This window comes from Platalea leucorodia (genome assembly GCF_965183815.1).
Source record: "Platalea leucorodia genome assembly, chromosome: Z".
In the NCBI taxonomy this organism is placed as follows: Eukaryota; Metazoa; Chordata; class Aves; order Pelecaniformes; family Threskiornithidae; genus Platalea; species Platalea leucorodia.
Window position 1 is genome coordinate 20,078,136 of NC_138858.1, and position 226,843 is coordinate 20,304,978.

Consider the following 226,843-nt stretch of genomic DNA (forward strand, 5'->3'; position numbering starts at 1 on the left):
CAATCGCTTTGTCATATTGGTATACCTGGGAAGACACATGCCCTGTATGAGCAATGATGTTTTTCCTCTTGTAAAAATGATTTTTGTCCTGGATTCCATGTATTGTACAGCGCTCAACCTTGGACAGGACTGTGGGGATGATGGCTTGAGTTCAGGCAACTTAAATTTTACTTAATCCTCTGTGCCACCTCTGGAGACTCAGCCTCTTAGAAATGGGTTCTGGTTTCTCTCTCAGTCTGGACCCAAACAATATACCAGGCATTTAACAGGCAGTGAGCTAAAAATATGCCATATTCTGCAGGGAGGAAGTCAGGATTACACATTTTGCCCAAGATTTCATATGTTAAGACCTTTGCACTGGCAGAACAAGGCAGCTATACAAGAATAATGATCTACTTTCAGCAACTGCACACTCTATACCTGCAAGTATTCAGCAACATTACCTGCAAAAGATTAGTGAAGCAGACTCACACTGCCTACCCAAGTCCTCAAATTCCTAGAAAGACAGACATTTGCCACGTGAAAGAAACTGACAGTAAAGGAGCCTATCTAGAAAAGCACATCCAGAAAAGACACTCCAGTATATGTTTAATTTCACTCCAGATTAGTCAGTCTGGAATTTAAATGCATGCTTAAATGCTTTCTCAGACATGGTTACAGAATAGAGCTACAGGTCACCCACACAAGATTCTCTCACGTTTATGGACTGTTGGCTTAGTTCTACTGCAATCAGTGACTTCTCCCACTTTTAGATATTATGTTAAAATACTGCTGGGGCAAGACAGCTTGACCACTGAATAATGAGCAAGCATAATTAATTAAGAAACGAGCACTTCTCAGTCTGAAAGAAATATATTTATTTTGACAGTTGAGCTTCCAACAATATATGCTGAGCTTCAATATTGACCAGCTCCTTCCCCACCACAGCCCCCCATCCTGTGTTATACGTTTCTTCCTGTATTTGGGAAACCAATAGCATTTAGGTACCATCAAAGGAAAGAGAAAGAATTTCTGGGGGAATCCAAAAAATATATGAGTAAAGAGACTAATTCCACTGCTTTTTTTCCCATTCAAAAGAGAAAAAGTGTTTTTAACATTTTAAAAAACTTCTAAATTACTTAAAATACTATTTTGACTATTTAAATCAGATTCTAAATGTTTGATAAAATCTGCTGCAACAAACATGCTCATATGAGAAGACAGGCACAGTATGTTATTTCCCATTCTAATCATAAGCTTCTTGGTAGTCATTTCTCAATTGATAATCAATGTTCCCATTTTCTAACCTGTTTTGAAGACCACACGAGGTGACATCAGAAACCAGCAGTTCAGTAGCAGATTTATTGTAAATCAACATCTTACTAGGTAAAAAAGATAAGTGGTCTCAACCTCCCAGACCTAAAGTTAGCAACCACGTGATTTATGAACAGCAGAAGATGAGGTTTTAAAAATGATGAGAACTAAAGACATGACAGTTTCACACTCATTTCCAGACCTACTTGTGCCCCTGTTAACTTTGCCTATCTCTTTTCATGCATTTGATCACTGCTTAATTTTCCATGGGCTGACACTGCTCTGCTCCCCTAATCTCCCATTCTTCCCCAGCTACAGGAAACATTCTAAATAAATTTCCAGCAGAAAAACAAAAATAAATCCAAACAATATGAGTTTCTGAGCTCACAGGGCTTTTAATATACAAATGCCAGAGTGAATCCTTACCCCCTGTCTCTCTTTGTTCCTAATAATGAAAGCAAAGCTCAAAAAATGTCTGTGGATAGAACACGTTTTGAATAGCACTACTGAGTTGCATCTGAATAGCATCTGAGGCCAGTCCTGACATCCTTACTTAGCTGTTGACAGTGTACAAGTCTCACACAGGCAAAGGTCTGTTAAAGTCCAAGAGGTTTGGTCCTTGTGAGCACTGAATAATATTCATAAGAGGGCGACAGCTACTAGGTTTGCCGACAACCTATTAAATTAAACTGGTACCTTTGAGGAATGAATGGACTAACTGTTGTGCTTGCTCCAAACAGCATGCTTCTTTGACTATGTCCATCTGGCTTATTAACCAGTTGATTACATAATTATGCATAATAATAGAATTATTATGCAGTTATTTCTATTTTCAATCATTGTCAAACATAGTAGGTGGATTTAAGGAAAGGAAACAATTCAAAATCCAATAACGACAATTTTCTAATTAAGCTAGTTATCATTACCACTACAAAAACAATAAAGAATTCCCAAGAAATCATTTATATTTAGTTGCAGTTATATATTTAACCTACATCTCTAGAAATATTTAGACAGATTCTGTACCATGATCTACATGATATACAGAACAATACAGTCCCCTGGAATGGTCTCTACTGATCCCAGCCTTTGAATGATTCAAGGCAATTCACACGAATCGGCATGTGGTTCCCAATGGGGATGCTAAGATGATGTAAAATTACTTACAAGAATCATAGCTAAAAGCAGGACCTAAGACTTTATGCTGGCACTTGACACAAGGTAGATTCCATCCATGCTTGCTAGTTTAATGAAAATCAATATGGTGTTATTCTTCAGAGTTAGAATATTTTTCCTCTAGGGTAAGTAAGACAAGCTACTAACATTTCACATAATGGACTGATGGGGAAAATTGCTTTCTCTTTAAAACATTGCCATGTTTCCATTGGAAGGAACACACATGTTTTGAATTCTTGAATGGGATAAATACATTTAATTACTTGCTTTCAAGGAAAAGAAGTCACAAGAATGAGCTCAAATAACCATTAGAGAAAGCATTGCTGCTGTGCTTGTTCTCCCCAGATGCGTGGCATTTCCACAGACAAGCTATCCCATCAGCTGCAACAGAAAATAGCCTGCTCTGATCTGGGCTCAGGGATATATGCAGGACTCTCCCTTTGTGACCTGTAAAATAAAAGACGTACAAAAAAAGGAAAAATACATCACAGTTCTACACTGATTATGCCAGTCACTTTCACCACCCCCACCCACACTATGGCTGCTCCACTTTTACTGTAGCAGCAAAACATGCTGCATAGGATGTGGGAAGTTAGCATTAGCTATAGAATATTTTCATATTAAGAAAGAGCTGAAGGCAATATTTTCTTGGCTTTAACTGCCAGGACTGCACCACACTGAGAAGACATTTCTGTCAAAGGAGAACATTGAACCTGAACTCTTGATTCTCCAGGCATTTACAACATCAGTCTCATCTGTGTTTGGTAATGTGTCTCACTGCTGCGCTTTCCCATCTGGCTGCACATGCCTTGCAGACAGTTTGCAGCTGATCCAACAATAATGAGATAGTGTCTCCAGCTGCTCAGTTATTACTGTTAAGGAGATCTTTGAACAGTGATCCCACTAAATAATTAATTGGAATTTTATACTGAGTTTGTCTGCAGTTGTAGTAAACTTCAGGAGCCAGACACTGAAGCTACCCCAGTGTAGCAGCACAAAGAACATACAAAACTCATTAACCTGGTTATACAAGAATCCCCCTCAGCAGAAGCAACTGAATTTGAACTGAAGGCAGAAAGGGTCTGGTACTAAACTGAGACTGTTGAGACCTGTATTTATCTCACTGCTCTGCCATAGGCCTCCTCTATCATCTAGCACAATGTCAATGCTAAGCAAACCCGTGAGGTTTTTAGGCACAGAGGGGCATGAGAAATTAGAAGCCTTTTTACTCCAAGTTACTGGTCATTAGCTTCTCTGGTTGGGTGAGTAACTGACAATCATAGAGCTGAGCTAGTCACCCAAGGGGAAAGAAGAAACTTCTGAGACATAGTGTATCTCATCTAAAACAGACCAGATGAACCACATCCTAAAAGAAAGTGTGAGGGTATGAACTAAGTCTTGGGTGACCAACTTGAATGAAGGTAGGTGACCGATGTCCTCCCATCACCTGTACCTGAGTTCTCCATGAACACAAGGGGATAACACTTCTCTAGCTCAAAATAATTCTATGAGGATAAACATGTGAGGAACTGTAAAGCCCTCTGAAACTGTGGTACTTAACACAACGGTACATGATGAACATCTATAGGATGGTTGCAGATGGACAGTCTGCCTTTGCAAAGCTGCTACAATGGCTCTCTGGAGCCACTGTGACTAAAAGCAAATATCTGCCGTCCTGGTGCTGAGTAATATGTGTCCCTCCTAAACTCTGTGACTACAATTTTGACAATGCCACTAAGTTATTTCAACAGAGATTAATTTTCAAGCAATATTTAAGACCATGAGTTTACAACTCAGTGAATGCTTTACACTGTCTCTGCTCAGTGTCTGTAATGACTTCAAAGGAAGAGCTGGGGATGTAGTATTTGGAGGCATCCAAAACTATTCACAACACTGACTGAAATTTGATTAATAGTTTCTGTCAAAAAGAAGTGAAGGGGGACAGGAAGAAATCAGAAAAGTTTAAATTATTCATTTCCGTGTTTTCTGAGTGGAGTTTTCTGGGTTTATTTCATTGTTTCAAGATCACATTCAGATATTTTTCAAAGCAATTACATATTTTGTTTGCTTATATGTTTTCTTTAATCTACAACAACAAAGAGGAGGGCATTTACATCCAAAATGAATCTCTTTTTCTAGTAAATTACTCTAATAGTTCTATCAGAAGTATCTCAAAAATGGACTCAGTGCTATAAAAAGATTACTGTCTTTCAGTTGTTATTCTGTTCTGAATATGCTCAGTAACAGGCAACCTCAATTACTAAAGTACCCAACAGTAGCTGACAGTGCTTCATTGTTAGCTGAGGTCTTCAGCATTTTGCAGAAGGATTAAATGATCAGATTCCATTATGATTTATCTGTTCATTTCTGTGGGTGTAAAACTTACGTGGTTAAGGGTGTCTGAGGCTGACTTAGAACCATCTCACAATCATCCACCACAGTATTTTTCTGAACATATTTTGATACACTCACAATTTCCTCTAACATTCCATCGCTTACAGTAGGGTATTAAGAGTCTTCATAAGCAGGAATATATCTGTGTAACAATTACCTGCTCTTTTAGTTCATGAAAATTAGTTTCTCTTGCAGATAAGTAAACTGAATAAGAAACAGGATGATAAGTAACCCTCCAGCTTCACCACATTACCAATGCATTTGACTTACATGGTAAATGTTTTACACCATACGCTATTCTCAAAGGTAAGATTAAATCTAGGTTTCATTTCAAATAGTATATTCAAGACTGACAAAGATTTGAGAAACCTCAAGCTAGAGTAGTTAAGACTAATGGTGATGTCACTTTCCAGACCATTTCTCAGAACATCACAGGACATTACCTTAAGAGCTATACATAAATGAGGAAGGATAAGGAAGGATAATGTGTAACCAGATCCACATATGTCTCTGCTGCCCTCTCTGTTCCATCCGTCTTTGTTTTGACTCTCCTGTGCTTTCCTCCTGCAGGCTAGTGTTGAAGGCAAGTCCCTGTTTCCACACAAGTCCCTGGTTCCAAGGACAGCATCCCAGTATAGCTGGGATTTAATAAATCAGGAATTTAATAAATGCCTGCAAATGTAGCAATAGGGTACAAAAAGTATTGGCAAATATCAGCTGTCAGGCTAAAAATCCAAAGCTTCTTTGGCCATATCTTGTCAGCGAGTGTGAAAAAAACAACCATACTTGGGAAAATGCAGCCAGTGTGCAAATAATTTGTTTTTTTCCTTTAACTTCAGGTGCTTCTATTGGATCACTTCAGTTAACACTGAAACAAGTAAAACTTAGTGCATAGCAGTGGCAGCAAGCACCAGAAATAAGAAGGCTTAATAGCAACGAACAACTTTTATGTGTAGTGTAGCCCTACAGCACCATGGACCAATACAGAGCTGCAAGGAAACTCCACTTTCCTCTAGCTGTCAGCGTGGTACAAGGGAAACAGATTGCACCACATTGCTTCACAGCCAAAATCATTCACTAAAACCCAGACAGCTCTAAACAACACATGGAGATTTATTTCAAACATCATTTGGAAGCTGGTTCAGTATCCTTGCATGATGAGCTGCAAAATCAAAGAGCCACATCTAGTTTGTGTTATCCAGAAGGCCATCAGCCTAGAACATATTGGAAGCAACCTGACATTAGCACACTCAATCCAGGCCTAGTAAGCCTTAGGGAGAAGTGGAAATCCACATCCTGCACCTGGGATGGCCTTGGATATTACAGGAAATAATCCCATCATTAAAACCAAGGAATTTTACAGAAGCAATTTACACTATTAGTTCAATAAGTCAACCTTTACAATCCCATGAATCAGGATTGTGTGTAGGCAGAGGAAGGATGTGTAGGTGACTGCTCTTTTAACTCTTTTTTTATGTAAATTCATAAGGTATGCACTTGCAAAAACACACTGATTAGACAGATAGTTAACTGAAACAGTTAAAACTGTTAACTGAAATACTTGCCATAGAGTTCCGATGAATTGATAAGCATGGGATACTTCCATATTTTCATCTGATTTCCTGGAAGGCCTTGTCCAGTCATCAGTTCACTGGTTTTGGGTAACCAGAGCAAGGAACAAATCTGTTGCAATTTAAAATTCTGCTTTAGTTTTCAGAAAGGGTCAACATACACCATTCAGTAAATTTGAAATGTTATCTACAATGTTTAAACAAGCTATCGTGAAATAGTCCCAGCAGAATATGTACTTATTTAGAAGGACCATTTCATTCTTCTCAACACTTCGAAGTACAGTTGCCTTATTGTCCTATCTAAATGTGGTAACAGCCTATCAGTATAAAACCAAAGCCCTTCAAACACATCCTCAGCTAAGCTGTAATAGCTCCAGGAAAATCAACAGTTATGCTGCTTTACTCCAGCTGAGAATCTGTTCCTCTGTCTCCTAATATTCAAACCCGAGACGGATGTTTGCCCTCTGACTCTTACACCTCTTCTCACCCCAGCACTCTGGGAATTTTCCCTACCCGTCAACATTCTCTCCACATCAAGAGTTGTGGCCAAAACTATTACTGCCAATACGGAAAAGATGATGAGAAGTGTCTGGCTGCAAGACCACCTCCTCTTCAATCACTTCTGTGTGGAGACAGAAGTGGTGAATGAGAAACAAAAAACTGCTTCTGAGTCCAGTCACACACTGCAGTGCCGAATGTAGCACAATTGCACATCCAGAGAAAATCCTGCTGTTCCTCTGACCGCAGAACCACCCTCAAAGTCAGTGGGAGTTTGCCAGATGAGCACAGCTATACAAGAAGAGCATAGCTTAAGTATGCAGACATTTCATCATTTCACCTGAGAATCTGTAGCTGCACTTTGGATGATTTTCTCACGATATATGTCCCAGACACGCAAAATCCCATCTTTCATTCCACCCCCTGTAGCAAGGACTTTGGACTGCCAAGGGCACCAGTTCATAGCCTAAAAAAAAAAGATAATAGATGCCAGAACAGACTAGAATGTTAGCTGGGAAAACAAAGTAGGTTTTGCTTAAAAGCCTAGTAGGAAAAATGAACTGCAACAAGCACTCAGAATGTACACACACAGCAGTGTAGGATCCTGAAAATCCACATGCTGTTTCCCTTGTCATTGCTTCACAGTAGCCTACACTGTCCCACATATGATCATAAAACTCCAGCTTCTCTGCTAACCCTTCACAGGCCACAGACTCACACCTCAGTACCAGAAGAACCCAGCAGGACAGAGTCTTACTGCCTAAGCCAAGCCACCACAGAAGCCTAAGCAACATGACTTACAGGGCTTACAAGAGACCTGGTTTCTTCTGAGCTATTTCCAGGATATGCCTAAGGCCCAGATCCAACCTGAAGAAAAGCTACTAAGAACTCAATTCTACCTGTTTCAATAAACTCCTCTGACCCTTTAACTGCCGCGCTTCAGGCCAGCCTCAGACTCTTTTGGGAAGACAAACAGCTTATAAATGCTGGACTCCCCTGCTTTTTATTGCTAATACCTGTCCTCTCTCCCACACAGATTGGGACTTCATAAAGATGAAGATTCTTAAATTGTCTCATTTCCAGCTTCCCACTTCAGATTATTTGCTACCAGCAATGACATGAAAATATGGGCAGGAAGGCAAAAGAAACCTCATCTTTAAATTAATTGCAGCAGAGAGAATTTTCCAAAACTCGAAAAATTGAAAGATCTTGTTTGGCAACTTGCAAGTATTGCACGACCAAACTTTTCTGTGCAAGGCAGAGATATAGAGGAGAAGGCTACAAATTTTATTTCTATTTGGCATTATATTTACAAAGGCCTACTAATCCAGACAAATTTCCTAATCAAAGCCCTAGCAAACTTACCTGTGACCTGGAATGAGGAGAACTGGTCTTAAAATCAACTGCGTCACATACAGGGAGAATAAACTAATAGATATCAGTGAGATAATTTGAAAATTCCCTAACTGTCCACACCAACAACGTGATTTCACGAGAGCAAATATAGAAAAGCAGACATTCCTTCTCCATATACCTTAACTGCTGAGCAATGAGGTATGGTTTTCAGTGGTTGTGACTGCAATTTCATACCAGGATCAGCAGGCCAGATATTCAATGTACCATCACTAGACCCACTTGCCAGCAACTGGTTGGTTAGTGACCATTTCAGGCTACAAATACTTTGTTTGTTTTGGCAAAGAGTCCCAACATGGTGCTGAGCAACCCGAACATCATGGTGATGAATAGATCCTAGTCGTGAACCACTGTAGATGAGAAAAGACAGCATGGTTTAATGTTAAAGAAGACAAGCTACATCATCACACTGATGTTTTTCAGTGGTTTCAGAAGCAAACCACATCAGAGTGAAGCGTGTCTGCAGAACAACAGTATTTCAGTAAAAGGAAACACAAACCAACTATCAAAAACACACCCTGACTGTAGAGGTGGCTGACAACAGAAAGGAGCCAAGCAGCTGCTCAGCTCAAGCCAGGCAGAATACCTGTTCTCTTTCACGGTTTTCATTTCCCTGAAGATACGTTGCATTGTATGCCACTGGTCTGTACCCTGTTCAACTCTCAAGCCATTAAATGTAAACTATTTCTTGTTCTTCATGAAAAATTGTTTTGCAAGATTACTTTTGCCAAGGCCAGTATGACTCCATGCCCAACAAAGAGGCAGTGTAAAACTGCATTGCTCTGGGAAAGGGCTTAGTAGCAAGTAACAGTGTGTTCTTTGGTTCCGTCCCTTCCCTTGTCTCCTTTCTCCCTCCCACTTCCAGGCTTAAAGAAAATCTGCACAGCTTGACGCTGTTGCACTAATTGCCTGTTAGGAAATGGAATGCATGGTTCTACAGCCAATATCATCCATACCAAAGGAAGGAAGAAATACTTTGCCTGGAAGCACAGCTACTGTTACAGCTTAGCTCCCAGATACGGGTTTTACGCATCACTAGTAGAGCTGAACTGACAATATTGCAAATACCTTGCAGTGCATTTTCTTTTCCTGCCTTTTTGTGGATATTACCTACATTAAACCTGTGACAAAACAGAAGAGCTTCTTGCTGGAAATTCACACTTCCAACTATTATGACACTGAAAAAATCAGCAAGTTCAATACCATCTTTCTGGGTATCTGAGAAACAGATATCTGACGTTACTGCAACAGATTAATTTAAGGCAATAATGACTGGAGACTTTCCCATACTGGGATTTTTCAGATGCAAGTTGAGTGATTCGGAAGCTCTAAAAATGCACACACAAAACTGATGGCAAGAAACGTCATTCTGTTGTGCTTGCCAAGCTCTTGAAGTTCACAAAAGCATGAAAGATTCCAACCAAGCAGTGCTCCAGTGCATATTAAGCACATCTTTACAGAAAATACCTAGGAAAACACATGGGAATATGTGCATTATATGCAAAGGCATCATCATTTGCCTCCTCAAGATTTATATAGATGCTTCCTACTAAATAATAAGCAGAAAATCTAACCAAGTGTATTGGGTCTGCCTGGGATGGAGTTAATTTTCCCCACAGCAGCCCTCGCAGTGCTGTGCTTTGTATTGGTAGCTGGAAGGGTGCTGGTAACACACCGGTGTTTTGGCTGCTGCTGAGCCGTGCTCCCACAGCATCAAGGCTGTCTCTCCAACATTCCCCCCTCGCCATTGGGCTGGGGGTGGGCAAGATCTTGGGAGGGGACGCAGCCAGGGCAGCTGACCCAAACTGACCAAAGGGATATTCCATACCATATGACATCTGCTCAGCAATAAAAGCTAAGGCGGGGGGGGGGAGGGAGGGACTGCAGTGCAGGGGCCATTCATTATTACGATGTTTGTCCTCCAGAACAACCACTACGTGTACTGAAGCCTTGCTTCCAGGGAAGTGGCTGGTCATCACCTGCTGATAGGAAGTAGAGAATAAATCTTCTGTTTTCCTTTGCTTTCATGCACAGCCTTTGGTTTTGCTTTGTTAAACTGCCTTTATCTTGACCCACGAGGTTTTTTTCCATCTTATTTTCTCTCCTTCCCTGTCCTGCTGAGGAGGGGAGTGACAGACCAGCTTGGTGGGCACCTGGCATCCAGCCAAGGTCAACCCACCACACCAAGAAAAACATAATTGAATTGACAGTGTTGGCCATATTAAGGTTTTCAGTAATTCTAGTGGTATGAGTGGGAAGGAACTGGGCTCCTGAGAATCCTGGCTGAAAGGCCATTTCTCTACTTGGCATAAAAAGAAATGAGAATTATTTGCTTTTGACACAGAAGATGGCATCTGTTTTGCTAAAGACAAAGAGAAGTCAATAAAATTTTTGTGACAGGTTAATTTATGGCACTGAAATTTATTTATAGGTTCCTGACGATGTGTTGTTGGACTATTTTTAACCACAGAAATTAATATGTAATCCCAAAGTATCAATTGTCCACAGTGAAATTTACTGTAAGAATGCTGCTCTTATTTTAGTAACAATGAATATTAACTCCACATCTGTTTTGCGACTTACACAGATATTTTAACTCTGCCCTAAGGTTAGAATGAACTGGTTAGTTTCAAACCTAGCAAGAGAAGTAAATGTTATCTCAACCTAATCTGTCAACCATAACTGTAGTTCACAGGTTCATGCTGAATTTTATCATCAATTTCTACTCAGAGAGATCTGTAATTTCAGTTTCTGTTGTTTTCACTCCTTTGGCCAAGCTGAAATGCAAACTGAAACTAATGCTTACTGTAATAAGGTTATGCCACTTGGCATTGGCAGGATGTTCTAGCTGCATCCTTGTAACTTAACCCACCCAGCATACCTACTCCAGGAACAGCATTTTATGAACTGGTTGTTCAGCTGGTACCCTTGTACCTCACTCCACCCAGCAGACCTAGTGCCATCAAAAGCCAGAGCATCTTGTGAAATCAAAATAAAACTACCTCTAGTGTTCCTATCCAGAGGTACTAGTTTCATTTTGAGTTTAACAATAAAGTCAGTCCACCCCTGCTATTATTTCTACATTTAAGTAAAACAGAAGACTATCACATGATTTTAAAATCATAGAAGCATCCATCATAAACAAGTCTCCCATCAGCCCCTTCAAGTCCAAATCAAAGATCTGAAACAGTGCGACAAAAAAAAACACAAAAGAGGACACTTGATCTTTCTCATCTGAGTCACCATATTGAAATGATTCCTAAATATAAAATATTCACCAGCTAGTGTAAAATTCACCCTTGGCAAAGCAAAGGTCAACCACTTCAGTCCTCCTTGGGTTGTGGGTAACAATGAGCTGGCCTTCTCTTGTAGCTACACAGCTAGAGAGCTGTGCAACTCTAACAGCTGTGTTTCACTTCGCATCTGAAAAGACAGATGCAGTCTTGATATCAATGGAGGGGCAGTCTAAACTACACGCCCTCTCCCCAGCACCGGGCAGGCTATGATTTTGGGGGTTCAGACCCACTGGAGACAACACTATTTCAAGCTCAGGCTTTGCACAAAACCAGAGCCACAGACTCCACATCCTAGTGAAATTCTGCAAGTAGTGACAGCTTTCTGGAAGGAGAGTAAGAAACAGAGACTAAAGAGGCAAGCTAAATCCCACTTGGCTGCTTTCCTGCCGTACCAATCTACATATGATTTCTGAGATGGATGATAAGTAGAGCGACAGGATAAATCACCTTTGAGCAAAGCCAATGAAAACAGCTAAAATGAATGGGACATTTGTCTAAGTAAAAGCAGTGGGACTCTTCCTGGGAATATACTATACCACTCACCTGCTCAGAATATAATGATTCCAACTCAGAGCTCCAACTACAGACAGGTGACCAAACATATTTCTCAGCCTCTTTTTGGTTTCGATGTCCCACAGCTGCCAATCCAAAACAAACAAGAAATACAAATTTAACAACAAAAAGAAAAAAATATTTTTTTCTCTCCATTTGTTTGCAAGTAAGCCACTGCCCCGTTCTGATTTGACATATGGACAACCTCAATTTCACAAGTCAGACAAGAAAGAGTATTTCCAAATTTTGGCACCTATATCAGTGATGCCGAAGTCAGACAGGATTGAAGGGAATGCACATCTCTGAGTTTAAAGCTATTTATTTACATGTCAGTATTTGGAAGTCCATACTTGAATGCACTAGCCTTCAGTACCTTCAGACTGCTGACTCAGGACTGCAGCAGGTAGGTCCCCATATAATCTAGCATCTCAGCCAAAGTCCCACAAAAATCTTTTGATAATAGGACTGACCTATAACAGAAGGCTGAGAGGCATGTGTATAATCAGACTGAAGTCAAATTCTCGTGTGTGAATCCACAAGGAGAGTTTTGGCCTGAGTTCTCAAGGCATTGATCACTAGAGTGATCTTAGCAAGAGAGATACAAGAAAAAATAGCCTGTGCTGAGTAAAATAATTTAATGAATAATAATAAAAATAATTTAATGGATAATTAATGAATAATTTAATGAAAGAGTGGGAAAAAAATCTGATTGTCTCTGGACAATTGAACCATTAATTCAGTGATCAGCTTTTTAGTGGCTTCAGAGGCTCCATTACATATCGATAACAATGGATGTCACTAAGCCGTTCAGTAAGGTGCAGCGTGATACAGGGAAGTGCTATATATTGTCTCCAGCAGAGTTCTTCTGTAGTTTAGCCAATCCTTTTCATTTGTTTCCTTAAAAAAAGATTAGTATCAAATTGTCTTGTGGCCACTTTAACTAAAAATGGAGAAAGACTAAAAAAGTAAGTTATCTAGTACTTGCACTTCTCCATCACTGGTGCCAATTGCAAGGCAAGTTCCTTCTTTTATCCAAGCCAGAGATGAAATGTACTTGGAACTGGTATTCAAATCAATGTTTTCAATGGCTTGAAGAGTTCCTCCGTTCCAGATGTGTGCAGCAGGTCCTATAGCAATAGCAATGAGATTTTCAAGGCTCCAGTCCAGTATGTTTAGATCTAGAAGAAAGCTACTAAAAATTACTGCAAAAAAGTTGCAAGTAATAGAATGGGGTGAGGGGGAGTATGGTTTGGGGGAAAGAGCCTTTTTTTTCTAATAGCTATGGATAAACTTCAAGAGAATGCTTCTATGAAACCATTACTAGCAAGTATTCCTCCTACATGAAGGAGAGTATCTCTAACAAGCCAAGGTCTTCATAAGGCTAATGTCCACAAACTGGTATGTTTGCACAGCAGGATCTGCTTCCCCACTAGAATGTTTTAATCTATCACCCTGCATTTTGGATCACCACATCATTCACTCAAATTTCTTCCACCAGAAATGAGGCTCCTCCACCAACAGCTACAGTTCCAAAAACACCCTTGTTCCAAGGTAACTCTTGTTATTGAGAAAGTCATAGGAGAGAGTCTATATGCTATAGTCTGTCCTGCATGCTTGGGTTAATGATAACATTTACCCTGCACATGATAGGAAAAAAAATGCAGAAAGGAATTAGGGAAATTCTGCTCCTCACCTTCAGAGCTTGCTCAGCAAGCATACGATGGAAATACTGTTTCCACTGCCCCTGGTGCTGGATGCATTGCACTTGCAGATCCTAGCAAAGCAAGTCACTACAGCAATTAGCCTCAGAACAGCCTGCTACATCAGGTAGGCCAGAATAAGCTGGTATACAACATTTAATACCAACCCAGGACATTCTCCCATGTCAAGGGAAATCCTCAGCTGTCCATTTAGGGCAGCTTAAAAGTTATTTCGCCTGACCCCTTAAGCACAGAAGATTGTTACCATAGGCCAAGGTCTGACATCATATTTTGGTAACTAAAATCCCTCTGAAGAACAGCTGAATTCATCGGTCACCTATTTGACCTCACTCCTGGTTGTTGCAGTCAGAAATAAGTATTAAGAAATCACTTCCAAAGACTTCTTGTTAGTGCTGTTAGTCTTGGAACATATGTTGTGCACAATCAGTGTAAATCATACAAACAAACCTTTGTCCTGTTCATAGATGCACTTGAACACTTACAAGGATATGCTGAAAAAACCTCCACAGGGACAATTACGAACACTTGCACATACAGAGTTGTTTGTAAGATCTTATGAAGTGTTAAAACACGTATTTGCTGCTGTAGACCAGAGATCCATGTGTGTTCATGTGTAACTTGTGCATGTTTCATTTTTGCCTGTGCACCACCAAAGATATAAGTGAGAATTTAGTTCAGAAGGTATCTATCATCCAAACCATAAACAATGTCACTGATGTCTCCCAAATTAAGAGATTTCAAAGTTTGTTCAATGAAGTTGGTGCTGTGTTGACTGGCTGCTAGATATCCAAGGCTGACAGCCGAAACATTTAACTTAATTAAGCGCAGGTAAGTACATTAGTTTGATTTGAAAGTTATATTGAGATCTATAGCTGAAGGAAACTGCATGAGAGTTTAGATAGTATTGATTCTAGGGTTTGATCAGTCATGTCTCCATCCTGGGACAGACAGTTTTCAAAGATGCATCCTTATAAGAAAAATGACATCGTGCATATGTCTTGCAGAGTTTCCATTTTATGTGAGGGGGACACGCCCTCACCATCTTTCTTGAAACATACAAAACAATTCCCAATATCTGCAAAAAACACCACACAGGAGGAATTAACTTACAGTAATCATTGCGCAAGCCAGTAATATGGAGCCTCACTTCTGGCTCCAATGGTATGGAAGGCTTCGTGATGGTAACAGCTCTAAACTCATTCTGGGTCCCCTCTCGGCATCCTGTATTTGAAGATTCATCACACACAAATCAGTGATGCAAAACACCACCAGTTTTTGTCAGGCCTAAGCCTTTCACATTCTCACTATATTTGTCTCTCCATGGCCCAAAGGAGGCCAGAAGGGTCTGATTTATCCTGAGTAGGCTCAAAACACTAGACACACTAAACTAGGTGAAAGCCACCTTTTACAGCCTCCATGGATTTGTCAGCTAGAACGGAGAATAGGGTCCACTATATTTAGTTTAAATTGTACCATAGCTCAATGCAAAACATGGGGTTTTTTGTCTTTTTTTGCCTTAGTTTTCTGTCAAAAGTTATTAGTAGCAGAGTGCTTCGTATGTGCTCTCCCACTTCAAAACCCCCTCATACAGCAATGAACTTTCTGGCTTTCTGGTGTTAATTTCCCACCAAAAGGTCTCCCCCATCAATACCTAACCACAGGAAAAGGTTTTTAAAGCACACACATTTTGATCACAGCACACTAACCTTCTGACCACACATAAGCGACAAATAAAAGCAAATACAAGCATGAGCACGCAGAAGAGTCATCCTTTGTGGTCATTGTCTACATTATGCTGCAAGGACTCCTAAACATTGCAGAAAAGAAGCCGGGTCATTAGCACTATGAATCATGTAATGCTAGATTTTCACGTGTACAAAGTAATCTTCCTGTAACGTGCAGAGCAGAAAGCTGGAGATTCACATTTCTGCATTTTTCTATGTGTTTTGACTTCCTTTTTGAATTATTCTCCAGAGAGGAGTATTTAGAATGAATATAAAAAGTTTCAGGGGAAGAAGGCATTACTTATCTATCTCTACAACTAACCTCTGTTCAAAAAAATTCAACACTGACAAAGTTTTTGTACTCTGTAACTTAAATACACACATAAACATCCTATATGGAAGTCCAATGACAAACTGTGGCGAACTTATTTCACACAGTGCTTCCCTACTCTGTCCTCAATCTTCTCCCCTAATACAAAATTCATTTCTGCCAGACAACAAATATTTCCCCTCTCAGCTGTGGTAAACCCTCTGTCTCCAAATAAAGACTGAAGATCAGCAAGAAGCAGGCCACAGTGATTTTTTTCTGTATCTAAAGTTCTGTGGAGTTAAACAATCAAGCAGGCTTGCAAGAACAACCTTCTCAGACCTGCCCAATGGGATATGTAACACTGCATTTTAAGCCTAAAAAGGTCTAATATCACTGAAATGAGATTTCTCTGTACAGAAAAATCTGTATTTCTAATATCTAGATTTTTGGTTAGTTTTTGAAAACTTTACCAAACCTTTCTGAACCCGGCCAACTAAGATAATTCAGGAAAACTACTAAAGTGTAATAGCTGGATGAATGGCAACACTTCTGAAACACTCTGAAAATGTGTTTCTTCTTTAACACTGGTAGCTGGTATTGAGCAGTCAGATATAAAGCATGAAATCATCTCTGTAACTCATTTCAGACTTCTCTCATGAGTAATTCATCTACCCCAAATTCATTCTGATCATGCTTTCAGCTCTATTCGCATACTTCATAGGCACATGAATGTGCATAACAGGCTCTTTAATTAGTGGAAATTAAGCTTCATTACACCATTTTGTGCTATTTTGCCTGTGTACTAGCAGATATCACTGACTTTTGATAGGATTTCGGCTCTCACATGCTTGTGTCACTTCTCAAAATGAGACTCAGGAAGCAGTAAGTGCTCAGTACTGTCACACCAGACCACTTGATCAACAAGTAGGTGGGTGGAATAAAACCCAGCATTCCTGATACCTGCATTCATTCGCCATCAAGAAAAAAAAACCCACTGTGACTAATCCCTATACTGTTGCTATTGACTGCTCTGAAATGAGTCTTATTTGCATGGAGAAGAGCAACAAAGGAATATATAAATCTATCACATAGCCCCCAACTTCTTCTACAGGAGCTGAACTTCAGATTCCTAAAGAAGCTGTTTCTCACTGTTTTCACATGAGCATAACTCAGGGCCTGACTGGCAAGAACCCGTCATACACAGAAATAGCCAGATCACTAAACCAAATCACCTGTCCAAGACAGAACACAACAGAATATTGGTCTGATATTTAATGAACTGCCTCATACTCAAGTAACTCTGGGAATATCTGTATTATTTCACAGGTTAGGTCCTCACATCCCACCTGTTTTCCAATTGCCTGATCATTCACACTCCCTTATGCCCATTCATTCATAAGCTATCTTTTGGAGCAAATTAACCAACTCCCCTGCAGAGGAAACCAGAGGCAGTGCTAGGGACAGTTTGCTCCAGCTGCCTTTCCCTATGGGTAGGAGCAACAAGACCCCACCATCTCTGCATGTCTTGCTCTCTCATGTACCCAACAGTCCATATGATACATATCCTCTGCCCATTCTGCAGCACAGCCCCACATTATTTGTAGGGGTCTGAAACTGAAGAGCTGAAAGGAAATTAACATTTTAGGGCCACCAATGCATCAGATGGGGCCCAGTGGAGAGCCAGGTAAAATACCAGGGGTTAACCACACTGGAAGAGGTGGAGCACTATCTCTTCCCAGGCAGTGGGAACTCTAGAAGTAGCCCTGAGCAGTGTAAATCTCAGCCACTTTGTATTACTGTTACACTTGCTGGAACAGGTAGATGCACTTGCTTTTCCAGTATAGACGCAGCCTGCTATATCTTACTGTTCAGTGTGTGCGAGAATATTTGCTATATTGGAACATACCTTTCCAGATGCAATTGGCATTTTCACAGACCTTCATGTCACCACTTTCTGCAGTGCTATATCCATCCTCCTGGACCATCAGAAGCTGAGAAGGACATTTCTGCCAATACATTGAAGTGAAAACATGACTGAATGAAGAAATCTGTTGAAAAATGTATTTAAGCATCATGGATAACACAACTCCCATCAAAGGGCTCAACACTCGTTACATAAAAGCTTCAAAACAGCTTGTCTCTTGGGTGGGAGACCAGTAACAAATACAGAATTCCAGCATGAGACCTACTGGATGTCAGAGTCCTCGCTCAAACCAGGGTCCCAGAGCCTAGACTCCATGATCCCATTCCTTAAACCAGTATTACAACAGGAAACTGAAAATATATAAAAGTTGTCTCAGAGGAGTAAGATTTTTTATATTACATTATCATTTCCTTGGGTGTCAAAGAAACAGATGATGCAGCAAAGATAAGAAAAGGGAGATCTGAATTGTTATTGAAACCTTTTCTTTTAAAAAAAAAAAAAACAGCTTAGGCCTTTAGCCAAGATTCAGGCAAAGGCTCAGATCAGCTCACACAAGATATCAATGTCTTCACCAATCCCTAGTAATATGCATTCCTTCACAATGTTCACTGAGTTGAATGCTCTGATGCCACTTGTCTGCTTGGTCTGTAATTCTTTATTTACAGTCAGGTGGAAATGCAGCTGATGTTTTACCAGCTGCTCAAGATTAGTATGTTCTTCCTCCAATGTCTGTGAAACCTATCCATCCAAGCACTCTCAGTGTTACTCTTCTTCAAAACCCTGCTGCAATCATGATAAGGAATGTCTTACAAAACCATAGCTGGAAAAAAAAAGCGTTCCTCCTTTATATATCCCAGCTGTTCTACAGCAGGCCTTCAGCTTTGAGAGGCACTTTCTGTATAATTTATATAGACAACTTGGCAGAAAGCTCATCAGATTGTTTGGATCTGTGTCCTTCTAAAGTCAGTACAGACATTTCTGTGGAAAACCGATTGTGCATACAAGGAAGTAATCTTTTGGCCCACAAAGAGACCACACACATTCACTGGCATGTGAGAAGATTTTATTTTCAATGCATCCCATCCCTTTATGCTACCAGGCAGCACAAATTAAATAGTCATTAACTCCTATATCTAAGAAGATTAATAGATTTTCGCATGGTTTTATCCAAGACTGGCTTCCAAATGGTTTTAGGAAGAACTTGAGTTTTGGTCATCCCACAATGTTATCTCAAAGACACCCACATTACACTTGCAGGAAATGGTTGTGGTCCTTGATGCAGAACTCTGAATATCTTAGTTCTGACTTGAATCCTGCTTGTAAATTACAGTGTAATTCTAGGTAAGTCACTTCACTGTAAAGACAAAAGGCTGACACACGGAAGACTGACACATGGTTCATACTAGGACCAGTTCTGTTTAATACCTTAATCAATGACATAGACAGTGGGATCAAATGCACCCTCAGCAAGTTTGCAGACAACACCAAGCTGAGTGGTGCGGCTGACACCCCTGAGGGACCGGATGCCATCCAGAGGGACCTGGACAAGCTTGAGAAGTGGGCCCATGTGAAGGAGGTTCAACAAGGCCGAGTGCAAGGTGCTGCACATGGGTCAGGGCAACCCCTGGTACCAATACAGGCTGGGGGATGAAGGGATTGAGAGCAGCCCTGAGGAGAAGGACTTGGGGGTACTGGTGAATGAAAAGCTGCACATGAGCCAGCAACGTGCACTCACAGCCCAGAAAGCCAACTGTACCCTGGGCTGCATCAAAAGCAGCGTGACCAGCAGGTCGAGGGAGGTGATTCTGCCCCTCTGCTCTGCTCCGGTGAGACCCCACCTGGAGTGCTGCGTCCAGCTCTGGGGTCCTCAGCACAGGAAGGACATGGACCTGTTGGAGCGGGTCCAGAGGAGGGCCACTAAGATGATCAGGGGGCTGGAGCACCTCTCCTGTGAAGAAACACTGAGAGAGTTGGGGTTGTTCAGCCTGAAGAAGAGAAGGCTCCAAGGAGACCTTATTGCAGCCTTTCAGTATTTAAAGTGGGCTTATAAGAAAGACAGGGACAGACTTTTTAATAGGGCCTGTTGCGACAGGACAAGGGATAATGGTTTTAAACTAAAAGAGAGTAGATTCAGACTAGATCTACGGAAGAAATTTTTTACGATGAAGGTGGTGAAACACTGGAACAGGTTGCCCAGAGAGGTGGTAAATGCCCCATCCCTGGAAAGATGGAGCTCTGAGCAACCTGACCTAGTTGAAGATGTCCCTGCTCATTGCAGGGGAGTTGGACTAGATGACCTTGTCCCTTCCAACCCAAACCATTCTATGACTTTATGACTAAGAGTGAAGACAATGACATGCATTCATCTTTTAAAAGACATTACATTTTAAGGAAGGAAGAATGTTTTACATATATTACTTCATAGAAAGCTCTTATCATCTCACAAAAAAGTGTTATTAAAATTCTCTGTAGGGTAGATTCAACTAAGATTACTAACCCGTTGAGTTGTGTATTTTAATAATTCTAAAATTCACAGACTCTCGCACTGTTGCTGAAAGGAGGATTTTCCAGACTATTTTGCTTATTTTGAAAGGAAAGTGATCGCCCGGAGGACCAGGTTTCCTAGAATGATGTAAAAGCATGGTCTTTTTCCAACATCCAATGACCTTCAGATGTCCCTGCCAATTGCAGGGGCCATGGACTAGATGACCTTTAAAGGTCCCTTCCATCCCAAAGCATTCTATGATTCAAGAGTACAATTATTACAAGATATCAATCAACAAGCCTGTTAGCCCACCTGTCCTGCCACTACCTCCTTTTCTTAGAAGTTGAGCTTGATACGCTCACAGAAACTTCTCAATAACATTAATTAAGGATTATAAACCACTATAAGCAAGAACATGGAGTATGCATCTCTGAAGCATCCTTACTCAACAGTTACGGTCAAAAAAGTAGTCATGTGAAAACAGCTATCAGCATCTTCAGTACTGGCTGGCAACTGGTGCAATCAAGGAAAGTAGAGCACAAGAAAAAGTGTGGTCACTGACTACAAGTTTACAACTTAATATATGAACAGTCACAATTAGATAGCACTAAAATAGAGAGGTGGTTTTGAGTGTAATGTTATGGTAATAACTTTTACTAATACAGACAAGTATCACCATGCTTCACATGAGAAGTCAATTTTCAAGAAGTCACTGAACAGAAACAGGTGGGTGGCTGGAGCACAGGTTTATTTAAGATGACCAAGAGCAATGCATAATGCCTAAAAAGAAAAAAAAAAAAAAAAAAAAGGGTGTGTCAGTGTCCACTAGGAAAAATGAAGGGATAAAGTGTAAAGCAATAGAAAACAATACCTAAATGGGAAGTGATCTGAAGTCTTTGTTTCACATGTTAGGCAGATTCCATGTGTTCTTTCATCCTTGGCCAAGAATCTGACCTTCTATTGATCTGAATCTGATCTGAATTCTCTCAGTGCCAGGAGGCACACAAGGCGCGAACATCGTTCTTCCACTTCGATCGGTCTGTGGCTGCGTGCTCTGGAGTCCAAGGGCCACAGCGCAGTCTTCTGTTGGTTTTTTCCTCAAGAAATGACCGATCCAGTTCCATCTCCTCCTCCTCACTTCATTACTGATTTTCTCCATCTCCCGAGTTGATGCTCGTCGTTTCTGCAACTTTTTATTTTTTTCCCGGGAGGAGGTAGTTGGCCTCCTGCCCAACCCCCATGACTTGGAGGGCCAGTGGTTTTTCTGTGAGGGTGGTCTTCCCTTAGGCTGCGTTGGTTCGCAGCGCCTTCTTCAATTTTATCCGGTGCACCCTCCACAGAGGGATCCCCTATCCACCACCCAGGGGACGCGCCTTCTAGCCGTGCGGCCCCAGCCAAAGCGACCTTCTATTGTCATGACAAAAAAATTTATTCTCAGAAAGCTATTTTGGCAAATTTTTTAGAGCACCTTGTTCTGTCTTTGTGAGAAAATGGACAGCTACATCCTGCACAGCTGAAGAAATTACCTTCTTCACACATAGTGGTTATTAAAGCAAGTGGAAAACTGAGTCATTCATGCTTTCCACGTGTAGTTTTTACAATATACAATTTCCCTCAGAGCTAACAAACATATCTTGAGGGCTTCATTAGCTTGGTTTCAATTTTAGTTTGCAGGATGATAGCCTGGAGGAAGCATAGAGAAGTTCAATCAAATAAATGACAAAGCAGTTGCTCCTAACATTTCTCTAGCAGACGTTTCCTAAATGGACCTCCTCTTGTTACTGTTTTCCATGTCCATAAGGTAGTATCTGCGTAACAGATTCCAGGCCAAAGATAACGTAAAAAAAAAACACATGAGGAAAGCAAATACCCTGCCTGTGCATTTGAGTGTTGCATTACTCACCTGTTTCTTTTCCATTTCAGCTCTCCTGTTATTCCTCCCTTCCAAGCCTGCTGCAGCATGACTGCTAGGTAGAGTTACAACAGTTTTCGTGACGCAGAGTTTCTTAGGCACCTGATGTGCCACTGGAAAAACAATTTTAATGGAAACAATACCTTCAAAAACCATACACAGGGATATTTGTCAAGTACTTTTCAGAATAGCACTGATTTTGTAGTAGCAGTACTCTAAAAGCAGATCTGATACAGTTAAGCAGAACAATGCAAATACCGACATTTGAACCAGTCACCCTGCTTTCCTTTTGTCAGTGAAGAGACAATTCTACAGCATTATTCATCTTATCCCAAAAGAGACGTCTAAAAAAGGTCAGATTGATCATTCCCCTTATAAAGTGTGCCTGTTTACTACGGCAGTTCATATCCAGCCTTAGATTATTGACTGGTTACACAGGATCCTACCTCATAGGAAATCAATACCTGATTTCCCAGAACCATACAGGCTTTCACCACTGCTAGTAGAGACTAGCATGCAGGAATTTCTGTTCTAGAAACTGAAGGAGGGAAGACTTCACCTTGTTTTCGAACCCGAGTTTCTTAGAGCTGGGCATGTATTATTGAACAGCTCTGGTATTCTGCTTAGCAGAAGATAGAATTGCACTTTCTGACCAACAGCCATGGCATCATAGGAACATATCCTGAACACTAAACAGCATCTTTTATTTACTCTCTAAAGATTTCAATTATTAATCAAGAAATGAGCCTTGTTTAGTTCCCTAGATCTTCCAGGAAGCTCTTCTTGTACATGCAGCATGTAAACCCTTCCCCAATTTCTCCTAGCACTGCTGGAAATAGGAGTCAGTGAGTTCAAAGGCTCATTTCACCTTTCCTCAGCTCCCTGTGTTGTTGACAGAGGGAAACAGCCTCCTCTAGAGTCAGTTCTTCTCCAGACCAAGTCAGAGCACTAAAAGTTTGATCTATGCTCTGAACGGCCCTCAGATAAGTCTCTCCCTAAGGTGAGTTGAGTGTGTGTCCCTTGGCTGCTGTCCCTTTGTCAACACCTGAAGCCTTACGCATTGGAGGAGAGACAATAACACAGGGCAAGATTCTCCTTCAATGAGCATACACTATACCACATCCAGGCATGCAGAATGGTCCAAGTTCTGCAGTTATGGCTGGGTCTGTGGTAGCTGTGTGTAAGGCAAAGCAGAAGCAGAAGGAAGGGGAGAGGCCTACATGAATCCTCCTGCTCTCCTGTCAGTTATTGTTAACTATTCCAGATATGAAGGTGCAGCAACAAACCCTGTGCACTGTTACAGGCCAGTGCAACTTTAACCCAGTCCAATACAGCCCCCATCACAGAGGAAAAAAAGATTGGGCTGCCACAGGCATTGCTCTGCTGGGGATGAGACTTTCTTTTCTTTGTCTCCTTTCACCCCGCCTTGATGTCAGCTGTCTGTATGACCTGCTGTCCTCGGCTGTCTGCGCACTGCTAACAGGAACCTCGGGCCCAGCGTTCCTCTCGCGACAGCGGGTGTACTCCTGCTGTGAGGACGCTGGCCCTGAGCTCGCTCTGCCTGTGCAGGTCTGCACAGACTGCTGCTGCTGCCCACTGCCATACCCCGAGCCCCTGACAACTGGCGCGCAGGGGAACACCAGCCCACACCTTACACTAACTCCCCGCTCCAGGTTCTTTCAGAAGTCCCTGCACAAGGCCATCCTCTGTACGGAAATGTTCCTTTGCATCCCGTCTGACCTGGAGCCTTCCCGGGCGTGCGGACGAGCTGGGCCCCCCCGGGGGCACCAAGACGGGCCACGCCGCCGGCCCTGCGCGGCTCCTCTGCGCCGCCTCTCGCGTGCAGCTGCTGCCATCTTGTGACAATGGGGCTGCTGGCCACCGGCGCCCTGGCCGCCAGCTTCCTCTTAATGGAGCTCTTAAACCTGGAGTACGTGGTCCTTTCCGAGTCTGGGACCTGCACAAGTGAAAGGAGTCAAAACACCGCAGTTAGTCATGACTTAATATCGTTCTGTCCCTTCACGCTGTTTCAAGATTTCCTCTGCCACGCCGCGTGGGCTCAGCCCACCTCAGAGCAGCAGGCCTTGGACCTGGATGCTGGGCTGAGGACGGCTCCAGCAGTCAGTCACCCGCCGGAGGAAGGGTGAGGGGGAAAAAAACAAAAAGAAACTAATGTTTCTGGTCAGGTAAGTACCCCTGAATCAACTGTCATGCTGAAAGCCCGTGGCAGAGAAGAAAACTAAATTTGTGTCATTCACGCAGTAGGCTACAGCACTGGCCCTTGAAAGACCCAAGGCATCTTCAGACATTTAGCATAAGATCCTTGGTCTGGTCATCCCTGAGAGACGGGCATTTGGGCAAACCCATGTGTTGGCTGTCTGGAACCAGGCTGGTTTTCCGATCTTCACCCAAAGAAGAACTTTGTTCACTTCTGATTTCTGAATCTTCTCACCACTGCTGTGGTTTGCTCATGTTATTATTTTGTATGTTATCTTACACTTTTTAATACATTAAGGTACAGTAAATAAAGATAAAATGACAAGATTCGTATTTCTTACTTTCAAATTCATTCGTAGAGCAGTTTGTGTCAGAAAAACATAAAACATAAAAATGTACCAAAATCAAACACACTCAAACTTGCTTTTAAAGTCAGCATTAGTCACCTGTGCTTGCTTGTTGAGTACAGCTTTGTTCGTTTCAGCGCAGAAGTCTGTGCCTTTTCTGTCCCCACCACCAAAACACCATGCTCACAGGCTTCTCTGCCAGGCAGAGATCAAGCCTCACATGTCCTCAGATCACAGGGAACATCCATACAAATACTGGAATTTCACAGTATTTCCCAAGCATCTCTCTGTTATGTAGAACTGTGTGAAATTCTCTATATAGTCTTGTTAAACAAAATTAACATGGACCTTAGCTATTAGAGAGCATTATAGCAATGGTTGAACATACCACTATGATATTGTACAAATCAAGGACAGTTGAGGTGATATCGAAGTCACTGAAAAGCAAGAGACCCCTAGATTCCAGGTTTCACCTTCAGAAAGTCCTGTTCTATTCTCATCCTTTAAAATGTAGCCTCTAAGCGCAGCAAAAAATCAGAGTGATAAGAAAAACAACTGAGACAGAAATCACTCTTCAATGGTGGTTTGGACTGGGCAGAAAAGAAAGTTAGCAGGCTGACAAGTAGCATGGGCTGAAAATCAAGTAATAGCTTAGAAAAGCCCAAGAACAGAAATGTGAGGAGGACAAAACAAAATCATGAAAGCCAAGAGGAAGAGAGGGAATAGCAAATGGACAGAAAGTAAGAGGGAAGAACTGATCAAGGGAAGACATGAAAAAAGACAGAGAAAATTTTGGTTCTTCCATGACTGAGCTGTAACCGCTACATGTTGATGTACCTTCAGAAACCAAAAGCAACAGGCAAACATCTTTAAAATATAAAACAGCAAAATGAAGCCACATAAGACACCAGTCTTGTGTGGCACACTTTTCACTCATTTCTTTTTTTTCCCAGTCAGAGAGATTTCTGTACTTTACCCAAAAGCTCTGAAGCCCAGCAGAAGCACTGTGATATGAAACAGCCACTTCTGCAGCAGGGACAAAATGAGCCGCTTGTTCTTTCCAGCCCAAGCTGCGAGTTTCATATTTCAGCTCCTCCTTCACATTCCAGGCCTGCCCAGGCTCCTCTCCAAAGATTTCGAAAATGGAGCCTCTCACAACTACTTATCCTCTGAAATACTCAGTGCCCAAAGCCAGAGTCTTTGTTGTCTTTCTGTCGATGGTTTTGTGTACCGCCGTTCTCTGCCTGCTGCAACTCAAATTTTTTAAACCTAAAATCAAAGATTTTTATTCTTTCGAAGTCAAGGATTCACGAGGAAGGATCATTTCCTTGGAGAAGTACAGGGGGAAAGTAAGTTACTACTTCATTATATTTTTGTCTTGAATCTTCACTGAAAAACAGGTCTCCATTTGCAGGTTAACAAAAAGTTTGTTTATGGGAATTTTCAGCAGAGATTTCTGCTAAATTCCTGTTCTTCAAACAGTAAGCTGTAGAAAAATTTATTTTATCTAGGCCTGCTCCAGGAATTAAGTACTAGATCTAATAAATCAAGAAAAATGGTTTTTCATATTCATTATAAATCAATATAGACTAATAATAACAATTTGTGCGTTTTAATCTTAGTTAAGAATGGCAGCATGTTGTGTTTAATTCTGGAAGTTGATCTAGTAAATACAATTTTAGTGCCTGTCCTAAATATCTGCTTTTTTACATGCTTACATTTAAACAAAGCTGTAAGTTTAAGTTTATCCATTCATTGGATTTTTAAAACGGGTTGTCTGAAAGTAAGTATCTTAAGCTGCTATCATCCTTATCTGTTTAATGAAATTATGATCAGACAGATTACATTTAGCCTTGAGGCAGGAGCGATTGTGGTAGTGGGAGATGCCATTTTAAGTCTTAATTGTAATGTCTATGCCATCTCTATTTTTTTTTCTTACTACTATAACTTTATTTCTCTGAAGGCAACTCTGGTTGTAAACGTGGCCAGTTACTGCCAACACACAGACAAAAATTACATCGCACTGCAAGAACTACACAGAGAGTTTGGTCCCTCCCACTTCACTGTGCTGGCTTTTCCCTGCAACCAGTTCGGAGAATCAGAGCCTAGTTCAAGCCAGGAAATAGAATCTTTTGCCAAAGGAAACTATGGAGTAACCTTCCCTGTTTTCCACAAAATCAAGATCCTAGGATCAGAAGCAGAGCCTGCCTTTAAATTTCTAATAGGTAACTGTTTTCTTTTATATATCAAGCTGCCTGTAACCATGGTATTCTCCCTAAATTCCAGTCTTGAATTTGTAAGGAAACATCGTAGTCTTCATAGTCTATGGAGAGAAACAGGCACTCAGCATACAATTCATCTGGTTTCAATGTCAATATCAAAAATATGGTCACTTGTACCCTGAAAGCATCCGTTTCTTCCCACTGATTATAAAAACAGCCTACTGTGACCAGCCCAGATAGAAACATCCATTTGGTGGATGTATGAACTTGAGTGCAAAAACTCCCACCTACAAAATCCCATTTCATATTATGTGACTTCTGTTGAAAAACAACTTTTCTCATAGACAAAAATGTAAGGGGGGGGGGGCTTTAGTGGAAGATTTTACACAAACACATGCAGATGAGAAGACTCCTGTTTTAGCAGAGTCATATGTCCATCTTTATGTAACCTGTGTTGTAAAGCAGGATTATATACACTGTAGCTACATATAATCACTAATTTGTGATTATATGTAAAAATCCATTAATTTGTCTTGTGAACTTCAGGACTCAGCCTGCAAAACCCACTCACACAAATACTCCTGTTACAGTAACCATTTACTGAGTTAGAGCCTCATACTCTCACAAGCGAAATTAAACTCTCTTCAGTTGACCAAAGAGCCCACAGACCCAAAGCCAACTTAAAAAGCCTCTCTGAATTTTCCTGAGCTTTGGCCAGGTCTTTGTCCCATACTAAACACTGATATATGAAAGAAAGGGTAATTAGAACATAATCCTTTTTTATCACATATTTTAACTGGAAAATAAGGTAGGAGAAGGCCAAAACCTGTACTGCATCTCCCTGCCCCAAGACAGGATCACATTTACCGAAATCAGTACTACACGTGCTTCTCCAGACTACTGCAGTATGAGAGATTCCAAAACCTCCCAGTCTATTCCAGTTTTTCACAGCTCCTCTTGTCAGAAAGCTATTTCAACATCTAAATGAAACCTTACATCACTTAAGTCTGCTGCTTCTTCCCATATCCTCTGTGATGCCTCTTATGCACCTGAAAATTATTATCATTTAGGAGTAATTTAAGTGGTCGCCATTGTCGCTGCACCTGTGTTTCTTCCTACCTCCCCTCAGGCATGTCACCAAAGACCTCAGGTAAAGCCTTGTTGCTCTGAGTTGCCTGATGTCCAGTGGAATTACTGCATGCACTCTGGAGGTGCTTCTCAGTGCATTACAGAGGAGGCCAGAGCACGCAGGTACCAGCTGGGTGGGATGAATCCAGATTCTAACTACCAGTATAATCAGTATCAGACATTAATACCTATACAGAAACAGAACAGCCATATTCATTCAGTCGGTTCTTATCTGACATGCTGTTCACCCACAAGAAGGAGAAAGATCCTGTGGTACTTAAATATTCTGAAATAAAGTCTTTCTTTTCCTGCATTCCTCTGCTTCACATGAAATTACTGTGCATCTTCAATTAAAGAAGCACCTGTTTCTTTATCTTGCCAATCAGAAGGTTGAACATCTTCATGCTACACCCCCTTGTGACTGTGACTGCTAGCTACAATTTGTCCAGCACTGTCAGACAATCTAGTGCAAAAAGGATCCACTGGCAGCATAAACATGGTGCCAAGGCCTTTCTTAACACAACTGCCTCTTGTTGCTTTCATAGTAGTAAGCCATTTTGTTGGGCCAGTGCAAGGTTTGTGGTCACATCTTTCTTCAAATAATGTCCACCTTCCTATGCGTCTGTACTTTGTATGAGTTATTCATATGCATTAATGAACACTGCAAGAATATTCAGAGATGGGGTTATGTTACTTCAAGACTGATCCCAGATACAACAACTCAGCAAAGAGATAATTACTAGCTGGGCCAGAGCCTCCATGACATGAGCTTTACCATACCCATTTGCTTGCCCTGGTGTCCTCTTACAGTCATGACATTACAAATGTAGTCCAATGGCAAAATTCAACTCATTGCTTCCAAGAATCAGTGTAGGGTTCAGCACTGTTCCCCACTGGACACCTGTTCCCCAGTCAAAATCTCCTGGAGTTTTCTTCTAGTTCTTCTCTCAAAAAGCAATTTTCCTCTGAACCTGTGGGACTCTCCAAGGACAAAGCCAGAGTCAAGAAACTGCTTCTGCCTCCTCTAGGAGCACGTAGTTCCCCGATAGCCCCTTGATCTCAGAAATTATCTTGCTAGGTATTCATGATAGCAAAGATACCTGTAAGGTTTTGCTTCATGGGATGAAAGGAGCTGAATTAAGCCGTCACCAGTATGACTTCCTGCTCCCATTTCACTTCCCCTAACCCAACATAAAACTGGGGATTCCCCAAATGAGTATGCAGCCCTCATATCCTCCTCCCTAGGAAGCAGGGTGTAGTAGAAGTAGGACCTCTTTTAAACAGTTTCACAAGAAGGGGAGAGCATCATTCTCTTCCCACTCTTCAGATCATTAACACCAACCAGTAAATCCATGCCCAGACTACTAGCTAAAAACAACGTGGGATTACTTCAACATAAATAGTTGAAGAATCACTGCACAGTAATGAAACAATGACAAGTGTAAGTCACTAAAATGATCTGATGCCATTCTTACAGATTCTTCAAAGAAAGAGCCTCGATGGAATTTCTGGAAGTACCTTGTCAGCCCTGAGGGTAAAGTTGTGAAATTCTGGAGACCCGAAGAGCCCATAGAAAGTATCAAGCCAGAAGTAGCATCATTAATCAGGCAGATTATCGTGAAAAAAAGAGAAGACCTCTGAAAAAGCCATTCACACTATGAATCCATGCAACAGCATGGGTACACAGCCTTACTACATTCCTGGGAAATGCTGCTAGAAGCTAAACCATCAGGTGATTTTACTTCTCTTTGGCATTAGTATTTTTCAGCTACTCTATGTCTATTAATGTTGGAATGGCTCCTGCAACGGCCTTGCAAACCACTGAGGTTGCTAGAGAATGGCAAGGCACTCGGTACCTTGCAGGGATGGACCTTCAATGTGCATAAATTCTCTGAATGTTTCTTTAAATTGCTGACAATAGCCAATTACAATTGTCACCAGCAGGGAGATAGCTAAAAAGAAGAGGATTTATTGATAAAATACTCAGTATTAGCACAGAAGTGTTTTGTTTCCCATCTACCAGTAACAAATAGATTTTTATATTCCATTATCATGTAATTGCCCTGACTGAAAGAGATGGGGCCCAGAGGCATCATACCAGGGTTTTTAGAGACCAATGCAATTGAAGATACCAGCTTTGCAGTATCTTCTCGAGGAAGATTACTGAATTGCGAAGCTGTCAACTTAGTTGTAAAAAAATGTACATAGAAAATAAAATTATTAAAAGAAAAAGAAAAAATTGCAAAAATGTTTCCTTGCCTGCTTTGTATTTTGATTAATTTTACACTTCACCTTCACAGCAACACCTTTAACCTCTTTAGCCTTCTCCATGCATTTGCACAGCAGTACAGTGCCTCGGGTGTGAGCTCATCTGCTGCTGGACTCCCAGTCTTCTGACTGGGATCCAGGCAGGGCCTGTGTGAGTACACATGGTTGCTTACAGCAGGATTCAAGGGACAACAAAAATCAACAGCCTGGCACTCGAACAGACATCCTTCTGAGACGGTCCAAGACAACGCTCCCCAGCCATCTACCTCGCATCTCTGGGATAAAACAACAGTCTTCAAGGAGAGGTAGACAAAGGGGATGAAGGTTCATGCCTCAAGCCCCACTATTCTCACCTTGCAGTCTCCCCAATCCTACATGTAACTGCAAATCCATTTCCAGTTCTCTTTCACTGTTTGATTTCAAATTGCCAAGTGTTTTGATTTACGTTTGATGAAGGGAGACAGTAAATTGGAATAAGGAACCTCATTCCAACTGTCCAAGTCTTAAAGGAGGGCTGAGAGAACAGAAATGAGAGTAACTAGTGTCTCAGAAGATTTTTCGATATGAAAAAGTACTGGTAGCAGTTCTCTTGCAAGACTAAAAATACTTGAAGTGCTTCAAAACATTTCCAAATAAAGAGAGCCACTTAACTGTATTAAAAAGGAGAGAAATGCAAAAGCAATTAAAACAAAAAGTATTTTTTCATTTATCTATGGAATTCATTGAGAATTTCACAGAAAACCCCTGAAGGATAAGGACAAAAAACACTTCAAAAGATTGAGTAATGATACTGATGTGGAGGATTAAACAAAGTCACCCTCAATAATGACAGCCATCATTTTGGAAGGGAAGTCAAACCTTATGCGTGACAATTTTAGCCACTCTAACTTTCAGAGATCAGTTAAGGCCTATGTAACGGTTTCGTTAGTCCAAATGTGCCTACTGCTGGTGTTTTAGACCAACTGCTGAGCTGTTTGCCATTAGCCCGCAAGATTCCACATCCAATCTGTCAAGACAGTTCCTGTTCCTATGTTGAGGTCCTGTGTTTTAATCACAGAATCATGAAATAGTTTGGAATGGAAGGGACCTTTAAAGGTCATGTAGTCCAACCCCCCTGCAATGAGCAGGGACATCTTCAACTAGTGCAGGTTGCTCAAAGGCCCCGTCCACCCTGACCTTGAATGTTTCCAGGGATGGGGCATCAACCACCTCTCTGGGCAACCCGTTCCAGTTTTACTCCGGTCTTCTCGTACATGTACAGTTCCAGCCTTGGGAACATTTAGCAGAACATGTCAGGTGATTTTTGTCACATGACCCTGCTGCTTTGATGGAGCAGGAAGGGAACTGAGATAGGGATCCTCTCCCCTTACTGGGAGCAGTTTAGATTCCACAGAACTAAGCGGCAGGACACAATGTTTTTCCCACAAATGGTGGATGGTATCCTTACTTGAAAATGCACATGACTAAAACATGTATGTCCATTCATGTGCACTGCTATAGCTCCCTGCTCTTCACAGCAGTTGGGTGCTGTTAGTGGAACACATGAAAAAAATCTGGTTTAGCCCTGGCATTGCCTGAGAGTTACTCAGCGTATAGGAAATTTCACTCAAGGTCTTTAAATACCCTATGAAACATAAACAGTGCAGTATTGTTTTCCAGTTTGCAAGGGATCACGAGGGAGTGCGCACACCCTGCTTGGGATTCACTCACTAAAGCTCATATTCTGTTTTTCACAGGATACACTGTAATCTTAAATAACTCAATGCCAGCATTAAGATAACTATCTTTCCTGGTATTCAGAAATAGCACGGGATATTAACAAATGAGTGGACAGAATTATTTAATTCACTGCTTCCTGGATTACTTTTACTTCAGATTCCTAGAAAAAGAAGGTTTTGCCTCAGAAAACAGTCACTGAATTTCTTATTTTACTGTTTGGTCACAATCCACTACAACCATCTTCTGCAGAAATTTGAATATAGGTACCATTCGGTCCTGAATCTAAACAGAGTTCAAGTTTTTCAAAGTTTACTGTTAATTAACTTTCCTCCAGAAACTCAGTATGTTTGTACTACTTATTCTTCATGAGACATACCAGCTCTTCCAATACAATATTATAAATATATAAATATAATATATAGGGCAGATCATTGATAAACTAATCACTTCTTTCTCAAAACCAAGTTACCAGTTACCCAGGGGAAAAATAAAGCATCTTTAACTGCCAAATCTACACAGACTTGGAAAGGCAAATAAATAAAATGAAAGTTAGAACACTGTTACACAAGCACACATTTATCTATAGTCAAAAAGCCAACGAAGTAATGCGAATACGTTTGTATAAATATCCACTTACACTTTATGTAGGATATAGCATATAAAAAAATACTAAACTACAAATGCTATAAGCAGATTAAAACCTATTTATTGGATTCTTAAATAATCCCACCAATTTAAGATAAAACTGCCCTCTTAAGAGGTTAACAGAGTTTGGTCCATGAGTGTTAAAGTTTCTCCTACTCCATTTGAGCATAACCTATTGCATCCTTCGTCCTAACACTTCCTTCATCCTAACACTTCCTTCATTCCTATCTCATGCTTCCCTCACTCCTTAGGTCTGACATATCTTCATTATCTCCAACAGATACCATTTAACTGTCAGGTCCTCTTTACAAAAAATTGCCTGGGAGTGCAAATATTCTAAATCCATTTCAGTCGCTGGTTGGACATCTCTGTGTTAATTCAAGTATTATCGGAAAATACTTGTTTGCTGAGCCCACAGATCAATGCTTCAGTAACATTTAGTGATGTAAAAGAAACATTCACATAGGGCCCAGACCTGAAACTCTTACTTACATTATGTAGTAAATTCTTTAGTTGGATTAGCTGTCTAAGTGTCTCAAACACAGTTACACTTGTTTTTATACCCTGCATTCACTCAGTTTGCATAACCTAGCACAGCTCTTTTCAGTCCAGGGAACTAGGCAGGCACTGGGCCCCATACCAGCTAAGGATCCAATGAGATATTTCTAATAACAGCGCTTATATTCTTGTCTCAACAGCGATGTGCCAATGTGGCAGTGTAGTCAGTTGCTGGTGTATGAAGAACAGCTAACTAACAATACACTGCCTCATCACCACACACAACACTAGGATCACCCTAATTCTGCGGACCTTCACAAACATTGATGCTATTTCTCTTCCTAGGAGACCTTCACTTTGCAAGGCACATATAGCAGCACCCAGACAAAGCAAGCAACAACTAAGAGTTTCTTTTGCATTCTCTAAGTGCCTGAAGTGCCAGGATGGGGATAGAGATAATACTCTGTTGCCTGTGGCAGTGTGTTTGACAGAAGCTTCCAGTGTAACATGAATGAAAAGCATCAATGTGCTTCCAGCCTTTATTCTTCTGAAGTATATTATGTCCTATTCAAATTGTGCCTCCTGGTTGGCGAGACTATGTGCAGTTGTTTTAATGCACTGCTGTTCACAAATTAAGTTATTCTTAGAAGCAAGGGGAGAAGAAAAACTCTGAAGTTGACTTGTTTTTTATAGAATGGAAAGGTAATTATTTTTCAGATATAGCATTCAGGCAGTTGGTGAAAGTGACTTTAAGCCTTTCCAGCATCTAATTACTCAGTTAAAAAAAAAACAAAACCAAACACCCTCCCCCAAAAAAACAACAACCAACTTTCATTTGCCAAATATCATTATAAAAAAACTAAAATCAAACTTTAAAACTCATATGAATTTTTAACTGTGCTTCTTTTGCTTTAAGAAAACTTCCAGAGCTTAAAATTGTTTAAAATGTTTGAATTATTTACCTGTTTCAAGTATTTATAAACTTCCTGTTACCTTGGTATCTAAAAGCAAATGAAAACCAGAATCTAAATCAACCAAAAATTCTCACAATTCTTTGGATAATGGTGGATAACAAAAATACAGGATACCACTATCATACCAAAAATTAGCCTGACAGTCAAAAAAAGCAATAATCAGGTAGACCCAAAAGATGCCTTATATAAAAGTAGTAGCTCTCCATTCTGATGATCACGGTATGTGGAAAAGGATAGCAACTGCATGTTAGCTGATGTCAGAATTTCAACCAGCTAACATACACTGCCATCCCATCACACACAAATGCACCACCTGCATTCCTGGAAATTAGAACCCTAGCACTTTCCAAAGGAACCGCCTTTAAAGAGCGATGAGCTGGCCCTGCAGCCGGCGGCAGTGCAGTAGTGACTGCTACGTTCAGATACAGCAGCCAGCTAGCGGTGCACTGCCTACCAGACACAGGGTCCGTGCAGAGCAAGATGTCATACGAAGTAACATGCCTGGAAAGGTCTCTTCTACCTAAATTCAGCATTGCTCACCTGTTTTGCGGTTCATGTTTCATATATGTATATACACAAGTTCAAGCAGTAAATACTGTCATGAAATAAATGGCATGGATAACTTTCTGATTCAGCAAGACCTGAATTAAAGTAATAGTATAAAACCTATGTGTGGTATGACTAGATTCAGATCCCAGGCTGTCCAAAAGGAACTGGGTAGTGTTGCAAACAGTATCTTGCCTTAGTTGCATGAGCACCAGTATAGTATGTCATCTCCACAAGCTAATTAGCGTCACACACACGTACTTCAGTCCTTTTCTCCCTTGGGCATCCATTTATGGTCACTGTTGGAACCGGCCCTCAGCCTAGGTGAGCCCAGTGCTGCCATTAGCAGCCACAGAAAAGCACTGGCTAATTGACTTCTGCTTATTCCACAGCAAGAGGAGGCCACTTCTGAGTTTTCCACGATGCTTTTGAATGAAACAATATGGAGTGCAGCTAGCAGCTGTTGACACATCAGAGACAACAGCCAGCTAACACACACTGCCAGACTGTTACATTCTGTTGAGTTTTGGCCAGTAGCTCCCCTCACCCCCCAACCGAATTTTCTTCTCCTATAGCCCAGTCATTGCTTGCTTTAACAACATGGCTTTTCCCATGGGGTCACTTACATAAAATATTTATGTTGGAGTGATATTCTGAGCATGCTGGTGGCTACATTTCTGTGCCATCATTGTATGTAAGGGCACACTGCTCATCTCCTGCTTCAGTATTTTCAGTATGGTCAAGTCCTTTCACGCCTTCACCACCCACTCCACCGGAGTGCGTACTGCAGCCTCACCAGGTTTTGCGATCTGCGTCAAGTCCTTAAGGCACAAGCTGCCTGTATTTTGCCGCTTGCTTACTGTCAAGCATATTGTTGGTGATTAATAGGTTTTCCACCTATGTTCGTACTGTATATGTGAGTTCTTCGTTGTCCCTTTTATCTTTATCACCCTCTAAATGTGGACAAGTCAGCTTGCAGTGCCAATAAAAAGAGAGCTCTGTAAATCCGTACAGTCCCTTCAATCAGGTCAAGCAACTTTTTTGCTTTTCAACAGCAAGCAGTCCCTCTAGCGCCAAAGAAGAGAAGCACACAGGTGGTTTTGATTCCTCCCCTCACCAGATGTCACTTTACCGTAACTTGTGTTTTTCTGACATTTCAGATGCTACAGTTAAGAAAGTGTGAAGATTAATAGGAAAGGAAAAGAAAAAAATCCGTTTTTTCAAAATCACTTATTTTCGACAGTTTCCTCCCCTCCCCCCCGCGGGAGCGTGAAGAGGGGGACTCCTCCGTGCAGTGCACGCAGAGGAGCGCGAATGCCGGTGCCGGCCCTTACCTCAGCCGCTCTCTGCAGCCTTTGCTCTCTGCCCCGCTTCACGCCTCTTCCAAGCGTTCCCGTCGCGTTCTCCTGCAGGCAAGCACAGAGGCACAACGCTTAACGGGCGCAGTTTCTTCCCCCGAGGTCCCCCTCCGCCAGCCTCGCTGCTTGCCCGGAGCCGCGGCCCTCGGGCGGGCCGGAGAAGGGGCCTGCCAGCCAGCTCCTCGGCCGCGACCCTGCCCGGCGCAGCCGCGGCCCCCGCACCCCCACAGGCCACCATTACCCATGGCAAATCCTCATCCCTCCTGCTCATCCTCCGGGCGGTGTTCCCTAATTTCCACTCCATCTCCGCCGGGGCTGACTGAGCCCGCCGCCGCCTCAGGCGAGGCGACCTGACCTCGAGGCGGGTCCCTGCGGGCGAGACGGCCCGTAAGGGGGTAAAGGGGTGGGCAGGGCCGGTGTGTGGAAGGCAGCCTGCAGGCACGGCAGCCTGTAGGGACGGCAACTTAAAGCCCAGCCAGCCCTCGGGACGCCGGCTGCTGCTGCACGGGTGGCGGTGCCGGCGCCCCCGCCGCACACCCCGCACCGCTCCCCGGCGGCCGCCGGCGCCCTTTAAGCAGCCCGCAGGCGCGGCCGGCGAGGCGGGAACCCGCGGGGGGCGACGCGGCTGGGCCCGGCCCGGCCCGGCCCGGCTCGGCCCGCCGGCGGGACGCGGCGCGCCCGGGCTGCGCGGCGGCGCCAAGGAGCGGCGGCGGGCGGCGGCTGGCGGCAAAGGAGCGCGGCGCGGCGCGGAGCGGGGAAGGCGGGGGAGGGCTGCGGCCGCCGGTGCGCAACCCCGGGCTGCGAGGCCGCCGGCCGGGGCGTGCCCCCGCCGGGCCCGGTGGGTCACCTCCACGGGGCCCTGTCCTGTGGGGCTGCCCCCACCGCCGTGCAGCCGCCTCGGCCCCTGCCTGGGGAGCGGAGCGAGGGCAGCGGCGGCACACTCCACGGGCAAACACCCTCACGTCGGCTTGTTTCTGCCTGAGGTTTTTGCCTGCTGTGAGCAGTCGGGCACAGCCACGCAGCAGCGGCCTCGGGGCGAGGCGCGGGGGGCGGCGGGGCCTGGGGCAGCGCCTCGCCGAGGCGTTGGGGCCTGGGTGTCCGAAATGGAGCGCTGGGGCAGAGACCTAGCGTACGGCACCGCGTCGCTGCAGCGTGGGGCGGCCTGTCCGACAGCTGGGGTCCCCAAAACCACATGTGAGCAAAACTCAGCCCCGACCCTGAACAACCAAACTCATAGAAATACCCTGCCGTCATATGCTTTAACGTGACGGGCAAAGGCAGAAGTTGTACAAAAAGCGTGAAGAATCATTTTATCCCAGAAGATGAGTTGCTTATGCAGGTGTTTTATTGAGTGCGGGTGACGGGTGCCGTTAGGCACTCACCTCACCTGAGAAAACTTGAGCGCAGATTTGGTAGGGAAGAAGTCAAACGTTTTTGTTGGAAGATAGGTTTTAGTTAAATCCAAAGAAATAGGAAGGGAAAAAAAGAGTTAGCGCTACATACATGTTCCGTATTTTTTTCAAAACAAGTTCAGAACAGTCCTTTTTCAGTCCTTGTTATAGTTTCAAAATTTGGAGTGATGCCACTTGGGTTTTCAAGCAACAAAAGCTGAGAGACACACAGCATGTAAAAGAGCCCATTTTTCCTCTTTCTAGCTTTTGGCTCTGAGAATCAACATTTAAAAGTGTTATTTTCTAAGAGTAAGAAACAAAGTGCCACTTCTAAAAATGTGCACAAAGTTTTCTTCACTTTCTTACAGTTTCACTGTTTTTCCGCAGGAAAACAGGAGAGAGTTTTCTAAATCTTCAGTTGGAAAAGTTTTATTTAAACCAAAAAAAGTTCTCCTGCAAAAATCTTATCAGGTGAAGTTCCTTTTCCTGCTCAGTCCTATTTCTATAGCTGCACACATCACATCTGCAAAAGGACATTGTGCACGCAAGACGATGGAAAAGAATATTTTTATTGATGCCTGAGTTACAGGCAATACTTAAATATCAGATGGTAGACCTGTTTTGCGAAATCGAAGGAAAACCATTTCAAAAGTGCCATTTTATTATCTGGCTTTGTATCGGTAAGGACACAGCTAAGCACACCCAGGATACAAAGTGGCTGAGTCACTCAACACCATTTTAATGCTTTCTGTAAAACAAACAAGGCATTGCTAGAGTACCATCACAAAGGATTGTTTGCCGCGCTTCAGTTGTTCGTTTAACTGAATATGAGCTTTTCCTACAAGACTAACGTTCAGCAAGCATGGCCAGCTAGCGTTACCCTGCCTAACAGCAGCTGCCGGCGTGCACTGCAAAGCCTGCTCACTTTAATACTCAGTGAATCAGCAGCATGCGGGTGAAGTGTATTGAGCTGTTACCTATCAGACCAGTGTTTGGGCCTCTAACAAAGGTTTTGCTCGCACTGGAAAGTTTCTTTCAGATGAGCAGACCTATAACCATGCAGTTTGATAGCGGGAGGAAAGAGGTCGCAGTCTGAGAGCTATATGGTTGTAAACTGGAATAAAAGGCAAAAGTCTTTCAAAGTCAACAAAGTTTTGTTTGAGTGAATTAGAGTTAGGATTCATTAATGCAACACAAGGCATTAAAGAGTAAATAGTGTGACCCACTGCAGCTGGAGTTGCAGTGATTCCTGCCCATGGACCTTCAGCTCTCGCATGCATGCACCACGAACTAGTTATGAGAAAAAAATTGGAGTTTTTTCTGTAAAAGCTCCTCCGAACACTGGTTAGCAAGCAGAAAACATGCCAAGGTATTATATTCTCTAGTAGCCTTAAAATAACTAGATCCTGAAATGAAGTCAGTGGTAAAGAAAATCCAGAAGTAAGCAGAAGTGCCATGGGGAAGTCTGAATTGCTTTCTGTTTGTTAAGAAGGGTGCATTGGATTGTTAGGCAGGTATTATAACATCAAGGATATCCTTAAAACTCACTTCTTCACTTGAAGCGCCTGGTATTTTGGAAATGATGTGGTAGGTAAAAGCTCTGTTGTCACTTAGAAATTGTAACTGAATTTTAAACAATGGAGTTTTGTTTTACAAGAGCTGTCCACAGCTAAATCACTTCTGAAATGCTTCCAGCATCTCGCTAGTGTGTCTTCAAAGTGAAAGGAAAAGGTCATCGTGGTTGTCTTCATTTCTTTCTCACTGTGGACTCATTCTGGGCTCCTCATTATGGAATCTATGAGCCAATTGCTCAATTATTTCACTTACGTACTAGAAACATGGGTGAATTTTTGTAGCTCACTGTAAAAATATTCCCAAGCCAGTACGTAGAAACCATGTAGTTTGTTCCCGCTGGCAGCAGATGGTGCTGATATGTTGTTGCTTGGTACATCCTTGAAAGCTGGTATGCAGGTTCTCAATCCCGTAGTAGCTTATTTTTTTCTCATGCATTATCCTTAAGAACTTTTCATACTAATTTGTCATCATCATCAGACTTAGGAATTTATCGAGATAAAATACAAGTTTATAGTTTGAAGGTAAGATTTGGACATCAGTAGGAAACCTAACGACATTATCAGAGAATTAAGCACTGACTGAAATTACACATTTCAGGAAAAGTTGGATTCATCACATCCAGTCTTCTGAACATGCGCCACTAATACTTGTAGGGCCCAGGTATCTCAGGACATGATAACGAGGGTGCTCCTTGCCAAATGATTGCTGACAAGAGATGATGCTAACTTACCCCAAATTCTGGCAAGTGGAAAGATCACAAGAGCTGGTCATAGAAAATTGTCTTAAAAGCAATAGATCACGGGTTGTCTCCATTTCAGTGAAAGACAGAGGTAAGCAAAACTGCTCTTTATATAAGTTTCTAGATTATCAACAGGAAACTCTTGTTTAAACCCAGGCGTAGTTAGAGAAACCTTCCTGGCTGAGGAGCACAGGGCCCTAACACTGAGGGCATACTGGACCGACTAGTTTTCCAGAGAGGATGTAGTCACTGTGATACCCAGTTCAGTAAACTAAGAAAGGTGTAACAAATTATGTTAAGGAAAAAAATTACCCTTTTGGAAGTGTGAGGGATCTGAATAAGATTTACCACAGTTTTCAGTTGCTATTTGAAATAGGTGGGATAAAATTGTTGAACATATTTAGATGAAAATTTGTTTCCATTTTGCAGTTGCAAAGTGATGAGACGTTTCTGGAAACTGAGGCTTCTAACCTTCTGCTGGAGAGAAAATGATGTCCCAGCTTTGTTAGGTGAGATCTTGAGGTATGGAAACATCTTAATTTTATTTCCTGTATTTCTTCACCATTGTCTCTAGCTTTTCAGCCAGTATCCCAGAAAGATCCCAGTCTTGCTGCCTGCTCAGTTGTATCGGTACTCAGATGCTTCTGAGTGGGTTAGAGGAACAGTTCTCACAGTGGTACAGGGCAAACCATGGGGCCTGTCTAAGTGACTGACAGTAGTAGTAGATTGTGGTTCCCGTTTATAAAAAGGAGCTTTGACCCTCAAGTGTTTCTAACTGCAATGGAAAGGAGAGGAAAGATGGGAAAGGAAGGAATCAGGAAAGTGAAGGGACTCAGTTCACGTGGCTGTTCTCTTTACATCATTTCACACTGCCATGAGCAACCATTGTTTAGACTCCAGTATGAAATATTGTTGACAGGGCAACTGGAATATTCTGGCAGTGAACCCACAGCTTCATTTTAGTTGTACAAAGCACAGGTTATTAAGATGTCCTTCAGAGGATGAGTAGGGGAAAAAGTTCCTGCTTCTTTACTGAGGTTTACCTTAAGCCATGTACTTAGCATCTCAGTCCGGTAGTCTGCTCATCAGACATCTCCCATTTCATTTATTTTTGCCAGCACAATAAAAGTGGTTGTGAACATGTGGGGCGTGAGCTCTGGAAATGACTGTCCACTATTCCTCCTCAGATGAACCTCAACACCTCACACATTAAGGAAAATTACATCTCCCACGCAAACAAGCAAGAAAATAAAAAAAAGCCTGAACATGTTCCTTATGTTGCTGCATTCTGTTGCCACAAGTATGCTGCATTATCCCGATAGAATGACACAGGAGAGATGGAGTACCACCTTTACATTTTTCTGGCTTTTGCCCATTTGTACCACACCTTCCCCAGTACCTACGTTTCTTTTACTTCCAATGTTAAATTTAGCAATAATGACGAGCCTGATTGGCAAGTGTGCAAAAGTAGACTAAGGATCTCTAGCTCAGGGAGGAATTTGTGTCAGCTGTCAGTTTCTGGCTTGTAAAAGATTTTTATTGCTTTAAAAACAGAGAGGGGAAAAAAAAAGAAAAATGCACCAAGGGATAAGGGGATTTTAATAAATTATATGACTTTTCATGTAACATACTGCTGACTCCCAGGATTGTCAGTTTTAATGTGACCTTTAGCTTTCATAAAACAATACAATTCACAACCGATTTCTTCAGCAACACACTATAGTAATTGCCTGGTTTTGCTGTTCAGTGGGCAGATCAAGAGCTGTCCTGCTAGGTCATCCATCCCAGCCCTTTCTGCTGAGTTTCCCTCTTCAGTGTGTACTGCCTTTTTCTGTACATGTTAAGAATCTGTTTCGGCATGCCACTGCTACAAAGTCTGTCTCAGTTAAGGCTTTCAGCATGCTGGAATCCCGTGCTGGCTTTGGGGACTGCACACAACATACAACTACATTTTGTTTACCTTGACTAAATTCCAACCCAACAACAGAACCTCTGGGTTTATTGCCAGCTGCCAACTGTGTGCCTAAATAATATTTCATCCTGGAATCCCAAGAGTCTGGATTAAAAAACTGCCAAAATGCCACTCAGATGTGGTTCTTTCCAAAGCTTCTCTAGTAACTTCTGTCATTAGCACGGTACTTATTACTACATTACTAGTACCAAACTGTTATAAGTTATTGTAAAACTAAGTTATGCAAAAAGTAATCAAGGCTTTGAATAATTATGAATTGTAACTATATCCAAGGCTTCAGGCACCTGTTGCAGATGATTCCTCTCACACGGTCTCGGAGACAGCGCAAGGTTTCTGACTTTCTTTCCTGGATAAGGGCAATTAAATATACACCTTAAAAAGTAGCTGTCATCTCTCTTTGCAAACTTGTTTCAATCAAGTAATTGCTGATAGGTTCAGCTCCGTCAGCTGTAAGTTCCTGAAATTCTGTTGCATCTCCATACCATTTCCCATGGAAACAGGTCTCTGGTTTCACTTCAAAAAAATAACATTCAGGGAATCAGGTCAGAATATATTTTCAGTATAGTTGAACCTATAAGTTAAGTTAAGTTTTCAATTAAAATGTATTTTGGTTGTTTTTTTTTTTCTCTTGGGTACTACACTCTTTGAAAACAGTTCAGTAGTTACATTCAGATAATACCACTTACTATTGAGATACCGACTTCAGCAAACCAGTGTTTTAGTTATGCAGTTTCTAGATGACATAGGTTAATTCATATCCTAAGACTGTGTTCTTACAGTTAAGCACTTTAAAAACTTAATATGTTGAAGATACGCAGTTTGTACCTAACTCCATTTCAACTCTTGCACCTTTTTAAGCTTCTAAAACCTTTTCTTGATATTCAGGGTATAGGTATAGGTCAAATCATGTCCGTCCACCCACAATATGTGAAATTCTCTTCCCTCACAGCAGATACAAGTCCATTCCGGCTCCTCTCAGAGGCAGTGTGAGTTTCCAGTCCTGCAAAGACCTTGGAACCGCTGGATTCCTGAGCCCTCTCAAAGGCCCACTGAGACAAAGGGGACTCTGAATTTCACCCGGAGATACAAACTTGATAACAAGAGAAAAGAGAGGAACACAATACGAACATATGTACAAATGGAGCTATGTTGGGGACTATCAGACCAAACAAGAATAAAATGGTAGAAAACATTTATCAATAAATATATCTGTAGGTGTTTTATTAGTAACACCTTTCACACAAAGAACCCAGTGTAAGAGATTCACCTATTATTTTTAGCCAGATCTCTTCCATTCCTCTTCATTTTGTTGAAATGCACTTGCTCTGCATTGCACAGCCCAGAACATCCTGGAGTACGCGTTGCCCATTACTGTGATAATGTGAATGCATATTTGATAGCTCTAATCAGATTTCTGAAGAATACTCTATGGATGTGCTGGGTACGTACCTCTTACCAGCTATGCAGTCATCCCTAGAAAACCAACCAATTGCGAAGGAAATAACAGGTAGGAGTTTCCTAAGAGAAGAAAGAACTTAATCAGGGCTTTTAGAACGATGAGCAGTGGTGCATCACGGGTTAAACAGTGACTTTGTAGCACTCTACCTCTCACCACAAAAAATGATGCAAAATGTCCCAAGGATGCAAACAGCTGTAGGAAGCCAAATTGAAATGTGTTAGGAAACCTTCTTCATCTGTTTATTTCCACCTGAGATCCACCTGAGTTGTGGAATTACAAAGCTACTTCTTTGTTGGTGGACAGTGAAGGCTATTAGAGCATGAAAATATAGACTGCCTTCAAAAGAAAGATTTTTGCAGTCATGTACACGTTTCAGGCATTCAGCATCAGTCTATATTAATAAATACTCCTATGAACTCTACTCAGGATTCATTTAAAGTTAATGAAGTGTTCTCTTCTCCAACACTTGAAGCAGAGAACTGATCTGATTTTGAGCAGGGGGGGCATTTTTCTGTGAGTGGCATAATTCCTTTTATCGCATCCCTCACGATTGCTACTTCATACAGCAGTGAAGTACTGAAATGCACAACAGTTGAATCATGATCTCTAGAAACGTCACTTTAAAAAAAAAAAAAACAACTCTGTTCTCGTAAACCTCCCTATTCAAATATTTAAAAAACTAACATATCGTCAAATCCTGTGAGATCCACACCTTGCCACACAGCCCATACAGGCAGAGCCATCACATATATTGCATGATTAGGCCTAAGTAAAGCAGTCCTGCTGGAGTCACTAGGCCAATTTGCATTGCATCAGGAGAGATGCAACCAAACACATTGGCACTGGGTGCCGTATCTGGATACGTGCCTATGGCAAAGAACATTAATAGAGACAACTCCGTGAGTCAAACGCAGCATTTTGGTAATGCTCTTCAACTCTGAGAAAGGAATCTAAAGCCTGGAGAGAAGAGGTGGCTCCATACACTGGCAGTCACGTGCAGTTCTGCCCACACTCGGGAAAGCACCCCTTTCACTGCCTGACCCAGGATGCTGTTGGGAGGACCTGCCAGTACTGAACAGCCGTACACCAACACGTCAGAACAGCTACAGACCACTCTGCCAGCTCGGAGCACAAGTGGAGCCAGTGCTTGACTTTCTGCCCCTTGCTGAGTACGCACACCATTACACATTTAGGTTGCTTACGCAGAGCCAGAGCAGGGAGAAAGAAGGGCATCTCAGAGTAGATAGACACAAAGCAAAGAAAACCTCCACGCTAAGCTGTCTGAAGGGTGCATTAAGCATAGGGGGGCTGCCCTAGCACCACTGCACCCACATTGGAACAGCCACCTCTAAATACAGGCTGCCCAGGGAAGTAGTTGAGTCTCCATCCCTGGAGGTATTTAAAAGATGTGTAGATGTAGTGCTTAGGGACATGGTTTAGGGGTGGACTTGGCAGTGCTACGTTAACGATTGGACTTGATGATCTTAAAGGTCTTTTCCAACCTAAACGTTCCTATGATTCTAAGATGAAGGATCAAGACCCCTCCCCATGGGCTCTTTCAGCTGTTTCTTGCAAAAACTGAGAAAGACTTGCTATGTCCTGTTTCAGCAAAGCCAAAGTTGGTGCTGCTTTCCACTGCCTACCTTTTAGACAGGAGCCTCATGGTTGAACCACTTGCCCGCAAACTGGTAGGTCCAGGAGTCCTGCATCCCAAATGAAGGCATCGCAAGGCCTCAGCCTCCACTGGGTTGTTACCCTGCCATGTAACATTGACATGTGGACACTGGTTGTCAGGTGTGTGATTGTGTTTTGGAGCATGGATTGCTATGATCAGATCTCCTTCCCAGTGGATTTGTGAAACCAGTTGTGAGCAGTTACGGCCACTATTTATTATAATGGAAATACAACCTCGTGTGCTACTGATTGCCTTCTCATTTGCCTCTAGCTTCTGCCTTCACCTTTTTTACCTTGACTGTAAATACTACTGCTATATTTCTTGCTTGTGTGTCCTCTCTCCTTGCTACTTATTTTTTGTTCCACAAATTTAATATTTGCTTATTGAAAAATCTTGAATATGAGCATTAAAAGCCAGTGCACATCCCTCAGTACTTTTCCCCACATCCTAGTTTGTTTCACTCTTGATTCTCACTGAAGAACTTTTCCTTGCTATCAAAATCACTTCTAAATCTAGCCCTTGTGTATTTACTGGAATGTAAACATAATTGACAAACATTCAGTATCTTGAAATTATGACCTGCGTGCTAATTTGCACTGTACTGAATGCTAGTAAAATGCCCTTTTGGGCATACTTGGAAGTGTTTTGTTTAATCAAAGTGCTTTGATTAGATTATGGGGCAGTTTTCAAAAGCACCTGACACCCTTAATATTAATTTGATTCACTAACTCTTTCCATACATTGCTTAAGGCTTGGAAGAAGAAGCAGCCTGTGTTCCATTCCTGAAAACATTGTGTTGACTGTTCTGATATTGTTTGACACTTTCCTGGGAGATACGTCACCGGTGCAATAGCTATGATCTTGTTTTGCTGTCACAACAGTGCTACTATGACGAGTAGAATTACACACAATATATGACATTCCCCCGTCTTCTACAAGACGTGCTCCAGGTTGCATAGAGTGGCCTTACCTATGTCTGCAGTAGTAAGGAGTGAGGAGCGGCGTGAGTGGACCTGGGAAGTGAAATAGCTGATACGAAGATCCAGGGTCCACTCTGTACATGCGTGAGGGGAGAGTAACTGAGAACTGGCTCTAGCCCAGGCCCATTAGCAGTTGAGGTAAATTAGATGAGCTCCTGGGGAGCATCTTTGGTTTCGTTTCATCTGAAAGAAATCGAGGTGACAAGCTTCAAGACTACTGTGCAATATGAAACCAAGGTGGGGAAGATGGGATCAAGCATAAGACTTGCTTCAAACACACATTCTCCATCTGGACTAAAGTGATAATGCTGGTGTAGCCCTTATACAGCTGAATATTGTCAATGAAGAGCTTCTGAAGTGCCATCTCCTGCACAGCTGCCCATCTTCCCCAGACAGGTAACGTACAGAGTGAAACAGAGGAGACGGCAGAGGAGGCAAAACTGAGTCCAACTTTAGCTATTCCTAATTTTCTACTGATGCAAATTAGACCTTCATGCAGATAAGCTACTGAGTATCAGTGAATAAGGACCCACAATTTCCTCTGTACACTTCAGTTGACTGGAGCCAAAGTTAACAGAGAATCTCTCCCATCAATTTTTATTTTATTCCCTTAAGTGATTTTGATACAGTCACTCCCAGAAAAAAATCAGAAAAATAAGATCAAAATGACAAAAAAACAAACGTCTCCAACAACTCACGGAACGTTGTTTAATCAGTATAACCAAGGAAAACAGCCTGGTGTACCTGAGAAGTTCATGCCTTGCCATCTTGTGTAGCCTGATTCAAAGCCCACAGAAGGGAGTGACAGCCCCATTTATTCTTTTGAAGGGGCTGTGGCAAATATGAACAATCCAGGAAGAATACTAGAGAACTTCCAAAGAGATTCAACTGGACCATGGAGATTTCCAAGATAATATCTTAGTAACTAGTGAGGGAATAAACAATTGAGACATTAATTATTTTGTAATCGTCAGGATTAACCTCAGATGCTGAATGTGTGCTAAAGCGTGTTAAAGAATTTGTGTAGGAGGTCAGAACTTGCTTGTTTGCACAATAATTGGGAAAGCCTTTCCAAATATCCACATCTCTACCTCTTCTGCCCCAGTTGTTTTTTAAACTCTTCTGCGAGAGCTCGGTTGGGATCAGTGCTCCTTGCACTGATGTCTTGGCCATGTTAGACGTTCTAAACATGTTTAGAGGGGTTCACCAAGTGCTGGAAAAAAAATTGAGAAAAATGCTTAAAAACTGTTACAAAGAGAAAGAATGCACTAAGAAGAAAAATCATATTTGATACAGTTAGCTGCATTAAAATATCTTCTTTTCCTCCTTTAAATATTTGACCATGAAATTCTGTGAGTTTTCTGCCACCAAAAGAGCCACACAAGATAAGCCAAAAGGATGCACACTTTCAAAAAGTGTCTTTGGGCAGAGACCCTGGGTTTACAGAGCACGCAGCGCAACGGGACTCTGCTTTCATGTCTCTGGGCACTTTTGAATTACCAACATAGTACAAGGCAACTAAACAAGCAGACTTTGAGAAGGGAGGAAGAAGGGAAAGGATAAATATGTTAACAAGCATTTTTCTGTGTAGTTTAATTTGAACTTAATGTATGCAGGCTGGCAGTAACGCTGTTTTGTGTATTTTGCAACTGGGGACTTAATAAACCAAACTAAAGCTTAGCTCACAGGGCTGCGTTCACCTCTAATTCAATATGAGTACATAAAGCTGCCTCTCTCTGTCTGAACTACTGTGTAGGTACCCATCACCATCATAATCTAGGAGCTGTCAAAAAATTACATTTACCCTCCTATCCTCTCCCTTCTTGTTGAAAAGAGACAAGTTTATGGCCATTATCCTTGTCAGAACACAGCTGGGAGGGGGGAAGTCCGAATAAAGAGATGGGTTACACACTTAGTTCTGAAAGCCAGGCAGGCAATACTTGTGCTTTTTCTCTTTTACGACCTCTGTCTGTGACCCAGTTTGCCTCCATTAATGGTTTTGTCCTCATGGATCCTCCGTCAGTGAGTTGACAATTTCCTTCTTCCTCTGGAAAGCCGCTTTCATGGGAAACTACAGTTGCAGACAGAGAAAGAGTATCTTGGGTAATGAAGATTCTTTCTAATCAGGCTTTCTAAATCAGGAAAAAGACAGCGAGTGAGGTACATGTTCAATGGAAATCCTGTGCAGAGAGACACTGTTCTGAGAGATTTGGTGTTTGTTTTCTGGTCAAGCTGAATCATTCTCAAAATTGCAGTAAATGAGACTAAAGTTACAAATATAGGTCCAGATACCAGATGTACGGTGAGGAGCAGTTGTTTTAGGTTTTTGCCAACAGGCCCATGGACCTTCAAGGGCAGTTTGTAATCTGGCTGATCCCAGGGCTGCAGCCCAGTCTAAGGTACAGAAGGGAGCACCTGTACATGGATGAGGCTGTGATTCACGCATTTTTCTAACATTTTTGTCCCCTGCCAGAGACAAAGCCCATGCTTTTGAAGTTTTCATGGTTTTAATTTTGCAAAAATTTGGTGGTACAATCAAAATGGAACAGAGCAGTTCTACATTTGAGTCCAGCCTTTCTTTGCATTTTTAAGTGCTTATACTTCATCCAGGAAGAAAACCATACACGGGTGAGATGAACTTTACCTATTTGATAACTCCACACATGCCAGAAGCTGCGATTTCAATTTCATAACTTTGATTGAGTGTCTGTCGTTTGTTGGACACTTGTTCAAACGCATTCATAAGCTCTCAGGGTCTGTGTTGTAAACGTTGACTGAAAATAGAGTAACACTATACTGAGGTGTGTCTTTGGTACAATAAACAGGTTAATCTGGCTAAATCTTTCATTAACATGGGAAGAGTTTAGGGCTGTAACATAAATTTTTTATCACTTTATTTAAACAGCTGTATACTGTTTAATAAATTGTAAAGAATTCTTTTGTACTGAGGTTTAATTTTAACATGTTAAATATATTTTCTTACAGTAAAAAAAAAAAAAAATCACCTTACATAACCTTAATGATTATTAATGTACCTTAACAGGTCTTTGACCGCGTGAAACTACAGCTCAGTTGTCTATTGCAACTGCTCAAAGTATCATGACAGTAGTGGAAATTGACTTCAGTTTCCCATGTCCATTCCACCTGAGCTAGAAGAAGGTGAATCACAGGGAGTAGATTTGCTAATTCGTGTTGTATTTGTTGCCAGAATAGTAGACAACTGAGCATCTGCAAAGGAAAAGAAAATTGCCCAAGGAGCTATCGTTCAAAGTAGAATTGTTTGGATAACCTCCAGTGGAAAGTAATCAGACATACAGAGGCTAGGATATGTCAGAGCACCTGCTAAACAAATAAATATAAATGATGATAATCCTTCTAGTTCTGGGCATTTACAAAAATAAACAAGTGTTTTCAGCCAGCTTTTTTTCTGATGACTTATTCATACGCTCAACCTTTTTCTTCCTAAATCAAGGTTGTGTAAGAGTTCATACAGAAGTAACAGCATAGCATTTATAAATACTTTCTGCAGGTTCGTAGTTCTTCTTACAGGTGTTGATTTTGGCCTTAACCCAAAACCCCAAAATGAGAAGTAAAAAGATTTAATTTTGAGGATGTTGAATCCATTGCTGACAAGAATTCTACTCTTAGCAAATACTTAGTGTAAAACAAATACTTAGCTACAGACCTTGATTCCACCTGCTCTGAGTTTTATTCAAATTTAAAAGGGATTTTTCTGTGTTATGTGAAGAATTGGACATGTCGTTCTATTTAATCATTTCAATAGGCAGCACTGAACTTCAGGGGCTAAAAGTAATATTATAATTGTACACTGCCTCAGTTTTAACACCATATAATCCAAATAGAAATATGAGATTCAATACAGGAGCCACTGCCTGAAATCCTGAGACCTGTGCTGTGGAAGAGATCAGAGCATGAAATGTAACCATCTTCTTTGTGCTTGGTTTCTGTCAGCCTGTGACAGAGTTACATGGAGAACGTCTGGGACGTACCCTCACAGGCCATTGCAACAACAATTTACTGGTTGAAAAAGAAAATAAGCCTCAAAATTTCCAGCTACCCTATTTTAACAAGTGAGTTCTAACTGTAACTCCATTACCCACGCAAGAAATCCGGAGACTTTACCAAAAGTGATCCCAACGTGTGAATAACCTTGAAGACACTAATTTTGGGGGTTTTTGTAGTATTTTGTTGGAGTGTGTAATGTAAATATTGAATATAAATAGTCACTTGCTATCGGAGTTTGAACAGGTGCTCAGTGCAAGGCAGACTTCAAGACTGTTTCTGATACACCTATGAAATAGTTGTGCCACAGCAAACTACAGCTTCTTTTGACCTCATTAGCTTTAGTTGTTTGTTAAGACTGTGCAATGCAAAATGTAAATAATGGCTGCTGACCAGAAGTAAGTCAATGTTTAGAAAAGATGAAAAGTGCTTCTGCTGTCATATAAAACTGACTGCAAAATGCTTGTCTTTTCCCTGAAGTTAGACATAGGGGTAATTTTCTTTAGAAAAATATTCGGGAAAACAAGGGGAGAAAAGTCGGTGAAATTCCATTTCTCTGCAATGACTGAACAGAAGAGCCGAAACCAGCAGGAGTAGTTCAGTACTGCTGCTGCAGCACCGTAGCCACGTTACAGACCGGTCTCTACACGATTACCAAGCGTCCGAGCCACCTCGATGCCTGCCTGCTGCCACCCAGGGTCTGTGGCAGACCGACGGGAGCACCAGCTGCATCCTTCTCATGGGCGTTAGCTTCATATGAATGGGAGTTGTAGGAACCCGTGCGCTTCAGCAATGGTAGTCAGGCCAATTAAATGACACTAAGTGTGTGCCTGTGTTTATGTACAAGTTGATACGAACACCAGAGCAAGAGCATTTCTATTACAAACACGTGGAAAGTAGCTCATATTCATGAATGGGCCATGTTTTCTCTTTATGACCCATCGAACAACCTCAGCAACCCCCACAGGAAAATGCCATGCCGACACTCAGCCTTGAGTATTGCCTTTAGACCAGGGACCAGGCAATATCACTGATAAAAAAGGCTTTCATGAGTTATAGTTATATAAAAAGCCCTATGCCGTTTCTAAATACCTCCATCCAGGTCCCTTTTTGCCCTTGCCTTCCTGAAGAGACCTAAAATTACTGACTTAATATGCACCTATTTACTAAAAGATAGCTCCTTTTCTAGTATTTCTTTTTAATCAAGCTGTACCTTGAGGTCTGGTGGCATCTTTTAATTAACGCCTAGAGATTTTATGCAATGGAAAACCCACGTGCCCAGAACAAGGCTTATGTGGAATTGAGGTGTGTATATTCAAAACATGATCACTAAACCCTTCCCCTGGCACCGTCCCCCCCCCCCCAGACTAAAAGGTGTTTTTCTGTTTCAGCTCACACATGTCCCACTTGACTGCAGTTCTGCACTGCCACACGTCCATAGCCACCCGTCCCATGGCCCAGCACCAGCAGGGCAGGGAAAGGCGGAGGAAGCTTACTTACGAGCAGGAACAAGGCTCATGAAATGTCATTGCGTCTACTTCATTTTATTTCTGCTGGGGTCTTGGCCAGCTCCATTCACCCGTTGCATGGACCACACAGCACCAGGGAGAGAAAATCACAGTGAACATAAACCGCAGACCAACATGTTCTTCAGTCGGTCACACCTGCACGTCCAGGGGCTCTGCCCTGTGCCCCGGGGCACAGATCCTGCCTCGGACACTAAGCATAAAGCCAGGTCTCTTTGGACATGGGGTTTCCTGGCGGTGGACTTCCACCTTCTCCAGGGACCAGCTTCTGGTGGAACAACCGTGAAGCATGAGCATGCATCAAGGGGCCAGGCTTTGTCCCGTGATCCCACCAGCTCCTGCCTGACAAAAAGGCAAAAGGCACTGGGAGCCCTTTTGAGTTACTGTTGACAAAAGCAGTCGTTGGGCTGCTTTAATGTGTGCAAGACATTTGTCCACTTTTTATGAAGTTCCTGTATGGAAGTGGATGGGTAGGTAAGTGTGAATTACACCTTTATAGTTTAAAGGAGATGTTTATAATGTACCACTATAACTATGTAAGTATGTTTATAGAGTAACACTATGAACGTACCATGTTGCATACCAAGCACCTTTTCCTTTTACCAGTTATGTGTCTGATGATGCTCCTGTGACTCTCAGTGAGAAGCATCTTGGTCTGATTAGCCAATTTTCAGCCTTTCCAATTAATAGGGATTAAAATCAAATAAATTTAAAAAGATATCTGCAATGACTTTCTATTACTTTTAGATCACAACTCAAAATTAATCAAGGATACTTTTAACATGGAAACATTATGGGTAAAAGTAATCCGGGGAAACTCTATAGCAGGTTAACTGCAAAAGTAAGTAGATAAACGTATTTCTAATTCTGAAAAAATTTGAAGTAGCAGCAAGAACAACACTATTGTTGGGGTGATTATTTTATTGTTGCATCCTACAAGAAGTCCACAGTTTTAATGTGTCACTTTATTTCTGAGGAATTAATACGCTTATGAGCATTACAAAGTTGTACACACTATACATTTTGTGTTTAACTTCATAAAACACATGGAGAGGAACTGTAGATATCTCTACGAGCTGCCTTTTGTTATCAGTTTATTCCCTGCTGAATTCAGTGCAGCCAGGCAGGTTTTGTATCTCCTGTCTGCTGCCAAACCAGAGCTTTCATACAGCATTTTGGCCAAGGTGGCAATGGTCTTCTCCTGAAATACGAGCATCTCCGGAGTCATCCCAGGGCTAACACTACGGGCAGGGTTGCAGCTCCCCTGAGAGATCTACTGAGATGACGATGTGGTGCTGTCACCTTAACCATCACTTGGATCGCTGTTGACCTGCATGGACCCACGCAAGAATACTGGAAAATCTGAGTATTGAAAAGCAGGAAAACTGGTAACTTCACAGGGAGAAAGTCTCTGTCCTGGGTGGAGCACAGTGCCTTCATTCACTCACGTGCCACAGAAAAAGAGACCAGGTACCATTTCACGTGTCCTGTCCGCGGTTCAGCTTTCAGATCAGTGGGTGCAAGTGAAATGTATCCATTCAGAACAGTTTAACATTACTCACGCTTCTCTTTACTTGAGATAATATCACTGAATGTTAGCAGCAGCATGTTTTCTTCTAAGATTTTCTGCTTGAGCATATCAAGCAAAGTAAACTTTCTGTAGATGCTCAGCTTTCTGTCATCTTTGCTCTAATGAAAGCAAATACGCATACCTGATGCAAAACACCGTGCTTACATTAAATCAGTACAAATACATGGCAATTTTAAGCACTATTTAATCGTCACACCGAGTGCAAACATACACCCATAGTTGCACACATGAATGAGACGAGTGCAGTTTGTAGGCATCGTGGATGTGAAGTTCTGCGACGGGGAAGGTGTGCCGTGCTCAGACCACTTGGGACGGCCTCGCCGTTTTCGCACCAGCCCGCTGCAGTCCCTACCCTGCAAGTCACGTTTTTCCGCTCAACTGAGCGAAGTCTCCGGGTAAAACCGGGCAGATCTTCATTTAATCCCCACATTCATTAGCAAATTACTGAGGGCGAGCGGCCGGCTGCCCTGGCCGTGGCTGCCGCGCTTCTCCCTTCTCCCCCGCGCCTCCCGCAGCCGGGGGAAAGCGCAAACACCCGTTTTCGGAGAGGAGAGGGGGACCGCGCCGCCGGGCGGGGGTGCCCCGCCAGCCCCGGGCTGCGGCGGGGGCGGCGGCCGGCGGGCGCTCAGCGCGGCACCCATCGGAAGCGGTACCCGCCGGCGGCGGTGCGGAGGGTGAAGGCGTTGCCCTGCGGGAAGGCCAGGGTGCGGATGCCGCCCGCCTCCCCCAGCGCCGCCCGCAGGCTGCCGCCCCCCTCCAGCCCCCCGCCGACCGGGCGCGGAGCGGCGCGGCCGGTGCGCAGCCCGCGGAAGGCGCCATGCAGGCGCGGGGCCGGCCGCGGGCGCTTGGCCGTGGGGCTGCCCCCCGGGCTGACCCCCGGGCTGACCCCCGGGCTGACCCCCAGGCTCCGCAGCGCGGCGCGGCACTTCTCCGACACCTCCCGCAGCACGGCGTCCACGCCCGCCGCCTCCTCCCACGGCTCCGGCCGCCCCTGCCCGCCCCAGGTCCCTGCCGGGGCGGCGAGGGGAGGAGGAGGTGGAGGATGAAGAGGAGGAGGAGGAAGGGCCGCCCCGTCGGCGCCCTGCGGGAGCATCAGCGTCTGCCGGGGGGAGAGAGCGCGAATTGCGCGGGCTGCGCCGCGCCGCCCCGCACCGCGCATCCCCGCACCGCCCTGCCCCACGCTACCCCGTCCGGCACCAGCCTGCCTTGAACCTGTACCACGCTGTCCCCCGCTGCCCTATGCCCTCCCGCACGGCTTTACCCCACCACCCCATCCCACCCTGCGCTGCCCCACCCCATCCCGCACCACCCCGCCCCGCATTGCACCACCCCATCCCGCCCCACACCTCCTCACCCCCGCCCTCGACATGGCCCTGTCCCACCCCGCTCTGCTTGGCCTCACCCTGCACCCCCTCCCCTGTCCCACAGCGCACCCCCCACCGCACTGTCCCCCAGGGACCAGCCGGGCCGTGGGGCAGCCAGGCCAGGTGGGGCGGCCGCACTCACGTCAAGGATGGCAGCCAGCTGCCTGGCCTGGCTCGCCAGCTCCTTCAGCTGCACGTTGCTCTCCCGCAGCGTCGCCAGCTCCTCCTGCCTCTGCGTGAGGGTCTCCTGCAGCTGCGAAGGACAAGTGGGGACAGGGCGGTCAGGACAGCCCCACCGCCCAGGCGCTGGGGGATGCTGCACACCAGGGCCACGCAGCCGCCTCAGCAGGGTGCGAGGGAGACAAGTCCAGCGCAGGCCCTCACGGGGGGCTCGGGGGTCCCTACCTGGCTGTTTGCCTCCAGGGCATCTCCCAGCGCTTTCTGGTGCTGGTCCGCCAGGTCCCTCCAGCACGGCTCGGGGGAAGGCAGGCGCTGCGGGGGCATCTGCGCCAGCGTGCTGCTCTCCAGCTGTGGGGTGCAGGGGCCAAAGGCCACCTCCTCGCCAAGCGAGAAATCAAAGTCAGTGCAGTCCAGTGGCGGTGGCATTGAGCTGGATGTGTCTGGAGGGAATAGCCACAGGAGTTAAGACAGAGGAGATTTTCAGGTCCTCTCTTCCCCTCAACCCCAGCACACCATCCCGGTTCTGAGCATCCCTCCGGTATTTCCCAACAGGCTTTTACTCTACTGCAGTAGCTGTGCACCCTAAACCTGTTTGGGTTTAATTTCTGTCTCCCATGGGCGAAAGCTCAGTGCCAGCCCAGGTCCCTCTAAGGGGGCGTGCAGGGACACACTGCCTTACAGACTGTCCCAGGGTGTGATGAGCGTGGAGTGAGTGGGCATCCAAAGACATCCAAAAACCCCAAAACAAAGCAAAAAAAGAGCAGACCGAATGGAGCGTGATTGCTGATGTTCACACGTAGGCGAGTTTGGCTCAGGTAAGGAAAAATCTCTACTTGCCAGATATAAAATCATCGACAGCATCTCTGAACTCCTGGAAATCAAACTCCGGTCCATCCTGGAAGCAGGGACCCTGGGAGGGGTGATGGAAACGTGCCCGTGAGCACGGCCCAGGGCTCAGACCTGCCCACGGTACCCACTGCTGCCCATACTGCTGCGACACTGACTGCTGCCTGTGCTCAGCACCTTCCCACAGCCTCAGCACCCCTGGGCGCCTGTCCCCTCCCCTGCCCTTGCCACTAACCCAGCTAACACATGGGACAGGGCGCTGTCCTCCACTGTGTCCATTTCACAGGTGGGAAGCCTGAGACTGCGGGGGGGGGGGGGGGGGACTGCCAGCACCCATTGGCTTGAGGGGGCTACTCCTGTGGGTGCCCTGCCAAGCCCGCCCCAGTCGGGGGTTACCTGCTGCAGGGTCACCGGGCCGGCCGGGGTGGTGGGAAGGATGTGGGCACAGGCTGCCAAATCTTGCCAGTCGATGGTGGTGAGCGCTGGGGACAGCGAGAGACAGCTGTGAGGAGCCCGGGCAGGGACGGGCACAGCCAGGGGGTCTCAGCGAAGTGGGAAGCGCAGCCAGGGAACATCCTCGAGGGGCACAGCCGGGGGATGCAGGGCTGGGGAGCCCGGTGGGGGACAACGGGGGGGACACAGCGGGGGGCATGGGGAGGGGGACATGGCCGGGGGGACACGGTGGGGGTGCCACGGCCGGGGGATGCAGGGCTGGGGAGCCCGGTGGGGGGGCACGGGGAGGGGGAGGCGGGCGGGGGTCAGGGCCCTCCGCCGCGGTCAGACTCACCGAGGGGGGGTGCGGCGGGGGCCGGCGGGCCGCCGCTGCGGCGCGGGCGGGGCGGGGGCGCTCGGGGGCTCGGGGCGGCCGGGGGGGTCCCCGCCGCGCCCCCGCCGGGCCGGGCCGGCTTCTTGGCGAGGCGGGCGGGCGGACCCTGCACCCTGTTGGGGCAGATGCTGCCGAAGGCCCGGCGGCGGCCGCCCTGCTCCATGCTGCCGCCGCGGCCCCGGCCCCGGCCCCGGCCCCGGCCTCGGCCCCGGCTCCGGCGGGCGCCCTCCGCCCCGCGCCCCGCTCGGCGCCGCCCCGCGGGCAGGGGTGCGGGCAGGGCGGCGGGCAGGGGCGCGGGGGGCCGGGGCCGTGGCGGGGCTGCCCGCCCGCCTTCCCTCCGCCGGGGCGCGGAAACCTCCCGCCGCCTCCCCGGGCCGCGCCGGCGGCTCCCGCGCCCGCGGAGCCCTTCCCCGCGCCCGCGGGGCCGGGGCGGGCCGAGGGGGGCTGCCCCGCAGGGAAACCCGGGAGCCGCCGCCCCGGCCGCGCCCCCGCCGGCACCTCGGTCCCCGGCCCCCCGCAGGGCCCTGCCGGGCCGCCGGCGGGGGCCCGCCTGGCGCTGGGCTGGTTTTTGCCCGGGGGTTCATTGACGGCTGGGGCCAGGGGCCGCCCGCCCTGGGGGCGTCCGGCGGGGGCAGGGGAAAAGAGGAGGCGGCCCGCGGCGTCTTGACCTGACCGAGCCCCGCGCCGGGAGAGGGTCCCCAGCGCGGCCACGCCGAGCCCGGCTGAGGCCACCGCGGGGGCTGCGGGAGGCTGAGCCGAGCCTCAGCCCCCGGCCGCGGGCTCGTAGGCGTCCGGGGCCGCAGCGGCTTGGACAAGGGTCGCCCCGGGGGCCCGCAGGGCTCGGTCCGGCCTGCCGGGCGCCCGTCCCCTGGGAGGCGAGAGCACCCCGAGGGCAACTTCGGGTGTGCATATACTTCTTTTAACATCACTTCTGTGCACAGGCACAAAGGCAATAACATGAAGAGAATAAAATACTTTACAACATCATGACTGCTGTCTTCCCTGGAATGTTTCCTGTGCTACAGTGCCAGCCTGGTTAGGAGCATGCACCTGGGTTACAGGCGTGGTGGAAAAATAATAACCAGCTGGTTTATTATTTAGCGTTTTGTTTTCCTACACTTAGGTCGGTGCATCTAATTTCTTTTCTTCCCGAGCCATGACCAAGCATGTCAGTTTGAAATGGGGAATGACACCATCGGGCATAATTATTTTGTGGGGGCTGGAGTTAACTGTTGGGGTGAACCCGTTCTGTGCCGATGCGTTTCCTCTCCCAGCTGTGTACACACACCACCAGCAAACAAACGAGCACAGGTGACAAGTAGAAAAGAGTTTATTCAGCGTTCGTTTGGTCCTCTTTACGGACCATCCTCCCAATAAATAATACAGTACTTGAGGTTCTGTATATTATTTACACGCTGGATTTTAGCAAACTGCAAAGGGACAGTGCAGCAGGCGTACAGTACGGCCATGTGCAAATCCCCGTCTGATTTTTCGGGCCCCGGTGACAGCAGGGCCGCGCTGGCCGGGCTCTGCGGCCGGCGACAGCGCCCCGGGTCAGCGGCCGCCCCGCAGCCAGGGGCACCTCTGGGCCAGCTGCGGGGGCAGGAGCAGCGGCAGGCACCGCCCGTTCAGAGACACCAGCAGCTGCAGCCGCTCCATGCAGTCCCGCAGCAGCCCCTCCGGGTAGCCGCTGACCCGCAGGTCCAGGGGGCTGCGGTGGCCCAGCAGCCGGTCCGCCAGCCCCAGGCTGCCGGCGGCCAGCAGGGAGGGGGCGTAGGCGGTGAAAGCGTAGTCGGCCAGGCTGAGCTCCGCGACGCCCCCCGCCAGGCTGCGGGCGTCCGCCGCCTCGGCCGGGTCGGCGCCCCGCGCCTGCAGCCGCACCTGGCTGAAGTGCTCCAGGAAGAAGCTGACGGTGGGCGCCGCCAGGTCGAAGCCCAGGCGGTGCAGGACGATGCACTCCAGGTTGCGGAGCTGCTGGCGGGAGAAGGCGCCGCAGCAGAGGGCCAGGAGCTCCTTCACGCTGGGGGGGTGCACCTCCACCTGCGGGGGGGGGGGGACAGCGGGTGGGAAAGGCTGCGGAGCCCGGCCCGGCTGGGGCCGAGCTGGCGCCGGAGCCGCTCGGGGCGGCCGGGGAGGGCCGCAGAGACCCCGGCGGCGGGGCGAGCCGGGCCGCGGGGCCGCCCTACCTGCTTGCAGGCGATGAGCAGCGCCGTCACCCCCAGGAGCTGGAAGCAGTCGGCGGCCACGGGGGTGGTGGCGAGGAAGCGGTCGAGGATGTTGACGGCCAGGCAGAGCGCCTCGAAGGAGAGGCCGAAGTGCCGGTGGACGGGGATGAGCCAGCTGACCAGCTTGCAGCGCGCCTCCGCCGTCACCTGCGGCACCGGGAGCGGGGCTCAGGCGGGGCCGCCAGCGCGCTGCCCCCGCCCGCCCCCCGCCGCCGCCGGCCCCGCTGCCCCCACCTGCGGCTGCCGGGCCAGCGGCTCCCGCGGCTGGAAGCGGCTTTCCAGCCCCTTGCGGGAGCGGTACCAGCTCTCCCCGTAGTCGCGGAAAGCCTGCAGCTCCTGCGGGCTCTCCCCGCCCGCCGCCGCCGCCGCCGCCGCCGCCCCCTCCCGCCGCCGCCGCGCCGGGCGCCGCGGACAGCGGCCGGGGGAGCCGGGGGAGCCGCCGGGCCCCGGCCCCCGCCGCCGCGGGGTGGTTCCGCCGCGCCGCCCGCTCGCCGCCGTCACCATGGCGGGGGCGGCCCTGCCGGCTGCGCTGCCGGCCCCGCTGCCCGCCGCCGCGCCTATTTGAGCGGCGGGGCGGCCCCGGGGCCATCGCCGCCCGCCTCCCCCGGCGCCCCCGCCCCGCCGCGGAGAGGGCGGCTGGGCACTGCCGGGAGCGCCGTCTCCAAAACACAACCGGCGGCAAGCGGGCCCGAGAGGGGCCCGGCTGCCGAAGCGTCCGGCGCTCCCCTAACGGCTGCGGCGCCCGAGGGCGGCGCCGAGCACGGTCCCCCCCGGGGGCACGGGGAGCCAGCCGGGCAGACGTGCCCTGTCGGTACCGGGGCCGGCGCTGCGTAACAGCTTTCTCGGCAGCGTGGACACTGGGACTGGGTGCACCCTCAGCAAGTCTGCCAACGACGCCAAGCTGAGCGGTGCCGTCGCCACGCCGGGGGGACGGGATGCCATCCAGAGGGACCTGGACAAGCTCGAGAAGTGGGCCCGTGCGAACCGCATGAGGTTCAGCAAGGCCAAGTGCAAGGTGCTGCATATGGGTCAGGGCAACCCCAGTATCAGTACAGGCTGGGGGACGAAGGGATTGTGTGCAGCCCTGCCGAGAAGGACTTGGGGGTACTGTGATAGATGAAAAGCTGGACATGAGCCAGTAACGTGCTCTTGCAGCCCAAAAAGCCAACCATATCCTAGGCTGCATCCAAAGCAGCGTGGCCAGCAGGTCGAGGGAGGTGATTCTGCCCCTCTGCTCTGCTCCGGTGAGAGCCCACCTGGAGTGCTGCGTCCAGCTCTGGGGTCCTCAGCACAGGAAGGACATGGACCTGTTGGAGCGGGTCCAGAGGAGGCCACAAAAATGATCAGAGGGATGGAGCACCTCTGCAGTGAGGACAGGCTGAGAGCGCTGGGGTTGTTCAGCCTGGGGAAGAGAAGGCTCCAGGGAGACCTTATTGCGGCCTTTCAGTACCTGAAGGGGGCCTACAAAAAAGCTGGAGAGGGACTTTTTACAAGGGCACACAGTGACAGGTCATGGGGTAATGGCTTTAAACTGAAAGAGGGTAGATTTAGATTAGATATAAGGAAGAAATTCTTCACCATGAGGGTGGTAGGGTGAAACAGGTTGCCCACAGAACCTGTGGATCCCCCATCCCTGGAAGTGTTCGAGGCCAGGCCAGATGGGGCTTTGAGCAACCTGGTCTAGTGGAAGGTGTCCCTGCCCATGGCAGGGGGGTTGGAACCAGATGACCTTTAGGTCCCTTCCAACCCAAACCATTCTATGGTTCTAAGAAAACCAGTCATGGCAGAGCCTGAAGTGAGCCAGCTGAAGTTGCCGCACCTTCCATTTTTCCACTACTAAAATGAATCTCTCCAGCTCCTCGCATTTTAACTCAGAACCCAGTGAGCTTTAACAGCTACAGATTGCTCTGCATCAAGTAATACTTGCATTTGAGGTCTCTGGGAAATATAGCACAAATACACCGGGGGAGATACCAGGAACGCTGGAGTTCTCTGGGCAGTTTGGGTCTCAGTTCCACTTCCATCCATGGACCATTTACATAACAGAGCACAAATTTAAGCAGCCGAATGGAGGGCAATCAAAATGCTCCTGCACTGTGACCACTGGTTTACAGAAGCAGAGTTGAGGCCGGACATGACTCATTTATTGGGTATGATTTGGTTTACATTGATCAAGTCTGCTATAGGTGAGGAAAGACTTGTAGAAAGAAAAAAAGAAAACTTCTCCTGGCTCGAGCGATGGGGAGGATGTCAATGGGAAAAGGAAAAGCTTCAAGCAGTCTATAACCCCAGGAGCAGAAGAGAGGAGGGGGTGGGGATTCTACAGCTTGAATGGCAGGAGCGGGAAATCCTCCCCAAGGAGACGATACAGAGACCAGTAGGACACGCCGCCTTTAAAAAAAGTACACCCTGAAGAGCCCTGTTGGGACTAGGGCAAGAAAGATCCATTGACACTCGTCTTGTGTCTGACAAATGCTTTGAGAAAAGTAACACAAAGGTGTTAATAGAAGTATTTATTAAATAAATAGAACAAAAGAGAAAGTTCATCCACCCAGAAGAACACAGGCACAGAAGTTACTCACATACACTGCAGAAGCAGAAAGCCACTGTAGTCTTTGTTTTTTGTTTAATTTTAACATAACTGTGCTTATCTGTACACCACAGTGTGACCTGTTTCATTTGTTTTGCAGAAAACTGTTGCTCACTCAGGAGAGCGTGCAAGTTATTACAATATATCCCCTTAATAACAATTGAAAGAAGCTATTTCTTTAAAAGATTACAAAGCAGGGCATGCTAGAGGAACACAAAGAATGCCTCCGAGTTTCAACATTACCATACATACATGGAACAAAACCTCTCTATTCATCACAGTTAAATAACAGAGAAGAACTCAAGGACAATTAACTCTTTCACTAGATTTTAGCCATTTAAAACCAACAACTGATATGCAAAATTCAAATCTGAAAGAAACAGGATCGTGTTAGTTGTTGAATTACCAAAATGTATTTCCAATTCATGTTTCCAAAGGATGCAAATAAAAGACCTCAACTAGAAGAAAACCTAGTAAATTGTTCAGGGTACAGATTTAATTTTTCTCTTCAAGGAACGTAGTTTGCAGGTTTTTAATCCTCTGCCTCTGACAAGAAAGAAGAATGTGTCTGGGAATACAGAGTGCAAAATCGAGGTCTTAAGGTAAAAATTTAAGTGTTTAAATGCTTCCTTGCATAAATGTGGGATAGTCTGGAATTTAAAAAAAAAAAAAAAGCACATCTTGGCTCTTCTAGGAAACCAGGACTACCACTAGTTTATCACAATTCATAAAAGGATAACAGATGTGATCACTTTTCCCTCAGAGTTCTTAGCAAACTACTATTAGGAAAACTTGCCTCTTCCAGAATTGAATGTAGGGTAATATGCACAAGCTGGTGTACTTTCAGCTTATGTTTCTCTCTTGGCACAGCAGTACCAGTTCTGCTATGATAATCTAACTGGATAGCTCCATGTATTTTGCATTTTCATGCATTTTCCTCAGTGCCCTTTCTGTACACTATTAACTGCTGCTGTGTGAAGTCTGTAAGACCATCTGGTTCATTAAGTGATCTGGCTAAGGAGTATTCAGTATAAAAGAAATAAAAAACAAAGGAACACACAGACACACAAACATTAAGGAGCAAGTGATAAGAGAGAATAATGAAGACCAGAAGGCTTCAGGCACTGATTGATGAGCTATTAAAGGAACTGTGCTGGTATAGCCTTGAAGAGGGTTAGCCTGAACTTTGACCAATAAAGGGGGAAAAACATGATCATCATCATTTGAGGGGGCTTGCAGGACTGTGCAAAAACTCAACATATGAAAGGGACAGCAAAACTTATTACAGTAGCAGGGAGAGGCAAGGATCAGGTGAACAGGGAGGAACAAGTGTGAGAAAAGGCAGACGATGGGGAGGGGCTGCTGGTCAGTGCACCTGTCTAGCTGAGCACCATATCACAGCAGTCCATACTATCTTCTTCTCAAGCAACTTCTTAATGTAAACCATACAGAAAAATGAAGACATCTATAAGATGTATTGCTTTAATACTGTAAATTCATAGATCAAAAGAAAATAACCACTTAGGAAACCCACATAAGAAATGTTTGTCTTCTGTTTGCACACATCTAATGGAATTCTACTCAGCTGAGATTCAGGACACAATCTTTAATCATTACTACAGTCTGCACCACCAGTGATAGTATGATTAGTACATTAAAAAGACGAACTGGCCACAGCCATGTTTATATCGAAAAGAAACTGCTTCCATCCATCATTCATACAGTCAGACAAATGGCACCAAGTGTATTGTAAAGGCTAAACGTATTCAGTGTTCGTCTTTAAAAATGATATAGAGAAAAGTAAATTCTATGCAAAATCATGCAGTCTTCCCACATCATGGCTAGTATCAACCACACTAAGCATTTAAATGCTTTCAGTTAACACTGGAGCGCACATTTCCCCTGCCATTACTGAAGCTCTAGTTTGTTATTGATTTCTGGTTTCAGTTACCATTCTCCGTTTTTATCAGTTCTTTGATGATGTGTAAGACCTTGTCATCTAGGAAAGAAAACAAACACAGTGGGTGCAAAAAGAGTGAGCTTAAAAATTGATTCCCAAAACCCAAGAAAATCAGAAGACAAGGCTAGCTCTCAGCAACTTAAAATCTTAATGTTTTAGGCTATAAACTCTAGACTCTAAAGCAAGACAAGTGATTCCCATTTGCAAAGCAAAAGGGCAAACAGTATGTCCACAGCACATCATTAGAAAGTTTATAAAATTACCCAATGAGCTGGTTGTGGACATTTCAGTATTTCACAAAAGAGTCTGAGACAGTGATGGGTTAACTACAGATATATTAGCATACTGGAACTCCCTTTTTTCCTCCCCACCCACAATATTCTTCTGAACATTCAGTGCTCAAAGTTTAAATTGTGCTCCCTTACTTTGGCAGCCAACATTTAGCTCCCCATCATTAACCTAAATTGTGAGACAACTTGCAGAACACTTAAAATTCTTCCATGCCTGAGGTTCACCACACACAATCTATCTTACTTCTGTTTTGAGATGCATACCTCATCATTACTACCGCTACCTTGAATGTTGTTATATCAGGGATATCTTTAGCGCAGCAGTTGTGCAGATTCTCATACACCTGAGGTGAGCCACGTAGTATATGTAGGATTAGTAATGACTTTTTGGATGTTTCTCAACATAATGGAATGATATTCAAGTCACACTAACCCTATCAGGTGAGGGTGCAGTGTACTAATGCTTCCTCAGAATTGCCACAAGGTCCATTTAACAAATAGTAGTGTCAGCAATGCAGTAATGAAGTTACCTTCAAGTGACATTTTAGGATTTTCAAGCTTCTTCTTCAAAACAGACTCAATAAGAACTCTCAGCTGTTTGAAAATTACTGCTATCTTTACAGGAGCCTATGAAGAACAGAGAAGACAAACATTTGCATTACTCAGACATCTTATACCAAAATATACATTAAAAGATTACCTTACATATAAACAGAAGTTCATAACAAGATTCCTGCAGACATGATGCATATGCATAATTTTAAGCACACGGATAGTGTACTCATGAAATGACTGGGCTTACATTATGCCCTCCTATCCTTAAGCATCTGTTGTTTGTAGCATCACAGCCTAAAGAACAGCAGCTCAGATGGGTAACTCAGAATATGTTCCCACACATCTGAACAAGCAGCATATGGTGAAATTATTAGTTTATCAATATCCTACTTACACTAATTGCTTTTTCCCAAGGTATAAAAGTACAAATTAATTTATACCTGAAATAAAATATCTACACATTTCCCTCTCAGGAGGTCTGCCTGGCCTCCTGAGAAAGCAATCACAAACCTCTACTAAATCTCGCTAGGAATTTGTATATCTAAAGCTGAAGCCTTTTCCAGGAATCTTTCATTTTATCCCTCCCTCCCTATTCGGGTCTTTTTTTCATTTGTATACCGCCTGTGGTAAAATAAGTAGCTATTATGGAAAAAGCACAAAATGCAACATATTCTGCTTAGCATCTCAGTAGAAAAATAGAAATTCTGAAATACACTACAAGATGTAAGCAGCCCAGAAACCCCCACAACCTGTAGCCACCCAGGGACCGTAAAAATTCTCCAACAAACCCACAAGGGATCTGCATTTCATATTCATGATAATCAGTGAATTCAATTAGATGGTTGGTTGCTTGCTTGCATCAGCAGAGTGCAAAAAAGCTAAAATGTTTTGTAGCTTATAGTCTTCCTTGAGTGTAACAGAGGGGCCACAGGACCACAGAAAATTTTAACCAAGTAGCTGGCAGGCTAGCAAAAGCCAGTGTTTGCCATTTAACAGAACTTACAGAGGATTCTGGCATGTCACCTGTTTTAATTTTGTCTGCAAATAGCTAAGAAAGCACACTCAGTTTTCCCATTCCCAGCTGTGCTGGTTTTGGCTGGAGTAGAGTTAATTTTCTTCATAGTAGCTAGTGTGAGACTATGTTTTGGATTTGTGCTGAGAACAGCGTTCATAACACAGGGATGTTCTGGTTACTGCTGAGCAGTGCTTACACAGAGTCAAGGCCTTTTGTGCTTCTCACCCCACCCCACCAGCAAGGAGGCTGGGGGTGCAGAAGAAGCTGAGAGGGGACACGGCTGGGACAGCTGATCCCAACAGATGAAAGGGCTATTCCATCCCATGTGATGTCATGCTCAGCATATAAACTGGGGGAAGAAGAAGGAAGGGGGGGGACACGTTCGGAGTGATGGCGTTTGTCTTCCCAAGTAACCGTTACGCGTGATGGAGCCCTGCTTTCCTGAGGATGGCTGAACACCTGCCTGCCGATGGGAAGGAGTGAATGAATTCCTTGCTTTGCTTGCGTGCGCAGCTTTTGTTTTACCTATTAAACTGTCTTTATCTCAACCCACGAGTTTTCTCACTTTTATTCTTCTGATTCTCTCCCCCATCCCACTGTGGGGGAGTGAGCAGCTGCATGGCACTTATTTGACAGGTGGGGTTAAACCACAACAAATAAAACTTTTTCACTTGGAAAGAAAATGAACAAACAAAAAACCAAACACCCCAAATCCAAGCAAACGGGTATGTTCCATTTGGAGTTTTTTCTTTCCCAAATAATTCTGTTTGGGCTATAAAGCAAAATAAATAATATTTCAAAGATAAATATGTACTTACATGACTATAAGATTGTAGGAAAGGGTAATATAAAACAGCCCACTCATCTGCTTTCATTACAAGCTCTATAAACCAAAGTTTAGTCTGTGTCATTTCCAATACCTTTTCTGAAAGAACACCAACTTTCTTCATGGAGAGGGAACTGATTTGCTACAAGCCACATATTACAAGCCTATTCTTTCAACTGTGATTTGCTAAGATTTCATTACATGTATATAAAATTTCCCATCATTTCCCTTAATTTTCTCCTTCATTCTTCCCTCTTGTCTTCATCCCACGTATATGGTGTTCTGAGTTAAGCTTGTACATCAACCGTATAACAAAAGCCTGTGGAACAACAAAAGGTAGTTATCACTCCAACACACCTGAAAATGGATCCAGCCATCAACTGTCAGGAGACGCTCCCGATGCTGGACTTCTATATCCCCACCAAAAAGCAAAATGGGAAAGGGCGATATTAAAGTAGTCTCTCTCAAATACACCTTAGCATACCTCACCTGCATATAAACAAACACAAGCATTAAAACCAACAAAAAACCCCAAACCACATAAAATCTGTAACACCAAATTTGACTGCTACTTTTAAAAGCAGAAACCACACTTTTTTCCTTTTAAGATCCAATCAACACAAGCCATTATACACAGAACAACCAAGGGCAATTTGCCTGCCCTAGACCACATAAGATACATCTCCTCTAAGTAAGTGACAGGCTTATACGCTACCAGGAAATTAGCTAAAGCCACAAATTTCTTGTTAAAATTCAAACAGAAAGATAATGTTAGCCTAGTGCTGTTCAGAGAAGAGACATCAAAAGTAATAAATCTACTGAAGTAAAAGGCAGGTAAAACTCTTCTGTTATACACTCTTCTTAGCAGCAGCTGGTTTATCAATATATCCACATATGCACATGCATACGTGCATAAATGTGGGCACATGTATAGACACATACACAGAGCAAAGTATGGGGCTCGGCATATGCTACGTCTGGCTTTGGAGCCTCTCACAGATAGAGACGGAATGGGATGGGACGGAGTTGTAGTGGGAGGAAAGGAAACAGAAAGAGTGCATCTTCACACAGAAGTGCAGGCTTTGTTCCACTGTTCATGGAACAACTTACCTACCTTAGCTGCTGGCTTGCCCTTACACTACAAGGTTCTTGGGGGCAGGAAATATTTTCAGGTCTCCAAAAAATACTATCACTTCATACACATTAAGAAGTCTAATGTAATTTCCTGCTTTTCTACAGTAAAGTTGGCCATTAAGCAACTGCTGTTAAGATTTTGTTGTACTACAAGTGTAACTAAATATAAACACTTGAATTTAGCAGATAGCTGACAAAATTTTCAGTTGCAAGGGGGGAAAAAGTGACAGAGGAAAAAAATGCAATTCACTTAGGAAGTTCAGCAGTCAATTACAGAATCGGCTATTTAATTTTAAACTACTATTGGGGATATGCAAGACCTGTACCAAGTTTCAAAACCTGAGAGTCTGTTTAGAACAGTAAAAAAGAAAAAGCACACTTTGAAGTGTTACTACTACACATAAATGCTTAAAGCAATCATATTAAAATCAACGGCACTGCATTAAAAGAAGTCAGTGAACTGTTAAGTTAATGACACACAGAAAGGTACTTTCATTTATAGCTACCAGTTTCACCATGAACAGATTTATTCAGGATATTCAGCCTTAATTTCTCTTTCTTCAGCACTCAGTTGACTCATTTCTATGGACTTCAGACGCTAAAGACTCTTAAGATGAACAAGACATTCAGATATACTTTACACTGCTGTATGTTATTTAATATTAGAGGCATAACTCCACCTTTACACAAGCTATCAGCTACATTCACTATTTTCACTTACCTTCTCCTGGTAAAGGAGCCATCCGTATGTCTGTAAGTCTCGATTTACAGAGGAGGGATGCACTTGCGCTTTACCCTGAGCAGTTTCTACCATGCAAGCCAGCTTCTCTGTAATATCCACAGACTTCGTATATATTATTTTTCCTACATTGTCATACAGTCCTGCAGTCAACACAGCTTTAAGAAGAGCTATTTCATGGAGAGAAAGGGATTGTGTGGATCCATTTCCATCCCATCCACTTTGTGTTGCAGGTGCTGTGAACCCTGCTGCTCTGACCACCCTTATGAGTTCTTGCTTCACATCCTGAAATGAGTAAGGTATTAGTAAAACTCTGAATTTAGAAAGGTACATACTCCACTCCATCAGCGGGCAATGATGCTCCATCCCAAATATTCATGCTCTCCAGGGGAAAATCTCTTACTAGAAAAACACTTGTATTTTCCACAACCACTTTGGAATACTGGCTGTTTCCATGAGAAAAACATTACCTGGAACATAGGATTAGATATCTGGTACTATATATACTGCAAATACTAAATCTCTCACCTGTAGTTAAAATAAAAAGATACATTTGCATCAAAGATCCACTTCTGCTTAGGAGAGCTCAGTCACCCAAACTTACATAGGAAAGACCACTTACAACACTTTCTCACCAAAAATAAAAGGCCACTTACATAAGTTTGTGGCTCATCTTTCAAACTAGCTGTTAACAGACCTGTTCTTCGATATCAAGAATAACACTAAGTATTTTAATTCATAAGTTTTGATTCTCTAATGGAAGTAAGGACTAGCTTCTCCAATGGCAGTGACTGTAAAGATGTACACCAACAAAGTGTGCATATCAAAACTCAAATGCAGACACAGCGACCTCGATTGAGGGTCCCTAGCATTCCACTCGTTTTTGTCTTGTCTAACTAGTAACTGTGATATATCACCTCTTTAAAAGGGCATGACAGTTTCAGAGGGTAATTTTAACAAATAACATTTGAATGCAGAGCATAATTATTTGGTTTACCTCCAGAGTTAACAGTGAAGTCCTATTAAGGAAATTTCTTCTGCAGTAAGTCATTTCAGCACGATACCCCCCTTCTTGTCGAGCCCTTTTCCACCTAAGGAAAAAATCCTGTCTTACTACAGCAAGAAGAATCACATCAAGAGTACAACAATATGAAAGTGGTAGTAAGTTAAAAGGCAATACTGTGTTTTGGTCAGCATTCTCCACTCAAAACTAGAAATAAGTGGCACTAGTAAAGATGAATGCTGCTGGTCTAAGAGCACTTGGAGAACACGCCTGTAACAAATTTTACAGATACTAACAAAAATACAAGGCAATTTTCTCTCAAAAATTACACACGGTCTGTCTTGACAGTTGAAACAAAATTCAGGTGTGGTTTTTGAGACTTAGTGATAATATCCTAAAAAGAAAGAAGTGCGTATGTAATTTTATAATATATACATTTGTACTTTCTCAAACACAAAATATCCAGGTCAGCATATCACAAACAGCAAACAAAATACTTTAAACACTAGGATAAACAGACACAGTACACCTCTGTATGTGTGCGAGCACAGTTAAAAGGAGTTAAAGGATAAGGTACTAAGCAAGCTATCCTTTTGTGTTACAGTATTTGGCAATCTATTGTTATTCTGAAGAGAAAAACTTCAGGTGCAAGCAATTCAAGAGAAGATACTTATTAAGGATTCTTTACAGAACTACATTACTTAAGTGTTATCTGCATCTAGCTATAAGCACAGGAGAATTATCATTTACCCCAGATAAGCATTGTAGATTGTTATGTGGTCTGAAACTGCCATTGCTAGTGATGATTTTGCAAGATCTGCTTCATCTTTTCGACCAATTGGTGTAGTAAATGGGGATTTTTCTGTCATAACAGCAGCCAGAGTTGCCTGCAATCAGTAAAGTACACACCACTTAAGAGTATTTAATTATAAGCTTACAGGTTTATCATACAAATAGCTTTAAATTTTCTTTTAGAGTAATATTTAATGATACTTGATTTTATCTTCTACTAAGTCTCAAGGAAAACTTATCACCATAAGAATTTCTTACATAGAATTCAGAAGCTACTTATATTAATAAGACATTGTTTACATAGTGCCTTATATACACTGATAAAAAATATTAAATCTCAAAACTCACATGAAATGGTTTGTCAAATGACAGAGCAATACCCGATACGATACAGTGAAGGTCAGATGAAACAACTGCTTTAGACTAAACCACATTAACAGGAGATACTGAGAGAACAAAGAATTTTAACTTTCAGTTTTCAGCAACTAACATACCCATGCTTCCTCCTAATTTGCAGTCAATTAAATAGATTAGGTCAAAGTGTAAACTATGCTACAGTCTTCACATAAGTTACCACATCAATTAATTTGCAGTAACTTTACATCAGCATGTTCTTGGCCCACGAACTGGGGGGTAATCCAGATTGGTCTAACTCACATGTTAAGAGAACTTTTTCTGTAACTGTCATACTCCCTGGGATCGTAACAGACAGAACTGGAGACCAAGTCTCACTATCGCCTTGTGATTAGTACCTAGGAGTTTAGAATCATGGAATCATGTAGGTTGGAAATGACCTTTAAGATCATCGAGTCCAACTGTAAAGAACACTTAAGTTGTTCCCCTCCACGATGTCCAGGTGCCCTCAACTGAAAATAAACATTTTTAACTTCTTGCATCATCCTTTAAAAATACCATCCTTAAAAATACCAAGAAATCAGATTAATTACAAAGAGTTAACCATTTATATATTTTTAAAATTTAGATATAATTTTTTTTTTTTTTTAACTCACCACAGGATCCAAGCAGCCAAATATAGCACCAAATATCAGCATTTTGCCAATCTTTACATTGACAGGAAGGGCTGCAAGGTGCTGGCCCAATGGAGTCAGCCTGGGCTCGTTTAACAAACAAGCCCCAATCTTCCTCAACAGGTTCATTGCATTACCAATTACTTGCTGCTGTGGTGGATCTAATGCTCTGGAAAGGAAATCTTCAGGAGAGCCAAGATTGCATTTCTGTGGAGTAAATGGGCATATATTTCAATATAAAAAAAATTATTATAACAAACTTTTGTAGTAGCTAGAAAGGAAACTGTAAAGCTGTTCTTGCAATCAAAAGCCCACATTCCCTGCCCTCTAAACCAGCCTCCCAGAATGCAGACGTGCCCCACACTAGACTAACAATACTCCATTGTTTGGAAGGGCTTCATATGGCATGATCACTGATCAGAGAAGCATGCTACCAATGGTCACAGATGAGCAGGAGACTCTCAAACCTGAAGAGATGCAGTTCAATCTGGCACTAATTTGCCAGCTTGCTAGTTTTCTCATGCATATCCTACTCACTCAGGATGGGGAGAGAGGGAATGGAATTGCTTCCTTAAGCAGAAATCAGTTTGAAGGCTATTTAACTAAGTTTGAATTGTAACTCTGAGGTAATCTGCAATAGTATAGTATGCTATTCTCACTCAGCAGCATGCTCTGGATTTTCCAACACACAGGTATCGGGCTCCCCCCTGCCCTGGTGGGAGAAGCCCCACTGACTACACTGGATTAGGGCTGTCCTAGCAAACCTTTTTAGCTAACAAGGTCAGTAATTCCAAAACCAAAACCACATGATAGTATGAAGGTGTAATTCCTCCAAATACACATGTAGTATTTTTAGCTAACAAGGTCAGTAATTCTAAAACCAAAACCATACCATAATATGAAGGCATAACTCCTCCAAAGGCACACGCAATATTTCTGGAACAGAATATTCCATGAAACTTTCAAACCTGCAACATCATAAAATATAGAATCAGTTATTCAATTTCATCTTTAAATTTAACTTACAAACTCAGGTTTTACATGTTCATTCTTTGCAGATGTTCTTTTAAGGAGCAAGGGGTTGGAGTAACATGCTTTAGTGCATGGGTAAACTGTTCATCCTTTGAATTAAGGTCTGTGTGGTAACTTGGAAAGCAAGAGTTTTAGTGAAAGAGAGGGAAAGGCAGTAAGACCCGATTTCGTAAACAAATTCTTACAATGCATAGCTCTCAAACGGGAAGTCTTGCATGTGGCTAAAAGGCACACTTCATTGGTTATTTCAAAATATTTTACCTTAGCTGTTTCTCAGCTGAAAGTTGCTTCAGACTTTCAGACATGCAGGAAAATGTTATTCCACTGCAGTAACAGAAACTAATTCTGCAGTGCTTTATAATTTGTTATTTTCCCCATCTCTTATCCATAGAGATACCTCTTCAGAAACCTACGGATTTGTTTGACAAAAAATTCAAAGTTCAGGAGGTAAGGTTTGTGTACATTTCATGCAGCGCAGCAGATGTTGTTAAAAACTGATCTTCTACAATTCCTTGGTGCTGCACTTTTCCTTTAATTATGATTTTTTTTCCAGAACATTATCGAGATACTAAGAATAAAATTCACTTTTTTAAAATCATGAAACAAAAAGGGTATTATAACACTTTATTCATACAATATTAAAATTAATCTCTTTCCAGTTTGCAGTAATTACAGTGAATTTCAACATGACTTCTTGGTTTTGCACAGGAAAAAAAAGACATTTATGTGATTTACCAAATCTTGCTAACTAAGTTTACAGTACCTGTCTCTTGTGTACATTCGGAAGCAGAATCCATCCCTAACACGTCCAGCTCTTCCTTGTCGCTGCAGAGCACTAGCTTTGCTAACAAAGGTCTCCTCCAGGGAACTCATCTGACTACTTTCATGATACCTTAAAAATTGTAAAGCAAGTGCCCATTCAGATTCCAGGATTAAAATTCTGATGTTTACTTACATACCAGCATATTAGTAATTTATCTAAATAGTATTTATTTGAAAATATTATATTTAGTTTTGAAAACTAAGCATACTTGGGGGAAACTGTACATCATAGAACCCTGGATACAATTCACTAATGAAAGTGTAAAAATTGGAAAATGGAAGAGCTATTGTATTAGTTCATCTCCCTGGCAATTCAGAATTGTTCCAACAAATTCGGTAGAGCTTTTCGTATTTAAAATGGACAAAAAATAACTTCTAAGAACTGAGATAGTATAAAAAAAGATCTACTTTATTTTTAAACTAGTACTTAATCATAATTCCCCATATCTATGAACAACTCCCCTTGTTCTTCACACCACTTGAAAATCCAATGATTAATCTCAAACTTGTACCTAAACTGCAAGCTGTTCAATGAGCTCAGCACATTTTTTTGTGCAGAACTGTAGTTTAATAAGGATACTACAAAATTCTTGCAGTACCAGCCTCCTAATATTTACAGTAATCACATTGTGATTGATGAAATTTAAACTCTCACCTATTTTCTTTTGTTCTCCCAGTATCAATTACAAAGACAACATCTGGTATTGTGATACCTGTCTCTGCTATATTGGTTGCCAAAACAATCTGAAAAGAAGGAACAGAACATAAATAAAAGAATTATGGAATGTCTAAGAGTTTTCATCCTTTTAATCAATATTATAGAATAAGTTTGGTTAAAGTTTTTTTACCCAGAAATGTTTCCTTAAATAATCTGACAAAGCATTAAAAGCTACACGGCTTGGAAAATGGTTTAGTCTTTCCCAATTACTGAGGAATCAAAAGTTACATGAGAATTTCACATTCACTTTTACATTCTATCTAAATTACTAGCTAGTACCTGCCAAAGTTGGTCAACTTTTAATTAAACAGTTTGGCAGTAAGTAAAATACTATTTTCCCAAATAAAAGCTACGGTTACTGGTTCACAATAGTTAAAATACAGGAAAGCAACAATTAAAGAAGCTCTTAGAAAAATATATTAGGTTTAAAAATATGTCTGATTACTGTCAAAGTTTTCACAGCAGGCTAGCTTCTATCTGTTACAGAGCACCAAATTAGAAGAATTGTTTCTTTGCAGCAAGAAAGTTCCAGGAACAACTACTTGTTGTGTAATTCTGTATGATTTAAAACAATTCAGAGTTGCACCCACAGAAAGTTTCTCCTTTCAGTGGTGAACTTTGCCTTTCTAAATGTATCATACCTTTCTAATACCAAGGGGAGGTATTGTAAATGCAGCTGCTTGATCTTGAGTTGAAAGAACAGAATGCAAAGCTATCAACCTGTGCCTAGAACAAGAAATTAAACTAATTAATACACACTTATCAAATTAAGATACAGTAAAAAAAATGAGACCAGATCGATGCCAACAGTTTGGAGAAAGCAACTAGAATGGACACTTGAAAGAGTAAAACTTTGTATGATTAAGTATAAAAGTCTGCTTCAGTGTTTTACAATATCAAGAAAAGATAAACACCATCAGTTCATAGGACTGTTCTCTTATTTGGTAATAACACAGGAAAAATATTTCTACTGCAGAATTCTAGGTTAATTTACATCAATAGTCTTGCAAAAAACAGGAACCAGGTGTCCATGAACCCAAGTTCTTTACATTGTGCTTCCAAGACAAGGACCATCATTGAAACTTTGCACAGAACTATAAACACATGCAACTTTCACCTGAGTAATAAAGGCCTTCAGAGATGAGACAGCCACATCAATTTGTACTTTCCTTCTCTTCTAGACCTTGACATCTCAGTCAATCTATGAATCTTTAGAATTTGGCTGCAAATGTCCTTTTTATGCCATCACGTTGCTAACTTTTAGTTAGCCACAAAACAAATTTCAAAACTGTGACTACAACCCTATGCCATTTCTCTTGGTAGATTACTGTCTCTGGATCTCTTCTCAGGAAGTAATCACTTCCATGTAAACAGTAAGCCACAAAAAGCTACATCCCAGATATGGCAGCTTCCATACCCTAAGAACTGTAAAAGAAGTAGTCAAGTGCTTTGTGATTAAGTAAGTTTGTTGAATAATAAAATCAAAAGAAAAAAAAAGAGTTATTACTGTACTATTCCTAAGCACCTGTCATTTTTGCTTGTATCATTTTTAGATAACAAACAGCTCAGAGGTATAACTCTCAGTTTCCCTTTTCAAGAATAGCAGACCTTAAACCCCAAACATATTCATTAAGTTAAACTATTAACTTTATAGAAAATATCCGTATTACCTGTCACGCAAGTTAAATCTTCTGTCAGTTGAAATGAGATCATACAGCTGTTGGATATGGGCAAGGCCTGGTAAAAAGATCAGCACAGCACCCTCAATGTTCTTGAACTGGGGACTTCTATCTGGAAAGTTACAGTACAGGCACATAGTTAAAACAAACATGCATTTACAAACAGTTTCACTCGAGAACAGAACTAATTCTGGACCCTATGGTAAATGTTTTTTAGGATGTTTCATATAAGCATGAAGTCAAGTACTTCATTATCAGCAGAAAGCACTGGAAAGCAAGTCCAAAGGACAGCCCCAAGTATATAGACTTCTTAAGCAGACTGTACCCAAGTATGCAAGCAACTCCAAAATAAGTTCAAGGTTGATCTTGTAAGGGTTCATATACAAGATAGCCTGCTGTGTACGACTGCTATACTTCGCATAGTAAGGAGCCAAATCAATACCAGATCCAGACTGGCTTGGGACATACTCCTAAAAAAGAGCAGGAAAAAAAAAATTAGATTCTCAGTGTTTTAGAAGAAGGTAAGAGAGCAGAAGGTCAGTTTGTCATTCACTTAATTTAGGTTTCTTAAAACAGAGATTGAGATAAAACACATTTAATTGATTATCTTCCCACCAAAATCAGCATGAGTTAGATTAAGTCACAGCCACCTACACAACCTGTGTATAGGCATCTACTACTGCTAAACAATATCCCAGATTAAAAAAAAAAGTAAAAATTAAAGTCTGTGCAAGCAGTACTAGACAGTCTGTTTTACAAATGAAAACACTTCCCAGGTCCATATCTGGCATACAATTGGTATCAATTCAAAATGGGATAACAGGGTGGCTACTCTTTTTCACAACTCCTGTTTTGGGGTATAAGAAATCAGTCTCCCCTTTCTCCTCTCCCACACCTCATCCTTCTCAACTAATGGTTGCAATGAAAGTTAAGAGTCAATTAAGTGGCAACTCCTGCAATGTTTTGGAGGAGGAGGAAAGGGGGAAGGAAAGGAGAGCTAGCAGAACATACAGACATTTAAATTGTTTATCAACATCTTATAGATACATACTTGCATAAGGCTTCTACGTTAAGTGGCACTATTGTAAATTATTTCATATTTAAACAATGCACTGAAAGAAGCTTGCTACCATGTATCCTTCTGTATTGAGGGCTCAGCAGAGATAAACCACAAAGATGGAGGAGCACTCAGGAGAGCACTTGGGCTTCAACTAAAGGATGCTGTTGTGATGTATTGGGTAACTACCACTCAGGGCAGTGGGAAATGCATCAGTGTTTGATCACACCAAGCTAAATGCTCCTGCAGAGATTTTGAGAGAGCTTGTCAGAGCAGACAGGTATCTACTGAAAACATATACAGTCTAGATGAACAGTGTAAGTTGCTTAAAGTCAGATGGCATTCATATACTCTTCCCTTTGAGAATTTTCATCCAAAAGCACATACAGCTGACACTGCAGAGTACCTACAGGATTAACTACAGCCCATTAAACCAAAAAGCTCTACACAATAATCTCATGTAAATCATCTCATTTGGCATGCCAAGTTGGAGGATCTTAGGAGTTTTTCCAGCTAAGAAGGACATGACCTTGCCTCTCCTGTTCTTAGGTTCACTACTTAGAAGAATTGTTTGGGAGAAAAAAATTAAATGCTTTCCCATGCTGCTGCTTACACATTTAGAGCTGGGAATCTGTACAAGAGAACTCAATGTCAAACATAGCAAAATCAAGGCAGCCATAAAGGAGTTAGAGACAAACATAAGGGTGCAGCATTAACAAATGTTTGGTTTCCACTGTAGGAGTGCCATTCTGTCTGTCTTTTATCATGTGAAAGAATATTTGATGTTATACAATCCAATCACATTTAATAAGAGGAACTAAAAATGATAAAATAAATAACAAATATAAATTTCCAAGCCAAAACTAGAAATGCCTATTTTACCTGATACTTTGTAGTGCTTCCTCCTTTGCTAGTAACATTTATTGTTACTTCCTCCTCCTCCTCCAAGAACTTCTGACAATATTCTGAGTCTTTCTCCAGAACATAGCCAGTTGCTTCAATTACGTCTTCAACATGGAAAATCTTTAGTGAAAATTCACAGAAGAAATATAAGGCACGTCAAACACTAATCAGCACCTTTTTCAGTTTTTAAAGCTTACATACAAAGCTGAACAGGGCACGCCCTTCTCTTTTGATGTTGTAATAGATCTTGCAAATTTCACCTTGATCTTTCTTATGATTTTTCAAAACCTAAACTTAGAGCTGCAACAATTTTTTTAATGCACCTCTCCATATGATCACTAACATTACCTTTACCACAGCCCACACCATACCACAGCATGAGAAACATAATAGTGTAATGACAAAGTTGCATGGAGTGTGGGGGGAATTCTTTAATGCTTTTCTTTCTACCTAGGTTAAACAGAGAAAAATCAAAGTGTCACTGATGAACTGATTTTAATCAATAATAAATCCATCAGAAAAAAATAGTACAACCCTGTACTTCAAAGCACTAAAGCTACTGTATATTTTTAAAAAAGGAAAAGGGTTACAAGTCCTTGAAACACATGTTTAAGATACATGTTTTTGGTAAGAAAAAAGTGATATAGGTGTATTACCTACAGACACTAACCAGGCAAACACTGTATATGTGCATACAAAGTGTCTGGCATAATCAAAGAAACATTTGCCTACCTCAACAGGGTAACTCCTCCCCGAGATCCTTAAAATGGGACAGTGTGAAAAATAGCTGGAAAACTTCTCACTGTCTACAGTAGCACTCATTAAAATCAGATGCAGGTCTGAACGCTTATGCAAGATCTCCTTCAGAATAACTAGCAAGAAATCAGACTGGACACTTCTTTCATGTACCTAGAATTAGAAAAACTATCTATAGTAAGGCTTTAGTACAAGTCAAGGCCCAGAATAACTATAGTTTCTGCAGAATAGTAAGAGCTAATAACCTCATCTACAATAACATGAGATATACTTGAAAGAAGACCATCTTCTTGAAGTTTCCGAAGCAGGACACCTGTTGTACAGTACAGTAGTCTGGTGGCTTCTCCTGTTCTTGATTCCATACGAATTTGATATCCGCACAGGGAATTCTTTAAAAAGAGATATTAAAAATATAGGAATAACTTAAAATAGTATACAAGCTAGAGATATTAAAAATGAAGTGAAATTTTAGCACTGTTAGATTCAGACACTGCACAAGTTGCAATGCATAGTATGAATGACTGCTACACTCTTTTTCATACACGCACTTTCCTTTGTTAAGAAAGGGAAAATAGACTGAAATCTACAACTAAGTTTCTCCAGACTAGCAAAGAGCTGGTAAACTCAGTGTTCTTTTCAGGGTTCTTCGCAGTCCGCAAAGATATTTTTGCACAGGTGGACTACCATAAGACATACAGGACCTTGGTTTTCTTCAAATAACAAAGTAACTTATGTTGGAAGGGGCCTCTTTCAAACTAGGGCCTCACTCAAGGCCAGACTGGACTGCTCAAGCCTTAGGGCTCCCCCTCAGAGGGGTGTTTTCTCCATCTGTAATGACAGAGATGCCACTGTCACGAGGCAGTCTGCTTCAATGTTAGACCATCCCCATTAAGAAGCACTCTTGCTCTTAATCACCCTCTAAAGATTTTAGAAATCATAAATAGACACCCAAAGGTTCACAGCTGACAATTTGGTAAGAAACAGCTGACATAGCAAGAAGCCCTTTTCAAGAGAAAATAACATCTAATTATTTGGTTGTGTAACAAATAATGTTTTCACTTTGCACCAACAATCCAGCCCCCTGTATTTGATCAAGACTACAAAAGAGGAATTCAGACACATCTTACTTTCCCTCCCGGTCCTGATTCACAGCCCAGCTCTTCACAAACCCTGGTTGCCAGACTCACTGCTGAGATTCTTCGGGGTTGCGTGCAAACAATATTACATTTATTTGATCCTTCATCTAGCAACAAGTCTTCTAACAAGAAATGGGGCACCTGAGTACTCTTCCCACTGCCTGTTTCACCAGCCACAACAACTACTCGATGTTTTTTGAGAGTTTCTACAATTGAGTATCGGTGCTTAAACACAGGTAATTCCTGTCTCTCTTTCAGAAGCCTCTGGTATCTGGAGGAACTTTGCAGCTTTTTGAACAAAATCCTTGAGGGTTCCAAATTATCTGTGTCTGAGGTCTCAAGGGAGAGGCTGCTGAAGTCCTCATCAGAAACTAAGTTTTCCCAGGAATCTTCAGGACCCTCAGATACTTTTGGTTGGTTTTCAGATTGTAGCTGTTGTTGTTGTTTAAGTTTGTTTAATAATTTAGCAATAAAATTATCACGAGGTTTGTTGGTTTCTATCTTGTTGTCTTCTTCCTTTTTCTTTTCAATATCCCTCCATTCTAGCCAGACATCTCGGTAGGTAGGAGGCAGTAACTGATGAACTGACTTCAGATGGAAAAAGCAGAAAAAGTTACTTTATGTACTACTTAGTAGCATCACTAATATTTTATGTGTAAATGAACTTGCGTGGCAGAAGAGATTACAAAACGTTAAATAGGGAGCTATTTCTAAATACAGAAACTACGAAAACTGTAATATAAACATCAACAATACACTTTTTATTTTCAACTGGCTTGCATTCTTTACAACACTTAAAGAACAGTTTTACTATCAAAAAATTTCCTCCCTGCATGCTGCAACACATGAGCATGATTGTAGATAAAAGCAAATGAACATGTAATAGAAGCAAAGAATTTAACGGGAAACACTTCATTAAACTGTTTCTAGAATTTAACTACATATATTATAACGAACAAGTGCAGAGGCAGATTCCAAGACAAGAACAGTAATATTGGTGAAAATCTTACTTGTCCTTTGGTTAAATGATAGAGTGCCAAAGTAGCAGCTAGATGTTGTGCTTGCATACTATCTTCTGTTACGATTGTAGGACACATTGTCATTACATCATCTGATGATTTGATAATCCTGACCCTTAAAGACAAATTCATACAGGTATTTCTCTTAATTTTTGTTACCTACATAAATAGCACACCTGTTAATGTTTTTAAAACATAAGAGTGAAATTCAAATAGAGGAACTGAGATAAATAAAAACTTAATGTTACTCAATAATATTTTGTAAACAGAAACAGCTGATCAGGTTTGATTGAATAGTAGAAAATTTTTAACAGCAGATTCCAGCAGTGAATTTGTACTTTTTTTCCCTCTCTTAACAAATGTCTTAATTTTCTTCAAAGCAGAACTATTTATACACATACAGATAATCATTAAGGCTAGTTGCTTTGGAAGAAGGGCTAAATATTTGTTTGTGTGCCTGTAACCACTTAGCATAGATTGAGATGACAGCTAATGATCTACCGAGATGCAAACATCTGTTTAACAGATATATGCCAGTCAGACCAGCAATCAAATTTCTCATATTCTTAGGGGAACAGTATATTAGTAGCTTTTAACTTGAGCAAGACGCCAGGTTCTTTTACTTGGTTCCTTCAAGAAGCATTACTCATTTGTAATACCGTGTCTGCTTTATTTGTACATGATAACATTTACTTTATACCACTACATTACAGACTTGTTTTCTAAAAGAAATTTAAAAATCACTGATACTGCACTGTTTTGGTTGCAAACTTATGGTAGCTTTCACACAAATTTTTAACTTCCACTTTATTTTAAACAATCCTCAAAGGGGTTTTGGTATTCGTATGCTTAAAACCTATGATTTAATATATTACTTTGCATGAGAATACCAGAAGTTAATTGTCCAAATTTATCTCACAGGTTCGCTTCAGAACCTTTAATTCAGCAGTACAGAATTAAAAACTAATCCCTTCTTTACAGGATCATTAACTGAGATCTTATTTTTGCGATAGCATCCAGTCTAAGCATTACTTTTGCAGAGCTATCCAGAGTGAAATACCTCTCTGGTGAACTAAGAAACGAGTTTGGGTTAAATGTACTATATTCATATAAATCTGGATCAACATGACAAGACAGAAGTAGCCAGCATTTTTATTTTTAAATCAACCAAAAGAAAAACGTAAAGTTTATAGGAAATACATACCTACATTTCCAATATTTTCCAACTGGGACCTTTTCAAAAGCAGGATTTGGGCTCTTCGGAAAATTCTTCCTGCACCAGTCAATCAAAAATTGTTTCGGAGATTTACCAGTCCAGCTTCGAGCGCTATAATCAAAGTTTCTTACATCTAGCGGTTCTTTCTTTTTCACTGCAAGAGCAGAAAAAACACATTTTAAGACTCCCAAAATTCATTTTACATTCCTTTGTTAGCCAAGAATGTTTTTACCGTTTTTTCAAATGTATTTTTACTGAAGAACAGTATTTTCTGAAACGTTTTGCAGAAATACTGGTACTGATACATGACAGAACTTCCTGCTTTTCCCACAAAAGTATCTAGCAGGAAATTAATTACAATATTTTGTTTGCCATCTTTGATCACCTGATAATTTAAGAACTTTCGCTAAAGTTTGGTTATTAGAAAATAATGTAACAGTTTGAAACAACAAAAACAGTTTAAAAAGATCAGAGAGTTACAATGGAAACAGTAGCTAGTCCTACAATTTAAAAAAAAAAAAAAATCAAAATTTTAGACATGCCAGTATGGCAAAAATAGCTTTCAACTGATCTGCTAGAACAAATACAGATCCTTTAAAGTCAGCGTGGTCAGTGAGGTAGTCCATCTGCCTTTGCCACAATCAGAGCTTGATGACTCAGCACTGCAATGCAATAAAACCTAGAAAAAACAAGAACTAATACTGGAAATTTGTAGCACACTTCAAGCTTGTACTGAACCATTTCCAACACACCTTTGTCTTCCTTTGCAGCACCATCGGGTTTTTCAAGCAAGCTCAAATTTAAAGTGGTTTCCTGAGGCTGAGGTGAGGGAGTTTTTTTCTTTTCATTTTGTTGTTGGTTTGAAATCTTTATAGCCGGATTAAATACCGGATGTTCCTCAAGCATTGCCATTTCTGTCAGAGAGAGAATACAACTTACATCCACCAATTGCTGAGCATTTATTCTTTAAAAAAGAGAAAAGATCGATTTTATTAATTCATACTGAGCTCCCAAAAACAGAAATAGTGAAATGTTACTGACTTTTTAGAATTTGACCCACATGGAATGGATAGATTCAGGAAAGCCTGCAACTGGTGTACAAGATGATGAAATCAATTCAATCTGACTCAGAGACTTACTTGCCTAACAAATATGCAGGCCACAAAATAAAACACGGGTAATTTGCACAGCTCTACCTTGCTGAATTCTTCTTATTTTCTCCTGTGCTACCTTCTGGCCTTGCTTGTCTTTGTCTTGCTTGGAGATGCTTGCTTGTTCTTTTGCTTCTGAAAGCTTGGCAGCCAAATGTACATACCTCTCATTCTATTTCAAACAGAATTATTAATTAGAAGTTGAATATTGTATGCTTGTCACTTTAAATGAACTTCATAATAAAAAAGTGGGGATTTTTTTTGTCCTTTATAACAAGCTTACACAAAGGAGGAACAATTAGTTTTTAGGTAACTAACAGTCAAAACCTTTCAGAATTTCACAGTCACTTTCCTAATCTCACTGAGACGTGTTTCAAGAATTTTTCCTCTCCAGCACAATGCATTCAGTATTTTGAGCCCAGTACAAAAGAACACGAAAGGACAAACTTTGGAAAAGAGACGTTTCAACACATTCCCCCTTCAGTAGCCTGCAAATGTAAAACTAGATAACGTAAAAAAATCTCAAACTATTCAATCCCCCAGTTTTTAACAAACAGATCCACCACTTGCAGATATACCAGATATATCAGTTTTTGAAAGACCTCCATGAAGTGTTACTCTGTCTTACTGGATCAAACTTTTCTTCATCTGTCTCTTTCACAGACTCATTCTTCTCTTCATCACTCTGTTGCTCAGCATATCGCAAAATCCATTCCTTCATGCTCACTTCTTTGTCTTTCCCCACATTCATCTCCTAGAAAGAGCAACAAAATTTAAAAGTTATAACAGTAAGTGAAAACATCAATGCTTTTCTCCGTCAGTATTTAGGAACTATTGCTTAAGATTTATATATAAAGTAAGTTATATGACATAAATAACACAAAAACATGGAGAAAACTTCTCCAACTAGGGTAAACATCTCACAATATACTTATATAGATCTTAACACTTGAACGATTATAACTGCTGTAAGAAAAAAAAAACCAAAACAAACACTTTTGCAAGAAACCTTTTCTATTTCTAGGTTTAAGATTCAATGACCACAGAAATCAAGATCACAGGCAAGCATAAACCCACACAAGTACGTAAAGAGTGCCATCTGTAAGTAAGCAGAATGAACATATTCCAGGAGAAAATTAGGCTATACTTTATCACAAAAATGAACTATGAAGAGCCTTCTAGACTTCACATAAAAAAAATGTTACCGTCAAGTGACCATTCCACTGAAGTTAAAATAATCTGGGTGACAATTATTAAGCATACCATATTTTCAGAAGTTTTCCACATCAGTGTCAGAAGTCAATGCGAATTCTGTATTTTAGAATACTCTGTCCTCACTTCCCCCCAACAAATACAAACTAATTTCTCAGATTACCTTAGGTTCAGGGCCATTTTCTTTCTTTTTGTTATCTACTAAGCGAGGTGGAGGTTCACGTTGTGACACAGGAGAACAAAATTTTGCTCTAGGTTTCTGTTGCTGTTCTTCAAACTGCTGGCTAAAACCTTCAGGCAAGGCATCTTCAAAATAAAAAACCCATGTCACAGATTATGTCAATAATAATTACTGAAAAATCTTTTAAAGTCTGTTGAGAGCCAACTAGAAGAACGTAAAACAAAAACGGCTTGCCTGAAATACAATTAGGCTTTAGCATTTAGATAAACGAGCATTTGCTTTTTGGACTTCCATAAAACTCTAAGAGTAGGAACAAGAGGTCTACAAGACTTTATACACTAAAAAATATCCCAGAACCAGTCAGCAGCACACTTAGGAAAGGAACACTGTGATGACTACCGATCTTAGTGAAACAACATATTTAGTTACTACTATGAAGCATTCCCATGTCAGAGCCAGTCTTGTTACTTTTCTGTTAAAACCTGTAGTCAATTCTCTGTCACCATACTCACCATCAGGAAGGTTTAAACAAAGCCAATCAAGTGCAGAGTGAAGATCACCACCATATAAAAGTGTATTTTTCATTGCTTCCTCAATGTGCTCAGTCTTAAAAGAGAATCTTTGTAAAGCCATGTATACATCCTATAAATAAAGACATTAGAAAATATTAGGATTTAATCTAGCCATCTAATAGGCTTGTAAACTCCTATTTCCCACATATCAGATAACTGGCATTAAATGGAGGTAAACAGCATAAATTAATATATCAGAAGGCTGATTAGAAAATCCTGTTTTGCACACAGAGCTTATAATAATTTTATTGTAACTATGTACGCATATGCATAAGTAAGTCTACGTTCCAGCCTCTGTACAGAACGTGTTTTCTAGTTAGAAAGATAAACTTACAATTTTCCAGCTATATGGAATGAAAAATGTAGAAGACGTAAAACATTCAGATTAAGTTCTATTCCTCTATCCTGTCTGAAGACTCCAATTTTAGTTACTGAATGCATGAAGACATATCTCTCCTAATAAGCATAGCTGTTGATTCCACTGGCTAATCATTCATGTAACTACTGCAAAGTGTACTACACTGGCTTGTACTACATGCAGAAATGTAGTATGACACATGACATAAATGACAAAAAAGCAACTGTTTATTCTAAATAAACAATGGTCAGAGAACAACACTTTAAACTCTACCTGTAGTTTCTTAGCAGTCAGTCTTCTGGAAATCATTCCTTTGTCATCGTTTTGTTTTTTATGGTCATTGATTACATCAATAATCCTTTTCTCCAAATTACCATTTATCATTACCTGCACAGAGAAAATTAGTTGATACAAAGTAAAACATTACAAATTTTTATGACATATCAATGTTCTTCGCAGCTAAGGAAATAAGAATGCAGAAATCTCTCTGTCATTCAGGTCCCAACTTTTCCAGCTTTCCATAAGTGGGTAAACATTTCTTACGAAAGGGACACTTTTTTTCTTTTTACTTTTCCAAGCTATATGCTTTTACTTGAAATAGAAGAGTTCATTCCTTATTACAGAGAAGGCCCATTTACATCTTCAAGGAAATTTAGTATGTCAAGGGAAATATTGTAAAAAAAAAAAAAATTTCTACCGGAAAGAACAAGGCCTTTCTCCTCCACTTATAAGAACTGGTATAAAATAATTTGATCATCAAGATACAATCTGTGACACTCCTTCCTATCTGGCTTAAAAAAAGAATTTTAGTAAAATAGTAATTTTAGTATTTTTAACATTTCTAAAACATGAACCAAGCTTTGATTGCTACTGAGGTGGTTGTAAAAAAAAAAAAAAAAAAAATCTGTGTTCTTCCTCTGCCATGAAGAAGTATCCATATGCACAGGAGAAGCCCAAACATAACTCTTAATAGTCCTGCATGCAATGTATCATTTGTTACTTAATAAAATATAGACATTCTCTTCTCCTGTTAGTTTACCCCTATTTCTTAAAGCACACTCAAAATCCCAAACACATCAAGCTCAAGACAGTCAATGTCTAATACATGAATGCAGTTTACCTGCATAACATAATACTGAAGAAGGGCTGGAGAAATATTTACTCAGCTAAAAAGTATGAAAACCAAAGTTGTTTTACCTAAAGAAGATACTCGCCTTAAGAACAGATTTATCTAGATTTGCAGCAACACTGGAATCTGTTGTTGAACTAAAACTGTAAGTTTTTGGACCTGCAAATTGCAAATAACCATCAATTACATAAGCAGAACACAGAAAACATTGTTTACAGTAGTAAAGCAGACCCAACATAATGCAGGTTAGTGCGAGCACATATTACACTTACTTGCCAGAACCATGAAGGTACATAACAACAATAAGAATAATCAACAGTACAGAAAGGCCCTTGAGCAAGGAATAGTGAAGAAGGGTATGACTCTTAGTAGGCAAAATATAAAATCCCAAGTGGCACAATGAGAGGAAATGGGATTGACTGCTCACTCTCTCTCAACACTGGAATAAGGAGTCCCAAATACAGAAGCTAATGGCAGGTTCAAAACGAGTAAGACCATTGAGGTGTTTTTTGTTGTTGTTGTTTTTGTTGGGTTTTGGTTTTGTTTTTTTTTATTACAAAGTGCACAGCTACATAACAGAACTGTTTGCCACTAAAGCTGTGGATGTCGGACATTTACTGAAGTCCAAGGGCAGACAGGATAGCTTTGTAGTAAAGAAATCAATCAATTAGGAAGGGCATTGAAAAAACATTGCATCTGGCTCAGGAAGACCCTAAGCCACAACTGGTGGAGGATGTAAGAGTACTCTATGGAAGTATCACTGCGTGTCCGACCTATACTCACCTAGGTACCTGCTTTTGGCCCCTATCTAGGAGAAGGCACTAGGTTACAGAGGCCTTTGGTCTGATCAGCTATAGTAGTTCTTAAATACCCGTCATTTAGCAGCTGTTAGAAAAACATTAATTCACAGAGCTATTGTCATGAGAATGGTTTGGCTTCTCACAACATACAGCTCGATGTTGGATTCCATCGTTTTCAGAACACACATACTGTTTCTGGTACTGCACAGGTAAAAAGAAACTGAGCAACCTCACAGCTTTCCCCACCCCTGGAGGCTGGGTGCCACCCCAGAGGGAGCAGCACCGTGCTCCAGGAGGCACCACTACCTCCCAGATCCTCCACCTGCCAGCAGGCAGGTTGGACAGCTCACCTCTGCTGGGCTGCCTGCAGAGAGGCTCTAGGAGAGCCCATTTTTAGATCAGGACCGCGTGTATGTAACCGCATTTCAGAAAAAAAAGTGGGCACCTCTGGTCAGGAGCTACAAAGAGCAGTTAGCACTCATGCGCTAATCACTGGTACTTACTGGTAGGCTGTGCAACTACACAGTATTTATACTGTACTAACTTACTTTTCACTTACACTGACTTATTTTTCACCACAGGAGACAACCTAGGACAGAAGCAGGATAGTTTCTGAAGAGGACTGAGCACTATGGTGTTGGAGGAGTGGGAGACACAAGAAATACATTTAGCAGAGCCCAAATGTGTAAAAGCAGAGTACATTAATAGGTCCAGGAAGGTTAAGTTAATGGATTGCAAGACTTGGCATTAACAAGTTGGAAACTCAAACGGCCTGGCCAGGGCATGATCTGCTTATAGTCTGCAACACAAGCTGTTACAAGGTATCTGAGCTACTTCTGGCAAAGCTGGTTTATTGAAAACAGACATCTCGCAGTACCGCAGAATACTAGTTTTTCAGGCTGCACCCAGAACAGTCATCCCTCAGCTCATCTGACACTGCTGAAGTGCCCCCAGCCCTGGAACTGCTCTGCACTTTTTTCATGACACAAAAATATATATCTCAAATCCACATTATGTTGGCCTGGAGCACATATGGGATAAACACCTACAAAATAAGCTCATTCCTGGGAAAGTGCCACACGAACACTTGTTCCACGAGAACTGCCAATAATCTGAAGGCAGCCTTTTTGGAACTAACTCCACATGGCACTGCCAAGAAGAGTCGTCGTCTCAGGGAGACCCCAGGAAGGGAGACGGGCTAAAGCCAGGCCTGACGGACCCTGCTGTGTCGGAGGGAACGAAGGTGCCTCTCCCGACGCCCAATAACGCCAAGGCTTTTAGCAGCCCTTCTCCCGCAAGGCCGAGGCCCCCGGCAGAGCCAGGCCGCGCCCTCGGGGGCTCCCTGACCAAGCTGCCCCCGGGCGCTCCCGGCCTGCCGGGGACCCCTCCGCCGCCTGGACCCCGCACCCTTCCTCCCCACCGCACAGCCGCCCCCGGGGCTCCCCGGCCCGAGCCGCCTCATGCCGCGGGGCCCGGTACCTTGCTTGACACGCGGCTCCTTGGAGGCGGGCGGCGGCCGCGGCGCCGCCCGGCTCCCCGCCTCCGCAGCAGCGGCAGCGCCGGCCTCGGCAGCGGCCCGAGCCCGGGCAGCAGCGGTGGCGGCGGAGGCGGTGTGGGCCGCGCTGCCCGCCCGCTGCTTCTTGTTGCGGCCGCCCATGGCACCCCCTGCCCGCACCGGCGCCGCCTCCGAAATCCGGGCACCGCGCTCCGCACCGCCCCCCCCCCCCCATTGGCCGGTGCCGCCCGCTTGGCACCGCCCTCCATCTCCCATTGGTCAGCGCCCCAGGGAGCGCACCTCGCCGCCGCCGGGCCGCCTAGGCCATGCGGAAATCAGCTTCCGGGGCAAGGGCCACCGCCGGCCGCGGGGGCTTGTGGGAAGGGCTTAGCGCTGAGGGGAGCCTTACGGTGCCCCAGTGCCGGCGGGGTGGGATCGGATCGGGGTCGGGCCCGGGATCGGGCCGTGCTGGGGGCTCCCGGGGGCGGCGGGGGGCTCTGTTTCTCCTCGGGGTGCGGCGCCGGGGTAGGGGCGGAAAGGACCCGGGGGGTGGGGGGAGGCCCTGCCGCGCGAGGCATTGTGGGAGCGGTGGGGAAGATGGCGGACGCGTTCGGCGACGAGCTCTTCAGCGTGTTCGAGGAGGACTCGGCCGCCGCCGCCTCCGGCGCCAAGAAGAACAAAGCGGGCAGCACCGAGGGCGCCAGGAGACCGGGGTGAGGGCGCGGTGGGGCCGGGGGTGCTCTGGCCGCCGAGGCTCGGGCCGCACTGCCGGGCCCGCTTTCTCCCGGCTTGTTTGAGCTACTGAACCCCCCCGGGACCGGGGATTCGGTGCAGCCTAAATGCACACGCTTTCCTGGGATCCCTGGCCCCAAAGCTGTAGACAGCCCGGGCGCAGTGGGCGATTGGGGAGCGCAGGGAGCTGGGGGCAAGTTCATCCAGGGGGTGGTTTGAAAACGCACGGCCGTGGGTGAAGTTCCCCGGGTTGTGCCCTGAATGCAATGTATCACTGTTGCCCGTAGAACACCTGATTTCTTTTCTGAAAATGCATACATGAAAGAGATAAACTTCAAATTTTTTGTCTGTTTATGTTGCAGAAAACGATCGGAGGAAAAATCTTCAGTAGCTTCAACAGGGAAGGCCAAAAGGGAAGTTGAGGTCGATAGTACTGAAGATGCCGTTTTGGGAAAAAAGCCAAAATTGGAAGATGTTATATCAGAAGATGCTAAGTAAGTGGCAAGCTTAATGTGTAAGGAAGTCATACCAAGACATGCTGGTTAGGTGTATGCTAGCTGTGAGTAGTCAATGTAAGTAGCTTTGTAGTGTTTTCATATAAAGATGAATTTGCATATGAAGTTGATTTTCCGTCACCGATACAAGTGAGGATGTGCTGGTAGTACAGCTTCAGCAGTGATGAGCACTGGGTATGTTTAAAATAATATTGTGGACAGATAGGCAAGTGCAGTGTGAAATGTTCATGTATTGGTGGTTACTGCATATGGATCAGTGGTTCTTGGTCAGAGCTATTGTGTTGATTTCAGGCATTTAGCAAGAGATAAGCAGTGAGGCACATAGGAGGAGGCAGGCTTGCTGCGTACCATGCCACTGAAAGACATAATTGACTTAGCATGCAAAAAAAAGAATTTGACCAAGGAAACAGAAACAAGGCTATTGAGGCATGTAATGTTATCATTGCAGCAAATATCTGGAATATTAAGTACGGACAAATGACAGGTATTTGATATGGAGAAGAGGGATATACTTGGACATGTCAACAGCTGGAGAGATAAGGCAGCTGAAGGGAAGCCAGAATGCTATTTCCATGCTTTAGGATCTGCATGTCTCTCCCTCTTTTCTTCCCAGAACTTCATTACAGGTATTATGAGGTGTTTTGAAAACAGATTGAAGGGACAGTATGGGCACTTTTTCAGCTTAGTGTATCTGAAGACATTCTTAGGAACTTGAAAGTTTATATTGGTTCAGAGAATGATTAGGAGGGTTCATGGAACAAAAATTCATTCAGAGCTGCGCAATGCAGGTGTGTACCTCCTAGCTTAAGATGTACAAAACTTTTACTACAGAAATAAAAATTATTTGCTTACTGTGTTCTTATACTTTTCTTTGGGTAATGGATTATTGACTTCTGTCAGACAGGATTCTGGTCTGGATTGTCATTTGGTCTTACGTAGTAATTTTTCTTAAGTTCAAGGTAAGATTTTCTGTGAGAAAGTCATGAGAAGACTTCTCAGAACACTGTAAACAAACGTACCTGTACAGAAGCAAAACAGAACCAGAGTCAACATTTTAAGTCAGTTTCTGTGTTAGTGGTCTCAGTAGAACGTATACTTGCCACAGTAGTTTACTGAGTATGTTAAAACTGTCAGAAAGAAAACACTCTTTTATGCAGTGAGACACTAGCCCCTTCTGGCCATGAGAGAAGGGACTTGTAAAGAAAAGAGGGGTCTCGTCTTCAGGCAGCTTCTTGGGGTGCCTGAAGGGCTGCTGTCATTCAGTGTCATGACTAGCAGCAGGAATACAGGTCTTGAATTTTGCTTTGTTGTATGTTGAAGAAAAGTTCATTTAATCAGAAAACTTCCTGTGAACAAATGTGATCCAAGTGCTGTTTTGTGGTGCAAGTTTCTAAGGTGTTACAAATCCCAAAGCAGTAGCTAAAGTAGATTTATTTAGTAGCAAAATTTTAACACTTACAGGTATTCTTAGTCCTGGTATTAGTCTCTGCCAACTGTCAGTTTCAAGTTTGTGCATCCTTTTTTTAATGTTGCAGTTAAAGTAGAGGGGAAGTTCAACATTTTCACTTTTATAAAGAAAACAAGATTTTTGAATACCTTTTTGGCAATTCTAACTCATGTGTTTTTAGTCTGGCAGACCTGATGCCTCAAGTAAAGGTGCAAGCTGTGGAAACTGTTGAAGGTTGTACACATGAGGTGAGTACAGTGAAAACGCACCTGAAAATTATAGGCTTGTTTCACAGAATTATATATATTACTGTCAGTATATTAATATTGCTTATTGTGCTTGTACTTAATATATCATGGAATCATAAAATCATTTAAGTTGGAAAAGACCTTTAAGATCATCAAGTCCAACCATAAGCTTAGCACTGCCAAGTCCCACTAAACCATGTCCCTAAGTGCAACATCTACCTGTCTTTTAAATACCTCCAGGGATGGGGACTCAACCACTTCCCTGGGCAGCCTGTTCCAATGCTTGACAACCCTTTCAGTGAAGAAATTTTTCCTAATACCCAATCTAAACGTCCCCTGGCACAACTTGAGGCCGTTTCCTCTTGTCCTATCGCTTGTTACTTGGGAGAAGAGACCAACCCCCACCTGGCTCCAGCCTCCTTTCAGGTAGTTGTACAGAGCCATAAGGTCTCCCCTCAGCCTCCTCTTCTCCAGGCTAAACAACCCCAGCTCCCTCAGCCGCTCCTCATAAGACTTGTGCTCCAGACCCTTCACCAACTTTGTTGCCCTCCTCTGGACACGCTCCAGCACCTCCATGTCCTTCTTGTAGTGAGGGGCCCAAAACTGAACACAGTACTCGAGGTGCAGCCTCACCAGTGCCGAGTACAGGGGCACTATCACCTCCCTGGTCCTGTTCCTGATACAGGCCAGGATGCCATTGGCCCTCTTGGCCACCTGAGCACACTGCTGGCTCATGTTCAGGGGGCTGTCAGCCAACACCCCCAGGTCCTTTTCCGCCAGGCAGCTCTCCAGCCACTCCTCCCCCAGCCTGTAGCGTTGCATGGGGTTGTTGTGACCCAAGTGCAGGACCCGGCACTGAGCCTTGTTGAATCTCATACAGTTAGCCTCAGCCCACTGACCCAGCTTATCCAGGTCCCTCTATAGGGCCTTCCTATCCTCCAGCAGATATATAATTTCATGTTATATTTAAGGTAGAAGAGGCTTGTAAAGACTTTGAGGCCTGTATCTGGCGTTCAGCATGAACAAAATGCACTTGAAAAATTAATAGGATACATTACCAGAAGCAGTTTGAATGATACTTGCTATAAAATGAGTGATTGTGAAAGAGCTGGTGATAATGTTGATACGTTTCCGTATTTGAAATTTTGAAAAGGTACCAAGCACATTCTGAGTACTGTTGTTCAGGAGGAAAACCCACTGGTTGTTAAAATAGGTGTGTGTTCATAGTGTGATCTACATGTGCAGCAATGCATTGAAATATTTTGCTATTCTGGTTCAAGAATGAAAGGCTTTCTTGCAAGGCTGATTACTGCTGAAAATTACATTTTGGCAAAAAGGAAAAAAAGTCTTTTTTATGTAAAAGCAAAATAATGAAAACTGTCCATTTTCAAATTGTGTTAATAAACATAAATACAATTTAAAATATGAAAAATCAGAAGTATTAATGCTCTTTTTTTTTAATCCGTCATCCAAAGATGATTGTCCGAAAGAGTTTCTATGAGAATCAAATATGTAGATTTTAACTTCCTCGTACTTTTATGCTCATTTTCTTTTCTATGCTGTTGTCCAGAACTAGCTGAAGTTAATTAGGGTCGCGTTCAAGGACCCTGTGTGATTAGACCTTTGTAATGAAGGAACTGTATATACAATTGATGATACAGGTTTTAAAGCCCATGGATCTCTACAGTCTTTGTTATCTTGAGATGTCTGGTAGAGGTTTGCAATCACTTAGTAACTGAAGAGAGCTTACATATTTAGGATGAATGAATGTTAAATATTGGCCAGGATCAGGAACTTTACCTGTATGAATACGTTGTCCTTGGAAAGGGAGTGTTATCAATGTGAGCTGAGTAATTGTTTTTAACATGCATTGTCCGGAAGCCGTGACTGTGTCTTGGCCCAAAGAGCTAATGTTCCAAGGTAGGTGAAGCAGAAATATTTCACACAAGACAGCAGGGAGTATCAGAGAAGTAAGAGAAGCATTGGGGTAGGAAGATACTCGTTGAAAAACTCTTGAGAGGAAGGAAGGAAGCCTTGACACTTGATCTCATAGAAAGGGGATAATAGAAATTCAGATTAGTTTTCATGCACTTTACATCTTCTGCCCCAGCTCTTCATAGCTTGCTGTGTCACTTGGCTGGACATGGAGAATTCTGCAACTGTTTTTATTTAAAATGTATTTCATAGGTTGCACTTCCAGCAGATGAAGACTTCACAGGTCTGAAGCCAAGAACTGGAAAAGCTGCAAAAGTATGTGATAAATTACATTTATTTTTCTTTTTGCTTGTGCTTTAGACAGTAGATGAGAGTAGAGGGAAAAATTATGTACTTTGTCAGTAAGGCTTGGAAAAGAGTATCTTGAAAAGATGGCCTATTGTAAGTAAGATTGGTGTTTCTGTGTTTTAAGTTTGGTAGCGTAAAATTATGTGGTTGAGTGGGGTGGATAGGCTGTTGTGATTTCAATTCTATTCTGCAACATCAGGTGGTGGCTTCAGTTGTACACTGTAGCTTCTCTTCCTAAATTAGTAAATTAGAGAAAATTCAGTCATCGGGGCAAGATTTTCATTTGATATGACAACAAGACATAAGCAAAGATCTTAGGTGTGGTATCAGATAAAATTACTTAAATACAAAGCCATTGCAAAATACCGGATTAGGATCAGTTGAAGTTACACATATCTACAGGATTTCATTTCTGCCTGTAATTTGCACACCAGATCAGTCACAAAATTAATTAAATGTAAGTAACAGTCTGTGTTAAAATATGTAATGTTTTTACTTTCTTTCTTTTTAGGAATATCCATTTATTCTTGATGCCTTTCAGAGAGAAGCTATTCTTTGTGTAGATAATAACCAGTCTGTGTTAGTGTCGGCTCATACATCAGCTGGTAAAACTGTTTGTGCAGAGTAAGTACTTTTCTGACAGACTCTAAGAATGGTGTGATGTTTGTCATATCATTTTGTTGAACCGTCAGTAGCTTGAGTGTCTCAGTTTCTTCATACAAAGTTTGGACCATCAGTGTTAGAATTGAATTGACTACTCTTGAATATATATTCATCTTGTTTAATGAGTAGTGAAAGACTTCATTCATGTCTAAGCTTACCTTATATTTTTAAACAATCCATTTTTGTTGAGATGTAATATTACAGATGGAAAGGAAAGTTTCTGCAATACAGATTTACCTGAATTTAGAAAAAAATACCTTTGTTTTCTAGCCCCTGGCTATAATTAATACGGAGTTTCTTGTGTGTTTGCTTTGTCAGAAACACTGGTTTGATTTAATTTGCATCTTGGTGTTTATCAGGCAAGAAATGTTTAAAAGACAGTGTAAGTTTTTTGTCAGGGTTTCGTCTGACAGCGGAGTGGCTTTGCTGACTTGAGGTGAGAAAAGAGATGTACATGTAGATATATTAGAGCATAGGTTCAAATAATAATAGTTTGTCATGAGACAGTGACAATTAGATTTGTACATTAAACTAGATGTGCTCTAATGTCCATAAAAGCCAGTTAACTTGTTGTCAATGATTTGTTGCTCTCCAAAGAGGCATACATAGTTGAGTTAAGATTACACTGAACTTAATAATCTAGATATGAAATGGTTCTTATCATTCTGCTGGTGTTCTGAATTGCATATTTTATTTTATTTGTTTAAGCAGAAGATTAGAGGAAAGTAATATGCTCTGAATGTTTTCCTGAGACCTTTAGTATGTACAATGTTTGAATACAGGTATGCAATTGCCTTGGCTTTGAGGGAGAAACAGCGTGTGATATTTACAAGTCCAATTAAAGCTTTGAGTAATCAGAAGTACCGTGAGATGTACGAAGAATTTCAGGATGTTGGTTTGATGACTGGGGATGTCACCATTAATCCTACAGCTTCTTGTCTGGTAATGACAACTGAGGTAAGATCAGATATTAATTCTTGATCTGTGTTTTCTTCTACCCTTTTTGGACTGAGAATGTCTGAGATTGAAAGATTGAAGTTATCATAATAAGCCCAATTAGGGTAGAAAATGTTATAAAGTTCATTATGTCTGCCTTTAATGTTTTAGCTTTTGGTTACTGAAAAAGGTAAATCTCTGTAAATCCATGCTTTTGGACTATCAGTCAGGAACTTGCATTCTCACATGGAGAAAGGCAGAAGTTAATTTCCTGAATGCTCAAGACACTGAGTTTTCTTTGGATAAATGTGAAATACTGAAAGTCAATCAGACTTACGGAATCCGGTAGGGTCAGTATTTTGTTCCAGGGAAACAAAATGGGGAGAGGAAAATCACTGAGTGATAGTTGAGTGGTTCACACTAGATGCTAGTACTCCAGGAATGTACAGCTTTTCACCTTTGGTAACAAAGCACTGTTGGCACAGTTTTGTCATATTTCTGTTGTACAAATCTGTCCAGCCATAAGTTGGAATTTTCCTCTTTCTGTCTTTACCTCAAAGGACTAAAGAGTCTGACAGAGAAAACCCTGGTAGGGAAAGATTGGGGTGGAGAGACAGGGTGACTTGGTTCCTGACAAAAGATTTCCTCTTGATCACAGAGAGGTTATCTATTAGAATGAAGAAGTCGGCTTGGCAGAAGTAGATCTGTAGACCTGTAACAAATACGCTGCCACGTAATGTTTTTTCTTTCATGTTCCTTCACTGTTCTTGCAGGGAAACCATTTAATCTCATATCATGAGATTTGTTAGATTGGAATCAACTTGGAAAGCATCTCACAGCCAATCTTTAAAGTTTTGTGCAAAATAAGGCTTCATATTGCCATGTAAATGTGAACCAAAAATTCTGGCAGTTTCTTACTGACATCTCTGTAACATGTGACTGTTGTTACTTCATGCGATGGATCTCTTTTTTTTTTTTTTTCCTTTTCTAGATTTTGAGAAGTATGCTCTACAGAGGTTCTGAGGTTATGCGAGAAGTCGCATGGGTTATTTTTGATGAAATCCACTACATGAGAGATTCAGGTATCCTATATGTACCATTTTTCTTTTCAAGAAATAATTTTTTTTCCTAAGAACAAATTTTTTTTCTTTTGAAGAATTAAGTCTTCATTCTCTCTCTTAACATCAGTCATCTTTGTGCATAAATCATTCAGAACTTGTTTTCTACTGAATGTATATAAGATAGTTACTGTGTGTCAGTCTGCATGTTCTTTGCCAAAGCAAAAGCCACTTTGAGGGCGTTTGATATACCTGATTTGTGTAGGGGAGGCTTTTTTTGGTTTTTATTTTATTTTGTCTTTAAGCATGCTGTTCTTTGGCTTCAGAGCTGAAAAACAGGCTTTAATCACATAAATTTCCCATGTGACTTCTCCCTTTTCAGAACGTGGTGTGGTTTGGGAAGAGACAATTATTTTGCTCCCTGACAACGTTCATTATGTGTTCCTTTCTGCAACTATTCCAAATGCCCGTCAATTTGCTGAATGGATCTGCCATCTTCACAAACAGGTAATGTTTTTGATGTGCTATACCTCCATCTTTGTTGTCTTGTGGCATAATACTGTCTCTTTAGTTGATGAGAACTGAACCTTTGAGCGTCGTCTTAGTCATCTTTTTATTGCTTATAGATGATGGTATAGATCACTCCTGACTTCTCTGGTTGTACTCCTAGCTTTTGCAGTTATGCTGGCTGTTGGTTCTACATAGCAACATTAAAGCTGTTTCTTTAAAGTTTATTTTCCACACTTACTTAGACACCAGCTTGATTTCAACAAACATTGTGAATTATGAAACATGATGAACGTACTGTAATTTTCAGAGGGCTGATAGACAAGAGGTTATTTGGAGAACCTGTTTGAAGAGCTCTGTAAAAAGGCCATGCAGAAATCAAAAGTAAATCATAAATCCATAGGAAATACTATATATGCATGCAAACAAAGTGAGAAAAGAGGAATGTAAGAAATCCATACTGTCCCGTAACCTTTAGGTTTATTTTATTCTGTTTTTTTAAGAGATGCTTTTGCAGCAAAGAATATGGGAATTAGAATTAGGGAAGTTAATATCCACAAGAGGTTTATCTGTTTTTAGAAATACCCCAGAGATTGATTCTTATGTTGTCTGTGATGAAAGGAGTGTAGTATAAGAGATGTCTGTTTGAGCTTGGCACAAAACCTTGACTTTGTTTTGCAGAACTCTAGACTGTGATTTTTTTTTGAAGCAGATTTATGTAATATTTAATGTTTTAAAGGAAGTGTTTTGCTTTTTCTTCTAAACAAGCTTTCTCCATGCATTAAAACCTTACATGTTTTTAAAAGTGGTGTAAGGAATACTGCAGGCTTTTTTACAAAATAGAAATCAATGGGTTTTCCTTTGGTTTTAAAGGGTGTTAGGATTTTGAATCTGTATAATAGTACAGAAGGAAATACTACCTGTCCTTTTTGTGTTCATGAGAAAGAATTTTTGTAGCCAACTTGTGTTCTTGTAAAGGATTTGCAAACTTTCATTTTCTTAAGCAACATCATTAGTAAAAAATCCATATTCAGGAAAGAAAATTTGGTACCATAGTTTCTGTGAGTCTTGCTTTCTGGCTTTTAGAAAGATGTATTTTAGTAGTAATGTATTGGATTTTCCATCAAGCAGTGTTTTTACAATGCAATTAGAAACATTAAATATTTATGTGTATGCTGTTCTTTCTTTATAGCCTTGCCATGTGATTTACACTGACTATCGACCCACTCCACTGCAGCATTATATATTCCCAGCAGGAGGAGATGGACTCCATCTGGTTGTTGATGAGAATGTAAGGAATATTCAGTTTGTTTGAAAGGTCTTTTTCCTCGCCTATCAGTCATGAGCTTGATCTCTTGCGAAATTTGATTGGCTATACAAAGGATGCTTGTGTTAACATGAAGTACAAATGGATAACAGTGATCTCTGAATTGCTGTTAGATTTTTGGAGTCTTATTGAAGAGATAGGTTTTATTATCTAATGTTCTTTAGTCAGTTGAGTAATAGTTCGCTGAGATGTCTTAAGTGCCCTCATCCTTGCTTTGTTTTCTAAAGTGCATGCTGCTTTCTGTAAATCTGCAAAGTAGCTGATGTTTGTTGTACTGTTTCTTACTCAAAAGAAAATATAGTAGCATTTAAATTTTACTTCGGTTGAGGGGGCAAAATATTTTTGTCTTTAGGTGATTTTGAAATAACACTTGTTTAAAATTCATCGTCGGCTTGCACAGCAGTAGCCAGTGCCATAGACGGTGGCACAGCACTTGAAGCTAGGTCTTTCTTGGGCAGTGTAGTTTCATGTAGACCTTCCTAAAAGTCTGTTTTGGTATTGTGTCATTCAGCGGGTCTAGTGTGGTTGATGGTGTGGTGGATAGAACAATGAACAATAACTTCAGAGACAACAAAGTGGTTCTGAGCTGTGCCGTTGACCTAGTAAACTCACTTGCTAGCTTATGCGTTGTTTTTGTCCTTCTGTCTGAAAATATGGGGTAATGGCACTGGCTATGCAAAGCACTAAGTATTTTTAAGTGGGCTATGTAAGAAGTAATTGCTTACAAAGGTTGTGTTTTGTATCTAGGGAGATTTCAGAGAAGATAATTTTAATACAGCAATGCAAGTGCTTAGAGATGCAGGAGACTTAGCAAAAGGGGACCAGAAAGGCAGGAAAGGAGGCACAAAAGGTGAGTTTGAATCCCGTTCTAAAGTAACTTTTTGTATAATACAACAAAGTTATATGCAAGTTGTGCTTGTGTCTCAATTATTCCATAAGATACTTTTTTGCTAAAATTACATTTAAATTAATGTAATGTCTCTGCAGGCCCTTCAAATGTTTTTAAGATTGTGAAGATGATCATGGAAAGGAATTTCCAACCTGTGATTATTTTCAGCTTCAGTAAGAAAGACTGTGAAGCCTATGCACTTCAGATGACAAAGTTAGATTTCAATACAGGTACGCATAAATGAAATAGAGTTTTATTCACAGTTGTAGTTTGATGTGAAATGTTACTTTGGTTAGATATTTCTATTTCCTTTGGGACTTTTTGTCTAAAAAAAAAAAAAAGAAAAATATGTATTGCTTTTTCATTTACTATGCTGGTACATCAGGCTATTTTCGGTAGGAAACTGTTGATGCACAAAGAGTACTTGGTCATCACAATGTTAAATTGTTCCTCTATTTTAAGCTTTATTTCTTTCTCCAAAATCCTGTTCACTGTAATAATAGCACAAGAGCTCCTAGAAAATTCTATCTATAATGGAAGAAGACTGATCATAACAAATGTATTTCTCAAAATTTTCATGTTATGTCCATTAGAAAAGTGTGTATTCCCTCAAAGTCGAAACAACTGTATAACAAATCACTAGACTGTTCTTTCTCAATTATTCGATCCAGTTTTCTTTCTTTCCTTCCTCCTCCTTCTCCTCAATGAAAAACCCAAAACATAAACAAAGAAGATTTTTCTCATTCTGGATTAAGACCAAGCTTGGAAAATAAGTTTAAGTTCATTGCTTCTCAGAAATGTTAAGAGTTGTAACAAAAATAAGGAATTTCGTTTTTGTGAACTGTTCGGGGTTCTTGCTTGCTTACTTGCTCCAATCTTTGCATGTTCTGGTTCAGTGTTGCAATATAATTCAGCCATCTCTGTTGGAAAATTTAAAGATACACACAAATGCAGAGATGAATTTTTATATGTTTTCTACACTCATATGTTTGAATATATGTTCTTGATATTTGTACTACTTAAGTAGAAAGGGTGTAAACTTTGAGAGTTAATGGGGAAGAGGAAGAGCCTCTGTGTCCATATAGGTAGAAGAGAAATGGGGAGGTTTATGAAATAGACAGAAAGTACATAAAACTGAGAAATCCCAAGCTTGGAAATAGCTGAAGTTTGGATTATTCTGCCAGGTTTGTTCTGTTTTTCTTTTCCCTGAGCATCTCGTTCTGGTTACTGTTAGGCTCCTTCAGGCTCACACTCAAGTCTTGATCATCGGACCGATGTGGGTGGTTTTGTGTAGACTTCACAGTCTTCCATGCTATTTTTGTTGTAAACTTTTGTAAATATTAGAATGTGGTAATGCTTTGTTTACATATGGTATTAGCCTTCTAGATTTTGTAATAACTTACAAATTGCCTTCTCAGATGAAGAAAAAAAGATGGTTGAAGAAGTGTTCAATAATGCAATTGATTGTCTGTCAGATGAAGACAAAAAGCTTCCTCAGGTGAGTGGAGATTGAATAGGGGTAGCTGCTGCTCTCCTGTTTTCTGCAGCTTTTGAGGCTGTGGGTCTTTTGTAGTGGGTACAGAAATCATAAACTGTATATTCTTATTCATCTCCCCACGTGTTAATATCTCTTGCATTGCTCCTTGGCATTGTGACATAGGACTCAGTGATTAGGATTCCTTTCAGTTGTGATTCCAGCAAATGACATGTGCAAAAATTAACCATGAAGTTCCTACCCTGTGTTTTCTTTTTTTCTAATTATGTTTTTAAGTAAACATAAGGGCTTATAAAGAGATGTAGCTGGGTTAAAACTGTCTGGAAATAGTTGAAATGAGAGTGCCATATGCACTTTATCAGGTATTGACTCCTGAGCCTTTCAAAAAGTTGAATTGATGAATTTATTGTGTAATGACTAAGCATAGTGACTGTCTTTACAGTGGAATAATACAAGCTTCTAAATGGACAGAATATTACCGGATTCAGTACTTTTGTGACAAATGCTAAAACTGAAGTTTCTTTCTACCCCCCCTTTCCTTTATTTGTGTCCATCATTTCTTAATGTAGTGATCTTTGTTGTAAGCATGGCAATTTCTCCTTGAAAAAAACAACCATTTAATTTTTGGCCATGCCTACTTGCTTCGGATTACACATACATGCTTTGTTTGTTGAAGGTGAGAAAAAACAGAAAATAGGAATCCAATACGTAAGGTGTTATGTGCTGGTTTTTTTGGTAAGCTTAAAACAGGGGCATTATATCCAAGTAATCTGGGTTGGTCTCTGTGGACAGTGATATCTCAAAAGCGTATTCTCAGAATTAGGTTTGGAGTGGTAAGGAAGTGTTAATAGATCGTTAATGAGAATCTTTGTTTTCAAAGAAAAAAACAGAGACAAAGCTAAGTTTATGTAGGTATTTGTTTGAAGTATAACGGTTCTAGAATTTAAGAGATGAATTCAGTCATTTACAGCCTGAATTTCCTTGTATGGCTCTCATAGGTGCTGACTTCACTGTTTTAGGGTGCATATCAATAAGTGAAATCACCGCAACTAAAATGAAACAAAATATCTAATGCACACCAGGATCACTATTTCCAAAAATGATTTTAAGTGAGGCTTTTTTTTTCTTTTTAATAGAAGCAAATTTAAATACTAACTGCATGTGTAAATTAGGGCATAGCTTCACAGTTGGCCTAACCCAATTTAAGACTAGTCTACTGAAAAGATAGGTCTCTGGCTTTACCCTTCATATCATTCCTAGTTCTAACTGCTAAATAATATTGAAGGGGTATTTATGGTATTTAAAATCAGGAAATAGTGAATTACATGAACACTAAGGGCAGTGTTGAGGTTTTCCATATAGGTTTTATTTTTCAGTAACGAATATTAAAATTTGTTTACTGGTATTTATATGTTTCTTCCCAGGTTGAGCATGTACTTCCTCTTCTGAAGCGAGGAATTGGTATCCATCATGGTGGTCTGCTTCCTATCTTAAAAGAAACCATAGAAATTCTTTTCTCTGAGGGCCTCATAAAGGTATGTATTTCATGTCCATATTTAGGCTTTTCTCTATTGTGAATACACAGTCAGTAATCCTGAAAAACTGAGAAGAATGTTTGAGCTCAGAATGTATGCTCTTAGTATAGTGGAGAGCTGCTCCTTGACTGAAAAAGGTGAAAGGCTCATTGCACATGCCAAACTGAAAAATGCTTTGTGTTTTGAATGGGATTCTATGCAGGAAACATAAAGCTTAGTACTTAACCAAAAACTTTTTTTGAACATTGTGTGGACCTGTAGGTAGGCAAGTTTAAGAAGAGCTACACGTACGAACGGAAAGGCTTTGTTCTGTGGACCTACATACTGGGTCCTACAAATGCACACAGCACCTCTGGAAGCCTGTAGCTGTTTCAGTGGCACAGGCTAATTGATGTAATTGGTTGCAGCTCCCTTCCCGTGAGAAATGCAAATATTTGCAGAAATGCCTCCATCTTTATCTGAAAAAACAGTTCTTGGAGCTTTTTTTTTTTTTTTCCTCTCAGTAAGGAAAAATTTGTAGTCTTTAATACTTTGCCTTAGATGTCTGATGTTAGTGCACAATTACAGCTCTAGTTTTAAGTGTTCTAGATTTTATTCTAAAGTATTTGAACTTAAAATGTCTAACTTCAACATTTTCTTCAACTGTTTTATGATATATTTCACTCCTATAAATGACTGTAGGCATTTACCAAGCTGTTTGTTGATTGCTGTAAGGGACATATATTCAGAAAAATCTAACCTTAGATGAAAGTTCTGGGGGTTTTTTGGGTAGCCAACTGCTATTTTCTTCTTGCAAACTTTGAATGTGGAAATTAACTATTATTTTTTGTTAATATAATTTGCACCACCTTGTGTTTTCTTTTGCAGTCTTTCACATGGTCCTATCTAACTAGTTTTCATGTTTTTCCAGAGGAAATAAGGGAAGGAGAAAGAATGGGTTTGCTCCAGTTTTTAAATACTGAATGCACCTATGTTCCTATTTTCATTATACATAAGTAGTAAAATCTGGAGAGGTTTTGTGTAGCAATTTCTGACTATTTGCACGTTTGCTTAAGAGCCGTTGTTTTTGCTTGCTTAACTTTAGTCTGTTTATTTAGGCCTTATTTGCAACAGAGACTTTTGCTATGGGAATTAATATGCCAGCCAGGACTGTGCTATTTACGAGTGCCAGCAAATTTGATGGAAAAGATTTCCGATGGGTAAGTGAAAAACAGGTTCTGTAGAGTAATTGAATTGCATTACTTAAACCTTATTAGGATTAAATTTACTCTTGACATATCTGCTTCAATGTAGTAGAAAATATTTTTTCTTTCAAAAACTTCTCTTTATTCACTAATCCATTTATAATTAGTGTACAAATTCCTGAAGACAAGATTCCTCAGATTATGCATGAGATTCTTCATTTTAATAGATACAGCTAAAGGACATCAAACACAGGTTAGCGGTGGACATTGGATTAGACTAAGACTTCTGCACAACTTGTCCAAAACTTGTGAGACCCAAGTGTTTTCTTCTGTGTCAGAGGAATGTGGAGAATAAGTGGGCTTAGTATCATATCATAATGATCACTAAATTTAGGTTTTGACAGACCCAAGAAAGGAGATCTTTTTACCTCAGGAGAGTATTGATTGTTCTGTTATAGCAGAGTATTTTGGGTAGCCCACAGAAAAGCAGAAGTGTTTGGAGGGAGAGACAGGTTCTTAAGCAGCTGGAAAACAAATAATTTAAAAGTTTTAAACATTAAAGCCAGGTATGTGATTCACATGTAAATAATAAGGCTGTACAAGTCATCACAGCAAAACTTCATAAATAAGTGTCGTGGTTCATCTTACAGAGATGGGAAGATTGTGGTAAACAGGACAAGTGACTTGACATGCGTTATGAAGTAAACATATCTTCAGTCTTAGTTTGGGCTGTTCAGTTTCATGATTCATTCTGTCTGATTGCATGTCCTTAAGATATATGCAAGAATTACCTACCTTTGAGATATCAGATATGTGGAACTCCTGCTTTTAAAATGATTTAGCACAGTTTTCTTAAGTAGTTTTTGGGATCTGACTTACAGTGAAAATCAGGAAGTTGTTGGGAATGCAATTTCCACAAATGACAAAAAAATCTGTTTTATAACTTACTGAGACATAGGGAACCGGTTATATCTGGCGCTGGTCCATGTTCCCAGTGCTTTACAACCTCTTCAATTTCATGGTTAGTTGGCATAGAAATACTGCTCTTGTTAGGTATCAGTATTTTAGTGTTACATTTGAATAATTTGAATGAAATGACACATTATTTGAAGATGGTGAAGATGCATTATCAGTATGTTGGAGATGTATTCTATTTTAATAATCTCCACCATGCCCAGCCACCTTCCATCACATAAGACATTAGTAAAATGTTTTTTGTGCTTATTAAAATGATGCACCGTGTTATGGAAATCACTGTAGCTATGGGACCATTAGTTAACTTAAACTGCTGACATACATTATTAATAGTCATGGATTTACATCTTAGTAGCTTAGTGACCAATTACAAGTAATGAATTCTATCTGTGAAAAGTTCATGTCTTAGATAACTCTCCTTTCCTAATTTTTATACGTCATGGTCATTTACTGTATAATTGTAAATAGCACTTTATATGTTCTTGACATTTTTCTAATGTTTGCTAATTTTTTTTCTTTTTCTCATTTTATCCTAGATATCCTCAGGTGAATACATTCAAATGTCAGGTCGTGCAGGACGCCGAGGTATGGATGACAGAGGAATAGTAATTCTTATGGTGGATGAAAAAATGAGTCCAACAATTGGCAAGCAGCTTTTGAAGGTAGGAGAGAAGTTAACTTTTTATTTTTTTTTATCCTCCCTACTAAGGTTATTCTTATTTGATTAACGTAACATGTAAAATTACACACCTAGAACAAAAAGTACGTAGATGATGCAGGTAGGAGATGACAAGTCCTAAAAGGAGTATGGGCTTTCACTGAATTCTCATTGAAGCAGGAGTTTCTATTGTGAAACAAAATTAGAAGACTAGTATCATCCTTCTCTGTATAAAAGGGATCTCAGGCAGGAGAGGTAGAATTATATCCTGTTTTCTAGTGATATCACTGCTACTGCAGTATTCTGTTCGTTTCTTGTTGACCACAGTCAGTTCAAGGATATTGCTGAACTAGAAAAGGTTTGCTGAGCTTTCACAAGAATTATTAAAGGCTTGATTCTGCGGTGAAATAAAACTTTGTTAATGGACTTCCCAGTGTAATACACAAACTGGACAAAGTTTTGCAAAAAATGAGGTACATATGATAAATAAGAAGAGTGAGATGGCTGTCAGTGAGCTAAAATTAACTATGGAGAAATTGATAGTGCTTGTAGGAAACTTTGAGGTTGGAAATGAAGAGGTTGAAAAAACCACTCTCGTGGTTGACATGGGCATTAGATTATAGGGCTTCCCCAAACTGTAATGGAAGTTGTTACAGATTATTACAATAATACTCTCTTGCTTTATAATTTGAATGTGAAACATTGCACTCATTACACTTCTATTTAAATTCCATAGCAAAAATCACCATAATGAAGCATAATATTCTGGTGTGTGTGTTGCCTTCTTAGGCTGCTTATGTTAATTGTGCATGCATGTTAAAATTGAAAACTCGCGGAGTTACTCTGCACGCTCTTCAGGAGCTTATAGCCTTGGTACAAATAGCAGGTCATTTGTGTTAAAATGGTACTTACAGTATTATTAGAGTTTGTATAAATTGTGGGAATCATCTTAAGTCAGCATCAGGGTATGTTAATAAAAAGCATGTATTTGTTGCCAAAAAAAATCAGATGCCAATATTTCTCTATTTTGTTAAGACAATTGAAGACCAAGGGTAAAAATATGTACACGACTGCTGTTAGGTATACAGATGTGGATTCTTTGTTGTGTATCTTGCTCTGTCAGTGCGACCTGTTAATTTATAATAAATGTGTACATCACTGTTATACACAGGTAGTGTTTACCTTCTTAAAGTCAGAATTTTCATTATGGCTAACTAACCAGAAATTAGAAAAATAAGAAATTTTTAAAATATTGGTACTCATTCCTGTATGGTAGCATTAGATTTTGATGTGTGTTTTCTTAGTGGAGTGGACATGTATTTATTTGTTTCCATGCACACTTAACGCATGTGTACATCTCTGAGATGTATGAAGACTAAGTATTTTAACTGGATTTTTATGAGTTTTTAATGCTATTTTAAAAAATAGATGTAATTTTGTGGCACACTTATTTAAATAAAGGCTTTATACCTTTGAACTTCAACAGCTGAAAAATTAAGCAGCAGGAGATATGAAATGAGAGAAGAAAAAAACCACTCCTTATAAATAGCATTAATTTTGTGTGCTTATAATCTGTAGTTTATAAAGAATATCCCCCCAAAGTTAATTTATATGAAATAATTGTAAATAGCTTAAGGAAAATGGATATTTCAATTATTTATCTTCAGACTTTCAGATTACTCTGTAAGCTCAACCATTCAGAAGGTGTTTTTTTAAGTTTGTAAGTTCAGTAGTTTGAGAACTATAGAACTCAATTGTGTGAATTAAGACAAAAAAAGGAAATAGATAATTTCCGTTTTTTTGTTGCTATCTATTTTTTGTCTAGATTTTAAGGAAATAATAAAGAATATTTGCTTTATTGAAACTATAAGACCTTTTATTTTTTTCTTTTGAATTATAAGGAAACAAAAGGGAAAAATAATGGCAACTTTTTTCTTTCTGTATTGTCTGATGATTCTCCATTGATCTGAATAAATTCATGTATTGCATTGATTTTTCACACTACTTCACTTGTGAGCAAGAACTGAATTTAAGATTTCTTTGAAAAAGATCAGAAGGGCTATAATGAAGGTATTAATGCTTCTGTAGCTTCTGTAACTATTCAGCCAATTGCTGAAAAGGCAGTAAAAGTAATCTTTTATGAGATAGGCAGTACAACATAAAAAGTACTTCTTATTTTGCTTTTTAAATACAAAACACTTAGAGGAAATTTCATGTCAAAATAGGCCAAAAATGTATGCAGCCTAACATTTCTTCAATATTCACATTTCGTGTTCATCGTTAAGTGTGTCCAAATTAGGTTTTACTTATGACCGACGGTGTTTGCCTGTAGTAAGCTCACAGTCATGTCTTGCAGTAGTAGTTTGCTGCCACATCAAATATGGTGGCTTTGCTCCAGAGTAAGTTAAAGATTTATAGGGAAAACTTCAGAAGAAATAAATTAGCCATATTGAGAATGATAGGGCATTTTTATCATAGCTCTTCAACCCTAATGCATGTCTGATCCAAACCAGTTCTGAATGCTAGAGCAAAACATGTAGGAATAATGTTATCGGCTGCCTAACACTGCAATCTGTGAAGTGAGAGCTTTGAGTGTATTTCAGTACCAGCAGTATTACTGCAGCTGTGCTGTTTGGCTGTGGCAGTGTTCATTGCGACATTGTGTACAGTACTTCAAACTTAAATTCAAAGTTCAGATCTTAGATGGAGTTCTTAGGAGGGATATTTGTAAATATTTCTTAAATGGAGTAACATACATCTGTCTTCTGCAGTGTAACTAGGTTTTTTTGTTTATCCTTGGCGTTTATTTGACCACTGAATATTTAGTAAACCGCTGACTTGCAAAAGTCTATAAAACTAAATGCCTAAAATACTGTTGGATAGCTTTCTGATGACAGTAAATTATAGTTTTATATTTGCATAATACTAAGAAATATTGATGGAAATTTTTTTTTGTTTCCTTAATTAAAACCTTTAGCTACGTTGTGTTAGTTTAGGTAGGAAGTGGAAAGCTTCTCCTCGATGCTAGGTGGCCTTTGAAACCAGAGCAACATCTCTCTAGTTGGAGTTTGGCCATGTTACAAGCATGTATTCCTACAGAGACAATTGAGTTACTGAACAGTGGTAATCTGTCATGTCTCTAAAAGACAAAATTCTTAAGCTAGTTACATTACAGAAATGAATGATGGTATAATGAAAGAAAATATGCTAATGTAAGTAGGTTTTTGAGCCTTGAATTTGAGTATGTAATTCTTTGCATCTACTTATTTCTTCACAGGAGAAGTTAGATGGACTGAAAAATTGAAAGAAAACATACATCTAGCCAGATAAAATATACAGTCTTATGCTTTCCTTGTCATTTGTGTATGGAACATAAAGTGCCCTGATGCCAAGCTGTAGGAGATATTCCACTAGCTACATCTGGCTCCTTGGCAGGGCCTTCATTTATGGAGTTGGCAGTACTGTGCTTATTTGGCCTGTATGCTGCTATTGGAAATCCGTCTGGTCTTCTTGTATTCTATTTTGACTCTTAGGTTGTTTTATTGTGCTAGGCAAATGAACAGGGTAGCAATTCAGACAGTTTAATACTTTTCTCTTCAACTTCCTGCCTGTTTGCACAGCTCTATCATATGACCACTGTGCAGTTGTTGGAAAGTTTCTTAATTTTGAAAGGGCAAATCATCGTTCCCTTATAATTGAGGCAGTATCATTAGATATTTTGTGTTTTAATCATCTGCTAGGTATCAGATATGGCTGTTCTTTTCAGAGTCCCAAGTAGAAACAAAACTATGTTTAGAGTGAAAAGCAATATTTACATAAAAATAAATAAATTTATTCTGATCGGGAATAAATGTAAGATTGGAAGTGGTGAGGAGGTGATGAGAAGCTTCATTTGCTAGAAAAGGAAGTTTCTGGAACAGCAGCTATCTGATAAAGTTGATGGAAATTACTACTTTTGCGTAAGCATAGCTACCTGTCTGCAAAAGGAATTAATAATAAGCCTTGGGCACCAGTGTAATTTTGTGTGGATTTCTGACATGGAAAGTGTGTAACAAGCAACTAAAACTCTTGCCTGGGTTGTGAGAAACGACGTAGTTATGTAATGCTATAAAAAACTGTGATAAATTAGAATTCAGGAAGAACAACGGTTAATGTGTAGAAAAGAAATACTGGTTTAGGCAGAAGTAGTTCACTTAATCTTTGACTGTGAGGTTTTTTGTTCCTTCTTTTGGCTTGTCTGGTATTGACTGATAGGTCATGGGTCTGCTCCTGCGTTGGTCTTTCTGTGTTTTAAAATAAGTACGGGTGTGTATGCTCTTGAATTGGGTTGAAATATAGTAAAACCTAAAAAATTACCCAATGTAAAAGTGTAGATTGTGTTGTTTGAGTGGCTGGGGTTTGGGATGCTTTTTTGTTGTTATTAGGTAAATTTAGGACAGTCCAAAACTGTTGTTAGTCTTTGTTACTCTTCAAAATACCCATATATGTTAACATCATACTCTTGAAATTATTAGTGTGGTTTTGTTCAAATGATCTCCTTTTGACTAATATATAGAAAACCCTTCCAGTGAATGGGATTTTTTTTCAGGTGGTAAGATTTACTGTGTTACATTGAGTTCTCATTTTGCTTTTATAAACTGTACAGAATTTTTACTGTATGATCAGGGAAGAAGCATGGAATTAGAGCATCAACAGAGGTCCTTCTTGCAAATGAAATGCTTAGCACTGAAGTAAAGAAGGGGAGGTTGTCAGATATGCATGGCTGCCACAGAAGGCAAGATCAGGGAGCTGCTGCCCATCTCTATCAGGAGGCTCAAGGTACAATCAGATGCAGGCTAGAGCGTAGCAGTTGTTTACCACAGTGTTTGGCAAAATTGCAGCACAGGTTTCTTTGGCAAGAGGATATACTGATACAGTGTCTATCAATAACGTGTTCTTGTGGAAAATGTGGTAGCCTGCATTGAAATTGGTGTGGAATGCTTCGCTTTTATGGTGAAGTCTCCGCAGAATCTTTAGTACTGCTGGTTGTCCACCCCTTTTAAAACTGTACTGTGTGCAGATTTTCCATTTACTTTTCCCCAAATGCTTTAAAGATGTTTCTAGAGAAGCCAGCTGGTATTTCAGTTCATTTCCCATAACTTGTGAGTGAGTAGTAATTAACAGCTTTCCATTTAGTCTTGTTGTTTGGGACTATGTACAAGACAGCAGGTGAAGCCTTGTAGTGAGACTGTCTTCCATCAGCATTCAGTCCCTCTGCAAACATCAGCTTAACGTGCCAGCTTAATTATACTATTCTACTTTGGTTTAACTCAAAGCTTACTCATATGGAGGAAAAAAAAAAAATAAGTCTCAGGATTTGAGAAATTTACCAAAGCCTAGTTTGAGAGAAGAATAGACTTCAGCTGGAGGTTGACACGAACACTGTTAGTGAAAAGCTGTTGCAAAATCTAAAGAAATAGATTGTCACTAGTGGTTTGTGGACAGTATAATGTTCTTTCTAATCTAAAGTCGTGACATAGATGAGAATCTTAATGAAAACAATATTTTGGATACTTTATCAAAACTTAGATAAAAATAATTTTAATGTGAAATTTTTATTTTTATTGTAAACTGCCAGACTTTTCTTGTTCTTTGAAGCTTGCACTGCAGCAGTTTTCCAGGCTTCAATTTGGGAAGGTACTTACCTTCTAACCTGAATTTTAACATCTGCTTAAAGTCAACAAGATTTTAGCGTGAAATCATGGAGAGAATTCAGCTGTTTTAAGGGAAACATATTCAAATGCCATCATGAACAGGGTCACAGTTTTGTAGATAATTATGCAAGCCAGCAGATAGAAGGGAACAGCAAATGGTTCTTCTTCCTGACATTTGCAGTATAAATGTGGGAAGATGGCGTGTAAAATTGTTAGTCACTCTTGAACTTCACCTCAGGCTTTTCTAGAGTCAGTAGGACTAAGCTAACTGGTATTATTAATTAATTGTGGTTGCTGCTTGTTAATACCACAAGTTACTTGGAAGTTTTATTAGGTCAGTCTGTAGAAAGCAGTTTCCCCCAACTGACAGGTTTTTGGGAAATTTTCTTGTACTTTGGTAAACTCATCACTACATATGCAAATGTGTTTTGACTGATTAAGCTAGATTTTTTTTCTGTGCCTTCTTATTATTAAAACAAAAAAGGCAAGTATGAGATGGACAGAAGACAAAGTTCCTTTTTTAAAATTTATTTTTATTTTAACTTTTTGTAGAAGTATATAGTCTTTGCTAGGGCACACAATTCCTTTAAATTAAAATATACTGCATATTTACTAAAATTGTAAGTTGTCACATCACTGACCTGATACCTGTAGTAGCAAATCTGAAACCAATGAGTGTTGAGGATCTCAGCTAGCTTCTGCGTGCAGATACAGATACTATTTGGGTTTTTCCATTTCAGCTTTCTTTGAGTTCATCCAGCTTAGAAGGAGCAAAATTGTTCTCTCAAATGTATTATACAAATGCAGTTATAAAGTAATCAGGCCAGCTCAGATCCAAAAGAACCATTGCACGGTATGGTGTTGAACACATGTTAAATTACCTTTCTCCCCGCTGTCCATTTGTGTTCTGTGCAGAGCAATTTATGTAGCAATGCTATGATCCTGGTTTGGGGAGGGCCAATTTTTAAATTTTTAAGTTAAAGTATGATATTTGTGTTGTATAAAATATTTGAAGTTTTAAATATTTGCTTGAGAGTTTAAATATTGCTTTGTTTAACTGGGATGCCTTGGTACAAGTGTGTAGGGGTTTTTGTATATTTTTCTGTGTTCAGTTTGGAAAGAAGACAAAAGGCTTAGGGGAAGAACAGAACTTGGTCTTCCCAACCTGAAGTAAAACTAAGGATAGTTAGAATGGTAGGAGCTACTGTATTAGAAAGGGTAAATGATTGAAAAGCTCAGTCATTCAGAATTAACTTCAAACGGTGGTAGTTGCATGTGAGAGAAATCAAGGTACATTTTTTTTCCTTTTAAGTCTCTTATTACAACTGGAGCATTTGTGGAACCCAAGCCTGAGGTATTTTCATCGGCAAAGCCTGCTGAAGCAGTCTTCTGCCACCCACAGCGGCTTCTGTTTGTGTTGGTGCGCAGCTGTTTTTGGGGCAAAGCAGTGAGCCAGATTGGTAATATATTTGTGCTTAAAATAGCTGCTTACCATTGTCTGCTAAAAATAACCTTGCAGAAGGGGTTTTTATCAGTTTTGCAGTCATGCTAGTGTAGCTCAGGATAACCCTGTTATCAGTATAACTACGCAGTCTTCTTTGATGTTTCTGAGACAGATCGGATTATTCATGTGGTAACTATATCACTGATACGTGGAAAAAATGTGTGCTGTTAATTAATATTTCACTAAAGGTATTTCTGTGTCTTACAGATGTATCAAGCAGTCACTTGCATTTTTATTTAATGAGGTTTCTCATAGAAGTTCGTAATGGTGACTGTCAGACAGCTAAGTGTACTTATTTCCCCCTTATGAGGAAAAAAGTGAGAGACCTTTTAAATATCATTAACGTGTTCTGTTCTTTGCTGTTTTTGTAAAATGGTTCTTTGTTTCCTTTTTGGAAACTCATTCATTCAGCTTATTTCTGGAAACACTGATAAGCAAATGAAACGGTCAGTGGACCAAATGGCATAAAATATGTCCTGTAGTATATCTGATTCGTGTCGTTATGAAAGATACTTTATTGTTGCTTTGCAAGTTGCCTCTTTGATCTTTGTTAGCTCGTGATGTCCCTGTGAGTTACTTTCAGACAGCAGTTGCTGTCTTACGTTCCCTGTGAAAGCTTTGTACACGTTTTCCGTGAGAGCCTGGAGAGCAAGAAAGTTATGTGCTCAATTTGTTCCTCTCTCTGCATTGGAACAGTTTTGAAAATGTAAATATTTTTCTCCCACTATAAGAAAGAACAGAGAGAGTAACCCTTAACAAATGTACGTCTTCCTCAATGCTACGTGCCATAATGCAGCAATGACAGCTCTCACATCTCTGGTTAGACAAGGCTTCCAAGTCTTAACAGTAATTAAAAGAAAATGTGGAAAAACCCCTGTGAATATCAGTTCCAGACACTAATCTTCCTCCTGCCCTGTCTTTATATCTTTCTAGTTTACGCGGGCAAGAAATGGTAGGACCAGTGAATGCTGAATGTCCTGTTGGATGATTTGATTGTCTTAAGAAGAGACTCCGTTCTGAAATCGTTGGCAGTTAAACAAGGCACAGTGTATAGCAGCTATAATCTTCATATAGTTCTTGACTAAATTATTTTTGTAGTGAATTGTTTATAGTCATGTTTTTGATTTTTAACATTATCAGCTTAAAACAATCATTCTTTTGCAACCCAAATCTTGGAAAACTTGAAATTGTGCTACTGGTAAGTTGGCTCAAAATTTCTCCAGAAGTGAAGTGGTTGCAAGTGCACGAAGTAGGTCATTAATTTCTGAGAACTTTACTTGATATATCCAGGCTGTTCTCATGTGTCAAGACAGTTCTCATCCAGAAGGATAAAGAAAGCTTGCAAAATTGTTCTGTTTTTTAAAAAATACTCAGAAATAAATATGTTGCTGCTGTCTGTTGAAGATTTGGGGTGGTGGGGACTGCCCTCTTTGAAGGGGTGAAGAGGAGGATTACTTGCATAAGGGAGGCCAGAGAACTGGGATGGTAGTTCTCCAACAACAATAAAGTCACGAGCACAACATGTGTTTGAAAGTGACTTCTTGGTGCCTGTTCGAGGCAGTCTTTCTCATCAACTTTTGTTGCAGCTCTGATCAGTTAGGCTTTTGACCTCTCTTTTGCATGAGTGGCTGGTGGTTCTTCCTTTCTCTGGAGGCAAGGGAGAGGCTTCCTCAGAGACTCAGAGAACTTGAGGCAGATGATCGCGTACCCTAGCTTGTCGAAGAGAAGGTTGATGAATTTTGATGGGAGGATTTATGGTAGAGGGTGAGCTAAATGCCATGCACATGCTTCGCAATATTTTAAAGAAAGTAAGAAAGAAAAGCAATCGATCTGGAAGCTGGTGGCACAGGGCTTGAGCAGAGAAAGGGATTGCAAGAAGAGCAAACCATCATGAAGAAAGTGTAAGTTAAACTGATTTGCCTCATTATATCTTAGCAGCAAGCAAAATCCAGGGTAGTCGAACACTTTATACTGTGTAGGCTCTTCGAGAGCAAGTTAGGAAAGGAAGGCCCACCATTTCCATTTTCCTGTCAGTAATATATCCCTTCTTCCCTCCCCTCCTTTTCTTCCCTTCCCTCCTCCATATGTATCTGATGTATGTCTTTGGGTAACCACTAACTGCCTCTTCAATAATCATGCCACTCTTTATAATTTGCCAGAAAAGGCTGATTGTCTACTCATGTTTTTTGTGTATTTAGTATAGAAGAGCAACTGTATTTTGCTGTAATGTTTGCTAGGGCAGCTAAAAAACCCATATGTTGATACTAGGTAAATGAAGCAAGGGCATCCAGGTGATGGCTGCCTGTTAGATGCAAGTCTGTTGGTAGCCTGGGGGTAGTCAGTAGAGACTAATGCATGCTGCAGAATTCACTGGCTGTGCTGAACGTGTACTACAGTAAAGCTACTATAGTTATATTTAATTTGGAGAAGTAACAGTTCAAGTTTTCAGAAAAAATGAGCTTCTCAGAACTTTGGATTTTGAATGCCGTATTGCCTACAGAACAACACTGAGAAAACAGGAACTTCTGAAACTTGGAGAGGGATGTGTTTATGAGACGAAGGAACAGGAACAATTCACAACTTTTGCCAAAGCAGGATTTGTATTTAAACTGCTTTGTCTTAATAGAATGGTCTTATTTTCAAATTGTAAAATGCTGATCATGTGTTTAAAATAAAAATTGCCACATCAGCAACTGGCTCAAATGCTGCTTTTCAAATAAGTCTGCTTTATATAATCTTCGAAATAGCTGGGGTTTTTAGTTTGTTTTTAAATCACTCCTTCTTCACAGTTCAACTGTGCTGATTTCAAAAAAGCCTTTAAAGTGAATCTGCAGGAATTGTTTGGTCTTTGTTGGCATGTTCTGTGCATATATTATAGTTGTATAAAGTTCATTGTTTTCTTTTCTCACTTTATGATAGCATTTAAGTGACACTTATGTGTGACACTTATGATTTTATTCTTTCAAATAGTTGATAATCTTGCAAGCACGCAGCTAGGTTATGCCGTAAAGCTATTTAACATTGTCAGGAATGGTCAGAGGGGTTCCTAGTGCGATCGGAGCAGTCACAGCAGCATTTTGCCAGATCTCCGCTGGTCTGTAGATGTGCCAATGGCTGTAGCCAGCTGGTGGGTGTATTCCAGCTGCTTTAGTTGGTGCCTGGCTACAGCAGTCGATGTTGCTGTAGGAAAGAATCTGACCCACTGTTAGCTGACACTGGTGTAATTATTGTGCTGTTCTTTAGTAAATGCCATTCTTTAAATGGTATTCTCTGTTGTAGAGAAGCAATCTTTTTAGGGAGTGGTAATTTCTCTTTCCTAGAATAACTGATATATTTAGAAAAATAGGCAAGAGCTTGCGTACATAATCCTTTTATCAGGTCTAAGGAAAAAGCTGTGTTATATGTTGGTTAGCATCAGCAACAGAAGTTCTCTCATCTTTGGTGTATCAGACCAGAGACATCTGTAGAAGCTTGAGCTTTCTTCCGCAGACTGCAGCTCAGCTGTTGATGATGTACTTATTGACACATTTCTGTTCATAGAAACCTGTTTGTGGTAATTTCAGAACTGACGGTGTTATTTTAAATACACATTTCATGATCTAATTTAAGAGGTATTTCTGTTCTGTGGTGCATCACTTGAGGTGAAAACCTGCCTGTGTATTTATGATCTACTCACAGATGTAAGCTAGAATGACTGAATGAGTCTCTGGCCATGGAAAGCAAAACATTAGGCTATATGATTTATCTTAAACTTGTTTTACATGTATTCATGTTGGTGCTTTCTGAGTATAAGCACATGCTGAAGGCTTCTATGTAACAGCTGGGTTTTTTAGCTGAGATGAAATAATCATGCAGTGAGTAGGATTCTGGTGTTTGTAAGGTAGTCTCACAAGGCTCTATATCTCACATACAGCAAATGGGACTACAGTATTCTTAAATCTCCTACATGTGAAGGAGTCTTAGATTTAAACCATCCCTTACTAAATCTGGCATCAGTGCGTCAATGGATGTAGTATCAGAATTCCTGACTGTACATTTAAAATTGAAGGAAAAATGTGTATATTGTGGTAATGTCATTTAAAATCCATTAGACTTAGCTTGATCTAGGACAGCGCTTGATCAGAATTTCAGCATTTGCATATATATGAACTAATCATCTGTTGTTTTTTTAATAGCCAATGCTGCTTTTATTATGTGTGATGAGGGAATATCTCTGCTACATACCTTACTGTATAGCAAAAGGCAGAGAAATTAGTTGCAAGAGGATACAGTATAATTGGTTTCAGGCAAAGCAAATCTTGAGCTTAAAAGAAAGTGCAGAGGAACGTGTTTCCCAGTGTCAGCACTCTCTGAGCATCTAAAATGTCTGATCGAATATGTTGAACTTTCAGCAATCATAACAGTTGCATGAAAAATATGTTTTGAAACATCATCATTTTCTTGTTATCTGTTTTAGTTGTTATTAATTTAACATGTTTAGTCATGACTGAATTTACTCATAGGCCTTGTTGAAATGACAGCACTTGTTCAGTTTTATTTCACGCATAGGTCACTCTTTAATAAGCACCAAATACTAAACCGTTGCAAACTGTTGCGCTTCATCATCTAATAACATACTTTCAGATTAAATTTCACTTGCCATTTTATTCCCTATCATGCAACTCTGTGGATTGCAGGTGTCTTCAGTGATCTAGTAGTATTTTTAGCAGACCTTGCTATTTTTCTCTCTGTGCCTTTTCTAGATTTCTTATAAGTCCAGACCTCTTTGAGTCTCCACTGGGAAATTTTGTTTTGAAAAAATACCAGATTACATTGTTTTTCTCTTTAGTAATTCACAAAGAGTTTTGGGTTTTTTTTAAATCCCTTAAAGACTTAATTACATTAGTTTGGTGGGGGTAGGGAGTGTACTGGCATAAGCTTTTCAGGAACCAAGGAGGTATGATAATCCACGTACTTGTTAATACCTTCAAAGAGGTCTGAAAGATTTGTGAGATCTGACTTGGTTTTATAAAAACTCTATTTATGCTGCTGTTCTGCTGTATTCTATCCAGCTCTCTGTTGCTTCTGGTTTCCACTCTTTTTGTTGCACAGAAATTGTCATTTTCTGCTTCATAACTGCTGGATTTCCCTTGGATCCTTTCTGAAGAACTGTCAGGCACCTGTTGCTTTGATACCAGTGCTACTTTAGATGCAAGGTTATGCACCGCAGTTAGGTAATTTCATACTTAAGAAGTTTTGGGTCTCTGTCATTTGTTTGCAGGGACTTCTTGTTTGGTTTATCAGGATGGCCTTCTGTGCTGACACTTAAGTTAGAGACAGTTTCTCATGTTTGCCCTTTGCTCAGAGAGGCTGTAGTGTTGAGGTCTTCTGCATCTTACCTGGGCACTGTTTAACTGTTCTGTGTGCTCTTTGAATAGCAGGTTGTTTTAATGTGTATCAATTAAATGTTTACTCTTCTAATGGTAATGAAGTCTTCCTCTTGGATAAGAACAAAATAACAGCCATGGTGAATCAGGCCAAAGGTGCATCTACTTAGTCCAGTACCTTTTTTTGACAGGGGACAGCAGTAGGTGTTCTTAGAAAGAAAGAATGGGGAAAGATGGTGGTGATGTGATATTTCCCCACAATACTTTCCCAGCATCCTTTCTTCTTAGGTTATTCAAAATACCTGTAAATACCACCTTGTAAAAAAATTGAACAGAATCCCAGACTGGTTGAGGTTGTAAGGGACCTCTGGAGGTCATCTTGTCCAAGCCCCTTGCTCAAGCAGGGTCATCTAGAGCAGGCTGCCCAGGGCCATGTCCAGATGGCTTTTGTGTATCTCCACAAGTGGAGAGTCCACAACCTCTCTCAGGCAACCTGCAAAGTAAATAAATTTTATAATGAGACATATACTTAAGTTAAAGAAGTTGTAGACTACCTATTTTTGAACAGACTTCCCAAGACACCAACGTGATCAGTAAGTCTTAAGAGAAAAAGGTGTGCAAATGAGTTTTTCCAGAGTGTTAAAATAATGGATTGATTTAAATAGTTAAATAACTATTATTTTAAAGTTAAAAAAATGGAATCCAAATAATAGACTGTAAGAAACATCTAAGTTTTTCATCTGAACTTTTCATTTCATTCAGATCTAATTTATAATACTGTAGTATAACTATAGACACGATGAGACATGTAAATACTGTTACATGTTCAGCATAATAAAATTGCTTAGGATTTGATGAGACACGTAATCTAAATTCAAGACAAGTTGTACTACCCATCAAGGCAGCTCCTCATATAAAACACTGCATCATGATTTATTTGATATGTTCTTATATGCTGCAATTAATATTTTTTAACTGGACAGTGTTCTTGGATCTTTTTCAGGGTTCAGCTGATCCCTTAAACAGTGCATTCCACCTGACGTACAACATGGTATTGAACTTGCTTCGAGTAGAAGAAATTAACCCTGAATACATGTTAGAAAAATCCTTCTATCAGTTCCAACATTACAGAACTATTCCAGAAATAGTAGAAAGTAAGTATTACTGTATGTTTTACTCACAAGAGTTAGTATAAAAGATGCTACACTGTGAGATTGGGTAGTTACACTTCATTACGCTTGCAAGAGTTTATACCTGTGCAGTTCTTGTCTTCCCTGCCAACAGTTGCCACTGCACCATTTGCTGTATGCTATAGTTTCAGGAGGAGTAATTTCCTCTTGTTCTTAGGACCTATATTGATGTGCACTGTCAATCTATGAAGAGCGCTTTCCTCTCTGAGTCAGACAAGAATGGTTGTCACATTGCTAAACTGTAGGACAGGAAGAAGGAAAACCAATTTAAAAGTTCTTGTGGCTTGTTAGAGGTGCAGAGAAGAAAAGTCTTATTCCTTTTTGATATACAGAATTTAGCTAAAAGAAACAATTTCAATATCTCATTACAATCTCTAAAAAGAACTCAGGCACACTGCATTCAGAGTAGTATAGGAAAAAATGTTTAATTAAAATACAAAGTAAAATTCAGAAAGGACTGAGACATTATTTGCACTTCACTGAGGAACTAAAGTTTGAGCCATGATCTTTAAATAGTGTGTTTTCATGAGCCAAAGTCAGTTTCCAAAGATCTCAGCCAGTGTTTGAAAGTGAGGCCTCTTTCAAAACTTAACCCAGAAGAATCTTAGGAACACAAGAGGTAACTACTTCCTTTGCCACTGATGAATGAGCAGTTCATCTGTTCATTTCTTAATTGAATATTAAGAGAGACAGTGGGGGGGGGGGGGGGGGTAGCTTTGATAGACATGCAGAGGGAGGGTTTTGATTCCCTTTGCAGAGTTTCTGTTAGTTTGTAGGTGCAGTATTTAAGACAGTAGTAGTCAAATGTAGTATGTATTTCCTGTGAACTTCCCTGTTCCAATTGGCATGCCTAGGTCTTCATTCTGGCATTCCAGCATTGCTATTTAAATAGAGAAATGGAGGTGGAGAACATTTTTCATATTTCTTGGACATTTTTTGTTTAGGCACCGTGCTGGCTGTTAGAATTTTGTAATCGCTTCAGCAGCAGTTAAAAACACAAAGGAGACAAATGGTTGTTTAGATCAAGGAAGAAATTATGCCATGAGTATGGATTGCTAGCTTTTTTCTTCAAAAAGTTGGCACCTAAAAATAGGGAGCACCTCCCTGCGCTGTCTCTCAAGTCCCCGTGAAGTGGGATTTCTTGAGTCACCCATGTGCATTCAAATAGCATGCAAGAGGGTGAATTGGTATTTCTACCAAAAAAGAGTTTTTTATAATGTGTCCTTTGTTTATGTTTACTAGTGGTATTACCAGTGTAAGAGCATGAAGCATGTTGCTTATAATAAAAACCGATTTGCCTAAAGAAGGTGTAAAAATGTTGGAGGAAGAAAATATTGATTTCCAACTGATGAAATCAGAGCCTAAAACAGGCTAGGAAGAACATTTTCTAACAATGTCCCTCTTGTTGGAAGACATCTTGTTAGAAGATGTCTTTGAGCAATCTTATTTTCATAGGAGGAGGTAGAAGAGCGCTAGTCAGCAGTGAATGCCCTCCTACAAATCATTGCAAGTTTTGTGGGACTTCTGTGCAACCTTAAATCAGTGATTCCTGGACAATTGGGTGTCCAACCTTCTCTGTTTTCTCAAGCCAGTTTATTTTAAAAAAAAAAAAAATCTTAGTATTAATATTTAATTTCCTATAAATAAAATTCAATGGACACATTTACAGATTTCTAGCTTTCCAGAGAATGGATTGTTGTAAATAGAAAATGAATGCCTAAAACGGCGACAAAATACTAGTTCTGTAGATCTGAAACATTGATATCTAAATCTGTGAAGTTATTAATTTCCATGAGATTTTACTTTTTATTATAGGAGTGAATAATTTGGAAGGACAGTACAACAAAATAGCAATTCCCAATGAAGAAAATGTGGTCATATACTACAAAATCCGACAGCAGCTTGCAAAACTGGGTAAAGAGATTGAAGAATATATTCACAAACCGAAGTATTGCTTGCCCTTTCTACAGCCAGGAAGACTGGTAAAGGTAATTTGATTTTTCTTTTGTTTTGTTTTTATTTAAAATCTCTACCTATCCGTGAAATTTGAAGGGTTCATTTGTGTCTGCCAGTTTACCATCTTGAAAAACTACATGCATTGCACTAAGTAACAATTTTGACTTTCATTATGTTTCTTTGTGAAATGTTCAGCAGTGAATTAAAAGAAATACAGTTTTCATGGTAAATAATAGTCCATGACTGCTGTTGTAAATATCAGAAATACAAAAAGATGTGCTTGCTAGAATGTGACTGTACATGGGTTACATTACAACATCTTGTAATATTTTCAGGTGAAGAACGAAGGTGATGACTTTGGATGGGGAGTGGTTGTTAATTTCTCTAAGAAATCGAATGTTAAGGTAAAGTGTACATTGCCTCCATTAGAAAAATATATACCTTACAGCTTTTTCTGAAAATAAGATAAAACTCGTATTTTCTTTGTAGTTTTCAAAGGAAAAAAAAAAATTTCCTTTCACCCCAAATTTACAAAAAGCTCAGGTTTTCCTGAAGTGAAAGTATAAAGAAAAAATCTATGGAAGGTAGGACAAACCCTAAGTGCTGTTTTCGTTTTTTAACTTCTGGCATATTTATGGCGGAAATGCTTGTTTGTGTCTGGGATAAGTAGTTCAAAAGTCCACTTGGCACTACAGATGTTTCAAACTAGTTTGTTTCTGAGACATCCCCAACAGCGCTGCACTAAGCTGTTCATGGGAAAGACACTATGTTACCTACTCTCCGAAAATCTATAGAAGCTGTGAGTGAGGGTTGCGAGCGTAGGGAGACTGACATTTGGCTCTACATAGAAGGATGTCCTAAACTGGGGAACTGTGGCTTGAGTCCTAAGCTACTTCATAAGACATGGGATTGCTTGTCCTCTGAGGCATTGCTGTAGAGTTGAGGGTTGGGAAGTTACAGTACAAAGAGAGCGAAACAATAGAAATGGATTCAGGGAAATGTGGAAGAAAATACAGAGGGCAATGATGCAATAGAAGCCAGATTTGTTTTTCCTTCCAAAAATCCAGTTTTACAGTTGGTCTCCGTACAACCCCAGAGGTGATGTTTTGGTCTCCCTTTCAGAAGTGCTTTGACAGGCTACTCTGCTGGCTAAATTAAAACTTAAGTTTAAAGCATATTTTTCTGTGGTAGCATTTTTGCTGTAATTTTGGCAGGAGACCATTGGCATTAATTACTAGGTCTAAATGAGAAGTTGTCTTTGTCAAGTTCTGGTGGCGCCTGTACGTTGTGGCACCTTTTGGTGCTTCTCTAATACATATTCATTAAAGAGGAAATGAGAAAAATGTGTGCATACAGAACTTATTAAAAGAGATTTTGTTTTGGTTTTCCATCTTCTTTTTGAAAGTCACATTTCTTTCTTTTTCAAGTTGGAAAACTGGACTGTTACTGCTCTTGCTTAAACTTTTGCTTCTAGACTGCTTTTTTCATAGAGCCACATGAGCAGTAAAACAGATTTCCCCCTCACCCCAGCCTTCTATATAAAACTGCCAGCTTCTGTGTCACTGGAGGTGTTTCTTCTATCTGTGCCGTATTTTATCCACATATATATTTGCTTTCCCTATCTGGCCTGTCTCACTGTTGTAGAAAGCCTTTAGGTTTGAATGTTAGCTTTGAAATTATGGTCTGTTCTGCAGGAGATGGCTCTGGCTCCAGCACCACTTTTCTCATTAAGTCATTCTAGCAGCTGGGTTGAATTTTTCCTCTGAGTTCTGTGGAAAGAATGACAATAGGTGCTGAAAATTACGGAACAGACTTAAAGCTATGTAACTTTTAAAATTGGTATGGAAAGACTAGTTTCTATGAGCAGAGGCAAAACAAATGACTTAAAGAAGCTGTTATTTACTCATTTTAATGTGTCTATTCAATGCATTTTTGTCCTGGGATACAGATGCATTTCCCCATTACTCTTTAATGTAGTAGTATACTTACTTAGTATTGGAAATATATCACTATTATGCCACGTCTTTAAACCTTCATCCAATTCTATGCTGTGGTAGTTCTTTTGGATTTGTTTTTAGAAATGATGCTGAAGTCAGTCTATGCTACTAGTTTTTCTTTAGTTGTAAATTTTTCTTCACTGTATCATAGTTTCTAATTACATCCTTCTCTAGTGAGGAATATATGTAATTAAGATTGACATTTAGGGTTACAGTATATCTTTATTTCACTGAGTAATTCTCTTTGTTCATTGCAATGTGAAAGCAAAAGCATGAGTCATTGTCAGTTATGTTCATTGTTATTTATATTTAGATGGTTTTCAAGCATAATTTCATGATGCAGTGTTCCACAAAATTGTGAATGCAAATAATACTTTATCCTGAATCACAGTAGACAGAAGAATTTATTTCAAGCAGAGGTGCTTGCTATATGATGTACAGTATAGTAGGCAGCAAAGTAACTATTTGCTTTGGAATTCATAAAAAAGCCCAAATGTTTTTGAGTAAAAAATTTCGTTTCCACTAGATCGTGCCAGCAGTATGCTAGTTTTATTGTTGTGCTGTTTATATTATTATCTGATCCCTGATTCTAGACATCAAATTTTTGTCTGTTGACAGTCATTGATATTAAAATTTGAGATGCTGCAATTCGGTCTTCCTTATTTAGATTATTATAATCCTTGTATATTAAAGCTAAATTTACGTTAGCTAAATTTACATTAACCTTACCTGTTCACATTTATTTATAATATTTACTACATAAACATCGTTTTTAGTGCTGTGTCATGGTCATTGACTTTTCTGTGAGTCTGATGTTATTAATCTGGGAATCTGAATTTGTTATCTGTGCCATATATCTTGATTTGCAGATATGATGAGCTGTCTTACCTAGTTTTGTTTCCAGGCACGTGAGGTAATAGATGTTTCAGGGCAAATCTAAAATACTTGGAATACACCTAATCATGCAATATTCTGCCAAAGAGGGCAGCATTTTATCCTTGAAGCGTGTGAATTGATGCCACATGAATCAAAGGGTCATTCAAACTTGATATGACAGAGATGTCTGTGACTAACAAATTTTTCAGGGTGTTCTAGTCTCCTTTTCCTCTTGCATATAAAAATGTGGCTATTCCTGTTCAAAGGTTTAGTACCTAAAATGTTGTAGGAAACCCACTGAAGGAAACAGTACACATTGAAAAACCAGTTCTAGATTAAGTCACATCTGGTCAGCATTGTCTAAAAGCCATGGGTATACATAAACTTACAGAGAGAGATATTAACAGCAAATGTTAATGACATTTACACTCCTGCTTTATTAGTAGGTTTACAATATAGTTACTGATAGAAATATTTTTTTCCTCTCATAATTTTCTAGACATCTCTAATTCCAGTATTTTCTGTAGCATATATGTGCAGCTATGAGTTTAGTCACTTCTCCATTCTAGTCAGCATTATGCTTTCCGTGGCTCTGGCTGGATACTGATTTGGTATATGTGGATATTATTTTAAAATTCTAATTCAGAGAACAGCAGTGGTATGGGTCTTGTACATTGCTGTAGTGCTTTCTGCAAATGTAGGATAGAATTGAGAGGAACAGTTTCTTCCCCAGCAAGTAATTGCATTTCTTGAAAAAGTTACATACCTTGTAGAACAGGATAACCCTGTTTTTCTGTTCAGTTTACTATGGCAGTTTCTTGTAGTACTTCTGAGAATCTCTTAGAAATGCTACCTGGCTCCACCCTGCTTGCATGCAGTGAAAGAAAATAGTATGTTGTAGATTTGTAATGAAAAATATTGCCCTGTAAAATTGAACTGAGCTAACACAGGATATGGAAAAGATTGTTCTCTCTTTTTCTCATGTATTTGGAAGCAGAGAAGCTTGCACATAGTATTTTAAAAGATGATGTCTGCCTTCGGTGTTAGGCCTATAACTTAGTTCTATTCAAAGTCATAAAAAATATTTGCTTAGGGTAGGAGTGTATTTGAGCAACCTTAATGCATATTGATCCAGTCAAATAACTAACGTCGTGTTTTTTAAAGCAGTGTATAATAAAGGTTACGGCTTTGTGAACAATAGTCTTTAACCACCATATCTGCATGCTTGTGTTCTTTAAATGAGTGTCAGATGTTACGTGTGCAGTTTAGGGTGTCAAAAGATGTGGCCTGCAAGATGCAGCTTCCTGTTTGCTGCAGATACAAGCTTGAAAGATTTTTCTGTGGTCTTTATTGTGGGGAAAAACTTGAACTTGCAAACCTGCAAATGAAAGAGATCCCCCAAATTTTGTTTCTTTAAAAAAAAAAAAAAAGGCAAAGTTCAGTACTGCTAGTGTGATGCAAATATTTTGCATTACAGTTACAAAAGATGTCGGCTTACTTTGAAAGAGCTACATCTAAACGAAAAGGCAGAAGCATGTAAAGCTGCAAGTAGACTTTGGGCTATGCTGGCGAGGGAAGATGGGAAAGGGGTAATTTTTTCAACTGTTTTTCTGTGGGAGGGATCTTTCAATCAATACTGATTCAGTAGTTTTTAAAATATACTGCATCACTGAGCTGATACTCTGTGAAGAGAGGTAGCTCATTTCATACCTTTAGTATTGAATAAAATCATGCTTTTTCTTTCCACTCTTGCTGGTATTTTAAAATCACTGTTACGGACCTGATTTTTCTATGCCCTCAACAGCCAAATTCCGGTGAATTGGACCCATTATACGTGGTTGAAGTGCTACTGCACTGCAGCAAAGAGAGTTTGAAAAATTCTGCTACTGAGGCTGCAAAGCCAGCCAGACCTGATGAGAAAGGAGAAATGCAGGTTTGTGACACATGTTTATTCTCAATAGTTTCTTACAAATGTTCTCGAAGATTCTATTTCCAAAGCATTTGCAAACTGTGGTAAAAGAGGGAAAGATGCATTAAGGAGGCGAAAGAAGCTGTACACCTAACTTTGCTTTCTTAAACAGTTGCTGATCTCACTGAAGAGGAAACTTTCAAGTGTGAACAAAATATTTGAGTCAATTTGTCACCATATAAGAAGTGCTTTGAAACTTAGTTACTGTTCTGTTATATATTTCAAATCAGTAGATGAAAGACAACAGCAGTAATGTAAACAAAGTTATGAAAATTACCTACATACGTGATAAAATCTGCAGATAAACAAGTGTCTATAAGCTGTTTTTTTCTTGGATACTTGTGCAGGATTTTGTGGGTAATGTGCATTTTTTCTACTACATTTGAGAATTTAGTTAGGATTTTTATAATCCTTGAGTAGTAAATTTTAGCAATGCTATTTGGCAGATACTTTTCTTACCAATATCTTCTGTCTCTGGGAACATAATTCTTTTCTTATTACTTCCTCTTTTTCAGACCCCTTCAGCTTTGTGAGGCTATCTCATTCTAAAATGAAATTGAGATTTTTAGTAAAAGCATTTGCATTCTTTAAAATTTTCAATTTGAAACCCTATATCCAGACAAACAGTTATAATTTTCAGATCAGAGACAGTTGTTTAATTTGTCTGTATGATTTTTTCACAAAGTCCGTTTAAAGCTTGAGATACAGGATTGATTCTTCATGGTGTCTTCATGGTTTTGAAACTTAGGAATATGTATTTGCTGATTTGATGTTCTCTATTGGTAGCATTCCTAGTTAAGTATATGACAATAATTGTCGTATAATAACTCATAAGAGTTATTCTAGTAGATGAGAAGCAAGGTAAAAGAAAAACAGAAAATTTTTTTTTCCACTTGTAGCCTCTCTCCAGATTTAGCTGAATACAGTTTTTTCCCATTTGGACAAATTTACTTTTCTTCTTTATGAATGCTTTATGTCATTACTCATATTTTCCTGTTTCCTGGTATTCCTTTACCCACTGCTGTGTCCTTGTATATTCAGTTTTCCTTCTCCTTTGTGAAGTTTTTCTATGGAACAGTAATAATAAATACGGTTTTTACTGATTTATCAGTTACTGCACTCCTTTTGATAGGTCGTTCCTGTCTTGGTACATCTTCTCTCAGCTATCAGCAGTGTCCGACTTTACATACCGAAAGACCTGAGGCCTATTGACAACAGGCAAAGTGTGTTAAAATCTATACAGGTAAGTTCCACCGGGCTATGTAAGCTCTCTGCTCTGATTAGTGAGGTACTCTTGAACCCAAGACAACTTGTTCTAAAGAAATTTGTTAGCAGTCATTTTAAACTGATTTTGAAAACTGCTGAAACATCACATAACAAACCTACATTACTGCCTCCTGTGTCCCTACAGTTGTGCCAGCTGATTTGTAAAAGTATAGTTTATTTTACTGTTACTAAACTTATAAAAAAAATGTTGGGTTTTTTTTCCTTTCAGGAAGTACAGAAGCGATTTCCCGATGGAGTACCATTACTAGACCCTATTGATGACATGGGCATCAAAGATCAAGGACTGAAAAAAGTAATCCAAAAAGTAGAGGCATTTGAGCACAGGATGTATTCTCATCCTCTTCACAATGATCCCAACTTGGAAACCGTATACAAACTTTGTGAAAAAAAAGCACAGGTACATATACAAAACCAAACACTGTATCTATATTTAGCTGAAGGGAGAGACAGTAATAGTTCCCTTCTTACTTGCTTTTCATTTGCAAAGCCCAAATAATATTTTTTAAATTAATAAGCCCAAATAATCCTTTTTAAATACAGTAAAATTATTGACTATCACTAGCAAACTGGCTGAGTCGGTGGTATGCCCTTGATTGATACAGATGGGAAGTACACCTGAAAAGAAAACTCTTCAGAAAAAGTCATCAGGGATTAGAAGGTTACAGGCATGCCACGCGAGTCTTTTGCACTGAATAGGCATAGCACAATACAGTGTAGGCAGAGTCTTCACAGGTAATTGAAACTGATCATCTTTAATATGCTTGTGCAGAGCTAAGTTGAGTTGATGGGGCTTATTAGCTCGGGGAGTGTACCATACAAATCATTCTGCTGTTGCTTCCTGAGCTGACTCCCAGCCTGAAAGCAGTACACATACTTATTTTGTATAGGGTCGTACACTGCTAGACTGAAAGTGGTTGCGCACAAAAACAGCTCTTGTGTTTCTATGCTGCTCCAGAAAACAGGTTCTCCAGGAGTTGCTTCACAAAAGTGAGGTAGTTGTGGTATGGGCAGCACAAAGTTGAGTGTGGTAAGAGCTGATGGAGCAAGCAGACTTCTGCGAGGGTGTCTGCACTGTACACCACACTGTCAGGATGTTGACAGTGACTGTGATAAACTACAAGACACTGGAAGAGCTCTAATAGCAGGAAATAATGCCTTTGGGTTACATTTGATTGAAAAGTTGGTTAGCTGAGACTTAGTACAGGTCTCAGAAGATGAGTGCTCATTTCTCAACCAGAGATTTCTTCTGTTGTTTTCTGGTGTGGGCTAGTTGGGTTTTTTCCCCCATTCTGGGTAAATAGCTTAACTTCCCAAACTTGCTAAGGCTTCCTGGGGGTGAATGGAGCTGATTTTTTTTTTTTTAATTTGTTTCAAACCTTCCTCTTAGTAGAGCTGGATGAGTCAATGTCAACTAGTATGTCCATATACTGTCGTTCTGAGGCCTTTATGTGAATTAAACAACGTCTTTAAAACAATTGCATCTGGTAAACCAGCAACATGTAATTTCTCTCCTTCTGACCCCCCAGATTGCTATGGATATTAAAGCAGCAAAGCGAGAACTGAAGAAAGCCAGAACCGTCTTACAAATGGATGAACTCAAATGCCGCAAGCGTGTTTTGAGAAGACTGGGGTTTGCCACGTCTTCAGATGTTATTGAGATGAAAGGACGCGTTGCTTGTGAAATCAGCAGGTAATTGGCTTCTGTGTGAAGTGATTATTGTCATGAATACACACTTTACTGTCGTTGCTGAAATTAGTATGTCATGTTTATATTTTAAAATTCTGAGACCATTAGAAGAAAGATTCTTCAGAGACTATGTGATCTGTGTCGTAAAGGGAATATACTGATTGAAGCAGTAAAGATAGCAACTTAAGGACAAAATAGATTTTAAAACTAAAATGCAGACATGAAAATGCCAAAACAATGGCTGTTTTCTTACACAGCTTAAGCAATAGTGTGTTTTCATTTAATATTGTACATTACATGAGAGGATAGTTTCAGTTTCTATGGTTCCCCTTCCCAGGACTCTTAGTACAGAGTCACTGACAAACAAGGGTATAACGGTGATTTTCAGCAATTACCAAGTCGCCAACAAGTTTGGAACACAGCTTAATTGCTTCCATAGGGCTGTTGGAACAAATCTATTGAAGTGATGCATTTTACTGTAATACATTTAGCAGGTACATATATATTGAAACATATTGTAAAAATTCCACGGAAACTGTTGAATCAGACTTTAATACTTCAGAGTGTAACTCAGATTTTGGTAGAATTGTGTATTTTTAAAAGTTACAGTGATGCTGTACCCCTTGCCTTACAGATAGTTTGAAAGATGCTACCTGTATTTGTTTGATATCTAATAACTTTTTTCCCCTGCAAAATTTGATAGCAAATGGAGAAGCTGAATCAGAGATTTATCAACTTACTGACTTTCAGGAAGCATTTGCTGACAAGTTACACTTTTCTTTGTAAAAAGAATCTACTTTTTTATTCCAAATCCTATGCATTTCTCTGATAAACTCCAAAAATAAAGGTGTAGTCTTATCAACAATTTGATGTTTTATTCAAATAGTATGTTTTGATTTTGTATCCACATCATGCACCTCGTTTTATAATTCACAATTAAGTCCTTATTCTACAAGTAAATTGAAGCAAGTTTGTTCCTCTTCAGTGTTTTGGAAATATCCAGTTGAATCTTTTTTGAGCAGCGGCAGTACCAATTTTAGTCCCTTTCATAAGTTGCCTAACTTGCTGGTTCTTTTCAATCTCTTGGTATCCTGTCTGATAAAAACTGACTAAAGCAACTGTTAGTATTAACTTATATGAACTGTCAGGAGAGATTCTTTGTAGTCCAGTAAGAGCTTTTAGTTTCCTTAAAATAGTCTCACTCTCTTACTAGTTATCATCCCCCTTAAAAAGCTCATATATTAGTATTTAGTGTTCCCATAAGAAAAATTAAGAAGCTACTGTTTCTTACCTATATCCAGTTGCTTCACAAAACAGATTAATAGTACTTCATTTAAAAGTTACATTTCGGTAAGTCTTTTCCCTAAGCTTCCTTCTTTTTATTTTAGTGCTGATGAACTACTCCTGACAGAAATGATGTTCAACGGTCTCTTCAATGACTTATCTGCAGAACAGGCAACTGCGCTACTAAGCTGTTTTGTATTTCAAGAGAATGTGAGTTACTTCTTCAGTTCATGAATTCTAGACATTGCTGTCTACCAACAGTATTGTTTATAATTCCGTTTCAGAAATCGGTCATAAGAGTACAAGCCATTGCACATTTTTTTATCCTTTCCTAAGGTGTTTGACATGAATTCCCATTGAAATTAACAAAAGCATTGCAGCTTCAGTGCTAAAATCTTTCTTCATGAGTGACATGCTGAAGGTTGTGTAAAATTTCTGTCCTTGTAATGAATCTACAACTGTTTCCTCCTTATGTGTGTATACACACATACATCCTTATAATTTAAAGTGTAGAATGATTATTTCAAAAAAGAGGCTTAAAAATATCTGCTCCTACACTTTTGGGTGAGGGTATCTTTAATTCTGAGACATGCACATGCTATTTGGACAGTACCCTTGACCTGTTGATGGAAATGGCAGTACCACATGGACCTGATACCAAAAGAGCTGTTAAAAACAGACCATATGTTATTAAAAGCAAAACCATGGGCATTTAATACCAGATGCCGTTGTTTTCCCACCTACAAGCTGTATAGAAGTTTGGCATCATCAGGAAAATACAGTAAAAATAAACTTCCATATGAAATGTTACTGCAGATAGCTAGTAAGATGTATCACTTAGGTTCATTCTACATGTGGAAGCAAATTAGCAGCAGATGCTAATGAATTACTTTCATTAGTCGAAGGGATGCCAAGGTAAGCCACTGTTAGTTAGAATAGTACTCGGGTCTAAACAGGTAGGACATACTAATGTTGCTGTACTTGAATAGCCATATTTTCATACATAACCAGTGATGTTTAAGTTATTAAAGAAAAGCTTGTTCAAGTTAAAGTAGTAAATGATCAGCATTTTGGCAGTGCAAAACTATGGAACAGCTAAATAGAGGGAATTTTGGAAGTATTCAGAAAGCAGGTAATTTTTTTCATACTGTTGGCATACTGTACAGAAAGATTTCGTTTTCTGATTTAGTTTGAGGAACAAGTACTTGGGGAATTCAGTAAATTTTAGTGTTTGATAGCAGGTTTGAAAAGTCATTGAAATAATTTAGGATGGTACTAGCACACATTCAACTTCTATTTTTGCATTTAATTTGGTATAGAGCAAATGTATGGGAGCACATGAGATTATTTAATGTCTTCTTTTTCAGTCCAGTGAAATGCCAAAATTGACAGAGCAGTTGGCAGGACCACTTCGGCAAATGCAGGTAATCTGTCCATTAGAAATCTGTCTGAGCTCAGGGTTACTGTTAACCTCAGTAAAGCGTATGAGTAAGCTATAATAAGCGCGTGGTGAAGACTTGATTTTGGATCATTAGTGAATTTGGCTGGCACTGCACGTGGTTTTGCAGTGTGTAATAATGGGTTATCTTGTTTGCAAGAAATCTTTCCGCTAATTTAGAACATGCCTTTAAAAACTTCTATAAGCTTGCTTTCTACACTGTAAGTTGCGTGCAGGCAGACTTAATGTATTAAGAGTGGTTTACTTTCTGGTTCTGAATAATTTCACACTAAAAAGGAAACCGCATCCTGTAGGCAGTACCTAATAATATGCAAGCCTTTCTATTGGTTAAACACTTAATCTCTTTAAGCGTATTATAAATTTAAAATATTTTATTTTAAAGGAGTGTGCAAAAAGAATCGCGAAGGTCTCTGCAGAAGCAAAACTGGAAATCGATGAGGAAAATTACTTAAATTCTTTCAGACCCAACCTAATGGATGTTGTGTATACATGGGCAAATGGAGCTAACTTTGCTCACATCTGCAAAATGACTGATGTCTTTGAAGGTAGGTTAATCAGTTCTTCTTCAGGAGGTGTGAGATGCTAATTCCATGACATGGAATGGTAGTTCTGAATAACCTTATAATCACAAAATTTATTAACTCAGATGTATTCAAGTATCTCCACAGCTGAAACTAAGTGGGGAAAAAATTGTTTATATGTTAATTTATAGTTACACTGTTGATAATTTAGAATTTATAGAAGACTTTTAAAGAGTGATAGCTCTACATTTTAAAAATTTTCTATAAAACTCAGAAATCCTAAGTATTGCAACAAAACGTAACGCTTACCTTTGCTAGCTAAAGGGAAAAGCACCACGTTCCAAATGCTTGCCATTAAGAAGTACAGCTCTTGTGCTCGTCCTCACTACAGTAAAGAGTTTTATTTACTTGGTCAATTGAAGGTTCCTCCTGCTGTCTTAATGATGACAGAAGTGAGAGGTGGTAACCAAGTCTCTCTTTTTGATGGTTCATCACTGCAGTGCATTGCAGGTATTTGAAAAGCCGAGATGCAATCTGTCACCTCGGTTAATTTGGTCCCTAAAATTGGAGTACTAGAAACTGCCTCTTGAGGAAGGATACTTAGTTTTCATTATTTTAAAAGTAGGATGACTGAAAGCCCAGATACTTTGTAAAAAGACAAACCATCCACCTGAAGATCAAAACAGAATGAGAAAATTAATTTCATCTTTTACCAGCTATGTTGAAAGTTGCAAAGAACAGTAGGATGGGTGCACCAGTCTTACAATGTGTGTAATGACTGATACTTGAAAATCCTTTTTTGAAGCTGTTACTGCCACCATTGTCTTGCCTCTCTCAAATGCTGTTTTCTTGTCTGTGCGTACACAGTTGCAAATGGGAGCTCTAAAAACAAAGGAATTCATGCACTTCTGTAATCCAATGCACAGACCCAGGAACTTTCTAAAGCAGGTTGCCTACGAGCAACAGGAATCCTGGCAGCCTTTGATTCTGCATTCAGCAGATTCCTCCTATTGCAGTGAACGTCTGAGCCTTACCTCTGCTGCAGGGGCACCCTGAGTAAGGGGAGCGCAACTCCAGAAGCAGTAGCTGGGTTGTTTTCATGCTGGCACTTGACTGTTCAGGATACACAGGGCAGTAACGTTTTCCATTTACCATATTTGGGCTAAGGCTAGTTGGTGAGCTTTGTCCTAGTCAACAGTGCTAGCTCCCTCAAAATTAGATCTTACGGGCCTATTTTGAGAAGTTCAGCTCTTGTGGCAGGCGCTGACGCATGATTCTCCCCTGGACTTCTAATAGGCTGGTTTTCTGTGCATTGTCCGGAAGGACGGAAAGCACTTCAGACGTCCGCTGTCAGTTAACACTTACCTTACATGCAGTGTGGTGTTGCTAAATCACAGGGGGGTTTGCCCTGGTTAGCCAAGTCGCTACAGTGTTTTCAAAAAAATTAAAAACCAGACTACAAAAAAAACCCTGCAAACAAACAACAAAACACAAACCACAGTGTCCTAATTTTATAAGGAGAAATTTTCATTTTAGGTATTAGTGCTTCCTGTCTTAATTTCGATAGAGGGTGTTACCATGGGGTGCAGCACGATGGCTTACTGTAGCTCTAAACGGAGGTATATTTTCCTCTTTGCCTTTTGGGCAATGTGGAATCAGCAATAATGCGTTGCTACTATTACAGAGTGTCCCAACGTCACTGTTGTGCACCCGTTTTAGTAAGGAGGCAGAAAATTGTCCAGCCATTGGGGAGTGTATTGGAAGCCACCACTTTTTTTACAGTAGTTTTTCATCACCCTCCCTTCAAACTTATTAAAAGTGCTTTCTGAAAGACTGTGCTCTTCATGAGTGAGAGACTCATGTTCAGTTTTGTGGTGCCATCCAGGCACATGGGCATTAGCAGAACTTTTCTAGACAGAAATGTTGAGTTGATGGCATGCTTCCACTCTTAGAAGCCTAAAGGTAGATGGTGTTCTGCTGTTTTATTAGTATTGGTGGTCAAGTGTCTGAAACCCCTTTTGGGTGCAGTTATGAGTAGTGTGAAAGCTTCTAGTTGTGGTAAGCAAATGGCTGCCTTTTCAGGTTGCAGCATAAGCCCGAGTACTCCAAGAGCAAGCGTGCTTGCCACAGATGGGAGTGTTGATTGGCTAAGGAAAATGAGTTGTCGTTAAGCCGAAATGTATGTGTTGGGAAGAAATAGAAATTGGAGAAGCTTTTTAAAGCTGTAGGGAAGAATGGTAATCTGAGCTAAGAAGTATCCTATTAATCAGTTGCAGATCAACTGTTTTTGTGGAAGTAAGCATAGACAATAGCCATTTATTCCGAAAACGCCATTTTTTTTCTTGCACAAAAAAAGTATGTCTGCAGCAACCCCAGCTATGCTGCCAGTAAATGAGTACTCCCTGGGACGGTTGTCAGGGTTGGCCTTGTAAATGGAGACGAGCAGGATCTTTGAGAGCTGAGCCGGGGCCTGCCACAAGGCAGCGTGGCCGTGCTCGGGGGAGCTGCCCGTGGTTCACTCGCCCTGGCTTTGTGCTCAATAGGCTACGTGTGGGTTTTTTCACCTCATGTCATTGTAATAGGTTTTACAGACTGCTGCCCTCACACAGCCGATTCTTACTGTAGAAACTGGCATGGCCTACTGGTACCATATGAATGTTTTTTAGAAGAGAAGTGTTATTTTACTTTTGTTAACAGCTCAGTTTCCCAGCAGCTTTGTAAAATGTTCTTTTCATATGGACAGTTTTTCTTCAGATACTATGCCTCGTCTAGAGCTAGTATATCATTGAACTACGGAAAGGCCACCTAGTCCACCCCCCCAGCAATTGGCAGGGACACCTTCACTTAGATCAGGTTGCTCGGAGCCCCGTCCAGCCTGGCCTTGAATGTTTCCAGGGATGGGGCATCTACCACCTCTCTGGGCAACCCGTCCCAGTGTTTCACCACCCTCATCGTGGAAAGTTTTTTTCCTTGTGTTCAGTCTGAATCTCTGAATCTACCCTCCTTTAGTTTAAAACCATTACCCCTTGTCCTGTCACAGCAGGCCTTGCTAAAAAGTCTGTCCTCATGTTTCTTGTAGGCCCCCTTTAAGTAAGTACTGAAAGGCCACAATAAGGTTTCTGCGGAGCCTTCTCTTCCCCAGGCTGAACAACCCCAGCTCTCTCAGCCTGTCCTCACAGCAGAGGTTCTCCATCCCTCTGATCATTTTTGTGGCCTCCTCTGGACCCGCTCCAACAGGTCCATGTCCTTCCTGTGCTGAGGACCCCAGAGCTGGACGCAGCACTCCAGGTGGGCTCTCACCGGAGCAGAGCAGAGGGGCAGAATCACCTCCCTCGACCTGCTGGCCACGCTGCTTTGGATGCAGCCCAGGGTACAGTTGGCTTTCTGGGCTGCGAGAGCACATTGCCGGCTCATGTCCAGCTTTTCATCTATCAGTACCCCCACGTCCTTCTCCACAGGGCTGCTCTCAATCCCTTCATCCCATATTTACCTTAGGAGTTATTTTGCATTCAGTAATTTTGACTGTGAGATGGTGCTGAGGAAATGACCAAACAGCGTACTGTTTGCACACTGCTAGAAGAGCATAAGCATTGGGGTCATTTTGTGAAACTTGTTACAGTGACTTGGGCCAAGCCGAGAAGTAAGTTAAAAGAGATGAGTGCATAACAAACTACAGTGGGTATTAGGTTGCAGTGTAGGACCTGTGTGAAGACTGAGCTTGTACGCATTACTGTAAGCATGCAACTGAGTTGTAGAGTGGTCCATAGACTCTTGAGTGGCACAGGAGTAGTGCCACTGTCTCTGCCAACTGAAGAACTAAGGGCTGTCAAAAAAATAAAAAAACAAACACACCCCACCCCAAAACCTATGATGTGTGGTGGTTCTTGAAGCAGCAAACTTGTGAATCCCCCAAACCTGTACATTTCTTGAGGGAAGTCTGAAATACTTGAAAGAAAAATCTACTAGGAATTACAAAAAAGCCCAGAAAATCCTCTGACTAGTATTAGTTAGAGGCTGTGAAGATAGAAGACGACAAGAACAGGACAAGCATTTGGACATAGCTTCAAGGAAATGCCTGATGGAGAAATTTACTGTTAAACAGAAACAAAGCTTAAGAGATATGGCTGTTCCTACCCTTGGCTTCTAGCTATATTGAACAAGGTTGGAGAAGGAACCATTGCTTTGGTCCCAAGTGGGCTTAAGCAACTGAATTATTCAGTGACATGATGTGGCAGTGGATACAAAGTTTTCCCTCACTGTTTTTGTGCAGGTAGCATAATCCGTTGCATGAGAAGGCTAGAAGAATTGCTTCGGCAGATGTGCCAGGCTGCAAAAGCCATCGGGAACACAGAGTTGGAAAATAAGTTTGCAGAGGGTATGTATTTCACTTCCACAGTATAAGAAGTCATCCTAGAAAGCATGTGAAAGGCACGTTTGTGGGGGGCAGGTACAGCAGGGTGTGGGTGAATGACTTAAAGAGGTAGTGTTTTGATGCATACTGACAATTTAACCAAGTTTGTGACTGAAAATGGATGTACGACGACATCTATTTAAGACTTGTAACAGTTTCTCTACAGCAAAGTATATGCCTGTAACTGTAGTTAAAATAGGGATATTAATACAGTTTTCCTTTTTAACAGGGATTACAAAAATCAAGAGAGATATTGTGTTTGCTGCAAGCCTTTACCTGTAACAGAAGGTATCGTCTAAAAACAGTACTAGATTCACATTATGGAACAAGTTCATCTCAAGTAATTATTTCTTTTAATGGTGTGTATTTAAACCACAGTTGTTTCAACAAGGCATGTACAAACAGCAGTCTGTGTAATATAACTGTTACTGTGTTTTCAATAAAAATTGACAATTTGAACAGCTTTTTTCTTTTAAGGAAGAGCTTGAACCAACAGAAATTTAAAGTTTAGATATACAATAACTGTGGTAGATGTTACTATATACAGGTAAAGTGAGCATCCAAGAGCAGCAACAGTCCCTTAAAGGCGTTTACTTATATTACATAGTTAGACTTGTGAAATTGTTTTCCTTTCAAAGCGCAAGACAGGCGAGGTGGGTCATTCTTCATGGTTGATGATTGCTGCCAAAGTGATTCCCATTTGTTGGAGTCTCATGTAGGGTTGTGTGGGAATCTTCTTTTGGTTGAAATGTACATCCTCTCACTTTGAAGAAGTCAGACACGTACACAACCTAAGTGAACAAATTAGTGTTAAGCTCCTGCACTTCTAAGTCTTTGAAACAAGGGGTAAATCTTTTGCAGAAGGTAAATTCCATGATCAAAACTAATAAAAAGTTTACAGAGATTAAAACATGAGAAAATTATTAGGAAGTCTTGTATAAAATTCTGGCATCTTTTTCTTTCAATAGCTTTTTCTCCAGCTATTACCCCCCCCCCCCCCCCCCGCCCATTGACCACTTAGCCACTGATGGCGTAAGCCAAATTCAAGGCTTGTGTGCTGACTAACTGCTCTAACAACTGCCTTATCAGGTACTGCTTCATTACAATAGCCATAGTTTGAACAGCTCTAAATGAAGGAGCAAGATACCCTTGCTGAGGGCCCACATCACATGTATGGTTAAATGTATACTGCCATTTATTTAGAACAGGGCAGGAGAGCTTGTGCTTTAGCTGAGGAGAAGGGTTCAAGGTTAGTAACTATTGTTCTCTGGAGTGTCACTCTCACTTGCATTTCTTTAAGAGCTGGTTAAACCAAGCTTGGATTCCTTTCTCCTTGGCAAGGTTCACAGCAGCTCCCTCCCCAATAGATGTGTCCCGCCCACGGCTCCAACAGCTCTAAGGCCAACTCTACCGACATCATCCTTTCCTGCATTCCTTTGAACATACCACCTCACTTCCTTCACAGCTACCGACTACGACACAGGTGCCTTGGTCCAATTCTGCAGCTTGCTCTCTTTCCGCTGCCCACTTCACAAAGTCACACTAGTAGATGTGCTGGGTGCAGGGCTGCATGAAGTGCAGTAAGTGAGAAGCCTTCTCTCACGAAACCTTCCCTTCCCACATCACCTCCTGCCCCCCACTGCAAACCTGAGAACTGCAGAACCCAGTTTAGGGCAGCAGAAGAAACCATCTCCCGCGCCGCAGGCTGGCTGGTGACCCAGCGTGCTGCTTCAGCTGCATACCAGATGAGTTTCAGTTTCCACTTAATGCTGAATTCACTCAATTTAGTGCTCCATTTGCAGTTGCTGCCCCAGCATGCTCTTACCTCAGCTTTCTCCTTCTGGAGGTGAACTCTTCAGTTCTTTCCGATAAGGGTTTTGTTTGGGGGAGGTTATTTTTAAAAATCATTTCCTCACCTTTCAACTCTGTTCACTGTAATGCCACCTTCTACTCATTCTTGTATTACCAAGCATCTCTAAGATATCCTCTCAATCATCCAACACCCTTCACTAAACTTGTTTTCCTAATAAAAGTGCCCTCAGCTCTTCAGTCCTTCATGTTTCTCATTCCCTGCACTCCTATTAGAAAATAAGATTGTACAAAAATGAGGGGTAGGATGATGTTTTAGTCAACACACAGCCACTTAATAACAGCTAATGCAGTATGTAGGGTTTCCCAGAGCTGCTCCAGGATTGGTTCTGATGATTGACTACAATGAGTAAACAAAGCTTTGTCCTGAAATGAACCATACCCTTCTGACTTTCAGCTGGGAAAGCGGAAAACCTTGGAAGTGGTTCTTCCAGGTGAGCCTCAAGTTCTTGGTAACTGAATCCTTCAGTATGACCTCAATTAGCCCATGATGTCTCTGAAGCAGAAGTCTCTCTGATCTCTCACTTCCCATGGATGAATCAACCATGGCACTCTGGTGACAGCCAGCACAGCTGCTGCCACTAAGGCACCCAGGCCTGCAGCTCCAAGTTTAGCTGATTCTCTGTTTTCTGGGATAGTTTTTCGCTCATCAGTACAACTAAGCTTCACCTGCTGGTTGTTGTGAACATCCTTTTAGCACTCAAAATGCACACAAGAAATGGTGAAGGATTTTAGTTTCCCCATCAGACTGAAAAAAACCAGGCTGTATAAGCTGGCGGAGGCAGACACTTCCATGCTGTCCTTATCCATAAAGGCCTTTGTTTTTTTGCCCTGCTTACCTCGTACACTGTTCTCCTCAGCTACTGTACTTGAGATTTAGAATTTGGCTACAAACAAAAAGTATGGTCATATAGAGGCCTACACGGTTTTGCAGTGGACCGTTTCCATCTCGGTTATTTGAAGAGCTCTTGGGCACGGACAATTTCATGTGGTCTAACAGCTAAAACAGCCACTTATCTCATCATTGGCCCAGAGTCTGCCTCACTCCCTGAAGTACTATTGCTACACCCAGTGCTGGAGAAGGGAGACAACTCCTTGAAATTTTCAAAGCATTAGGAAGACAGGTCTGCTTTCCTCTGAACACAGCCTGCAATTCTTAGATAGTGTTCATAAAAGCAGTGTTTACATGCACACCCCACCCCCTCCCCTCCTCAGGAATTACTTACAATGAGCACAGCTACCACTGCTCCCTGAATGAGTCCTGTTAAAACGTCACTCCAATGATGCTTGTAATCAGAAACACGCGAGAGACCCACATAGATAGATGCAGCAATAAGACCAAATTGTAGAGTAGGACGTACAAGTCTTGCCCAGTCTCCTTTCATTCTGGCCTGAAGGTAAAGCTAAAAGGAAAAGAAGAACAGTTATAAAATGCAGTAAATACAGAAGCAGTAATCATGTAAAATTGTATTGAGTCTGTTGAAAGAGCTGGGTTGAAATTCGTGTTCAGAGATGTGATATGTCCACAAATGTTCCAAGTATTATACTCACAGGTATGCTAAGGCGGAGTTTGATAAGCAGTGTTGGTCTTTATGTTTTTATATAAAACTACGTAACACTATCATACAGGTACTTGCTGTATTTGTACCAATATGACCAATGACTATTTTCAGGATAAAGGTACTGGTAATACCAGAGCCACTTAAGACTTAGAAAGAATCCAGTGGAAGTCAAACCAGTATTTTACTCCTGCATTATTACAAGGTGACCCGCTTAGCAGGTGATGGAAAGGCTGTGGATGTTGTCTACTTGGACTTTAGTAAGGCCTTTGACACTGTCTCCCACAGCATTCTCCTGGAGAACCTGGCTGCTCACGGCTTGGATAAGTGCGCTCTGCACTAGGTAACAAAGTGGCTGGACAGCCAGGCCCAAAGAGTTGCGGTGAATGGAGTCAAATCCAGTTGGCAGATGGTCACGAGTGGTGTTGCCCAGGGCTCAGTACTGGGGCCGGTCCTGTTCAACATCTTCATTGATGATCTGGATGAGGGGATTGAGTGCACCCTCAGTAAGTTTGCAGATGACACCAAGTTGGGTGGAAGTGTCGATCTGCTGGAGGGTAGGAAGGCCCTGCAGAGGGACCTGGACAGGCCGGATCGTTGGGCCAGGGCCAACTGTATGAGGTTCAACAAGGCTAAGGGCCGGGTCCTGCACTTGGGTCACAACAACCCCATGCACCATTACAGGCTGGAGGAGGAGTGGCTGGAGAGCTGCCCGGCAGAAAAGGAGCTGGGGGTGTTGGTTGACAGCCGCCTGAACATGAGCCAGCAGTGTGCTCAGGTGGCCAAGAGGGCCAATGGCATCCTGGCTTGTATCAGAAATAGTGTGGCCAGCAGGACCAGGGAGGGGATAGTGCCCCTGTACTCGGCACTGGTGAGGCTGCACCTCGAGTACTGTGTTCAGTTTTGGGCCCCTCCCTACAAGAAGGACACGGAGGTGCTGGAGCGTGTCCAGAGAAGGGCAACAAAGCTGGTGAAGGGTCTGGAGCACAAGTCTTATGAGGAGCGGCTGAGGGAACTGGGGTTGTTTAGCCTGGAGAAGAGGAGGCTGAGGGGAGACCTTATCGCTCTCTACAACTACCTGAAAGGAGGTTGTAGCGAGGTGGGGGTCGGTCTCTTCTCCCTAGTGAAGACAGATAGGACAAGAGGAAACGGCCTCAAGCTGCGCCAGGGGAAGTTTAGTTTGGATATTAGGAAAAATTTCTTCACTGAAAGGGTTGTTGATCATTGGACCAGGCTGCCCAGGGAAGTGGTTGAGTCCCCATCCCTGGAGGTATTTAAAAGACGGGTAGATGTGATGCTTAGGGACATGGTATAGTGGTGGACTTGGCAGTGTTAGGTTAACGGTTGGACTTGATGATCTTAAGGGTCTTTTCCAACCTAAACAATTCTATTGATTAACTACTAGTAAGTCTTATATAAAAAAAAAAATAGCTGGCAACCATCCAAATTTACAGTCCTCCAAATATAGGCAGCACCATCTTGCTCTGAGCAGGAAGACCATTAACAGCTTTAGTAAAGTTTACATATACTAGACATATGTTCAGTTAAACTAGCTGACAAGTTTTTAACTTCATTCTCAATTCCAGTCACCTTTAGTATTATCAAGCTTTTAGCACAACATTGCAGCTGTAGTTAAACATCAGAACTAACTTGATAAAATGATTGGTAACAACTAGAATCACATTCCTCAGTTGTCACTGGTGTATTTCACTGAGCTCCATCTGTTCCTAGTCCTTTTTAGCTGCATATTATGCATGTTACCACTCTGGTAAGCAAATGGCTATGTGCATTTCCCATGGTTTTTCTCGCTCCTCAGCTCTATTTATGTTGTATGTGTCTATACTTTTGAAGTGTTATCTCAAATTCACAGTATTTAACTCTATTACTTTCCCATCTAATCCAAGACCCTGCTTTTGTCTCCTTCTCCAGTCTGCCTAGGACAGAGACCTCTTATTTCAGCTATAAAAGGAGCTTCTCCAAATCCACCCTGTAAACATCATTGAATTTATTCTGGAACTTGATCCTGTCACCAAAAAAAGGCACCATAGTTACCGTATTTACGGAGAAGGACAATGCAGTTGGAAGTTATATTTAACATCTCAAGTATATCTTTTCAGTACCATCTAGGAACTTCAGGTTGAGTACAAAACCTTAATTGACAGTCTTGCGAAATCGTAGAAGCTAACTAAAACACAAGCTTCAGGCACTAAGACAGCACACTAAACTTCTGGTAAATCCCTGCATTGCCAACTTCAAAAGCCATGGCTACCTTTTAGAAGCATTGCATTTACAATGTAAATACAGGCATAGAGCATGCACTGTAAATGCAAAGGTGCTACTTTCCAAAGTTAAACATTTGGGGAATGTTTGGCTGGTTTCTCTGAGTAACTTACATCATAATTTTGGCATGCTGACTTCTTCAGCTATAAATGGAGCATCAAAAAGATCAACCCTATCCATAACTGGTTTTCTTTAATAGCAAGGTCAGGGTGAAATCAGACCCTGAAGAAGCTACAGCTAAGCCTGAACTGGAAAATAATTTTTCCCCCCATCAAGTGGTGGGACCTTAATTTCACCACTAGGGAAAATATTGTTTAGCCACTTCAAAAATTTGCTGTCACACAGTTCTTTTAACAAAAGGTGTTTAATGGTCTTTCATTAATACTACTTCTGGATTTACCAACAGTAGACCAGAACACTACCTGCGTGCCAAATGGAGCAGAGGTGGGTCCAAGGAAAACATGCTGGTAGCCTAAAAAGAGCTGGCTGATGATTTGATACTGGCTGTTCTTTCCTCCTTCCCTATTCCCACTAAATTCTGCTTAAGACAGCTAAAAATACCGTGCTGTAATAAAGTTTTTTCCATGTAAGCATTCCTGGTAGTTGGCAAAGATGTATAGTCGTATTGGAAATAAAAAGGGTTATGCAACTGCAGATAGGTGGGAAACCAGATTTACTTCTGAACAGAGGAAGAAAATGAGGCAAGCCACAGGAAAAACAAACTTGGAAAGATGCCAGCCCACAACACCAAGTGATCAATAAAATAGTCTTTGAATCTCCCTTATGCAGCATGTACTCAGATTTTCCTTCTGCTTGACAACGCATCAAACAAGAAACTTGGATTTAACATCTACATGAAGACTTCATTTCCATCTAAGAGAGTAATCTCTAGTCATAGAGAGGATGTGGAGCTGCTTTATCACTCACAGAACACATGCAGTTGGCCACAGGCTTCATCAGTTCTAGGTGCTTCTTCACACCACCCACTCCAGTAGCTGTACAGGAGATGGCCAGAGCCCTTCCTGCACCTTCTACCAGCAGATGGATTTATATTATTCTGAAACTAGGTGTGAGAAGGGGGAGAAATCATACCACAGATAAGTGTCAGTGTGATTGATCACTGCTGCGTTTAACTTCAGAAATAGCGGCTGTTCTGGTTACAATTGTTTTTTTTCTGTTCTTTCTTTGTTCCGTTGAGAGCAATTGCTTATTAACCAGCTGCTGCAATGGCAAATTCCCATGTTATTTTTAAGCAGGTAACTTCAAACTGACACTGCTTTTAATAGGCTCAGGCAGTCATGCTCCTCTGCAAAGCTTCTTCCTACTACCATGACTCACTCTTAGAAAGACAACAGCAACATGTCTGGGCTGAAACAGGCCATCAGGACTGCACAGGAAAATAAAGCAGCCAAAGACAGGCAGGAGCTTTTGCCTTTTAATTCCATTAAATATAAACCAAGGTTGATACCAGAGGTATGCCCTCGAGTCCTTTATATAGTATTGGTCCTTAAATAGGCACAATATAGAGATGTCCTGGTGTTATGCTGCATTAACACTTACTACTATTTTGACCCTGTTGACTAGCAGAGACTTTAGACTGTTTACAGAACCCCTCCCGATATGCACAGCATGCCTTGGGTTCTTTTGCTCCTCTTTGAAGTAATTTACAGCACAGGCTTAAAGAAGGGAAACAGAAGCAAATCCCTGCCTGTCGCCCCACCCAAGTCTCTCTGCTAGAAAGGAATAAGCTTTATAATTAAAACTTGCAATCTACGGAAGCAGCAGGAACTGTAAGTTCCTTAATATTTAGGATTTTTAAGATTTAGGAACTTTAGATTAACATCTGGTTAACAGTACTGTAATGCCCTTTACCAGCATTTCACTTGTTTCCGAGAAATACATTTGTAAGCCTATGAACACAGTAGGAGCATCCACAGCTCTTCTGGCAGCAATGCACGCCTATCAGTGACAGCTATTTGACCATGCTAGCTTCCCTGCTATCCTGTTTCTGATCATCTGCCTGATCCTTCAGTAATATCAGTCAGCTATGATCTAGTTCTCTTCACTCCTCCATCCTGCTGTTTCTCATGTTTGTTTTGTTCGTTCTTTTTAAAGTGCACAAATAGTTTTCATAGAAACTTCCTCGTAATGGGATTAAATAATCTCCAACTTTTTCTCCCTACTAGCTAATGCTTACTCTATAATGAAAATATGTTCTCTACACCACACACATCCTGAACACAAGTTTCTTCTTAATCTATGCTCTAGTACTTCATTTCTAAAAATACACACAGGAATGAAGAGAAACTCGCAGCCACTTTGTGGCTTCTTGCAAGAAGCCACAGACATGAACGGAAGGGTCTCTGCAACCAGAGAATTATTTGCTACTCTTAATGTTTCTAGCATAGCTTTCAAGTATTTGCTCTTCCACCAGAGCCTACCTAATTTTAAAGTACAGCGACTTTTATTTCCTAGATGGACTTTTGGAGGTGTAACCATGTAGCTTCACAAGAAGCTTTCCTAACAGCTAACATCTCACATCCCCACCTTAAGGGCACAAATTTCCTTTAAATCTACCAAAATGTACTCACTCCACTAACTGAGGTCATATTTCAGATATTTAGTTTCAATACTTAGAACTCCTCCGTCATTTTTCATTCAATACCTTCTCAGCTTTTTTCCAAAATCCTATTACACAAAAATTCTGTACTGCAAAATGTGTTGCCTATTAAGGTATGGGAAATCCTCTTGCACTTTCAGTCCTCCTTCAAGAATGGAAGTCAAAAGGAAGAAAGTTTTGGGGGTTTCTCCCCCACCCAGGAAGAGTTTTACTTGTACCAACTGATTTGTTCTGTCACTTTTGAAAAATGGATTTTCTTCAACAGGATTTTGTTTCCTAATATCAAAGGCCCTAGTAATCACATTTCATACAGGTGTCCTGTCCTCAGGAACAGAAGCACACCTTTCCTTTGGAGAGGTACCTATTTTCCCCTCTTATTCTTGTCTCCTCAATCCCAATATGCACACAGCCTCATGAACTTAATAGCAAAACAGAGAGAGAATATTCTTTTCCCAGAGAGAAATCTCCCCTGTGACAATGGGGAAATGAGAACACTTCAATTTGTCCGAGTGCAAGTACTAAGAGTCTGGAGGAAAAACAAAGGTGCAGAACATAATTTTTCTTATGAAATAAGCCCTACTTTGAGAGACCATAGTAATTGATACAGGTTTTGGGAGAGATAAAATAAATGCCATTTACTTTACTTAGCGTTTACCATTAGTCACGTCTAACTTTGGTTTCATGATATCTGCCTGAGCATTAAGAAAAAGCCCTATGGCTTTCCCGTTTTGCTCTTAACAGGCAAAAGATCCTACTGCAGTTACAATTCATATTTGGATCCATTATTGACTACAGTTAGAAAAGCTCATACTTCAGAGCAAGTCTGCTGACCCAAAAAAGTCCCAAGAGCCACAAGCAGTCATCAGTGCTGTGGAAATCCACCATAAAGATTCTTCCCAAACCAAGCAGCTCAAACAGTAACGCATAAGCCACCTCAAGCGTGTGTACACGTGTATGTGGTTGGCTTTGGGATTTTGGGGGGCGGGGATACAGAGGTACTGTGCTTTGGCGGTTTTGTTAATGAGGCAGGGGCCTCATTAAGGAGACCTGGGGTTAGGAATAAAGGCTGAGAATCCAGGCACATTTGTAGGATAGGAAAATTCCATTTCTATGGATATCCCAAGGACATCCTTACAGGACACAATCCCCCGCTCCTAAGACTCTGAAGTCTTCCATTAGGAAGCTGAGTATATGCACAGAGCGCCAAAGTAACTATCCACCCTCCAAGTCCACCAGTAAATAAGCGTCATTGCCTTTCTGCGAGGGGAGGAGACTCCAGTAACCACAGTACTACACACTTCTACACGACACAGTTTGCACCCAAGTATCTTTGATACAAGCACTTTTCAAACAAGATCCTCCAAGAGAATGAAAAGAGCTGACACATTCACCCTGGATTCTTGCGTAATGCTATAAAGCAAGAGAAAATGAACATTTAGGCAGACGGACAACCTGCCATGTCCCTGTTCCAGTCCTGCTCAACAGTCCAGTGGTACAGACCAAGACACCTCTGCCCTGCTCAGACTAGGCAACAGGGGAAAAAACCACCCCCTTCAGAGATCTTCCAAGCTTTCTACTTCTGTGAAGGTTTGCAAAATAGCCCTCCTCTTTCTGCATGTTACAGGAAACTTCAGAGATTCCTTTGCGTAAAAGCTATTATTTAAATAGCTTTGTATAAAAGCTGTTAATCATATTTCAGCTAGCACAAACTCTGGAATTCAGGTAAGTGTAAGAAATCCATGAAACAGTTAAAAATCGCAGTTCTGAGCACAAAACAATGGCCAAGAGCCACAAGACGTGCTGAGAAATAACCTGTCCTATACAATCTTGTTGTTTATGCAAATATTACATACAAGTGCAACAGCTTGTTTTATACCTGTAAGCACTGTAGCTGTGAATAAACAGAGCTCTAGGCATCAACCAAGACACTGCCTGCAAACCAGAAATCAATGTGCAGTTTGTTTCATGTGAAGCTTGATGTTAATATGGATAATGCCTATCCCATGTAATTTTAAACACAACAGGCTCACATCCAAACAGAAAACTGTATTATAAAAGCACTACAGAGATGTAGCATAATCCATGAGTCACTCATGAGCTGGGGTTCTTAAAAAAAAAAAGGAAAAAGCAACTTAGACTTCCAAGTTCATTTTGCCTTTCTAATGAGATCTCCTTTTCTTAACAAATACATATTTATGTTCCCTGGTATATCTGCAATATTATCAGTTCTTTAGTTTTATTTTGATTGGGCAGAAAACAAAGGAAAAAGAAGCAACATTTCAGAATTAATTTTTCCACTTCCAGTGAAGGAAAAGGATATAGGTCTGCAGCTACTTCAGGGTGGAGGTGTATCTGGGCTGCTCTGCAAAGGGATGGTCTATCCCTTTACTCTAACCATGTATTCCTGCTGACCTCCCTGTGCCAGCCCTGATGTTTGAACAGCCCTACAGTGAGGTGGTACAGGGAATTGATCCATTGGACAGCTGAATTAAGGGAAAAAAGAAAAACAACCAGACTAGGGAGAAAGGCAGAATGCATACTATTCTGGCCTCTTTAAGATAGCTACATGCTGCTGTCAAAATGCAATTGATGTGCAAGAGCTGCCTCCTATGCAATGAGAAAAAAATCCTTTCACTAGTAAGAGCCCAACTCTCAATTCAATATCAAAAGTACAATCAATCTATTCTGTACAGCCATTTCCCACTGGACAAGTAATGTTTTGGGGTTTTTAATCATCCAGCCTCAACTTGGCTGTACTTTGCAAAAATAATTGTTTATTGACACCATTTTACAATAAAGCAGGATAAACAATAACATTTTATTCCATTGCAAATGCTAACATTTGGCTCTTTTCTGATGAGGGGAAAAAAACTAAATGTGTTCCTTCTACTTGGAGTAAGTATTTTTCTGTTGTGTCTACCAAGTTATAGAAACCTTTGCTAGAAGAATGTAAGCACTGCAAGGTATTGCTTTCAGCTTAGCCCTACAGGAGCCAATTCACAATAATCTCATCACTACTGACAGCTGTAGCTCCCAAGCAAACTACAGAGAAATCGTTTTACTTGTTTGCTTACTATTAAAAAGTCTAAATACCAATATTAAAAGAATACTAGGAGCACATACAAGTAGAAGCACAAGTGCCTCCACACTTGAGCCTCACAGCATGACCAGTTACTCTATTTTTTCGTCTCTGCTTCAAATAAGATGCTAGGTACTACCCACAGCTACAGCCAAACAAAACATTTTCAGTAAAAAACGTCTTTTCATTAGTTTTTGAAGACTAGGTAGCCCTCAGCTTTCATGTTGGCAGGAACACATTAAGGACTGTTCTATAGCTCTAGTCAGTAGCATTTGGGACAGTACAGAAATACTGCCATGCAGACAGACATACCTAAAATACTGTGTTAAAGGCTCCCAGGCTCTTATTTGGGTACTGTTTCACTCAACCTCCAATCCCAACATAAACAATTAAAGCAAGAGATTTCAAGAGCAAAGCTTGATTGGCACATTTAGAAGCATGACTACAAAAAGCTGCCTAACCCCCGCTTTCACTAGTGTTTAACCTATGATCTCTCTGCAAAAGAAGGCTATCAGCCCAGGTCACTGAAATATGAGTCACGCTTCCATTCTCATCTGTAATTCCTTGTGTCCTTGGACACACAAGATGTTCTTTCCCAATGAACCGTGGGAGATCTTGATAGCCTCTCAAGTTACATTGTGCAAAGATTCATCATCCCCTTTCGTCCCAAGTCTAAGCAACACAAACACGTTGCCATCCCCAGAATAGCAGAGCAGCTTGGCTGGGTTTCTGTAGCCCTGTTCATCATCCCGGGTTAGGTGCAGGCAGGGAAGTGCGCAGAGCAGCTACAGCCAAGACAGCAGCAACCTGATCCTCAGGGCTGCACTCATTTCTGCCAACTGCAACAGTTGCAGTGGGGTCATTCTCGCTATTGAAGACAGCATGCATCTAGCATTTTAATTTACAATAGCTTTCAGACATAAGTTTAAAAAAAAAAAGTTGAAAAACTTATGATTAACTGCAGCATCCCCCTCTCTAGGGGAAGGACGCTAGGTGGGTTGCATGGACATTGCTAGAAGAGGTGTTCAGCTATACTCACCCTCCCATTCTCCAAGCCAGAATACAATGGTTTTGTTGATACAGGACAGATTGTGCCAGCTGTTTAACTATGAAAGGAAAGGAGCAGCAGGGGGAGGGGATGACGGAGACAACTTGGGATCCAGCATCTGTTATTAGGTCACTGGGTTCCCACATACTGTTGCGGCTCAAACTCCCTCTAGTTTCCACATGAAGCCGTTGTTGGCAAAAGCATCCTAGAGATAACGGCTCTGCCTGGACCCAAACTGACCCACTAGCTCTGCCAAATGAATCTCAAAATACATTCTCCACCACAACTTCCTGACCTGACAGTCCGCAAGTAGATTTTTTTTTTTTTTGTGTGGTTTCACTCATTCCATGTACCAGTGAGTTAGAAACTAGAAGAAACCGTACGTCTAACCTGGAAGTAGGCTGAAAGCCCAGGCCTTAAACTGGTCCAGCTAGACACAACAGCTTTTTTACAGGTACATGGTAACATAACATCCAGTTAAAAATGCAGCAGTGATCTCTATGCTGTAAGAATGATAAGTGATATCACTACTGCTTATTTAAATAGGTACACTATATAAACCATTCAACATTCCCTAAAGTTATTCAAAACCCACACATTTCTATCATATTATCTAACAAGTTCTAAAAGCATGATAAGTGTTTTATGAAACAGAATTAACTCATTCTTCTCCTTACTCTGCAGATGAGCAAACCTCCTTTCTCAATGGCAGGTGCCACAGTGATTTGCAGTAGGCACTGCCCTTGCTTGCTTCTGTTTTAATCCCAAATAGTCACATACAGCAAGCTACATGAGACCAGTTCAAGTAGAGGTTTTGCACATGAGCACACTGATGAGTCAAACACTGTAACAAAATGTGGATTCATTAGAGTTTGCCATAAAAGGCTTTAAGCAGGAAGTTGCTATCAATTATGTAAGTATATAAGTTGATATGGTATCAGAGACTCATTCCTTTTGTTTAGATAACCTTTAAAACCTTGACTATCACATGCATGGACAGTGAACGCTGCTCCTGCCAGGAACCTAAGACAGACAATATTAAGTAACTGTAAATGCTGGGGAACAAAGGTTATTTGTGTCCTCCCAGGAAGATATGAGCCCAAGTTACATAGCAAGTAAGTATTTCCATTCCTGAAGCTAAAAGTTAAGTTCTGCTCTCCAATGCTGTCCCACAAACCAAAAGACAAACTAAGGAGAAATACTTCAAATTCCCAGATACATGCTTGCTTAGACTATTCATTTTGAACAGTTCATGTGGCATGATGTTCTTTCATGTTTCTTTAGCTCTTTTTAAATTCAAGTTATGTATTTTCAATTTGGAATTTTAAGCTCTTCAGCTTCTATCCTTCCTTCTGAACTAAATCACACATTTTCTTCTATATGGCTCCTGAAGCAAGAAAATAAGAGACCATCTAGATAAAATCCCTGTTTCCAGGGTAATGAAGCCCCCAAAATATGAAAGCATTAAAGTCACAACATCCCCAAGAGATGAACTTTAAAAAAAACCAAACCAAACCACCCACCCAGCAGCACCTACAGCTTACACCTTTTGTCAACAACTTCCTTCACATTAAATGCAAAGCCTGAGCTGTCAGTGGTTTCCACGTACTGCCCTCCCTATGAGGTGGAACATGCAGCACAAGATTATGTTCAAAATTGCAGGTTTTTTTCTCCTGTATCAGTGAAGCCATGTAGTCAGAACTCAGATACCACAGTTCCCACTAAGACTTGTGGAACTTCTCATGTCAAAGGTTTAAAGCATCTAAAACATTTGAAAAAGCTGATGAATCACCTCATATTCCATTTTTAATCCATCATGTGCAAGTGCACAGAACAGAAAAAAGCTACAGTTAACTTGTTTGTAATTCAGCAATTCTGCTTTAAGTAACTGAAGCTGCAGAAGTATTTCACTGCTTTGCCTAATGTTTTGCAAGGTGGCTTTACTTAAGCCACACACTTCAAGCATCTCTCATTTCACAGTTGTAGTGTTTTTGCTGTCTGTGGCACAGATCATTTCCCCTTTGATTCTCCCAATATGTTTCCTCATTTTTGAAATGCATAACCTGACACAGTACACATGTTCAGCAAGTAACATTTAAGAGTATGCTTTCTGCAGTATGCACACATGGCAGACTCCTCCAGTCTCTCCAGAAACCAGCATGCTAGTGTCTGGTTATGATTAATGTTGCCTATGAACAATGCCACGTGTTAACAATTCTGTCCTGCTCGTGACTCAGTCCACAGCTGGAGTAAGTGTGCAAGGAGCAGATGAAGCCAGCATCTGCTGACTTGAGTCTGGTTAATGCACAGGTTATCAAGTGCCTCAAGTTTGGTTCAGAGCCAGTGGCAGCACTCTGCCTTGCCACGTGGGCAAAGGGGAGGGTTAGAAAGCCATTTTCCTCACTTTCCTGCAGCAGCTGTCTGCTTGTCTGTACTTTTTAAACTTTTTTTTTTTTTTAAATAAAAAGATCACATTCAATGCAAAGGTTGGTATGCAGTAATACTGTGCTAATCAGCAAGGTAAAAACGTCCTGCACAGGGGTCATTAACCTTCTCCAGATGTCCCTATGAAAGCCTCCCAACAGTTTCTGGATGAATAATCTTATTACAGGACAGAAGAAAGCAGAAGTCTAATCGCTACAAAGCCTCTTATTTGTACTGGGCAATGGCTCAGCCAGAGAAGACAAGAAACTGGGGTGCAGGAATAGATGAAGAATGCCTTCTCCTCCAGCCAGCGCTCTGGCTACTCATTGACAAGTTTACTGAATAACAAGCTGATCTCTAATAAAACACTGTTTAATACTTTTAACATGACATTTGTACTCTTCTAGTTTAAGGGAGCTAGGTAAAGCCCTGCTGTCTTTCAGTTACTGCAGAACTGAGTGAACACAAGGACAGTTTCTGTAGCAGCCTGCTGAGCCACAGCAAGTTTTATTCCATTGCTGAACTGACATTTCAGGACTGACACTGGATTTACAGTATTTCAAAGCAGCAGAGGATGGATTTGACTTCCACTGTCCCACCTCTTCCCCCATGCAGGAAGTTGCTCACACACACACAAAGCCCCAAAACAGTTAAGGTTCATCGTTGTCTCTCCACACAAGCTCCTTTGCATGGATTGAAAAACACCATGCCACAGGCAACAACAGAAAGTATTATTCAACCCACGTGAAGTTAGTATCTTCAAAATAAAGAATTCTTTACTTTCTTTGCCAAAGGCTGCATTTTTTGAAATCCTAGTAAGTTAAACAAGCAAGGTCTGAAGTCCAAGCTTCTATTATATTGTATTAAACTAAAGATGGCCTCAGTATTACAGCAAGGGCGGGGGGGGGGCAGCCAGCCAGGGCACACGCAGGTTTTAATTAACATGCAAGGTTTGAAAATAGCAACTCCTCTCTCTCAGTCTGTACCAGCTGAGAAGCCCTCCTGACCATCACCATTTCCGCAGGCTGCAGCAAGCAGGACTCTCCTTATGCATGCATGTAGATGGAGGTAAAAGTTCAGACACATTTAGATCCCTGCCAAATAACTGCAATCCAGTCAGTATAAATTATAAGCCGTGCTCACTGCCACACACCTAGGAAGTTTCTTCTTGTCTAAGTTTGTGCTTCTGAGAGATAACAGTATCACATTCTCATGTTGCTCAACAAAACCATGCACGGAGAAGTTGGATCAGAAGGGTATGGCTGAACCCAATGGAGCAAATTGGTATTAGGTTGCTATATAGCAGTAAGTGGTCCACTGTACTATGGAAATAGTGGTTTTGGAATCATATCTCAAGTGGACGTATATAATTTTGGAGACTGCCAGTCATAATGAGCAAGTAAAGACACTTCATTTTTTTTTTTTTAAACACAGCTGACAGCCAGGAAGTTGCATTATATTCTAGTCAAATCCAGGACATAATACTTTTATGAACTCTTTGTATTTATGTTAAAGACAGGTAAGAGGGGAGAGAAACTAAACAGGTTTAACCATAAACAAACTGCCATGATAGATCCAAACTGACCACTGAGCTTCTGAAAAAGCTTTATTTTAAAGTACGGTTTAAAAAGGCCTATGTCATACTGAACAGCCACCCATTTCTGCATGTGGTTGTGGGGTTTTTAGTTTATTTTGAATAATATATCCATTCCCTGTGGATGTTATACTATTGCCAAGAGACAGTGAAAAAATCAAAAATGCAATCAAAATGAGAAGGCAAATTGAATCTGAGCTCTGTGAAGATCCTGGCATGTATGTATTATGTTAGCAATTTATACCGAGGACTAGCGCTTAATTTTACAACTACATGAACAACAAAATTGCACAAAGTTGTTTAATACCTTCTGTGTTACAAACTAGCAGGGGAAGAACAACCAAATCAATCTTTCAGTGTTACAAAGTTTATCCTAGGAGTATATAAGATAATTTGCCCTAGCTGACTTGAAATGATTTGAACCAAAATATTTTAGTCTCCAATTGAAGCATTAGTGAATTGATTTAATCTTACTATTTACTTCCACAGACAGATCTGTCCCCTTGTTTCCCCTCACTCTCCCTCCCTGCCCCTAAAAGATAGGAGAAAATTAAAAGGAATTTAAAAATCCAAGTTCATCTGCTGTTTTGTGCTTATGGGCCAACCCACTTTTGATCAGGGTTTAAGTTTAGGCTTTTTAGTTTCATTAAGTCAGACATATCTTATTATATATTTTTACATGGCTTGCAATACTTTCAATATAACCAAATTTAAGTAGCAGCATATTTTCCAAACCCACTGCCACCAGGTTCATTTTAGACAAGACACACAAGCCAACTACCATATGAAGTATTTTTAGGCATATTGAACATAATTCTGCTTCTTGTCCCAGTATCAGTGGCATTCCCTTACAGCTCCTACTGAGATATCTTCCATTATGTCAGACAAGATTCCTACAAAAGCAGTGTCCCTTGCACAAAGCGGCCAACTAAATATTTCATTTTTGTACTAGGTAACCAGCAGACGTTTTATTCCCATTTAGATGGAAAGAGCATACTTACTGCTAGGAAGAGCATGCAGTACATGGAGAATGAAGAATGGCCAGAATAAAATGATAGTCTGGAAGAGAAGAGAGCAGATATCTCATTATTTTTCTTTCGCAACACTCAGTCTACAGTGATATTAATTTATATTACACAAGTGAACTGGTAAAATGCAAACACTCCATGCTTTTTCTTCAAGGAGGCTATCCAGGCACAACAGCCATCACTCATGTCCAACAACAGCTTTTGACAAACAGCACAGACTTTTCTACTTCGCAGCTATCCTATTCCACCGTTAAGTTGATCTCCGCATCAAGCAGTAACTACTAGCTCTTTGACTGAAGTTTGAACAGCAAGTGAACACATCCTCAAAGCTAGAAATCAAGTGTCCTTTAAAGCAGTACATTTGTTTCATTTTCTTGATAAATACCAGAATACTGTAAATGTTATAAATTTTAATAATTACTTATCTGATAGTCACAGTATGTGTATGAGAACAAATGACACATTAACCACCCCAAACCAACTAGTTGCATTTAGTCACAATCAAGAGGCAATAGTTAACAACTTGTCTCTAGATGTTTATACCACGTATACATTTGTTAAATGTACCGATTCATACAGACCACGATCATCTATCATTGAAGGGCAGGAGAAAAGGCAGGAAGGCAGCTCATTAGCCAGTCAACTGCAAAAGATGACACCTCATCTAGTATTTGTAGAAATAGCTTCATACTGGGCTATCTCATTTAAAGAGTGTCAACATTGCCTTCAACTTGTGAAGCTGAAGTCCGGACTGAAGGGTCTCAGCAGTTGATGGTGACAGTCCAGGGCGCCTTTGGCAAGGTCTTCCCCTGCACAAGTGGCTTCTGCAAGGAGGTGAGTATGGTAAAACAAATCCCACCTACCTCTTCGTCAAGAAGAGTGGGCAAAACAGAAATACATTTCTAATTCAGTTTTAAGTGGAGAGACGAAAGAAACTGTACTTAAACCATTTTTTCTATTTTATGTGCAGAGCCTTGGAACAGTGTTGCTTCATAGGCTATCAGCCAGGTCTCAGCCATGCTTCTGCACAATTTAGCTACATAACACAGCACTCCTCGCTTAAGAGTCTGGCATACACAAACAAGGCTGACTTAATAAAAAGTTTCATAGCTCTCCACACTGCCCTCCACCATATCCAGCAGGTCCCTGTTTAGGTGCCTCAGCCACGCAGAGAGCCTGAGGCCAGGGAAATTCCTGGTTTAGGGAGACATTTCTACTCTTTGCACCAAGATTGATGTAGGCAGCTCTGATGTGCAGTAAGATAATTGGGTTAAACATTGACTACTCAAATACCACAGAGAAGGCAATAAAACAATCCTGTGCACAAGCGAAACTGCTAAACTTCCTGCATTAATTTGCATGTACAACATTAAGAAACTGCATCAGACATCAGAAAAAACAATGTAAGTTTCCTCCGTAGGTTTTAGAGTTCTTGGTTTACATTTGATTCAAAGCACTGCCAATAGTTTTCAGTTTCAGAGATATTAAATAAGCAATCTTGAAAAGAGTAAGGTGACTTGTGTGTGTGAATGTATATATATATTCACACACATCTCCACAGATGTTTTTCAACTCAGTTCTTGAATAGAAAAACTATATTGACAATGTGTTATATTCAGATGTTTAAAATTCAAAAACATTAAGATTACATTTTAGCTAGATATCCCTTCTCCACTTTAGTACTCTAACTCTTCACTAGTTAAAACCTCTGGGCGAGAGTCCTCTATGCAGGCCAATACAGTAAGCATTTGGAAGAGCTCTGTCTTTCAGACAAGCATGTCATTTGAGCCACGAAAGCAAAGCACACTGTTCTACAGAACAGACGATACAGAATAAGGAATTCCTGGCTCCTAAGCCAATATTTTATCCACTTACTTTGGGGCTATTCCTGTTGTCCATAAGATGATGTGGTATTGCCAACTGAAGGAATTCAGAAGGCTAATAAGTGAGACAGGGAATAAATACAATTATTTAAGTTTATTTTTGAATTCCTATATCATTTTAAAGGTGTTGTTGACTACTGGCATTCTTGGTTTTAGGAATGTTATTAGCCCAACATAACATGCCTTGTTCCAAGTTGAAGATTACGAAATTTGAATGCATTCTCATCAGGCACAGATAACTATGTTGTACATGATTGAAAACGTGCTTAGCACATGAAGTATTGCCAGAAATACAACTGGGACAAGGTATTGATCCAACTTGTACACTGTGCAATCCCAGTGCAATTTCTTTGGCAATACTGCCGTCTCTAGACCTCTTTAAAAAACAGACATATTAAAAAAAACTAAAACCCTTTCAAACGCTAAGTTTAACAATGGAAAAATTTCCCAATGATTCCACAGCACGCAAACATCTTCCCAAAGCCAGGAGAACATCCTGTCTATCAAACCAGCCAAGCGGCTGCACAGCCCAGGCTTCTTTGTGATCATGCTGCAACTGTTGGCTTGCCATTAGCCAGCATTTCAAAAATAAATACATTTTTAATTAAAAAACCAGCCAGTATTTACTAGTACCAAGAATGCAGAAGTATTAGAATAAAATACGTTTATAAATAAAATGGTATAGACAACCCTCAAAACCCCTACCTTTCACGAATGAAGGAAAGGCTAAATTATCCCAGTAGGAATTTGCACATAAGATTTCAGGACATCTTTTTCATATGAATATTAGAACAGTATCCAGTGAAACTGTAGTGTCATGAAATAGAGTTGGTAAGTACAAAGTCTTGTTTTGATTCTTTCCAAAATTGCAGAGTCTGGCATCAAAAGAACAGCTTTGCAGAGATTCATGCCTTTTACTCCATAGATACCTACCTCACAGATCACTTCTGATGGGAGGAACAAGGCTTCATTTTAACAGGAAAAAGCACAAGCTTTAATTATTTCCACTTGCCAATATATTGCTACCAAGATACACGAATGCCTTAAGCAGCAACAAGAAACCAGTTTCAGGTCTCAGTTGAGGTCTAAAGTATACTCTCAGTTTCCAATGTATACAGTACAGCTGGACATCTCAAAAAGGTCTTAAAACAAGGTAATTTAAGGGCTGTTTACCCTTCTTAAAACTTAGCTTTGCCACAAATTTCACATGGTTTATGGTAAAGACAAAAGTAAAGATGCTATATTTCCTTAAAAAAGTTGCCTTAAGACTGACAATAACAAACTGTAGCGACTTGTTGTAATCAGTCTGCATAATTGAACTGAACCACTCAGTCCTTTTAGCCAGGATTTCTAATCCCAGATAAGCAAGTCTAAGACAGATTGCCTTACAGGACTTGACACCAACAACCATTTAATTCTGTTCTATTCCTTTCCATGTACAAAGGCAACTTAGCCAAGGGAGCAGAGCCCACCTGATAGAAGGTACCGTTTCTTCAATTAGTAGAAAAATAAAACATAACACACAGCAAGTAAAAGGATCATTTGTCTTACACTGTCACTTGCATGAAAGACCATGTTTTAAGTAGTAACTTCTGCTTGGCAGTTTTTTGTGAAGTACATTATTTCATAAGTGAATTGCTGAACACTGGAGCTCAGCAAACAAGTTTGATGCCATGTCTCCATATAATATGTTTGTAAGGACACCTGAATATGCAGAAACATTTAAGCAAAGTGCAGGAGCATGACAAGGAAATGAATAGCCTTAGTGAAACACAAGGCTAGGAAATAGCTAAATACGTATGGCACAGTGGAGCATTAAATGGTGAGAAATTGAAGTGTTAGAAATGACAGCAGAAGAGGATAAACCAGAAGAAAGTGTATCTTATGGTGCCACAATAAACCTGGCAGAGGCTGAATGATAAGGCAGTCTTCCCAACTTAACTACTGAATTATGGAATGATCCCTTAAGAGAAAAACGGGAGGCCCAGCAAAACATTATGCACACTCCCACATCAAAGCAAATAAAAACACCCACTGGATTAGCCAGAAAGTCCTTTCTATCCTCAAGTTCTCTGGATTCTCCAAGTCTGACTCAAAGCTTCCACTGACATTTGTGCTACCCGTTCCATTGATCTGGAGGGAGTAAGTGCCAGGCAGAGCTGCAGCTCAGCACGTCTGTGTTGAGTAAGCCAGAGAGCTCCACACACTTGTCAGGGAAATATTCCTAGAGGACATGGTTTAAAGTGCTAGTCCTATGCTTAAGCTGAAGCACCATTTCCTTTAAAGTCAGTTTTCTCTGCATTCAGCAATCAGCATGTCACAGCACCCGCTCTTTTTTCAAGTGCTAGACTTGCATGAGTACAACTTTCAAGATCAGTGCGGGTTGAAAGGTTTAAGGACTCTGAAATAAGCGCCTCTGATTACTGCAAAGAAATGTTTAAATGCACTAGCAGTTCATCTGTTTTAATAATAACAGGAACTACTCAAACTGATTTTCAAGAGACAGTATTCCCAATTTCTCCACTTTGTTCCTTCTCTGCCAGTAGTTAAATCCACACATAAGTACAAAGACTTACACTTACAGAGAGGAAAAAAGCTGCCAGAGTCTTTCCAATTCAGTAATCCTCATCTGGACAATTTTATCAACAAAGGTGTTTCAACATGAGACTTAATAATTAGTGTCTTGCCCAATTCCCTAATCATATTTGGGGTGAGGGGTAGATCCACCCAGCTCTACTTTAAGTAGTGCCAGACAGTGAGAAAACTTCACCAATGCTGACACTTAATACACATGAGACTATGCCCAGTTTTTTGCAGACAGTTACACATTTTTGCTTTTACAGGCTATCTTACCATATGCTTATCTTACACAAATGAAAATTCCCTGCTAATCCTACTGACATAAAACTGATCTAGCAGGTTCTAGGAAGAAATAGGCAACCTTTTTCTAATTTCTAACCACCCTCCCCACCACCCCCGTTTTGAAACAAGCCCTGCAGGCAGTGCAAGAAACAGGGGTATAAAGTAACCTTTTCCCAAGCCCAGATCAACATGAAGTGGTTTTACTCAGTTACGTGTACTACAAGGCTTGTCTTCACTGTGAGGCTGGCCAGGTTTTGAAATTTTTTAAAAACTTGTGCTGACATAATTTGTTGGGGTTTTTCCCCCCCCTCTCTGGGAATTTGAGAGATATCTCACAATACATACAAGTATGCAGATATCATGTAAGTTCTATTTAAACAGAAATATTACACACTGATAGAACAATTTAACTGGGCAATGACTAGTTAGCTAGCTAACTAATTCCGCATCTATCAGCAGCAGTTTGTACCAGCAGCTACTAGAGGAATAAACTTCATGGTAAGATAACCAGTAAGGAAAAATCCTCATCCCCCTACTATTTTTTCCTTTTCAAATGAGCAGCAGTCAACCTGCACCTTTAACTTCCAAATATTCCAAAGTTTTATCTAGGGAGCAAGAAGTTACCAACTCCTGGCATTCGTACCACACGTAAACATTGTAATATCAAGAGCTCAGAACAAAGTCCAACCAACTGGCATGCTGCAATGGCATTCCATAAATTCTCTTTTGTCAGTTTTGACTTTGTCACTCAATTTAACTGAACACAAAAGGAAACTTTAACTTTCCACTACCTTTCTAGTTAGCCTCCTCCAATAGGAAAAAACAAAACAAAACAGAACTTTGTTTACTTCTCTTTCCTAGTAATCCCCTCTCAGGAAAAAGTGAAAATAGCGGCAAGGGGGACTCACACCGACATTTCTGAAGACTAACAGTTTGCTCTCATGTGCATCAGATTACAGGCTTCTGTTCCATTAACCATGTCTGCACAAGTTATCCACATAATACTGTTCTGACTCACAGGAGTGTTATTATCATTTTACATAAAGGGAATGAGAACAAAAAAGATAATCCCTGTTAAAGCAGGGATTTTATTGTTATTCCCTCTAAGAAATCACTTGGGCATGAAGCACTCGGCAAGTCTGCAGAACCCTTTGCCCAACAGATTTTTATAATCTTCAAAGGGGTAAAAGGGAAGGGAGGCAGCAGGAGAACTGTTAGCATTAAGGGGATTTCAGTTCCTACGGTACTGTTTGAGCAATACACAGCTATACACACATCCAAAGTTTTATCTGAAGAGACTTCTTCCTTCCATTGACTTGGACATAAGCTTTGAAAATCAGTGAAATTCTGCCAAGAATGAGAAGATGCATCTACTTGCTTGATTAGCCATATCTGGCTTCCAAATAATTTTCAAGGTGTAACAAACATAAGTTACAAATTTTGAATTCCAATGAACTTAAGCATGATAAACTACTGAAATAGCGGACAGACTGCAAGCATAGCTTTTTCTGAAAACCGTTAAAAGGTGAAGAGTTTTATTTTCAGTTATGAAAATGAATGCTATCCATCACCACTGAGAAAGACCAATTCACATTAGGGCAAAGGAGGTGAAAGATCAGAAACACGATCCAGATTGCAGAATTACATCTCAATTGGTTACAGCATGTTCACCTTTCAGATTCGATTCTCCCTACTGCCACTGAGTTTCTACTGCAAAGGCAGCTCTTTATGCTTCTAGATCAAGTACAGCCCCATTCCATCACCCATTGTAGCCCAGAAGCTTCTAAAGTTTAAATATTTAAAGACTCTCATTCACTACCATATTTCAGATTTTTCCTTCCATGTAAAATTAAGTGTAGGTGCCCTGACTAAGCTCCAATTCTCAGAAGTGGTAAATAACTTCATTAGGACTGGAAGTGTTGCCAAATCAGTCATGTTGCATCTTAAATAACAGTAATGACAGAAGGGTGAGAAGCAGTGTTTAAGGAAAAAGTTGCACCATCTGAATAATTGTACATGTATGTGACATTCCATTCATCCCTTTTAACTGTTTTGGTATCCAAGCTCCTTAAGATTTTTTTTTTTTGCATATATCTTTTCAGAAGTGAAAACTACTGAATTAGCCTCTGATGAAAACTCCTGAACATTTAAGTTTCAATACTGTAGAGCACTTCACAGGTTAAAAGCTGCATAACAGAAATAATCAGAATTGGCTTAGGCTCTTGGCTTAGGCTTAAAAACGCCAAAGCAAACCAATTGCAAAGTCTATCTAATGAAACAGCGGAAAACAAAAGTATTAATTAAAATATAAGTAAGTATTGTATGAAGTTGGGTGGGTTTTTTTGTTGTTTTTTTTTTTTTTTTTTAAACACAGTTACAGTTTTGAAGGTGTACATAGAACAGACAACATAAGAGTTTCAAAAGTTTGGTTGAACTTCAAAACAAAGTTATGCAGGTTAGTCCCATCCCAGCTGCCTGGCATGGGTGCCTAGCTACCGGGAACTGCTCTGAGTGATTCAGCTGCACTCAACCTGCATGCGTGAGCACAACCTACGAAAGAGCTCTAAACGAAGCCGAAATAAAATTCCCAGCAAATAATTGGCAAAGGGTACCACCTTGGCAACTGTGCTGAAATAATTATCAAGGTCAAAACAGTCAGCTCTAATTTCCTAAAGACTTCTTTGAAGATTATATTTTGAGTTTGCAGTAGCAGACTACACACAGCTTGTTTTGATTGCAGTCAGCATGGGAGCAATACATCAACTGAAGTAGGGAACTGTTTTTTCCTTTAGACATCTGACTTGTGATATGAATCTGTACATTATTAATAAAATTATAATTATGAAACTTAACAGCTGCGTTATCTGACACCACAAACAGAACAAAGTGGCAGACTGAAATCAGAGACCTTCAACTATCCAAAGTTAAACTCAACTTCAGAAAGCGTTTCACACACACGTACACATCCCTACCAGTTGCAGAAGTCTGCTTTGGAGCCTAAAAGAGTTCAGACTGCACAGAGTGCCTCTGAAGTACCTAGACTTGTACAACAGGGCTTAATATTTACCACTTCAGCTTCAAAGGTTTCACTTTTGTGTATGTGCTTAGTGAGCTGATGAATAAAACAGAAAGGACAGCTTCTTGATCTCCCTAGTCACCAGGTTTTCAGTGTTCCTCCAAACCCTGAATTCTGAAATTTGAGGTCCCACCCCAACGTCAATACTCAGTAAAAAAGCTAAAAAGTGATATCTAACAAAAATATTTAGAAAGCAGTGATTGCATTATTATGACAAACCTGCACTGCTCAGCTAAAAATGCAATAAATACTGCATCCAAGAAAAATTTGTAATAAACGCAGGAAGCCTGAGGAGGTAGATTAAGAGCCCTTTAGCACACACCTAGGACTATTACACATAGGAAAAAAAATAATACTTCACACTGTACAAGAATATGTGCTGCTGGGAATTAGTTTAACCAGTGTTAAAGCAATAGGATAAGTCAGCAACCTGTACTGCATGCTGCAACCAAATTTAGCATGACTACAAGAGGAGGGCATTAGCAGCCTAAATGAACATGCTGGCATCCAGTTCATCTTCTGAACACCCATACCACTGCTCTGTTCCTCCTCCTTTATATTCAACTGTCCTGTTAAGGAAGAACATGGATTTTGGGAACAATTAATAAAAAATTATTTTGTTCTAATTTGATTCTAAAGCTCTGAAAAATTAAAGCATGTCCTCAGAACTGATTTACAACATGACTCAAGCTTCAGCTACAAAAAGTTTTAACAGCAAATTCCTTTTAATACATACTACAGAAGATAATTAAGGCAACCACTTTAAGTACATCCACTGTCAGTACTCATTTGTAGATCACCTGCACCACCTTCTATTTGCTCAGAAAACAGAGGTTATGCAAGACATAGTATGGATGCACATGCATAATACACACACACTCTTAATTGGCTAGTTAGAAATCTGCTATCATAGCTAAACTTGTTTCCTTAAAGCACTAATCTGTCACATGACTGTTTAGACTTATATTCTCACATCCTGGAGAAAGGATCTGAACTCCTATTTTCTACTCCCAACTTTGCAGTGTGTTAATCGAGGAAGAACATGTTATGTTTATGCCTTCCCATCTGCAACTGTTCCATGTCTCATAGCAGCAGCATGATAATTAAGCACTTTACAACCCTGGAATAAAAAAAGCTGCTTGGTTTACCTGAAGATTATAGAATATTGCTATATGTGTGTAATACCTCTGCTTTCTCCATTTTAAAGAACATTAAAAAACTGGGGGGGTGAGATGTTTGCTACATACATTTTTTTTCCTCTAATGAATACTGCCCCCTCCACTTTCAGGAGCAGAAATGCGAACTGTCTCCCTGTACAACACTGAAACCTCTTTGTTATGGAACTAGTGGCAATATTTCAGTTTCAAAAATGTGAAAGAAAGTTTTTAACTGCATTCATGAACACTTCTAAGTTTTGTTATATTTTTTTGAAAAAAAACAAAAGGTGGACCCAGCAGTTACCCAGATTTGAAATTCAATCCAGATTTTCCAGTTGCAGTCCAAAAGGCACACATCTATGACTTATGAAATCCAGTTTGGAGCAGATCTTATATATGAACACAAAATTTTATCAATACAAAATTTATTCTTAACATTATGTGGATAAAACGTAAGCTTAAATAGTATCAGATACAATATACCTGACCTTTAACCAAGGCTTTAATGTGCTGTTTGTGCTGCCAACTTTATAACATGATATATATATACACACACACAAAAGTGACAGCACAATCCTAAATTAAGTTCTAAAAATACTGTAAGCTGTATATAGCACCTGCTACATTGTTTGATAACTAAAAAAGACTGTCATTCAAATGTTCTTTCAATTACACACAACTCCTCAATACCAGAAGCTTGGTTTGTGGGCATTCTTTGTTGTTTTGGGGGAGGTTTTGTTCAGTTTGGGGTGTTTTTTACTGGGGGGGCTCGAGGGGGTTCCCCCCCCCACTCTTTTTTTTTTTTTTTTTTTTTTAGTTTTTACCTGCTTGTAGAAAGAATTTTATAAGACTGGAGAGAAAAGCCATTACTAAGTTCCTGACAGAACCTTTATTTAATCCACATTTACTGTCTTTGAGATTGGATTTTACAAGCAATAAGAAATACCCATTCTTTGCTTACGATGATACTCCACGGGTTTACAGACACAGTTAAGACTGACCTTTTCAGGCTGGCCTGGTCAAGTGTCTCCTGGATTCCAGATCCTGCTACCTAGGGATTACCAACAGTTGTCTGCACAAAGGCGATCAAGGTAGAATTACCAACTCCTGACTGCCAAAATGAGCTGGGAGCAACCAGTTACCATCGCCACACAATATATTAGTACAGTCTAACAATACAGTCAGAAGGCACTCCATCACCATCTTTAAGTCCTGAAGTACAATACATTTAAGCATAAATAAAAAAGCTTTTAAAGTTGCCTTTTTCCCCCTACCAGAAGCCTAAAAAAATTTTTCCAGACCAATCAAGTGTTAAGATACACTAACAACAAAGGCTTTTTGAGAGTGTTGAAGACTTATCCCACAATTCATATACTAGAAGAAAACAGAAGCTCTTGATGTTCTACTTTATTACTCTAGTAGACATTCAAGCTTCACTGTTTCCAAACTCATTTCAGACAGACAACCAGCAACTACAGCAAAGTACACTCACCAGAGGAACAGTAAAATATTAATTCACAGCTCCTGCTGCTGAACATCTGTGGTTTCTATTAACTCTTTCAGATGCAAGAAAGCCAACAAACAGGATGCATGAAAAATCTGCCACAGACTGGCTAGAGCAGACAGGTTTGGGAAGTATGCCTTAGCTATGAATAAGGAATGGAGAAGTCATCACCTGTCCTTTTGGTGTCCTCTCTGCCTGCTCCTCTTTGAGGAATCTGCGTATCTTGCCAACCAACCCAAAGTCAGGCAAAGGTAAGCAGTAGCAAGCCAAAAGAGAAGGAAGAATTGAACAAGAATGGGAGCTGCAAAAGCCGAAGAGATCAGAGATTAGTAGAGACTGCTCATTCACATGCCCATTCAATCAGGGTTATGAGCCTAGTACACCTACGTATTTTACTGAGCCCTACTTTGCTGATTTGAAAAAGGAAACAAGCATTTGGCAAGTCATTATCTTTATAGGTGCTAAAGAAAGTACCTTAAAGGCAATGCAGTAGCATTAAAGTATACGCTGGTATACTAAAGGTAACATGCCAGTTGCTAGCACCAGTGACAGGAGAACCCCTTGGCTTTGATCTCTCTTCATTCATAGACACTAAAACTTGTGCTTGTATATTAAACTTACTTTTTTAACACACTAAAACAAGTCACTGTCTCCCAGTAAAGAAACTGCATGATACGAAGTTCTGTACCCTTCTACCCACATTTTAAAAATAAGTATCTTACTGAACTGTGTGCTTTAAGCAGAATTTTGCTCTTTGATACTCAAAGGAAAAATCATCTTCACAGGTCAACCACCTTTACTAAGGTACTACTCTTAATATTTATTTAAATGGAATATTACAAAGTTCTACACACAACTAGTTGGCATCAAACCTAGCAACACCTTCATAAAAGCTTGAGAATGCGGTTCTATATAAATCATTCACCCTCAGAAAACTGCCATGAAGTAGCTCATACCAAGCTCCTGTGTCCAGCTTAAATTAAATGCCAAATACTACCTGAAGAAAGGGTTGTCTTACAAAGACATAGAAGAAAAGTACACAGTTTCTAATGCTAATACTTATTTAACCAGCAATTTTTAATAAAACTAGTGATTTCCATGCATATTTTAGAGATCTGCAAGTGCTACATACTTTCAAGTAATATATGCCAACTCTCACATGCATCTCTCAACAAGTATGAATGAGATTTTTTAAGCACACAACTGTCATTGTGATCTCAGCTTAGTTTAAGCACCAGTAGTACTGAAAGTGCAAACACACTATAAAAGTTGTCAAGGAGAACCTAAGCTATTTAAAACTGAAGAGGACTGTTTTCAGCATGATACAGAGCAAACGTGATATTTAAGTCAGCAAGAATTAGCTTATCAAGCTCAGGTTAGAAAGTAAAACCATACTGAAACTAATCAAAACCCACAGGCACTTTATTAATTTAGACAACCAGGCATAAGTCCATTAGTTTATATTCATGATGAAGCAGATCTGTATTTTAGGATGTATTTTAATACTACTGTTACTGATGAACAATAAAGACTAATGATTATCTTTCCCCCATGTCCCCATGTTATACCACAGTGGACACATGCAAAGAGTTGCAAACATCAGATCTGCATAAAACAGTACTGGACCAAAATATGCAACGATGCTTGCCCAGAACACTCTCAGCCTCCAACCATAACTTACAGGCTTCCAGAAACATGGTTTGTTTTTTGGTTTTATTCTTCTAGAAGTTTTTTCAAATGTTTTTTTGAACCCACCTATGAACTTACACATCCCAGCACTGCAAAGAGTTCCACAGTTTACTTAATCTTCTTAATCTTCATGTAGAAAATAATACAAGTAAGAAACTAATTCAAATGTTTCACCTTCCAGTTTTACTATTAGTAGGAAATGGGAACAATTGCTCATTACCTAACTTCTGTACCACTTCTGAAGTATCCTTTAGAGACTTCCATCTTACACCAATCTCTTCAACACACACCCACTTACTCTATTTCAGACCAAGAGCTCTAGATCTACTCAGGGATGCTGTATACCAAAACTGTTTTATAGTTTTGATAAGTATAAAGTTATGAGAAGGGATGATGAAAAGGGATTAGAAGGGAGGAGAGAACAAAACAGAAGAGTACAAAATGCATAGTGGAAGCGCACAATGGATTTTTACACTGGAAGCATTGTTTTCCTGCTATGAATTAAAAAGTAGTAAACAAGATTAGATTCATCTTTTTGACTTTATAGCTGAGCATGAACCTCTAAAAATATTCAAAACCAACCTCAAGTTCTACTACTACACAGGAATAAGAAGTTCAATTCAGAACATACGATTTTGTATGCAACACTGATTGTCCTGTCTTCACTCTTTCTTGGTATTTCTACCTGAGTATTTATTTTATGCAAATGAGGGTAGATGGTAATAAGTTTGCAGTTAATAATTTTGTCCAACTGATCCAGAAATTCACCTCTGGGTTACAGTTTGAGAGCCTCCTGACCTCCTCCAACTTGCTGGAAAACTCACTGCAATCAAACTCCCTCTTCTTCGTGGCTTATTAACTGTAAGGTATGTAGGCACATGACCTAAGATTACTGAAACCACCCTTTCAGATGTAGGGCCCAATTTCCATAAGAAACCCAGAATAATTTAGTGGGTCACTGCATCCATGACATCCACCTGTACAGGACAATGTGCCACTTTCATCTACCCTTCTTTGACCACTCACTAACCTACTTTTTGTTTACAGCTTCCTGTGCATGGAAAAGACTCAGCTGAGAGCAAAAGCACCACAGGTGAGCTCACACTGTAGTCATCACTTCAAGGCAAGCTTTGACCAAAAAGGAGAGCCCTCTTACATCATCTTCTAGGGAGCAACAGGGACAACAGAAAAAGGGAACAAAATGGTAGCTGAGAACACAAACCTAACAGCTCATCAGTTAAGAGACGACAGACAAATCTTGCTTCCAATACAGAAGTCTGAGATTTCAAAGCACTAGTTACACAGGGAAGAACAAAAGCTAAGTGATTGCTGTGCTGTTGTTCCCCCATGTTATTCTCATACACCAAAAAATCTGTTTCCTTGTTTGAGGATAAGCTAACTCTGTTTTGCAGCATCCCAGACAGTTGTATTTCAGGACCATTTTAGTCATTACAATCAACTCAAATTTTCTCCTTTTCCCACTTTACATTTGAGAAACATTTTTAGACTCATGCAGAAGTTCAACTGAAGACTCAGAGCTATGCCCAAATTGAATTTTGACTCCACAGTTTCATGCTGAAAGCCACGCAATTCTGTTTCACAAAGCACCTGAAGATGTGCAATTTTGTTTAAAGACTCATTCAATTTGAAACTTAGACAAGTATCTTTTCACGTAGTTGCGGAATAATAAAAACAACACTTTTGGTGAGTTTAAGAAAAAAGTCAAAACATTTTACCCATGCCACAATGTAATATACAACAAAAATCTGTATTTCCCCTGTCTTGCGTTTTAAGTTGCCACCCTATCTTCTTTTAAACTCTGAAGAGTTCTGCTAACTCACCACACTAAAATTTGCAAAGCTGACAAGATACCAAGACAATTTGTTATCTTGGGGGAGGTAGCATCTCCTTTATTTCAATTATTAAGATTGTTCTACTACAAGTCAGACCTTTGAAAAGTAACATTTAAAAAGTCTGACAGACATGCTGTTTAGAAATTCTTTGTTTTCTACATTTCATGAAAATCCTTCTTTGCTTACTCTGCCTTTTTCCAAACATTTCCTGTAACAGAGATAAAATCTGTACCTTACTAGTCGATATTCTAACTCTACTGGGCTACTCACATGCAAGGAAAGTCCATCCAATAATCAGTGTCTAGAATAGTCTAGAGTAAGCAAATAAAAGTCTAAGCACAATTATCAGCATTAGTAATACACAAAAAGCTGCACATGAAGGACACTCCTCTGCTTTAATCTCTCTAAGAACAAACTCCAATTTGTCTATTTATTACCTGCATAAAGGTCTGCTCATTTTAGGATTATCTGCTATACCGCCTATCTACCATAATGCACTTGCTCCTCTACTACCAACAGCCATTCAAAATAAAAACTGCTCCTGCCACCTTTGAACAGCTGCTCTGCATGACTTGGAACTGGACCTGGTCCCTCACTAAATCAATATGCAACATTTTCCTGTGGTTGCTGAGGAATACCATGCATGCTACTGTAAGATCCACAGGGGACACATGCTAGAAGAGAAAATGAGCACAGAGAACAGTGAGCAAAAACTATCCACGTGTACTTAAAAATCACATGCACAGAGAAAAGTTCTAAGAGGGTATCTAGGTCTTCTGGAAAAAGAATGGTAATGAGTTTCTCTAAAACTAAGCTTCCAGGGAGCTCAAGCAACTCTAATACCAGAAATTATTCTGAACATACTTTAACATTTCCAATAGCATTTAAAAACTGTTTATAACACAGTGACAAAACTCCAATGTGTCAGATGCTTCATTTTTGTTTCCGTGTTATCTTGCTGCAATTAAACTGGCAGGTAAGCATATAAGGTAATGAAATGCCTAATAATGAGAAAACTGAGTAGAGTGATTCTCTTAACAGTCCTCCATATTTTTATATGGATACACCCAGTTTTTATTTGCTTTTATTCTAAATCTGAACTGTTTTCCTTGCTATTCCATATCCAATTTTGAAGGCAGATTTCAAATTCTTCTCTTCATTGGGATGCGCAGACATTTTGGAAACATAAATAGAACCCAAACTGAACACCATCCACATTTTGTAGAAAAGCAGAAATGAATACACAATAATTTATGCATTCCTCTGTACATTAATAAAACAAGTTTTCACAAATTAGAAAAAAAAATCCCAGTGTCTAGACAGGGCTCAAAGTTTAAAATTCATTACAAGAAATTTATTCTAGGAGAAGCACAAAAATGCAGTAGCAATACTAAACACATCGTCCCAGGTTAAGAAACAGGTCTTACAACCAAGTATACATGTTTAGTCAGACTCACCTTCCCTCATTGATTTTTGCTTTGTCTCCTTGACAAGCGAAGTTCTCAATGTAACCTAGACTGCAGTTGATTCGTGTCCAGTCGGGCTGGCACACAGCGAGGAAGTGAGGACGCAGTCTACCTATGGAGTACTTGGCAATGTCTGTCAACGACTGGCTAGCAGCTGCTCCAAAAATGAAGGTCCCAATGGCTTTGTAAATAGTGGCTATGTAGTTATTTCTGACAAATGAATTTGAGTGCAAATTATTATAAAAGACAGAGAGAGTCTCTCCTAGGATGATCTGAAAGAGAAATAAGGATAACAGTTAAAGAAAGACAATAACTTAAAAAGAAAGTTATTACTCTACTGTTGTTAATACTCAGACATGTAGTTTCAGGAATTAATTTTTTTTATAAACATTAAGGTGCAAATTTAAGTTTTCCAAGAGTCAGCAGTAACCATGCCCAAACTTTAAACACTTATGTAGAAGGAAAAAAAAAAAAAACTTTTACCTTACCCTGCTTCATGTTGAACTTAATAATATTGATTTTCAGAATATTTATTAAAACAAAGTCTTCTCAGAGTAACATTTATCCATATTACTTGGCATGGCCCTAATTAGAAACATTTTCTCCAGTATTACATTTTATTCTTCTTCAGCTAAACTTCTGCTGAGCAAAATTTTTCTATTTCATCATAAAGTTGTTAGGTTTTTTGTAAAGCCAGAGACTATTCTGAAGGGTCTGGACTTCATTTCCGGATGTGAAAGGCCACTTATTCAAACAAAGACATTTCCTATTCCTCAGGAAAATTAGATCTTTAGGGCAGAAAAGAAAACTAATGTGTGTAGGGAAAGACAGGCATTACTGAAGTCTTTCCAAGGATTTTTCACCTTGCATGTCCAAGGTATATGCATCAAGCATGCATCAAGTGTTGACAGAAAAGCAGATTTAATTTCGTTTTCCTGCAACTTTATCTTTTGCAGAAAGTAAGTTTTTCCTTAAACCAAGTACAGAACTTCACCCCAGACAGGCTGGATATTGAACCAGACAGTCCCATTTTGTACAGAAAGTCATACAGATGATCAGATGCGTGGGGGACTGTATGCATATAGGTGAAGTGATCTTTAAAAATCCTGTAAAGATTAAATGATGGCTCCATCCGTCACTTGAGAGTGGCAAATCCAGGATCCCGGCAAAGCAGAGCTTTGGTGAATGAATCTGTTATTAGACACTGACATCTGGGCAGACAAAGTAGCTGTCAGCAGCTTTGCACATTAAGGCAAACATACAATCTCATCAGATATGTGATACTGAAGTTTTACGCTCTGCACCATACTGAAACATGGACTGAAGCAGAGAAACACCAGAACATGGACTAAAGCTGAGAAAGTTTTCAGTAAAGTAGATGTTGGTAAGCTCTTATACAGAATCTACCTACCCCAGAGAGTAGCCTTTTAATGAAGATAGTTGAGCAGAAATATCACAGCCACGACTAGTAAAAAATTAATCTCTTTTAAAGAACACTGCTGCAAAACCTGCAATAAGGTCACTTATCACAGTCGAGGCGACAAAAAATTAGGTGATGTCAATGCAGCTACTTCACTGGACACAGACATCAAAGAGTCTTCATCTTCAATAATCTCACTGAGCATTGAGTAAAGGACACCAACATTTGCTTTTACCATCTGACTTCAAAGCAATCTTGACAGAAAAGCCAAATTTTGGAAGTAAAAGATGGCCCCTGATGTTACAAACGTAACTTTGTTAGCTAAATGTTCATACAGGCTCATATGGAGATTGGATAAACTCAAAAGGAAGTATATCCATTAAAAATTACTATATTCACTGAAGCCGTTTCTGACTCAGGAAGGCCCTGAGCTGCAAATGGCTGGTTGCAAAGTACTGAGGGCAAAATATCAATCTTTGCTTGCTCTATTCTTCTATTCTTCCTCACTTATCTGTTTTAACCACTGCTAGAAATGAGGTAACAAGCTAGATGGACTTCAGTTGTGACCAAGTACTGCTGCTCTTAGGCAATACTGACTACCAACAGTAGTAACAGGGTGGAAAAAAAAAATAGTTCTCTTAAAAGGCAGGATCTTTTAGCATAAACCACTTGCCAGTTAACAGAACAGACAAAAACCAGAAAAGTTTTATCTGATCCAGAAGTATTTCTGTAAGTTTTTGAAGCAGTTTTTCCAAGAAAAGGAAAACTAGGTAAGTCACAGTTTTGATTCCCAGCCCCACATTTCTACAGTTATGAAAAATTGCACCCAAGAGCAAACATAAGCTACAAGTTGACCTTTATGTAGGAACCTAGATAAAAATCCATGCAGTCCTTATGCAAGAAAGGGTTAGATTGCCATAATATCTCTCCTGATTTTAAGCCATGAGCCCAGAAAAACAGCTGGCCAATAGTGAGGTTTACATTTAGCTTCTCCTTTTCCAGCTTTGATTCCTAAAATACGCTTGGATAAATATTTATACACCTAAAAATCTTATTTGGCATACAAGAGTTTTAACTCTGCTCAAAGTGGAGCTCTGATGAGCCTGGATGTCACCCAACACAGAGCCATGAGTGGAGTCTGAAGCTTTTTAGCACAGCTAGACAGGGATCTTGAAGCCCCTATTGAAGGGCCATTGTGGAACTCAAGTGCAGTTCCATGAGACTTAGGACACAAAATGTGTAACACTGAAGTTTTATGCTCTGCACCATACTGAAACATGGACTGAAGCAGAGAAACACCAGAACTCTGATGAGGTCAAGCTCTCCCCTCTGCCCATGCCCAAGGACATGCACCCACCACTTTTTGCCCCAGGACTGACACTGTATTCTTCCAGGAGCTGTTTCACTCAACCTAGGTCAAAGAAAGCTGTTGTTTTCTGCCAGGTTAAGGAATTTCACTAGCTTATCCTCGTTCAGACAAGCCACCAGAGGTGACAGAAGACAGGGTAATAGTGGGACCACACCTTTTGTCCATAGTAAGCTATTAGGTTAGCTCAGCTGACAGCATATAATTAAAATCTTAAGATACAGAGACACTATATGCCTGAGCCAGTTCAACTGAGCACGGAGCTGTGGCCAGAGAGGGAGATCCCAAACTGGCAGATGCAGAGGCAATCTCTCCAGCTCACTGATCTGGTGTGAACAGGAAGGAAGGAGAACAGTACCCCGTTTTCAACCAGGTTAGGTGCAGCATGAAAGTGACCCCGAACATTAACACAAATGGGCCCAGTGTTTTATCTTGACCTTCAAGGAAATATCCAGGGCAAAAGTCCCTGGCTACTTACTCTTTTTATTCTAGTTATGCTTTTGATAAATTCTGATTGGAAGCCATAATATTTTCTATTAAAGAACTTAGTATCTGTTGTTACACTTCCACACACAGAAGTATTTCCAATGACTCTGTAGCTGGTAAAAATGCTGACTTAATAGGTCATGCAAAATTGTATTCTGAAAGTAGTAGCTCCCAAAATAGAAAAGCTTGAAACAGTCATTTAAAATACATTAGTGTTATTCTTAACTGATATGGTAAGGGAGGAAGTTTTTATCTCTCAGACTATAGAATTAAGCCTCCATAGTTGTAAGGTATTCTTTGTCTGTTCTATAATTCTAGTTGTTTGACGTTCATTAAGGAAAACCTTTTAGTTATTCTTGCCAGAACACCATTTCTACTGCTTTAGCACCTGGTCTAAGGACTTTATTTTAAAGTCAAGAAATCTTATAAAGCGCAGTTTTAGAAGTCTGTATTAACAGATTGCCCCTCCTCCCGCTTCCCCACCCCCACTGAAATCAAATGCAATGAAGAAAAGTTTAACTTACAACAATTATACTGAAAGGAATAATTATTGCTGCTAACAACTTATAAGAAATGGTGTCCTCTTTGTATGGATACCGGATGGATTCATCACTACAGAAAACTCCTCTCTGGAAGGGGATACGTCTTGAATTGAGAATTGCAAAAGGCAAGCCAGCTAGCAAAAAGGAATAAAAAATACATTACAAAAGCAACACAAACTCTGGCAATGATTATACCCCCACATTTCCAAAGAGAAGTGCACGAAGAGGAATGGGCATGCAGCAAGTTAGAAGGTTATGCACTTCCTTTGGCCAGTGACTACTGCCTTGTCTTTGCAGCTCCCAGAAGGACTGTTGAATGAAGGAGATAGGATTCCTCTCACCTTCGTTTGTGGCACATCAAGTATGGAAGCATGCCGAAACCGTGATTGAGTAAACAGTTCATTGACAACCACTGAGTTGCTCAATCTGCTGCTACTGCCACAATTATCAACTATTCTTTTATATTTCAGTGAGCAACAGTTGCCCCTTTATACCTTCTCTGGACAGCTTCACAAGTCAGAAGAGCATAAACTGCATTTCATGAAAGCAGAAAAGGGGTGCTCCTCAGGGAGTGCAAGTGCAGAGGGAGTTTTCAGGAAGAGATATGGAAAAACGGAAAAATTACACATGCATGCAATCCCCTCACTTCCACACACATACACCAAAAAGTTCCCTGGAGCAATGTGGTCACTGCACAAGCCCTACAACCTCAGGGCATGGAGATTTTATTCCTCTCTTTCACAAAAGAGGAAGCCTTTGGCTCATCCTAAACTCAACAGAACACAAAATTAAGGCACATGATGCTTTATGCTATTGCACCTCAAGAGACCTGCAACACTAACCAAAACTAGTCATTTGAACAGCAAAGTTTAAAAAAAAAGCTCAAAATAGAATACAAATTACTACAAACTAATTGAATCACATTTTTAAACCCTGATCCTTCACCCTTGACACACATACAGCATCTGCACAACCTGTTTGTGTACAGGGATGAATACACTCAGAAAGAAATAGCTGTATGGAAAAAAGAAGTGCGGGATTACCAAGAATTTCAACAAAACAATAAATATTCTTCTTGAACTTAGGGATGTACGGCCCAGTGGCATTAAAGTGCTTAAGAGCCCTTGATTTTGTGCTCAAAATTCAGTAGTATTTCACATAAAATGCATACCAATTTAGAGTTAGAAAACAAAAATCATCTGGGGGGAGACACTCCTAATCTACCAGTATGGTATAGGAAGGATGAAAACCAGCCTCCTTCCTTCCTTCACACCAGAGAAATATTACTGCAGTCTCAGTTGTCTCCTCAGGACCTCTGTGTCAAGGCATAGCCCACCTCTTCCTTTCCATATACACAGCTACCCCCAAATAAGTGTGTACAAACAGAAGTAAACACAGAAAGAACAGGAAAAAAAAAACAAAGAATATAAAGATACCAACCAAGCAGTAAGAGAATTGTTAGGGAAGAGAAGAGAAACACCAAGTTACACAGTCAGGATTTACAAGAAGATAAAGGAAGACAGACCTAGGATCCTTTTCAAACCTTTTCCCCCTTTAACCTCTACCCATGAAGTCCTCCAAACTAAGCCCAACTCCTGGGCCCATCACGAATGATATATAGTGAAACTGTGGTTTCATCAGTGATCTGCTATCAATTTTGTTCTTCACACCATAAAGTGACTGCTTAAAAGAATGCTTCAGTTTGAAAACAGACACAGAAGAACAAATAAACTCATGCCTCATAAGGTGAAAATTTCCTTGAAGTGACCTCTGATGAATGACACACAGCTTTGTTCAACAACCAAGCAGTTACAGTCTTATCATAGTGTCCATGTATTCCAGCTAAGCCCATCACAAAAAAAAAAAAAATCAAGTATCTTCTGTGCTGTTACAGTCATAAAGTCAACAGCATGCAAAACCTCCCCTCTGAAAGTGGCAGAAAAACACTGTCATTGTGAAGAGGTGTTGTTTCCAGTTCCACACCAGTGGGACTACAACTGACCCAGCTCTGGAAGCTGTCCAAGTACACCAACAACGCAGAAGGACAGCAGGATGGGCTAAGAGCCAAGCCAGAGCCTCGCCAAAACACTGAACCATTCAGACACCAGCCAGCACACAGCCCTGGAGCTGGACTCTGCTGTGCAGTGCAAAAAACAGTGCCTTTCCTACCAGGAAAAAAGTCCCTCTCCCTTTCTCCTACTAGCAAGAATAGCCAAGATTTTGAGAAATGCCACAGCCCAGAAGTCATTTCTGCCCTCCCCTTGTGTTGGTATTGTGACAGCATGTCATGATATATCATCAGTTGTTTATTATTCAGCTAACTTATGCAAGGGAGGTGGCAGAAGCAGTGTGCAGTCATAGTGAGAGAAGGTGACTTGTCAACATAATGCCGTGGTATGTTTCCAACACCATTTATTCTATAAAGTATGTACAGAATGAAAACTTCATCCTTTGCCCTGCACACACACTATCACCAAGATTCAAGACCATATATTTGAGAAAAATGTACTTTTTAGATCTCCAGAATTGGAGAATGAGGCATACACAAATGAGAGTCTCTTGTCAACTTTACTTCTTTAGACTAGTTTTAATCATCATGGTAAAGCAGTTGCTCTCAAAATTAAGTTCAGCCTGGAAAAACCTTATCACAGCTTCAGCACACTGCCACAAATACTTGCAATCATAGTTAGGTGGTGTCACTGACATCACATTACTGGCCCTGCATCATCCTTTTTAAAGACCTGCTCTATGAATAATGGTGTCATGGTGGCTTACTCCTCATTTCCTCCTACCCACACCTGAATCTTTCAGCTTCTCAGGTGGAAAATAAAATTTTCAGAGTGCTGAGGTTATTCAGGAGTTTTGGGGGGCATTGGTTTTTTTCTTTTTAAATGTAATTACCTGCTGCTAAATCAGAAATGGAAAGCAATGGTATGTGGATCACAGGAATTATGTTCATCATACAGTGACAATGTGTGCTTTTCCATATAGAGAAGCTCCTTGAAATGTGTGCTCACTGTTCAGCAATATTGAGATTATGATGTAATTAGTCTGTAATTGCTTGCAGCACCTTTCTTTATCAAGATCACACAAACAAAATACCAAATAACTCAAAGTTTGGTTTTGTTTTGCTTTAAGCAATTAAGAACAAGCTAAAATAAGTTACTAAAATTCCTTCTCTTTCCACCTCTTTTACTCTCTCTGAAACCAATCCCACTTTGCTAATTAAGAAAGAAAACTTTGTAAACAATTTCCTGAAGTCATAACCAGTAAAATTTAGGTAAGACAGTATGAGTCTTAAAGTTCTTGGTATCTACCTGGTTTGAAGTAACAATTAATTGGAAGAACTATTGGAAGAAATACAATACTGCTAAAAAAGCTTATATAGTAAACTTAATGAAGTGTTTCTTCAGTTTCCCCCAACTGTATAACAGATTTTAAAAGTAATTCCACCAGTCATTTGTCTTATTGCCGCTCTCAGCAATTTCAGTGCTGAAAGGAGGCATGCTCCATGAAAGCTTGAGATAAAAGTTTTAATTTCTAAAAACTAGATTACAGTAAGATTGATCAGATTGACTTAACACTGTTAAACTGAAAACTAAAGTCACAGAACAACATTTGTAATTTACCTTTTGCTCAATCCAAGGCAGTTATTAGCCTAAAAAAAACATGCCAGTACTGGCTTTTGATGTCTTTTTGGTTAAAGTACTCTCCAATGTCAAAACCCACTCCCTCAGAACAATGCTCCATACAGCAGGTTTAATTTACTTCTTTTAAATACACATGGATTGGCTTCACTATTAGCTGGTGGGAGGAGGGAGAAAATTACAAGTCAAACCAGAGGGGCACCAGGTCCTACTGTTTCTGGCAAGTGAAGCCATTAAGAAAAACTTCTCACAATACTTGGGGTTTTGTTCTGTTTTAAATGAATCGGCAAAGTCTGGTTTTGTGGGATTTTAAGTTTTTTTTTAAAAAACAAACTTAATTTCCAAAATCAAATCAAAATCATTTCAAATATATAAAACTTAAGTACTTTCTGCAGTGCAAGTCTCTCGCCCTTGAAGACAATGCAGAGACAGGGAAAAATACAATTTGGCTTTTTCATTAGTACAAGCAGGACAAACAAACAGAAGAACTGGCACAAGTGATGAAAGAGGCAAAGTCTCCTACTATAGCAAGTACAACAGTAGGGTTTCCCTATAGTTGCAATAGACACATTACTTTTTCACCCTGAGAGATACCATAATTTCAGAAGACAGGAATAAATTTTTTGCACCACAGTAACAATTTCTTAAGTATGAAACCTCCTGGCACAAAAGGACTGGATATGACTGAAGACACCAAATTATATTTGTCTTCATAAAGCTACAACTATTATTACTGTCAAGGTCTTTAACTTCCCAGATACAACTGAAGAACAAATTTTTATAGTAGTATAGGAGGTGGTGTACTTCCTTGCCAGAAGATTCATTCACGTAAGAGTCTAAAGTGGTTTCTCAAGGAAAAGTAGCAACGATTCAACAGCAGATCACTGAGAAAAGAAATCCTGCTCATCTGCCATAGTCACATATTGACACAGTAAGTTAAAAGAAAGGTTCTGCTTTTTCTACAAATATCCATTTTTCCCCTAAACAAGGTACAATTTCTAAGTGCAGAGTTTGGCATGTTAAAAAGGAGAATTAGTAAAAATTAGCTGGGTTTAGTTTTACATGAAAGTAGAAGAAATTGGGGAGTTTAAGTACCCCTTTTAAGTAAGGAGTGGAGATGGCAGAGAGTTATTAAAGGCTCTCTACTGAATACTTCCCATATGACAATACCAAAAAGCATCCCTGATGTATACTTCATTTTCCAAGTCAATTGTAACACAGTGAAGAAATTGCCTAAAGGAAGATGACAACAGGTATGTTAAGAGGAATTATAAGGTTGGGAAGAGTTTACCAGTAGGGTAATCTCAAGGATAAAGCCAACAAGCTAGTGTTAGGCAGTGCATACGCCAGCACCATTAATAAGTAACTAGTGGATGTACTGCTGACAGAGCTGACAATTCTTTGATACAGTGGAAGATCAAGGTCAGCCAGTTCTGCCTGCAAAACAACTCTTAAAGACTGAATGAAGCAAGAGAACAGATGGAGATTTGTGCAGTAATGAGTTCAGAGTCATGCACTTGGAGGTTAAACATCTCTGATGAGCTAGGAGCCTGCCAGTTCAAAATATGAGGGGAAAATAATATCTGTTTTCTATGGTTGTTGTACATCAATATAATAGTGTGACCGTTAGACAAGTCTTTCCAAAGGCATTAACACTTTTAGCCACCTGACAAGAATTTCTTCTGAAACAGCATTCAGTGAGAATTTGCAAACATGTTTGGTTTTAATTCATCTTAAATGCAGACAGATAAGGACTGCTAATGTACATTTCTCATTATCCCAAAAACTAGAAAAGTTGGGTTTTGCACAGTTCAGCAGAACGTAAGGGCTGTAAATCAGCTAATTACATAGGCAGTAGATACCAGAAAAAAGAGCAATGCTGATCCACCAACAACCAAGAATTACGGAGCTATAAATACAGTTAGCAATACTGATATTCACAGACCGGGAGATATACAGGCCTCTGAAACAGCCTTTCAGTCAGAGGTAGAAACAAAAGTAGCTTGACTGACAAGACTAGATATTTTACACAATTATAGTACCCTTGTCCGATAGTCTGACTCATACAGTATAATAGGTTAGATTTCCTCACAAGCTGATGTGATTTCTGACTGATTATGTTGGGGATTTCTCCATAAATATCCTGTATAATACAGGTCTTTCTTTCCAAGTTTCTAATACTTCATTAGGTTTCTTCACTGTTACCGGGCATGAAGCTGATCTCTCCACAGAACTAAAAGCCAATCATTACCACTCTGGTGAAGAGACAGAACATCACATTATATGCCACCTTCGAGTTGTCCTTTCCACTCTCCTCAGGAAGGACATCACTTGACACTTATCCACACTGTCAGCCATGTCACCAGCCATGTTATTGCCATCTTTTGTATTTACTGTTCTGAGAACCCTACCAACTGCTGCATTTTATCATTCAGCTTTCTCCAGAAAAGAGGGGTAAAAACCATCTCTCTGCATGAGCATTTTACTGCTCAAGGCAGAACAGAAAGAGGTACAATGGAGTGACCCAGAGGAAGGGAAACACAAGAGGCAGCACAAAAAGGAACTTCCCCCCTCTTTCACTTACTTTCCCTGTTGCTCATCTCTCGTTTCTGGTTCAGTCCCTTCCCTTTTTCACCAACCCTTTGAGTCTCTGGTCTAAGTCCTGGATGTTAACAGCAAGTTATTAGTAACCAGGTACAAGACTTGAGACAAGGAAAAAAAATCTATGCCACAGACTGTTGCGGTTTTTTTGCTTAAATAACAAGGAGTTTAAATATTTAAGTTGCAACTCCCTCTCTCTACATTTCTCCCTATTCCATTTTACCCTTTCGTACACTCTACTAAATAATACCTTCAAAACAAACTCCAAACCACTGTGACTGCTTGGCTTTCTCATAGTTATGACCAAGTTTCACTCAGCATTTTAAAAGCTACCAACCATTTTACTCAGTTTCATACTCTGTGCGTGTTCTTCATCACTGTATTAACAAATGTACTTGAAGGACGGAGGAAAGTACAAAGCAAGTCCACAGACTTAAGAAGCAAGTCGCTGCAATCTATTTATTTAAAATGAACTGCATCTGCTAACAGTGATTTGTACAAGTACCAAACTGGAAGTGGTGCCCCTCAGATCTTTCCTTGCCTGATTTCAAACCAAGCCCACCAGAACACCCTCACCATGGACAGGGCAGAACTGGCGCCAAAGCTGGACGCAGCAACTGCCATTTCTCAGCCTCTGTCCCCCGCAGCGCTGATCTCACCCAGGAATTACTCATCAATTCAACCAATGTGCATCACCCTGCACACTAAGCCTTCACATAGTATAAACATGAGTTGTTATTATGTTGGCTTTAAACAGAGTTTGAACAAAGAGAAATTAGCAGTTTATTCCTCAGAATAAGCTTGGGTTCAGAGATGATACTCATCTGTAGTAGTACAAGATGAACGGTTAGAATCAAGTAGAACTCATGCCAGATTATGAAGTTCAACAACATTGCCCAAAAAGGTTTCCAGTGCCATGAATACACCAAAAAAACACGAAGATAAAACATTACTCTCCTTTCCAAAATGTTTACCAGATAACAGGCGAAGTCTTGTTCAGAGCATAATAAAGTTATTAATATGTAACGTGAAACCTGAAGGTTAAAGGATGCAAAAGTCCACTCTAGGATCAAACAGCAAGTTTAATTTCAATTAGTTGCAAAACTATCAACAGTGGGCCATAAAGGTTTGACACTGCTACAAAAAATGAAGTGCACATCTACCAATCTAACAGTCCTCAACAGGTTTCATTACGGTCCCCTGTTTTATCGGTCTCTACCACAGCAGTAGCTACATTTGTCCCTCAAGAAACATATGAATTAGCCCAGTAAGTGCTTATGTTGTCAATCAAATAGGTGTTTTCAGTGAAAGTCTCCCCTGCAAATGTATCCCTTTCACAAACAGAGCATAAGATTAGTTTCTTTTGCCAGAAAAGAAATCAGCAGATTGCCTCCAAAGTATGATTGTGCTAATCTGTAGGAAGGAAAAGTTACAGTCAGAACATTGATACACATGGTAGAAGGAGACATTTCTAAGTATATTAAGACTAATGCCTGATAGGTTAAAGCTGGCACAGGAGAAAAGCTATGTAGGTCCCTTTTGGGAAGGCATCATGATACTGAAGACACTGGCCTTTGGCAAACCAAATTAAGAATGTCTTCTACTTCAAAAAAACAAAACAAAAACAACATGACCTGACCACCTAAATATCTTTTAGATGTGTTCAAGGTGGATAATTAAGTCCTACAGGCCCAAAAAAGTCCTTTCTCTCAAAGAAGTCCCAAATAACAGAGCTCATCCCAGAGAAGTGACTTATTCAAAACTCTGTTTACTACTGAATACTTCCCTGTCAGGAACATCAGCATTTGCATTACCTGTTTTAGTAGCAACAGTTGTGGCTAATTACTGTGTTTCCCAGAAACTCAGCACAGCACTTTGGCTGAGTTAGAAGAACTGAACTCTTGTCCTCTCATGAATCAGTCCATCATTTAGAAACTCACCAGTGGGTTGTGTCCTTTCAGATCCAGAGCAGCCAGGCAAAGCTTTGGCAGGGAACTACAGAAATCCTGCTCAGAACCTAGCACAGGGAGCAAATAAAACTCAGCAACTCTTGAGTTGCTCTGTTCTTCTGCTCCTTTGGTGAGAAGGATGCTTCAGAGAGGCCTACTTTGCTCTGCGCTTCTTCCCCCAATTGCATCTACCCCTAGACCTAAGACAAACTGTATGAGTGTCACTGAAGGCAGCAGTTGTAAGAAGCAAGATGACTGGAGGAAGAGAAAACTGATTTGCAGGTGAAGTCACCAGAAAAGACCAACTGAATAGGACACATGCAAATAGGCATGGTTGGACCTTACTGCAAGAGAATGACACTGACATTAATTAGTCATTTATACTTGCAAGAGCTGATCTCATGCAGACAGCTAAAGACCAAAAATGCCAGACCAAGTACATCTTCTTAGAGATTGATTTCAAAATATTCCTAGAGTTACAATCTATAGACACTACCCCCTGACTAGTCATGGCTTTTAGACTATTCAGAATTACTTTCTAAACATCTCTAAAATGACTTCGGAAGGCAGAAATATCAGGAAGATCTTCTGGGGTTCTTGAAATGTCAGTCATCATGGATGCGTGCTGCTCCAGACACCAGCCTAGATATCTGAAGAGATTCATTTTTCCAGACTGCTACCAAGGCTTGTTTGACCCTAAGTCTCAAAAAATTCTAATACAAAAATCATGCTTCTCATCCAGACACAGAAAACAATTTAGAAAATTGAGAAGTATCATACTATGAAGCAGCACTTGGAGAAGAATAAACATGAGTTGCATTCCCAGACATTTTATTTCCTGACAAATGATGGCAACAGGAACAGAAGGAGTTCAGAGCTATAGACGGAACTGTGAATTCTAAGAGTATTCTTGTAATTTTTTTTTTTTTTTTTAAAGAATATCCCTGAGAGTTTCTAACACATCTTGTAAATCTTCAGAAAGACAAATCAATGCTCAGGCAACCTAGCTTCTTTTATGTGCAAAGAGACTGCTTAACAATGAAATATCTATTTTTTTCTTGGAAGTTGTTTTATATTCCACTATGGGCCTACCCCAACAACTGAACCAGACAAGACCTTTCATTATACAGCAAGATGTTCAGGCCATTTCTTACTGCACTCTGAAGACAAGCAAGCTGTTAGTGCAGCAAATGCATAATATTTCAAGCATTTCTGCTTAGATTTCACGAGGCTTTAGGGACTAAGGACTAAATAACTGGATCAGCAATACCTGTACATTGTTGAATGCTAAGGGAAAGGGCTATAACCACTGTACTACTCAATTAACCTTTTTTTTTTTTTCATGTTACAGATATGACTCCTTTTGCTTCCCTTAGCTTCCTACCACAAGTTCTTCCTTCTATTTTGTGATGTGACAAAGCTGAGGTGTAAGTCCTACTTAGGAACAAGTATCCTGTTCGAGGTAGTCTTTGATTAGGGAAGAAAAGTTTGCGTAAAAGTGCAATTTATCAACTCTTATTTGCATAGTATTAGACCAAATTTTTACCATCAACTCTTTCATTGAGAAGCCCATTTCTTTCAGGAAAGTCTCTTGTCAGGATAACGTTTTTTACTAGATTTGGGATAATCAGCATTACCACCCAATAAGCTTTCAGGTGCCAGCTGTGTCCTTGCTGAGGATATTGACTCTGGAACATACTACTTCCAAAAACTTAAGCTGCCTTGGAAAAAGTCTCAAGCCTCCATTGAGTCAGTCCAAAACAAAAACCAGTCTGAATATCAGATTCTCCTATTCCCAGGCTGATCAACTTCCCCTTTCCATTTTGAATAAAGGCAAGCTTGATGCTAGAAAGCATTCAACTGGAACGCACTTTCAACTCAGTAAGTTGTAATAACCCAGATATCATACTCCCTAGCTCTACAGCTCACCCTAGTTCTAAGTTTCCAGTAGCCATAAATGATTTTTCACCTCTTGTATGAGGTGAAAGAACTCCCTAACTCTAAAATTGAGACTTAGCAAGCCAGTTAGGTTAACATGTTAACTACACAGAGCAGTAAAATACACATTACAGTGATTACTTTCTCACCAGGTTCCAAAATATCTGTGCTGCTTAAGGTTTGTAAAACATTCAGAGTGAAGAAAACTGATCTGGATAGCCTGTATTATTGTTGTTACACAATGACAAGTGCTTTAGAATTTATTTTTTTAAAAAAAAAAACCTCTCTCAGCATGGAGGCCAGATGTGATTGTTCCAATTATATAATCCAATCTCTTGCACACAGACAGGCAATAAGAATTCACTCTGTGAATCCTACAGAAGTATCATAGAAGAAAAATATCAAATAGACTGGAATCCCTGACAAGTCTAATTCTAAGTTATAATTGTAGATACCTTGGCAGTTAAAGTTCCAACAGCTGTCCATACCACTCCTTAGACATTTTACACTTTTAAGTAAATTAGACTAAGTCAGATGTTTCTCCACTGCTTTAGAGCCAGAAAAAAAAAAAAAAAAAATGCACTCTTAATTGACCTTCTATTACAGGAACAACATTTTCAAATCTAAAAGTGGAAGATAAAAAAAACCAAGCAATTCAACAGATTACCTAACTGCAACTGAAATGCCTCTTTAGAAGTCCAAAATTGCACAAAACTGCAATTGCTAGTTCACCTGTGCACATATCAATTAAGGTACACATGAACTCTACTGGAAACAAAATTTTCCTGAAGTTGTGCTGAAGATACATGTCAGTACACATCAAAATTATAAACTACAGACCATTCTCCTCAAAAGTGAAACAATACTAATGATAACAACTGTTGTTGTCTACCTTTATTTACTGCATAGGACTACTGCAACCTTTAATAAATAAGCATTTAAGGGAAAACTAGAGTAATGCATGTAGAGGTTCCACAGATTTCTGTTTACTTGTTTTAAATTACTCCTTCCATCTTTAAACCAGCTTAATATATATTTGACTGATTTGTTTAGCATATACATTTATCAGAAGACCAAAGATTATGACCATTATTATGACTAATATGGTTTGGTCAACCAGTGCAGGCAGAAACAAGAAGATGTAGTTTCAGGTTCATGACTATTCTGAATGGTTAAATTTTGGTTCTCTAAACCAGTTCAAACCTTAATAAAAACTTGGATAAAATCAGGCTTAAAATATTGGTAGAAAAACCTACTGAAGAGTTAAATTGTTCTTTGTAAAAATCATGTGGTCTTGAAAACACTGAGGCTCTTTTCTACAAACAACTAGATTTTCAGCCTCTGTATCCCATTTTGAAGATTTTAAAGAGTCACCACATTTTTTTCAACCTAAGAAAACCCACTGAGTCTAAATTAGACTTATTTCTGTAGAAAGTATATGGAAGCAACAGTCACTAGTTATAGGTTTGTGCACTCCAATACAGTGCAACTTTTAACATTACAAGTGTTTAAGTTATCAGACTAACCCGTTCTGAACAAAAGCTGTATTTATTTCATAGCATTTTGGAAGCCTGCAGTATTTTTCTCCCCAGTTATAAAAGCCTAGACTAATACAGTTTAAATCCTCATCATCTTTTTTTCTGCTCCTAAAACAAATGACATTAACAATACTAGCAGTCAGAGATTAATTCCAAATTTTCTGTGCAAACAGAAAGTAGCAATGGCACCTTTCACATGCATATGACTACATATAAGGGATTTTGCCTATATAGACTGTCTGCAACTCACAGTCACACTCTTGGAAGGCATACATTTTATTCCCATCACCAAAGCTCCCTATATATTAGCTACTTACAGAGAAAATGGGCAGGGTGAACCCCACTGTGTAGAGGACAGTGGATGTGATGGTACTGTCATGGAACGGATACTTGATGCTGTCATCATTACAGAAAAAGCCTCTCTGATACGGTTTTATTTTGGCCAAGTTTAGAACACCAAGGGGTAAGCCAGCTGTTGGGGGAAGGAAAACAAAAAACAAAAACAAGACATACATGTGGTTAAACCAAAAAAAAAAAATTATTTTTAAACATGCATGGAGGAAGCTACCAAACATGCAAGACTCAAATTTCCTAAGTATCATGCAATGCACACACTTACCAAATCCTGACTATAGAAATTTATCTCTTTTCTACAAGTCTACTTCAGCAGGACTCTGAGGTTGCCCACCCAATACAGAATTTAAGAAAGTATAGAGTTCAAAGTCTTTTCATCAGTAAGGTGAGCTGCCACACACTGAACAAGATTACACTTAAGAAAAGCATTTGGCACTCACATGACTGAATAGTTATTGAGGGCAGGCTGCCTTTTGTGCCCCCTCTTCCACCACCACCCCATGGCGCTGGCTTGTATCCAAATTACCAGCCTCGTTCTATACACTATAATCTAGTCAGTGCTTACAGAGAACAAGACAAAAAAATACATACAGATTTTGTCATAGTTAGGGAGTTAAAGATTTCATGCAAGTAGTTTTCATGCAGGTAAGGGGAACAAGAGAACTGCAGAGACACCAATGGGAAACAGGGACACTCTGAATGGACTGCATCGTAAGGTAATGAGATTTATACTTTAAGAGTTGCATTTACACAGCTTTTGTAAACTTTAGAAGATTTCTGCATGAAAATAACGAAGTTACTAACATGGAAACCGAGACTCAGGTCTCTGAACTTACACCGTGTGACGTATTACCTATTCCCTCTCCTACAAGTTCACTTCCACTATACCGGCAGTTGTGCCAAAGAAGCCATTAAGACCTCTGACAATTACATTCGGGTCTGTAACTTATTTCTGACAAGAAGCATCAGCTAGGGAATAGCCATTTGCAGGAACAACCACCTCAGGAAACCAAAGTTTGTCGTTTTACTCTACTTTCTCATCCCACCCTTTTCCTTTGGTCCCCTGAGCAAGTACTAGATCCAACAGTGGAAGAATTAGGCAATGCTGTAAGAATTGCAAAATCCACAAACAACAACAACAAAAAGTAGATTTTGGTCTAAGACAAGGTAAAAAAGGGCAAACTAAACTTTATTTTTCCCCAACATCCATGTAATACGCAATTCTGCACACAGACACACTCTATACGTAAATAAGATGGTAAGTGCAATTATTGAAGCAGAAAATACTACTCATGATATAAACAAACTGCCGTACTGAGAACAAAAGACATTTCAAAGAAGTTCACATGATGAAAGATTGCTTTGATTTCTGTGACACTTGCTACGATGACTACCAGGTAAGTCACTTAAAGGGATTTTAAATAAGTTTATTCCTATATATTTCATTAGAAGAAAAGGTATCAAGAGTGAAATAGTAGGAACAGTGATAAATCCTGGCCCCTTCTTTGGGCTGCTAAGTCACAGTGCAAAAGCTCATGAAGGACACATTGAAACTGTCTATGTGCTTGGTAATACCCCAGCTCCCAACTCCTCTTCTAAGAAAATTGCTATGGTCACAGAAGGCAGTTTGGCAGGAATTTAAAGCCTCCTATGGAACAGAGAGGAATTTTTTCCACAAAACATCTGAAATCCTAAGGACTGTCCACACTTAGCCTTAAAAACCGGGGATGCTGATGCAGCAAAGCACTTCAGCAGATGCTTAGCATCCTGTATAGCAAAACTGAACAAAAATGCAAACGGCACTACGCTTGTTCAACTTCAAGCACGAAGTAGGATGATATACCTTCGAATCAACTGTATCTCAAATGTCTCTCTCCTTCCTCTGCTGTAAGGATTGAGAAAAGAGCTAGAGCTTGACAGAATGCAGATGGCAGAAGTAGCCGAAACAGAATCGCAGCCCTTCAAACACAAAGGAGACCACACTGAAGAACTCTGAAAGTTCACTCGGATCAGAAGACATTGCTGCATGTTCACGTATCTGGAGCCAATTTTCAGCTCCACTCAAGGCCATGGCAAGATTGCACTAACATAAGTCAGAGCTCACGTTTCCTGTCTTTACCTCTGCTATTGTATACCCAGCATCAGGATGACGGAGTGGCAAAGCCATTACCTGTTTGATACAATCCTATCTTCTCAAACAGGTCACCAGATTTTCACATGCGGAAATATTACATCCTCATGATTAATTTAAGCAGTAGTTTGTTTTGCAGAGCTTGATTACTTAACACCCATAAATACCTGTTTTCCAAGAAGAGCTGCTACAACTCAACACCAAGAATTTTTGTTTTGTTCAATTACATTTTCAGCCTTCCAGCTCAATCTTTTTTAGCTGATATTGCTCAGTTTTTATAGTAAGATTTTGAGGTGCTTTGCTTTGGTTTTGTTTCTGGGTTTAACTTCATTAGGGTGGTTATTTCATTTTTACCAGCTGCTGAATTATGCTCTCCAAGTGCTCCAGTTCAGAAACTAGAAGACACTCCAGCAATTCACTTGCAAACACGACAGAGTTCTTAGCTCAAAAATTCCAAATTTCTTGCCACCAAAGTACACAGGTTTACAGTCATGGGTCATGTGTTTTTTCAAGGAAGATTTCTTTAGGAACTGGAAGAAAGCTATTACATGAGTGCACATGAAAAAGAGGAAGTACCTTAAGTTTGACAAGCAGTGTTTTAAGCTTACTAGCAAAACAAACAATCAGTTTGAATATGAAGGGTTTTTTTGTTGTGTAACCACAGCAGGAGAGAATTACTCACTCTAACCTAGTTAAGACAGAAGCTTGAGGTTTGGTTTTTTGTTGTTGTTGTTGTTTTTTGTTTTGTTTTTTTTTTTTTTTTTTTTAATTAGGGAGAATTCCTGACAGCAAGTGTGCTCAGTTTTCATTAAACAAAGAGGAAAGGAACTCAAGATTTAATTTAAGCTTTCTTTTCTTCCCATTAAATAGCCTTCCTCATGTGAAATGTGTTTATGAAAACTAGTTTGTGAGAACTTTTACATAACCAGCAGTTATCCAAATTTTTCTGTGCCTGTACATTTAAATATTCCTTTGTACATTTTTGTTCCTTTCTACATCTGTTTCATTGAAAGAAAAGGATGCACCTTTTTGTTAAATCAGATTGACTTGACTATATTATGCAATACTTAAAGTACTTTAAAAGTGTGTAATCTAGAGTTGGAATTAAGAAATGTGTTTTTACTTTCAACCATGAGATTCTGGGAAGGGGGGAAGAGGAAAAGCAGCAACTAAAGGGGTCAGATGAGGACAGTTTAACCAAAGTGACTGCAAAATTTATTTGTATAGTACATAGTAAAAGAATACAAGAAATTAGAGTAAGATGTGTAACCAACTTCCAACTGCCCATTTCCATTTTTTACATTACTGTTAGAATTCCTACTGCAATCTAAATGATGCACTGCTTTACAGCAGTAGAGTAGACTTTGTGAAATGGTGTTTAGTTGAACATTAACCTACCCCAAACAAGTAGTAGCATTTTTACTATTGCTCATTTTACAGGGAGAGAAGACAACAACTTGTACATATAAGCAAACGGTCCCAAAGTTTTCACTCTAAGAGAAAAAAAAGCCCAAATGTACATAACAGGCCTGTATTCCATCACTGGTGCCAAGCACCTCCATGACCTTTAAGCAGACTGACTGTACAGTGAGCTTCCTAAGGAATGTATGTATGTTGAGTTTCATTAGCTTCTACAAACTGGAAGAAAGGGCGACCAAGATCAAGTGAAAGATTACAAGGCTAAAAGGCAATCTTGCAGATGAACTCTCATGCCTTATCCTCTTCACAATGTACCTCTTCCTCCTTTTTACCTAGTCAGTACCAGCAGCAACCTCTGAGGGTGCTTTTCTGATCTAGGTAACTTTATGCCTTAAGGGATCGTAATGGCTCAGTTGTTATTCATATCCTCTAAAGCATGGCCTTCAGCTGCAGAACAAGACTGTTCCTTGAAGTTCCCCATGCTCCAGACTCAGAGTTGGGGTTTCTCTATTTTCTGTTAAAATTTGTCTAGTTGAACCTGTCAAGGACTAGCGACCAACAGGTTCTAGGCTGTTTTGCTAGGTAGTAGCAAGAAACAGACAGCAGGCCTCTGATCTGGTTTCTCTCCCCTTTAATTATACAGAAAACAACCTGATCACTCAAGTGCTCTGGAACTGGCCCATCCAAGACTTTGTAAAAGACTGGGAAGCACTTCTGTAATGCTCACACAAACAGACTCTGGCTAACCCTGAAATCTAGAGCAGCAGTAACAAAGTTGAATAGGAAAAGAGACTGCAGAGATTTGAAGCCTTTACCTGTGAAAGAAAGGTGAAAAAACTTCATACACATGGACAAGAACAAAAGCGCACAGGATGGAGAGGGAGCGGAGAGGCAAGACTGATATTTCAATTACTGAGCAGGGGTTGCAGGGAAGAAACAGTCTTAAGTTTTTGGCTAGAACTGTAAGAACACAGCAACACACATTTGCCTAGAGTGAAGCTAAGCTAGCTGAAATAGTTACACAGGGCTATGCTGAGTTCACAAGGAGTTTCCAACTTTAATTTGTAGGTTCAAGCCAGTTGTAGTGCAGTTTCCATTGAAAACCTATGGACACTTCACAGTAATATCAATAGCCTTCAGGGAACTCATATTTAATCACACTTGGCTGGACAACATGGCCTGATACAAAAGCCTGTAAGGAAGGAAGGGAAGCCCAGGCTGGGAGACTAGGAAGTCACTGTGAGAAAGGTTCTCCACCCACAGGCACGGAATGTCAAGAAAAAACAATACCCAGGGGAAGGGGGAGGTCAAATCTTCCTTTGGGGGAACAAAAAACCCACAGACTGTTTATTGAAAAAAAAAAGTTGGTTTGTTAAATAATTTTTTTTAAGATGAAAACAGGAAAGTCATTTAAGTTCCACAATTTATCCTATAAATGGAAGGCCAAACTATGATCTTTTTACAATGTGTATAACACTGCAGTATTATTCTGATTTGTAGCATTTGTCACACCTGCAACTCTGGAGTTAGGTGCTTAAGTTTAGAGGCACCATAGTTTTTGTAAACATCCTTTAATTAACCCAATTGGCCTCCTTATCTGTGGAAGTGATGGAATCTTCACTTGAGGCTCTGTGTCATCTTAAAAACTTGTGCTGAATTAGTGTTTCAAGACTAAGATACACAAGACTCCTACCTGGTCCTCAATCAGGAACTCCTTCTCAGTTAAACAAATGAATATCTAGACACTGGGAGAAAGGCAGTTACCCTTAAGAGAGACTATGGCAAATGAGAATATTCTAGCTTGATTATTAACCAAAGCTTTTCTCTCATGCTGTACTGAGCTCACAAGTTAAGTGCTAATTAAGAGAAACTGTAGTAGACTAACATGAGACTGAGAAGAATTTTTATGTTTCTCTACACCTATCCTGAAAAATAGGATCAATACATTCTGCACTTGTGCTGACAGAAAGTCAGCTTCGGCTTTTGTAAAGAAATCTACAATTTACAGTTAAGTTGGGGGGTGTCAAACAGGAATTCTTGCTGTATTGGAGAAACAATCTCCATAAACAGAGCAAATGACAGCCTCAAAATAGATCAGTTATTCAGCTAAAGGCTGCTCATTTAAGGAAAAGGTCCTTTTCATAGCTTACATTCTTATTAGAGAGATGATGCTGTTCAACAATCCCACAGACAGATAATGTCTTCATTCTGAGCTGAACCTATACAGCTGGCAATTACTACTGAGGGCAAGGGAGAATTTAAGTTCTTTAACACATGTATTTTTGCTTTTATTTTTGGCCAGAACAACCATGTTCGCTTGTAAGGAAGCAACCATGTTTGCCTTGTAAGGAAGCATGCAAGAGGTTTAAAGAAACTGAGCCTGGTCAACCTCATGCTGCTCGAGAGAGTTTGGGAGCATCTGTAAAAGAGGCTATTCTTTGCAGAAAAGCAGATGTGCTGAAATTTTTTTTTCCATGAGCAGTCAAGAGAAAGAATCAAGACCTCTTAGACAGGAGGTTCTGGGAATACAGAAAGCTACTAAGAGGAAGAAGAGATTAAAAAAAAAGACAGTGTTTAGACTTCTGACACCTCGAGGTGAGAGATATACAAGAGAAAAATCAATACACTATTTATTTTCATTAGCTGAGATGAGTGGGTAGCCCACAAGTCACCTCCTAGCCACTTTAAAGGACTGTATCTTACTTTTCTACCCCAAGGAATGCAAAATATCAGCACACTACCGGCATACTAATACCAGCACACCGATTGTTCTGATAACGCCAGAAGCTGTGCTAACCTTCAGTAAACAGGATATATGTATTTAAAAGTGTGAGCTACATTCTAATCTCTGCTACTATGCTACTTGCAACCATAGACTACTTATATTTTTATTTGTTTTCTGATCTATGATTTGGCTAGCAGGGAAGCCAGATCAGCAACCTGGGCCAGCAGAAGACCGTTTCACTCAACGACTCCCTCACCATGCCCTACCTACGCTTCTGGTTGACCCAAGGCAAGGGTGGTAGAGGCAAGAAGCAAAGGAAACTTTCCTCCGAGCTGGACCAGCCGCAAGAAAGAAGAGCGCAATTTCTAGTCCTGTCATTTACTAACAGATAACTCCATGATATTCTAGTTTAACCACATTCAACAGTTTAGCACTACATCAGAGCACTAGTTCAGTTATCCACATTACCAATCCATTTGAACAAGTCACAACACTTGTTTAAAAATATTCACATAGACAAGTGTATTCTCCCCTGTATCTACATTTCAGTCAAAAAACTGGACTTTTAGAAGCACTAAGTACCTGTTAGTCTAAAAACCACACAGTTGTCTCTCCTGTGAGGATTTACGGAAATATAAATACAAAATAAAAAATGCAGAAAGACAAGACAGTAATATATCCTAGCCTGCTCTATTACTTACACAGAGAAAAATACATGGCTCAAGTGAGCCCATTGCAGACCACAAGCAAAGGCTGTGCCCTAGGCTCTGCTCTGTTCAGGGGACAGAGAAGGTTGAAGTTAGACCAGCTGATTGACAACCACCTGGAATTCATTAGCAGTTCACCCAGTAGGGCAGAGGCCAATTGCCCTGATTACTGACAGACCTGACAGAAAGATTTAAGACCCTCAGGCTAATAGCTAAAAGACACTAGAGGTGGGGGGGAGGATGGAAAGGGAGAGGTCAGCAGCTCCTTGTGTTGCAGTGCTGCTCATGGGGTGGAGAAGAAGCCAACTGGCTGCAGCCAGAGCAAGCGAGAGCGACTTCTCCCACTATAAACCCTGCTGTTCAGGGCAGATTAAACATTTAATCACTGCTTGCATTACGTGCTCAGTATTACATTCACTGTGAAAGGCTTTGATTGTATGGTCTAGAGAATTAAAAAGCCCACAGATACAAAACCATGTACACACCCCCAAAGATCAAGATCTTCTACAAACAACCTGCCTAAAGCACAGGGCTTACAGACAGGGAAAACAATACAGAAAAAGAAACTGAACTATCAAGGTCAGCTACTGGCAAGGCAGGGAGGGATTTTTTTTTTTATTGCAGGTGACACCAACCCTGAATGTCATTTAAGACCAGTGCTCTTTTAAACACCAGAAGTTACAACTATTTTTCCATTTTAATCTTTGTTTTGTGGGAGTGCACAGAGGCTTTCTGAGTATTTCACATATAGCTACACACCCTAACCTGAAATACCATTCAGTCTCTAGAAATATAACAGTCGTTAGGAGTGTAAATGCTCTTTTTCCAGTGAGTCTTACAAGCATAACAATATTTTATTTAAACAGTCTAACAAGGTCAGGCCTTAAAATGGCAGTGCTACAGAGGGCCTCAGAATTTCCATAAGATTGCCCACCTCAGCATCCACCAGAATATAGTTTTATACTGTACACACTGCTGCATGCCACCATGTTTAAGAGGAGCATTTTTAGCTATCAGAACCACATTTTTTCATGGTATGCTGAAGTTTGTAGTGTCTAACAGTACATTTTGAGAACATAAACTCTGTATTAAGCTAAATCTAAATAGAATTTTAAAAGGAAAAATGAGAATACCCTATATATCTTAGACTTATCAGAACAATTGTTTTGCACTGATTTAGAAGACTTCCTGAGAAGTTCATTTAACCAGAATTTGTAAAAAAATTTGTACAACGTTGCTCTTGATATTTGAGTATAATGAATAATGCCACGGCATAGAAAGTCTTCCAGTACTCATATAATAGAGCAGCTGTTGCGTTCCAGTAGAAATCATCAGTATTAGATTTGTGATCTTAGTTTCTATATATTAATGATTAGAGATTTCATTTTCTAGTGTTGATGACTGGAGTCTTGAGATCCAAGAAGAGATGGGAAGAACGACAAGAGACTGAGTCTGCAAGCAGAAATACTGACCTTACTTCCATTCCCAGGATCTCCACTAGCATTAGACTCAGCCACCATACTGGCTTGGAGTATTTTAACTGAATACTAGTACTGCAGTATAGGCTCACCTAACAAAACAAAATTGGAGCCTTAATTTCCCTGAATCAGCAAAAAGCTACAGAACTCACTCAAGAAACACCAAGAAAAGGAGACACTGAGTAAGAAGATGATTTTTGGAATTTAATGGGGAACAGTTCCTGACTGGAGCTATTTGCAAGGCTTGTTCTCACTGCCTCCCTTATGTATCTCAGCATTAAATGCCCTCTTGACCCCTTAAGGGCCATGTATGCTCTCCATTAGCTTGCTGCACATTAGAAGGTTCCCTGGTTACGATTAGAAGTTTATTCTCTCAGATCTCTCCACCACTAGCTTCTGAACGAGCCCCTTCAGCTGAAGGTAAGCATCGTCCATTGCCCTTCATATACCTTAAAATAAGGTAGGTAAGCTTAAATGCACATGCGTTCTTTATCATCCCAGTACTCCAGTTTCAGAGAATATTGCACCTACTGTTAGGTTTCAGTGATACTGTTAGGTATTCGGTGTTTTCAGTCATCTAACACTCACTCAGAACCAGCTTACAGTAATCTGCAGATCTGCAATAACAGAACAAAGTTAAAAGGACAAAAATCTGCTAAGATTAATTTGAGAGAAAAATTCCACCTTATTCTAACAGAGGCAGAAGCTACCCAAGATGCTGAAATTTGCTACGTAATCCCTTCTACACTTAAGGCAAAAACTGAGCAAAACTCCTGTTTGGTATAGCTTCATCCTTCCCTAGGAAAGGGATCATGTGACAAAAACCTATGACTCTTCTTCTATACCAGGGCAAGCTAGCTACCACCTCGAAGCTACCTTATGAGATCAAGCAACCCCCATGTGGCCCCTCTGAAAGCAATGGCATGATTAGTTAGCAGTGGCAGCTGAAGGGGAGGAGGCACTAAAATCTAGGCTAAGTTTAGCAAGATCCATTGTTTCATCAGCAGCATCACAGAAATAAGGCTGTATTGATATGCCTCCTGCATGCCTTTGATTCCGTTTAGTAGAATCAGTGTTTATAGCCATTCCAAGACAGGTACCCTGACCTGACATACACACCTTTTTTAATTTAAAATAAAGAAAAGCTTTATTTTCTGTTGCTAGATATCAAGATGCCACATAAACAGGAGATGCCAAAACTCTATTGAAGTACAATACAAATAAAACTGAATTACTTTAACACACTTCTGAGTCAGACTGCTTCTTGGTTACAGCTTTTTAAAGATGAATCAGCAAAGTCTATAACAGAGCAAGACAAGCCTATTAATGCTTTCTGTACTGCTTGTTTCAAATCCTGTAACTCAATGTGATAACAGAAAGAGTGTTTGGTAAGTGCACCGGACAGTTTCAACATTATTTTTCTGTATCATATTCTGCTAAAGAAGCTTACCTATGTCTATTTTTGGCTTCTATATGAACAACCAGTCTTGATTTTAAAAGCTGGACCTGACTGTGCTAGACGGATTTGTGTACCAGTGAATCTGGCAAAAATAGTTTGAAAGACACAATGCAAGTTTATCAATAGACAGTTTTTAGTTCTGTGCCTCTGACATCAGTCTCATAACTTGGAAAGGAAAATTACTCCCAGAAAGTGGGTCGACTCATTAGCAGTTGATTGTTACAAAGAAGAGATGAGCAGAACATCCTTAATATAAGCGGCACAGTTTTCTTCACGTTTTTAAACTGCAGGACTACACCACTCTGGCTGGAAAACTGCTTGTGGGTCTACTCACAGGTGCGACCATGCAGCTGAACCGATTAGTATTTCCTGGTGTAGTGGCAACTATATTGTTCCAACAAAACAGCCTAAGAAAGTATCTCAAGGTAATCTTGCTTCTTCAGGATAGCTTTAGATGGTTTTAATTTTTGTCACAAAACTGGGCTAAAACTAGTCCCTTACTAGTCACCCATAATCTCAATTTCTAGTGCTTGTGGCTTTTTCAGTTGTCTTCAGCCAACTGTTTTACCTGATTAAACTCCAAGAAGGAGGAGCTTATTTTGCAGGATGAGGGACACGGAAAAGAACCAATCCCTGGCACACACACCCCCCCCCATCAGTTACAGCAATAATCAAGCCCATACCAATGAATCTGACTTTTTTAAAGCCATACTTCTGTGGGTGGTATATCTTGCCAATAAGGTTCTATGTAATTCTGTTCGGCACTTTCTTTTTCTTTTTTTCCTCCCCATCATCCAAGGTGAGTTTGTTTGAATTCTCCTGGACTAATTCTGGAAAGAGCATTATCAGTTGTCAGGGATAAATCCAAGTCACTTGGAAGGCTACAAAGCTCCAGTTATCTCTCATCATTAGGTACTTTCCAGAGTTAGGTCACCTCTTTGTGCTACCTGCTTCCACAGCTCCAACAGTTACAGATAGAGGACTATCCCCCCTTTTTAGCCAACTCTCTTACTTCCCCTGCCACCGGGGCTGTGATTGTGTGGGTTTCAACAAAGCTGCTTTTAGTCAGTATGAGTTCATGCTCTCCAGCTCTTTAAAACCAGGTCAGTGTATTGAACTAGCTCAGCACAGGCTCAACAAGCACCCAAGCAGCTACAAAGGTGAGGCAGGACCTCTTCAGTTATAAGAGATGAGCTATTTTATCATTTAGCTGTAGTGTGGTACTTCATTTTCTAGGGAAAATATGTCAGAAGCCCCTTCCCTCCTGTTCCCTTAAGCAAAGGTCACCACCTTCACAATAAGCATGCTGCAAGAGCCATTCTGTCTGTTTCAGGTTAAAAAGTCGCCAGAACTCAAGAAGCTGGTAAGGAACCTCACTGCTGAGAAGCATCTTCCTCTATTACTCCAAGAGGAAAGAGTATAGTGCTGAGTTCAAGGTTTGGCTCTTGGGAAGGCACTACAGGGTGAATTAGGATTTACCCATCGCCATAAAAAGCAAGCGCAATGGGGGACACTTGAGGCAGGGATTAGCCAGAGTACAAGATACACTTTAAAAGCAATACCTGGCAGAGCAAGAACCCAATTGCTGACTTTGCACAGTGTTCATTAATCAGTTGAATTCTAACCTGAAGCTTTTCTGTAGGCTTCCTAGCAAGATGGAGAGAGTCTCTGGGTAGAGCATCTTTCTTTATGTGGGGGGAAATAAAAAGTGACTGTTGCCAAGAACAGTGACATGGGACAGTCTGGCAACCAGAGCATTTGGTCTCGTGTTTGAGAAAGCATGGTAGGAGAGGGAAGATTTTCCCTGTTTTAGGTGACAACCATGTTTCCAATGAACTGAGAGTCAACTTAATGAGTATCATCTTGTGGTCCCTGGTGGACAGCATCATTTGAAGACAAGCTGCTCTTTCACATTAACCTGTTACAGCTTAACAATGTATTCATGCACTAGAGAAAAGACGTAGCATCCACATGATGTGGAAAATAAGGACAGTAACACCTATGTCAGTGAGTCACAAGTAATAGGAAAGAGGCTGTTTTAATTGGGGCAACCCACATAGAAGCAGGCCTTCCTTGACTGAACAGCAATACCCTAATCATCACTGAGACAGCTGCCTTCAATGACAGCAAGAGTAAACACTCCCAAAAGGGAAGAATGGCACCTAAAGCACAAACATTGTACAAGGTGTGCAGAGTGGTCCAGCCATCTCACTCTTCCAGGTTGTGTACTGCAAAAGCAAACTCACCTGTCCTATACCCATGCACCTGCTGTTCAGTGTATTGCCCTGTACCACAAAACATTCCTGCAGTCTTTAAATAGTAAGCTTAAAAAAGTGATGTAAGCATTTAGTATTTCTGGGTTTAATTCTCATGTTCTTCTGTTTGGAAGACTAGAACTTCTCCTTCCCTTACTCAGAAGTAGTTTCGTGCCGAAAAAGATAAATAGACTGCCACAGTCTCACCTTCCCCACCACCAGCCACCTACCAACCTCCTTTTTTGCACAGGTACTGCTTGTGGCTCAGGGTGCCTCAACACCCAAGTAACAGATAAGCCCCACTGCTAGAGAATGACTGGGCAGTAGGGAAGTTTTCAGCTGGCTTCTTGAACCAGCACAGGGTAGGACACGGAGACAAAAACCAAAAGAAATCCCTGCACATACACCAAACATAACTAGATTCTACAGTAGTTTTAAATTAGTAATTCTTTACTACTTCCAACATCTTGCAGAAGAGTGGATCAAAACAGTGAAGGGCCAAATTCTTTACAAGACATTAATTTTTCTAATCCTAGGTTGTACATATTCTTGCATTACACCAGCAATCACATATTGACAAGCACACTCCCTAATTACTTGCAATAGCTTGGCAGTGATTGTACAGTCAGGCAAGGGACTAAAGAAACACAGTTCTGTTGTACTGCATCCCTGCACTCAAGTTAGGCATGAATTGCAAGAAGCACCGACCAGATGCAAATTGCCCCAGGGTCTAGAATCGTAGAGAATGTTTTCCTTATTGCTCCAGTCACCTCTGCAAAACTTACTTTAATCTGACTTGGTCTTAGTTAGAGTTTGGTCTAAAGGCAAACGTATTTAGTAGTTCTTCCACTGATTACATGAATATTACTATGGGTTTCCCAACTTCATTCTTTAAGTGTTGTTTACCTGCCTTAATGAAGAAGGAGCCCAATTTGCAGTCAAACAATAGACCTGCAAAGTAGCACAGAGTATATGTATAGTGCCTAGTGAAGACACCAGTCACAAGCTAACTAAGTTATTCTAATAGGCTGCTATTTTTTTGCATGACATTGAAAGTGTAATAAACCATAAGAATCAAGTCTCAGTATCAGTGAAAAATGGTTTCACTATTGTCTAGAAATGTCATTCCATTTACACATCTGTGCCATGCTGTATAAAATGTCTCTCCATCAGAAAAACAAGGAGGAACAAGTAACAAAAATATGCAGGAGAAGGAAACCCTGCAGTCCAGGCCATCCATGCTTTCCAGTGACGGGAGAAGCTGACCACTGTCTACCGGACCACACAGAGTGAGGGAGCTGTTGCCTGCAGCACTGCAGAGCTGCAGACGGACATGCAGCATGCACACACCCAGCACTGCAGATCAGCCCACACTCACAGAATGCAGATACAGCCTCATTGCACTATTTAAGGATGCATACTGCAGAAATCTGCAGCTTTTTCTGTTCTTAGATTACAGATTATGAAACTAGTTTAATGTTGAAACACCAGTATCATTTAGAATGAAAGAATTATCATCCTGATAAGCAAGAAAGAGTTTTTATTTATTTTCTCAGGGCGCCAAAGACTGCTTTCCCTGAATTCTCTCTCCCTTACTGAGCAGAAAGCAGATGAGGGAGGGAGTTTCCATAAGGCCAATTAAGAGCAACCTTAGACTTCAGTTTCAGGCGACCTCACTGATCTAATAGCTTAATGCCACATAAAGGGGAGAAGTTGCTCCCTCCTGTGCTGCCAGCTCTTTCTTGATCTCTTTCTTAGTCTCTTACCTCTGCTCCACCTTGGGCACTTGTCAGACCTTTCAATAAAACCATCTAAATAACAACAACAACAAAAAAACCCACAAAAACAAAAATCACAGTAAAGCTCTTTTACCCTTCCTTCCCTTTTGGAAAACTTGTGTTGGGAGAGTTGAACTTGCACAAAGAATGGTTTGACTAAAACAGGAGTGAGTAAGTCACAGACATACACAGTCATAGTCACTTGCTTCCACTGCAGTGAGCTTATGGATGTCAGGTCACAGTAACTTGAAGTGATGTCCTTTTTTTTTTCTGCCCAACATTGCTAAGCCAATTAAATTAATTTTTCTTCCTCATCTTCACTTACTATGGGGAAGGTGCAGGCAGGAGAGGAAAGAGAAAAAAAGGCAAACTGGTAAGAGTTACCTTGGGGATTGTGAGTATGCTACTGGTAGCCCTTTTTGTGGTAGAATGGGCTACCTCAGCAAGTTCAGTCCTCAACTGAAGCTAGTCTACATAGTTTTACACTTTCAGTATGACACAGTTAAAGAAGTTTTCTCTTCGAGGCTTCATGGTCTCTTTAGGGGAGACACTAGGTATCAGGTTACCAATACCTGCAAGTCACTTTATCTGGGCAGTTACCTTGGTCATTTGAGCAGACATCAAAATGCATGGGGGGGGGGGGGGCGGGGGAGGGGTTGGGAAAAAGTGAGAGTTAGAATAAAAGCCCACAATCAACAGGAACTGTTCTTCTTACAGTAAGAAAATTAAAGCAGATTCCCCATTTAGACACACAGGCTTAAGACCTATGCTCGTCTAAGGGCCTGTCTCAACCACATGGGAGCCAGGGAGAAGAAGGAGAGAATTTAGCCCTATATCCATTATCTTTCCCATTCCTACACTCATATATTTTTGTCTCAGCTAGAGTTTCACTGAAACCTGTAACTCAATGTGTTTAAAGTTGCAGGTGTCAAGAGACTTCATGATATGCACCGCCTGCATTTTTCCCCGCTAGTAGGAAGTAAACAAGCCCAAGGGAAAATAAAAAGTCTGTCAACCCTCCAGCACACTGAGTCATCAGAGTTGGGCATCTGTGATCCAAATGCTGCATGGGGGCAGGAGGTGGTGTGTCAATCGATATTACACAGCAGGGCAAGATCAAGCATCTATCCCCCAGGTAGTAACTTGGAGCAGGAGCAGGGGGAAACCCTCATTCTTTTAGCTGGATAACCCTCAAGTCATATGCCTCCTATAGTCTAAATTTTAATATATTTTTTTTTCCTTGATTACTCAAGATTACTTAGGATACGCACACACGCTTCAAACAGACAAACGTATATGCATAGTGCAAACTTTTGCCTAATTATAAAGATTTTTTGTGATGACAATTATCAGGACAGACAAAAACTCCTTTACTGGCCATAAAGATAGCATCTAAGTTTAAGCCTTGCTACAGCATAGCTTCGTAAAACTTCTGATCCGAATAAACACTGCTCCTACTGGACTACATGGATCCACATCCATTCTCCAAAAGCTCTCTCTCATATAACATTTATTTAGAGCAACGCATCATTCGCCACAATTTTGTTCTTTAATGCCATTTAGCTACAGGTACCATTGCTATTTGAAGCATCTAGCAAGATGAAATATTGCTCGTTATGTTCATACTGATGCTAGAGACATCTTCAGCCAAGAGGGACTTCATGAGCCAGACCTGTTTGACTGACCACCACCCACTGAACATGAGGAGAAAGCACTTAAATTTATTACTGAAGTACTGCTGTCATTTGATTAAGAAGCAAACATCCGAAACTAACACTTAAGACTGACCAAGAAGTACATCTTCAGATACTGAAGACCCTTCCCAGGCTCTCAACACCCAGAGGAGTCACAGCTCTTTACAGGGTAAAACTGCCCCTTTGCTGACTGATAGCTAACATCATTATGCTTCACACCGTGTCGTTACATAAAAAGAGAAAGTTAATGCGAATTGACAGGCCACGATGTAGCTTCAACAGAGCTAAAGACTAAAAGAGAAAGAAGCAAGACTGGGAAGGCGCTGTTATTTGGAGCTCCCAGGAGAGGGGTGCGCGGCGCGCGGCAGTGTCAGGGCTCAGCACCCACGGCCTCGCCCCACCGAGGCACCGCTCCTGCCCCCGCAGGTGTCCGTCCATCCGTCCTCCCCCCCTACTGCACAGACAGGAGGTCCGTGGTCTCACCGTGGTCTCACACATGCCCCATCTCGCTGTCAGCCTCAACCCAGAGCATCAGGTCAGCCCCGCTGAGGCCGCACACGGCTCCGCTCCTGAAGCGCATCTCCTCCCTACTGCACGACACCGACCCTGCCAGCCCTGTCGGACACGGGGATGAAGCCTCTTCCCGCGGTGCCGCCCCTTCCAGGGTAGCTTTCCGACCCACCAAGGGTCGCAAGCACATCCCCGGCTGCAGGTACCGACCTTCCCAGCACAGGCTTTTGCCACAACCGGCTCACAGCCGACAGAAGAGGTTAAGGAAGGAAGAGTAAGGACACCAGAGAGAGAAGGCAGTTCCAGATGTCAGCGAGTAAGCGGCAGCAGCTCCCCCCCCCCAGGTCTCGTCTCTTCCCTTCCCTTCCTTCCCAGCCCGCGGCCCCGGCGGGCGGGGGGCCGGCAGTGACCAGATTCCTCCGGGAGAGGGGCGGGAGAGCGCCGCGCCGCCGTCGTCTGCCCGGGGCGGCGGCGAAGGGAAGAGGAAAGCGAGAGGGAGGGAGGGAGGGGGGCGAAGGGGCGGCAGGCAGCGGCAGACAGGCACAGCGAAGGCGCAGGCTGGAAGAAGACCCGCTCCGGGGTGGTGCCTGGCGCCGCGGGGAGGGGGAGGCGAGCATGCGATCAGCCCGGTGCCGTGCGGGGAGGGCGCGGAGCGCAGCGCCCCGGGGGCGGCTTCCCTCGCCCCCTCCGCGGCCCGCCGACCTACCCAGCACCACGCAGACCACGTCCAGCGCCACGAAGGGCAGCCGCGTCCTGTCAAACATGCTGGCAGCGCCGGGCGCCCGGCCTCAGGCGCGGCGGCGGCGGCGCCTCCTCACGCGGTGCGCTGACAGCCTCGGCCCCAGGGGCGGGAGCGGCGCGGAGGCGGCGGGGAGGGGCTCAGCCGCGGCGGGGCGCTGCGCTGCGAGCCAATGGCGCCCGCCCGCCCCCCGCGAGCCCGGCGCCGCCGCAACTGCCGCCCGCACTGCGCCGCACCGCGTCGCGCTGCGCTGTACTGTACTGCGCTACTGGCACCGCCGCGGCGCCCACCGGGGCTTTAAGTCGGGCGGGGGCGGGCTGGCCGCGGCGCCTCCGCCCTCCCCTACCCGCCGCCGTTACGCCCCACCCGCCGGCCGCGCTCCAACGGCTGGCCGGGGCCGACCAATCGCGCCGCCGCACGCGCCCGGCCGGCCCGCCCCCCGCCCCGCTCCGCCCGTTGGGGCGGCCCCGTCCGTTGGGTGGCCCCGCCCTCCGCTCGCCTGAGGCGGTGGCGGCCGCGCGCCCCCAGCGCGCCCCTCGCCCGCCCCCCGCGGGGGAGCCGCGGCGGTGGCTGCGCTCCGCCCGCCCGGCCCCGTCCTGTCCTCAGGCGACGCGGGCCGTGGCCGCGGGGCGCGGCCTGCCCGGCCCCGGGGGGCTGCCGGCGGGCCCAACACCCGAGAGGGCCTCGGTGGTGCTCGACCCCCGAGGGAGACGGGAGCTGTACCCTCCGCGGCAGGGCGCCGGCCTGCCTCCCACGGGGCTGGGGAGGGGACCTCTGCTCCAAACACGGGGGCTCTTTTTTAAATTATCTTTTTTTTTTTTTTTTTTTTTTTAAACAAGGAAAAAGCTGTTTCCACCTCTGGAAGAGTGTTGGAAAATTGCAAAAGAGCTGAGAAGTTGAGTTTCAGCCCAACCCAAAACAATCTTTTTCCTTGTTAAAAGCTTTTTATTTGGAAAGAAAATTGTGACCAACACGAAGAAAATGTTTTCTGCATAACCACAACTTCATTTTAACAGCATTTACCGCAAAACAGACAAATGTATTCACCAGTGTTGTTAGTGCTGTTGGGCACAAACTTATCGCTCGCGCCGCTGAGCGCATCTGTGTTTCGTTCTAGGCAATTGCCGGTGGGATGGGCGGCGCTTCCCACACTCGGCGCATCAGGCATAAACTTTTCTGTGATTTCTCATGTATTCCACCCTCTAATGCTGTAAACAGCTTCACTTTGTATTGTATCCCAAAGGCTGAATAACAGGTTTGGCAGATCAACAAGGGAAAGCAGTTCTTGAGGTGGAAATGCCTTGCTAAATAAGCTGTATCTTCAATTCAGCCATGCTGCCTAAAAAGGTACATTAAGCAGTTCCACATAGAATAAACAAGTTGCACATAGCAGCCCACACAGGAGTTCCCAAGTTCATCTCAGCGCCTAAGAAGCATCCCAGCTGCAAATCGGAATGGGCGGTTGTAGAGATTAAAACGACCCTTGATTTCGGTCAGTGCAGCGTGATTTACAGAGCGCATTTTCCTGTGCAAGTATTCTGGGATGGTCTCGCGGAGGTCAAAACTCCAGTGTTGCCTCAAAATGCAGAAAGGAATGGAACAAACTGGAGCACAACCTGGCAACGGCGAAAACTGGGCTTATCTTTGTGAGATCTGCTGCTGAAAGAAAAGTGTGCAATCTACTCTGCTCCTCACAAAGCGGGGGATTGTTCACAAGGCCTTAAATCAGGAGTAGATAACATCCCCAAAATTGCCAGATGGTTAGAAAAAACAGGAGACAAGCAATGCAAACATTCCATGCACAATTACCGTAATTGCTTTCTTCAGCCCAAAAGCATCATGTTAATCTTGTTCGGGCTAAGCAGCAAACAGCTCTCCTGATCCGCACCCCTATGCAGTAAATTAGAGACCAAAGAGATTGTGCTAATTTAAATGGATGTCTTCCCAGAAGAATGTAAGCAAGATAGTGATTACACTTAAAAACACCTGGAAATTGGGCTGCAGCAGCACAGCATTCACCAACAAGAGAAATTAATCACGCTTTATTGTCTTGCAGTTTCTACATCTCTGTTTCACCCTTGAGACGTAGCTTGCCTGAGGGAAGAGGCATCTCTGCAATCTTCTGCCAGAATTCAGTAAAGAAAGCAGTCACCCGGTTCCTCTCCAAACTTTCCATTGCACAAGGGATGTGAGCCTTGCTGTTGCAACCCTATTCCCACCGCTCGGCTTGCTGTGTCTTGGAAACCCCCAGCTGAGCAGAGTTGGAGGGACTAGGTTAGCATTGCGCTGTTCTAGGCTCCCAGAAGGCTCTTCTGGGCCTTCGTATGTGAACCAGTACTAACCATGGAAGCACGCCAAAGCAAGCACTTTCAGCCTGAATTACTACTCAGATTAGCAAAACCCAGCATTACTCCAGGGCTGTGTTAGTACAAGTACTGCATCTTCAGGTATGTTGCTATTTCACACAAAAAGGATGTTTTGATGCAAAACTGAAGAGAGAAAAAAAGACCAAAACCCCCACGTGCTTGAGCACCTTTAACAAATAATACAGTATCTGTGGCAGCAACAATGCCCAGAAATGGAAAACCGATGGTGCTTGATCAGAGGCATCTCGAGCACTACGTTCTGGAGGGGATGGAGGATGTTTGATTATAAACACAAACAGAAATCATGTTCAGCGTTAGTTGGAGGTTTGGGTTTTTTAAAGTATACAACACAAATATCAGAGCTTCTAAATTTCATTTTCTCCTGGTACTGTGAGACCCTTGAAGTATCTTCTGACTTCGTGGCATTTTTCCTGTCTCAGCTTTGCTTGGTATCTGTCCCTCGCAGCAAGGCGCTTAGATGTCCGCAATTCTTAACCACTATAATGACCCAGTGATGTCAAGTCAGATCCACTCATATGCTTAGCAGGGTCTATGCTAAAGAGCATTTTTGAACTGGGACCCAAGTAAAATGAAGGCAACAGATGAAGCTCATGAGTTATATTTTATCCCTTCATTAAATTTACACTCTAAAAGAGTCTAATATTACTCTCTAGAATTTAGACTCTCGTAGATATCTTGCCCTATTCTCTTGTTTGGTATGGTTATTTGATATGGTTATTTAGTTGTTTTCTTTCTTTTTTTTTTCTTAATTGTATCTTTTTGTTTGTTTAATTGAGAGCTGTGACCAGCAGAGAACACCAAGACCAAGTTACAGCCCTGTTCGTGCCTTTGTTTTCTTCCGGTTCTTCTAGAAATCGTGATCTTCAGTGTTTTGCCCATCCTCCTTAGAAGTTTTGTGTGTACTAGGATTAAACTCTCAGGAAGTTTATCATTACCCTGTAGTGGTACTGTATGATAATTAATCAGTACTGATCCAACAGGAATCTTAACTGCAATTAACAGTCATATAGATCAGCAGCTTTAGTAAATGATGGGACTTTCCCAGGCTTGTTTCTCTGTAGCTTGATCTGGGGTGGGAGTCAGTAGCTCTGAATGAGCTGTTACCATTCAGGAAAGGGATGAGAGGGTCGCAGTGGATGGTTCTGGGAAGCCATCCTCCGGGTGCTCATGGAGAGATTACCACCCCGACCAGAGCCCTGGGAATGCTGTTAGGAAAGACATCGAGAGCAATCCGTCAAATATCATTATGACACATTCCTGAATGCCGGCAATCCCACATTAAAATGGATAAGCAGCAGCAAAGAAAGCTCCAAGGAAGGCAAAAAGGATTTTTAGAACAGCTTCAATGCAAGACAAACAGAAGTAGGGTAGGATTTTTCAACATGGAAAGGGAACAATGGGAGAGGAAAAGGCTTTATAAAGTACAGATCTATAAAATCGTGAAACGTGTGGAGAGGGTTAAATGTGTAACAAGTGGTCACTACTTTGTGTCAGGTAAGAACTAGGGGGAACCTATATAAGGCGTCAGACAACAGGACTCCTTCTTTACATGACAATATTGTGGAATTTATTGCCACAGAGTGCTGTGGGGTGCAAAGTTACAAAGGAGCCAAAAAGCACTAGGTAAATTCATAGAGGATAGGTCCATAAATCCTGGTAGTTTAAGAAATGCCAGAACTGCTGGTTTCCCACATTTAGAAAGGTCTGCTGGGGAAGTCATTCTGCAGGGCCTGTTTCTTAAACTCCCCCTAAATATCTGCTGCTGGGCACTGTTGCATGGTATTGGGCTGGATGGACTTGGTCTGAATCAGGTCTTCCTATGTCCAAAGCCAGTCAATGGCCGTAGGGGAACACAGCAAAACACATTAGTAAGTTAGCAGAGATGAAGTAGTTCAGGCTTCTTTGTAATGTTCTGTCAGATTCAGATGCTGGCATACTTTTGTGTGGTTATTTAGAATTTATCTGCCAAAACCCCACTCAAGCAGTAGGACCTACAAAAGAGGACCAAGGAGGAAAGTCTGCCAAGATGAATTTCTCTTATTCTTTCTCTTATACTCTTATTCCTCCTGAATTTCTCTTACATCATTTGTCCAGGCCATAGGATTTGCCCCTAATGAAATGACAGATGCCTCTGTAGGTAGTGTTGAAGGCCTGGACCTCTGAAGTCAGTTGACGCCTCTTGCACAGAATGTTTCAGGAAGCAGAATTTAGATTCCACCAAGATATCTTAGCCTCACATCTCTTCTTTTGTTTGGTCTGGCTCTTTAGTTGTTTTCTTTCTTTTGCTCCTATGACTCATGTTTGGTTTTTAATAAGGGAGCAGCGAGCAATAAAGAACATTTATATTTCTAATAAACAAAGCATGAGGAGTTTCCTGGCTTCTCTCCTTCAATTTTTTTCCCTTTAAATACAGTTGATACTTGTTTGGGTACTTCACCCCCACATCTCTATTGAACTGCATTGTCTGTTCACCAAAAAGCTCCTGCTGCCAGGCTGACTTGAGATTGTCACCTGTGGCGCTCCACTCCTTCGCTCCTGGGCAAGTTCAGATCCATGAAGGGTTCTGCTCCCCCAGTTTTAGGTCAAAGTTGCAAGAGCATTTCTGCAAGAGCAATGAGACCTGTTCTAGTAGAAAAGACAGGTTATTCCTAAAGATTAGCCACAAAAATAAAGAATCAAGCAGACATCACCAGACAGCATAATAACATAAATTTAATATTCCTGTCCATGTCATGAATGAAAACGCATTAAAACCCAAGTATATTGCTTTGTTTATATATATTTAATAGCATGTATCATACAGCCTTAGAAGATCATATAGTATATTCTAGAAAAAACACTTTAGGGTACATCTACGTGAGCTAATGAAGTGGGGCCGGCACACATGAAACAGGTACTGGCACATGATTGTCGGTACTGTTTATGTGTTAGCTCACAAATGGTGGTGTTCAGAACTAACTAGCGCAGGCCAGGGAGCATTCCCCATGGCAATTTTACATGCAGCCATGCTATTTTGACAGGAAGAAAATGCAGCCATGTGGCCATCAGCTATGCTCTACCAGTTGGCCTTAAGGCTAAGAAACTGTCCCTGTTTGCTCCTTATTGGATTTTATTATCTGTTTCAATTACAGATATTGCTCTGAAGCAATAATAGATTCTGAAAGAAAGTCTCAAGGGCACTCACAAAATGTTCATGGCTGAGTGAAACTTTTATTTAAAAAGTCCTATGATTATTGCAAGTTGGGGTGATTTAGGAGCAGCAGGATTTGTGTGCTCTGGCTTCCAATTTCCCTTCTCTCTTTTTTCCAAAACCCATCACACACCTAAAGCAGTAACTCAGACTCCTATGCCTGGTTCCGTATATGTTTGGATATATCCACTTCAACAGACAGCAGAAGATAAGCTTGAAGGAAAATGTATTTCATTGCACCTCTTCCAGGTACGTCTCCATGTGCTTCACTGGCTGATCGAAGCTCTGCATCCAGAGCGCAGCAGCTAAGGTGTGTGCTCCTGCTGCTTGTCCCTGCTTGGCAGCAACAGCCCCACCCTGACACTCTGTGTTTGAACAGGCAGCAATCTACACTGAAACCATTGCGAGGCAGCAGCTCCCAGTCCTGTACTGCAGGGTGGCTTGGGTACCAGTAGAAGTACCACTAGAAGCACAGCATGGGAGCAGACAGAAGGAGAGACCCGGCGAGGAGCAGATCTGAGTTTTTTTGCTGGCCCAATTCTTATGCTCCTGCTAGGTGGATGAACCGCCTGCCTGCTGCGCCTTCAGTCCCACACGTCCTGCTCATTGATGTTGAAAAGTCTTCAGAACAGCAACAGTCCCTTACCATGTACATTTCCTAACAAACACAGTGAGCTGAGCCTCCAGATGTTACTGTAATACTCATATTCATCCAAAACTACACTCGGAAGCTCAGGCCAAGCTAATATAACCAGAATGGCTATGGAAATATGTCTGTAGGGGGCCTTTTGCAACATTTTTAGTAACGGTATTATGCTGTTACAGTTGTCAATGTTGCTTTTGTTTGAGCTCCACAAATTTGTGATTTTTTATTTTCCAGTGCCACAGATCCGAAGAAATTTATTCACAAGTTCATAGCACTTTGTTGTTGTTGTTTTCTTAAGACATAATAAATATATTGGATAAAATTCAACCTTGGACACATCTCCCTGCACTGATATAATGCAGTTACAATAGCCTAGCACATAAATAATTGCAGCTACAGAAATAAATTATGAGGGGGCTTTGAAAGTGAAATAACAATAGGCAAAATGTCACCAAAACCCTCGAGCTGGCAGAATCAAGTAAGGCAAAAAGAATCCCACTTCAGTATTGATTGTGGAGCATGTTTGTTTCTTGCATCTCTGAATTATTCTTCACAGAGCACGATCAGGGTCAGTTCTTGCTCAAAACAAAATTAAGGGTGGAGGAGAATAAATCAAGAGAAAATTGCAACATTAATTATTTAGAATTCCTCCTCGAAGAATTATGTGAGGGTTTGCGTCTTAATACAATCATTATCTAATGAAAGCTTTTGCTTCCCCATCTTCTATAAAATAGTATTTGACTCCTTGAAATAGTCATCAGAGTTGAACACAAAAAGCCACAGCTGGAGCTGCTCCAACATAGAGAGCGTTCAGTTACTGAAATCACTTCCTCTTAGTTTGCATCCTACACGCTGAGCAGGAAACGTGGGATTTCACTTTGCTGTCTTGTCCCGTTAGATGGATTCACCCTTGTGCCAACAGTAGATTCAGTGCCTTACGGTACAAGTCAATGGCTCCTGTAATCTATTGCCAGAGCACAGAACGTCCAGATTATAATTAAGCCCTGACCACTTGATATTTACTTTTATTACACTAGTACCGAGAGGCCCGGTAAGATTGGAGCCAGTTGTGCTATGTGCTGTACAGACTCAGAGCCATTGCCTCAAAGACCTCAGAGAGCAGGGTGAAAGAAAGAAATAATTATTTTCCGCAGCACCAACAAGAGCCTTAATTTTGCTGCTGTTCTCCTTGAGGCATTAATCCCAAGAGAGACGAGGAATAAACCTGTCCCATATGAGTCATGTGCAGATGAAACCATAAAAATATCCTCTTATCTCCCGTTTTATCTTTCTCTTCCGTATTGCTGCTTCTTTCCCAACTAGGATAATAACAGTAAAAATAAGAGTGAAGTCAGCATTGGGCAGGGATGTTGTAGTGTCTGGAGCACCAGAAGCAGTGGAAGCAGGCAGGAATCTCGCTTGATGTGCTCTGGCTCCTGTAGTCAGAGCAAGCACTTGGCAAAGGAGAGGAGAAGGATTATATCTGTCAGAATAACTTTTATGGGACCCAACTCTTCCAGGGATTGTTTAAAATCCACATAATGCTCTTGAGTGTTAATGCTTGCATTGGGACGTTTGCATTAGCAGATAAATGTGCAAGAACACATGTTTCCAGACATCTGCCTAGTGACTGCACATCTGAGCAGTTTGCTGAAACTTGGTCCCAGGTCCATGAGGTCCTTGGGCTCCTGAAATGACTTCCAAGGTTTGTAATAAATTGTGCTGCTGAAGTGTACCGCAGTTAAGCAATTCTCACATGATAGAAACAATGTGTGGTGCACTGCACTAAAACCACTCTATGTTATTTTAACTTTTCAGCCTTTGAAAATGTTCAGAAGGGAACACAAACATACTGAAGAAATTCATACCTACAGATGTTGTGAGAAAAAGAAGAAAACTTGGGATGATGCCCCCAAATTATCACCCTCCCCACACAAGACTAGTGGATAACATACATAATGCTGGTCTTCGCTGTGCTTTGTATTAGCCAGAAGTGAGGAAGAAGAGTGTAGCTGTTAAGGTATGAGCACTCCCCCAGATTTCCAGGGAGAGCCCTGCTTGAACTGCTTACATACCTCCAGCTAGGTCCATATTTTTTTAGCCACATCGGAGGAGTGAGGACTTCAATGTGCAATGCCATAGGGTGAAGTGGTGGTGTCTGGGAGGGAGGGGGTCATGTTCAGGCACAGAAGGCATTCCAGTGTTGTTGATTTTCCCTTCCTGCTGCACACATGGCTTGTGTCTGAGTGTGAGTCAACAAACAGGTGGTGTGGGCTTTCAAGGAGCTTGGGCTTGAATGGGAATGCAATCCGTGAGCCAACGTACACCATGTGCCCTCTTTGCTCCCTTCTGCCAGGTGGGGAAGATAGCGCTGCTGTACTGCAAGTAGATACTGCGAAGATAAATGTCACAGAAATGACAAGGGACAAGACAGTACTGTCATGGGTATAGATTCAGGGCACAGATGTAGTTTGTTCCTTTCTCTAATGCCATTATTATTATTATAAAATTCACAAGTAATAATCTATTATCAGGCTTAGATAGGAGTTTTTGTTCAGCCACACTTAGGATGAGCACAGCTGCTAGCTTTCAGATGCTAACCCAAATTATTTCAGGTAAGATCCATTAAGGTACCACTGCATCAACATCAGCAATAAATAGCTGGGATGGTTCCTCCTATAGACAGCGTCTTACACAACACACACAAATGATGCAGATCCACGCAAGTATGAAGAGCCAGTATGACAGCTATCTTGTGCGGTATTGGTTTTCTGGAAACAAATACAAGAGCAGAGCAGCCTCATCATAGAATCCTTGCACAAATCAATAGGGCAAAATCTGCTCACTGCGTATGTACTTTGTATGACTAAAGCAATTAAGAGGCATAAAAAGGCCATGCAGTTATTAAAAATAGGCAAACGGGGAGTGTCCCATCCCAGACTCAGCAGTTGGCAGAGGGAATCTGCTGCAGTCATTTGTCATGAACCTGACTTTTGTTTTGCTTAAGAGCCCATGAAGCATGTGATAGATTAACTTATATTGACGCAGCCACGGCAGGCTGGCAGAGATACCCAGGACTGAACATGCATTTTATTGCCTGGTTATCTGCAGTCTTAAAAAAATTTGTAACTGTGAATCAATATAGGCAACACATGAATTCTGAGTGGTGTTTTACTACTGTTTTTCTCTGCTTCTACGGTAAAAGCTAAGGGGAAAGCAGAAGTGGGAGGGGACATGGTACAGGCAGATAAAGGCATGTCTATAAGACATGTTAGACCCTGTTAAAAAGTGACACGTGTGTGATGCAATGCAATTTTAATATTACATCTGCTAAGTATGTCCATGGTATAGTTTGTTTTCTGTCAAGTCTTTTGAACTATCCTTGTTTAAAAAAACTAACTAGTTTTATAAAATTGAAAAAAAAAACCCAGACCTGATTAAAAATCAGACATCAACTCTATGTGGTAAAGAACTCACTTGACTTCATCACATATAAAGACAACTGAGAGAAATGGTTCTGTAAGGCTGGTGATTAGGAAGACCTCTGAGAGACTGTAGCTTTTGCAGTAAGTCTGCTCCACATGTGTTGCGGAAAAGAAGGGGGAACTCAGCTTCCCAAATCTCCCATCTCCCAGCTGAGTGCTTTTACTGCCAGACCTGGGCAGGACATAACCCGTCTGCTTCCTGGCTGTGTTTCAAGGAACAGTTAGGCATGCTCTGGCTATTCCTGCCCGACCAGGATCAGCAGGTGACAAAGGCCAGAGAACCCCATTTTTTTGCATCTCCCTTGCTCTCACCCATGAGGCAGGCTCTGAGCACTCTCGTGACTCCAGGGATGACTGTAGGTGGTTGGGTCACACACACTGTGAATACACCTAAGTGACAACATCTAAAAAGCCCGTTAGGTATCGAAGACTTTGTGAATCAGACTCAGGAAGGACACTGTCACAGAGCTGTCAGTCTTCAGCCCTGATCCTTCCTAAGTGCATTTCTCTAGTCTTACTCATCTTTGCTGAGATTTGTTTGCTCAAATGCTCAATCCAACACATGTAATTGTTTGCAAGATGGGAGGATTCCCTTTCCTTTGCAGCCTGCTTCTGGCAACCATGTTGTTGATTTTTCTTGCACTTTGTTCATTTGGAATACACCTGTATTTAAATTTAAATTGGGGGACAGAGACAACTGTCAGCAGAAGAGGAAAAAGGAAGCAAAGGAAATGCAGAGGCATCCGCTGGCATGTTTAGTTGCTGCAGAGCGCATATGTGATTTTATCAGTGTTGTTAGTGTTTAGTCTTGCAAGAAACATTTTGAAATAGAATGGTGAAGGAGTACTGTACGCATGGTGCGGTGACCGAGTAAGAAGTGGGCGAGCCTCATCTGAAAGCATGAGAGAAGTCAGTGAGTGCAACAGCTGAGGTGAAAGGCTCAGCGGGTTGCTCTAATAAAGGAGGAGATTAGTGTCAATTACAAAAGTATTTTAAATAATATTTCACAATGGAAGAAAATAGTGGATTGCATTTTGTTTTTTTGGAAACAGGAAGAAAGATGACAGAGATGGATTAGAATATTCCAATATGAAGATCCTGGATAAACTAACTCAGCAGTGGTCCTTCAGGCTTTCTCAAACAACATGACAGGGTATGTAGCACAAAAACATGCTGAGAAAGGTTCAGATTCCAGAAACACAGTGACTCAAGCATTTCCAAAACAGTGTTATAACAAGTTGCTGTCCAAATTTCCTGCTGTATTATATGTAATGCACATTCAGTGGTGCTGCTGGCACACTTCCCTCTGAGTCAGTGTTGAACCACTGCCCCAATTCAGAGTTAGGTGACCACTGTGCTGCTGGAGTTTCTGTCGTTACAAACAGATGTAAAGCAAACATCCCAATTCCTTGTAGTCATCAGTGTCCTGTAACAGATGGCAGAGTCTAATTCATCTCTGTCCTGATGATCATGTATAAAGATACATTTCTGTGCCCTTCTAGTTGGTTACAACAATTTTCAGCTGGATTAGCATTTAGCTCTGGGGACCTGGACTCTTAAGGAAAGAGAACAGGAAGGTGGAAGGGAGCATTACTCTACACACATTTTCGCTTCCTGATACAATGATATGTCTTAATGCTACATGACCTTTCCTGTGGGTCCTCCTTGCACTGTGTGTGTGACAAGATCTTAGAGGCACGGGAAGCCATGGGGAGAGGTGAGGAGGAAGGTTAAGTGGAGAGAATGACAAGAGCTGGCCTTACCCATACAGATATGAAGGGATTCACTGATGCCGGGGAGCAAGATAACGTGCCTACTCCACAAGCCCTCAAGTAATCCTCCATGGGGATTTCTCTCAGTTCCCCTCTTTTTTCTATCCTGGATCTTACTGGTAAAGAGAGGCATTTCAGTCTTTGCGAAATCTTGACCTGCCTATGTAGAGGTTCACTGCAGCTTGTAAATGAACTAGAGGAAAGGGTAATAATAAAGAATTAGCAGCATTGAGCTTGGACTGAAATGATCATATCCAAATCTGCTGAAAATGCAAAAAGTAAGAAACCAGACTGCAATCAAAAATTCGGGGCCTTCTCTAATCATTAGATGCCATCACAAATATGAAGAAAGAATAGCAAAAGCCTCTTTTCTTTGTTTTTTTTTCTTTCCTTTTAATGTACTGATGGTTACTTGAACAAAAGACATCACGAGGCTTTATGTACCTTCCTAGTAAAATTTATGCTCTCTGTAAATGCGACTGTTTCATACCATGTGGAAATCTGGAAATAAGAAATTTTATCCTAAAGACAATTTAATTGAATCGATAGTCTGGCTTGAAGGAGTCAAGTTTGAATTTTTCCCAGAGCACGTTACTTGTCTGCTGAAATAGAGTGAATTTTTCAAAGGTTAGGTGTTGCCTAATGTGTGCTGGAAAACCACCTTTGTAGATCTGCACTGAGGCAAGATGGTATTTGAATCTGCTGGAATGCTTTACATATTCATATCGCCTGAAGGCTGGAAACTTTTTATCACCAGCAGAGTAGCACAGATGACAGTAAAGATACAGTTCAGGCAATGGAAAATGAGATGAAAACAGTTGCTGAGACTTGAATTTTCTTCAAAACATTTTATTTGAATGCAGAAGTCCAGATGTCTTTTGTGGAGGTGTACTGATTTGCAGACTATGATCCCGGGGACAGCTCACATAAGTATACTTTGATCCCTGAATGGACTTTAGATGTAAATATGGAAAAAGCAACAGCTTTTCTTGGCTATAATGAGAAGAGTGACATGCCATGTCCCTGCAGCTCAGACTGAGGTGAATAACTCCCTACAGCATTTCCTACAGCATTTCCTTCTCTACAACATTCTTGCTGGCTAGATCACAATTCATTTTTTAGCAATGATGGTTTCAACAAATCTTACTCTTGGGGATATAACTCTCCCTCCAAGAACCTATCCTGAATGGCAGGGCACTAACAATTAGACACAGTAATGAGGAGCAACCTACATCTGGTACCTTTTTTAACCTAGTGCTAAGAAGTCCAGGAGAACCCGATTATGATCTGGTTTAGGACTGTCTCAGATAATCCAGATAGACTTCTTGAAATTGTCCATTTTTTGGCAATGACCTTGCTACAACACCACTCTTAAAAGTTTAGTTGCAAAATCAGGCAAGGCTAAGTCGAGAACAGAGCTCCTGAAAGATGAGATGGGTGGCTTTTATACTAACGCTTAGTTTCTGGTTCTGCACCTGACAGGATCCATAAGCTCTGCTGATGTCTGGAGATCTCTGGGTGTGTGCAGCCACATTCCTGTGCACACAATAGCTGGAAAAAATGCTGTTGCGGCCTTGGAAAACATGGCTTTTCTTCACAATTATGATTCTTTTATGTAACTGTAAGATGCAAACCTAAGATTGCAGTTGGCAACACAGCAAATAATTAGGGATGCTCTATCTTCTGGGATATATTCATGAGTCATATTAAATACAGAGCTATACACTCACATTAAATAAGAATATTCACATACTCCATTACATGACATATTAAAAAAACCCAAACAAACAAACAACCAACAAAACAGAGAACAATGCAACATGCACACACCCGGGAAAGGAAAAGAAAGAAAACCTGTTGAATAAGTACTGCTATAAAAAGCAGTAAAACTTTTGCCAGAGACCTTGTAGTCTCTTGCACAGATTTACAATTGTATTTGATCCTCCTTCTTCAGTTTCTCATGGGACCCTTGTCTAGCTTTGTCATTCTTTATTATGAGACTGACATCAGTCAGCTGGTTTGTAGCCAGTTGCACTAATAATAAACTGGCAGGGAGATCAGAAATTACTGGAACTATTTGGTCATCTTGAAACTGAAAAAGGAGGACTACTCCAAAACTCTTGGAGGCAAAAAACCACACACTCTTAAATGCCATTTCTATAATAGTTGTTTCGCAGCAGAAAAAGTCTACAATGTTCAAATTGTTTCAGTTTATTTAATGCTATGTTGGCCTTAAGAATTGTGAGGAGGGCCAGGCAACAGCATCCATCTCCTCCAAGCGGGATTAATTTAATATTAGCAAACAAAAATATATATTGCTGAGGACTCAAACCTTTAAAACCGTAGAAATAATTTATTAAGAATGACTTTCATATCATATTGCCTACAGTTTTGTAAGTAACATATTCTATTTTTCTCATAAGGTTTTTTTATAGTCTAATATGGAACATTAAGAGACTGCATAGGCTTTTGCATCAGCTACACAAGCACAGTGTGTGATGGATTTGCATGTTTGACTGCCCCACTTGCACACTTTTTTTTAAAGAAATTGAGCTCTCCTGTGCTGAGGTCATTCACTTACAGCTTTATGGTTCTAACCTGGCTCCATGGGAGTACATAGTGCTTTGGGGTATCTGGCTGACTGCTTTTGAATATCTGGCTGAAGTGAGACCTTGGTGAAGCTTGGGAGCATCTTGGTAATACTCTTGTGAGTGGTAAGAAGATGGAAACAATGACACAATGCTTTCCTCTGTCTCTGCACCTCTAGGTTTCTGGGTGGAACTGCACATGTCCTGAGGTAGCTTTTGCGATTGCACGCCAATTTTCTATTAATTTCCTATTGTTTCTTCTACAGCCTTGGTGTGCTCAGTAAGGCGTCACTTTATCCCCTTTAAAAGTTCCTGAAGTAGGAACGGCAGAGCGGTCTGCAGAGTTACACCAAGTGTAGCAGCAATGATGTATTTGCCAGCTGGAGGGCACCCCCTCAGGTGTGAATGGCTGGAAACTGGATATAGCCTGGAGCAGCTGTGGCTGTGGGTACCTGTATTATACCAGCCCATCCGCGGTTGCTCCCTCCCCTTTGCTGCCAGTGGGAAACATAACTCTTGAATTCACTCAGGCCATCATGGCTAATGTGTAACATGAGATCAAAATCCTTAGAGCTAGAACCATGACATTTTATTGTTCCTGAGAGCCATCATACGCTCATCCTCTTGGTGGACTGGAAATCAAGGTGGCTGCATGATGCAACTGATCACAGCTGTGCTGGTTTTGGCTGTGGTAGACTTAATTTTCTTCATAGTAGCTAGTGTGAGACTATGTTTTGGATTTGTGCTGAGAACAGTGTTCATAATTCGGGGATGTTTTAGTAATCGCTGAGCAGTGCTTACACAGAGTCAAGGCCTTTTCTGCTCCTCACCCCACCCCACCAGCGAGTTTGTTGGGGGTGCACAAGAAGCTGGGAGGGGACACAGCTGGGACAGCTGATCCCAACTGGCCAAAGGGCTGTTCCACACCATATGACGTCATGCTCAGCATATAAACTGGGGGAAGAAGAAGGAAGGGGGGGACGTTCAGCGTGATGGCATTTGTCTTCCCAAGTAACCGTTACGCGTGATGGAGCCCTGCTTTCCTGGAGATGGCTGAACACCTGCCTGCCGATGGGAGGTAGTGAACGAATTCCTTGTTTTGCTTTGCTTGTGCACACAGCTTTTGCTTTACCTATTAAACTGTCTTCATCTCAACCCATGAGTTTTCTCACTTTTATTCTTCTGATTCTCTTCCCCTCCCACCGGGGCAGGGGGAGTGAGCAATTGGCTGTGTGGTGCTCAGTTGCCAGCCAGGGTTAAACAACAACAGTCCTTTTCGGTACCCAACATGGGGCTTGAAGTGTTTGAGATAACAACAGATTTTATAGAAATGTGCTAGATCGAATTTATAGCTGTTATTGCTGTTTAGCTATTCATCAGCAGGCTCTTGTGCTTGCCATGGGGCTTGCTTGCCTCACTGTATGTTAGCATCTAGTGCTCGTCAGTGGCTGCTTTGTGCTTTCGCTGCTTGCTGCACTGCTGAACTGCTTATCATCTTACTCTGCTGTGCCTGGGAACATTTTGATAACAGCAATGGCCATGCGCCTGGGCTGGCAGGTGGCCAGGGCATCGCTGCTCTTTCTGTGCTGCTGCACTGGACAGGCTGGAACTCCAGTGTGAACTCGAGTTGAAGGGACTGTGACCTGTGGATGAGTCCACTTGGGAGCAGGACACTCCAAAGTATCTGTGGCTGTGGATAAGCCCATGCCAGAGCAGGTACATCTTGAAGCGTCTGTGGCCGTGGTTATATCTGTGCCACAGCAGGTATACCTCTGAAGAGATTGTGGCCCAAGGACAAGGCCACGCTGGAGAAGGTACACCTCGAGCATCTGTGGCTGTGGATAAGTCCATGCTGCAGCAAGTACACCTTGCTACACACATCAGTGCCTGTGCATGAGGTCATGCTGGAGCACCTCAAAGCGTGTGGCTATGGATAAGCCCATGACAGAGCAGGCACACACCCAGAGGGACTGCAGCCATGGGTGAGGCCACGTTGGAGCAGGTTTACTTCTGAAGGGACTGTGGCTGTGGGTGAGGCCACACTGGAGCAGGTATATCTCTGAAGGCATTGTGGCTCATGGAGAAGGCCACGCTGGAACAGGTGCACCTCAAAGCGACTGTGGCTGTGGATAAGTCCATGCTGCAGCAGGTATACCCCTGGAGAGACTGTGGCTCATAGACAAGGCTTCACTTGGAGCAGGTAAACCCCTAAGGGACTGCAGTCTGTGGATGAGTCCAAGCTGGAGCAAGGGCAAGGGGAGGAGTCCACTGCAGTGTTAAACCCAATGGTCTGGTCCAAAGGGGCCAGGGGTGCGGATTGTAATGAAAATTCCTTTAAATTGTTGTAAACTGGGACTGGAGTTGCATGTTATGGGAATTACTATAGCAGGAACCACCCAAACCAGTGGAGGACAAGCTTTTCAAGAAGCAGTGCAAGAGCAGCAGTGACCCGACCTGAGCTGGCTTTGGTGCCCAATGACTCCAAGCAACACACCATCTCTCCTGTCCTGAATGACCACCACAACAGATGGAGCCCAAAGTCATGGACTAAATGAACTCAATGGACATTTTGTAGACATTTGTGGACATTTTACAGACATTTCACAGGTGGTCCATAGACTAAGGGAATCATACCTGGATATTGTATCAAAGAATGGGAAGGGTGGTGGTGGGTAATGAGGATGTATTGGGTAGTGTGAGACCTGAGCGTGACGTAAATGGTATGGAATAAGGGGTGGATACTGTCCTGGTTTCAGCTGGGATGGAGTTAATTTTCTTCATAGTAGCTAGTATGCAGCCATGTTTTGGATTTGTGCTGGAAAGTGTTGATAACACAGGGAGGTTTTAGTTACTGCTGAGCAGTGCTTACACAGAGTCAAGGCCTTTTCTGCTTCTCACCCCACCCCACCAGCGAGGAGGCTGGGGGTGCACAAGAAGTTGGGAGGGGACATGGCTGGGACAGCTGACCCCAGCTGACCAAAGGGCTATCCCATACCATATGACGTCATGCTCAGCATATAAAGCTGGGGGAAGAAGGAGGACGGGGGGAAGTTCAGAGTGATGGCGTTTGTCTGCCCAAGTAAAAGTTATGTGTGATGGAGCCCTGCTTTCCTGGGGATGGCTGAACACCTGCCTGCCCATGGGAAGGAGTGAATGAATTCCTTGTTTTGCTTTGCTTGTGTGCGCAGCTTTTGCTTTACCCATTAAACTGTCTTTATCTCAACCCACGGGTTTTCTCCCTTTTACCCTTCTGATTCTCTCCCCCATCCCACTGTGGGGGAGTGAGCGAGCGGCTGGGTGGGCTCAGCTGCTAGCCAGGGTTAAACCACGACATGTGCCTAGCATGGGCAAAGTTCATGACAAAAGGGTGCAGTGTGTCTTCGGGGGTTCAAGCAACAGCAGATAGATGCACGTTATTTGTGTGTCAGGCATACCCAGTGGTGCCCTCTCTAAACAGGTCAGCACCAGCATGGGAGTGCTTAGGCCTCTAGATCCCCAAAAGAGATTCTTTCTACTTGATTTGCACAGGTCAGTGGCTCCTCTGCAGCCCGCTCACCGGAGGGGAATGTGACAGAGAGATACCTGATGGGCTACACAACTACTTATTCATCTGCTGAAGAAGAACTGTCATCGGGAGTGCCAGAACAGGGATGGCTGGTAGTTAGGTTAAGCAAAACTGGATCAGTTGCTCTGAAAAGCAGTGTGGTACAACGGACAAGTGGTGGGGCTGATGGAGAAGCACATGGCAGAAAGCTGAGTTCTGAGTGTTCCGTGACTTTATATATACTTTGGCTTAACATTTTAAAATAAATGTGGTCAAAAAAGTTCACAGCTCCTTTCCATCTGTCTGCTGGCTTGATGTTTGTGGCTCTAGTCACTAATGAAGGTAGTGAACTGCATGGAAATTCACACAGCACTTAGAAAAGGGAGGATCTTTTAAAGCTCTGGGCCCATTCCCTACAAGTGTTTTTGAAGAGGACAGAGTGCCCTTAGTGTTTTTTTTCTTCCCCAGAAATACATGACAGCATCTACACACAACGGATTATTCACCAAATTTAGCGGGTTCAGCTTGGTGCATACTTTCCATGTGGTTCAAGCGCTATAAAATACTCCACAGAGAAACACTACTGACAAATAACTAACAGGCAAAGAACAAGTACATGGGGGAGCAACAATGCAACTACACACAAATCCCAGAGCACCTGTAAATTTTTGCCCAAGGAGTCAAAGGCAAGCAACATCCACCCTGGGATGAAATAGCCACCTGAGGGTACTTCAAAGGTATTCTGTTTTTTTCCTGTATGAGTTATCACTGCACAAAAAAAGCATTAAAAAAGTCAGATTGTGCTTCCCACTTTATTATGTGTTTTACTTTCATACTCAACTTTTCAGTGTTTTTTTTTCACGGTAAATCTGTTATATCAGACTCCACAATATAGCGTGTAAACTGGGATGCGGGTCGGACTGCACCTGAATAACAGCTGCTGAAGGAGACCCAGCTTCTTGTGTGGAAAGCTGAGTCCCGCTGTTTCTGATGGAATCTTCCTCTAACTGCCAAAATCTTTTCAAGAGCAATTTCTCCAAGGCCTGAATCAGTGCCCATTGAAAGCAAAGGGAAAGATTCCAACTGATGGCAGCTGGCCCAAGTAAGCCAGAGGTCCAGGCTGCCCTTGCCAGAAAATTTTGTTTATGTGCATTTTGATGACTTTTAAAGCTTCTCTTTTTGTAGTTGTCTTTCTTATGGATCTTACTTTTCAGTGAATTTTTTCCAGACACTTCACATACTGGATAAAGCGGGGTTGATGTGTTTCTATCCCCAATTCAACACAGAAGATCATTTCATCAGATTAATTTTTAAGAGACATGCTTTAGTCAGGGTGCACTGGGAAGCATATGCAATGTTAAAACATTCTGCCATCCAATGGCCTGATTTTCCCTGTATAAACACATGGAACGAAGGTAAAAGACTCAGTCATGTGCTAAAGAAAACAGTGCAGTGCCCTCACAATAAAACCATAGAGGCCAGGTTTTTAACAAGTTTACCCGATGGTTGAAGTTTACTTGCAGTTTGGCCTCGGAGGTAAGTATAGACATTCCAGTGCGGATGGGGACTGAGGGCAGATTTCACTGTGGAAAGAACTGGGACCGTCTGGTAAGCTCCCAGGGAAGGCGTGGGAGCCTGTGGCCACATACATACTCCTTTGATGCCACTAAATGGCAATTTATTACCAAGGTGCAAATCAGGTGAACAAACCTGTCTGAAAGGGGCTCATTGGGGCATCAGAGTTATCTACGAAAACAGACGGGAAAGGAATGAAAAACCACGCACCTTTAGGTAAGAGTTTATTTCTGGAGGAGCTCTAGCCCATCATTTATTGCAATTGCTATGATGGGGTAGCTGGCTGCCTGCAGGAAGTAAGTGCTGTCTGTCGTATAAACAAGTGCACTCAGAGTGCAAAGACTGTCATCTTCTGTTTTTCTTTAACTAAACTTGTTTTCTTCTGTTGGAGTAGGAGCAGGAACAGTGTATGCAGTCGCAACTCTCTGTTTTCATAGACCAGTATTGTTTTAGGCCAGCCTTCAGTTAGTTTAAAAAAAATCCAGCCTCCCCCCCCAGCATTAAGAATAGCAAATTTTGTTACACCTTTGATATCCCAACTAATTATTCAGAGAAGAAATCACAACCAGCTGGAGTCTGGCTATCAGAGGTTACCCCTAACTTCTCGCTCCTTTGGTGTATGATGTATCAAGAGGAAAAAAAGGTTAACACTTAAACCTGAACCACCACTGTAAAAATAGTTAGGGAGTCGGTGGCACCATAAAGAAACGTGATTTCAAGGGCTGAATAAATTTAGTCTCAGGAAGACGACTGTAGTTTCCTGGGCAAGCATCAGCTCCGCACGGTCACTTCCACAGAGACAGGAGATGATCTTTTGCCCATTGTTGTCAATCTGGCTGCACCCCAAACAGCAGCGATGTCTCCATAACAGAGGACTTTAGTTATGCAAATCCTCCCTCTCAAGACGAAGGACTGCAGACAGGATAGGTGAGACTCAGCCTTCCCTTAGTAGAGTGTTGCGCTTCTGTAGGAGAAGAGATGCTGAGTGAACACGAGCTCTCCCAAATCCCAAACCCGCAAAGCCAGGACAAAGCATCAGCAGGAATCACCTTCACTGCCTCTGCCACGCTGTACCCACCCAGACCTCTTGAGCTCTTATGCTGGAAGGTGAAGGGATGTCCCTGAGTTTGCCTACACTAACTTGGTGTCCTGGTTTTGGCCGGGATAGAGTTAATTTCTTCCTAGTAGCTGGCATAGCGCTGTGTTTTGGATTTAGCATGAGAATAATGTTGATAACACACTGATGTTTTGGTTGTTGCTGAGTAGAGTTTACACCAGTCAAGGACTTTCCAGCTTCTCACGCCCTGCCCGGTGCACAAGAAGCTGGGAGGGAGCACAGCCAGGACAGCTGGCCCAGACTGGCCAAAGGGCTGCTCCATACCGTATGGCATCGTGCTCAGTATATAAACTGGGGGGAGCTGGCCAGGGGGCAGCGATTGCTGCTTGGGGACGGGCTGGGCATCAGTCAGCGGGTGGTGAGCAATTGCATCGCGCATGACTTGTTTTGTATATTCTTTTATCATTATTATCATTATTATTGTTTTGTCTTCCTTTGCTGTCTTATTAAACTGTCTTTATCTCAACGCACAGATTTTACTTTTTTTTTCTTTCCAATTCTCTCCCCCATCCCAGGGTAAGCGAGTGGCTGTGTGGTGCTTAGTTGCCAACTGGGGTTAAACCATGACACTTGGTATCGTGACCTGGGCTCTTATTACACATCTGTATGCAAAAAACTAGATATTCACCGAGGGGATAAATAAAAAAAAACAGCTTCAATGCAAAACAGCCTCCGCTCTCCTCCCATAACCGGCCTCTAATTTGAATGCCCTGCGGTAATTTCATAATACAGTCTCCTTTTGCTCTAAGTCATGAAGCCAGCTGGGCAGTGGGGACAATGTCTCTGTTTGGTGTGGCATTTAGTATCTAGCCTGGAACTCAATGTGTAGGCATTTCTCCTCCCCTCATATTGCAGCTGAATGACTTTGCTGTGTTGATTTGAAATGACCTGACTAATCTCAACTTCCTCTAACAGTTTAATGAAATGTCAGAAGTGAACGAGGTCCACGGAATTGAAAAAAGACCGTTCAAACAATGATGAAAAGAAACACATGGACAGCAGTTTTTAAACAGTCTTTGGGCTATTGGAAATAATTCAATGAGCTTTAGCCAAGCTGCAATATAAACATACTAAGAAGGGACCAAAAAATGTTTTCTATAAAGCCACATTTTTCATCTGGACTGTTTAATCTACTTCAGGATTACAAAAAGGAGGTATATGGGAAAAGCCACAAGTAGGTAAATTTGAAAAAAGAAAGAGACCCTTCCTGCCCCACTCCAATCAGTTAGTGTTTGGAAATACAAACCACTGAGCAAGTTACATAGCACTGGTTCCACCATCTGAAATTACAGGAGTAAGAGGTGGAGAGGACCTGGCAGGTTGAGTCCTGTTCCTTTCCAAGAAAAGTTTAATGGTGTTCTCAACTGCAGAAGAAATTAAATACGCTGATCTTGACTCCAGCCTCACAGAACACCAACTCAGAGGGAAAAGCTTACACTGTACTCCCCCATCAAGCACGGTACAATGAGCTAAAACAAACATATCAGTGCTTTGCCTATCATTCATATTTTAGTTCCTACTAGGAAGTTACCAAGAGCTCTGCTAAAATAGCATTTTCATTACTGAAGACAGCCCCCAAATTTAATGAACTGTCCATGGAAAAGAATTTCTGCTTCTGAGTGACAGTAAGAGGGATGCTGTTTTGCAGGGACAGCTGGTACCAGCTATTACCAAGCACTAACCTTTTCCCCCTTATTTTTTTTCCTCAGGTGCCTTCTTATCCATTATAATCATGACATGTTTAGTGCAGTTGTCCTCTGGAGCAAAGCATCCTGAAAGGCAAAAATAAGCTTTCCAGAGGCCAACGCATCTCTTACCTGCCTTGCTACCACTTCGCTGCAGAACACGGCCATTGCAGCATCAGTCTGGCTGTACGTACACAGGAGCCCCTGGGACTTCCCAGCATGCAGACTCTGTATCAAAGATTCGACTGTCTCGGTCACTCCGAGAAGTCTCTCCTCCTTCCCATGGCAGCTCCAGCATTCAGTCATACTGTTGCTGCCTCTCAGCTCTCCACTATTATGCCATGCTGGAGGGACATTCACAGGAGGGCCACAAAGGAGTTTTAAGCAACCTTAGGGCTGACTGCACATTCTTGCATGTTAATTAACATTTGCCCAAAGTCCAGCACTCAGAATTAGGAAATGCCAGGTCTGCACAACGATAGGGAACCAATTGTCATTGCAACCTTTGCACTTCAAGCTGACGCCCTATGGAAAAAATGTTACGTGATCATGTAATCAAAAGCCAACCATTGTGCGGAAACCTGGTGGGGGAGGGTGCAGTCTGGAGGCTGGTTGGGCAAACTGTCAATCTGACAAAGCGTTCAGCGTTGCAACCAAATCCCATTATCTTTACTTATCTTTTGTACATTGAGTTCGAAAGGCTGAACTCTTAAGAAAAAAAGGAAAAGTTACATAAAATGTCCTCCCTGAGCCCCTCTGTTTAAATGATGCAATGTTTGAATCCTGAATGCTCATTTTTGCTGTGCAGATCATATGAGCTACAGCATTTAATACATAAACATTACATTATTAATCCAGACAGAGCAGAAAAAAGTTATTTGTAGGAACAGATGCAGCTGTGACTGGAAGAGCAAGGGGAAACGGAGAGCTAATAAGCACAGGAGAGATTTTGCAGCCTGCTAGAAGCTGAAAGAAAGAATCTGGGCCACGGTAACATTAACTGGAACAGATGATGATAGGTCACTACGGAGAAGGCAATGGAGTTAGTACAAGCATGGATATGGAGAAGGTAATTCCTTCTCTTGTCATGGCAGAAGGCAGAGATAAAAGCCTCATCATCTGTCCTCGTCCTTAGAAAGTACAACTACTTCTGTTCATCACAAAGCTCCCACTGAAAAACTAACCCCTTGGTCTCGGTGCTCAGACTGCGTGCAATCACCCCCAGACATGTCCACAACTTCACCAGGCAGGCATGTCCACAACTGCTCTCGGAGCTTCCTGGGAATTTCCCTCACTACTGATGCTTTGGCAATGTCTAAAGGTCATGCTGGGTTAATGCCTTATATATCTTGAGATCTGGATTTTAGCTTGATGGTATCAGCACAGCTGATTACAGCTGCTTGAGCCTCATGCAATGAAAAAGTTCAGTTTGCATCACAGAGTTACCACGTAATGTGGAGGGCTGGATTTTCAGAGTGCAATGGGCCAGGAATCGTGCCAAAGAGCCTGATACTGTTATGAAGAAAACCTTGGACTCTTACTCCATGCCCAGAGTTGACAGTATTTCATCTCACAGCTTACTGCAGCAAAGCTCAAAATGTAAAGACAGAATTCAGTATTTCCAGCAGAAATTAATTTTCTTCTATGAGAAGGTAATAAATGACATTTCACAATACACCATTGAGTCCATATATTACTTTTTCTGCTCCACTAAATCACATGATGATTTGCTGGAACAGAGAACATAAGGAATTGGAATTAGCTGGCCATCACTGCAGGTTGCATGAGCAAGCAAGATGAAGTGTGCATTTGTGGAGAACTACATTTTGTGCTTGCATGAAAAGAGACACTGCAATCTACTTCTGGGCTTTTAGACCATTTAAGTTACCATTAAATTTTAAAATATTAATTAACTTAGGATGTTGACAAAGAAATAAAACCCTGAAACCACCACTCTACTTACACACTCCTAACTTGCTTCTGACACTTGTGAATATCCCAACTGCATGTAGTAAAATAAAAAAATACTTTCTCATAAGAAAATGTACTTCAGGTGATGCCAGTGTAATGAAATATTTGTTATCACTTTAATACTTATCAATTTAAAATTCAAATAAAAGCTGTTAAAGGCCTGTATAAATAAACAGTGCAGCAAGAACCTATCTCTGTAACCCAGAGCGAAAACAGGCTTTTAAAAAAGGTACAGAACTATTTTCTTCTAAATATTAACTCAGATCATTGTACACTGCACAGCTGGAAAAGAGACAAACAGATAGAAGATGCAATTAAGACACTTCACTGTGAACTCTTACTTGGGAATTTCTGTTGAACTACCAGATCCTAACAGAATATAATTCTGCTAAAATCAATGGGCATTTTACTATCTGCTTCAATGGCAAGGATTTAACTCGTGGAATCATATCCAGATGGAACACAGAAGGGCATAATCAAATTGAAGTACCTGTACTCATCACGGTTTGTACCTAAATTAAGCACTGAATCTATAATAAATAAACACAGGAGCTTAATGTGAATGAGCCAATGATGCTTGAAATCCTGCATCTTTTCTCCTTTCCTTTTGGTGTTCAAGTACTTCTCTTCCGTATCAAGTAACTGTGGAGGGCTTAGCAACATACTACAGTTGTGGAACTGTAAATTTGTAAAATTTATTGGAAAGAAGAGGAAGTTTGTTGGAAAGTGAAAAAAAAACAACCCAAAACCAACAGGTTTAATTGGTGAAATACACTGCTGAGAACGATGAGGGAATGCAGCCATCAAGTTACATGCAGTGATAACTACCTAGACATTCAAGGAAGTATTTTATGGGAGAGGTCAGACGCAGTCCCTAAAAAGCAGATGTGTTGGCCAGTGCTAATGGTGTCAACACTGCAAGGTATGCTCACTATCAGGCAGTGAAAAGGGTGGGCAGATACACCCTAGAAAATAAGGAAACCAAGCAGTGGAAGATAAGAGTATACACAGGGAAAATGACCAGGATGGGGCAAATACTTCTCTCTAATACAGAACAGATGATGGATGTATTATCCAATTCTGATTTAAATGCACAAAAGGTTTCACAAGGAAAAAAGAGAGAATCTGAAATAATTATTCTGTTCTGCAGATAATGTTCCAAACCCATATGATCTCGTATTTCATACAAATCAAAGGACATTTATGTAAGTCAGTGTCCTTTACACAGTTTGAGGAGCCTAACTCAAACAAACGGATTTACATCATTGCTACTAAAATTCACATCATTTCCCAGAGGAGCATGGTAATTATCTAGGTTATGCTTTTCATTGTCTTTCTGATGAAAATATGGACTCTTACCCTGCAATGTAATTCTCTTTCTCAACTCAGCTCCTACTTCACAAATACTGCATCACTCCAACTTCTTTCTTCTTCTACTTTGGAATTCAGCATTGCTCAGAGTCCTCTTTCAATTATTCTACATTTGTTGATTATTTTAATACACTGAGATTCTGGAGAAAGGGGACTTTTTACTCTCTCTCCAACCACAAAAGATGACATTCCACTAGTGTCTGGCAACTTAATTATTGCATGTTTTGGGTTAAGACTCAGACTCACAGATGGTAAGTGAAGTAAGTGAAGGAAGGTGTCTCTGTGCTTACGCATGTACACCCCTTAGCTAGTAAACAAGAAGTTAAAAAAAAAAACCAAAACACAACAAAACCCTTCCCAGATTCTTCCAGCTTCTGCTAGGAATTACCTAAAACTTGAATT

The 226,843-nt window shown here is 41.1% G+C and overlaps 6 protein-coding genes across 11 annotated transcripts; 2 read left to right on the plus strand and 4 right to left on the minus strand.

The window, feature by feature from the left end:
* Positions 1 to 2,752: 2,752 nt before the first annotated feature.
* CDC20B (cell division cycle 20B) lies at positions 2,753 to 24,839 on the minus strand (the record flags this gene model as incomplete). The annotated part of the gene is made up of 11 exons (XM_082335391.1): positions 2,753 to 2,916; positions 6,429 to 6,546; positions 7,273 to 7,398; positions 8,467 to 8,695; positions 12,185 to 12,279; positions 13,175 to 13,371; positions 15,025 to 15,135; positions 17,855 to 17,954; positions 22,261 to 22,382; positions 24,010 to 24,226; positions 24,828 to 24,839. The coding sequence occupies 11 exons, from the start codon at positions 24,837 to 24,839 to the stop codon at positions 2,753 to 2,755; spliced, it is 1,491 nt and encodes a 496-aa protein (XP_082191517.1).
* Positions 24,840 to 25,975: 1,136 nt separating this feature from the next.
* GPX8 (glutathione peroxidase 8 (putative)) lies at positions 25,976 to 29,824 on the plus strand (the record flags this gene model as incomplete). 2 transcript variants are annotated; one of them, XM_082335880.1, is made up of 3 exons in its annotated part: positions 25,976 to 26,182; positions 26,797 to 27,058; positions 29,661 to 29,824. In XM_082335880.1, the coding sequence occupies 3 exons, from the start codon at positions 25,976 to 25,978 to the stop codon at positions 29,822 to 29,824; spliced, it is 633 nt and encodes a 210-aa protein (XP_082192006.1). The 2 variants fall into 2 exon arrangements, with proteins under 2 accessions (XP_082192006.1, XP_082192007.1); XM_082335881.1 differs by having other exon boundaries at positions 25,976 to 26,029; positions 26,923 to 27,058.
* Positions 29,825 to 57,892: 28,068 nt separating this feature from the next.
* CCNO (cyclin O) lies at positions 57,893 to 59,067 on the minus strand (the record flags this gene model as incomplete). Its single annotated transcript, XM_082337119.1, has 3 exons — positions 57,893 to 58,378; positions 58,525 to 58,710; positions 58,798 to 59,067. 3 exons carry the CDS (start codon positions 59,065 to 59,067, stop codon positions 57,893 to 57,895), a joined length of 942 nt encoding a protein of 313 aa, XP_082193245.1.
* A 2,073-nt stretch (positions 59,068 to 61,140) lies between these two features.
* DHX29 (DExH-box helicase 29) lies at positions 61,141 to 87,893 on the minus strand (the record flags this gene model as incomplete). Of its 4 annotated transcripts, XM_082337351.1 has the most annotated exons (27): positions 61,141 to 63,152; positions 63,934 to 64,030; positions 66,157 to 66,288; positions 67,655 to 67,957; positions 68,670 to 68,763; positions 69,426 to 69,562; positions 70,478 to 70,702; positions 71,388 to 71,463; positions 72,291 to 72,419; positions 73,005 to 73,093; positions 73,709 to 73,793; positions 74,738 to 74,858; positions 75,072 to 75,216; positions 76,686 to 76,826; positions 77,439 to 77,615; positions 77,708 to 77,851; positions 78,590 to 79,186; positions 79,609 to 79,732; positions 80,822 to 80,987; positions 81,586 to 81,747; positions 82,030 to 82,156; positions 82,613 to 82,738; positions 83,360 to 83,502; positions 83,890 to 84,019; positions 84,581 to 84,694; positions 85,522 to 85,595; positions 87,716 to 87,893. In XM_082337351.1, 27 exons carry the CDS (start codon positions 87,891 to 87,893, stop codon positions 63,097 to 63,099), a joined length of 4,092 nt encoding a protein of 1,363 aa, XP_082193477.1. In that variant the 3' UTR covers positions 61,141 to 63,096. The 4 variants fall into 4 exon arrangements, with proteins under 4 accessions (XP_082193477.1, XP_082193478.1, XP_082193479.1 ...); XM_082337352.1 differs by lacking the exon at positions 72,291 to 72,419; XM_082337353.1 differs by lacking the exon at positions 85,522 to 85,595 and having other exon boundaries at positions 87,716 to 87,741.
* Positions 87,894 to 88,160: 267 nt separating this feature from the next.
* MTREX (Mtr4 exosome RNA helicase) lies at positions 88,161 to 136,016 on the plus strand. The gene is made up of 27 exons (XM_082336703.1): positions 88,161 to 88,444; positions 88,826 to 88,957; positions 90,607 to 90,673; positions 92,861 to 92,923; positions 93,468 to 93,580; positions 94,402 to 94,576; positions 95,547 to 95,637; positions 95,996 to 96,120; positions 97,313 to 97,411; positions 98,195 to 98,297; positions 98,435 to 98,566; positions 99,755 to 99,834; positions 101,256 to 101,366; positions 102,464 to 102,565; positions 104,062 to 104,187; positions 117,750 to 117,900; positions 119,752 to 119,924; positions 120,228 to 120,296; positions 124,570 to 124,698; positions 125,867 to 125,977; positions 126,230 to 126,418; positions 127,548 to 127,711; positions 129,097 to 129,202; positions 130,360 to 130,416; positions 130,834 to 130,996; positions 135,243 to 135,347; positions 135,613 to 136,016. Exons 1-27 carry the CDS (start codon positions 88,329 to 88,331, stop codon positions 135,663 to 135,665), a joined length of 3,105 nt encoding a protein of 1,034 aa, XP_082192829.1. The 5' UTR covers positions 88,161 to 88,328; the 3' UTR covers positions 135,666 to 136,016.
* A 22-nt stretch (positions 136,017 to 136,038) lies between these two features.
* PLPP1 (phospholipid phosphatase 1) lies at positions 136,039 to 201,217 on the minus strand. 2 transcript variants are annotated; one of them, XM_082336704.1, is made up of 6 exons: positions 201,078 to 201,217; positions 184,179 to 184,333; positions 168,366 to 168,646; positions 152,858 to 152,915; positions 138,479 to 138,655; positions 136,039 to 136,174 (listed from the first exon to the last, which is right to left on the minus strand). In XM_082336704.1, the coding sequence occupies exons 1-6, from the start codon at positions 201,133 to 201,135 to the stop codon at positions 136,049 to 136,051; spliced, it is 855 nt and encodes a 284-aa protein (XP_082192830.1). In that variant the 5' UTR covers positions 201,136 to 201,217; the 3' UTR covers positions 136,039 to 136,048. The 2 variants fall into 2 exon arrangements, with proteins under 2 accessions (XP_082192830.1, XP_082192831.1); XM_082336705.1 differs by lacking the exon at positions 184,179 to 184,333 and adding an exon at positions 172,171 to 172,322 and having other exon boundaries at positions 201,078 to 201,189.
* Between the last annotated feature and the right edge of the window lie 25,626 nt (positions 201,218 to 226,843).

Coding starts and splice junctions, on each gene's coding strand:
- PLPP1 (XM_082336704.1), bottom strand. CDS start 201,135: ATGTTTGACAGGACGCGGCTGCCCTTCGTGGCGCTGGACGTGGTCTGC. Junction 184,334..201,077: donor CGTGGTCTGCGTGGTGCTGG/GTAGGTCGGCGG, acceptor TTCCCCCAACAG/CTGGCTTACCCCTTGGTGTT. Junction 168,647..184,178: donor TCACCCTGCCCATTTTCTCT/GTAAGTAGCTAA, acceptor TTTCTCTTTCAG/ATCATCCTAGGAGAGACTCT.
- MTREX (XM_082336703.1), top strand. CDS start 88,329: ATGGCGGACGCGTTCGGCGACGAGCTCTTCAGCGTGTTCGAGGAGGAC. Junction 92,924..93,467: donor GAACTGGAAAAGCTGCAAAA/GTATGTGATAAA, acceptor CTTTCTTTTTAG/GAATATCCATTTATTCTTGA. Junction 119,925..120,227: donor AGCCAGGAAGACTGGTAAAG/GTAATTTGATTT, acceptor TAATATTTTCAG/GTGAAGAACGAAGGTGATGA.